General features: G+C 36.9%; 4 protein-coding genes, 1 non-coding gene and 1 pseudogene across 21 annotated transcripts; 3 read left to right on the top strand and 3 right to left on the bottom strand.

Annotated features, from left to right (window-relative positions):
* Nucleotides 1–105,346: 105,346 nt before the first annotated feature.
* MIS18BP1 (MIS18 binding protein 1) lies at nt 105,347–166,305 on the top strand. 9 transcript variants are annotated; one of them, XM_045450872.1, is made up of 17 exons: nt 105,347–107,761; nt 111,427–112,061; nt 115,710–115,814; nt 116,036–116,520; nt 135,538–135,611; nt 137,405–137,535; nt 139,816–139,903; nt 140,886–141,043; nt 141,678–141,829; nt 142,307–142,403; nt 144,896–145,763; nt 154,963–155,135; nt 155,907–156,067; nt 158,574–158,722; nt 163,357–163,444; nt 165,136–165,190; nt 165,373–166,305. In XM_045450872.1, the coding sequence occupies exons 2-17, from the start codon at nt 111,521–111,523 to the stop codon at nt 165,474–165,476; spliced, it is 3,429 nt and encodes a 1,142-aa protein (XP_045306828.1). In that variant the 5' UTR covers nt 105,347–107,761; nt 111,427–111,520; the 3' UTR covers nt 165,477–166,305. The 9 variants fall into 9 exon arrangements, with proteins under 9 accessions (XP_045306828.1, XP_045306829.1, XP_045306831.1 ...); XM_045450873.1 differs by having other exon boundaries at nt 105,347–108,459; XM_045450874.1 differs by having other exon boundaries at nt 107,759–107,861.
* On the top strand, nt 145,770–150,419 carry LOC123583782 (annotated as a pseudogene).
* FANCM (FA complementation group M) lies at nt 163,823–232,109 on the bottom strand. 4 transcript variants are annotated; one of them, XM_045450869.1, is made up of 24 exons: nt 231,178–232,108; nt 230,441–230,613; nt 227,576–227,653; nt 221,919–222,077; nt 215,875–216,006; nt 214,101–214,233; nt 212,831–212,956; nt 212,258–212,344; nt 211,164–211,348; nt 199,843–200,049; nt 197,952–198,165; nt 192,858–193,015; nt 191,965–192,120; nt 188,281–190,186; nt 183,976–184,067; nt 183,792–183,860; nt 182,036–182,164; nt 180,889–181,045; nt 177,622–177,728; nt 176,290–176,856; nt 171,750–172,125; nt 169,576–169,867; nt 168,842–168,994; nt 163,823–163,931 (listed from the first exon to the last, which is right to left on the bottom strand). In XM_045450869.1, exons 1-23 carry the CDS (start codon nt 231,692–231,694, stop codon nt 168,856–168,858), a joined length of 6,159 nt encoding a protein of 2,052 aa, XP_045306825.1. In that variant the 5' UTR covers nt 231,695–232,108; the 3' UTR covers nt 163,823–163,931; nt 168,842–168,855. The 4 variants fall into 4 exon arrangements, with proteins under 4 accessions (XP_045306825.1, XP_045306826.1, XP_045306824.1 ...); XM_045450870.1 differs by lacking the exon at nt 163,823–163,931 and having other exon boundaries at nt 168,685–168,994; nt 182,036–182,110; nt 231,178–232,109; XM_045450868.1 differs by lacking the exon at nt 163,823–163,931 and having other exon boundaries at nt 168,685–168,994.
* Nucleotides 232,110–233,134: 1,025 nt separating this feature from the next.
* FKBP3 (FKBP prolyl isomerase 3) lies at nt 233,135–246,255 on the top strand. 2 transcript variants are annotated; one of them, XM_045450886.1, is made up of 7 exons: nt 233,135–233,298; nt 235,790–235,891; nt 237,022–237,129; nt 242,251–242,386; nt 242,871–242,938; nt 244,522–244,619; nt 245,907–246,255. In XM_045450886.1, the coding sequence occupies exons 1-7, from the start codon at nt 233,191–233,193 to the stop codon at nt 245,959–245,961; spliced, it is 675 nt and encodes a 224-aa protein (XP_045306842.1). In that variant the 5' UTR covers nt 233,135–233,190; the 3' UTR covers nt 245,962–246,255. The 2 variants fall into 2 exon arrangements, with proteins under 2 accessions (XP_045306842.1, XP_045306843.1); XM_045450887.1 differs by lacking the exon at nt 233,135–233,298 and adding an exon at nt 233,492–233,715.
* A 293-nt stretch (nt 246,256–246,548) lies between these two features.
* Nucleotides 246,549–283,276, bottom strand: PRPF39 (pre-mRNA processing factor 39). Of its 5 annotated transcripts, none has more exons than XM_045450881.1 (14): nt 283,134–283,276; nt 264,471–264,817; nt 263,874–263,999; nt 263,107–263,225; nt 258,052–258,219; nt 255,863–256,028; nt 255,299–255,406; nt 253,331–253,495; nt 252,890–253,016; nt 252,214–252,482; nt 251,220–251,404; nt 248,227–248,301; nt 247,611–247,731; nt 246,549–247,289 (listed from the first exon to the last, which is right to left on the bottom strand). In XM_045450881.1, exons 2-14 carry the CDS (start codon nt 264,786–264,788, stop codon nt 247,233–247,235), a joined length of 2,004 nt encoding a protein of 667 aa, XP_045306837.1. In that variant the 5' UTR covers nt 264,789–264,817; nt 283,134–283,276; the 3' UTR covers nt 246,549–247,232. The 5 variants fall into 5 exon arrangements, with proteins under 5 accessions (XP_045306837.1, XP_045306840.1, XP_045306839.1 ...); XM_045450884.1 differs by lacking the exons at nt 264,471–264,817; nt 283,134–283,276 and adding exons at nt 263,354–263,516; nt 263,620–263,688 and having other exon boundaries at nt 263,874–263,986; XM_045450883.1 differs by lacking the exons at nt 264,471–264,817; nt 283,134–283,276 and adding an exon at nt 263,354–263,688 and having other exon boundaries at nt 263,874–263,986.
* Nucleotides 252,046–252,131, bottom strand: LOC123584730. The gene has a single exon (XR_006705676.1). It is a non-coding gene; the product is annotated as a small nucleolar RNA SNORD127 (small nucleolar RNA).
* Nucleotides 283,277–288,358: the final 5,082 nt, after the last annotated feature.

Here is a 288,358-nt window from a genome sequence, read left to right as displayed (position 1 = left end):
TCCATATCACTTCCCTTCACAGCCCATTAGCTAGAAGCATGTGTTCTCTCTCTCTCTCTCTCTAAATAAACTTTAAAAAAAAATTTTTTTTAACATTTATTCATTTTTGAGAGACAGAGAATGAGCGGGGGAGGAACAGAGAGAGAGGGAGACACAGAATCCAAAGCAGGCTCCAGGCTCTGAGCTGTCAGCACAGAGCCTAATGTGGGGCTCGAACCCACTGACTGTAAGACCATGACCTGAGCTGAAGTTGGTTACTTAACTGACTGAGCCACCCAGGTGCCCCTAAATAAACTTTTTAAAAAATAGATCCTTGAGCTGGAATTTAGTTGCCAAATTCATTCACTAAATTAATCAGAAACATTGGAATTTCTACAGCATAACTAGAAATACAACAGAAACAAGACAACAGAAATAAGAGGCTTCTACTCTAAAAGGCAAGATAGCAATTCATTGTAGTAAGTGCTATAATGGATAAGAATGGGGGCTCCTCAGGACAGATACTTAACTGGCTGCTTATAACCATTATTCATTCTGAATGAACTATTCTCTGTTTTGTTTGTTTGGCACCCATGCCATAGCAGGTGACAAATATCTTCAATAGCAAGCCATGGTGCCATTATAACAGATGAGAAGGGCACCTACCTGAGTGTCCAGCTTGTTCAATAACTGCAAGGAATACACTACACCCGTATCCTGGAGTGTAAAATGGAGATTGGCAATGGAGAAGACTGGAGAAATAAACTGTGGTCACATCATAAGGTTCTTCTACATTATTTTGGGGTAAATGGGGAGCTATCGAAGGGATTTTAGTCAAGAGGGCAAGATGTCAAGCAGTATAAGGCAATTTCCAGAATACAGGAAAGAGAAAGTGAAGTTAAAAATAATGAGGAAAGAGGATATTAGACAAATCTAAGATATTAAGAAAGTGGAATTTAAAGGATTTTATGATTATTGGATGTGAGTAAGGCAGAGAGGAAGATAGAGGAAGGAAGCTTTCAAGGATGATCTTCAGATTTCCTGTGTGGCAAATGGGAGGATGGCTGCTGACTGACAAAGGCACAACCCTGGCTGTCCTGTACTGGCCACTGCAAGACAGAAAAACAGCAATAGCAGCTCAGTTCCAGCTGAGACAGCCAAAGATGACAGGACATGGTGCTCAGGTCTGGCTTGGATGGGGAACAGAAACCAAGGAGTTTAGGCAGGTGGGCAGGATATTGCTGCCTCTCCCCCTATCCTCTGCTACAAGGAATACAAAGACTTGAAGATTACAATTATTGTAAGAGAGTAGAGCTGGACATGTTCATGTTGTACAGTGTTGTAGAAGTAAAGGACATGGTGTTTTCTGTAGGGGACTTGTGTAAATGGGAGCAAAATGGGGAGAGTTTGAGCCCAGCTAGAAATACCAAAGTCACCGGGAAAAACAGAACCTAAGTCCTGGGCACTACTCCTACCCCAAGGAATACTTTACTAGCCTTTCTATGCCAATAAAAGCTACCCTGTAGAGCAAGATTTCAAGAAAACCAACAGGCTAGCATGTCCTAACCAGGGAATTAAGAATTTTATAGCCACATTCCTTTTAGCAATTGAAATCTCCTGAATTAAACCACCTCAGGTAGGGGGTGCCTGAGTGGCTCAGTCAGTAAGGGTCCAACTTCAGCTCAGGTCATGATCTCACGGTTCATGAGTTTAAGCCCTGCATCAGGCTCTGTGCTGCCAGCTCAGAACCTGCAGCCTGCTTCGGATTCTGTGTCTCCCTCTCTCTCTGTTCCTCCCCCACTCACACTCTGTTTCTCTCTCTCAAAAATAAATAAACATTTAAAAAAATTTTTTAATAAAAAAAATCCTCAGGTAGGATTGTGGAAGTTTAATCATAATAGATTCTTCCAGGAAGAGCAAATAGAAAAATATTATCTCAGGTCCTAGAGAAATATTAATATTGAGGTTCCTGTGCATTAGCTGTTTGCTAAAGAATTGTTTCCTCTGGGTCATTTCACAGTTTGGGAACCATCCAAAATGCACCGATATCTTCATGGAAGAACATCTGATAGTCTCACCAATTCTGCAAGTTTCCCTTAAAATTATCTGATTTGTAATTCCTTTTTCTCAAGTAATTCTTAGTTATAATCCAGTTACAAATATCTTTATTTAATATCTAAATAATCTTCCCAAGGGTTTTGTCATTTTTAAAAGAGGTCATTCTAAGGCATTGTTTTAAAGTCTCTCCAACATTCCTGCTAAAGTCACTCACTGGACAGTTTCTTCCAGTATCACTTTAAATAACCTACAGACATTTTGTTTAACTTCTTCCTTTTAATAGCTTTGAGCAAGTACTATTATAATTGATTAAAATTGCAATTGCCTCTTCAGAGACAACTTGGGAGTTTTGTGTGTCCTTGACTTACAAAGATATGTCTCAGCTTTGGAAAATAAAATTAATATTTCAAAAGCAAATCACTCTATGGTATCTATGGTATTAAAATGTAGTTTGTCTAAGAATGGGTCATTCTCACAGAATTGTAAAACAGAGATCTCTGCCTGACTCAACATATGTAAGACTAAACTTACTATCCTTATTATTTCTCCCCAACCCAATTTCAACCCTGTTTTTTCTTTCATATTTACTCTCTTGGAATTTGCAATACCAGCTACCCAACCAACGAAGACAAGTCTTGGTATTATTTTATATTTCCCACATTTACCGATCACCAAATCCTATTTGTTCTATTCCCAAAACAGTTTTTTTCTCTACTGCCTCAAAGTTACTCATGCCACTTCCTATAGTTTGGTCATACAGAATTGCTGTATAGTACCTCCAAACCCAGCATACTTTATATCTCCATAGCTTTTCTCAGCTTGTTTTATTTTGTGGAATGTCCATTCCTTCTTTTTCCTTTATCCATTTTTCAGGACTCAGATAGTATCATCTGCCCAGTTAATCTTTTCTTAACCAAATACTGACTCCCCACACCCACCAAAACTTTATCCCCCTACTGAATCTCATATATGCTTTTAATAAAGCACCTATAATAAACTGTCTATTTATGCTACTGTTTACATGGCCATATCCAAACTATTAAACCAAAAGCTCCTTCTAGAGAAAGACCATTTCTGAATTTGCTTTGTATCCCTAGGCCCTAGCACAATGCCTGGGTAGGTAAATGCCTGTTGAATGAATGAATGAATGAATTCAAACAATGCACAGTTCTTGTAATATGTTATACATCAGAGTAGACACTGAGATTATGGGCTTTAGAGTCATGCAAATATAGAATTAAGTCCTCAGTTTAACAGTGTCTTAGTTGTTTGTCCTTAGCAAGTTAGCCTCTTAAAACTCCAGTTTCCTCATTTAGAAAATAGGATAATACCACTACTTCATCCAGTTCTGGTGAGCATTGAATAGGGAAATGTATGAAAAGAACCCAGGAGTCAATTGGCATCTAGCAAGGACTTAACACATATCAGTCAGTATTTCCCTGATTCCTTCCCCACCATCCCTCTTGTTTTAGATGATATTCTTCTTTTTCACCTTTCTCAAAGCACCTTATATTGTCTCACTCACAGCATATATCATACACAGCAAGTGACTGTTTCCCCAAGTCTTGCACTAACCATGAGCTTCATAAGAACAGAGCTCTGCGTTTTACCCCAGAACCTAGCAATATGCATACAGGTATTTTGCACCCAATAAATGACAGTTAAAAGAAGAAATACTGTCTATTAAGGTGTCATGAACTCAGACATGCAAATATTTCTTGATGATTCAATAAGGTCAAATGGATGATTTGCTATGTCTGTAATGTTGCTTGGAATAGATTAAATTAATTCCATATTGAATTCAAATGATGCCACCTAGAACAGAAATAAATTAAGTGGTCAGTTAGGATGTTTCATTTTGGTCAATATGGATAAATTGGGTATTATAGCACATGGTATCAAGACCCTTTATGAACAAGTTCTTATTTATATTTGTAGTTCTACCTTACAGCTAATTTCAAAAACTAAGCTGGGAGAGCTAACTTAACCTGAAGTACAATAAAGCTTGATAGTAAACTCTTTTATCCCAAAAGCTATTTCTTGCCAGCCTTTCTTTTTTTTATTATTATTTTAAATGTTTATTGCTTTATTCTCCATTCCACTTAACACAAGCAAATTAAGATTATGAACCTTAGTCTTAATTTCCTCACATCACTACAAGGAAACCTGCAGAAAATAGCAAATTTTGCTCATGTAATTTAAGGTTTGACTTGTATTTGATGAAGAAAATTTCATCCCTGAAAACAGCATGGAATCCTACGATAATGGCTTAAAATATTTATTTATAATTAGGAGGGCAGACAGACTCTCAATCATGCCATGACTTAATTATACCAGCATAAGCATAATTACCACTGTTGTAATATATTACTAATTTGTAAGATGAATTATCTTGCTTCAGTTTTCAAAATAGAAAGAATTCAACACATGACTGTATGACTACTTGTTTTAAATTATTTTTCTTCTGGATTTTGTCTGATGATAACTAAACATTAAATTTTTTTATTCCTTTCTCTACACATTAATTTTAACATCTCAAAGTTGAAAAGAAGAATAGCAACCTATTAGCCATTTTAATTTGTGCTATTCATTTGACATCAGCTTTCATTATATATTTACCTTTTTTTAAGCTTATTTCTTTTTTGATTACTGGTTCAATTTCCTTAATGGTTATAGGTCTTTTCAAATTTTCTATTTCTTCCTGTTTCAGTTTTGGGAGTTTATATGTTTCTAGGAATTTATCCAGTGCTTCCAGATAGCCCAATTTGTTGACATATAATTGCTCATTATGTTCTCTTTTGTTTGTATTTCTTTTTTTTTTTTTTTAATTTTTTTTTTTCAACATTTATTTATTTTTGGGACAGAGAGAGACAGAGCATGAACGGGGGAGGGGCAGAGAGAGAGGGAGACACAGAATCGGAAACAGGCTCCAGGCTCTGAGCCATCAGCCCAGAGCCTGACGCGGGGCTCGAACTCCCGGACCGCGAGATCGTGACCTGGCTGAAGTCGGACGCTTAACCGACTGCGCCACCCAGGCGCCCCATCTTTTGTTTGTATTTCTGTAGTGTTGGTTATGATCTTTCTCTTTCATTCATGATTTTATTTATTTGGGTCCTTTCTCTTTTATTTTTGATAAATCTGGCTGGGGGGGTATCAATTTTTTTTTTAATTCTTTCAAAGAAACAGCTCCTAGTTTCATTGCTCTGTTCTACCATTTTTTGTTTTGTTTTGTTTTTATTTATTTCAATATCATTGATTTCTGCTCTGATCTTTATTATTTCCCTTCTTCTGCTGGTTTGGGGCTTTATTTGGTGTTCTTTATCCAGATCCTTTAGGTGTTAAGTTAGAGACCTTTCTTCCTTCTTTAGGAAAGCTTGGAATGTTATATACTTCCCTCTTGTAAATGCCTTTGTTGCATCCCAAAGGTTTTGGACTGTCATGTTTCATTTCCATTGGCTTTCTATGTACTTTTTAACTTCCTCTTTAATTTCTTCATTAATCCATTCATTCTTTAGAGGGATGTTCTTGAATCTCCAATTATCCATGGTTTTTCCAAATTTTTTTCTTGTGGTTGATTTCAAGTTTCATACTGTTGTAGTCTGAAAATATGCATAGTATGATCTAGATCTTTTTATACTTGTTGAGGGCTGATTTGTGACCTAGTATGTGATCTATTTTGGAGAATTTTCCATGTGCATTTGAGAGGAATGTGTATTCTGTTGCTTAAGGATGAAATGTTCTGAATATATCTGTTAAGTCCATCCAGTCCATTGTGTCATTCAAAGCCATTGTTTCCTTGTTGATTTTCTGCTTAGATGACCTGTCCATTGCTCTAAGTGGGGTGTTAAAGTCCCCTACAATAATGGTATTATTACCAATACATTTGTTTATGTTTGTGATTAATTGATTTATATATTTGGGCATTTCCAAGTTGAGGGCATAAATATTTATGATTGTTAGATCTTGGTGAATAGGACTTTTAATTATGGTATAATGCCCTTCTTCCTTTCTTGGTACAGTCTTTATTTTAAAATCTAGTTTGTCTGATATAAGTATGGCTACTCTGGCTTTCTTTTGATGGCCAGTAGGATGATAGATGGTTCTCCATCCCCTTTCAATCTGCAGGTATCTTAAGGTCTAAAATGAATCTTGGAGTGCCCGGGTGTCTCAGTTGCTTGAGCATCTGACTTCAGCTCAGGTCACGATTTCATGTGGGTCCAAGGCCCGCATTGGGTTCTCTGCTGTCAGCATGGAACCCAATTTGGACCCTCTGTTCCCCTCTTTCTCTCTGCCCCTCCCCCACTTGTGTGCATCCTTTCTTTCAAAAATAATAATAAATATTTTAAAAACTATTTAAAATTAGCTTCTTCTAGGCAGCATATAAATGGGTATGGTGGTATTTTGTTTGTTTGGTTGGTTGGTTGTTTGTTTGTTTTAATCCATTCTGATATGCTATGTCTTTTGATTGGAGCATTTAGTCCATTTACATTTAGAGTTATTATTGAAAAATACGAGTTTAGTGCCATTGTGCTACCTGTAGAGTTGGTGTTTCTCTGGTCCCTTCTAGTCTTTGTTGCTTTTGGTCTTGTTTTGTTTTGTTTTGTTTTGTTTTGTTTTGTTTTGTTTTTTCTCCACTCAGAAAGTCCCACTTACAATTTCTTGTAGAACTGATTTAGTGGTCATTAACTCCTTTAGTTTTTGTTTGTCTGAGAAACTCTTTATCTCTCCTTCTATTTTGAATGACAGTCTTGCTGGATAAAGAATTCTTGGCTGCATATCATTCCAATTCAATATGTTGAATATATCCTGCCACTTCTTTCTGGCCTGCCAAGTTTCTGTGGACAGATCTCCTGTGAACCTGATCTGGCTTCCCTTGTAGGTTAAGCAATTTTTTTTCTCTTGCTGCTCTCAGAATTCTTTCCTTGTCTGTATATTTTATAAATTTGACTATGATATGCCTTGGTGATGGATTTTGTTGAATCTAATGGAAGTTCTTTGTGTTTCTTGGATTTTGATGTCTGTGTCCTTCCCCAGATTAAGAAAGTTTTCATCTAGAATATGTTTACATAAATCTTCTGCCCCTTTTTCTCTCTTTTCATCTTCCGGGACTCCGATGATATGAATGTTATTCCTCTTTAATAAGTCACTGAGTTCCCTAAGTCTTGTATCGTGATCTCTTGCCTTGTTTTCCTCTTTTTTTCTGATTCATTATTTTCCATAATTTTTCTTCTGTATCACTGATTTGCTCCTCTGCTTCATTCATCCTTGCCATCACAACATTCATTTGAGATTGAATATCAGTTATAGAATTTTTAATTTCAGCCTGACTAGTTTTTAGTTATTTTATCTCTAGATAAAGGAATTCTATGGGGTCTTCTATGCTTTTTCAACTCCAGCTAGTATTCTTATAATTGTGGTTTTAAAATCTAGTTCATACATCTCAATTATATCTGTTGTTTAAATCCCTGGTGGTCACTTCTTCCTGTTCTTTCTTTTGGGATGAATTCCTCCAAACTGAATATTTGCAAATGACATATCAGATAAAGGGTTAGTATACAAAAACTATAAATAATTTATCAAACTCAACACCCACAAAACAAATAATCCAGTAAAGAAATAGGCAAAAGACATGAACACTTTTCAAAGAAGATATCCAAATGGCTAATAGACAAATGAAAAGATGCTCAACACCACTCATCAGCAAGGAAATACAAATCAAAACCACAGTGAGATATCACCTCACACCTGTCACAATGGCTAAAATCAACAACTCAGGAAACAACAGATGTTGGCAAGGATGTGGAGAAAGGGGAACATTTTTGCACTGTCGGTGGTAATGTAAGCTGGTACAGCCACTCTGGAAAACATTATGGAGGATCCTCAAAAAAAACTAAAAAGAGAGCTACCCTACAACCCAGCAATTGTACTACTAGGTATTTATTAAAAGGATACAAAATAATGATTCAAAGGGGCACATGCACTCCAATGTTTAGAGCAGCAGTATCAGCAATAGCCAAATTATGGAAAGAACCCAAATATCCATTGACTGATGAATGGATAAAGAAGAGGTGGTGTATGTAATTATAGATATATACATACATATACACATACATACATACATAGAGAGATATAGATAGATATAGATAATGGAATATTATTCAGCAATCAAAAAGAATGAAATCTTGCCATTTGCAATAAGTGGATCAAACCAGAAGGTATTATGCTAAGTGAAATAAGTCAGTCAAATAAAGACAAATATCATTCACTCATATGTGGAATTTAAGAAACTAAGCAGATGAACATAGGGTAAGATAAGGAAAAATAAGATAAAAATAGATATGAAAGCAAACCATAAAAGACTCTTAAATACAGAGAACTGAGGGTTTTTGGAGACATGTTGTGTGGGAGGATGGGTGAAATGAGTGATGGGCATTAAGGAGGGCACTTATTGGAATGGGCACTGAGTGTTATATGTAAGTGATGTATGTAAATTCTACTCCTGAAACCATTATTACACTATATATTAACTAACTTGGATTTAAATAAATTTTTTTTAATTTTTGAAAAACTATGTTGATAAAAAATATTACTAAAGTTTATTTATTTATTTTGAGAGAAAGAGAGTAGGGGAGGAGCAGAGAGAGAGGAAGACAAAGAATCTCAAGCAATGCAGGGCTTAACCCCACAAACTGTGAGATCATGACCTGAGCCAAAATCAAGAGTTGGACACTTAACTGACTGAGTCATCCAGGTGCCCTTCTATTTACCTGTTTGTTAATTTGTTTAAAATAGTTCTCAACACTTGTTATCCTGCTCATTGATACATGAGTAAAATTCAGCATTAGTATTATGCTCAAGGTATGGTGAGGCATAGTGAGAAAGGCAGAAAAATGCCTTCAAATTATACAAGTTAATGGCTGAAAAGTACTTCATACTTAATTCTAATTCTTCAGAACAGTATCATTTGGTGTTTTTATAGCAATGCTTTGCTTTTATTTTTCAACTTAATGTTTAAAACTCATTTTTAAAATGACATAATTTTAACCATAATTTTTAGAAAAGAGACATGAAAGCAACATATCACTAATTTTAATGTCACCTACTTCCAACTATCTTTTTTCCCCCTTTACTACTTTGCCATTCACTATAGAATGTATTCTGGTAATAAACTCTAGGCCTGACATACATTGCTGGAAAAAATTGGCCATTAAAAAAATTTTTTTTAACGTTTTATTTTATTTTTTGAGAGACAGAGAGAGACAGATGGGAGCAGGGGAGGGGTAGAGAGAGAGGGAGACACAGAATCTGAAGCAGGATCCAGGCTCTGAGCTGTCAGCACACAGCCCAATGCGGGGCTCCAACCAATGAATGCAGGATCATGACCTGAGCCAAAGTCCAATGCTCAACCAACTGAGCCACCCAGGTGCCCCGAAAAAATGTCTATTTAAAATTTTTTTTTCAAGATTATTTTTTGCCACAAATTCAAGGCATTCTTTTTTCCTTTTAAAAAAAAGAGGGGGGGGGGCACCTGGGTGGCTCAGTCATTTGAGCATCTGGCTCAGTTTCAATTCAGGTCAGCTCAGCCCACATTGGGCTCTAAGCTGACAGCATGGAACCTGCTTGGGTTTCTCTTTCCCTCTCTCTTTGCTCCTCCCCCACTTGTGCTGTCTCTGTCTCTCTCAAAATAAGAAAATAAACTTTAAAAAATTATTTAAAAAAACAGATATTGGGAAAGAAGTGTGTGTCATTGTTGCATCAGAGACAAGAATGTCTCTACAAAACTAAGTAAAGAATTAGAACAAATTTCAGGATTATCTAAGTTCCAGTATGTCCAAGCAAAGTGGATTTAAGGAGCTTGAATTCTCCTGACAGTTGACTCAATCCTTCAACTCACTTTCAAATTGTAGAGGATGATATATTGGAGGAGTTTATATAGTTAAGCCTTAAGAAATTCAACATATAATTTGGGGGTAATGAGGTCATTTTCTGAAAACACAGATGTGATCACCTTATTCTGGTGGGTTCTTTGTCCCCAGTCTGCCTTACTTCAGAACTGCTCTTCAGCTTCAGATCAGCTCTGCAAATTGGTGGGATATACAAGCTCATCACAGATGTCTCTCAGATAAGCATTAATGAGACATTTGCCTCTGCCAGGACTTCAAGAATCCAATCTCCGTGACTCAGCACTGAAATAATTTACTACCATGGAGAGCCCAAGAGAATCAAAGGAGAAAAAACTGATTAAGAAATTCCATTTGAAACTAATTACAGAAATTATAAAATTTAGAGATATTAAGCCAATTAGATATTTTCTTTGATTTTTTCCCCAGGGTAATATACCATGGCCTTGCCTAATTCCTTTGCATATTTTTATGATAGAGTAATACCATTTACAGTAAAAAAAAATGTAATTGCATCTAGAGGTATAAATATTCAATTAAATATTTTCACTTGAATACAAATTGAAATGTGCAATATTACTGGTCCTTCCTTTTATTTAATCTCCCCCTAGACAATTTGATGGGTTCTTCTTGACAGTACCACTCTCAGCATCAGTCATAACAATGAAACTCTAGCTTACATGTGTGAGGGAGAACATCACTTAAAGCTGACATAGTCATATCATTGACCTTGAGCTGCTTCTGAAGAAAATGAATTGGCTTACTGAGGCAGTCAAGTAGAAAGCAAAAACCATCATTTTCTAAAGGTTTTCAAGGTAGAAATCCTCAGGGACAATCTTTAGTCAGTGTCTAAAGGCTTGATTAACTGTCTTAATTCACTATGATTAATGATTTTTAAAACTCTGGGGCACCAAGTTTCTTACATGTTGTATTGTATAAACCTTATAAGTGGGATGTTCTTCAAATGAACATCATAACCTATACACAAACTACATCAACAACTGTAATAGATAATTATGCATTATGTCACATAATATAAAAGACATTTCCAGTTGAGAGTCCTTATTCATTTAAATAGTGATATCAATTTCTTACCCAAAATACGTATCTTATCACAGAGATAATTTTTCTTCCATCAACAATGACACTCGATTCTTCCTGTTTCCACAAGTGACTGTGCCTCTTAGAAAACCCATTAATGACTCATTTTTGTCAAATTCAGATTTAAGTCATATGATTTAAAAATCTTTATTTCTTAACTGCTAATGACTAGAAAATATGAAATAGGAGAAATGAATGTGAATGCATTTGGAATGTCAAAACTCTGCATATTTTTAAAGATAATAAAGTTCAAGTTCCAATATCCAGTGAAAATTATGTAAAATTTGGTGTGCTGCTATTATCTAAAGTGGACAGGACACTGATTTCCATCTTTGGAATCAAAATTAGGATCAATCACAATCGCTTGCCACAAAACTTATAAAACTGATACATAACTTGTACTGATGTATCTCAGTTTCTGCAGGATAGAGAGAATGAGAACCAAAACCTTTCTTCAAACCCCTGTATGATCTTCAAACAGATGCCAATGATGGCACTGTGATGGACTACTCAGATTTCTTATCAGTCTTATTTACCCTCAAGCCAATTTATTTCAGGTCCACAAGCACTCAGAAAAGGAGGCATGCCTCATGCCCCCAGGTTCTCCATAAGTGTGTCAGCAATATGCAATTCTAACCCTTGGACTTACTTATTTTCCCCTTGCTTTAGGATAAAGTCACATCATCACAAGCAACCAAAACCAGTCAGGGACCAAAGCATTACCCTACTAATACTACTGCCTTAAAGGATTGCTCCAAAAACATACCCTAACTTTAGAGAGAAGGAAGTATGCCAAACTTAGGACAAAATTGGCATGATGTATATATCAGATGATCATATGAAACCTTCAGAAGTTATCAACATTGAAACACAAAGATAAAGGGAAACTTTACAAGGAAATAAAATCCTCATTCCACCAAACTCATCCCCTTAATAAACTTAAATAACTCTAGCTAGTGAATCACTTATAAATTATATATAATTTTGATGAGTCAAGTAATTTAAATACAAATTACCTCTTCTCTAAAGTCTGCGTATTTCATTATAGATACGGAATTCATCATTTGAATTATTTTTTCTTCTTGCAGAGAGAAATAATGAGTTTAATTTTACATGGTTGATATGTGTTTAAGATAGCTTTAAAAAGAATACCAAAGGAGGCCTTTATTCATAGAAAATAAAATTGTCTCAGAGAATACATTGGCTGGCAATTAGATTTTTTTTCCCCTTACATTTCTTTTCCATGTTAAGCTTAATTGATGAGGTAGTTCAGCTCTTAGTAATGTAAAAATTTTTGATGTCAATAAAAAAGACACAAATTAATTAACTAGGATAAGAAATGAATACACAGACACATGATCTTTAGGTGTTGATAGGTGGTCATTAATCATTCTAGGAAGGTTAAAACAGTACAGTACCCAGTAAAAATCTGCAACATGTTTTTTTAGCACAAGGTCTATGACAGTTGAAAAATCCATTCTATTTCTGCCCTTGTTAATAAAACGCACAACTTATACCTCTGAAAAGTTTTATAGTTAAACCTCTAGGGACTGAATTTCTGTCCTGTATGTAAAGGGAAAATGTACAGAAGTGGAGCCTTGTGAGTAGATGACCTTGAGAGGTTTATTCATTGGATTATCTCTGTTGTAAAGAAGTATCATTTTGAAGAAAATAACTAAATAAATGTCTCCCCTTTTGTGCAAAAACCTATATAAAAAAATAGCTTATGTTAATAAAATAATTCCCATATAACACATGCTATAAGGGAAAGTTAACTTATATATTTTATTAGCTAGTAAAGGACATAAATGGACATTGTCATGCTTGTATCAGTTAGGTATTTCTACGTAAAAAACCACAATATAACTCAATGGCTTAAAACAAGTTATTTGTTATTATAGTTCACATGTCTGTGAGTCAGCTAGAGGTCAGCTTAATTCAACTGGGCTCACCCATGTACCTACTGTGCATTATTCATGCCACTGGAAGTTGTCTAGGGACTCTGCTCTAGGTTGACTTCATCTAGAGCAGCTTAACTAGGGCACCTCCACTCCAAGTGTGTCTCATCCTCCTCCTAAAACTAGCAGGCTAGGCTGGACATGTTCCATGTCCTTCTTGTGCTGGTAGCAGAATTACTAGAGAACAGAAGAAATCACATAAGCACTTTTTCAAGTTTTGCTTATATCATGATTTCTAGTGTTCCATCAACAGAAGCAAGCAATATGTCCAATCACAGATTCAATAGAAAGGAAAATATGGAAGGAGTGGTAAACTTACCTGGCAAATTGTGTGGTTAACAAAGAGAGGTAAAGAATGGGGGTCATTAAAGCACTCTACCACATAATTGAGAAGAGACATGGGCAATAAATAGGATTAATATGGAAACTACAAAGCAAACTAGCAAACTTTTAGAAAATGCTAGAAATTAGGAAAATTTCTTTTTTGCCTTATTCTTAACAGCTACACCAGCCTTATTTGTCTGTACATGTATATCCCCTGGTCGTACCACACTATAGATAGGGGTAAGTGCTATGATTACTCCTCCACAACCTGACTTCCAGGTAGTATGTTACAGTGAAAGTAAGCTTCAAAACAAATTCTGCTATATATAAAAACACTCATTAGCCATCATGACTCAAATAGTTATATAAGATTATTTTGTAAGCTTGGTAAAGTTCATACTCCCCTGTCCTGTAAGGCATCTTGATGACCTCAACACTTAAAAGGTTCAATTCCAAGTGGACACAATAAGGAGCGCCTGAGTGGCTCAGTCTGTTAAGTGTCCGACTTCAGCTCAGATCGACAGCTCAGAGTCTGGAGCCTGCTTCAGATTCTGTGTCTCCCTCTCTTTCTGCTCCTCCCCTGCGCTCTCTCTCTCTCTCTCTCTCTCTCTCTCAAAAATAAATAAACATGAAAAAAATTTTTTTTAATTAAGTGGACACAATAATATCCTGAAGGCAACACCAGCCAACTCTGTAGAGTTCTTGGAGTTCTTGGAACTCCAGATCTAGGCCACCGCCAGCACTATTTTGTATAAGTGATTTTCTTCCCAAATTTTTACCCCTTGTTTTTCTCAAGAGATGCAATGAATGTACAGTTCTAGTCCTCAGCATTTCCTGAGCACCACTCATTTCAGCAGGGGATAATTATTTCTAAGATCCCTTTTGTTAACTAATGAACATTTTGGTACTTACTTAGATGGTGATATTTGAGTTGTTTGCTATAGCAACCTTTGGAGTGTATATTCCTCATTAAGTTACTTCAGAGAGTAACCAACAACCCCTGGAATGTAAATTCTGATTAGGGCCCCTCTAATGTTCACTAACAGCCCCTTAGCTATAAAAGAAAATTAACTTAAACACGCCATGTACCTCACACTGTTTGTACTGAAATATTTTAAAGCAAATTACAGGCAATATAATACCCATACAATACAAAATGTAAGGGACAATCTTCATAATAAAGTCTGGCAGTATAATTATATAGTATTCAACAAATGTCTTTTAACAGTTCTTTTTTTTTTTCATCTTCCAACACTCAGAGTCTCAATTTTTAAGACTGGCTCCGCTGCTTTTTCTAACTATGATTCTATTTATTTTGTTCATTTCACAAACTCTTCAAATTGTTGATTATAAATGCCATCTTCATTTCTTCAGTGTCCCCGAGTTCCTTAAAATCTTCCTTCTATAGTCAGAAACTGGCATCTAAGATCCATTTTTAACTCTCAAACAGAAATCTCTCTGCAGTATTTGCTATTGTTGGCCACCATCTCTTTTCTAACACTATCTTCCACAGACCTCTAACCTCCTCTAATGTTTCTTAAACTGGCTCTTCTAACTTCTCTTTCCCCTCACTTATATGCCTGTACACCGCACTCTCTACCCCACACCCATGCAGACCTCAGCACCTTTGCACCTCTTTGATGGAGAATTTCTCTCCAAATTCACTTTCATGGAGAGATCACCTGTCTCCTCATGGCTTAAACCATCACCACAATATTGAAGACTCCTACGTTGACTGTAACTAAGCTTCAAACCCATGTCACCAAAACATGTCTTCCTCTCTTAAATTCTTCCCACCAAATTAGCCAGCAGCCAGTCCTTTGCTGTCCTTTCCAACTGTGCCAATTCTCATTGCTCTTTATTGTTTTAAGAGTTTTTCTACTCTTTAATAGCTTTTCTCAAATTCATTTGACAAATATTTGCTGAATACTCACCACCTGCCAGGCACATCTGAGAGGCTAGGGATATGGCAGTCAACAAGATTAATAAAATCAATAAGATAGACACCTCATCAAGTTTGAAGCCCCCTTCACTGAGATCGTCCAGTTCCTACATTTCTTTCAAAGGACTTTACCATATCCATAAAGGTATCCCATTCTGGTTCTCCATCTCAGTTTTTCTTTTTTTAATTCATTCTCATTTTCTGTTGTATATAATCTGTACCTTATCATCTAGTCCTTGAGTTGAATAATTTTTATAGCTAATATACACATATATAATCTATTTGTAACATATATGCACATTTAATGCTACATTATATAACATAAATAATATGTTTGAAGGCATATGGAAAACTTCTCAACTACTTTGTAAGTTCTTAAAGGATAACATATTTCTATTTAATGCCTGTAGCACACAGTAAGAACATACAACTATTTAAGAAATGTATCATAAAGAACACCATTGGAAAGGGAACATCTTTTGGGGGATAAATAGAACAGAGGAAAAACATCAACTTAATTCCTTATTGCAAAAATAATATGTAACTCTTATTAGTTATATGTGCCAACCATCATTGTAAGACTTTTACACATATTTAATCCCTCAAAATAAAATCTTATGAAAGGTACTATTACTATCATCATTTTTTTAAGTTTATTTATTTTGAGAGAGACAGAGAGAGTGCAAGCAGGGAAGGGGCTGAGAGAGAGGGAGAATTCCAAGCTGACTCCATTCACGGTCCTCACAGAGCCCAATGCAGGGCTCAAACCCATGAAACCATGAAATCATGACCTGGCCTGATCAAAAATCAAGAGTCGGTCACTTAACTGACTGAGCCACCCAGGCACCCCACTATACTCATTTTTTTTTAATGTAAAGCTGAGGCAGAGAAAAGTTAAATAAGTTTTCAAAGCCAGTAAATTATACAGTCAGAATTCAAATCCAGGAAAATTTGATTCCAAATCTAATATTCCAGTCTATTCTGCTATACTGTTCTTTCATGATTCTGAATCTACAGATTTAGACTTCCGGCACTAACAAATTTTTTTATTCTAATAACCTTCATAAGTATCTGCATATTAATGTCATAGTGAAATCTCCAGCTGTCAATAGAAAAGAAAAATTCCTAATAAATTCATGAATTAGACTTGTGTTAACATATCAGCTTTATGTAAGGTGACTTTATAATTTTTCATCCAAATAAAAACACTTTTGGAAGTAGTGTTTACTTCTATTTTCTATTTACTATATTTTGCTGCATAACAAATTATCCCCAAATTTACCAGCATAACAAATACTCGTTATCTCACCCACTTTCCCAGGGTCATAAATTCAAGAGAGGTCTAACTGGGTGGTTCTATGTCAGAGTTTCTTATGAAGTTGCAGTCAAGATATAGGCCCAGACTATAGTGATCTGAAGGCTTGACTGGGATGGATTAGTTTCTCACATAAGCCTTTCCATGAAGGCTGTTCCCAGCAAGGTATCAGGCTTCTCCAAGGCCTTTCCATGAAGGCTGCTCCTGGCAAGGTACCAGGCTTTCTGAATGACCAGAAAGAGAGAGAGAGAAAGAGAGAAAAGAGAGAGAGTTCGAATCACCGTGCCTTTTATAATGTAATCTCAGAAACAACATATAATCACTTTTGCTTTATTCTACTGGTCAAACAGACCAATCCTGGTGTAATGTGGTAGAGTGTGAACACTGGCAAGCAGGGATCATTGGGTACCATCGTGGAGGATCTTATTATAATTAAGCCACGACATCAGGCATAAGTGAGGACAGTCACTGACAAATCAAGGTTTATCACTTATACTCTATGTCTTGATTTATATTTATCCCATCAGGCAGTAATTTCCTATCTATAAAATTATTTACGTCTATGACTAAGTGCCTGAAAATCCATAATATGAATAACTGCCATAACCTTGTCCTCCTCAGTCCCACAAAATCCCTCTCATGATATTGCTGTGGAAGCTACCAGCAGTCAAAAACCAGTGGCTTTTCAAACAGGTCTCTTCTCTGCTACTAAAAATACTGGATTGTTTCCCTGTGTCCCTCACAGTCTCACCTAGGTCCTCAAATATGCATATATGTCTCTGCAGCAGTCTGGGACTTTCATAAATGATAAGAATGTCAGTAACCTTGTAAAACACTAATAATATTGAAAATAAAGTACTTTACAATTTAAATAGGTTTTGATAAGCCTAACCCTGAAATTACAACCATGATATTTGCTATGACAGATCAGTTTACTGGAAGAAGAAGACACTGAATTCTGAACAGGATTTGCTAATAATTATTGGTACTTCCTATATTGGGTGTTTTCCTTCAATAGTTAACTTGACTACTATGCCATCTTAATAAGTTCCTTGTGAATTTGGCTCTGGTGCTAAAGTCAACTCCAACTCACCTTCTTAGTCTTCAGAACAAGAACTAAAGCAGAAGCAACATGTCTAGATTATGGAGTTTGGTTATTAGTTTCATCAATTCTCCTTTTTTTCTGGGATATAATGCTAGATATCAAGCAGATCTATCTATGCCCTGAAATAGGACAAAAAATAAAAATTCATGAATGATACTGTATTATTATTCATTGGAACAGAGTTAAGTAATCCAATCAAGTCAGAAAAACAATATTCTCCTTCTAATAACTGTTAAAGGTAATAAAGAATTGTCAAGATTAGAGTTGTTTGGGAGGAACTCAAACTATTCTTTTTTTACTCTGTTAATATGATATAAGACCATCTTAGACATGAGCTCATTAAAGCTGCACAAAGTGTGGCTGTCTCAAATATAGCAATAAGCATCATCACATCATAGTCAGACTGGTAATTTAAGAATCAAGCTTAAAACCAGAGAGTCCATTCATGATTCACTGACACTGATATGTTGATATGCTGAAGGGAGAGAAAGAGATTGAGATTGAGAGAGAAAGAAGAAGCAGAAACTTTACCTCCTCCTTCCTCCTGTAATTATTTATCCAAACTAATGACTAGGGAAGTCAGGACCTACTTATCTAAAGAATGAAAATGTCTCTAAACTCCCTATGAAAATCAAGCAAGAAACAATGAACCAAGAGAAACAGAAATAAGGTATTTCACCAAAGTCTGTCATGATTCATTTTTACATTCATTCAATTTCCAGAACCATCTTGATAAGCCCTGTTAGTAAGGATAAAGCAAAGTAACTGCTTAACCAGAGTACATTATATTGCTTTCTTTCTTCCTCCTTTCAGTTGTGTTGCAGAAATAAGTTGGCTGCTATTTTCTAAATTTTCCCCTGTTGATAACATATCTTCCCATATCATTTGTAAGCCAAGACTTTTTTCTTATTTCACTTTTAAAACAAACCTCTTGCCAATTGAAGTTGACTTCACCTTACCATAGGCTGGGTAATTCCTCTAGGCAGTAGAATATCTCATTATTCACTTAAATGTTGTTTTCCTTAGTGGAGTCCTGTCAACTATATTTTTTTCTTGTTCATCTATTCCATTCCAGTTAGAGATTTACCCTAAGTTAAGTCAGTTTGCTCTAAAATTTTTCTAGCTGTGATTTGGGAGTATTCATTCAGGTCCATATAACAACAGCCATGAATCACATTTTCCTATGTTTTTAATCTTAAACCTTTAAGCATCTGCTAGAGTTATTCTTACTTCTTTTTTGTTTTTGCAACACACAAACAAAACATTATTTATTGGAGAAGCTAAATTGTAAACCTTCTCTCTGTTTAGAAGAAATCATAAAATATATATTTTCATGCAAAGAAAATGTTTTGTGTATTTATAAACTGCATAAAGGAAAAGAGTATTCAATCCTATTTGAAAGAAACTGCAAACTAGCTTCATTCTTTAGATTGTGTTTTCTAATTAAACTGAGTTACTTTTCTAGTATGTTCCAAACTTCCCAGTTTTTCTGTCTAGGTTTCCTAGACTTTATAATAATACAGCTTGTGTTCTTAGAATGAATTTCTCATTATGTACACAAATCCAATAAAATTATCTGTTGAGCATCAAACAGTCCACATTGCTCTTCACTACTGGTTATCAAAAGCTACAGAGAATTGACACCCAGGTTTATCAAACAAAAATATGATATCTTTTGTTTTTGCATTTCCTTCCCACTTGTACATTACAGTTACTGTGATCATATAATAAATATATACAGCGTGCCTGGCATGTGCTAGATAGTAAAAAGATTAAGAGACAAAGTGCCTTATCTCCAAGGAAATACCATCAGGAATTTTGAATTTATTTTATTTTTAATCTTTACTCAGTGTTTTTCAAATATTTTTAGCCACATTTAATACATACAACTGATAAGAGCTGAAAATCTGGGTTAGCAGAAAGCTCAGCGGAGGGCATTCACCTAGCAGCCCTGACATTCAGCCTCCAAAGTGGACAGTGAGGCACCTCTGAGAATCCTGGAGCTCCACAGAATACTTTTAAATCCAGGAACATAGCCAACCTCCTTATTTTTCAGGTAAAAAAGCAAAAAACAAACAAAAAAAAAACAACTTTAAATTACAGGTACTGTACAACTTGCCCAGAGTCATCAGCCAGCCAGAGGCACACCCAGAACTCTCCATGTCTCTTGACACTCAGGTTCTCAGTTCTTTCCAGGGATCTATAAACACTTCTTACTTTGAGTAATGTTGATACTTTGTCAGAATTATTTCTGCTTGTAAATATTTACCTTTTAAGGCTTGATGAGTTCTTAAGATAGACTTGATTACATCCCAAAAAGCTAAAAAGAAAAGAAAAATCTTCCAGAATTGCTCATCTCTGACGTTAGACCTTAAGTTGATTTTTAAAAGCCTTATATCTTCCATAAAGTAGATAGATGAGAAGAGGGTAGTTCATCAGCCCCATGCATATCAGAGTGCTAACCACTATAGCTCAGCAAAAAGAAAAGATTTATTCATCTTTGAATCACTGAAATAAATTCCTATTACTAATACTTCTAGCAAATAGCAATCCTGCATATGTCTGGGTAAATAAATAATGAAATGGTAAACATACGCCCTAGGCTGCTACCCTTCCCAGACTATTTCTCTTTTGTTGCTTTGCCTTTTTGTACCATTGCACCTAGATGCTTCTCACACCCTCCTTCAATACTTAGAGTGAAGTTGTTATGTCACAACCTTTGCCCCTCCCCTTGCTCGTGCCATGTGCCCTCCTGCTAATAATACCTTCCATTGTTAAGAATACAGTGGCAGCTGAGACACAGCAGCCAGAACAAGAATAATGCCTCCCATCATATTTTTGTTCATTATTGATCACAGCTATGCATATACCTGAACTATTCAAAAAACTAATTTGAGCTGGCTTCATCTCTAGCTCTTAATCACAATGAAGCACTCTCTCTCACCTCATCAATTAGTATATATTCATAGCCAAGAATATAGCACTTTTTCAAAAAGTTAATTCTTATCCTTTATTTAAAATAAAAACATTAACTGCTACCCCATGCTATGCTGGTAAAACATTAAACCCAGGCTCCTGAAGTACACTGCTTTTATACTGCAGATATTGAAATGTGACCCTTACCATTATAGACTAATTAAAAATGAAGTTTTATGGCATCCCAGCATGAAGTCTGCTTTTAAAGATTAAAAAAATGAAAAGAGTGAAGAATAATGAATTACAAAGGCAGTTGGAGCTATCAAAAAGTGCTTAATTTAAAAAGCATTTCCCATAGTTGTGGTACAAGATGTTAGTGCTCATAGCTAAATTAGTTTACAACTCACCTGCATTAAATTCCTTAATTATTCAATTATTACCATGTATATTGTTTAAAGAGGCCAAATGACCTTCAGGATAATTGCTTTCTTTTTGGTTGTTGTTGTTTTCAGTATACACTTAATTCCTTGAAACAGATCGTCAAGTATATCAACAGATTTCTTCAATAAACAGTTTAGCTTTATGTTAGATAGCCAATATGTTTGGAAATTTTCCCAACAATATTCAGAAGTCATGTACCTTAACATCGTATGATTTATTTTCCTCACTGAACAATTATCTGATGTAAGGAATAGCATGTTGTTTTTCATATTTGTATAAAATAAGTCACAATATCGCTTAATCATATAAGTGTTCACTATATTAACAATTTTGTTTTATGACTGCACATTTAATTTTCATGATCTTGCTTACCTAATGGTTTAACCTCCTATACATACAAATTAGGTCTCTCAAAATATTTCAGATAGAAAAAGAAGATACATAATGTTTAAAATAAAGTAATATTAAAATAGACCCAACCTATGTTGTGTAAAGTAGCCTTGGAATGAAGGAAAAAGAATACAGAGTTATCCAAATGATTTGAAAATATAGGCTTTTGTTATACCCAAGGATGTGTCTGAGCCCTCATGAATCCCAAATTTGTGAATATACTAAAGCATATCATCTCCTTCATAAAAATCAATGAGGTACAACTGAGAAATTTAGGTGATTACTTCAGATGTTTAATGATTCCATAAATATGAGACTGGAGTCATTTGTAAAACTATTAAAATAAATTCTCCCTCTAAAATAAACTCACCACTACATTACATCATGTCATTACTGTAATAATGCGACACAAAATTAACTGAGTCTCTACATTCTTATAGCTTAAATTGGGCCCTGCCCAGGCGTGTGTAGCCAAGTGCCTATGTGGGAGCTGAAGTCCACTTGCAAGGCTGAGTACAGAGCTGCATAAGGCCAGCATCAGCCTAGGAAAAAGGAGACTTTTTCTATTCTCACATAGGATCTATAAATTCTACTGATGACCCTGCTTCTTCTAACTCTGGACAAGCCAAAGTTGAGTAGTAAATCATGTAAGTAGAGCCCAGATTGTCTTTCTTAGTCCCCCTGTTGGCATTACTGCATAGAAAGAAAGAAGAAAGAAAGAAAGAAAGAAAGAAAGAAAGAAAGAAAGAAAGAAAGAAAGAAACCAAGCAAGCACCAAGTACCTGGAATCCTAGCCCAGGGGAAGATGACTGCTGACTGGCTTACATCTGTGTAAAGATTCTGCATCTGGGCAGGTAAATGCTTGGATTGTTCAGCCTCTCCTTCCATCCTCCAATCCCCACTAGGGAGGATAAGTGGGTGAGTCACTCTCTGTGATACCAACCACAGCTCACTGACCAGCACTGAAGAGGATGGCAAAGGACTGGAACAGTGCTTGGCATATTCTCTGGGATGGAGTTTCCCAAAAAGATGATGCTAAATACAGGCTTGCCTGTATCTGATCAATTTGAAAAATCAGTAGAGGTAAGGGGGTGGGGAGATGGAAGGGAGAATCTTCTCAGATTCCCAAGGGAACTCTTGGGGAAGAAGTTCAAATGAAGAAACTGGAAGAGTTTTCCTCAGGGCAAGGAAAGAAGAAAGGCCAGGCATCCAGGTATCCAAGGCACAAAGTTCCTTTTGCAAAGCTTGCCCATGGTGCTAGCAAAAAACATAGAGGCTTGCAAGACAGAGAATCAGTCCTTCTAAAGGTTCGGCCATGGTATGAGCCAGGATATCTGGAAAATTCGAATGAATGTAGGAAGCAATGAAGCTGGGACAGATAATCCCTGTGCATCTTGACCCACACCAATTTAACAGCAGGACTGAAAAAGCAACAACTACCTGCTGAAGGAGGAACTGTGTCAAACCCCAAGGAGACCAGAAAGGACAAAATGAAAAGGAGCTTCCCTTCCTCTTTCTGCTCATGGGAGAGGGTGACTAAGAACAGTACAGGCACTGGGATGATTGGAGCGGAGCTCCAGATGAGGTCCCCAGGGGCTTCCAAGTACACAGCTGGCCAGGGGCCCAGGGCTGTTTAATCACCATGCCAGGAAAAAGTGATGTCACTCCTGTTAGAAAGCAAGTCAGGAACTTAAGGCTGAATACTTGAAGGCTGATTCCCAAGTTCTGTGTCCAAGGAGGAATCAAGGAGGAATAGGAGAAGAGGGAGGCTAGTCATGGCAAGGGAAATTTCCTGATCTTCTTCAAAGTAACACTTCCCTCAGAGACAAGTGGGAGAAATCTCTGTAAGCATTCAGAGATAGAGACCCCAGAGGTGCACTGAATAAATGCCAAAAGTTTCGAATGGTGGAGGGAGCACAGCTAAAGCTAAGCTATTTTACTGGCCTTTTCTGAAGAGGTGGCTAAGCATAAACAAAGTTTCCGAGTTAATGTTTTATCTACGAGTAACTCTATATTAAAATGAAGGCACTAAACCTTTCTCAAATCTCTGAGATCATACTGAAAACCAGTTGGTTTACATGTGTCCAGAGGTTCCAGAATTTGTTTCGTTGGGAATATATGTGTATATTTTATGTATATGTATAAGTGTATATTCCCTTTCATAAAATTAAAAACAAACTTTTGAAATTCTGCTTGGAATAGGTAGATGTGGTGTATACAGCCTGATCAAATGGATCAATTAGATATTTGGTCTAGGTTTGAAGGACAGTGAAAGTCTCTACATTTAATCATTTCTAGGGCGGTCCACATTCCCTTGTATACTGAATTGCAATGGTCTTAAGAAAATTAAACTAAATATTTGGCATAAACGTGTGTTTTAAATTAATAACATCTCCAATTCATGGAAAAATTTTTACTGGGGCCTGAATTATACCCAGTAGAAAGAGATAAGAGAGGGTATAATTTGACAGTAATATGCCTAGAAACAGTAGAAACAGGGGTATAAAAATGTTCTTCCCAGAAACTAAGGCTTTTGAACTATATGTTTTTATTCTGTTTTATCATTTTGGAACATTGGCATGAAGCCATGACTTCTGAGTGCAACACCATCACCTCCATAGCCCTTCTCTAATACACAGTGATTTGTTGAAGAGGCTTACAAAGGTTTTCCACTTGGAACCTTTTAGCATTAAAAGCTTTTAATATAGGGGCACCTGGGTGGCTCAGTTGGTTAAGCATCCAACTCTTGGTTTCAGCTCAGGTCATGATCCCATGGTTTGTGCTTTCAAGCCCTGCCCTGGACTCTGTGCTGACAGAGCAGAGCCTGCTTGAGATCCTTTCTCTCTCTCCTTCTCTCTTCCCTTCCCTCACTCACTCTCTCTCTCAAAATAAATAAACTTAAAATTTTTTTAAATGTTTTAATATAAACTAAAAATAAAAGATGTCATAGAAATGAGAAAGCAAACTTCTTTACTGCTAGAACTTTTTTGCCCTTTGCTCCAAACTTAAAATGGAATAAGAACATTGTTATACTTGACTCTTTTATGGAAATTAATCCTTTAATATTATTTTCTGCTTTTCCACTGATGACCATGCAATGACCACAGAATATAAAATTGAGGATATGATATTAGTTTAAAATTATGCATATATATAAGACACATATATTTTCTAAAGAAAATAAATTCAAATGTGGAAGACAAATGGGAAAAAACTGGGAAAAGACATTAAACAAACTTGAAAGCTAATGTTTGTCTCATTTTGCCTTTCATTATTATCTTTATTCATTGTGCAGGAACTCTCTGAAACTGAGCAGTGAGAGACAATTCTCCATGGTCTCTTGCATGTCTTGTGAGTAGAGGCACTGACAGTTTTGCTCTGGACTACCCTTTCAAGGATGCTTGTAGAGCCAACATGCTGTCCAGTAAAATAAAGTGATATCCCTGTAGGGCAAATTTGACCCACTGCTGGGTCAAATGTCTTTCCTAGCCTCTCTTCCTCTTACATTTTTTGTTGTTGTCTTTTGCTTGATGCTTCTGACTAAATCTATCAACTATCCAACCTTAGCTCAAAACCCAACCCATCTGACTGCTTCTACTGCAGTGGTACCTCCACTTTCACTTTCAAATCAGTCCTCCTGGCTCCATGTTATAACAGGAACTAGTGAATCAAGATACCAAGACACCAGGAGCAGTTCAGTTCTTTATCTCCTCAGAGGTTATTTTGGAGACTCTATTCACTTGAAGACAGTAGATGTCCCCAAAATCTCTTCACTTTTTATAGCCTTATATGCCTCCTTCAAATATTTGTTTTATCCTTATCAATTATAAGATTTTTTTTCCACAGAGAAGATAGAAGCAAAATTGGATTTGATTCATTTCTTCCTTTTTTCACCCAGTGGCTTTTCCATCAGTCCTAAGCTGAACGTATACTTTTTTAACTTTCTTATACTCTAATTTTTTTTTTTAATTTTGTTAACTGCATCACACTTTTTATAAGACTCAACTTCTGATTCTATTCTTAAAAGTCTATGACAGTCTTACTTCATCCTCTGTCATGTGCTCTTCTTTCTATCTTTGGTCATGGCTTTTAACATCGGAGCTCGTTAGGAATCCTCAGTGTGCTCATGCTGATTTCTTTGGGTCCTTCTTCCTCTTCTCCCTCATTTGTAATCATGTGGCAAGAATGGCCTCTTTGATAATATTCTAAACCTTTAGCTCATTTCTCTTTCAGGAACTCATGCCATATAATTATGCCTATTTTTTTCTTCTCAACTTTGTAAAATCTGCCTTCCTAAAATCTAGGTTGTTTATTATGCCCAGTCTTCTTCTCACTGGTTGTCATGGAGTATGCAGTTATGGAGTCACAGACGAGAGGCTTAGAGTCACAAAGCCTGGATTGTAATCCCATATTTTGTTCATTACTCAACCAGGGAGATGGCTTATATAACTTCTCTGAGCCCAAATTTCACCCTTTGAAAAATGAGGCTAGTATTCTAATACTTACTTCATAATTTACTAAGTGAAAAAATATACTCTATAAAAAGTGACTGCCATGTTGCCTGATAAATATGCTCCCTTTTTCATAACCAGAACATTTCTCTTGCTAGTGAGAATTAAGTTCCAAGCAGCAGATCTTTTAACTAGTTAGATTAAATTATCATTAAAACAGGTCAAGAACATGCCAAATGTTCTTAGTTTATTAGAGGTTTAGAATGTTCTAGATAGCTTAAAATGCCCATCTCCACCAAAGCTTGCCTTCATGGAAGTTCTTGTGATCTGATCATACAAACTTACAATGTGACCAATAGTGAAATTCCACTATAATATTGTTTCTTTTCTCTTTCTTTTCTCTCCATGGGTTTTCTCATGGGCATATTTGTAATTGCTCACAGCAATATTCTTCCTCCACTTCTAATATGTCTATTCTGAATAACACACCCTGTTGCCTGACTACATTTCAGTCCTGAGCTTCAAACCATCAATGTTTCCTAAGCTCACTTTCTTGGTTACTTAGTATAACACTAAGGAGAAATTTGAGGGCATAAGCAGCATTACTGACCTCTTCCTAAGTGGTATATGATCTTATGAAGCACTCCTTCACTCTTTGCTCCAAGTCATATATGGTATCATCATTAGCCACTGTTCTCATTAGTTTATCTAAGTATTTTTCTTTCTCCTTTTATATGCAGCTCAGTACCTTCCTCCTCAAAGTAATTTGGCTCTATCCAAATATATCCTCTCATGTTTTTAGGCAATGTATTAACCAAGAGTTCAATATACTAGAATTTTAATCCATAGGACGTGAAATACAAGTCCTATTCATGATAGGCATATGCAGCTGTTTACCTTCCAGGTCATCTTCTGTCTTCTTATGTATCAACCCTAAGTAGGAGTAAGTCAGTAAATTAACAGCTGAGTTCCCAATTCCTTTTGCTTCCATAATGGTTAGGTATTTTGCAATGAGCATAGTTTACTTTTACAAATAGGAAAAAAAAATCAAAGTATTTAAATTTTAACTCTAAGGACTTTTGAGAAACACTCAAATTTATAAAAGCAAAAAATCTGCTAGAAAACAAAGACAAAATCCTTCCTGGTTGAAAGTTCATGATTTATCTCTGTGCTGATACTCAAAATTCAGCAAAATAATGTTTTGAGGAATAGATACTGGTCATCTTTTTTGTGATAATCCACAAAGAATAATACTGATGATCATTGGTAAGATATCTACTATAGGTCTCATTTTCTGATCCTCACTCAACCCCAAATGGTGGTATCATGCCCTCTATTTTCAGCTTAGGAAACTGAGGCTCAGGGACACGAAGGGACTTATTTCTGTGGCTCAGTCAGTAATGGACAGGGCCAGGATTTGAACGAAGTTTGTCTAATTCACACCCTCTCCAGAATGTCACCATGCCTCTCTGTATATTGAAATGTAATACAAGAGCGTCTCTGACTACTGCAGGCTCTTCTTTTATGAGGCTCCCAAGAGAAGAAGTTTTATACAAAAAAAAATCAAGAATCAGATTAGAGTCAAATTTGTCAAGTGTCACACTGATGCTAAAGGTCGGTAACAAAATGCTTTCAAATTATTTCCTACAACTTATTTATTATTTCCTAAAATTATTTTCTAGAATTCTATTAACAGCCAAATTATCAGTTAGATATGAAGGTAGAATACATTTTCAACCCTTTTTATTCATCTTCTTAAGAAGATGAAATTGATGGACTACCTGATATGTTTGAGCATATTGAGAGGAGACAAACTAAAAAGTATGTAGAAAACAAAACAAAGCAAAAAATGAAAATTATAACCTCAAGGAAAGCAAAAAGTTGTATATACATGTCTACTGTATGGTTCAGCTTTTAACAGCATACACAAAGTAACACCAATGTAAACACCAAACTTTTAACTAACCAAAATTGCAGTATAGCTCTATTGACAGGATAAGGGACAAGAAGGGACACACTACTATACATACATACTAGGGAATGTGTGTGCATAAGGTGGGGTGTGAAAAAAAGACACTAAATCCTTCATTTAAAAAGCTATCATCTTGGGGAGCCTGGGTGGCTCAGTTGGCTAAGCAATCAACTCATGGTCATGATCTCATTGTCTATGGGTTCAATTTATGCATCGGGCTCTGTGCTGACAGCTCAGAACCTGGAGCCTGCTTCAGATTCTATTCCTACCTCTATCTCTCTGCCCCTCCCCTGCTCATACTCTCTCTCTCAAAAATAAACATTAAAAAAATCTTTAAGCTATCATCTTTTGGAGGAGGGACCAAGATGGCAGAGCACCATGGAAGTGCTCTGCTTTTCTCATCCCTGAAATGCAGCTAGATCAGCACCAAACCATTTTGTACACCTAGAAAATTGATCTGAGGATTAACACAACAATCTGAATGACTTGAGCTACAGACCTTGGCAGGTACACGGCACAGAGAGGTGAACTGAGAGAGAGACAGAAGCTGTGGAGGGTAGGGAGCTGTTTTTGTGGAGAGAGGACAGAGGAATGGGGGAGAGTGCCGGAAAAGCACTCCCCCAGAAGTAGCTGGAAAGCAAGAGAAAGAGTAGAAACACCCACAAGTGACTAAACAAGAAAGGGACAAAGGAAAAAGGAGAGGGTTTCAATGCCTTTAGGACTCTATAAACAGGGGAAAGCAGAGTTGGAAATTCCGCAGCTCGATACCTGGCAGTGCTCTGGTGGGAAGAGCAAATCCCCAGAAGCAGGAAGGAAAGTTTAAGGAGTCCATGGGCTACCCAGGGAGAAGTGGCTCCCCTGCTAGGAGGGCATTTGGTGGAGACTATATGGCCTCCACTCAGGCAAAGGTCCCAGCGGACCCCAGATTACAGCCACATTTGCTGGCTTTGGAATAAAGATGCTAGGGTATGATGAAACCTGATGCTGGTTGTGTGTTGTGATTTACCATAATCCCTGAACCACTGCTGCTACATGATCACACAAACTTTTTCTGTGGCAAGCAGGAACCCAGCCACAATGTCCAAGCTTCTGCAGCAGTGCAATTGCAGGAATGTTCCTGGGGGCAAGCCAGCACCCAGTCACTGCTCGGCAAGACCTTCCCCCATAGGGTCAAAGTGGGTCTAAGCCACAGGGCCTCAAAAGTGAAGGGTTTGGAAACATAGCCCCATCTGAGATAAAATTCTGGATGGAGGTGCTGCCTGGCAGGCTGACGGCTTGGTCGCAGACAGCATAGAAGTGGGGAGTGGATGGATGCCAGAGACAAAAGAGGGGTGCTTGATTGCTGGTTGGTGAGAGCATGGAGCTCTGGTGCTAGAGACTGGAAAGCTGGGTGATGCCATTTTCACCTCTGCTGCTCATGCACATACACGCATACACATGCCACAACAATCCATGCCATTAAGCTAAGCAATGCCACCTAGTGTAGAACAGGGCCATTACACTAAGCCCTGTCCAACTGTGCCAACCAAGTCCTAGAGGACAACCACAACTCTCCACCTACTTAGTGTATGGACTATAAAGTGCTTCAGAGTTTGACTTCTAAGGGAAACTGGATGCAATTTCATTAGGATTTAATTCTGTTCGCTGGTCCATCTAGTTATGTTTTTTCTTTTTCTTTTCTTATTCTTGGATATAGAAAGAGAAAAAATTTAATTTTATTTTCTGGGGTTTTTTTTTCTTTTTTTTTTTTAATTTTTTTTCCAACGTTTTTATTTATTTTTGGGACAGAGAGAGACAGAGCATGAATGGGGGGGGGGGGGCAGAGAGAGAAGGAGACACAGAATCGGAAACAGGATCCAGGCTCTGAACCATCAGCCCAGAGCCCAATGCGGGGCTCAAACTCACGGACCGCGAGATCGTGACCTGGCTGAAGTCAGACGCTTAACCGACTGCGCCACCCAGGCACCCCATTATTTTCTGTTTTTATTTTAAAAGTTTAATTTTTTATTATATTTTTGTAAATCTTTTTTATTCTATTTTACTCTCTTCATTTCATCTTATTCTATTTTATTGTATACACTTTTTAATTTTTTAACGTTTTCTTACCTTTTTTCTTTTTTCTTTTTTCTTTTTTCTTTCCCTTTTTCTCTGTTCTATCAAGCTTCTTTCAACATCCAGATGAAAACACAGTTAGGATCTAGCTTCCTTTATTTGATTTTTTGTGTTGTTTTTAATTTTTAATTTTAACTTTTTATTTTATTAATATTTTTTTCCTCCAAAATGATGAAATGAAGGAATTCACCCCAAAAGAAAGAATAGGAAGATATGACAGCCAGGGATTTAATCAAGACATATATAAGCAAGACGTCTGAACTAGAATTTAGAATCATAATGATAAGAATACTAGCTTGTTTTGAAAATATCATAGAACCCCATTCTGTGGAGATAAAAGAAGTAAAATCTAGTCAGAATGAAATTAAAAATGCTATAACTGAGATGCAATTTTTAATGGATGCCACAGTGGCAAGGATGGATGAAGCAGAGCAGCAAGAGATAAACTAAGGCAAAACAGCACAATATAAAAATGAGAGAACTCTGTGACTCATTAAAAAGGAATAACATCTGAATCATAGGAGTCCCAGAAGATGAAGAGAGAGAAAAAAGGGTAGAAGGTTTATGTGAGCAAATCAGGGTAGAAAACTTTCCTAACCTGGGGAAAGACACAGACATGAAAATCCAAGAAGCACAGAGAACTCCCATCAGATTCAAAAAAAACTGACCATCAACAAGGCATATCATAGTCAAATTCACAAAAAGACAGTGAAAGAATTATGAAAGCAGCAAGGGGAAAAAGTTCTTAACCTATAGGGGAAGACAGATCAGGTTCACAGCAGACCTATCCACAGAAACTTGGCAGGCCAGAAAGGAGAAGCAGAATATATTCAACATGCTGAATCAGAAAAATATGCAGCCAAGAATTCTTTATCCAGCAATGCTGACATTCAGAATAGGAGAGAGGTAAAGAGTTTCCCAGACAAACAAAAACTAAATGAGTTCATGACCACTAAACCAGCCCTGCAAAATACTTTAAGGGGGACTCTCTGAGGGGAGAAAAGATGAAACAACAACAACAAAAAAAAAGACCAAAAGCAACAAAGACTAGAAAGGACCAGAGACCACCAGAAACTCCAACTCTACAAGAAACACAATAACAGTAAATTCATATCTTTCAGTACTCACTAAATGTCAATGGACTAAATGCTCCAATCAAAAGACATAGGGTATCAGAATGGATAAGAAAACAAGATACATCTATATGCTGTTTACAAGAGACCCATTTTAGATCTAAAGTCACCTTCAAATTGAATGTAAGGGGATGGAGAACCATCTATCATGCTAATGGTCGCCAAAAGAAAGCTGGAGTAGCCATACTTATATCAGACAATCTAAATTTTAAAATAAAGACTGTAACAGAGAGATGAAGGGCATTATACCATAATTAAGGATAATAACTAGATATCATAATCTATCTACCAAGATGATCTAACAATTGTAAACATTTATGTCCCCAATGTGAAAGCACACAAATATATAAATCAATTAATCACAAACATAAAGAAACTCATTGATAATAATACCATAATAGTAGGGGACTTCATCATCCCACTTACAGCAATGGAAAGATCATGTGAGCAGAAAATCAACAGGGAAACAACGGTTTTGAATGACACACTGGACCAGATGGAATTAACAGATGTATTCAGAACATTTAATCCTAAAGCAGCAGAATACACATCTTCCCGAGTGCACATGGAACATCCTCCAGAATAGATCACATACTGGGTCACAAATCAGCCCTTAGCAAGTACAAAAAGATCTAGATCATAGTATGCATATTTTCAGACTACAACACTATGAAACTTGAAATCAACCACAAGAAAAAATTTGGAAAAACCATAAATAATTGGAGATTAAAGAACATCCCTCTAAAGAATGAATGGGTTAACCAAGAAGTTAAAGAGGAAATTAAGAAGTACATGGAAGCCAATGAAAATGATAACACCGCAGCCCAAAATCTCTGGGAAGCAGCAAAGGCAGTCATAAGAGGGAAGTATATAGCAATCCAGGCCTTCCCAAAGAAGGAAGGATGATCTCAGATACACAACTTAACCTTACACCTTAGAAGAGCTGGAAAAATAACAGCAAATAAAACCCAAAACTAGCAGAAGACGTGAAATAATAAAGATTAGAGTAGAAATTAATGCTATTGAAACCAAACACACACACACACACACACACACACACACACACACACACACACACACACAGTAGAACAGATCAATGAAACCAGGAGCTGGTTCTTTGAAAGAATTAACAAAACTGAGACACCCCTAGCCATAATGATCAAAAAGAAAAAGGAAAGGACCCAAATATAAAATCAAGAATGGAAGAGGAGAGATAAGAACCAACACTGCAAAAATAAAAAGCTATCATTTTTCATAGGAGGGAGTCAATAGATAATGCTTCAAACTAAAAAATTAAGAATAGTATATTGCTTATATGGCAATAAATGATCAAAAGACAATGTATAAATTGTTGAAAATGGTTGCCTATGAAAGTGGCTAGAAAGCAAAACAGGGGAGTCTGCTCCTTTTTGAAACAAGCCTTGGTTTACTTTTGACTTTTTAAACCATGTGATCAAAAACAAGAAGAAAACTAATCTTTACAAAGAAAGAAAAGGCAGTTACTCTCAAGGTGTCCACAATTTAATGGAAGACATCAAATGGTAATTGGTTAAGTAGTATTAGAAGCATGTACAAAATGTTTTGGGTGAAACTAAGGAGGTACATTCATTCTTCTTTGGGCAGAAGGAATAGGTAAGAAGCTACAGATTAGGTGTTCTTTGGTTAGAACCTAAAGTTTTTAAGTGGTTTTAAGTTGTTTTTAAGTTTTTAGTGGTTTTCCAGTCAGAATAATAGGGAAAAGATATTCAAGTCTAGCCAGGGAAAATAGCGTTAGCAAAGGCATGGGAGCATGGAAGTACTTTCAGGAACTCGGTGTCCTTACTATGGCTAGGCTGTACTGTAATCCAGATAAATGCCAAGTGATGGGGCTAGAGAGTTTATTTGGTTAAAGATGGCATGAAGCCTTATACATCAATCTATAGAAAAATATTCTCAAAGTCATAAATCCAAGCATATTTCCTGAATGACATCACCATCTATCCAGTAGCTTAGTCAATAACTCAGGAGTCATTGTTGACCTTTCCATGTCTTATAATCCACATTTCTCATCTATCACCAACTGTCACTCCCTGTGAGTAGATAAAAGTCTATGGGCAAGTGGAGCACAGAGCTTTTGTGCAGTGCATTTTCCATACAACTGTATGGGGCAGCCCGCTCGACCTTAGTACAAATTCCTACCATCTCCTAACTAGGGATGACTCTTTCCCTTGCATTCTCTATTGGCAGCCACAGTGATCTCATAATGCAGATCCTACTGTGTCAAACTTCCTACTTATAATATTGTAGTGACTTCCCATTTCTCTTAAGATAAAAACTGATTATCATTAACATGGTCTTCAATCCTCTGCAGGGTCAGGTCTAGGCATCATCTCCATCATGTCCCCCACCCTCACCTTACATGGAGCCATTGCTGTCCTCCAGCCACAACGGCCTTCTTCCAGTAATTTTAACTTTATATATGCTCTCCACCACTGGCCCTTTGCACATAATGCTCCTGAAGCTTTGAACACTCTTCCAGTACTTTCCACCACTTCTATCACCATTTTCACATTTGCCTAATTAATTTCTTTTCATCCTTCAGATGTGTGCCTTCAGGACATTAATGCATATATCTTTTGTGGCATCGATCATGATTGCAATTTTAAATTCATTTATAAGATTATTTGACTAAAGTCTATCTTCTATACTATAAGTTCAATGTGAACAGGAACTATACATTAATATGTATTTGTTTAATTCATAAATAAATAGCATGCTTACTGAAATCTGCAAGAATTCTGTAAAGGCCTCAGAGAACAACAGTAATTTTTACTTACACAGCAACAATTCCAGAAAAATTGGCTCCCCAATGCCATGAACACAATCGATCATGATGGATCAATTGTTGATGGATAAGTTGTCCTGAAGTAATGTCAATATACAAAACATAAGAAAACACACAAATAAAATAAGATATAAATGGAAGTGAGCTCTGAAATGGGACACTTAAGATTGTATGCCATCTAAGCAATGTGGCAGATTTTTACCATCTTTTAGGTGGCCTACCCTCTCTGATTCCTATTTTCAGCTCTTAAAAATGCTGAGAACAGACTATAAGGAGACTGATAAAAACACAAAACCTATTCAATAAGAGTTTCCTCTTCCATTTCCTTCTGAGTAAAAATAAGTATCATCTTCACCAAACTTCTAGCCATCAGCAGGCCAGATAATCCATCTGTTTTTTTAATTAAACAGACGGAACATTACTTCATTGGAATTGGACACTCTCCAATCTTTCTAAAGTTTTTCTATCCACAGAGCTGCTTATCTATTGAAAAATTCAGGAATTATACCTCATATTCACTCCTTAACTAAAAGTAGAGATCCTGATTTGCCAATATATTTTCTTCCTTAACCCATTTAAAACCAGATGCTCTCTCCAGAAAAACAATGATTAATGTGTTAATTCAACTATGGGTGTTTAAGTGCTTTTATGCCTTCTCTTTTTAGATGAACAGGAAGAACAAAGTTATGAAATTACTAGTAAATAGTTAGCAGAAAAATTCCTTTATTCCATGAACAATAACTCAATAAGTCATCCAACAGCTAATTGTCATGGTCACAAAGGAATTAACTGCCCACCTTCATTTATTCATTTGTACAACAAAGGTTTGTATTAAATACTTGTCAGGCACTCAACTTGGGGAAAAAGATGAAAATTATAGTCCCTGCCTTCAAGGAGCTCAGAGTCTAGGGAAGGAGAAAGAAAATTCATACAACTTGATAGGTGCCAAGACAGATTTCAGTCATGCCAGTTGAAAGAAAAGAAAGAGCGACCTTAAAAAAGGAGACAAGGACAATTTAGGCTGAAAAAAAAAACTTCATAAATATTTGAAAATTAAAGAGCTGAAGAAACTGAAAGGAGGAAAGTAAAGTCTGGAAAAGCAAGTAGGACTTATTGTTAAAAAGAGAGAGAGAGACTTTGCATATTTCACTCTGCAGAGTTTTCATTGTATCCTAAAATTGAAGAGAAAGGATCATAAGAAAATTTGTGACATCAAATTTCTTATTTAGAAAAATTACCTCAGGAGTGATATGGAAGATTAACCTGAAAGGCTAAAAACTTTCCATAAAGCCTAAAAACAATAACTCCTAAAATAGAAGACAGCTTCATATTACCACAAAAATAAAAAGAAATATTACACCTAAGCTGACTATTTAAAAAGTTTAAAATACTCTTTCTTGCAATAGAAATAATTTGTTACACAAATCCAGCAAATCCAGCTCTGTAAAGATTAAAAAGTTAGTCTCAAAATTAGCAACAGTTAATATCTAATTTTATTCTTAGTGTGACCAAGACAGTCCTGACATTCCCTTCAGCTTGACTAAAACTTAGGTTTCTTCCTGAAGTTAGCCCCCTGACCTCCCTTTGTCTTAGAGCATTTATTTTAGAAAATTTCAAATTATAATTGTTTCTCTGCCCCTCTTAGAGGGTAAATTATCTCCCAGCCTCTTGCTAGTCTTATAACCAAGGAATGTCTTTCTCAAGGATTTAAGAGCTATCCTTTTGAAATGTAATCATGGAGAAAGACAGTACCTCTAACTCCCAGTTTCTCTGTGAGGGTAGAAGCCTAACTTCTATAAGTGCCAATTAGTAAAGGCAGATGGCCTAATCACACTGACCAATTCCTACCCCTATGTTCTCCAGTATTTTTCCACTACGTCACCTCAATACATTTAAAAAAACCTCCTGCCTTTTGTTTCAGTGGAGTTGAGTTCAATATCTCTCCACTATTGCTCTAGGAGCATTCACCTATATCCTCTTTGATTTACTAATTCCAATACATCCTTCATATCTCAGCTTCAATACCACTTCTTCTAGGTAGTCTTCTGTGCTACTAGGGCTCCAAATCTAGGTCTAGGAACCTCCTCCATTTTATCTTGCATAGCATTTGTTATGGACTGAACACTTGTGCCCCCCCCCCCATTGGAGCCCTACTCCCCAGTGTGATGATATGAGAAGTTGGGACCATTGGGAGGTAATTAGAATTAGGTGAGCTCATCAGAGTGGAGCCCTCATGAATGAGGGCTTTATGCCCTTAAAAGGGTTATGAGGGTGCTTGCTTTCCCTCTCTTCTTTCCACCATGTGAGGATATAATGAGAAGTCAGCAGTCTGCAATCTGAAAAAGGATCTTCAACAGGACTGTATTTGTTACACTTTATCAATTGCCCATTTTCTTGTCTCTACCCCATACTAAATTCATAACTTCATCAGGATAATATTTGTTGTGTTCTTTATGGTACATATAATATTAATGAATAAATATTCGTTGAATGAAGTAATGAATGATTATGAAAGTGGCCCAGTCTTTAATGTTGAAACCAGGACACTGATTAGGCTCCTGAACTCTCAATATAGGATGTTATCTATGTCACCTTCTTATCTGTTTTCATGCTATGCAGTCGCTTTCAGTCTTAACACGAAGTGCAAGCATTCAATGCCATTGTCAGAAACTACAACCTCAAATTGTCTGTTCTCCTCTTTCTGTAGAATCTTAGCCAAGAGAATTTAAGACAAATTGCCCTAGGAAAAAGCAATATGCCTTTTCCTTTACATGCTCTAAACTATCTTTAAAAAAAAGGTCTAAGAGAAAAATAGCTTCATATTACTCTAAAAGTATAAAAAGAAGAATCAAGTTGAACCACCAAAAAGCCGACATATTTGGACATACCATTTTAGTCCCTCAAAGGTTCACCTGAAGCCATTACATCTGAAAACTCCAGGGGCACTATGTACTTAGAATTCTGTGTGAAAAGCACGCTCTTCTCCCAACTCCCCTTGCATATACTTTATAGTCTATTTGAATAGAGTTATATAAAGCAGTGGTCCTGGAATCACCTCCACTGAGTTGCTCTTCGTATTAAGCCTCTGGCTTTTATAAAAAGCTGGAAATAGACATAAGAAATCACTCCTGCATTTTCAGGATACATATTGTTAATGATATTGTCTTCTTCAATAATCAGTGTACTCTATATGAAGTCCCACAGAGAAATGTATTTTTTTAATTTGATGTTTGCTCAGATCCAAAGCTAGTTTCTTCAAAGAAAAGTAGTAAAATACACAAAACACTATCAAGTTTAGAAAATTAAAGAGGCCCTACTCACTGCATCCCTAAGATGGAAGAAGCTTTCTATGGACTGGTCAAATTCCAAAATAATCTTTGGGTTACAGCATTGTCTTTTGGGAATGTCTAACTTCAGTGATGCTGGAGATATGAAGTGGGGCCCAGGTGTTTCACTTCCTTGGAAAGAAGTAATCTCCTCACCCATATCTCATTGCCTTCTACCCTCTTAAAAAGCCAACTGGGAAACCAGAATAAGCCTGAGGGAAAAGACATGTACTTTGGTCTGCCTATTCCAAGAAAAAGAAGTACTCAGGGGTGTCTGGGTGTTTCAGTGAGTTATTCATCTGACTCTTGATTTCAGCTCAGGTCAAGATTTTACAGTTTGTGAGATTGACTTGAGCCCATGTTGGGCTCTGTGCTGACAGCACAGAGCCTGCTTGGGATTCTCTCTCTCCCTATCAGAATAAGTGAATAAACTTAAAAATAAAAAAGGGAGGAGTACCTGGTGGTGGAGGTGGCTCAGTAGGTTGAGTGTCTGACTCTTGATTTTGGCTCAGGTCATGATCTCATGGCTCGAGAGTTTGAGACCCACATCAGGTTCTTCATTGACAGTGGAGCCGGCTTGAGATTTTCTCTCTGCCCCTCTCCCTCTCTCACTCTCTCTCCTTCAAAATAAATAAACTTTAAAAGAAAAAGAAGTACTCAAAAATAACCTAACTCACCAGCACTAGGGATTCCACTAGGTTTTGAGTCAAAGCTCAGGCTAGAAAAAAATAATATTGCTTTTTCTGGTATTGTCCCTATGGATATATTTCTCCTGAGAGGTGGTAATGAAAAGATGGGTTGAATATTTGGTACACTGGTTTATTTCCACAGAAATATCCATTTTGACAGATCTAAGAATAGCTAAAGTTGTTCAAAAGGAAAAAATGAGGTTATAGATACGAAAACATATTATAAAACCATAAATGTTAAAATGTGACATTTACAGACAGATAAACTGAACAAAATAGTTTTAAGCAGGGGAATAACAATCAGATTTGCATTTTGAAAGAGAATGTGGAAAGTGGATTAAAAGAGGGCAAGAGTGGACATGGGATAAAACTTTTTAAGCCTTTGTGGTAATCCAAAGAGGAAATGACAGAGGACTAAATAATGGAAATGGCAGAGGGAATGGAGATAAATGTACAAATCCAAGAAATATCTTAAAAATGAGAATCACCATAACTTGCAAGTTGATGAAATGTTAGAGGTAAGAGAGAGGAAGGAAGTGAGAATGGTGCTGGGCTTCCTAAATTTGCCACCTAGTGGATACAGTGTCATTCACAGAGCTTGGAAACATAACAGGAGTGGAAAGTTTGGAAGTAAAATATTAAGTAGGGTTTTGAGATAGTTTTAGTGTAAGACAACTGTATGATACACAAGCAGAGATAAAGTGTCTGTTGGGTTTGAGTTCAGAGAGAATTGTGGTCTGGAAATGTAGATTCAGGGAGTCAGCAACACATAACTAATTCTTAAAGTCACAATAGTGCTGAATAGTACCCAAAAGAATGTATACAGTGAGAAAATATGAATGACAATACTTTGAGGATTACCTAAAGAATGGTAAATATTGGTCAAAGGAGATAAGAAGCAAGACAGAGGGTGATGTATCAGAGCAACTAGAGAAGGAGAGATTTTTCAGAAAGGAGTTGAGTGTGACACCAGGTCAGTGGTGTCAAATATTACTGATAGGTCAAGTAAAAATAAAAAGAGCTGAAAAATATCCATTGCACTCAGAACGATGAAGTCAGGACCTTGACAGAAGTAGTTTAGTGAAATGAAAGGAGTCTATATGGCAAAAGATTGAGAAATGAATGCAAGGCAAAGAACAGTAGCAAAGAATATAGACAACAGTTTCAAGAATTTCAAATGTAAAGAAAAGAAAAAAAAGGAGAAAAATAAGGCAAGATTTAGAAGAGGTTGTACACTACAAGGAGATTATTGGTGTAACTGTTTCTTTGGTTAGTTGTTTGGTTAGTTGTTTGCATTTGTTTGTTTTTAAGATGGGCGAACATTAAATATGTTTCAAAGTCTATGAGAAACTATGGCAGCCAGCCACAGAGACAACCTTAATAATCCCTGCCTCCTGGTATTCATGTAGCGTCCTGCCTACCCCCTACCACATTGAATAGTACAGATCTGTGCAAGTAATAGGAACGTATAGAAATAATGGCGTATGATTCTTGAGGTAAATGATAAAAGACATTGTGACTTCTGCCTTGTTCTCTTGAATCACTAGCTCTGGAGGAAGCCAGCTGTCATCTTGTGAAGACACTCAAGCAGCCCTATGGAGAGGTCCATGTGGCACAGAACACTCATTCCACTCACAGCTAGCAAGAAACTGAGGCTCCCTGCCAATAGCCATGTAAGTGAGCCATCTTGAAACAGATTTTCCAACCCCAATCAAGCATTCAGATGACTGTCCCCTGAGGCTGACATCTTGACTGCAACCTCATGAGAGACTCTGAGCCAAAATCTCCCACATTCCTGATCTAAAAAATTGTGAGATAATAAACATGTGTTGTTTTAAGATGGTAAACTGTTATGCAGCAATAGATAACTAATACAAAAGGTTATAGTGTTAAAAGGGTGAAGTTAAAAGTACAAAAGAAGGAAATAATTGATACGCAAGGTGTCTGGGCAGGTAGAAAAAGAGTGTTCTCTAAGTGAGATGATCAACTTCAGATCAAAAAAGAGTGTGTCATTCATTTCACAGGAGGAAAATAAAAGGATGATGGTTTGAGGTCAAAGCTGTTGGTCAGTGGCAGGGAGTAATGAAGTTTGCATTTGATAGTCTTGCTTTCTCTGTCAGTAGAAAGTGGGGTCATCTGTTATGAGTGATGAAAGAGGTGGGAGAAGTTTCACGTCTGAAGTGGGGAACAGTGGCTCATTCAGCTGAGCATCTGACTTTGGCTCAGGTCATGATCTCATGGTTTGTGAGTTTGAGCCACATATCAGGCTCACTGCTGTCAGCGTGGAACCCGCTTGGGATCTCCTGTTACTCTCTCTCTCTCTCTCTCTCTCTCTGCCCCTCCCCTGCTTATGCTCGCTCTCTCTCTCTCTCTCTCTCCCGAAAATAAATAAATGTTTTTTAAAAATGAATAGGATGGAGATTAAGGAGGGCACTTGTGATGAGCATCGGGTGTTGTATGGAAATGCTGAATCACTATATTGTACACCTAAAACTAACATCACACTGCATGTTAACTAACTAGAATTTCAATAAAATCTTCAAAAAAATAAAAACAATATATTTTTAAAATGTTAAAAAGAAATTTTACATAGCTACTATGGAGTATAGGAAAGAGGTGACCAGGAAAATACAGAAAGATATTTCGGTAGCATTGAGAGCCCAGTTGATGTCAGAGATCATGAATTTTTTATGTAACCAATCTGTGAATTTTCTACAAAGTAGAGGTGAGCTACAGGAGTACCTGTTGGCAAAGTCTCACAAAGCAGACTTTGGATCATACTTCAAATTAAGACAAAGTTGCCTGTACTGTGGTCTAATCACAGCTTGAGGATTAAAGATGGCAAGTCCTACTGAAGAGAAGCACAGTGTTTTACGTTACAAAAAGATGAAAAACCGTATGGCCAAGGAAATTCAAACTAATCCTCCACCCACTGTAGAGCCTTAGCTAGGTAGCTAGCTGTTTTAAAAATTCAATCAATCTAGGGGCGCCTGGGTGGCGCAGTCGGTTAAGCGTCCGACTTCAGCCAGGTCACGATCTCGCGGTCCGGGAGTTCGAGCCCCGCGTCAGGCTCCGGGCTGATGGCTCAGAGCCTGGAGCCTGTTTCCGATTCTGTGTCTCCCTCTCTCTCTGCCCCTCCCCCGTTCATGCTCTGTCTCTGTCCCAAAAATAAATAAACGTTAAAAAAGTTTAAAAAAAAATTCAATCAATCTAATAGTATAGGAAATTATTAGAAATATTTTCTGGGCATTATTAATGATTTATTATTTCTTGCTTTTCCATCTAAATACCTTTCCCTTCTCTTCCAGTCTCTCTTATTCCTTTAATAGGCAATTATCAATGGAGTCTAATAGAACTGTTTCAAAAATAAAAATTACCTCCCTCCATGCTTCTGTGTAATAAACTGCATTCTTCAGAATTGGTCCATTACATTTGCTGTTTTGTATGTAAGTGATGAAGCATTAGATTCTACACCTGAAACTAATATTACACTGTATGTCAATTAAATGAATTTAAATAAAAACCTGACGTGGGGAGAATAATTTACCTATCAGGTATGTTTTACACTTTGAACACAACATATACATAAACTTAATCTAATAAATAATTGGGGAAATAATTGCTAAGATCTAATCTACAAAGCAAACTTTCCCCTCTAAAATAAATACTTATCATTGGATTCCAAAGAGCAGAGCTGTAGTATACATACCACCTTCAATCAACTAGTTCTAGTTTGCCTCTTTAAATACTTTTTTTTTAATTCCAAAATAAACCAGGCGTAGAAAGATTTATACGATCCCACCATGCATTAACTGAACAATAAGCAATGATATCCTAAATATGAATGCAGCTCCTTGTATTAATCATATTCATTAAGGGATAAAATATTTCATACAAATAAAAGTTTTTAGGCCCCAAGGTATGAAATGCAGTATTTCTTAGCCATGACTATTTTTAAAGAGGTGTATTTCTGAAAATACCTTGGGCTTTATTTCAGCAAACAATAACACATACTAATGCAAACAGATACACTGCCAAGTCATTATTCCCATCCTTATTAAGGCAAATAGTCAGACAAACCTGAAGCACTATAAATAATGAGAGTGTTAAACTGAATCCAATGAATAATTCATGGAACCTAATTCTTCCAGCTTCTTTGGCAGTTCTCTCACAGCCAGCTGAAACAATGCAGAATGATTACAAAGATGTATCATCTGTACTGTTGGGGGGTATGCCTTATCTATTAAACTAGCTCATTTATTTAAAAAATAATCATCATCTCATGGCTACTTTGCATTCTAAATGTTTGTTTTTGTAGGATAATGTGATGCAAATGTACCTTTTTGGAGTTTAAAAATGAAGTAGTGTCCAAGGAGTATCTACCTTACAATCAAGACTTGATTTAGAGGTGAAGTAGAGATCCAAGAGTAAAATGGAACAGTCTGTGACTCTCAGAGGCATTGTGTTACATCCGTGGTCCAACACTTCACCAGCATGAAAAAAATATAGTTTCACCAAAAAGGATCCTGGGTGTTAAGTGAGCTGAGACATTAGTTCTATTCCTAGATCTGCCATTGACTTGATTTGGCCCCAGCCATATAATTAAACTTGTCTAGACTTTTGTCTCTTACTCTATCACATTAAAGTATGGACCCAAATAACTATGAGGTTCCCTCCATTCTTTGTGTTCAGCAATCTACATCACCAGCAAACCCATCTCCTATCTTCCAACCATACTCTACTAGATTATAAGAATCATGAAGGAAGAGAGAAGTCTGTTTTGTTCACCAGCATATCCTCAGCACCTAGCATAGTGCCTGGCCCATTAAAGTATTTAAATAAATGTGCATTGAATAAACAAATGAACCCATTCCAATTGAGAAACACAGTATCAGTCCCAAGTCTGTTTCTTCTTTCACACAATAACTGATATAGCAAAATTTTGAAACAGCCAAAGCCCTAAGTTACTGACAGAAGCTAAAGATAAGAGAAATTATAACATTCAGCAACAAATATCTTAGCATTTGGTTTTCTTGTCAAATTATTAGAATATGCTTTTCTATTGCTCAGTGTAGATGGGCTTAGGACTGGCATTCTGAATAACCAACTGGCTATCCTTTTCTATAGAAATCCTATGGTAAAGGAACAGATTCTCTCTGTCTCCCAATACACATGTATGAACACATGCACACTTAAGCCTATATCTCTCCTCAAAACACAGACTTAAGACTATACACAATAAAAAGAGGTTTATAGTAGATACCATGGAAGATTCTGGAAGAGAATAATCTGTAATTGGTGCCAGCTTCATGCTTACCACATTTTATTTTGTATTTTATCCCTATTGCTTGATTCAACCTCTGTTCTATTGAATTTTGGCACTATATTCAAGAATCGAGGATTAGTCCTCTGTTCCCTCCCTCAGGAATTCTTTCTGACTTAGGAGAGCAGTGTGGGAGAGAAGCATTTTAACTTTTGGATTCCAATATATGAAATTTATTCAAGCAGGCTATTGTAACCATTCAAAACATGAAAGAAAGACATTTTATATCTAATAAAACTCTCTGTAGCAGATGCTTTGTACTATATTGTGCTTTGCATAATAATAATACAATATGAAAGATTATAATGTAAGTCATAAAGTATAGGGAATAACCCAGAACCAGTTAATAAAGTCATTGTGGTGATGCTTATAACAGATACACGATAGTTACTCTCCCATTCTTCCACTGAGTAATATAAATTGTGGCTTCAGAAATTTATTTAAGTGCAAATTTGCCAGTGATTGGTTCAGGAATGAGTATGTGGCACAATTATTATCAATTAGACATGAGAAGAGAAATGCGAGAAGCTTTTAGAAGTATTATGCTTTCCTTCTAAGGCAGTGGCAAAAACAAACAAAGAAACAAACAAAAAACTGGTGTCTTTCTATAGCTGGAAATGAATAATAAAACATGCAACCATGCAGACAAGACGGCAGCCAGTTAAAAATCACAAGGCAACTAGCCTTGGTTTGAAACCCAGTACTACTGACAGCATAATGGGGGGGGGGGGGGGAAGAGCCTAGGTCCCAATGCCATTAGTGTATCACTAACGCAGTTACATTTATCGCCTACTCTACTTCTGAATTTCCTTTTATTTGAGACAATAAATGACCTTACTGTTTAGGTTAAGTTAAGGCTTCTGTTACTTGCAGCCCAAAGAACCCTATTTGATACATTTAATTATCTATTTGTGGAGGCCATCTACTATGTAATTTTAAATAAGCATATAGTGACATTGATTTAAGATGATTTAAAAAAAACAGAATTGAAAAAAGAATAGCAAACAAGTGAAGAGTTCAGCCATATATACCATTAAAAAATTACACACAATAGTCTACTCTGAGTACACAGTATACACAGCATTTCCTATTTGATTTATCAAGTTTTTTATTTGACTATTCACAAGTGATTTTTTTGAAATGTTAAACACAAAAGGCATCCTAGAAATAAAACTTTATGTGGCAGTCTGTCCCTGTGGAAAGAATTTTATGAAAGTAAAAGATGGAAGAGGTCTGTCTGATTTGTCCCTTTGTCAAGGCATGAGTTTCTTACGATATATTTTCTTGTTAAAATTATACAAAGGGTCTCAATCCTGAGGATTTAATGAATAAGCTGACTTCTAGCTGGGATTGAAATGAGATTTTTTCCCCCAAGGAATAGTACTACACGTGTGATCAAGAGAATTACTGAGGGATTTCACCCTACTCTATAAGAATCCTGGTCTGTTTCAGGGTGATAATTTCTAAATACAGAGAATGAGGAAAGGGCAAATGTATATCTTTGAGTAAACTGAAAACTCAAAAGAGAAATTAAATTCAACAGGAGTTGCTCTCAGTTTCCACCACAGCTACAAAAAGATATGAAAAACATGTGCAAGTAAATTTTCTAAAAGATCATTCCAGTTATAAGGGCCATAAAAACAACCTCAATAATCTAACTTGGCCTCACTTCCTAACAGGCATAATCACACTAAAGTAGTCGGGCTTTGCAGTTTCTTACAATATATTTATTCTTCCATGTTTTTGCTTGTGAAGGTTCCATTGTCTATGATGGACTTCCCGTTCCTCCCATCCCTCCCACACTTGTCTCCACTCCTGTCTCTACTCTGTTCTTTTCTCACTTCTTCCCTACTGTCTCTTCCTCTTTTCCTCCCAATTCCCATTCATCATTTCAGGTCTAATTCAAGTCTGACCTTCAGAAAGTCCTCACTGCACATTCCTTTCCTCTGAATTCCTATAAAGAAAAGTCTATGCCACAAGATTCCAACATGTCCTGATTTAATTAATCAAAATGGTATAATGAAAAGTATAGTCCTTAAGAGGAAATAAGAATTCATCTCTGGGGGCGCCTGGGTGGCGCAGTCGGTTAAGCGTCCGACTTCAGCCAGGTCACGATCTCGCGGTCCGTGAGTTCAAGCCCCGCGTCGGGCTCTGGGCTGATGACTCAGAGCCTGGAGCCTGTTTCCGATTCTGTGTCTCCCTCTCTCTCTGCCCCTCCCCCGTTCATGCTCTGTCTCTCTCTGTCCCAAAAATAAATAAACGTTGAAAAAAAAATTAAAAAAAAAATAATAATAATAAAAAAAGAATTCATCTCTGACACTCTAGCAGACCCTCAATGAATACTACTGGTCATTATCATTATTAATAGCAATAACAATTAGCAGTTATTAAAAGTTTATTTTGCTATGCAGTAATTTTATGATCCCAAGCAAGATGTTTAGCCTATCAAAACTTTAGTTTTCCTATCTGTAAAAATTAATAACATCTGTCCACTAACCTCATAAGATTATGAGAATTGAAATGAGATGATGTGTGTGATAGTGCTTAAAATGATTATTATACAAATATTTACATGATAGATTCTAAGAGAGCTATTAAAGATATTCATTAAAAGATTATTAATAACATGAGAGAATGCTTATGTTGTAATGTCAAATGAACAGAGAAAAATACACAGTTGTTCAACAATGTGATTAAAAACTACATAAAAAGTGCATTTTGTGAAAAGACTAATGAGACATTAGTAGTAGTCTTCAGAGCAGGGACTAGGGTAAAGCAAGTGAGGTGCCCAGGCACAAAATTTAAGAAGGCACTCTCTTATTGACTGCAAGCGCAAGGCTAGCCTCCTTAAATTTTGTGCCCAAGATAATATTCTCGATACCCTGATAAAGTTGCAATGCTGGGGCAATAGAGCGTCAATTGCAACTGAAATACAATGGCTATGGGGCGCCTGGGTGGCTCAGTTGGTAAGCGCCCGACTTTAGCTCAGGTCATGATCTCAAGGTTGGTGGGTTCAAGCCCCGCATCGGGCTCTGTGCTGACAGCTCAGAGCCTGGAACCTGCTTCAGATTCTGTGTCTCCCTCTCTCTCTCTCTCTCTCTGATCCTCCCCACTCACACTCCGTCTCTCTCTCAAAAATAAACATTAAAAAAAAAAAAAAAACAATGACTAAATAATTAGTACACCAATTAATTAAAACTTTCACTAGGGGGAGCCTGGGTGGCTTAGTCATTAAGTGTCTGACTTAGGCTCAGGTCATGATTTCACTGTTGGTGAGTTTGAGTCCCACATTGGGTAAGCTCAAGCTCCACTTAGAGTGAGCACCAGCCCTGTGAGCACCAGCCCTGCTTCTGGTGAACCCCGCTTCTCTCTCTCTCTCTCTCTCTGTCTGTCTCTCTCTCTCTCTCTCTCTCTCTCTCTCTGTCCCTCCTGGGATTCTCTTCTATCTCTGCCCCTAGATCACTTGCGCCCTCTCTCTCTCAAAAAATATAACAAATAAAATTTTTTTAATTAAAAAACAAAACTTTCACTAGGAAGACTATGTCTTAATTGCTTTCCTTATAATCAAATTGTTTCTAAAGATAAATTCTGGCAAAGTTCGCAAAGTCCCAACTCCCAGCTAGAAGAAGGCATAGAGCAAAAGCAGAGCCTACCATAGATTTTAATGTAGTGAAATGGCTTGCCTTGAGTTGAAAGCAGAGCCTGCCTGGTATTTTTTTAGTCAATATATGACTACATGGACCTAGAATAATCAATTTTCCAAAGAAATAACTCAGAAAGGATATAGGAAGCATAATGTTGTGGTTGGCAGCATGAGAGTGCTGAAAACAGATCACCCAGTTTCAACTCCCAGCTCCACCATTTATAGGCCTACTTATTTCAGGAAATTCCTAACATCTTTGGGATTTAGTTTCCTGATCTATAAGGCAAATATAATAATAGCACCTACCTGATAGTGCTACTGTAAAAATTAAATGAATTAATCTACATGCAGTGGTAAGTAGTGCATGAAACATAGTAAATCCTTAATAAATCTTAGCTACTATTCCTGCCAGATAACTAAAATTCTTCCCTTAGTTTAAAAAAGTATAAATGCCTCTGGGGATAACTCTGTAACTTAGGATTGGTTGTTTATACTAAAGTCTAAATAAAAGATCTGAGGGAAGATTTGAGGGAAAAAAAAAACACAAGGAATCAGGAGTGGAGATTTGGGAGAACATGAAGTAGTAGATTTGTAAAAGATAAAAAGAAGAAATAATATACTGTAAGGTCCACAATATTTTGCTCACAGTCATAGCAAAGACAAGAGCCTAGTTTAAAAGTGGAACAGCAGTGCCTAGGACTCCTTCTTTCCCTTTGACTAAATGAACTAATAAGAAGCATTTGGGCAGTATAGTACCTACCTAGAGCTATGCTAAGGATATAAATAAATAAGCAAATAAATAAATAGTGTTATCAAGAAATTCACTAGAAGAAACACAATTCTAATCATGAAATAATTAGAGACTGTATCAAACAGCATATAGCAAAAAACTAAAGTATCTGAAATAAACAGTAAGGCCATAGAAGTTTAGAGATAGAAGGGACAAATCATCTACTTTACTGAGGCTACAGGAACCCATCTCTTGCTTCACACAACACTTCCCAGTATCAATAACTCCAAAGGTCCTGGGCTAACATAATTAAATCAGAGATAATTTGATTGGCAGAATGTAAGATTTTATTGGCAACTACAGAGATCAAAGATATGGTCTCAGCCTGACACAGAAGATTTCATGAAAACTTTCTAAGTCCCCACATTACAGTAACTTTTTAGCTTCACAATGCTCCCTTCTGTCATCATATTGCCTACATCCATGTAACATGGAGAGGGGAAGAGAAGGAGGAGGAGCAGGTGTCATGTCAGGAAAGAAAGCTTGCTTTTTCCTAAGAGGTTTCTAAACCTATCTGGTTCAATGGCTTTACTTACTTTTTGATCTTTCAAATAGGTCATGATGAGACTCCTTTATCCCTCAAGACCAGCCTCACAGATCTTAAATGTATAAGGGAATAAATGAAGGAAATCAGTCTTTACCATTCCCACCTTAGCCTTGTTTTCAGAGGGAGCCATAACTGATCATTAGAAAATTAGCCTCCATACCTCAGCTAACTGGTTTTCAATTAGTGAAGCTTTCAAACTATGCTTTGCAACTATTTCCAAAAAAAAAAAAAGATCATGAAATCCATTTTTCAAAATTATGTTATATATTTTATTTAGGTTCACATGTACTGGCTCATGATATAAAATGCTTTCTTAGTCAGGGTCACAAGTCAAAATAGTTGTGAAACACTGGCCTAATCTATTAACAGGGAATGAGTCGAACCAGGAAATACACCATATTGGCACCTAGCTATACAATGCTATATTGACATAATTTTCAGCAGATGAGGGGAGAGTACAGGTCACCTGATCTGCCAGATCTCCTTATAATATCAGAACAGTGTCAATTATTAATATGATAGTTCAACTTGCCTCCTCTCATAGAAGGATCTGGAGAGGACTCCAAACTTACATGTTGAGCTCATTCTCCCCCAGTATTTAGTATATAATGGTTGTCATTTCCCCAGGTCTATAAATAAAGGTATATATGCCTATGGGTGCTGAAGAGTTTATGTGTCTATGTACAAAATATGTAAGTGTAAAATGGTATTTATTGTTAAAATCGGAAATATTTTATATGGACCTGTCCATAATAAAGTTTGTTTAAGAGACTTCATCTGATAGAACACATGTAGCATGGGCAATTACCTCAGAGGGTGTGGAGGAGAATGCCCTAAAGAATCGAACTGCAAGTCATGATAAGCTGTCTGTAAGCATTGAGTAGATGTCTGCAGTCAGGTGGCCAATAGGACAGCTGACAAGAAACATAGAACATTCCATGTGTGAAATGGCTTCCTTGTTCCTTCCTATCCTGCTGTTTCCTGCCTATGTATCCCTGGAAAGCTCAGCCCCACTGATGCCAAAACTGCCCTGAATATGAATCCAGGCATAGGTGGAGCAGTTGCCTTCATCACCATTACTGCTCATTTTTATCATCTCTCTTTATCTTCTTTTTTTAGATGATGTGCATTATGTGCTATATGCTATATGTGTTAACTGACAAATTCATAAAATTGGTTGTTTGCTACACTGCCGGGCTGTGTATAAAAAGCTGTTCGAACAATATGTTCATAAAGAAAATCATTTTCTCATCCACACATTTTTCATCTGCACAAACTCTAAATCTAAAAGAAATGGAAAGTCTAAAGGAAGCATACAGAACGTCCCACAGAGCAGAATAAATCAATTTCACTCTAGTCTCACCTCTTTATCCCCAAATATGGTCATTACACTACCTGGAACTGACATAAATAAGAGAAAGAAATGTATGAGGGAGTAGAGGCTGGGTGGGAGTACTATTAAATGCCATTTTCATAGCTCTTAGCAATTTTACAAAAGCACTTACATATACATTATAACACTTAATCCAGACTACATTTAGATGCTGTAGACAATATTATTCATCTTCATTTTTCAAATAAGTCATGGAGGCTCGGAAGGGTAAAAACAAAGTCAAGATTCAAACAGAGTCCATCATCTGATCCTTCCATCTATCACACTGCTTCTCTATTGACTCAAGATGCGTGAGGCTTATTCAAAAGGGATGAGGGGCTCCTGGGTGGCGCAGTCGGTTAAGCGTCCGACTTCAGCCAGGTCACGATCTCGCGGTCCGTGAGTTCGAGCCCCGCGTCGGGCTCTGGGCTGATGGCTCAGAGCCTGGAGCCTGTTTCCTATTCTGTGTCTCCCTCTCTCTCTGCCCCTCCCCCGTTCATGCTCTGTCTCTCTCTGTCCCAAAAAAATAAACGTTGAAAAAAAAAATTCAAAAGGGATGAGTTAAAAACCTTAAAAAATTTTTTTTCTTTAATTTGTAGGGTGGTATATCATCTCAATCCATATACAATATTGAAAAGGCCTCTATTTGCTCTGGTCATCAGTCTCTAACTGCTACTAATTATCATGTTCCATAGTCATCCAAAGCAGCAGTGATAACTGTCTAGAACCAAGCAAACACTCTACTTGTTCCCATTCTCTCAGAGCAAACTTAATTTGTGTATCTGAATCAAACATATTATACTAAAATTTAGGGTCAAAATCAGGAAATTTTGTCATGCTTATTATACATAGAAAACACAAATATAGGGGGGGCGCCTGGGTGGCTCAGTCGGTTAAGCGTCCGACTTCGGCCCAGGTCATGATCTCACAGTTTGTGAGTTCAAGCCCCCCGTCGGGCTCTGTGCTGACGGCTTGGAACCTGGAGCCCTCTTCGGATTCTGTGTCTCCCTCTCTCTCTGCCCCTCCCCAGCTCATGCTCTCACTCTGTCTCTGTCAAAAATAAATAAACTTAAAAAAAATATTTTTAACATAAATACAGGGTAACCAAAGAACCCAAGTTAAGGTCATCCCAGGACGTTCACCCACTTACGTGGGTGTGTTTGCTAGGAAAATTAGTGTAAATCTGAAAAGAAACAGCTTCTCCAGCAACTCAGTCTTTCTCAGTCTCATGTCCAAGAAAGTGATGGAAAAGATATTAAGCTATTCATCAAGGGAAGTATGAAAGTGTTGAATCACTATATTGTACACCTGAAACTAATATTACACTGTTGTTAACTAACTGGAATTTAAGTAAAAACTTTTTTAAAATAAGAGATATTAAGCTATTGAAAGTAAAAAATCACTTTCATAGATACAGCATTGTATCTAAAAAGAGTTTAGTAAACATCTCTAACGTGCGAGCCTGTACCTGCCACAACTACCACAAAATTAGTAATAGTGGTAGAGCTTTAAAGACCTTGTGGTTCAGGCCCCTGGAAAATGGACAACAATTTTTATTTGATATCTTGTCTTAACGGTCTCCTTATTCTTCCCTCTCTTTCTTTCTTCCACAAAGCAATAAGCTACAAATAGAACTCAGAACTAAAAGTTCCTAATTAGGACCACTCATATCTACATAGTGTTGCAGAAAGAACAACTCTGAATCACCTCTTGCCCTGACTTAATAGGTAATATCAACAAAGGGTTCAGTTGTTTCATTTTGGGAAAGGTTTTTTGCTTGTTTGCTTGCTTTGATTTTTGTTTGCTTGCTTGCTTTTGTGGTTGTTATTTAGTTTTTTTTAGAACTAGATCTCTGAACTATAGAGTTTAGTAACACACACACACACACACACACACACACACACACACACACACCCTAATCCACATCCAAATTCAAAATAATCAAATCCAAAAGGGGACATCAGATAGAAAACTACCAGAGACCTCAGATAGGTTCATTGTAATTAACAGAGGCCTCATATTTTATTCCTTACCATATTTCTTTCTTAGAATATTTTTACCATATTCTTGATTATTCATCCTGTAATACTGTTTAGTTTTTAACAGACAGAAGTACTGCTATTGTTTGAAAAGCTTTTATTGTGCATTCAAAATGAATCTTCTCTTTTAATCATTTCAAATGAATTAGAAACACAATACTTAATCTGTGGTAAACCTTTTTGCTAAAGTGAATATTTGTAGCAATGCATAAAGTTGAAATTTCATACATTGGGTTTCATGTTGACTGTGCTCCTAACTGGGGTAGGTTGTTTTGAAGTTCCATATTCACAACCAAATGTAATACTACAAATAGGGCTGACTGTATGTCCATCAACATTTCATTTTAAAATGGCTGAAAACACCACATAACTGTCTTGATCTATCTCATTATTGTTCACTCCAAGGGATTCAGTAAATGCATTACAGATGCAACAAGGACTTCAACAACTGTAGTGTCTGGTTCTTATAGATAGTATTCCTCATAAGAAAATAAAAACTGACAACCTAAGTTGGTATGAAAAGGTACAACCTAATGGTCTGAGATACCACTCTTTCTTTCTGACCTCAATCTATCATTCAATAACACAATGTTACCATAAGTGAACTGAGACTGAGATTTACACATACTGAAAATTGCTTAGCATTTCTAGAACAGCACATGCCATAATGATGTGCATGCTAGTTTCTCTGATTTAGAAGGCTCAGCTGAGAAAGTTACTCTCATCAGGCTTAGATAAAATAAGATTCTAACCTATCCATACCTTATTAAAAGTCTCAAAAAAAAACCAGAAAGGAAAAGAAAACAGGCACTCATTTTCTTTCCTGGTTCGTTCCAGGGAGAAAATGAAAAACAATAGAAAGAAAGGGGAATTGCTTATCAATTTCTCCCTTAGGGAAGGTCCTCAGTGGTCTAGAGAGAGGCTGTTTTTTATGCTTTATATTCTGCTTTCCCAGTGGCTTAGGGGAAAGTTAGAGAAAGAGCTATACATCAAAGCAAGAGGGGGCATTTCATGAGAAGATGGGAAAATTCAAAATTCCTTAAGAGGCTTCCTACCTCTTAAGGTCAAGGTCAAACTAATATAAATTCATCCTAATTTAGGAACAGAAGAGAGAAAAGGAAGCCCTAATTCCAAAGGAGAATACTCCAATTGTCCAGCTCTTCTCAAGGCTGTGACGCATGCAAAGCCTACTTGGCCAGCAATAAAGCAACAACCTGGAGCCCATCTGCATGGAGAGCCTGAGCCCTGACTTGTGCCTGACTGACTCAGTGCCACAGCCATTTGTCTTCCTACCTGAGCTGAGCTGGGCTGATGTTTTACTAAGCATCCGTCCCACTTCTTCAAATAAGGAAAGTCCGGCATGGCGTGGCATACACTACAAAAATTTCTTAAGAGCCTTTCAAGCTCTCCTTTCAGTAAGACACAATCATAAATTTAACAAACAGTTCTAGTCAAATAGATTAGACTTTCAACAATTTTGTTCAAATAAGGAATCCAACAGCTTTCATCTTTTTCCCTCTTGGCATATGAAAAATAAAAGAAGTAACAATAATTCCCTTCTGACCTAACCTTTTTAAGCTTTTCAACTTTTGAATATGTTTACCTTTCAGAACACAGAAATGTTGCTTTAAATATTATTTTCAGAACAACAAATTATCATGTAAGATGAGCAACAGCATCGTAGAGTTTTTAGGGGTTACAGGTTTCTTTCCCAGAACATAGCAATGATGTATAAAATCCAAGCATCTTACAAGACCCTTTGCTAGAAATAAAATTTGCAAGGATGTTTTTATGACAAAAAATAAAATTGTGTGTGTGTGTGTTTCTGCAAATATAAAGGAAGAGGGAATACTTTATCCTTCTTATCTTGCTGAGATTTTCATCAGCAGTTAGAAGTCCCCACAGTTTTATTGCTAGTACCAGAATTTCATTAATTAGCATCAAGAGAAAAATAAAGACTAGGCTGAAAAGCTCAAAACTCACAAAGTGGAAAAGGGAAAGGGCCAAATAAGATTATTAATAAGTGAAAATTGGGGCATGTAATGTTTTACATCCTCATCTGACAACTCAATGACATTACAATTAGAAATAATAATTATTGCTCATATAAAGGGAGCTCCATTACATGGGAGAATTATGATAATTTGTGTGCACAGCTTAAGCTTCAAAAGTCTGACTTACACACAAAATTTTTAGTTAATATATTAATTGTAGATATTTCCTTTATAAAAAAGTTGGTAAATATATAATGTCCTCATCTGAAATATAAATGAATTTTTAATTCCTTAAAGGGATTCTGCATTATACAAAAGAAATTTGAGAATTAGTATGCAATTCTGAGGATCAAGGCCCTTTCTAGAAGCATAAAATATTCAATTAACTCTCCTGTAGAATTTTTAATTGTGACATTGAAATGCTAAGCAGAGCATTAACATCTATTATTCTTTATGAATTAATATTTTCCAGGCCTGCATACACTGCCAGTTCTATAATAGCACTTCAGGGCACTATTTAAGGTTTTGGTTTCATTTCTCAACCCATGTTAAAGGGTCATGTTTAATTCTGACTAAGCCACCTTTCATAACCAATGAAGCATCACTTCAAAACAAGGAAACATACTTGTTTAATTTAAAAGGGGTGGGGTATTTTTTAATATACCAGGACAATGTCTTCCATAATTTCAAAATCAAGATGTTCCAAATTCCTAACGCTATGCTATAAGAAATTACTCCCATAATGTGCTTTCTGGCTCATTTCTTTCCTTCACAAAAAGAGCAACAAGTTCTCCACCCCACTTCCAGAAAACAAGCCAGCTCTGCATAAAAGTGTAATCAGCACAGTATGCAGGTAGCCTAAAACAGTATTGTTACACACCACCAAAACTTAAATGAAAAGAACTGATACCAAATAATGGTTAAGAGTCTGAGCTGTGAAGTCAGAAAGTCAGAGGGAGCAGATCTAAATATTGGCCACCAACTTATTAGTTCTATGACTGGGAGCAAATTACTTAATCCCTTTAAGTCTCAGTTTTCTCATCTGTAAAATGGAAATAATGATAATACCACCATCATAGGGCTCCTGTGAGAATTAGGAGATAATGCAGGTGTAACACTGAACCCAGTGCTTGGTCCCTAGAGAATGATCAGTAGATATTTTACTTTTATTACATTAAGACTCTGATTAATCATCTGGACATTTCTAAACTCAGTATAACTCCAGAATAATAAACAGATTTTGAACTTATCTATAGCTTCAATCAATTGGCAGCAGTTGCTTGGAGCATTGTGTTAAGAATAGTCAATGAAGCATCGCTTCAAACCAAGGAAAGATTATATTTGCTTAATAAAAGAGGGGAGAATTTTTAATATATTTGTTATAACAACTTCTTACATAATTTCACAATCAATCTGAGTTTGGACTCAGCAGAAAAGAATTATCAGTTATTGCTCTCTACTATGAGCCCAGAATGGGGAAATAGCCATGTTTCTATCCCTAGTATAGCTATGTATTTGTTGTCATATAAGTCATTTTCCTGCTGATGAAATTTTTTTGCTTTTCACTTAGTTTGCCTTCGTGTGAATAAGAAAATCCATTCACATGTGTGAAAGAAAGACTGTGAACAGATCTAGAGAAAATTACTAAAATAGCTTTGGTCCAGAATATCCCAATTCAAACTGCCAGTGCAGCACTGCCAAGAAGGTTCAACTGACTGACATTATTTAAAATAATGTTTATTTTTTACATAAATACATATGTATAAACATTAGGTCAAATATTTTTACATATTAAAAAAAATATGTTTATTCCTTTTTGAAAAGTGTGAAGAAAGCTGGAGATCACTTGCATTACAGTAGTTTTTTAATAGTGGTGATTTTTTTCAAGAAACAAACATTCAAAAAAGATCCTACCACCCTGCTGCCAACTTCCTTAGTTTAAAAATAGGTATGATTTTAATGGTTTCCTGTCTCACATTTAGATCTTTCATCCATTTTGAATTTATTTTTGTGTATGGTGTAAGAAAGTGGTCCAGTTTCATTCTTTTGCATGCTGCTGTCCAGTTTTCCCAACACCATTTGTTGCAAAGACTTTTTTCCATGGATATTCTTTCCCGCTTTGTCAAAGACTAATTGACCATACATTTGTGGGTTCATTTCCAGGTTTTCTATTCTGTTCCATTGATCTATGTGTCTATTTTTGTGCCAGTACCATACTGCCTTGATGTTAGAAAAGCAAGCAATGCAGAAGAGAATATAATTTTTAAAACAACTTTAAAAACAGAGCTCATCTGCTAAACTCATATAAGTTCATTAGGTTTACAAAAGATGTGTTTCAACAGTTCCCATTGAATCCTATTCAATATTTATCTTCTGCTGTAGATAATGTATCAAAATACAGATTTTGTTGTCATGAAAGTAGTATAGTTAATTATAGCATCCAGCAAGACATGAAAGATTAAGCCATCTTCCCCAAATATCTGCATAACCAAACACTGACACAGCATGTTTAACTTACCAACTGAAAGTTACTGCTAATTCTACTTGCATAATCAGTTGAAATAAAGGGGTTTTATTAAAATCAATGCTATCACTCATAGTTTGACTAATGAGCATTTTGTTTTTAATTTTTTTATGTTGTAATACATCTTTTTTTTTTGGTAGATAAGCAGAACATTTCTACTATCACCTGCAAATTTATATTTTCTTCATAAATGGTCCTATGAACTACTTAGTATAAACTGAGTGTTCTAAGAAAATTTGCATGTAATGCTTTTCACTAGATTATTATTTTGAAGAAAAGAAAACCCTTGTATATTAAAACTAGAATAGATTGTGTCTAAGAATCACGGAATCTTAAAGTTGGAAGACTGTTGAAAGCAGTAATTGCCAATGATTTTACCAGGAAAAAAATCCTTTTAAATGCTATCTAATATAATTCATGTTTTAAAAATTCTCTATATCAAAAAAAATGCATTTAGAGAAGCGATTATTTTTCCTACTCTTAATGAATATATGGAGCTATGCCCACTTTCCAATGGGCTTTAGGAATAGCTCATGCACCAGTGTGAGCACATCGTGCTGGTAAAGGGTGTGATATCCAGAACCAGATGCCTAGGTTCAATCCTAGATCCACCACTTACTATTTGCATGATCTTTGCTTGTTTCTTTAGTAACTACCTCATAGGAGTAAATACTAACATGTGTAAAACAATGCCTGGAAGATAGTAATTGCTCATTACCTATTAATTATGGGGGCACCTCAGTGGCTCAGTCGGTTGAAGGACCAACTCTTGGTGTCAGCTTAGGTCATGATCCCAAGGTCGTGGGATTGAGCCCCACACCAGGCTCTATGCTGTGCATGGAGCCTGCTTGGGATTCTCTCTCTCTGTGTCCCTATCTCTCTGCCCCTCTCCTGCTTGCACATGTGCACATGCACTCTCTCTCTCAAATAAGAAAATGTTTGAATTAAAAAAATTATTATGTTAATATTACCATTGTATTCCATGAGAAGGAAACCATCTTTGAACTCTTCTAGTCTAAGTATTCACCCAAGTATTTTTTTCTATAACAGTCTTGACTGACAGCCAATCATCTCCTTCTTGAACATGACTAACCAACAGAGAATGTGTCAGCTACCTATTGGCACAATAATACTGCATAACAAACCACCTAAAAACACAGTGACTTAAAACTATACCCATTTTTTTCAATTTATAATAAACAAGTGGAGCAGCAATTTAAAGTGGGCTTGCCTGGGCAGTTCTGGACTTAGTTGTATTCAACTTGTATGTCTGGGGGCCAGCTGGCCTTCAGCTGATTTATAAACGCCTCAACTGGAAAGACCAAGATGACTCATGTGCATCTCATTCTCCAAAAATCTAGGCCAAGCATGTTCCTATGGTCCCCACAAAGATATAGGAGAAAACAAACCCCAACGTGCAAGCCTACATCAATCCTCCGCTTGTATCACATCTGCTAACATCCCATTGACCAAACAAGTCACATGGTTCAGCCCAGCATTAAGGGGTAGGACAGCTCAAACTGCCCATAGTGGGAGGCTCTGCTAAGTTACATGACAAAAGACATGGATACAGAGAGTGGTGATAAGTTAGATCATCACTGCCATTATACACAGGGAGTTTATTACATCAAAAGTCAGTCCTAAGCAATTGTCAGGTACTGGGGCTGAGCCAAAACTTCCCTCTCTTTAACTTCTCTGATTTGTTCTTAGTTAATTCTCTGGAGCTATAACTGCCTAACTCTAATCATTCTTCCAAATGACATTAAGTAGCATTAAAATATTTGATTAGGCTCATCATAAATCATCTTTTGCCAGCTTAAAAAAAAAACTCAGTTCCTTCTTTTGTACTTCATATCTGGAAAATGATCTGGCTTATACTGTCAACATTCCCTTTAAATCATGATACTTTAGGGGCACCTGGGTGGCTCAGTCAGTTAAGCTTCTGACTCTTGGTTTCAGTTCAGGTCATGATCTCATTGTTGGTGGGTTCCAACCCCACATCAAGTCCCACATTGAGCTCTGCACCCAGCCTGCTTGGGATTCTCTCTCCCTCTCTCAAGCCCCTCCTCCACTTGCTCATGCTCTCTCTCTCAAAATAAATAAATAATTTTTTAAAAATTTTAAATAATGGTACTTTATCAGAAACACTCTTATGCTACTTAAATTATTCTCATTATTCTGCATACTATATATTCATTATTATATTTTTAAAAATAGCATAGGCTTTTTTGGATACTGAACTCACAATTGAGCTTGGCAGCAAATAAAATCCCCAGGTGTTTTTCATAGAATATTGTTAAGTTCCTCTTAGGATGTATTTCCCATAGATTGACCCAAGAACAGACTTTCCTGAGTACATGCTTTAGCTGACAATAAATTGGTATGGCATAATCATGGTTTTCTTGTTGCCAATTTGAGTTATCTGAATTGCTTGTTACATGTTTGTAAACTCACTGACCACATGTCAATCCTTAGTGAACTGCCTGTCATTTACTGCCAAAGCACTTACCACGTTGTGTTGTGAATTATTTGTCTATATATCTATCTTTTCTGTCAAAATATGAGCTCCAATGGGCAGGAATTATTCTCTCCTCCATTGTATACATTCCCTCAACTATACCTTATATGATGTGGCTTCAGCTCACTCTTCTCTGGATACACTCTAGTTGGTCAAAGTCATTTTCAAAATATGATACCCAGAACTAAACACAATCTACCAAATGTATTTTACAGGGAAGGGAAGGTGTTATTTCCCTGTGATAGGACCAATGACTGGATTACTGCTTTTTTCTTTTTCCCTGGCAACTATATCACACTGTCAACTTGTTTTAACTTTACAGTCAACGATATCCTTAAGATGTTTTCACATGTACTAAAGTTTGCACGGGGTTTTTGGTTGTCTTTTTCCCCCCACCTAAGTGAAGCACTTTGTATTCAGTTTTAGGAAATTTCATTTCCTTAGATTTAACTTTTGATCTCCCATTCCAGCTAATTAGGATCACTTATATTTTAATTCAATCATTTGACATATAAGCTATGTCTCCCAGCTTCATCATTTCCCAGGTTAATGAGTATGTCATTTTAATAAAATGATTTTTAAATGTTGACCCCAACATTTCAAAAGACCCATTACTAGAGATCTATTTTAGGCACTATTTGAGCACAGCCTTCAAACAAGTTAAAAATCCAATTTCTGTGTTTTTCATGTACTATGCCTTACAAGCATGTTTATATTTTAGTATGAAACCTTTAAAAGACCAAAACCTGCAAGGCCAATAGAAATTAATTTCTAACCATGAAACTTAAGAGTTGTGGGAGAAAAAGTTCTGCCAGGAGAGTTCTATTGTAGTTGTCTGTCTATTCATAAGCCTACACTAGCTAATAGCATCCTTGCCTAGGTTTTTAATTCCTTCTCTTCACAATAGTAGTTGAATTGTGCTGAGAATTTATTAAAATTATTGCCTTGAGTGAGACTGATCTGAGGGAGATATGATCAGCTGATTTCTTTTAAACATAAACTCTAATGCATATTATCTCTCATACTAATATCTGTGGTGAGCAGCTCCACATAAAGAATCTCTAAAGGTTCCAGGTAATCATGAGGGCTGTAACAATACAATATTAAAATGATTTCCTTATGTAAAATCTGAAGAAAGTCAGAACATCCAGATATTAGGCTTGATTTTTGGCATACATAAGTTACTATGATCATCTTCTAAATTCATTTTGGATTCAGCAATTTTACTTCCATTTTTATAACTCTCTTATGTCACTGAATCTTCCCTAGAATCTACAGCCCTGACTCAGTGAAAACGAGGTGAATCACAAGCTATACTTGTTTTATTTTTAGTGTGCAGCACAATCCTGAGGGAGTTGCAGATGTTCAGAAACAAACAAAAAAAAAAAGCAAAAACCTTGTAAGGCCAACATAACACTCCTTTGCGCCATAAAGCGAGTGTTTCCTATTGTCTGAATCTTAATACATGTCAAGAGAGAGGGGGCTGTGTGACACTTAGGAGAAACTATTTTCTCTCTGCCCTTTTCTGATACCTTTTCAGTGTGACAAAAGGCACAAATGGCAAAGGAAAAATACCACATTTATGAGCCAGGTGAGTAGTCTACCACACAATTTCATTTCTATTACTCACAGCCTGTGTGTGAGATGCATGGAGGAAAAGAAAACCAGGAGTGACTCCTTTCCTGCCAAAACAAACCCTTTTACCAGAGATAAGAAAACTGTGCTAACATTATGCTAAATTAAAGCATGTCAGAAAACAGGTTCCAAACACAACTCTAAAGCTATTTTTAAACAGTCATAGCTACTCCCTTGAGTAATAAAATGTTTGCCAATAATTAATTCTAAATTTTCTCCCTTCTTTTGCTTTAGAAATTTTTATAATTAATGCAGACTGCTATAAGAAATGAATACAAATTAAATCTGAGCTTAAAATATTACTACACAATTCAAGTGATTTTTTTCTTCTAAATGAGCTTCTATCAATGAAATCACATACTATCAGGCTTTATTTTTACAATACACTGAGTTTTATCTATACCCTGAGGTGACTATCGCTCAATAAAAATAGTGCTTTTTCTTTACCTTGGAAAAGTATGTTACTACATAGGCTTAATTGGTAATGAGGTTTAACCTCCAAAAAGAAAGCCCCAGCTGTCAAAGTGACGTCACCTCAAGACGTTGTGAGATAAAAAACATGATTTATTCAGTAGAATTAACTTTACATATAAAGCAAACAAGTACTCAGAAGGAAATGGTCCATTTTTTATTTAAATGGCATTCTCTATCCGTAGCATTTCCTGAACTTCCCAACGGATTCATGGCCCATCTACAAGATATGGTCAAATAGAAAATTTTCCAGTTATAAATATTTATTACACAATTACAGGAATCAGATATATGGGTATTTTTACTTGTACCCTAGTCCCTTCTGCCTCAAAGTGTGGTTTACAGATCAGTAACATTGGCCTCAGCTATGAGCTTTTCAAAAATGCAGAATCTCTGGCCCCACCCCTTATTCCAAGTTATAATCTTCACTTTAAAGAGATCCCCAGGTGATTCCTATGCACACTGAAATTTGAGAAATGTAGACGTTAAAACTCTCTTCTAGCTTTGATCTTCCACAGTCAGGACCCTGTACTCCCATTTAAATAACTAAAGCACGTGAATAATACATATATTGTTGAGTCCCGCATTCCTTTTAAATTAACTGGAATAAAAATTTGTATGAACTTGTCAAATAATGAATAAATAGCTGATTGTGGTGGCAAGAATGAAAGTTACAGGAAAATTGTACTTAAGCAGGGAAAACAAATCTGATGGATATAACACATTCAGTATGCTTACTGCTTGTAAAGGTGCAAAGGATGCTACTAAGTAAGATCAAATGAAGTAGCTATACTGAAATGAAAGAACATCAAAGACAAAGGCAAGAAGAAAATTATAATACCAAATGTCAGGTTGTATTTGAAATAGGAAATTGAATTTTTGTGCAGATTGTTGTGAAAATGACAGTTACAGAGAGTCATGACGTAGATCTTATTAAATCCTCTCCTTTGTCTCTCTGCCACACCCTGCCCCACGGAGGTGTTGTGGAGAGAACCCTGTGTCCTCATCTCTGGGCAAAACTGCTCCTAAACAACTTCAAGCAAGTGATCACTCCAGGATTTTTAAACAAACATCTTTAATCCCTCCCCATATTTTTACCAGACTGATTTTTTAATGCAAACAAAAAATTATTTTCCAGATTGAATCCTTCAGTGGTCCAACCCCCTTAACAAATACACAGATTCTTTCATGAACTGCTTATGACTTTCCAGGCTCACATCCTGCTACTTCCACATGCCCCAACATACGGCCATCTCACACTGCCAACTCAAGCATTCAAGTCTTTGACCTTTGTTCCTTCTTCCTAAAATGGTCCTCTCTGGTGCTTTCCCCTTATCTCCTGGGTACATATCCCTCAAGTCTCAGGTTTCAGTAGAATTAGTCTTCCCTCTGTTCTACCAATGTAGTAGCACTTAATATGCTCTATTCAAATTTATTGACATCTCAGGGTACCTGGGTGGCTCAGTCAGTTAAGCAGTCAACTCTTGATTCTGCCTCAGGTCATCTTTCAGTTCATAAGTTCAATTCCTACATCAGGCTCTGTGCTGATAGCATGAAGCCCGCTTGGGATTTTTTTTTTTCCCTCTCTCTCTTTCTCAAAATAAATAAATAAAACACACAAAAAATTTATTGACATCTCTTTCTCTTCCACTAAGCTAAGTTCCTTAAGAACAGAAATTCCTTACTCATTTTTTTTTTAATTTTTTTAATGTTTTATTTATTTTTGAGAGAGAGAGAGAGAGAGTATGAGTTGGGCAGGGGCAGAGAGAGAGGGAGACAGGATCCACAAAGCAGGCTCCAGGCTCTGAGCTGTCAGCACAGAACCAGATGCGGGGCTTGAACCCATGAACCACAAGATCATGACCTGAGCTGCAGTCAGACGCCCAACCACCTAAGCCACCCAGGCACCCCTCCTTACTCATCTTTTAACCCCAGTACCTAGTACACTAGAGAGCACTAGATGTGTGTCTCCATTCCTGGATTCTCTATTTTTTATTAATTTCTTGATTAGCTGGACTCCATTTGATGAGACCTGGTGTTGATTTCTTTCTTTTTCTTTTTAAGATCTTCAATATTCATTCTCTGAATCCTTCATATTTGAATGATAACATGTGTGGACATAATATTTTGAATATTTAGACAAATATTCCTTTGTCAAAGAATGTGGTAGGCATATCTGTATCTTTCTGCATTAAGTGTTTCTGCAACAGTCTGACACCAGCTTGAATTTTCCCCTTTGTAAGTAACTTGCTCTTACTGCTTGATATCTAAAGAACTCTTTCCTGGGGCTTCTGCATGGCTCAGTTGCTTTAAGTGTCTGACTCTTGATCTCAGCTCAGGTCATGATCTCATGGTTCGTGAGTTGAAGCCCCGCATTGAGTTCTGTGCTGACAGCACGGAATCTGCTTGGGATTCTCTCTCTCCATCTCTCTCTCTCTCTGCCCCTCCCTCACCCTCGCTCTCTCTCAAAATAAATCTGTAAACTTTAAAAACAATTAAAAAAAAGAATTCTTTCTTTTTTTAGTCCTTGAGGCTCAATAACAACCAGGACATGTCTCAATGTTGATATTCAATATCAGATTTTCCTGTTAGATGTGTACACTTCCTGATTAAAGAAATTTTCTATTACTGTATCTCTGAATACTTTTTTCACCATCTGTTGTCTACTTCAGAGATACCAGTTATCTCTGTCATTCATCCATGTCTGTCTTCCTCTTCTTAATTGCTTTCATCTCCACCTGCTTTCCATTCACTGTAATCTTATGCCTTTCTTGTTACATTATAATGAATTTTATCATTTCTGTTCCTTACTCTTTTAACACATTTATTAGATTTAAAATGTTATCTCAGTGAGTTTCCCTATGCACTTGCCTTTTTATTTCATTCTGTTGTTTTATATTCTTCTGTTTAAACTTTCATTTTATTGAATTTGTATTCATATAAAATTCTTCTACAGCAAAAAGCATTCATAAGGAAACAGATTCTGTTAATGAAGTTATGATTTATTTCAGACAATTTCCTCATCTGATACATATAGATAGATAGATAGATAGATAGATAGATAGACAGATATAGATTTATCTCTGTCTTTCTCTATGGTAAATTTATACAGTTTTATGTCATTTCTTTTCATCTTGTACATACTTAAATAGTTAACATTGTCCAGACATTATTTGCTCTAGTATAGTGTTTTGCAATCATTCTTATTTCTTTACACAGTCTTTCACAAAGGTCATGCTAGAATGTCTACAAGAGAGAAGAAAATAATAACTAATATTTTAAATGCAACTATGTGTCAAACACTGTGCTAAATACTTTAACTTACTATGTTTTTGAAAAAACACTTAAAAAGTAGTGGTTAGGAGAATAGGCTAGTATATTATTTAATCTCTCTAAGCTTCCATTTCCCAATCTCTCAAGTAAGACTAATAGATCCTGGAAACTTGGATCCTAGGCAGTTTTGCAGAACCCTGACATCTATGGACTCTAACATGGACCTCATTTAAAGAAATCCACAGACGATTAATGGAAAAAAATGAATCAATTTGTATTGTGGCATTCAAATCCTAGCACTTTGGGAAAGCATTGTTCACAATAGCCAAGATGTGGAAACAACCTACATGTCCATCAGTGGATCAATGGATAAAGAAAATGTGTGTATGTATACACTGGAATATTATTGAGTCATAAAAAAGGGAAACCATGTTATTTGTGACAACATGGACGAACCTAGAGGATATTATGTTAAGTAATATAGTTATTGGAATTATTTTACAAAAAATATTTTTTCAGAATTTGTGAATAAGAACAAAGTAAGCTTCCTGATTTATTAAAATCACATATGTAGAAGCCTTTACATTTTCTGAAGCATGGGAAAATGTTTCTTTTAATATTAAGTTTAAAAAGCGAGATACAAGGCTGGAAAAATGGCACAATCTTAGCTAATTAATAAACATGCAAGAAAAAGACTGAAAGATAATGTACAAAAACATTAACAATGGTTATTATAACAGGACTATTTTTTATATTTTCTTTTAATTTTAAAAAATAGAAAAAGATTATCATTTTAAAAAGGGTCCTCACCAACCTCTTTGGGAAACTATCTGGCAATATCTATTGAAGCTGAACATGTACCTCGTGTGACCCAGAAGCTAGTAACATTTACTAAATGAACACCTATGTGCCAGGCCTTGTCCTGAGCACTTCATATATATGTTGAATTGACGTGGTGTAAGTGGACATCCTTGCCATTTTTCCAATCTTAGGGGAAAAGAATTTCATGTTTCATCATTACTATGATATTGATGTAAGTTTTATATAGATCTATTTTATCAGTTTAAAGATGTGGTCTTCTATTCCTAGTTTTATGAGAATTTTTATTGCAAAGGAGCGTTGAATTTCATCAAATGCTTTTGCTGCATCTATTAAGATGATTGTATCATTAGTCTCTTTTATTCTCTTAATGTTGTGTATTATATTGTTTGAGTTTGCTGACATTAAACCAACTTTGCATTCTTAGATAAAATGCCATTTCAATCCCAAAAAATGGACTAATTAAAGCATCTGATATTATTGTTGGGAGGGGAGTAAGTGAAAGTATGAAAAACACATAAGAGGTACACAGTGTTTGTCATATGAATGAATGAATATATATTCTCTGGATAAAACTTTTGAACACCATAATATATTTTCAGCTTCAGTTTGAATAACTTGATTCTAAATCTGACTAAGCTTGAGAATCAGGCCTTTATCATTTTTTGATACAAGTGCAGCTGTCTCATGAAAACATGTAAGTTTGAAATAGCTGCAATTTTTTAGCTTGATGCCATGGAGAATTTGAAAGAGGATGCTTGCCATCTAGTGGAAACCTGTTAAATTCCAGCACTGCTTCTGCATTTTGGCAAGTTTTTAGAATCAAGTGAATTATTCATTTTGTAATATCTTTTGTGAGAAACTTCCTTCACATAATTTTTCATACACATTTATAGGGAGAAAAATCTCTGCAGTACGGCAAAATCATCATCATCATCCTCAGCAGCAGCAGCCTTGAATTAACCTCTGATCAAACAGGATCTGTTTTACCAGATAATATATGTGTAACAGTATTTTCATTTTTGTTTTGTTTTTTTTTTAATATGAAATTTATTGTCAAATTGGTTTCCATACAACACCCAGTGCTCATCCCAAAAGATGCCCTCCTCAATATCCATCACCCACCCTCCCCGCCCTCCCACCCCCCATCAACCCTCAGTTTGTTCTCAGTTTTTAAGAGTCTCTTATGCTTTGTAACAGTATTTTCAAATGAATCTTGAAAGAAAATTCCAGAGAATAATCAACAGTACAAAAGACACACACTCATTCAAGGAAATTTCAGAATTTCTTCCACAGTGCCCATGCAGAAGGGCCACAACTATAAGTAGGTTCATGCTCTCAGTTTTCTATCTGATTTTAATGCCCAGTTTCTCTATAATTACTCTCCTTTCTTTTTCTCTGCATTTATTATTTTTTTTTTTTTTTGGATCAAAGTCTTATCACAAAATTCCAACCTATTCTGTCTTTCAAGAAACCATTTCCTTTTACTATTAAAAAACTACCGGGGCGCCTGGGTGGCGCAGTCGGTTAAGCGTCCGACTTCAGCCAGGCCACGATCTCGCGGTCCGTGAGTTCGAGCCCCGCGTCGGGCTCTGGGCTGATGGCTCAGAGCCTGGAGCCTGTTTCCGATTCTGTGTCTCCCTCTCTCTCTGCCCCTCCCCCGTTCATGCTCTGTCTCTCTCTGTCCCAAAAATAAATAAAAAAAAACGTTAAAAAAAAATTAAAAAAAAAAAAAAAACTACCTACACACATTTTCCTTTCCCTTAATAGATTACCATGTTTTATAAGCACTTCTTGATTTGAGTTTAATTTTACTCCTGTAATCACCATAGAGATAAAACCCTAAAGTAGCTAAGTCTTAAGAAACTAGCTCATATTTCAAGAAACAAATTACACTGGTAGGGCCATGAGTTTTGGCATTGATGTACAGTTCTTGGGTCAAAGGGTAACCAATCTGCATGTTGAATAAGGTTCCTTTTCTTTGAAGATGAGGGAACCTGACAAAGTTATGGGTGATAATTCTTAAAAGAGGCAAGTAAGTAGATTCCATAAAATTATTTGAAAGGTTAATGGCTTTAAAATATAATGACACAGGAACTATGAGTAACAGGAAAAAAATGTGCCAGTAAGATAGGATAAAAGCATGTGTGCAAAGGATATAGTAGACAATGATTTCCAGGACCTTCTGTCTTTTAAGGCTACCATTGAGTAGGGCTATTTTTGACTTTCATCTACATACTAAGCTGACTCATCCATAAATTAAGGTTGAGTTTTCTTTTTACCCTTCAGATAGTCCATACAGAATACCCTACATAATCAGAGGCATGAGCTAAGGGAAGGGCACTGATATAACTCTGCCATGAGGGTCTGTGATATTTGCTCATGAAGCTTGTTTGTACCATCTGGTAATGCTTGTACTTACTCCCAAATGTACCACTTCCATCTTGCAATGTACTGTTGCTGATCCTATCTGACCTTATTATTTGGGGAGTCTGACAGGATTCAGCCCATCATAGAAATTTCTAAATTGATGGCCACTAGATGCTCCATGGCCAGGCATTGTGTCTCCACCAGGAAATAGAGGCACATGAAAAGGCATATAATTCTCCACTGAAAATCATGGCCTTGCTTCAGAACTCAAGGGGCTTCCATTAGGCTTTTCCCACTGGGGCTTGTGACAATCTCCATGTAACATGTTTTCTCACAAACACCTTTAACATAATAGGTTCTGCCAAACTGTATGGCCCAAATGGCAAAGCTACCTACACCACAGCTTGAACCTGTCACTGAGCTCTTTTCTACTCGAGATCCCATTTAAAATTGGCAGCCTTTTACTTATGACCCAGGGAAGAATCCCTAGGAATGGAATTATGCTGCCTTCAGAACTCAAGGGCTCACCAGGTATTGTGCTTCCTTTTTAATAAAAGATACATGATGCAATAATTTGTATTTTACTTTGAAGGATATATCCAGGCATATCACTGATCAATAGGCCTCTATAATATTTATGGATGTGGTAGGCACTTGAATCTTCGTAGGATTTGTCTCCTACACTCTAGAGTACATATCTTACCAATGCCTCCACTGTGCTAGCTATCTCTTGCAAATCCAACTCAATCAATATAATGTCATTAAAGTAATATGGTGCAGAATGACAAGATGGTCCATATCTACTCAGATTATATTTTGACAGAAGGTAGGAGACTTAAAACAGCCCTGGGACAAGCCTATAAATACATATCATTATCCATTTCATATGACTATTAACTGTTTCTTATTCTCTTTTCTACCTGAAATAAAAAAGAAAGCATTTTCCAACTCAGTGGCCACTCACCACATACCTAAGGCCAAACGAATCCACAGTGATTAGATGAGGCTGTGTTAGTCTACAGTCATTCTTTAAGATATGCTGGATTCTGCAGATGCCAGGTAAATTAAATGGAGATGTGATAGGTACTACCACTCCAGCATCCAACTGGGAGCTGACAAACTTTTTCTGTAAAAGGCAAAGTTGTAAATAATTCTGTGTATGAGTCTGTGGGTCATACTATCTCTGCGGCTACTATTCAACTCTGCCATTGTAGTGCAAAAGTAGCCATAGACAAAATATAAATAAATCAGCATAGCTGTATTACAATTAAATTCTATTTACAAAAACAGGTATCAGGTCACGTACTTAGTAACAGTCATCCAATTTTGTTATCTGTATATATGTATATATGGACTTTTCCTCCATAAATCTCTAATACCTAATATATTCACCCATTAGTATATTCCCATATACTAGTTTACCCTCCCAGTTCGCTAAGGGTAAAAGCTTAACAATGAACCACCACTTTTGTCAGGAACTATTTAGGTTCTTCACTGGCTGCCAGGAAGTGAGTAATCCAACTCTAAAATCCCACCTTATCAATGTTTTCTTTTTAGCCTACTCCCAGTCCAACAGCCAGCAATTGAAGTTCTCTACAAGCAGATGGATCAGAGTTTGAGGTACAAGATGTTGATTAATGATCAACACCAATGAAAGGAAAGAGGAGAAAACAGGACTGAGGAAAGACAGAAATTTAACTATAACAAACATCCAATAAAGCCTCAATCAATTTGGCATGGAGCCCTGAAGCTAGTATTGCCTATCAGACTATCCTGGGCTGGGCCAAAATGGCCAGGCATTTAAACTGCTGTTTCACTCAGTCACCCGATGCAAGCTGAGCAGACAGGATGTGACTTCAGGGAAAGTGGTTCTCTGCAGACACTAGAAAGAGACTTAACAGCTGTGGTGGGCTGAATAATGGTTCCAAATGTATCCATGTTCTAATGGAACCTGTGAATGTTACCCTATACGGTAAAAGGGACTTTGCATATGTGATTAAGTTAAGGGTCTTGAGAACAGAATATCTTAGACTATTGGGAGGAGGAAGAGGGGAGCCGCTGAAGAGGTGGTGTAATCATGGTGGTTCTTTGAAAACAGATGCAGGAGGAGTCAGAGTTAAAGGAGAAGGCAACATAATGATGGAAGCAAAAATTATAGTTATACACTTTAAAGATGGGGGAGGGGCCACAAGCCAAGGAATACAAATGACCACTAGAAACTGAATAAGGCAGGGCAACAGATTCTCCCTTCAGAGCTCAGAGCTCCCAGAATGAACTGCCTCTGCCTATAGCTTGCCTTTAGTCCAGTGACACTGATTTTGGACTTCTGACCTTCAGAACTGTGTAAAAAAAAAAATCCGTGTGGCTTTAAATCAATAATTTGTTACAGCAGCCATAGAAAACTAATACTGCCACAAATGTGGTTGGTGTATGTCCCTGCCTACCACACTAGTAAAGTCATTAAATCTCAGTCTATGGGTCTTACAGGAGGTATATAAGCTTCACTACAACACCTGCACCCTAGAAACCACTTTATTGTAACAAAGAAAAGGAAGCAGGCAGAAAATATGATTTCATGAGATTAAATACACTCTGTAAGTCATGATGGATCAAAATCACAGTCTACCATTCATGGGTAGGGAGCACTACGAATCATTTAGATATAGAAGATAATGTTGGTCTTAGAAGCCTCAAGACTTAAACATCAGGAACTCCAAATAATGCCGGCTTAGACACTAGATTCTAAGATACTACATCGTAGAACACAAAGATGGGTTGATATCCAGAAATATCACCCATTCATTAGATAATCTAAAGGTTCTTGGTTTTATGCTTCATGGAACACCAAACCAGGAAACAGCTCCCAATGACTTCTGTAATCACGGGAATGGCATATTCTACAAGACTGCAATAATACAAATACATGGATGGAGTTCCTCCAGGTTCCTATTCTACCATGCCCTATATATTTAGGGTATATTGGTCCAAAAAGTAAAACTCAACTGAGAATCATAGATATTGGATCATGTTTAATGAGACACTGTTTTGTTGAGATGAACTAATGCATAATGCTCAATTCCAGACAAAGTTGCTCCTCTCCCTCCCTCCTCCATGAACCCCTTCAGACTCTCTTTGATTCCTCTTCCTCTGGTAACCTTCCATGTCTCCTCCCCTACCCATACTCCCACCAGGCTCAGTTCAGTAACAGTGGGCAAAAGTAAAACTAGAAGAGAGCCAAAAACTACTGCCCCCAAGTTAGCAAATGCTTATGTTCTTGGCATTTGTTCCTTTGGATGTGGCATATGAAAGGACATGGCTTACTGTGCTAGTTCCCATCCTTCCCATCCTTAGGAGAATCAGAAGAGTAAGTTTAGCTCTGGAGAAGTCATCTTAATAGAATAGATGCAAGGTTCACTACAGTAACCTCAGACTGTGATAAGAGTTTTGAGCTTTTTATTGCTCATCACCTAATTCAGGACTGGGCCAGAGAGAGAGAGGGTGGGGATTTTCAGGACTATTTCATGAGGAACAGAGGGGTTATCTTTTATTGCATATTTTCTCCTAAGACAGAGGCAGAAATATGAGAGAAAACTTCTATTGGTTCCACTACCAGTTTAATACATCAGTACATTCATCTCTGGATTATGTAGACATGAATGAAATTATCTTTATATTTATAATACACTCGGAACCAAAGCATACTCACTATTTGAACCTTGGACATTAGGATGGCCTTGGCTTCTATTTTCCAAAGGAATAAAAAAACATCTGCAGAAGAAAATCCTCAGAACCCAGCTGAAATAAATTTTACATTTGTTCTATGTTCACCCCCCAAGTTTAGATAATCATAAAACCTAAGAAAATACCTCTATAAGACTTTTTTTTAACTGACTCAGATTTGCAAAAAGGAATGGGGAGAAGACGCTTTAAAAACTGAAACAGCAAAAGACATTTTTGTATATTTTTAAACTGCACAATAGCTCTGAAATGGCTGAGTGGCACTGTTGAACAACCATTTGGGTACGCAAAGTATGATAGTTATTGATATTCTAATCTCATCTATTAAACAGACATAAACTGTTCCAAAGAGAAGATTCCTCTTATTTTGTAAAGACTTCCAAAGAAAAACCTTGGATACTTCACATCATCTGTCAGGAATCTTTTCTGGTTTTTTTTTTTTTTTTTTTTTTTTTTTTTTCAACGTTTATTTATTTTTGGGACAGAGAGAGACAGAGCATGAACGGGGGAGGGGCAGAGAGAGAGGGAGACACAGAATCGGAAACAGGCTCCAGGCTCTGAGCCATCAGCCCAGAGCCCGACGCGGGGCTCGAACTCACAGACCGCGAGATCGTGACCTGGCTGAAGTCGGACGCTTAACCGACTGCGCCACCCAGGCGCCCCTGGTTTTTTTTTTTAAGTTTATTTATTTTGAGAGAGTAAGAGAGTGCACATGAGTAGGGAAGGGGCAGAGAAAGAGAGGGAGAGAGAGAATCCCAAGTAGGCTCTGCACTGTCAGCGCAGAGCCCAGTGCAGGGCTTGAACTCATGAACCATGAGACCATGACCTGAGCCTAAATCAAGAGGGACGCTTAACTGACTGAGCACCCAGGTGCCCCAGGAATCTTCTTTTATAATGCAGGTGACTATTTCTGTCACTACAAAAGGGTATACTAACCTGCCTTAGTCAGCTCCCAAAGTATATGTCTCAGTAGGAAACAGAAGACACTCAGCTGAGGTTTGCAGATATTTTAATAAAGAGACTATCCACAGATGTATGAAAAGAGTTAAGATATGCAACAGGGATGTTGAGCACTATGGGACTGTTACCACTTCTAGGCCTAAAGGACAAGCTGGAGCTGGAGTAACCAAGGAGTTAGGAAAATGGAAGCCTATAGTGTGTAGTGCTTCAACAGCCAGAACACAGCTATAAGGCAGGAACAGAGAGAAGGAAGAAACACCTTCATCTGTTCTCTCTCTCTACTCACACCCTACAACCTCTTGCTGGTGCCTCCCACTGCCTATAAACTCTTGCTGTTACTTTATTGGAAGCCAGAGGACAAGAGAGTCTACATAATGCAGTTTATCAGGATCCACCTCAAGGGGCAAAAAGTAGGGCAGAGAAGGGTGGAAAATAAATCTGGGGAAGAGGAGTGGGGGAAACAGAAAATAACCAGCACTCAGGTACTTTACCTACTGATGACTAATAGCAAGTATAAAACAACCCATGTCCTGTTCCTCTAAGAGTCTTCTAGGGTCATCCCCAAGGAGTGTCATCCCTGAGAGTCCATGAAGCACATGTCTCAAGATTGAGTAGCCACCTCTCATCGGAGCAGAAATAAGCTAAGTCTCTAACAGGGCATTCTAACATCTTTGTATCATTTTAGTCAACTATCAGAATTTCCCTACCTACTCTGCTTCATTCAAGGAACAAGGCGCCAAAACTTATCTCTGAATTCCTTCAATTACTTTGAATATTAGGTTTTAACTAGATACTTTGTTGTGAGCCATAATACTTTATTACAAAGTAGTTATAACAGTTTTTGGAAAGATGAATTAAATATTTTAGGATGCTAACGAAATCCAACTCACATGGGACATATATTAACCAGATAGATATATGTAAGTACTACAAAAATAATAGTATGAATTTAAAATAAAATCAGTTCTCTTTAAAAAAAAAAAACAATCATTTGCTAAAAATCATTTTGCCCACATGCAAACATGTCAACTGAAACAAAAGAACAAAGGAAAAGTAAAATCGCTATTTGATAGAAAAATAAGTCAAATAAACATAATTAAGGATATACATTATATAAAATAATGGGCATTTTCTTTCATATACAAAAAAAGGCACAAAAATGTAAAGTCATTGCCATTTAAGCTACATCACACATTTGAATTGTTTTACTCATCATATCACAGAAATTGTATATCCTGTACCATCCTTTTTTGACATATTAGCAACTCAAACTATCACTAATTTTCCATGTATGAAGTATCTGTTGGATTTAGGTCTTAGGACAAGTGCATTATACTGTTACTTGCTCTCAGAAGGCTCCCTATAAGATCTCTGTTTGCAGAAAGTATAGCATGAGCCCTGGAGATGGATGACCAGCTCTGCCAGCTGTGTGTCCTCAGGCAAGTTTATTTAACTTCTCTGTGCATTGATTTCTTCATCTATAAAATGGGTGAGTAACTGCCTCATGGGAGGTTGTGAAGATTAAAGGAGTCCATTCATGTGCAGTGCTTTCAACAGTCTCTTGAATAAATAAATACACAATACATACTAGCTCTTGTTATGGTAGTTATCCTCTTCCTCATGCCTAAGATTACTCCTTAAAAGCACGTTAAGCAATTACGAGGAAACAGGATCTCTTTGTGCTACACTCTCATTCTTTTACTCTACAAATTATCCTACTCTCAATATAATCATTGGTTTCAAAGGAGAGCACAAGTATGACTAAGAAATATTTATCATATCAGGAACTGCAGTTGGGCTGCAATAAATAGTCATTAAAAAAAAAAGTAAAGCAAAACAAAAAATCTTGTTCTCTTTTCTAAGAATACAGAGGTGATAGGGTGGCTCCATGAAAAGCATCAAGGACCCTGAATCATTCTATCTCCTCCATCTTCTGTGAATAGTTTTCACGTTCAAAGTTGCCTCATGAATCAGGATGACTGCTGAGCTCTAGCTAACACATTCACATTCCAAAATAGCAGAAAAGGCAAATTAATCCTCTTCCAACCAAACCCACTCCCAGTAAGAACCTTCCCAGAAGTCCCACACAACACTACCATTGAACTCAGTTGGTCACATCTACCTGAAAATAAGATTGGAAAATATAATCCTTTAGTTGGGTGTATTGCTGCTCTGAAAAAATTCTGGAGTTCTAATTCCCTGATTCAAGGATTCATACTGTGAAATCCAGCTTCTCTAGTTAGAAAGACTGGTAGATCACAAAAAATAGCTCTCAAGAATATATTGATGATGACTTTATGAAGAGTTGACTAAAAGTTTGCTTATTTAGTATTTATTGTTTTAAGTTTGTTTTATTTTGTTTTGTTTTGTTTTGTTTTATTGGAAATGAATGACTTTATTTAGGTAGATATTGAGACTGCATATGTACTTATTAACTCTGAAGAGAAGATACCTTAGTTTAACTAATAACTGGCTAGATCTAGAAAATGTCACAGTCTAATCTAAAATCCCCATTCTTTTTTTTCTTTATTCAAATGTTTATTTAAATTCCAGTTAACATACAGTGTAATATTAGCTTCACATGTAGAATTTAGTGATTCATCACTTATATACACCACCCAGTGTCCTCCTCAATACCCATCACCTATTTAATCCATCCCCCCACCCAACTCCGCTCCATTAACCCTCAGTTTGTTCTCTGTAGTTAAGAGTCTGTTTCCTGGTTTATCTTTCTTTATTCCCCAATATGTTCATTTGTTTTGTTTATTAAATTCCACATAAGTAAAATCGCTTGGTTTTTGTCTTTCTCTGACTGACTTATTTTGCTTTCCATAATGCTTTCTAGTTCCATCAACATTGCTGCAAATGGCAAGATTTCATTATTTTTCATGGCTGAGCATATATATAATATACCACCTCTTACAGCACAGAACCTGCTTGGGATTCTCTCTTTCTCTGTCTCTCTCTCTCTCTCTCTCTCTCTCTCTCTGCCCCTTACCCACTTGCAAGCACATGCACTCTCTCTCCTCTCAAAATAAATAAATAAACTTAAAAAAAAATAAAGTCCCCTACTATTATTGTATTATTATCGATGAGTTCCTTTATGTTTGTTATTAATTGTTTCATATATTTGAGTGTTTCCATGTTTGGGGACATAAATATTAACCAATGTTAGATCTTCTTGTTGGATAGACTCCTTTATGATGATATAATGTCTTTTTCCAATACCTTATTACAATCTTTGATTTAAAATTGAGTTTGTCTGATATAAGTATTGCTACTCTGGCTTCCTTTTGACTTCCATTTGCCCAGTAAATGTTTCTCCATCCCCTTACTTTCAATCTGAAGGTGACTTTAGGTCTAAAATTAGTATTTTGTAGGCAGCATATAGAGGAGTCTTGGTTTTTTTATGCATTCTGACACTCTATGTCTTTTGATTGGAGCATTTAGTCCATTTACATTCAGAGTAGTCATTGGGGCGCCTGGGTGGCGCAGTCGGTTGGGCGTCCGACTTCAGCCAGGTCACGATCTCGCGGTCCGTGAGTTCGAGCCCCGCGTCGGGCTCTGGGCTGATGGCTCAGGGCCTGGAGCCTGTTTCCGATTCTGTGTCTCCCTCTCTCTCTGCCCCTCCCCCGTTCATGCTCTGTCTCTCTCTGTCCCAAAAATAAATAAACGTTGAAAAAAAAATTAAAAAAAAATACATTCAGAGTAGTCATTGATAGATATGTGTTTAGTGCCATTTTATTACTTGTTTTGTCATTGTTTATGAAGATTTTTTCTGTTCCTTTCTAGTCTTTGTCACTTTCTTTGTTCCTTTCTGGTCTTTCTTTCCCACTCAAAGAGTCCCCTTTAATATTTCTTGCAGGACTGGTTGAATGGTCACAAACTCCCTTAGTTTTTGTTTGTCTGGGAAATTCTTTTTCTTTCTTTCTATTCTGAATGATAACCTTGCTGGATAGAGTATTCTTGGCTGCAGATTTTTCCCATTTAGCACGTTGAATATATCATGCCACTCCCTTCTGGCCTGCCAAGTTTCTGTGGTGAGATCTGTAGCTATCCTTATGGGTCTTCCCTTGTAAATTAGGGACTTCACTTGTATTACTGCTTTTAGGATTTTTTTCTTTATCACTATATTTTGCAAACTTAACTACAATATGTCTTGGTGTTGGCTTGCTTTGTTGATTTTGATAGGAGTTTTCTGTGTGTCCTGGATTTGGATGTCTGTTTCCTTTCCCAGATTAGGGAATTTTTCAGCTTTTATATCCTCATATAAACCTTCTTCCCTTTTTTCTCTCTCATCTTCTGGTACTCCCTATGATGTGAATGTTATCACATTTGATGGCGTCTCTGAGTTCCCTAAGTCTATTCTTGTGACCCCATAATTCTTTCTCTGTTCTGTTCAGCTTCATTATTTTTCATTATTCTATCTTCTATATCATTTATTCATTACTCTGGTTCTTTCATCCTTAAGGTCATTACATCCAGTCTGTTTCAAATCTCAGTTATTATATTCTTCAGTTCTGACTGGTTGTTTTTAACTCTTATTTCTGCAGTAAGGTTCTCCCTGATGTCTTCCATCCTTTTCTTAAGTCCAGCAAGTATCCTTACGATTATTAATTTAAATTCTCCATCAGACCTATTACTTATGTCTATTTCAATTAGATCTCTGGCTGTGACCTTTTCTTGTTCTTTCTTTTGGGATGAATTCCTCTGTCTTGGTATTTTACCTAAATCTCTGTCTTTTTCCATGTGTTAGAAAAGCCTATTGTTTCCTGCTCTTGAGAGTAATGGCTTTATGAAGGAAAGGTCATAACAGTGTCCATGGTATGGCGTTTCAGGAAGTGTCTCTGGTGTGTGTTGGATGCACTCTGCTGCTGTGTTTTGACTGATTCATCCTTCAGGTCAGTTATCTGTAGAGGCTCTCCTTGCCTGCAATGGGTAGTGTTTGGACCTTGACCAGAGTGTGATGAGTTTTAATTAGGTGTGCTCTGGTCTGCTTGTTAAATGAGACCTGATGCTACTTCCACTGGAACTGAAGCCTTACAGAACTCTCTGGTCAGTAAATGTTGTGTGTGCAGGGGGTTCTGCTGGTCTTCTGGGGAAGGGGCCCACTGAGCTGGTCCTTAGGCACACTTACCCAAGAAAACCAGTACCAGCAGAACACAGGAGGGTGGGATTTGGTGAAGCAGGTTAAGCAGCCAGTGTCTGCACTGTGCTGTTTACTGAAGTTGGTTTATGCTGAGAGGCAGGGGAGGGAAATGGCACTAGCCAGTTCCTTTGTCCCCAGAGAGGGGTGTCCGTGCTTGCCGCTCTCAGAAGCACTCCCAAAAGAGCAGATAATTTCCTCTTGTGCATCCCAGACATTTTCAGATCACTGTTTTCATGCTGTCTGTCTCAAGGTTGCTTGCCTGCCTGGAGCAGCACAGTGCACTTTGGCTTCTATTCCAGCCAAGCCTGCTGACTTTTAAAACTCCAAACTTTAGGGACCTGGTATGGTGGAGACCTGTTCTGGTCTTCTGGGGGAGAGTCTCACTGCACTGAGACAGATGCAGGTTTGACCAAGGGCAGTCACACCAGAGTACAGGGGTGTGGGATTTGGAGCAAACAGGCTAAACAGATGGTGTCCAGGTTAGCCACCCTCAACAGATGTCTCTGTACCTATGCTGAGGGGTGGAGGGGGTGGGAAATGGAACGCAGTGGCTCATTTGTCCCTGGAGAAGCATCTCTGTGAATACCATCTCTCACAGATGTGCTCCAAGAAGAGCCAACAGTCTCTACTCCTGTGCCTTAGGTGATCCTCAGGTCACACATTCTATGCCGGGTTGCTTGTGTGCCTTCTCTTTAGGAGTAGGGCAGCACCCTCAGGGCTCTATCACAGCCAAACCCACGAACATCTAAAACTCCAGTGTTTGAGCCCTACTGGTTACAAAAACTCACAAAATCAGCCACTCTTGTTTTTCCAGCCAATGGCTTTGGGAGAGTATTCTCCTTGCACATATCTCTGTGCACTCTGCTCTCTCTCACCTTTCTCTGAGACCAGGGTTTCCTCCGCTCTGCTGCACCCAAAATCCATTTCTCCCCCAAACCATGTCTCCATGCCTCCTACCTTCCTCAATGTGGCCTCTTCTCTCCCTGTGGTTGCACAGTTTGTTCTATCAGTCCTCGCATCTATTTCTTGGATATTCATTATGATTTGATAGTTATCTAGTTGTATTCAAGGGTCAAGACAAACCTAGGGTCCTCCTACTATGCCATCTTCTAAAATCTCCTCCTTACTTGGTGCTTGGACATGTAAAAAGGAAGAGTAAAATACTAAGCTTAAAACAAGAATGTTTTTCTCTTAATTTCATGTATATTTTAGGTGAAGGAGATTTTATGGCCCAAAAAAGTCAAAACTATTTTTATCGAGCATGAACAAAATGAACCTAAAAAACAGATTTACCCTTGAGAAAGGAACTCAAGTTTACTTGGTTCACATACACTTCTAATAATTTATCTCCATGGTATTACTTTTTCCTAGCCTATATTTGAACCTATGTTAGAACTTAGTATTTCTTGAAGCAATGCACTCCATTCTTAGAAAATTCTAACTTTGAAAATTCTTATGTGTAGCCAACACCTCTTCATGGCCTCCATCCCCTCTTTCTATTTCTAACTCATAGGGCCATGCATCATAGCCTTGGGACTATACAAATACTTTTTTACAAGGTAGCCAATAAATATTTAAACAGAACTATCATGTTCCCCTGAGTCTTCTTTTCAATACTATAGTTGAAACTAGAGTTCAATACTAAGTTCTTATCATTTATCTTTTTGTTTCAAAATTGGAATAACTTTTACTCCATATGAAAGAAATATATACTCACTATAAACAATTTTTAACATAGGTGTATATAAAATGTAATGTAAAAGCCTCACTCCTAATCCCACCTCCTCAAAACAACCACAGTTAATATTTTAATGTATAAAATAGACACAGCTGGGATGGCTTTTCCAGTTCACAGCTATACCTCAGGGGCCATATTCGTGCTTATGGAAGCAGTCCTCAACCATGACAACAAGCTGGCAAATTGTAGACTCTAACCCTCATTGTAACACTAATTGGTCAAAAATGTGGGCATATAATACAAGGCTAATCAAAATCCTACCCCGAGATTTTCATACTGGGAAGCTAAAAGAGAGAAATCTTTTCTCCCATTCTTGTTTTAGAATTATACAATGTGTATCTGTATCTGTGCCATAACCAGTAAGGAGCCCTACACCAGGCTTGATCCACAACAAAGAGATCATGGCCTGAGCTGAAATCAAGAGTCAGTCACTTAACTAACTGAGCCACCCAGGTGCCACGTAATTTCTTTTAGTGTGAACTACCTCAGTCCCTTCAACAAATCTCCTTTTCTGTATAAACTAATTTGAGTTGAATTTGGAACCCTAGGAGTTACTGGCTAATTCAAAGAATATCTTTTCAAATTTTTTAAATGCATCAAAAATATGTTCAAATAAGTGAGATTATAGTGTAATTACTATTATTTAACTTGTTTTGCATCTTAACTTAAAAATAATCATGGCAGAGTGCCTGGGTGGCTCAGTCAGTTAAACACCTGACTCTTGATTTCAGCTCAGGTCATGATCTCAGTTCCTGAAATCTAGCCCCACATCAGGCTCCATGCTGAGCATGGATCCTTCTTAGGATTCTCTCTCTCCCTCTCTCTGGCCTCCCCTGCTCACACTTGTTGTGTGTGCTCTCTCTCTCTCTCTCCCTCTCAAAATAAATAAATATATATATTTTTTAATCATGGCAGGGGGACCTGGCTGGCTCAGTTGGTGAAGCATGCAACTCTTGATCTCAGGGTTGTAAGTTCAGGCCCCAATTCAAGTGTAGAGATTACTCTAAAAATTTTTTAAATCTTTTAAAAAAAATCATGGCATTTCTATGGCAAAACCTATACATCTCTCATCAGTTTTAAAGGTTCTTTCATGAGTTTTAAGCATTAATTTGTATAAGGTACCATTTCATTTTTTTTAAATATACGAAATTTATTGTCAAATTGGTTTCCATACAACACCTAGTGTTCATCCCAAAAGATGCCCTCTTCAATACCCATCACCCACGCTCCCCTCCCTCCCACCCCCCATGAGCCCTCAGTTAAGGTACCGTTTCTTATTTAACCAATTACCTATGGAAAATATTTAGATAATTTTTCATTTCATTCGTATAAATAATACTTCACTTATCCTTGTACATATATTATCAGATACGTATGCAGTTAATTATTTTGAATAAATTTCTAAAAGCAAAATTGTTGGCTCAAAGGATACATACATTTAAAACTTTGATAGCTATTATCAAATTTCCATCTAGAAAGTTGTAAACATTTCTATTTCTAGCAACTGTGTGGGCAAGTGCCCTCACCAGCACTGAGTATAATCACAGTTTAATCTTTACCAATATAGTTGTCAAATGTGCTGTCTCATTGCTGTTTTTATTTTTGGTTATCTAACTAGAAGAAAGATTGAGCATCTTTTCACTTTGGCCATTCATAATTATACTTCTTTCTCTTCTCCTTTTTTTCCTCCTCCTCTTCTTCCTCCACCTCTTTCTTTGAGAATGACATCCTGTAACAAACATAACACTCCAGGACGGATATATTGGGTCCAGAAAAGGGCAGGAATATCAATCACTGCATTTATTCCAAATACTTACAGTAATGCTGTCATATATTACATACATTTTTTGAGTTACATATGAGTTAAGACAAGTGACAAAAGTCGATTCAAACTGGCTTATGGAATAAAGGGAAAATTCGTTCATGTAATTAAGAAGCCAAGGGCTATTGCTGGGTTGAAATGTACCTTGATCCACAGCCTAGCTCTGCTCTCTCCATATCTTGGCTCTGCTTGTTCTGTATTTATTCTTTTCTCAGGCAAAACTCTTCACATATGGTGTCAAGATAACCACAGAAACTGCTCACATCGTCTCTGATTTAAGTTCATGAGAAACAAGAAATTGTACTTTCCTGAGGCCACCTTGATCTTCATAACTAGCATGGTGATCTTAAATAGGTGTCTTTAAGTTCATATGATTGATTTCCTAACCTTTCTTGTATGTCTATAAATCTTACATTCCTTTCTAGAAGATGAATAGAAAGCCCTCACACATCACAGAACAGAAATTAGACCTCTTCCACAATCTTCAAGCACTGAAAACTGTAAATAGGTACCACTAAGTCTACACAGAATCAGGAAATGGTATAGGCCACTGCACTCTCTCACTGATTAATGACCCCCAGTCCTTTTAAAATCTTGGCTAGACAGAAATTGCAGAGTCGGCTTTTGAACAAAAGTACATCTTCTCCTCAGGTGGTTGGTTGGCCTCCTGAATAAAGCTCATATTCCTTTCCAATCAACACTCACCTCTTGAGTCTTGTCTTTTCAATCAACAGGCAGCCAAACTTGGGATTCAGTAACATTCCTAGTAACAAATCTCCTAAGATTTACTATGAGTGACCTAGATCATTTGTCCACCCTGACCGAAACACTGATCAGGCAGTACAATATACTGATTGATTAAAGCCTTGGTCACCTATTCTATCACTAGGGCCAAAGGTGAAGTACCATTTAGAACTATATAGTATTGAGAGTGGGAAAAGACTAAATTCTAGAAATAAGACTAGATTCTAGATATTGTTACCAAAAGAAGGGTGAAAGGAAGCTAGAGAGGCAATCAACAAATAACTCCTACAGATAGTCACATTTATTATTAACTAAATGAACTGCCAACCAAAACCCTGATATCTTTTTCACAAATAAATTAAGTCCATGATCGCTGATTCTTTCTGGAAAGAAGACTATATCTTCTACCTTCTCTTCAGGTTACTTTTGGTAGGAGTAGAGAACACATATATAATGAGGAGCAGGCCTAATTAGGAATTAAGAATTAAAGAGGTGGGGCTTCGGGGAAGATGGCGGCATAGGAGGACGCCAAGCTCACTGCGTCCTGCAGATCACTTAGATTCCACCCACACCTGCCTAAATAACCCAGAAAATCACCAGAAGACTAGCAGAACGGATTCTTGGAGGCAAGCATAGATGAGAGGTCCACGGAAGAGGGTAGGAAGGGCGGAGAGGCAGTGCGTGCTACACGGACTGGCAGGAGGGAGCCGGGGCGGAGGGACAGCCCGCCGGCCAAGAGGAGGTCCCGAGTCTGGCTGGCAAAAGCGGAGGGGCTGGACGGAGTGTGTTCTGACAGCAAGCGGGACTTAACATCTGGAAGGTTATAAGTTAACAGCTCCACTCAGAGAACGGGAGGGCTGGAGGACAACGGGAGGGAGAGTTGCTGAGCCCCGGATGACAGAGCTCAGCTTGGCAGGGAACAAAGGCGCTCACCAGTGCCATCTCCCTCACCCATCTCCCAGACAAAATCCCAAAGGGAACCAGTTCCTGCCAGGGAACATGCTTGCACTGCGCAAACACTGAACGCTGTACTTCTGCGGATCCATCCCTCCAGCGGGTCTGACTCCCTCCCGGTGCTGCAGGGCCCCTCCTGAAGCGGATCTCCGAAGGGAAAGCGAGCTGAGCCTGCCCCTCCCGCCCCTGTGCACCTTGCCGATCCACCCCAGCTAATACGCCAGATCCCCAGCACCACAAGCCTGGCAGTGTGCAAGCAGCCCAGACGGCCACGCCACCCCACACTGAATCCCACCCCTAGGAGAGGGGAAGAGAAGGCACACACCAGTCTGACTGTGGCCCCATCAGTGGGCTGGGGGCAGACATTAGGTCTGACTGCGGCCCCACCCACCAATGCAAGTTATTCAAGAGAGCACAGGGGAAGTGCCCCACAGTTCCGCACCACTCCAGGGACTATCCAAAATGACGAAATGGAAGAATTCCCCTCAACTGATCAAAAACGATTTAAACAATACAACAGAAAGTCAATTTAGAATAATAGTCATAAAATTAATCGCTGGGCTTGAAAACAGTATAAAGGACAACAGAGAATCTATTGCTACAGAGATCAAGGGACTAAGGAACAGCCAGGAGGAGCTAAAAAAAATGCTATTAATGATCTGCAAAATAAAATGGAGACAACTACGGCTCGGATTGAAGAGGCAGAGGAGAGAATAGGTGAACTAGAAGATAAAGTTATGGAAAAAGAAGAAGCTGAGAAAAAGAGAGATAAAAAAAATCCAGGAGTATGAGGGGAAAATTAGAGAACTAACTGATGAACTAAAGAGAAATAATCTACGCATAATTGGTATCCCAGAGGAGGAAGAGAGAGGGAAAGGTGCTGAAGGGGTACTTGAAGAAATAATAGCTGAGAACTTCCCTGATCTGGGGAAGGAAAAAGGCATTGAAATCCAAGAGGCACAGAGAACTCCCTTCAGACATAACTTGAATTGATCTTCTGCACGACATATCATAGTGAAACTGGCAAAATACAAGGATAAAGAGAAAATTCTGAAAGCAGCTAGGGATAAACGTGCTCTAACATATAAAGGGAGACCTATAAGACTCGTGACCCATCTCTCTACTGAAACTTGGCAGGCCAGAAAGGCATGGCAGGAGATCTTCAATGTGATGAGCAGAAAAAAATATGCAGCCGAGAATCCTTTATCCAGGAAGTCTGTTATTTAGAATACAAGGAGAGATAAAGGTCTTCCCAAACAAGCAAAAACTGAAGGAATTCGTCACCACTAAACCAGCCCTATAAGAGATCCTAAGGGGGATACTGTGAGACAAAGTACCAGAGACATCGCTACAAGCATGAAACCTATGGACATCATAATGACTCTAAACCCATATCTTTCTATAATAACACTGAATGTAAATGGACTAAATGCACCAACCAAAAGAAATACGGTATCAGAATGGATAAAAAAAACAAGACCCATCTATTTGCTGTCTACAAGAGACTCATTTTAGACCTGAGGACACCTTTAGATTGAGAGTGAGGGGATGGAGAACTATTTATCATGCTACTGGAAGTCAAAAGAGAGCTGGAGTAGCCATACTTATATCAGACAAACTAGACTTTAAATTAAAGGCTGTAACAAGAGATGAAGAAGGGCATTATATAATAGGGTCTATCCATCAGGATATATAGGGTCTATATAACAGGGTCTATCCATCAGGAAGAGCTAACAATTATAAATGTCTATGCGCCGAATACAGGAGCCCCCAAATATATAAAACAATTACTCACAAACATAAGGAACCTTATTGATAAGAATGTGGTAATTGCAGGGGACTTTAACACTCCACTTACAGAAATGGATAGATCATCTAGACACACGGTCAATAAAGAAACAAGGGCTCTGAATGATACATTGGATCAGATGGACCTGACAGATATATTTAGAACTCTGCATCCCAAAGCAACAGAATATACTTTCTTCTCGAGTGCACATGGAACATTCTCCAAGATAGATCACATACAGGGTCACAAAACAGCCCTTCGTAAGTTTACAAGAACTGAAATCATACCATGCATACTTTCAGACCACAATGCTATGAGGCTTGAAATCAACCACAGGAAAAAGTCTGGAAAACCTCAAAAGCATGGAGGTTAAAGAATACCCTACTAAAGAAGGAGTGGGTCAACCAGGCAATTAGAGAAGAAATTAAAAAATATATGGAAACAAACGAAAATGAAAATACAACAATCCAAATGCTTTGGGATGCAGCAAAGGCAGTCCCGAGAGGAAAATACATCGCAATCCAGGCCTATCTCAAGAAACAAGAAAAATCCCAAATACAAAATCTAACAGCACACCTAAAGGAAATAGAAGTAGAACAGCAAAGACAGCCTAAATCCAGCAGAAGAAGAGAAATAATAAAGATGACAGCAGAAATAAACAACATAGAATCTAAAAAAAAACTGTAGAGCAGATCAACGAAACCAAGAGTTGGTTTTTTGAAAAAATAAACAAAATGAATAAACCTCTAGCCAGGCTTCTCAAAAAGAAAAGGGAGATGCCCCAAATAGATAAAATCAGGAATGAAAATGGAATTATTACAACCAATCCCTCAGAGATACAAGCAATTATCAGGGGATACTATGAAAAATTATATGCCAACAAACTGGACAACCTGGAAGAAATGGACAAATTCCTAAACACCCACATGCTTCCAAAACTCAATCAGGAGGAAACAGAAGCTAGAACAAACCCATAACCAGTGAAGAAATTGAATCAGTGATCAAAAATCTCCCAACAAATAAGAGTCCAGGACCAGATGGCTTCCCAGGGGAGTTCTACCAGACGTTTAAAGCAGAGATAATACCTATCCTTCTCAAGCTATTCCAAAAAATAGAAAGGGAAGGAAAACTTCCAGACTCATTCTATGAAGCCAGTATTACTTTGATTCCTAAACCAGACGGAGACCCAGTAAAAAAAAAAAGAGAACTACAGGCCAATATCCCTGATGAATATGGATGCAAAAATTCTCAATAAGATACTAGCAAATCGAGGGGGGAGAGGGAGGAAGATGGCGGCATAGGAGGACGCTGGGTTCACCGTGCATCCTGCTGATCACTTAGATTCCACCTACACCTGCCTAAATAACCCAGAAAAATGCCAGAGGATTAGCAGAACGGAGTCTCCGGAGCCAAGCGCAGACGAGAGGCCCACGGAGGAGGGTAGGAAGGGCGGCGAGGCGGTGCGCGCTCCACGGACTGGCGGGAGGGAGCCGGGGCAGAGGGGCGGCTCGCCGGCCAAGCAGAGCCCCCGAGTCTGGCTGGCAAAAGCCGAGGGGCCTGATGGACTGTGTTCCGACAGCAAGCGCGACTTAGCGTCTGGGAGGTCATAAGTTAACAGCTCTGCTCGGAAAGCGGGAAGGCTGGAGGACAAAGGGAGGGAGAGCTGCTGAGCCCCCGGATGACAGAGCTCAGTTTGGTGGGGAACAAAGGCGCTCGCCAGCGCCATCTCCCCCGCCCATCCCCCAGCCAAAATCCCAAAGAGAACCATTTCCTGCCAGGGAACTTCCTCGTTCTGCGCAAATACCCAACTCTGTGCTTCTGCGGAGGAGCCAAACCTCCGGCAGCGGATCTGACTCCCTCCCGCTGCCACAGGGCCCCTCCTGAAGTGGATCACCTAAGGAGAAGCGAGCTAAGCCTGCCCCTCCTGCCCTTGTGCACGTTGCCTACCCACCCCAGCTAATACGCCAGATCCCCAGCATCACAAGCCTGGCAGTGTGCAAGTAGCCCAGACGGGCCACGCCACCCACAGTGAATCCCGCCCCTAGGAGAGGGGAAGAGAAGGCACACACCAATCTGACTGTGGCCCCATCGGTGGGCTGGGGGCAGACATCAGGTCGGACTGCGGCCCCACCCACCAACTCCAGTTATACACCACAGCACAGGGGAAGTGCCCTGCAGGTCCTCACCACGCCAGGGACTATCCAAAATGACCAAGCGGAAGAATTCCCCTCAGAAGAATCTCCAGGAAATAACAAAGCTAATGAGCTGATCAAAAAGGATTTAAATAATATAACAGAAAGTGAATTTAGAATAATAGTCATAAAATTAATCGCTGGGCTTGAAAACAGTATAGAGGACAGCAGAGAATCTCTTGCTACAGAGATCAAGGGACTAAGGAACAGTCACGAGGAGCTGAAAAACGCTTTAAATGAAATGCAAAACAAAATGGAAACCACCATGGCTCGGATTGAAGAGGCAGAGGAGAGAATAGGTGAACTAGAAGATAAAGTTATGGAAAAGGAGGAAGCTGAGAAAAGAGAGATAAAAAAATCCAGGAGTATGAGGGGAAAATTAGAGAACTAACTGATGAACTAAAAAGAAATAATATACGCATAATTGGTATCCCAGAGGAGGAAGAGAGAGGGAAAGGTGCTGAAGGGGTACTTGAAGAAATCATAGCTGAGAACTTCCCTGAACTGGGGAAGGAAAAAGGCATTGAAATCCAAGAGGCACAGAGAACTCCCTTCAGACGTAACTTGAATCGATCTTCTGCACGACATATCAGAGTGAAACTGGCAAAATACAAGGATAAAGAGAAAATTCTGAAAGCAGCAAGGGGTAAACGTGCCCTCACATATAAAGGGAGACCTATAAGACTCGTGACTGATCTCTCTTTTGAAACTTGGCAGGCCAGAAAGGATTGGCACGAGATTTTCAGTGTGCTAGACAGAAAAAATATGCAGCCGAGAATCCTTTATCCAGCAAGTCTGTCATTTAGAATAGAAGGAGAGATAAAGGTCTTCCCAAACAAACAAAAACTGAAGGAATTTGTCACCACTAAACCAGCCCTACAAGAGATCCTAAGGGGGACCCTGTGAGACAAAGTACCAGAGACATCACTACAAGCATAAAACATACAGACATCACAATGACTCTAAACCCGTATCTTTCTATAATAACACTGAATGTAAATGGATTAAATGCGCCAACCAAAAGACATAGGGTATCAGAATGGATAAAAAAACAAGACCCATCTATTTGCTGTCTACAAGAGACTCATTTTAGACCTGAGGACACCTTTAGATTGAGAGTGAGGGGATGGAGAACTATTTATCATGCTACTGGAAGCCAAAAGAAACCTGGAGTAGCCATACTTATATCAGACAAACTAGACTTTAAATTAAAGGCTGTAACAAGAGATGAAGAAGGACATTATATAATAGTTACAGGGTCTATCCATCAGGAAGAGCTAACAATTATAAATGTCAGGAGCCCCCAAATATATAAAACAACTACTCATAAACATAAGCAACCTTATTGATAAGAATGTGGTAATTGCAGGGGACTTTAACACCCCACTTACAGAAACGGATAGATCATCTAGACACACGGTCAATAAAGAAACAAGGGCCCTGAATGAGACATTGGATCAGATGGACTTGACAGATATATTTAGAACTCTGCATCCCAAAGCAACAGAATATACTTTCTCCTCTAGTGCACATGGAACATTCTCCAAGATAGATCATATACTGGGTCACAAAACAGCCCTTCATAAGTTTACAAGAACTGAAATCATACCATGCATACTTTCAGACCACAATGCTATAAAGCTTGAAATCAACCACAGGAAAAAGTCTGGAAAACCTCCAAAAGCGTGGAGGTTAAAGAACACCCTACTAACGAATGAGTGGGTCAACCAGGCAATTAGAGAAGAAATTAAAAAATATATGGAAACAAATGAAAATGGAAATACAACAATCCAAACGCTTTGGGACGCAGCGAAGGCAGTCCCAAGAGGAAAATACATTGCAATCCAGGCCTATCTCAAGAAACAAGAAAAATCCCAAATACAAAATCTAACAGCACACCTAAAGGAAATAGAAGCAGAACAGCAAAGACAGCCTAAATCCAGCAGAAGAAGAGAAATAATAAAGATCAGAGCAGAAATAAACAATATAGAATCTAAAAAAACTGTAGAGCAGATCAACGAAACCAAGAGTTGGTTTTTTGAAAAAATAAACAAAATTGACAAACCTCTAGCCAGGCTTCTCAAAAAGAAAAGGGAGATGACCCAAATAGATAAAATCAGGAATGAAAATGGAATTATTACAACCAATCCCTCAGAGATACAAGCAATTATAAGGGAATACTATGAAAAATTATATGCCAACAAATTGGACAACCTGGAAGAAATGGACAAATTCCTGAACACCCACACTCTTCCAAAACTCAATCAGGAGGAAATAGAAAGCTTGAACAGACCCATTAACCAGTGAAGAAATTGAATCGGTTATCAAAAATCTCCCAACAAATAAGAGTCCAGGACCAGATGGTTTCCCAGGGGAGTTCTACCAGACGTTTAAAGCAGAGATAATACCTATCCTTCTCAAGCTATTCCAAGAAATAGAAAGGGAAGGAAAACTTCCAGACTCATTCTATGAAGCCAGTATTACTTTGATTCCTAAACCAGACAGAGACCCAGTAAAAAAAGAGAACTACAGGCCAATATCCCTGATGAATATGGATGCAAAAATTCTCAATAAGATACTAGCAAATCGAATTCAACGGCATATAAAAAGAATTATTCACCATGATCAAGTGGGATTCATTCCTGGGATGCAGGGCTGGTTCAACATTCGCAAATCAATCAACGTGATACATCACATTACCAAAAAAAAAAGAGAAGAACCATATGATCCTGTCAATCGATTCAGAAAAGGCCTTTGACAAAATCCAGCACCCTTTCTTAATAAAAACCCTTGAGAAAGTCGGGATAGAAGGAACATACTTAAAGGTCATAAAAGCCATTTATGAAAAGCCCACAGCTAACATCATCCTCAACGGGGAAAAACTGAGAGCTTTTTCCCTGAGATCAGGAACACGACAGGGATGCCCACTCTCACCGCTGTTGTTTAACATAGTGCTGGAAGTTCTAGCATCAGCAATCAGACAACAAAAGGAAATCAAAGGCATCAAAATTGGCAAAGATGAAGTCAAGCTTTTGCTTTTTGCAGATGACATGATATTATACATGGAAAATCCGATAGACTCCACCAAAAGTCTGCTAGAACTGATACATTAATTCAGCAAAGTTGCAGGATACAAAATCAATGTACAGAAATCAGTTGCATTCTTATACACTAACAATGAAGCAACAGAAAGACAAATAAAGAAACTGATCCCATTCACAATTGCACCAAGAAACATAAAATACCTAGGAATAAATCTAACCAAAGATGTAAAAGATCTGTATGCTGAAAACTATAGAAAGATTATGAAGGAAATTGAAGAAGATATAAAGAAATGGGAAGACATTCCCTGCTCATGGATTGGAAGAATAAATATTGTCAAAATGTCAATACTACCCAAAGCTATCTACACATTCAATGCAATCCCAATCAAAATTGCACCAGCATTCTTCTCGAAACTAGAACAAGCAATCCTAAAATTCATATGGAACCACAAAAGGCCCCGAATAGCCAAAGGAATTTTGAAGAAGACCAAAGTGGGAGGCATCACAATCCCAGACTTTGGCCTCTTCTACAAAGCTGTAATCATCAAGACAGCATGGTATTGGCACAAAAACAGACACATAGACCAATGGAATAGAATAGAAACCCCAGAACTAGACCCACAAACATATGGCCAACTCATCTTTGACAAAGCAGGAAAGAACATCCAATGGAAAAAAGACAGTCTCTTTAACAAATGGTGCTGGGAGAACTGGACAGCAACATGCAGAAGGTTGAAACTAGACCACTTTCTCACACCATTCACAAAAATAAACTCAAAATGGATAAAGGACCTGAATGTGAGACAGGAAACCATCAAAATCCTAGAGGAGAAAGCAGGAAAAGAACTCTCTGACCTCAGCCGTAGCAATCTCTTACTCGGCACATCCCCAAAGGCAAGGGAATTAAAAGCAAAAATGAATTACTGGGCCCTTATGAAGATAAGAAGCTTCTGCACAGCAAAGGAAACAACCAACAAAACTAAAAGGCAACCAATGGAATGGGAAAAGATATTTGCAAATGACATATCGGACAAAGGGCTAGTATCCGAAATCTATAAAGAGCTCACCAAACTCCACACCCGAAAAACAAATAACCCAGTGAAGAAATGGGCAGAAAACATGAATAGACACTTCTCTAAAGAAGACATCCGGATGGCCAACAGGCACATGAAAAGATGCTCAACGTCGCTCCTCATCAGGGAAATACAAATCAAAACCACACTCAGATATCACCTCACGCCAGTCAGAGTGGCCAAAATGAACAAATCAGGAGACTATAGATGATGGCGAGGATGTGGAGAAACGGGAACCCTCTTGCACTGTTGGTGGGAATGCAAATAGGTGCAGCCACTCTGGAAAGCAGTGTGGAGGTTCTTCAGAAAATTAAAAATAGACCTACCCTATGACCCAGCAATAGCACTGCTAGGAATTTACCCAAGGGATACAGGAGTACTGATGCATAGGGGCACTTGTACCCCAATGTTCATAGCAGCACTCTCAACAATAGCCAAATCGTGGAAAAAGCCTAAATGTCTATCAACTGATGAATGGATAAAGAAATTGTGGTTTATATACACAATGGAGTACTACGTGGCAATGAGAAAAAATGAAATATGGCCTTTTGTAGCAACGTGGATGGAACTGGAGAGTGTGATGCTAAGTGAAATAAGCCATACAGAGAAAGACAGATACCATATGTTTTCACTCTTAGGTGGATCCTGAGAAACTTAACAGAAACCCATGGGGGAGGGCAAGGAAAAAAAAAAAAAAAAAAGGAGGTTAGAGTGGGAGAGAGCCAAAGCATAAGAGACTCTTAAAAACTGAGAACAACCTGAGGGTTGATGGGGGGTGGGAGGGAGGGGAGGGTGGGTGATGGGTATTGAGGAGGGCACCTTTTGGGATGAGCACGGGGTGTTGTATGGAAACCAATTTGACAATAAATTTCATATATTGAAAAAAAAGAATTAAGAATTAAAGAGGATCTAAATAAGTAGATATGCATGATGTTCATCTACTGGAAGCAATATTGTTAACAAGCAATTCTCCCCAAGTTGGTATACAGATTGAATGGAATCAAAATAATAAACATATATCCATCACCCCCACATTTTTTGCACACGCCTTTATAATGTTTCTCCTCTTCCTCTTCTCTCCCAATCTTTAGTCTGCTCAGGCTGCCATAACAAAATATCACAGACTGGGTAGCTTAAATGACAGAATTTACTCACAATTCTGGAGGCTAGATGTCCTAGATCAACATGCCGGCCAATTTGGTTTCTGGGGAGAGCTGTCTTCCTGGCTTGCGGATGGCCTCCTTCTTGTTGCATCCTTACATGGTTGTTCCTCTACGGTGCATGGAGAGAAAAGTCTGGTGTTTTTTCCCTTTCTTACATGGACACAAGTTCTTTTGGATTAGTGCCCCATTCTAATGACCTCATCTAACCTTAATTATTTCCTTAACGGTCCTATCTCCAAATATATCTCATTGGAAGTCTGGTGAGGCTTATGGATCCCTTATCAAAATAATGTTTTAAAATTCATCAAATGAAATGCTTGGATTCCCAAAACAATTATATTGGGATACATTTCTATCTCTATATCCAAGGAAAAGCTCTGCACACAGTGACCACCTCCAACATGGCAAAGGGACAGTGCAGTAGCAACTTCAGGCAGCTGTGGATGGATAAGATGGAGGCAGCAACCCTGGTTCCCTATGTGTAGTCCTTTTATGCACTAGACCCACATATGCCTCCAGTGAAGAGATATGCAAGTCTGAGATCCTTGGGAAGAAAAGAGAGGCCATGGTGTGGAGATACTTCAAGACACCGTAAACTATGTAAGACCATGCACTCCAGCAGCATACATTAGCACCCTGAAAGGCAGATAGAATGAATCTTATCTCAGTAGTCACCAGTTCAATGAGCAACACTAACCAGCTACTCCACATCAGAGACCAGAAAGAAAGTAGAGAACATGGTATCTCAGTCAGGATTTTTTATCCCTTCCCTCTCCTGAAAGTGAGAAAGAGAGAAAAAGAAACAGAAAAGACTGAGAATTCACTAGGAAAAAAAATAAGTGAAAAGTAGTAGTTAAGACCATGAAGATGGTCTCTCCAAGAGACACTGAGAGAACATAAACTCCACAACCACCATCTCCCTGCCATGCCTAAATCCTTGGATTTCCCAAAGTTACACAAGAAAGAGTATGGACTTATTGTACTTGACTGTTAAAAGAAAGGGTAACCCCATAAAGCTATAAATTTTCATAATATTTAGGATGCAAATGTTACTTCCTTGCCACTTCTCTACATTACATTTCTGCAATTGGTTATGGTTTTGAGGAACCCACTTATGTCCACCCCAATAAGACCTTTTTCACTCCCCAATTAAATTCTATTGAGTTTATTTAGCCCATCAAGCCTTTTGAAGACATTTTGTATCCTGATTTTACCATATATTTGCTCTCTACCCTAGAGTTATAATGGTGGCACATTTGATTTGCCTTTCTTTATCATCCTTATCAAAATCCTTAATTAAAATGTTGGCCAACTATGACAAGGGAACCAAGAATACTCAAAGGAGAAAAGACAATCTCTTCAATAAATTGTGCTAGTTTTACTGGATATTTGGACATAAAAGAATGAAGCTGGACATCTATCTTACACCACTCACAAAAATTAACTCCAAATGGATTAAAAACTTAAATGGAATACCTTAAGTCATAAAATTCCTAGAAAAAACAAAGAAGTAAAGCCTTGACATGGGTCTTGGTAATTATTTTTTGGATAAATATTTTGGATAAATGTTTTGGTAATTATTTTGGGGATATGAGACCTAAAACACAAGCAATCAAATCAAAATAAACAAGTGGGACTACCTCAAACTAAAAAGCTTCTTTCTGTACAGCAAAAGAAACCATCAACAAAGTGAAAAGACCACCTACAGAACAGGAAAAAATATTTGCAATGATACATCTGATAAGGGGTTAATATGCAAAATATATTTTAAGAAAAACTCATACAACTTAATAGAAAAAACACAAAGAACCCAATTAAAAACGGGCAAAGGACCTAAATAGATACTTTCCAAAAAACGTATATGAAAGGCTAACAGGTACATGAAAAGATGTTCAACATCACTAGTCATTATGGAAGTGTAAATTTAAACCATAATGAGATATCACCTCGTGTCTGTAAGTACGGCCATCATCAAAAAGACAAGAGATAACAAATGCTGGCATGGATGTGGACAAAAGGGAACACTTGTGTACTGTTACAAGGATTGTAAATTGGTACAGCCAGTATATAAAACAGTATGAAAGGTCCTCAAAAAATTAAAAATAGAACTACTACATGATCCAGTAATTCCACTGTTGGGACTACATCCAAAAGAAATGAAAACACTAACTTGGAAAGATATCTGCACCCCCATGTTCATAGCAGCATTATTTACAAGAGCCAAGACATGGGTAAACTTAAGTGTCAGTTGAATAATGAATGGATAATGAAGTTGGGATATATATATATATATATATATATATATATATATATATATATTTCAGTCATAAAAATGAGGAAATCCTACCATTGGCAACAATATGGATGAACCTTGAAGGTATTATGCTAAGTGAAATAAGTCAGATAGAGAAAGACAAAACTGTACAATCTTACTTATAAGTGGAATATAAAACAAAGAAACACTTAAACTCATAAAAAAGAGATCAGATTTGTGGTTACTACAGGTGGAGTTGGGGGAAGAGGGAATTGGAGGAAGATGGTCAAAAGGTACAACTTCCAGTTATAAAATGAGTATGTTGGGACACCTGGGTGGCTCAGTCAGTTACATATCTGACTTTGGCTTAGGTCATGATCTTGCGGTTCATGGGTTCAAGCCCCACATCAGGCTCTGTGTTGACAGCTCAGAGCCTGGATCCTGCTTCAGATTCTGTGTCTTCCTCTCTCTCTGCCCCTCCCCCACATGCTCTGTCACTCTCTCTCTCTCTCTCTCTCTCTCTCTCCAAAATAAATAAACATTAAAATTTTTTTTAATAAATAACTAAAATAAGTAAGTATCAGGGATGTAATGAACAACATAGTGACTATATTTACATTGCTGTATGATACGTTGAAAAATTGCTGAGAGTTAATTCTAAGAGTTCTCATCACAAGGAAAATTTTTTTTCTTCTTTTCTTTTTATTGTATCTATATGAGATGATGGATGTTAGCTGAACCTATTGTGTAATCATTTTTACAACACATGTAAATCAAATCATCATGCTGTACACATTAAATTTATACAGTGATGTTATGCCAATTATTTCTCAATAAAACTGGGGAAATTTTTTTTAATGTTAAGTCTCACAGTTTGGGGCAGATAGAGCCATCAAAGCAACCACTAGTGGGCATCGTTCAGCCAGTTATTTCAGAAATACATATATCATCCCAAGTTCTAAAACTTAAGAAGTCCTTATCAAATGTCCTTGTGAAGCCTATTGATATTTCTCTAGTATTTTCCTGATCTTTCTGAAATAGTAAATACCAGAAATAGTAAAGCTAACGTCTTTAGTGAAATGTTTCAGTGAAAACTGACCTAGTGGACAAGATATATCAGAGACCTAACCTGCAGGGGTAAGGAAACCAGCAAGAAACAAGCTGATTTATATCACAAATGCCAGAAAATTTCAGGAATTGTAATTATGCTCCAGGTATATCTGAAGGCAGAGTGTGGAACTGAGGTGAAAATAGGAGAAATGGTTGAGAGTCTACATTAAAAAGAAAAAAAAAGTTTCCATGACCTTTTTCTTCAGCCTAGATTTGGGGACACCTGTTTAAAGCTGAGGGTTAAGTTGCCATTTGAAAACAGACTAACTGAAAGTCTTCATATTGAAAGGTAACATCCCAGCTCTCTCCCCATGTTCCTCTCATGGAACACTAGCAGACAAGTTTATGTTCTGTGCTGACTGTTCTTTGTTTAGCTCTCCACCATTCTCTGCCTTACTCTGGGAGGATACCTCCATGGACTACATCACCCAGGATTCCTTTGCCTTTGCTATCATTTGAAATCAGCCAGTGAGACACCAGCAGAATAACAAAGGGTAGAAGGAGAGGGGGGTTGGACTCTGTATCCTACCTCAGCCCCCAACAACCACCACACACTTTTGACAGTAGCTATGTTCCTTTGCTTTCAAACACAGTAACTGTTCAGTGTACTCCCATATACAGTTACAGATCTTTCCAAGTTCCAGTAACACAGTCCTTTCCCCTTGCATCTTCAGGCCTACAAGAGATAAAGGCTTCCAACTGTTTTTAGTCTTTAGGTATTTTACCATCCTTGAAGGACCCTGTTTGTAAATATTCCCCTCATTAAATTCTCCTCTAGGTGCCCTTCCATTATGCTCTTCAATGTGATTCAACTGCTTCCTTCAGGCCCAAACAGATACATACTTGTGGAAGTTTTGCAGCATGCCTCTAGTGAACCTGAACAAGCTGGAGAGAAAGATCTACAGGTGTTTGTTCCTAAACAAAAGGGAACAGCTCCCTGTATTCCAGGAACAATAAGTGTTACTAGATGTGTGAGGTGAAGAGTGGAGAGGAGGCTCAGAAGTAAACAAACGCCAACTCAAAGAGTACTTGTCATAACTTGGACAGTAGCAGAAGAACGGAGGAAAGAGACTGAAAATGAGATGTCATTTGGAATTTTGAGACAGAATAAAGGAATGAAGGGGAGAAAAGAAGAAGAATCAGAATTGCTCTTAAGCCTCTAATTTTTAGGAGTGGATGAACTGTCTTTCACTGAGATAAAGAGCAGAGGAGAAGAGAGTTTCAGAGTGGCATTCACTGAAGGGAAGGGAGTGAGGGCAACGAGGGGGTGTATAAGGGAGACAGTAGGCAGCATAATGCAAAGTTCTATTCTGAAGATGTTGATTTGGAATACCTATGGGAAATCAAGGTGAAATCTTCCTTGAGGCACAGGGAAAGAGCTTTCCTTCAACTCACTGAACTCATCTAGTCAGTGTAAACCAGATCTAGATCCACAGAAAAAAAGCTAAGCTAAATTGCTTTTAACCAATTTAAGAGAGCAGTAGGCAGTAGGTAAGACTGGAATAAAAGGTTCCCAGTGCAGTCACCTATTTAACCACAAGGTGGAGTCAGAGTTAAACTACAGGAGAGCCTTAGTCAGAACCTCCTCCAATGCAGCGAAGCCATCACTTATGCCATCTGTAGATTTTGTTTTTTAGCAAAGAAGAGCTAATTGCTGGCAAATATGGCTGAAAACAACCATTGAGAACATTCTAAAACAAATTATATAGGTGCCAGTATGGTTTAGGAGCCAAGAAGATAGTGTGTGATGAGCAGACAACTGAAGGGACTCAAGAGTCAGATGCCTGTTTACATTGGACCTTAGGGGCTATGAGATAGTGGGTCTCAGCCTTGAAGATGAACTACAAGTTTTAAAAGCTGATCAAGAAGTTAGGTCAATTGGCATAACAGTCAGAAACAAGAATGAAGACACTAACCAGTCTATGCATCACCAAGCAGGACTCCAGGCTTCACTCCAGTTGATCTTTGAAGAGTCTCAAGTACCCCCCAGGCTAAATATTACATCTGGGCATCATGCCATCTTGGCCCTTAATAAATGCCACTGCAAACACTGCAGTGAGGTCACTCAACTGTGGATTCAGATGAGTTAGCAAAAAAGAAACCAAATCTGTCTTAGCATCTCATTTCTTCATTCCCAATTTAGTTCCTAGGAATCATCTCAGCACAGGGAGGAGATGGAGGCAGCAGGACTACAGTGAAATTTTAGGCATTCCCGCCTCCTGGAGGGGAAGGAGATGGAATATTGTGCTTTTCTTTGAGTGACAGGGATCTTCAGGTGGCAGAATTAGGTCAAGATATTTTCAGGGTGGTAACTATTTAGAGAAACAGGTATTTGACAGACCACAATTGGAAACAGAGATTTGGAAAATCAAACCATTTCCTGTTTATTTCCTAATAATTTGAGACTCTTTTGTAAACTGGTTCCATCTCAAATCTTTGACTTCAGGTTGGCTTCAGTGCAGCTTCTAGGTAGCTTTATGTAGCTTCTTTTATTCTCATAAAATTTATCAGAAACAAAAATTGCCAGTCCTACAAATTGGTGCTACAGCAAATCTTGATTCCAGCTTTAGCCTGATGTTCAATATGCTCCATCATTTTGTTTCTCTCTCAAGTCAGCCTTCATGTCTTCTATTCCAAAATGTAGTCACTCTTCTCACAGAGGAATTATAGTGAAGATTAAATATTTCAATACTCCTAGCTCACCCTTAACACATGATCTCTCTTCTTATATCATAGCGAAAAATATAAACCATGAGAAGATTTCAACTTCAAGGCTATTCCTTACCTAAAAATCCTCATGCATCTCTACCAACCACTCCTTCCTTCCTTAGAGCTACTTATTCTAAAAGAAATGTCCCTCCATTTGCTTAATAATTCATCAGCATTTGCCCTAAGAAAAAAAATCCTACTTAAGTCAAAGTCAAGTCTTTCCAACCTTGGGGGGAAAACATTTTTTTAGCCCTAGAAGTTCTTCTTGCTCTCTCTTTCCTTTCTTTAGACATTTCTTGAGTGCAGAAGAGGGAAGGAGTCTCTGTGACTATCTCCATGCATTTCCACCCAAATGTTCCCTAACCTACTGTAACTGAGTTTCTGCCCTACTGAAGACATGTGGTCCCCCAAGGCCTCGTTGTTGCTAAATCCAAAGACTGTACTATGGCTAGCCCTTATCACATTTGTCTTTGGGGCAGCATTTGGCAATAGAGAGAACATTATTCAAATTGTGAATCTATAATAATAATAGCAACTACCATTTACTGAGTACTTAATATATGGCAGCCCCTGTTTTATACATATTACCCTATTTAATTGTCACAATAATTATGTCTCATGAATGAGAAAATGGAGGTAAAGTAACTTGCCAGAGGATGAATATAGAGTAAAAGAAAGAACTGGGATTGCTATCAAGGTTTCTCTGAACCCAAAATCCATTCTCTTAATGAGTATGCTATTTTCAAATGTATATAACGAGCTGCCTACTGGCCAATCCCACATGGATGCTACACAGGAACTTCAAAATCACTATGTCCAAAACCAAACATATCTTTTTAGCCCGAGACCAATACTTTTTCTGATACTGTTTACTTCTATAAATGGTGCCATTATCCATCAAATTGCCAAACCAGAAATAAGAATCTTTTGTTTTAAAATTTTCCATCTCCTTGGGTGCCTGGGTGCCTCAGTCAGTTAAGCGTCTGACTTCAGCTCAGGTCATGAGTTTGAGCCCTGCATAGGGCACTGTGCTGACAGCTTAGAGCCTGGAGCCCGCTTTGGATTCTGTATCTCCCTGTCTCTCCGCCCCTCCCCTTCTTATGCTCTGTCTCTCAAAATAAAATAAAATAAAATAAAATAAAATAAAATAAAATAAAACTTTACATCTCCCAGGTCCCACATAAAACTGGCCATTTAATTCTGTCAACTGCACTCCTTTAATCTCTCTTCTATCTGTCCATCCTCACTTTCAAAGTTTGGGTTTAGGTTCTTATCATGTCTTACCTTGACTGCTACAAAATCTTCTGAAATGGTTTTTCCCTTCTACAATGTCATACCATTCTAATCAGTTCTCCACATAGAGCCAAGTGTCATTCTAAAATCCAAATGCTAGTAAGAATGTTTAGAAACTCAATCACTCATACATTGCTGGTGGAACTGTAAAATGCTACAGCCACTCTGGAAAATAATTTGCAGTTTCTTAAAAAAACTAAACATACACTCACACTTACCATATGATCTAGATATTACACTCATGGGGATTTGTCCCAGAAAAATGAAAGTAAATCCCTCAAAATTTGTAAATGATTGTTTATAACAGTTTCTTTGTAATGCCAAAAAACTGGAAATAACTAAAATCTCCATAAATATATGAATAGGTAAACAAACTGTATGTATATATATATATATAAATAAAAATGAACAAACTATTGATACAGCTTGAATAGATCTCAAGGCATTATGTTGGGTGGGAAAAAAGAGTCAATCTCAAAACCTCAGAACATGTTGTATAATGATTCTGTTTATATACACTCTTGAAATGACAAAATTACTGAAACAGAAAACATATCAGTGGTGTCAGGGTTTGGAATTGTTGGGCAGGGAGGTGGTGGGGGCAGGTATGGGTGTAACTATACAGATTAGAATGAGGGTGATCTTCCTGGTAATGAAATAGTTTTGTTTCTTTTTTTTAATGTTTATTTATTTATTTTGAGAGAGAGAGAGAGGGAGAGGTAGAGCAAGCACAACAGTAGGAGAGGAGCAGAGAGAGGGAGAGAGAGAGAGAGAGAGAGAGAGAGAGAGAGTCCCAAGCAGGCTCCAGGCTGACAGTGAAGAGGCTGATGTGGGGCACCATCTCACAACCTGTGAGATCATAACCTGAGCCGAAATCAAAAGGCAGAAGAAGCTCAACCAACTGAGTCACCCTGGTTCCCCTTCAGTTTTTTCTTGATTGTAGTGGTTGTCACACAAATCTACAGATAGGATAAATTGACATAAAGCTATATGCATTTATAAATGTCAAATTTCCATTTGGGTATTGTACTATCCTTATAATTATATAAGATGTAACCACTGGAGGAAAATAGACAAAGGGTACTCAGGGACTCTCTGCGCTACCTTTGCAACGTCCTATAAATCTCTAGTTACTTTTAAATGAAAAGCTAAAAGTAAACTAAAATAGCAGTTTAAGCTTTCAATAAGTTGTAGTAAAAGAAAATAAGGTGATTAAAATATCTAATTTGTCCCCACTTATGGGCAGAGTATACCTGAGCCACCCTATCTTTTTAAAGTTGATCTCTTTTCTATTATTTGCCAGAAGACTTCATTGAGTCATGCTTCTTCTATCTGCATCAATATTTGTTTAGTTTTTTATTTCCTGCATTAGAAAATGATCGTCTTCACATTGCAGCCAAGGGGATCTCTTTAAAACAGTCTGCTCTTGTCATTCTCTTACTTAAAACCATTCAGTGTCTTCACTCTTCCCTTAGAGTTCTTAACAGGTTCCTTCAAAATGATCAGACTCTTAACTCCCTCTTTAACTTTATCCACCACCACTCTTCTGGAGCTTTTATCCTTTAAGTCTTTAAACAAACCATTACATTCTTTCTGTCTCAGTGTCATCATCCTAGATGATCCTTCTGCCAGGAATTTTTCCCTTCCTTCTCCTAGTTAACTCCTAACATTCTTTAGGCGTCAGCTTAAATAATATTGTCTCATGGAAGGCTATCTTGATCCATTAACACAATAAAACGACCTGCAGTATGGTTTTCCTACTGCTGTGGGATATGAAATTATTTTAGTGGTATATAAGATTTTAATCCTGTATTTATTTTCTTGTCTTAATAGCAAACATGAGATTTCTAGATTAGGACTTACTATTACTACTTAGAGCAATAACCACATTAGTTTCCCAAGATCCATTTTCCCTGTATGAAGTGATGTGATAACAGCCAGATGGTTATTTCTGCACCTATACAAACAGGGTTCTTAATATCCCTTAAATTATGAATCTGAGAGCTTATATAACAACTGCAACACTGCTACACCCTCATCTCCTGAGAGAAGAAAAAACTTTATCTCCCTAAGGTAAACAAATCATGTGGAACAGAAACAGATGCCTCTGTATTTCATTCCCTTAAAATGTGAGGAACAAATGGATCTGGTAGAAGAAGACATTCTTCATCTTTATTACAAGACAATTTTCTTTACTCAAAAAGCCTGATCAAGCAAAAGTGGCAAAACAGGTAATTCCAAGAGTCCATTTTTTTTTACATCAAACAATCAAATTGTTAGAATCAGCTTTGTCAGTACTCTGGAAAATAGTCAAAAGTGTATAGCAACCAAGAAAATGTCAAATTAAAAAGGAGGCAAATTAAACGTAGTAGCAAAATTTTATGAGAAGCATTTTTAATTGCCATTCCTAAATTCTCCTTCCTGGCTAGGTAGCAGTCTTGAAGACAGAATCCCACATTCCAAGAATGGGACCCCAGTCTCTTGCTCCAGAGAGAACAGAACAGACTTCATTCTCAAAGAATTGTGTTTGTCTGTTCCCAACTGTCTGGGTGCTACTTGAAAAAATGATGCAAGGGGCCTGCCTTTGATTTGCTTAAGTTGGAAGTCAGTCAGCACAGAAAAATGGCCACACATTCCTCAAAAAATTGTCAGAAAAAATGAACAACATGCCATTGCCTGGAGCAAAAGATTACTGTTGAGGCAAATAGTAGGTGCACTGAAAGAATGGAAGGAAAAGCTGGGAAAAGAGTTTCTTTGGAAAATTGGGACATTCAAAAATGCCTGCATATACTGGGTAATTTAGAAAGACACATACAGTCCTAAGGCAGAATGCGTGTGCAGAAATGACCCGAGAAGACCTTGAGGTTTCACCTCTGATGAAATTTTATTTTATTTTATTTAACACTTATTTTTTATTCTATTCTAGTTCCTGGTGATCATGGAAATCTCTGTCAAACACTAGATAAACACAAGCTAAAGAAACAGATACTTCAGACATCACACATAACAAAGAATACGAACTTTACAAAAATAGTGTCCAAAAAAATCTCTAAACAAGCAAACAGCTACAGCCCAAAGCAAACAGCTACAGAAACAAAAACAAATCCTGATGAGGGAAAAGAATCTGTTACCAGAGTTAGCACATTTTTTAAAGTTTGTTTATTTATATTTAGAGAGAGAGAGCGAGAGAGAGCATGCACGGGGGAGGGGCAGAAAGAGAGAGGGAGAGAGAGAAAATCTAAAGCAGGCTTTACACTGTCAGCATGGAGCCTGATGCAGGGCTGAAGCTCACAAACTGTGAGATCATGACCTGAGCCTAAGTCGGACAAATTAACCAACTGAGCCACCTAGGCATCCCCAGAGATAGTACATTTTAATATTCAAATGTCGAGTTTCTAACAAAAAAATGACAAAGCATGTAAAGAAACAAGAAATTATGGCCCATTCACAAGAGAAATTAACAGAAATTATCCCTGAGGAGACACAGACATTGGACTTACTAGACAAAAATTTTAAGTCAACTGTTCAAATTGCTTAAGAAAACCATAGACAAAGAGTGAAAGGAAACCAGCAGAATAATCTCTCGACAAACAGAAAATATCAGTAAAGAGACAGAAATTATGAAAAGGAACCAACCATAAGTTGTGAAGCTGAAAAGTATAACAACTGAAATGAAAAATTCACTAGAGGTTTTCAATAGCAGATTTATGCAGGCAGAAGAAAGAATGGGTGAACCTGAACATAGGCCAATTGAAAGTATCCAGTTTGAAGAACATAAAGAAAAAAGAATGAAGAAAAATAAACAGAACCTAAGATATCTACAGGAACCATCAAGTACATCCACATATTCATTATGGGAGGCCCTGAAGGAGAGAAGAAAGAATGGTGAAGAAAGAATATTTCAAGAAATAGTTAGAAACTTTGACACCACAAGCAAAGGCAACAAAAGCAAAAATAAACAAGTGAGACTACATCAAACTAAAAAGCTTCTGCACAGCAAAGAAAGCCATCCATGAAACGAAAAAGCAATCTACAGAATGGGAGAAAATATTTGTAAATCATAAACCTCATAAAGGATTAATATCCAAAATATATGAAGAATTCACACAACTCAAAAGCAAAGCAAAACCCCATAATCTGATTTAAAAATGGGCAGAGGGACTGACTAAACATTTTTTCCAAAAAGACATAGAAATGGCCAACAGGTACATGAAAAGACATTTAACATCACTAATCCTCAAGGAAATGCAAATCAAAACCACAATGAGATACCACCTCACACCTGTCAGAATGGCTATCATCAAAAAGACAAGAGGGGAACCTGGGTGGTTCAGACAGTTAGGCATCCAACTCTTGATCTTGGTTCAGGTCATGATCTCATGGTTTGTGAGTTCGAGCCCTGCATCAGCCTCAGTATTGACAGTGCAGAGCCTGCTTGGTATTCTCTCTCTCCCTCTCTCTCTCTGCCTCTCCCCTAGTTGTGCGTGTGTGCTCACGTTCTCTCTCTCTCTCTCTCTCTCTCAAATAAACTTAAAAAATTGTTTAAAGACAAGAGATAACAAGTGTTGGCAAGGGTGTGAAGAAAGGGGAATATTTGTGTACTGCTGTTGAGATTGTAAACTGGTGCAGTCACTAAAAAAAAATAATAATAATACAGAGATTGCTCCAAAAATTAAAATAGAACTACTATATGATCCAGCAATTGTGCCACTGGGTATATTTCTGAAGGAAATGAAATCACTATCTCAAAAAGATATATGCACTCCCATGTTCACTGCAGCATTATTAACAATAGCCAAGATGGTAACAACCTAAGTGTCCACTGACGAATGAATGGATAAAAGATGTGGCATATATGTTATATGTAATATATACACACATATATATTATATTATATATAAATAATATATATAATATATAAATAATATATATGATAATATTCAGCCATAAAAGAAGAAAATCCTGCCATTTGCAACAACATGGATGGACCTTGAGGGCATTATGGTAAGTAAAAATGGCCAGGCAGAGAAAGACAAAAACTTTATGATTTTATTTTAATATGAAATTTAAAAATAAAACAAAATAAGAAGATGTGGTAGGTATATGACCTGAAGTTGGACAATTAACCAACTGAAAAGAGGAAAATCCTGTCATTTGCAGCAACATGGATGGACCTTGAGGGCGTTATGCTAAGTAAAATAAGCCAGGCAAAGAAACACAAAAACTATATGATTTTATTTTAACATGAAATTTAAAAACAAAACAAAATAAAAACAAACTCATAGGTATGGAGAACAGATTGGTGGTTACGAGAGGCAGGGGTGGGGATGTGTAAAATGGGCAAAGGTGGTCAAAAGGTACAAACTTCCAGTTATAAGATAAATAAGTCCTAAGGATGGAATGTACATCATGGTGACTGTAGTTAATAATACTTATTCTATATTTGAAAGTTGGTAATAGAGTAGATCTTAAAATTTCTCATGACAAGAAAAAAAATGCAACTGTGTACTGATGGATGTTAACCAGACATATTGTGATCATTTTGCAATATATACATATATCAAATCATTATGTTGTACATCTGACACTAATATAATGCTATATATCAATTATATCTCAATCCAAAAAAATTAATCAAATTTTTTTTAAAGGTTTTAGAATAATCACTACACCCAAAGTGGCTTGCATTCACAACCCTGAGCTCAAGAGTGGCAAGCTTTACCAACTGAGCCAGCCAGGTACCCCTAAAAAAATGTTTATTAAGCCTTTAAGTCAAGGCCATCTTTTTCCCAGGCAGCCTCCACAATAATGGATTCCAGGATCTGCCCATTTCAAGACACCTCTGATGGGTTACCCCAAGTCTCCCTATTGGATTAGCCAATACTTTGTCAAATATGCATCGCAAGCTTAGGCTCCCTCTGTCCAATTCTGCTTCCTTCTCCCTTTTTCTTTCACAAATGTCACATCTGCATCAAAGTCTGAAGATTTATCAGGCCCGATCCTTCTCACTCTCCCTTAAACCTTCACAGGTATTATCTCCCAATAAATCTCATGTACTCCTAAATCCATCGTACCATCAGCTTCTTGCAGGATCTGTCCTGATATATCTCGACAGCATGTATTACAATTTTTTAATATGTTTGTAATATTGACTCTATCACACAGCAATCTCTGGAAGTTTTTTCCACTGAAGGGTCCTCCCCTTGCACAGCCTGGATAACCTCTCTTTTGACTGCATCCTCATCTCTCCTCCAGGCCCCGACATAGCAGTAGTGATTCTATAGTTGCACCTTACAAAAGGGAACACAGCTGAGAGAGTGAGAAGAGTCTAAACTTCTTACAAGTGTAGGATAGGGATATATCTTACAAGTGTAGGATTTCTCAATCCTTGGCACTATCAACATTTTAAACTAGATAATTCTTTGTAGCGGAGGGGCTGTCCTGCACATCGTAGGATGTTTAGTAGCATTCCTGTCCTCTACTCACTAGATGCCAGTAGCACTCCTCTCAATTGTGACATTTATGATTTACATGTCTCCAGACATTGCCAAATGTCCCCCCCCGAGGTGGGGGGGGGTATGCAAAATCACCCCTGGTTGAGAATATTCAGCCTTAAAGAAAGAGCATCTTTTTTCTAATTATCCCCAAAATGCCATATGGTTAATTGTACTGATTGTTCCCTGCTGGAACTTACCATGGTCCTGGGAATATTCTTTCAGGCTAAGCAGACCCAGATGTTTTGGCAGCAGCTCCCACACAGTGTGTGGTTTTCATTCCCTTCCTCCTGTGTCTGTCCCTCGGACCCTAAGTGGGTCTGCATTTGTTTCCACGAATAACAGACTTAAGCCTGGACGGATTGTCCCAGGTGGCTGTCTGTGACTTGGAGAAGCTCTCCCCTCTTGACAGAAACTTAAAGGAGGGCCCAACCAGGGCAGTATGTTGATGTCCCAGTGGACAGATGAACATTGTCCCTTGGCCTGTATGCCTTGTCATCACACTTTGTTATCCACAAACTGTTTTCTCCAGTTTTGTTTGTAAAATCATTAGTCATGCTTATATAAATCCCTGTTGCTGTTCACCCTGGAGTCTGGTACACACTAGCTACTCCTCAAAAGAAAAATGACTAATTAAAAAAATGAAAGTGTATATTTCTGAGAGTCTACTCTTAATATTTCAAGGTTCTCATTCTGGCTGAATGTGTGAGACATGGCCATCTCCATATCAGGCATAAAAACCTTTTATACTTCTATTTCTGATGCTTTGGAATATGAATGCCTATCCCCTCAAAGTCTCTCTGTCACACAAAATGCATTTCATACACTTTCATACATGTCATTTAACAGGTATCTTAAGTGTAGCTTTTCCCAGAAATCTGGTACAAATTCATGTCCAGCCATTTTCTCATTATGCTGCACAGACAGAAACTTCATTTTATCTATGTAGATTTGCTTTCCTCTCCTCGCCGAAACTGGTTTCTTCTCCTTACTTGCATTCATTTGTACGCTTAAAATTTTTATTTCGGATTCTGAATATTGTGTGTACAAGACTTAGTGGTTACAAGATTTAGACGAGGGGATTGCGAAAGTCACTTTAAAAAATCAATCCTTTAGAACCATTTCAGTCCGGTGTTAACAGAGAAATGCGATATATGGTTCTAGGATGCTAAGGAATTTTCTTGGTTGAGGCATAAACTCTCCTGTCCCGTTCTGACTTGTTGGGGAGCGGGGCGGAGTTAATGGAGAGAAGATGCAGGATCGGAGCTGGAAGGGGTTTAGGACTGAAAACATTCATTACTCCTCTGGCTCCTACTTCTCCGCCCCCAACACTGAAACAAGGCGCCCTGTAAGATGCTTCCAGCCAGCGAATGCTTCTTGCCAGGGCGCTGAGGCGGAAGATGCACAACACTCCGCGGTGGTTAGAGTACAGAATCACTGGGTGCAACCAATCTAAGGCTCAGTCTAAGTGACACTGTCACAAACTGCTTTGCAACGTGAGTCGTCAAGATTAAAACTTTTAGGATTCGATAAGATGAGGTTCAAAAAACATCACACTTCTTGGGGAAATAGTTCAGACTAAACATCCCATAGCAAGTTTAACTTTGCATTCAGTATATTATCCTCTCAAGAACAAAACGTTCTTTCTCATTCTCAAATATCTGGCAGCCAGGGAGGGCTAAAAGCTCTCCGACGAACTCGGCAAGCTGTTCCCTCACACAGGTAAGCAACGCGACGATACACCACGGGCTACCAAACCAGTAGGGTAGAAGAGTGGCAGAGAAAGGCCAAACTTAAAAAACCGCAGTAGCGCGGAAGAACGCAGCCGGCGTCTGACGTAAGCCTTCCTGTCGCAGAGCATAACGGGAGGAGCGGCGGAACGCGCTGGTGGCGCGAGCCCTCTGTAAACGAAAAGAATTCTGCGGAAGACTAGAGCGGTGCTCTCGGTTCTCGTGGCAGCTCGGGTTACCCACCTGTTGTGGAAACAGCACTGCGCACGCGGTGCGGGCCGCCCCCCCCCCGCCATTTTTCTTGAGTCGCACGGTGACGCCATTACGGAGCGCGCCAATCAGGGCTGGCTGGAGGGCGGGCTCTTCAAATTTGAATTCCGAAACTTGTGTCAGGGAGCCTCGCTGAGGAAGTGAGGGTCACCTGTGGCCGGGCTACGGGGGGCTGGAGCCGACTTGGGCCAGAGGGCGAGCCCTGGGGCGCCCGGCCCACCCCCACGCGAAGCCAAGCCGGGACTGCCGCCTTCTAGCTCTATCAGGCCCTTCACCCAAGGTATGAACTCCTTGCTTTGCTTCCCTCGCCCCCTGCCATCGGTCCGCTTCTGGCGCTGAGGGTCCCAGCCCATCAACATTCTCGGTCCGCGTAGACTTCTGTAAGTTTTTAGCTTTGGTAGGAGTTTCACGACTACTCACTCATCCGTTGTATACATATTTGTTGCGTGTCTACTGCAGTTATCAAGAGAGTAGACCACTATTCGTTCAGATTCGTTTTGTAAGTGAACGCTGTAGGCCTTTGTTCTAAAATCACTTCTAGCAAGAAAAACTTTACGTTAGAATGATTTGTGTGCGTCACTGCCCTGGGACCCCAAGATCCACAGTGCTATAGAAACAGTTGATCCATCGAGCTCATGTTTTTTTCTGGTTAAATTTCACATTGGTTGCAAACACATGTGGATATTAATAAAATTATTTAGAAAATGGAGGGCCCTTCATCCTCCTCTTCAAAGTTAAACACTGTTTACAATTTGGTATGATTCCAGATATTTCCGCCTATGCTTTCGCTCGTGTGTGTTTACTGAAATGCAATTGTACGTCCTGTTCTGCTTCCTTTTTAATATATCCTAACTATATTCTTTGTCAGTACATATACAGGCATGTATCTTTTTATTGAATATACAGAATTCGGTTGTATGGATGTAGCAGAATTTCATCCCATAGTGGTGAAGATCTAGATTATTTATAATATCTCCGGTAAGTCAGTGAATATCCCTGTGTAGTGTTTGTTTAAGAACTTGGGCTTGGCAGTCAGACTTAGGTCCTGCTCTGAATCGTTGTCAGTGGAACCTTCGGCACCTGTGCCTTAGTTTCCTCATCTTCAGAACTCTTAAGATTATTTGCTGTAAGGTTATGTAGTGTCTGACATATATGCAGTAAATATCCACTGTTATTACTACTTACATATATTTGAATTCTTATGTAGTAGTTTCTGTAAGAAAAAAATTTAGAAGTGGAATTTCTTGATCAATAGCATGCACACCTGTATTTTGAAATTAATCTTTACCAATCTGCTAAACTTAAGAACTTCCACTGTTTAGTTTGTTTAGTTTCACTTATTAGTGAAATGAAGTGTCTTTTGACTCCCTAGGTGGCCTTTTGTATTCTTTAGTAATTGCCTTTCGTGCCTTTTGGCCATTTTCTGTGTTGATCATTTTTAAAATTGATTCATTGGTCTCTTTGAATGTTATTTATATTATATGTCAAGTGCTGGGTCCCCCCACCCCCCACCCCAAGTGTTATCATTTGCCAGTTAACTTAAAATTAGTTTCATTTTTCCCACCTCCACCTCCCAGTTTTGGTTGGTGTTCTTTGGGATTTTTGACTCTTTCCATTATAGTAATAATTCAATTACTGCTGCTACCACGACAGTAAATTCCTAGAAAAACTTTTCATGTAATTTTGGGAAAAAGAGTAACAGTTACATTCAGAATCATTCATATCCATGATAATAACAGTTGTTTAGCCTTACTTATATATTTACATATGCTGTAAGTGCTCGTAGCTAGATTTTCATTTAATGATTTTCCATGCTTGTCTTTATTTCAATAAATAGCAAATTTTTCTTCGTACATCAGCATTTGCCAACATTCAGAGTAAATGACAAAGATCAGGTTTTTCAAATAGTTTTAAGCACTTAGTGAAGCACAAGCATAACGTTTTAGAATTCACCTTCCCTTCTCTAGTCCAAAAAGGAACTAACAGTTTCTTGCTAGCAATCTTTTGTTAGGTCAAGTATGTTTGGCCTTCAGGATACTGTTTTCCTCAACCTAGGAATGCCTGTCACTTGAATTCGCATCCTCTAACATGTGTCTCTTCTATCAGAGTCTGAGCATCATAATCTGTTTTCTCTGTTTTGCTCTTTTTTAACCAGGAGGAGAATGGGGCTTTGAGTGTTTGGCCTCTAACAAGTGATTTCTTGTTTTCTTCTGTATCTGTTCTGCAAAGCTATAGGTCAGAAAATTCTAGGTAATTTTTTTCCCCTCTACATCCTCTCTTTTACCAGCTACACTGAAACCACAGACAACTGTTGCCAACTCTTTGGGCTTCTGCTGAGTTGCTATTTATAACATAATGGGAAATAGGGGCTCCTAGGAATCTTCTGTGTCTTTTTGGAGACGGGGTGGAATTTGAGGTTTTTCAGAATCTTGACCGCTCATCTCCATGCTATAACATGCTTGAATTGGGAGGGAAGAGGTTGGGCAACATGCAAAAGGAGTTATATGCTGGTTCTTTAAGCCTTTCAGTAGGACCGTAGTTATCTGCCTTTAGATGAAAAAACTAATGTGTGCGTCTACTACAGATTGGTCCTGTTTTCAGTTCCACTAATTTATTTGTATTTTGTAATTCTGTTGAGCATTTCCTTAGGTTGTGAAGAATTGAGATTTTATAAACCTGCACATACTTTGCCTTTTTTTTTTTTTTTTTTTATGCACTTGGCTCAATTTATTCACTTTCGATTTTGAGAGTTTAAAGTGAACTGCTAGTAAGTATTTTAACTCCCAGAACAGGATTCTTATCACTCACACATTGCCAAACACATGAATCTATGCATTAGTACATATTTACTGAATTAACATTTTGCGGAAGAGTTCAGTGATTTTTGTGTCACAGGGCTAGACCCAAGATAGCCTGCTTTGTCAGTTCTTGTTATTGAGGATTATTTCTTTTTTCTCTTAAAAACTATTGGATAAAATGCTATTTGTATATGAATTTTGATCTTGCATATTTCTCACAGAAGTTACTTAAATAAAGGTATTTGAGTCTTTGATATGACTACATTAATATTTTCTGTGGTAGGCTTTTTATGTTTATATGATGTCAAAGACTGGTTAGAATAGTTGTAAATTCAGCAATAGGAGATGCAGTAAGGTGAACTTAGTAAGTTCCAAGCACCTTGCGTGGAAATGTTTTATTTACTAAGTATTACAGAATGCAACTGTATGGTTCATCACCTAGAATCTTAATTTCTAGGTGTGGGAAATAAAATGTGTTTATAAAAGGAAACTAAAACAAGTCTAAGACCATGTATGCTCAAGTACATGATTGCCTCTAAAAATTGTAAATAGAATTAACTTTTAAAAATAATGAGTATAATTTTCTTTTGATTTGAGGGTATTTCAACTAAAACCTCGTAGTTAAAATGTTCAGCATAACAAAATCAAGATTGGAGATGATTTAACTAAAAAATTGAATGAATTTTTCAGCTTTCATTAAGACATATCATCATAGTTGCTGCCTTAAATTTAAGTGCCTAAAGGGAAAAGTTATGTTTGTGAAATTTAATCCTTTATAGTCTAATATAGTACCATATGCAGATGTAATTTAATGCTTTTTGATGTAAATATTAGATTGGAATCTCCAGGACTTGAGGTTCAAGTATATTTAAAAACCAGGTACTCAATATTCAATTCTTAGTGTTCTTAAGTAGATGATTTGATGAATGCTGCTTTTTTTAGAGAAGTAAATTTAAAGACCAAACTGCTCATCTAAAATAATAATAAAATGAGTCTTTAACAAAAATATAAAACCTTAGATTTGTGAGCTATAGATTATCCAGTGTTGTTATGAACCACTTAAGCCTTAGTATAATATTATTATGGAAAGCAAATAATCTTTTTTGCATCAAAGCATGATAAAGGTTGATTTCACATTGAACTACAGGTTCCTCTGGGCCCCTGCTGAAAGTCTCCTATCCTGAAAATTGTGGTTAAGTGAATTATCTGTTAGAGAAAACTTGTTGCTACTGTTTATCAAGATGATTGCAACACCTTTGAAACATCCAGGAATTCATTTGTCTTCAGAGACATCTTCTCAAAGAAGAAATATGCCTATGCATGCAGTCTTTTTTGACAGCATTCCTGCAGGCACACTTACTCCTGTAAAAGATTTGGCAAAATATCAGAACCCCTCTTTAAAATTGAATGACCATGAAAAAACTCATTGCCTAGAAATGACAAATTTTAATAATAAAAAAATATTTCATTCTACCATGCTAGCAGAGACTACCTCCTCTAACAGCTCTCTTGATATCAGTGTTATAAAGCCCAACAAGGATAGATTAAAAAATAAAGCAAACTATGAATCACCAGGAAAAATATTTCAAAGAATGAAAGAAAAAGTACTGCGTGACAAGCAAGAACAAACGTCAGGCAACAGTAGTTTGTTGGAACCACTGAAAAGTGAAAAGAAAATTTTCACTCCCAAAGGAGATGAGAAAAGAGTATTGCAGAATACCTGCGTCTGTGAAGAAAAGGAAAACAACAAATCACTCCAATCAGATAACATTTCACCAAGAGGTTAGTTTTATTATGTGTTGGTTGAAAAGCTATAATGTGTTATTTTTATTATGTCTTATACTGTTGTGGGTACTCAGGATATAAGAGTGAACAAAGTGGACAAAAATCCCAGCCCTAACACGTTCACATTCAGGTTGTGGGAGAGACAAATTTAAATTAGTAGTTTTTATGGTACAATAGAAGAGAAGTGCTATGGAAAAAAAAGCAGAGCAAGGATGATGGGGACAGTTGGAGTAGGTTGTAATTTTCCATGTGGTGATCAGGGTATGGTTCAATGAGAAGATGACATTTGAACCAAAACATTGAAGTAGGTGATACATAGATACAGATGGATATCTTGGAGGAATTGGGAAGGATGATCCAGACAAAGTAACAGCTGGTACAAATGCCCTGAAATAGGAGCATTCCTCAAATTCAAGGACCAGTTATGAGATTAGTAAATCATAGAGTGAGTGCATAGAGGTGGGGAAAGGGGGCTAATTAAGGGTCAGATAATGTAGAGTGTTATAGATGAATGTAAGAGTTTGGGCTATTACGTGAGCAAAGTAAGAAATCAGTGGAGGGTTCCAAGCTGATAAGTGACAAGATCTGATTCATTTTAAAAATATCACTCACTGTCAATTTGAAATAGTTACTGTAGTAATCTAGGTGAGAGATGGTGTTAGTTTGGTTTAGGTGGTAGCAGTGAAGATAATACGTGCTTGGATTCTGGGTGTATTTTGAAGGAAGAGCTCATAGGATGTGGAACATAAAAGATATAAAGGGTGGCTGTAGGGTGCTTTCTTGTTGTTTGGTTGGTTCTGGGTTGTTTTTTGGTTTTTTGGTTTTTTGTTTGTTTGTTTGTTTGTTTTTTGCCCGAGTAACTGGAAGGATAGAGTGGTTTAACTGAAATGGAATAGACAGGGCAGGGGGCTCTGTAATTACATTTTTGGTATGTTAATTTTGCTATATCTATTAAAAACTGAAGTGTAGATGTGAATTAACACTTTTGAAAAAATTCGTTGGAATTTAGAGAAGTGGTTCCGGTGAGAAAAATACACTTGGGAATTATTAGCACCTAAATGGTATTTAAAGAGATTAAAGGAGATCATCAAGGAGTAAGTGTAAAAAGAGAAACATTCAGTGATGAATCCTGGAGCACCCCAAAATTTGGAATTTCAAATAAAAGATAGTAGTGAAGACCACGAGAAGAAGATGAGGAAGAAGAAAAACCAAGAGTGATACTTTGGAAGCCAAAGGAACAAAATGCTTGAAGGAAGGAGTCTTTGGCTGTATCTAATGCTGCTAATGAGTGAAGTAAGATAAAGGCTGAGATTTGAATGCTGGATTTAGCAACATGAGGGTCATTGGTGGCTTTAATAAGGGGAGTTTGGTGAAGTGATAGGAGCAAAAACATGATTCAAGAGGGTTCAAGAGAGAATGTGAGGGAGAGAAATTGACAGTGGTGAATATAGATAACTCTTAGAAGAGAGCAGAGAAATATGGGCAGTGTGGTTTTAAAATATTGTTTTTAATGTATGATGAAAGAACATTTTTGTATGCTATTGGAAATGATCCAGTAGGGAAGGAAAAACTAAAATTGGTAGTATGATACCCTTGAGTAGTTGAAAGGGAACTGAATCTAAAAGTGGAGATTTTGGCCTTAGCAAGAAACATAAACAGACCATAAATCAAACAAGAAGATAGGCAGTGTTGTATGGAGAAGTAATCTGAAGTACACAGTAAAGTCATCAGCTGAGAGTAAGCATGGGGAGCAGGTATTAAAGTTTGAGGAGGTGGAGGTTTGAATAATGCAGGAGAATGGAAGAGTCTAGGCCTAAATTTGATTTCTTGGGTAACATTAAGGACCTGCTTGAAACTTGTGAGCATGAATTTAAATGAGAGCAATATATACGGTTATGAGTTTTCCTCCAGCCCTATTTAGCTGCACAGATGCTGCTCAGGGGCAGGCAGAGAGTTGGATTTTATCAGGATTGTAATTTTATCAGATAGGATGAAGAGGACAAAGGTGGTATGTAAGGGCACCATGAAATTTAAGTTAGTTATATAGGGAAAAGAGGACCTGAAGGAAATGAGGAAGTATAAAGAAGTGTAGGGTGTTGTTAGGATAGCGTTGGATTTGAGAGAATAATCTGGAAAGATAGGAAGTGGTCAGAATCTGAGACATTTGAAGTTGAGATTTTTAATGAGTTACAGTAATTGATAAATATGTTTTATATGGATTTATCTCATATAATCCTTTCAGCAGACACTATGGGTAGATGCTCATTTAATAGTTTAGGAAATGGGGCTTACAAAAAGGTTATGTCTGCTCTATGTATGACATATGATAAGCGATGGGCTAAGAATTAATACAGGTGTCTATTTGAAAGCCCATGCTCTTTACTGCACAGTAGATTGTGGATATACTGTTGTATTTCAAAGACAGTGTTATATTTTAACACAAAAAGAGTTTTCTAAGGGAGCTTAAGATCGAGGTAGGGGAATACACAAAATTTGATTCATACAGTCTTGGAGAAAAGGGAGTAGCAAATGAAATAATGCACATTAAAACATATTTTATTTGTCAAGTGGAACTAGAGAGGAAGAAACAACTCACTGCTTTGAGAATCTGATGACTCTTTCCCCAGAAAATGCACGTATATACAAACACAAATTTCGTATGTAATTTCAGAGACTTTTTAGATAGTCTACATGGACTTTGTACTCTAAAATAAATGACCCAGATTCTATAGTATGTTATATCTGATTGAATTACCTGTTTGTCTGTACTACATTGCCTTGCCATTTCTAATAGAATGAGCTAAAGAAATAGAAACTTATCCTTTTATGATACACATCATTATGATAAAAATCTTCGTATTAAGATTTCTAAGACTAAAGCTACATGCTTAAGCAAAGTCACCACCAATTTTTTTCAATCATAATATTTGAAATTAAACATATAAAATGAAATAATTGATTTTTTCCTCCAGTTTTAAGTCTATTACCTTCCCCTCTTTATGTAAAAGAAACTCAACCATCAAGAAATAAAACTTAAACCATCTAGGATGCAAAGTAGAATAAAATGTAAGCAATACTATTAGTCCCTACTTGTCTAGTTGATAAGCCTACCAGATTTTTGCCTTTGAAGGCTTACTAAAGAGATGTCAGAGGGGTATAAATTATGGTTGTGTCTGCTATTGAGTCACAACATTTCAACTTTTAACATATAAGCCACAACTCTTCGTCTGTTCTTTCAGCATTTTAGAAATTTACAGCAACCAGAAGCAGAATCAGAATTTTCAAGACTGGATGGTACTTCATATATAATCTTAAGATGTACCTATCTGATTTGTTGCAGCACCAGAATTGTATTCCAGATCTCTAAGCTTCTAAGTCCAGTAATATACTTTTGTCTAGAGCTGGCAAGTTATAACATGTAGAGTTTAGAAAAAGTTCTTTCTTGGTGTAATGTAGATAGAATGGGATGAAGGCATGAAAAAATAAAATGAGAAATGGAACTCCTATGTTACAGAAGTGTACTATATTGATCTGATCATTATTGAATGTAACTCTTTAAGACTTTAAGAAGGCTTTTTTTTTCTTCTCAATGACTAATATAATTCAATTTCCTCTTTCTTTAAAAAAAAAAAAACTGAACCTCAGTGCAAGAAGTTCCTCTAGAATCATCAAATAGTACTTTCGTTCCGATAAAGCAAAAGATTCAATGTCAGCAGGAAAAGAAAGCACCTCTGCATAATTTAACTTATGGTAAAGTGCTTTTTGTTTTGTTCAATGTATAGTTAAATATTCTGGATAATTATTCTCCGGCGTAGGCAATCCATTTCAGAGAAACACTGGGCAGAAGGGTGGAGCATTCCTAACCTGAAGACTTCTTTCGTATATAAACGGTTTTATATTATTCTATTTCTCTCTTTTAATTTCATTTGATTCTTCTCTAAATTTTGTTTGGCTTTGTATTTTTTTTGCAGAGATTCCATTTCTGAACCAAGAACATGAAAATGTTTCAGCTGCAGGATTCTCAAACAAGACATTACCTAGAACTCAGTTGGATAAACAAATTCTTCACTCAAAGGAGAATACATTTGTAACCACTAAGTCTAAAAAGGACACCTTTGTTTTAGAAGGTGTTGATTCTATCATTGAAAAATCCCAAAATACTACTGTTGAGACTCTAAATACTAACTGTGTTCCTGTTAAAAATGATGATCAGTTAATGGTTTCTGATAGTAAAGTGGCAACAAAAAGGACTTCACAACAGGAAATTAAGGAAGGAAATGAGAACTCAGTGCCCAGAGAAACCGATCTTCTGGGTTCCATGAATGATACATGTAAAATCGTGCTTGCAACTCCAAGATTTCATATAACAATACCTCAGAAATCAAAAAGAAATGCTTCAAATCATTCTCTTCCAAGTACACCTCAAACTCTTTCAAATGAAGTTAAAGAAATTAAGGTAGGAAAACTGAAGGCCAATGTACATTTGTGTTTTTACCCTCATTCTTCAAGAGCTTGAGCTCCTAAGCTCTCTCATTAACAGTTTCATGTTTCATTATTATTTAGTGTAGAGGCAGGGTGGTCTAGTGAAAAGTGCAGTGGGTTGAAAGTAAGAGAATCCAAGTGTTAAGTTTTAACTTTGCTCTATTATCAGTTGTATCATCTTCAACGGTTTACTTATTCCCTTTGGGGATGAACACTGAGTTCATTTCTTATTTTTTGTTTATTTGTTGTTGTTGTTTTCCTGATTCTTGGGTACTATTAACAGCTATTAAAAGAGAAAGGTATTAGAGGTGCCTGGGTGGCTTAGTTGGTTAAGTGTCCAACTTTGGCTCAGGTCACAATTTTGCAGTTTGTGAGTTCAAGCCCCATGTTGGGCTCTGTGCTGACAGCTCAGAGGCTGGAGCCCATTTCAGAATCTGTGTCTGCCCGTCCCTGCCTCACACTCTGTCTTTCTCTCCTTCAAAAAAATAAACATTAATTTTTTTTTTTTAATTTTTTTTTTCAACGTTTATTTATTTTTGGGACAGAGAGAGACAGAGCATGAACGGGGGAGGGGCAGAGAGAGAGGGAGACACAGAATTGGAAACAGGCTCCAGGCTCTGAGCCATCAGCCCAGAGCCCGACGCGGGGCTTGAACTCACGGACCGCGAGATCGTGACCTGGCTGAAGTCGGACGCTTAACCGACTGCGCCACCCAGGCGCCCCTAATTTTTTTTTTTTTAAAGAAAAGAATTATAGCATCTGAATATTTGAGAATTTTTCCTGTTGTAAAGTAATATAGAATGATCATTAAAACACTTTAGGCCATCACACTATGTTATATTAGGATAAATTCTCTGAATGAAGTGGAATGGAAATACAAGTTCAAGGAGAAAGATTCACTGTACATTTATGGTTCTATTTCTAGATTCTGGATTCTGTTCCATTGATCTGAGTGTCTGTTTTTGTGCCAGTACCGTACTGTCATGATGATTACAGCTTTGTAACATCACTTGAAGTCCGGGATTGTGATGCCTCTTGCTTTGGTTTTCTTTTTCAAGATTTCTTTGGCTATTCGGGGTGTTTTCTGGTTCCATACAAATTTCAGGATTGTTTGTTTTAGCTCTGTGAAGAATGTTCGTATTACTTTCATAGGGATCATGTTGAATATGTAGATTGCTTTTGGTAGTATCAACATTTTAACAATGTTTGTTCTTCTTATCCAGGAGCGTGGAATATTTTTCCATTCTTTTGTGTCTTCAGTTTCTTTCATAAACTTTCTATAGTTTTTAGTATATATTTTTCACCTCTTTGGTTAAGTTTATTCCTAGGTATTTTATGGTTTTTGGTGCAATTGTAAATGGGATCGATTCCTTGATTTCTCTTTCTGTTGCTTCATTGTTGGTGTGTAGGAATGCAACCGATTTCTGTGTATTGATTTTATATCCTGCAACTTTCCTGAATTCATGGATCAATCTAGCAGGGTTTTGGTGGAATCTTTTGGGTTTTCCATATAGAGTATCATGTCATCTGTGAAGAGTGAAAAGTTTGACTTCCTCCTGGCTGATTTGGATACCTTTTATTCCTTTGTGTTGTCTGATTGCCGAGGCTAAGACTTCAAGTACTACGTTGAATAACAGTGGTGATAGTGGATATCCCTGTCATGTTCCTGACCTTAGGGGGAAAGCTCTCAGTTTTTCCCCATTGAGGATGATATTAGAGGTGGGTCTTTCATATATGGCTTTTATGATCTTGAGGTATGATCCTTCTATCCCTACTTTCTTGAGGATTTTTATCAAGAAAGGGTGCTATATTTTCTCAAATGCTTTCTCTGCATCTATTGAGAGGATCATGTGGTTCTTGTCCTTTCTTCTATTGATGTGATGTATCAAATTGATTGTTTTATGAATATTGAACCAGCCCTGCATCCCAGGTATAAACCCATTAATCGTGGTGAATAATTCTTTTAATGTATTGTTGGATCCTGTTGGCTACTATCTTGTTGAGGATTTTTGCATCCATGTTAATCAGGGAAATTGGTCTATAGTTCTCTTTTTTAGTGGGGTCTTTGTCTTGTTTTGGAATCAAGGTAATGCTGGCTTCCTAGAAAGAGTTTGGAAATTTTCCTTCCATTTCTTTTTGGAACAGCTTCAAGAGTATAGATGCCAACTCTCCTTTAAATGTTTGGTAGAATTCCCCTGGAAAGCCATCTGGCCCTGGACTCTTGTTTTCTGGGAGATTTTTTATTACTAATTTGACTTCTTTACTGGTTATGGGTCTGTTCAAATTTTCTATTTCTTCCTGTTTCAGTTTTGGGAGTTTATATGTTTCCAGGAATTTGTCCGTTTCTTCCAGATTACCCAAAATATTGGCATATAATTGCTCATAATATTCTCTTAATATTGTTTGTATTTCTGCTGTGTTGGTTATGATCTCTCTTCTTTCATTCTTGATTTTATTTATTTGGGTCCTTTCTTTTTTCTTTTGATCAGACTGGCTAGGGGTTTATCAATTTTGTTAATTCTTTCAAAGAACTAGTTCCTGGTTTCATTGATCTGTTGTACTGGATTTTTTGTTTGTTTGAATAGCATTGATTTCTGCTGTAATCTTTATTATTTCCTGTCTGCTGCTGGTTTTGGGTTTTGTTTGCTGTTCTTATACCTCCTTAAGGTGTAAGTTTAGGTTGTGTATCTGAGACCTTTCTTCTTTAGGAAGCATGGATTGCTATATACTTTCCTCTTATGACTGCCTTTGCTGCGTCCCAGAGTTTTTAGGCTGTGGTGTTATCATTTTCATTGGCTTCCATGTACTTTTTAATTTCCTCTTTAACTTCTTGGTTAGCCCTTCATTCTTTAGTAGGATGTTCTTTAGTGTCCAAGTATTTGTTATCTTTCCAAATTTTTTCTTGTGGTCGATTTTGAGTTTTGTAGTGTTGTGGTCTGAAAATAAGCACGGTATGATCTTGAAATTTTTGTATTTGTTGAGAGCTGATTTGTGACCCAGTATGTCATCTATTCTGGAGAATGTTCCATGTGAACTCGAGAAGATGTGTATTCTGCTGCTTTAGGATGAAATGTTCTGAATATGTCTGTAAAGTCCATCCAGTGAGTATGTCATTCAAAGCCATTGTTTCCTTATTGATTTTCTGTTTAGATGATCTGTCCATTGCTGTAAGTAAGGTGTTAAAGTTCCCTACTATTATGGTATTACTATCAATGAGTTTCTTTATGTTTGTAATTAATTTATTTATATATTTGGGTGCTTTCATGTTTGGAGCATAAATGTTTACAATTGTTAGACCTTCTTGGTGGATAGACCCCTTAATTGTGATATAATGCCTTTCTTCATCTCTCTGTTACAGTCTTTATTTTATTTATTTATTTTTTTTTTTTTTTAATTTTTTTTTTCAACGTTTATTTATTTTTGGGACAGAGAGAGACAGAGCATGAACGGGGAGGGGCAGAGAGAGAGGGAGACCCAGAATCGGAAACAGGCTCCAGGCTCTGAGCCATCAGCCCAGAGCCTGATGCGGGGCTCGAACTCACAGACAGCGAGATCGTGACCTGGCTGAAGTCGGACGCTTAACCGACTGCGCCACCCAGGCGCCCCTACAGTCTTTATTTTAAAATGTAGATTGTCTGATATAAGTATGGCTACTCCAGCTTTCTTTTGATGACCATTAGCATGATAGGTGGTTCTCCATCCCCTTACTTTCAATCTGAAGGTGTCTTTAGGTCTAAAGTGGGTCTTTTGTAAACAGCATATAGATGGATCTTGTTTTCTTATCCATTCTGTTACCCTGTGTCTTTTGATTGGAGCATTTAGTCCATTGACGTTTAGAGTGGGGACTAAAAGATATGAATTCATTACCGTTATATTGTCTGTAGAGTTGGGAGTTTCTGGTGATGTTCTCTGGTCTTTCTAGTTTTTGTTGCTTTTGGGCTTTTGGTTTTTTGTTTTGTTTTGTTTCATCTCTTCTCCCCTCAGAGAGTCCCCCTTAAAATTTCTTGCAGGGCTGGTTTAGTGGTCATGAACTCCTTTGTTTTTGGTCTGGGAAACTTTTAATCTCTCCTTCTATTCTGAATGACAGCCTTACTGGGTAAAGAATTCTTGGCTGCATATTTTTTCCGAATCAGCACATTGAATATATCCTGCCACTCCTTTCTGCCTGCTAAGGTTCTGTGGATAGGTCTGCTCTGAACCTGATCTGTCTTCCTTGTAGGTTAAGGACTTTGTTTTCCTTGCTGCTTTCATTATTCTTTCCTTGCCTGAGTATTTTGTGAATTTGACTATGATATGCCTTGTTGATGGTCAGTTTTTGTTGGATCTAATGGGAATTCTCTGTGCTTCCTGGATTTTGATGTCTTGTGTTTCCCCAGGTTAGGAAAATTTTCTGCTATCATGTGCTCACATAACCCTTTTACCCCTTTCTCTCTCTCTCTTCATCTTCTGGAACCCCTGTGGTTTTGACGTTATTCCTTTTTAATGAGTCACTGAGTTCTCTAATTCTTATATCATGCTATTTTGCCTTAGTCTCCCTCCTTTTTTCTGTTTCATTATTCTCTATAAGTTTGTCCTCTGTATCACTGACTTGCTCCTCTACTTCCTCCATCCTTGCCACCATAGCATCCATTTAAAAATGCAGCTCAGTTATAGCATTTTTTATTTCATCCTGACTTTGACTTGTTTTAACTCCACAGAATGGGATTCTATGCTATTTTCAACACCAGCTAGTATTCTTATTATCATGATTCTAAATTCTGGTTCAGACATCTTGCTTGTATCTGTGTTGATTTAGTCTCTGGCTGTCATTTCTTTCTGTTCTTCCTTTTGGGGTGAATTCCTTCATTTTGTCATTTTGAAGGAAAAAAAGGAATTAATAAAGTAAAAAAAAATTAATAAAAAACAGCACAAAAAAATCAAATAAATGATGCTAGATCCTAGGTGTGTTTTGGTCTGGTTGTGAAAGAAGCTTGACAGAGAAAAAAGGGAAAGAAAAGGAAAATGGAAAATGTTTTAAAATTTTAAAAAAGGAAAACAATAAACTAGAATAAAATGAAGTGATGAAAGTAAAATAGGATGTAAAAAATTTACAAAAAAGTAAAAAATATAGTAGAAAAAATTTAAGAAAAATCTTTTAAATAAAAATGGAAATTAAAAGTAAATTTTTTCTCTTTCTGTGTTAAAGAATAAGAAAAAAAGAAAAAAAAATGAATAGATGGACCAGAAATATAATGAAATACGATTGAAAATACATCCTGTTTCCCCTAGAAGTCAAACTATGAAGCACTTAATAGTCTGTAAACTAAGCAGAAGGAGAGACTTGTGTTCTTCAAGAGCGAGGTTGGCCTAGTTGGGCAGGACTTAGTGTAATGGCTCTGTTCTCTACCAGATGGCACTGCTTAGCTTACTGGGGTGGATTGTTAGGGAAGATGTAGGCATGTATGTGCATGCATGGGAGGGCTGAAAATGGCATCACCCAGCTACCCAGTCTCTAGTATCAGAACTCTGTGCTCTCCCCTACCGGTAATCAAACATCCTTCCTTTGCCTCCAGTTTCCATACGTTCCTCACTTCTACAGTGTCCGTGACCATGCCATCAGGCTGCCAGGAGGCACCTCCTCCTAAGTTTTATCATAAGTGGCGCTGTGTTTCTTAACCCCCCCTCACTTCTGAGGGACTGCAGCTTTGACCTCCCTCTCAGACCCTCTGGGGGAGGGTCTTACTGAGCAATGACTGGGTGCAGGCCTGCCCCCAGTTTCATTCGTGAGACTCTGCTGCTGCCAATGCCCAGAGACTGTGGCTAGGTGCCATCTTGCCCCAGAAAAAGTTCGTGTGATCATGCCATAATCCCAGCGTTTCAGGGATTATGGCAAATCACAACATACATTTGGTACCGGACTTCCCCCTTAACATCCTTCTTCCAACACCAGCAGATGTGGTTGTTCTCCAGGGTCCACTGGGACCTTTGCCTACAGCATCTACCGGATGTTCTCCCAGAGGGGAACTGCCACTCTTTATGTGGCCCGAGGAGCCCTTGGACCTCGCTCTCTGTTCCTGGGGATTTGCCCTTCCCACCAGACCACTGCCAGGTATTGAGCTGCAGAGCTCAGACTCTGTGCTCCCCCTGTTTATAGAGTCTTAGTGGAATTTAAACCTTCTTTCTGCTTTCTTCCTTTTTTTGTTCAGTCCCTTGTGGCTGTTTCCACTCTTCCAGTTACTCTCCAGTTGCTTTCAGGGTGGGGGGTGTTTTTCCTGTACTCTCTCCCTGTCTCTGTCTTTTCTCCACAAGCAAAAACGGCTCCCTGACCTCTGCGGCTTCTCTCTCCCCGAGATCACCTCTCCGTGCTGCTGTGTGCTTGCCGAGTTCTGTGGTTTAGGTTGTACAGTTGTTGTGTTAATCCTCAAATCAGTTTCCTACGTGTACAAGATGGTTTAGTGTTGATCTGGCTGAATTTCAGGGATGAGAGATGCAAAAAAACTTCTGTGCTGTTCTACCATCTTGGCCCCTTAGAGATTACTTTAAAATAAAATCTTTAAAAATAAATAAATAAATAAAATAAAATAAAATGAAATAAAATCTTAAAAAAATGAATCCTATCTAAATTGAAAGTGTGATATAACAATCATAGTTTTATATTTCAGTGTATTCTTAGAAGTTGCATTATTCGCAAATATTTAGACTTACAATGAAAATTTTTAGATTTTGCTTTAAAAACATGTGAGATGGGTTGAACAAAAAAGTTTGAGGACAACTGTAATGGGAGATCCCACAGCACTAATACTATCATTGCTACAGTGCTGTTTATCTTACTACAAGAAGACCAAGCCTCCTAAGACTCTTATCTCTATACAGTTCTATACATCCCCTAATTCTGACACTATCTCTCACTCATCTCCAGTTATCCAAACATTACATTGTACCCTCTTGAACTCAAGGTATGTCATTAGCAAAATCTTATATTCTCAGTTTTCTGTGAACTTTTCTTAACTTTGCTATAACCAGAATATGACTTCTTAAATGGTGGTTCTTTTTTCTCCCATATCGCACATTGTTGGACCTAGAGATGATATAATATGCCTCTTTTGTTCCTCATTACGGTTTCAGGCCATTTTCCTTCTTTGTCTTTAACAGAAACCCTCCCCTGCCCCAGCTTCTTTGATGTATGTGCTGTAAAACTTTATTGATCCCTGTTCGTCTTTTTGTGGTCATGTAAAATACAATATAGTCATGTTGCATGACTATTGAAGTGTTTAATACCTGTTACTTTTTCCTCTGTTACTACTTCTGTCATCAACTCTGGTGACACCAACATCCATATTGATAATCCATCCAGCCTCCTTGAATTCTTTTTTTTTTTTTTAATATTTTTAAAGTTTATTTATATGGATAGAGTGAACAGGAGAGGGGCAGAGAGAGGGAGAGAGAGAATTCTAAGCAGGCCCTGCCCTGTCAGCGTGGAGCCTGACACAGGGCTTGAACTCATGAACTGTGAAATCATGACCTGAGCTGAAGCCAAGAGTTGGACACCCAATTGACTGAGCCACCCAGGTGCCCCCAGCCTCCTTAAATTCTTGATCTTAAGCGACCTTTCCCTTATCCACTATTCTAGTCACATCATACCTTGTCTTTGCCAGTACCTGCACCAGATTTTCAGTTTCAAGCATCCTGCTCTCACCAACTCCTATCTTTCTAGACAATTCTACCCCTACCACTCTTCTTCCCCCACTATCAATACTCCACCTAAGGCAATCTTTAGTCCATCAGCTCTCTCTTGTCCTCATTTCCCTCTTTACCTGACACAAATTCCATGGCCTTATTGTTATAACCATTCTTTTGATTTAACTTTTAGTTCTCTATTGCTTTTCCCTCTGTCCCCTTTTAACAAAGTTGTGACCTTAGTTAAAATTATCTCTTCTTTTGCTATATACCTATACCTAAGAAGCAGCAGCTGGAACAAAATGCACAACCATACTGACTGGTCTCATTTTAAATTTGACAACAAACCTCAAGTGGACTCTCAATATTGCACATCAGTCCTGCTACACTTCACTTGTCAATCCACCGTACACTCTGACTTTCATAGAATAATATTTCATGCTCTTTCTCTCTTAAGATCTCCAAATCTCTCTCTTCCTCATTCTCAACTTATTGAGAGCCTTATATTCCCATTATTAAATCTGCCAATCTACTTACTGCTTCATCTACATATTCTGCTTTCCCTTCTGTTATATGAACAATTTGTGCTCCCGTTTCTTTTTTTTTTTTTTAATTTTTTTTAATGCTTATTTATTTTTAAGAGAGAGAGAGAGTACAAGCAGGGGAAGAACAGAGAGAGAGGGAGACACAGAATCTGAAACAGGCTCCAGGCTTTGAACTGTCAGCACAGAGCCTGATGCAGGGCTCGAACTCAGGAACCATGAGGTCATGACCTGAGCCAAATTCAGACGCTCAACTGACTGAGCCACCCAGGCGCCCCTTGTGCTCCCTTTTCAAGGCCAGTTCATTTCCTCTTACCACCTAAAAGATTTTGTCCCTCTAATTATCCTCTTGTTTCCTCTCTTTTGGATCATTCCATTAGCATAGAAACGTGTTGAAACGTGGCTTGCATTTTATTTTATTTTTTTAAGTTTATTTTAAGAGAGAGAGAGAGAGAGCACAAGCAGGGAAGGGGAAGAGAGAGAAGATAGAGAGAATCCCAAACAGGGTCCTCACTGTCAGTGCCAACCCCGGCATGGGGCTTGAACCCACAAACCATAGGATCATGACCTGAGCTGAGACCAAAGGATGCTTATTTGACTGAGCCACCCAAGTGCCCCATTTTTTTTTTTAAGTTTATTTATCTATTTTGAGAGAGAGAGCACAAGCAGGGGAGGGGCAGGGCCTGCATTTAAAAAAAAACAAAAAACAAAACTAAGCCCACCTTCCTTTTACTCCCTATCCCATTTCATCTACCATCCAATTTTTGTTTGTTTCTACTTAACTGCAAAACACCTTGAAAGAGTTATATGTATTCACAGTTTTCATTTCTTCTCATTCCCTCTTAAATATGTTCCACTTTGGACGTTTATAATCACCACTCCATTAAAGTTGTCCTTTTTAGGCTCACCAGTAATCTCCTTATCACCAAACCCAGTGGTTATTATTTCTTACTGTTCCATTGCTTACAAAGGTTTAACACAGTGAATCAAAACATCCTTCTTAAAATGTATCACTTTTTTTTTTTTAATTCAGGATATTTCACTCTTGATTTTCTATTATCTCACTGGCCATTTTTCTCATTCCCCTTTGCTGCTTCCTCTTGTCACAACCCGTAATGTTGGAATTCCCCAAAATCAGTCCTAGAAACTGACTCTCTAGTATCTATTCACACTTACAAGACTGTATATCCAGTGCTATAGCTTTAAATTCCATTTCTCTGCTGATAGTTCCCAAATACATGTCTCCAGTCCAGAACATTCTCCTGAATCCCACACTCACATATTCAGTTGTCTGTATGACTTCTTCATTGAGATCTAATAGGAATCTCAGATTTAATATGATTTGTTCCCCCCCAAAACTTCTCTGTTTTGTTTCAATATTAGTACATAGTAATACCATTTCCCCAAATACTTAGGTTAAAAATTTTTAGATTTACTTGAGACTCTTGTTTTTCTCTTATACACCACATCCAAACCTTGAGGAAATCCTGTTGATTCTGCTGTCCTGAATTTGGCCACTTCTCACTATTCAGTCACTACTTAGTGGTCCAGAGCACTTAATTTCTTGCATTATATATATACACTAATGGTCTCCCTGCTTCCTCTGTTGCCTCCCTCTCCAGAAAGAAGCCAGAATTTTTATATAGTCCAATTTCTACCTAGTAGCCCCTTAAAATAATAAATCATCTCATTACTCTGCTCCAAATCCTCTAAATTTTCTGTCTTCAAGAGAAAACCCTAAGCCTTTACCATAGTTTACAAGACTCTACATAATTCTGTCCTGGACATGCCTACCCCATGCTCTCTTGATTACTTCTTTCAGGCTACTTTGCCCTCTGTGCTATCTGCTCAGGGCCTTTGTACCTGTTCCCTTTGCCTGGAAGACTCTACTCTGAGATACCCCTATGGCTTATTCCTCACTTTATTCATTTCTCTGTTCCAAGACCTTCCATGACTAAGTAAGTATTCCTTATACTTACTATTTTTTTATTTTGAACACGAACAGGGAGAATTTTTATTTTTATTTTTTATATTAAATATAATTTATTGTGAAATTGGTTTCCATACAACATCCAGCGCTCATCCCAACAGGTGCCCTACTCAATGCCCATCACCCATTTCCCCTCTCCCCCACCTCCCATCAACCCTCAGTTTGTTCTCAGTATGTAAGAGTCTATTATGGTTTGCCTCCTTCCCTCTCTGTAACGTTTTTCCCCCCTTCACCTCCCCCATGGACTTCTGTTAAGTTTCTCAGGATCCATGTAGGAGTGAAAACATACGATACCTTTCTTTCTCTGCCTGACTTACTTCACTTACCATAATACTCTCCAGTTCCATCCCCATTGCTACAAATGGCCAGATTTCATTCTTTGTCATTGCCAAGTAGTATTCCATTGTATACATAAACCACAATTTCTTTATCCATTCATCAGTTGATGGACATTTAGGCTCTTTCCATAATTTGGCTACCGTTGAAAGTGCTGCTATAAACATTGCAGTACAAGTGCCCCTGCGCATTACCACTCCTGTATCCCTTGGGTAAATTCCTAGCAGTGCTATTGCTGGTCATAGGGTAGATCTATTTTTAATTTTTTGAGGAATTTCCACACTGTCTTCCAGAGCGGCTGCATTAGTTTGCATTCCCACCAACAGTGCAAGAAGGTTCCCATTTCCCCACCTCCTCTCCAGCATCAATAGTCTCCTGATTTGTTCATTTTAGTCACTCTGACAGGCACGAGGTGGTATCTCTGTGTGGTTTTGATTTGTATTTCCCTGATGAGGAATAACATTGAGCATCTTTGCATGTGCCTGTTGGCCGTCTGGATGTCTTTAGAAAAATGTCTATTCTTGTCTTCTGCCCATTTCTTCACTAGATTATTTGTTTTTCGGGTGTGGAGTTTGGTGAGTTCTTTATAGATTTTGGATACTAGCCCTTTATCCGATATGCCATTTGCAAATATCTTTTCCCATTCTGTCAGTTGCCTTTTAGTTTTGTTGATTGTTTCCTTTGCATTGCAGAAGCTTTTTATCTTGATGAAGTCCCAATAGTTCATGTTTGCTTTTAATTCCCTTGCCTTTGGGGATGTGTCGAGTAAGAAATTGCTGTGGCTGAGGTCAGAGAGGTTTTTTCCTGCTTTCTCCTCTAGGGTTTGATGGTTTCCTGTCTCACATTCAGGTCCTTCATCCATTTTGAGTTTATTTTTGTGAATGGTGTAAGAAAATGGTCTAGTTTTATTCTCCTGCATGTTGCTGTCCAGTTCTCCCAGCACCATTTGTTAAAGAGACTGTCTTTTTTCCATTGGATATTCTTTCCTGCTTTGTCAAAGATGAGTTGGCCATACTTTTGTGGGTCCAATTCTGGAGTCTCTTTTCTAGTCCATTGGTCTATGTGTCTGTTTTTGTGCCTATACCATGCTGTCTTGATGATTACAGCTTTGTAGTAGAGGCTAAAAGTCTGGGATTGTGATGCCTCCCACTTTGGTTTTCTTTTTCAGTATTACCTTGGCTATTCGGGGTCTTTTGTGGTTCCATACAAATTTTAGAATTGTTTGTTCTAGTTTTGAGAAGAATGCCAGTGCAGTTTTGATTGGAATTGCCTTGAATGTGTAGATTGTTTTGGGTAGTATTGACGTTTTAACAATATTTATTCTTCCAATCCATGAACATGGAATGTTTTTCCATTTCTTTGTATCTTCTTCAATTTCCTTCATAAGCTTCCTATAGTTTTCAGCATACAGATCTTTTACCTCTTTGGTTAGGTGGTTCTGGGTGCAACTGTGAATGGGATCAGTTTCTTTATTTCTCTTTCTGTTGCTTCATTATTGGTGTATAAAAATGCAACCAATTTCTGTACATTGATTTTGTGCCCTGTGACTTTGCTGAATTCATGTATCAGTTCCAGCAGACTTTTGGAGTCTGTGAGGTTTTCCATGAGAGTATCATGTCGTCTGTGAAAAGTGAAAGTTTGACTTCATCTTTGCCAATTTTGATGCCTTTGATTTCCTTTTGTTGTCTGATTGCTGATGCTATGACTTCCAATTCTATGTTAAACGACAGTGGTGAGAGTGGACATCCCTGTTGTGTTGCTGATCTCAGGCGGAAAGCTCTCAGTTTTTCCGCATTGAGGATGATATTAACTGTGGGCTTTTCATAAGTGATTTTTATGATGTTTAAGTATGTTCCTTGTATCCCAACTTTCTGGAGGGCTTTTATTAAGAAAGGATGCTGTATTTTGTCAAATGCTTTTTCGACATCTAGTGACAGGATCATATGGTTCTTATTTTTTATTAATATTATGTATCACATTGATTGATTTACAAATACTGAACCAGCCCTGCAACCCAGGAATGAATCCCACTAGATCATGGTGAATAATTCTTTTTATATGCTGTTGAATTCGATTTGCTAGTATCTTGTTGAGAATTTTTGCATCCATATTCATCAGGGATGTTGGCCTGTAGTTCTCGTTTTTTGCTGGGTCTCTCTGGTTTGGAAATCAAAGTAATGGTGGCTTCATAGAATAAGTCTGGAAGTTTTCCTTCCCTTTCTATTTTTTGGAACAGCTTGAGAAAGATAGGTATTATCTCTGCTTAAATGTCTGGTAGAATTCCCCAGGGAAGCCATCTGGTCCTGGAGTTTTATTTGTTGGGAGATTTTTATTTTTATTTTTTAATGTTTATTTATTTTTGACAGAGAGAGAGACAGAGCATGAGTGGGGGAGGGGCAGAGAGAGAGGGAGACACAAAATCTGAAGCAAGCTCCAGGCTTTGAGGTGTCAGCACAGAGCCTGACATGGGGCTCGAACTCACAGACCGTGAGATCATGACCTGAGCCAAAGTCGGACGCTCAACTGACTGAGCCCCATCCAGGTGCCCCATTTGGGAGATTTTTGATAACTGATTCAATATCTTCCCTACTTATGGGCCTGTTCAAATTTTCTATTTCTTCCCATTTGAGTTTTGGAACTGTGTGGGTGCTTAGGAATTTGTCCGTTTCTTCCAGGTTGTCCAGTTTGTTGGCATATAATTTTTCATAGTATTCCCTGAAAATTTCTCAGGGATTGATTGTAATAATTTCATTTTCATTTGTGATTTTATCTATTTGGGTCCTCTCTCTTTTCTTTTTGAGAAGCCTGGCTAGAGGTTTATCAATTTTATTTTTTCAAAAAACCAACTCTTGGTTTCATTGATCTGATCTACTGTTTTTTTGGACTCTGTATTGTTTATTTCTGCTCTGATCTTTATTATTTCTCTTTTTCTGCTGGGTTTGAGGTGTCTTTGCTGTTCTGCTTCTAGTTTCTTTAGGTGTGCTATTCGATTTTGTATTTGGGATTTTTCTTGTTTCTTGAGATAGGCCTGGATTGCAATGTATTTTCCTCTCAGGACTGCCTTCGCTGCATCCCAAAGCGTTTGGATTGTTGTATTTTCGTTTTGTTTCCATATATTTTTTAATTTCTTCTCTAATTGCCTGGTTGACCCATTCATTCTTTAGTAGGATGTTCTTTAACCTCCATGCTTTTGGAGGTTTTCCAGACTTTTCCTGTGGTTGATTTCAAACTTCATAGCATTGTGGTCTGAAAGTGTGCATGGTATGATCTCAGTTATTTTATACTTATTAAAGGCTGTTTTGTGGCCCAGTATGTGATCTATCTTAGAGAATTTCCATGTGCACTCGAGAAGAAAGTATATTCTGTTGCTTTGGAATGCAGAGTTCTAAATATATCTGTCAAGTCTATCCGGTCCAATGTATAATTCAGGGTTCTTGTTTCTTTATTGATTCTCTGTCTAGATGATCTGTCCGTTGTTGTAAGTAGAGTATTAACGTCCCCTGTAGTTACCACATTCTTATCAGTAAGATTGCTCATGTTTGTGATTAATTGTTTTATATTTTTGGGTGTTGCCGAATTCGGTGCATAGACATTTATAATTGTTAGCTTTTCCTGATGATAGACCCTGTAATTATTATATAATGCCCTTCTTCATCTCTTGTTACAGCCTTTAATTTAAAGTCGAGTTTGTTTGATGTAAATATGGCTACTCCAGCTTTCTTTTGACTTCCAGTAGCATGACAGATAGTTCTCCATCCCCTCACTTTCAATCTAAAGGTGTCCTCAGGTCTAAAATGAGTCTCTTGTAAACAGCAGAGAGATGGGTCTTGTTTTTTTTATCCATTCTGATACCCTCTGTCTTTTGGTTGGAGTATTTAGTCCATTTACATTCAGTGTTATTATTGACAGATACGGGTTTAGAGTCATTGTGATGTCTGTAGGTTTCATGCTTGTAGTGATGTCTCTGGTACTTTGTGGTCCTTGCAACATTTCACTCGCATAGTTCCCCTTAGGATCTCTTGTCGGGATGGTTTAGTGGTGATGAATTCTTTCAGTTTTTGTTTGTTTGGGAAAACCTTTATCTCTCCTATTCTGAATTACAGGCTTGCTGGATAAAGGATTCTTGGCTACATATTTTTCCTGTTCATCACATTGAAGATTTCCTGGCATTCCTTTCTGGCCTGCCAAGTTTCAGTAAATAAGTCTGCTACTACCCTTATATGTCTACCTTTGTATTTTAAGGCCTGTTTATCCCTAGCTGCTTTCAGAATTCTCTCCTTATTCTTGTATTTTGCCACTTTCACTATGATATGTCATGCAGCAGATCGATTCAAGTTTCATCTGAAGGAAGTACTCTGTGCATCTTGGATTTCACTGCCTGTTTCCTTCCCCAGATTGGGGAAGTTCTCAGCTATGAATTGTTCAAGTACATCTTCAGCCCTTTTCTTTCTCTTTTCATCTTCTGGAATTCCTATGATACAGATCTTCTTCCATTTGATTGCACCCCTTAGTTCTCTAATCCTCCCCTCGTATTCCTGGATTTTTTAATCTTTTTCTCAGCTTCCTCTTTTTCCATAATTTTATCTTCTCATTCACCTATTCTCCCCTCTGCCTCTTCAGTCCACACTGTGGCCACCTCAGTTTTATTTTGCACTTCATTTATAGCATTTTTTAATTCATCACGACTGTTTTTGAGTCCCTTGATCTCTGTAGCAGTAGATTCTCTGCTGTCCTATGTGCTTTTTTCAAGCCCAGCAATTAATTTTATGACTATTATTCTAAATTCTTGTTCATTTATATCACTTAAATTGGTTTGATTAGTTCATTAGCTGTTGCTACTTACTGGAATTTCTTTTGAGGAGAATTCTTCCGTTTCATCATTTTGGCTAGTTTTCTGTCCCTTATGTGTTTTAAAAGCTTGTTGTATGCTCTGCCCCTGCGAGCACTGCTGTATTAAAGGAGGGTCATACACTGTCCACGGCCTGGCCCTTCAGGAGGTGTTTTTTCAAAGATTGTTACTTGCTCTCTGTTGTTGTGACTTTGGTTATTTTATTACCCTACTCTTAGTGATATTTTGGACCCCCCACCAGGTGTGCTTTGATTTGTTCTTTGGATTAGCCCTGTAAAGGAGAACAGATAGACAAACAGGAGACAAAAACATGCAAACACACAAACAAATAACACAAACAAATAAACAGAAACAAAAATTTAAAGACTAAAAACAAGAAACCCCAAAATACCGACTACAAGTAATGAAGAGGGTGGAGGCGGTCCTGATGGAGGAGCACATACAAAGAGAGAAATGACAGGAAGCGGGGGTTGGGGAGGAGAAAAAATAAACATTGACGAGGCAGAGAGACTAAAAGGCTTAATTCAGAGAGAGAGAGGAAAATAAAGGAGGCACAGAAAATGAAAGATAAAGTTACCTAGACAGAGAAACTATATGGCTTGATTATTTCAGAGAGAGAGAAGGGAGTGTTAAGAAGGAGGTGTAGAACATGTATCAAGACAATGGATTGAATATGTCTGTTTAGACCAATAACCAGAGTAACCAGCCTAGGGAAAGGAAGAGATAAGGAGGAGAAATGGGGTGGGTAGAATATATCTATATATCCAGAATTGACCTAGAGTTAACCCAGGCAATGCTGCTGCACCTGTTTGGAGGAGCTGTCTGCAGGGTCTGTCCCTCTCCGGTAGATAGGCAGTTAGTTACCCAGTGTGAAGGGGCATGGTTTGGTGTAATCTGGACCCACCTCCACTGTGGGCCCCTTGAGTGATCCCTGAGGCCCTGCCTTGGCGGTGGTTGTGGTGGCGGCAGCGGGAAGATGGTGATTCCCTAGTCTCTTCTCCACAGAGCTGGACCCGGTGGACTCAGTTTGAGTCATCCTCACTGTGCCATGGCTGCAGACAGGCAGTCCTCCTCTCTCTGCCAACTCCCCTGGCCCTGTGCTTGGCTAAGACTCAAAGTCCCGTTCCGTGCACTCTGGCACTGGGGAAGCTTCTCTCAATGCAGCCCGATATGTGGTCCCGGCTGGATATGTCTGTGCCTCCGCACTTCAGGGAGGACTGCCTTCTACTGCAGACTGCACCGCAGTCCTTGCCGCCAGGGGTGGCGAACGCAGGCGGACACAGGCAGGCTTTGTCTTTTCCCACAGGACTCCAGGGAGGGGGCCACTTTCTCCTATTGTAGACTGCGCAGCCAGCCGACCTGCCTTGCTGGGGAGCCCCCCGGGTGGCAGACACAGGCAGGCTTTGTCTTTTCCCACAGCACTCCAGGGAGGGGGCCTCCTTCTCCTACTGCGGCCTGTGTTCTCAGCCCAGCCACTGAGCCCGGGGATGGCAGACGCAGGCAGGCTTTGTACTATCGCGCAGCCCCCCAGGGAGGGAATCACTTTCTCCAACTGCGGACTGCTCCCCTGACCTACCCAGGTGCGTGAACAGGCAGCCGACCCCAGTGCAAAGGAAGCCCCTCAGTTAGAGATAGGATCCCTCTCAGTCTCAGTCTGAGGTCTTTCTCCTGTCCAGATACGGTCCTGCACTTCCCTAGCCACTTTTTCTGTTTCCTTTGTTTTTCTGCAGAAGGGGGTCGCTCACCTCCGTGCCCACACAGCCCTTTTTATCTCCCCCAGTTCGCAATCACCCACCTATCTTTTCTCCAGTTTTCCTATTTTCTTCCTAGTAGATTCAGTCTCTTTTCCTCCCAGGCTCTGGGGTTCAAAGTCCTCTGGCTTCTGCACTTCTTTCTTTGAGAGACACAGGAAGTATGGATCCCCCTACTTCTCCCCTTGTACTTATTTTTGATAATTATCACTGGCAGACATTATTTGTCCATTTGTTTGGATATAACCACCACCAGTCAACTTGCTTCCACACACCCTCTCCCAACCCCTGTGCTTATACGTGCATGCACACACACATTACACATTTGCTCTAATAGGGCAGCCGTTTTATTTTGTTTCTTGCCAAAACCCACTGCCTAAAACAGTGCCTGGCACATAGTAGAGCTCAAGAAATATTTGCTGAATGACTATGAATAAACATTTTGATATTTTATGTAAGCAGGATGGTACAAGATACTAGAGCCAGAATTCCCAAATTTGTAACCCCACTGTGCCCCTCACTAGCTGCATGTGACATGGACAAGGTATTTAACTAGACTTTGTAGTTTTTCTTTATAAAATGAGGATGATATTACCTGCCTCCTAGTGTTACAAGGTTAACATGAGTCATTGAATCTAAGGTGCTTGGAGCACTGCCTAGTGGTTTTTATTTTTAATATCATCTACATCTGTCTGTTCTTTGATCTATCTTAGGTAGTTCCAGATGTGGAAGTGTTAAAAAGCAAAAGGAATTTCATTGCCTGTTCCCCAAGTTCTACCTGTAACTTTAAAAATGAACATAACTGAGGAAAAAAAATAAAAATTAAAATGAACATAATTGAGAAGTGCAATAATTAAGAGCACCTTCCATTTTAGCACATTTTTCTGGCTTAGCATGAAACTACCTCTGAAGAATTTATCTTTATAAATTTGTAATTTTTTATATGTAAAGTAAATGGCTACTCAAATTATTTTATGACTTTTGCTGAATTTCTCATCAGAAATAGTTCAGTGTTAAATTGTTAGTCAATAAAAGCAATTCCTTAATACAGACATTCACAGAAATTTTCCTCTACAATTGTATTTTGTCCTAAAATAAAGAATTTTCTGAGCTGTTTAGATGTTTGCTTTGGGATAGACTGCTGTTAAATACAGATTATTAGCAATCACCTTCATAGTTTAGAAAAAACTGAATGCAACTCAAAATCAACCTTGCAAAAACAAAATGCTGTATTTTTTAGGGGATAAGAGTGATGATGCAGTGTATACTATATAACTGATTCTTTTTTCTAAGTTAGGTCTTTTGTCTTTAATGGATACCTTAGAATTTTAGGTAATTTTTTTTTCTCCAGTGTTGGAGATATTTGACCTAATATTTGAAGTATAATTGATTTTGGATTGGAGAGCAAATTATTCAGTATAACCCCCATTCATTCTCCCTCTTTTCTGTTTCATTATATATAAGAGTTTTTACCTTATTACTATTAAAAAAAAATTTTTTTAATATTTATTTATTTTTGAGAGGGAGACAGAGAATGCGAGCAGGGGAAGGGCAGAGAGAGGGAGATACAGAATCCGAAGCAGGCTCCAAGCTCTGAGCTGTCAGCACAGAGCCTGATGCAGGGCTCGAACTCACTAACTGTGAGATCATGACCCAGGCTGTGGTTGGACACTTAACCGACTTAGCCACCCAGGCACCCCATGCCTTATTACTGTTTGAAATAGAATGTGATTCTCATATAGATGAGCAGTAAGGAATCATTTGCATTACTTATATGAGTTTTTCTTTTAATTTAATGTAAATTGATTTTGTAATATTTATGCTACAAGTAATACAGGGAATATATACTTCATTTTATGCTGATTAGGTGGTCCAACTACAGGAATGGATGATTAAAGTCATCAATAATAATACTGCTATATGTGTAGAAGGAAAATTGACGTAAGTATAACATTTCAATATTCTTATAAAATGTATAACAAAATAAGATACTCATGTATAAGAGCTTAAAGGAGATTGATGGAAAATAGCATCCTCCTACAAAACAAAAGACTTTCTAACAAGGTTACAGACTGAAGACAGGAAAGTAAAATGACTGTGCAGTACCTGACCATGTTGATTGTGAACAGCTTTCTTGGTTTTGCCTGTTAAGTTACTTTTAGAATAGTAACAGCTCAAATTTATATACACAGAGCTTTATTTTTTTTTCAGAGGTTCTAATAAGTGGACTGGTATTCTCTGCTTAATTATATATAGTTAGCTAATATTTACTACATGCATTTCAGTTCAGATTCTCACATGTAAATTGGGACAACCAGATTTAAATTACTGATCCAGAAAAGGAATCAGAATTATTTAAAACTTTGCCATACAGCTACATATTAGGTAATCATTGGCACTTTCTGGTTCTCCCTAATGCAAAAGTATCATCAGGTAAGTGGGCTTTGCCTAATTCTGCTACTCTCTTATCACCATTTCCTTTTTTTTGAAACCAATTTCTTAGTGGTACAATATTTGTAATAAAAGGTTGTAATAAAATAATACAGGATAGTGTTTTATGGAAACCAATTTGACAATAAATTTCATATATTATAAAAATAAATAAATAAATAAAATTAATGGAAGCTCTAAAAAAAATAAAAATAAAATAATACAGGATATTACTGGTCAGGGTACTTACCTAGAAGTTCGTAAGTTGATTATTTAAAATCTGCCTTCCCCACTCTATTTATGCTTGTCTTGTGCCCATTTCCTTAATATCAAAGAGACAGTCTATGTTGCCTTTGTTGGAATCCCTGTTGCTGCTATCTTCCAAGCTATATGACCTGGACAAGTTACTTATCCTTTTTCAGTTTCAGTCTCTTTCTCTGCGCAGTGGTGATAATAATATTACCCATTCTTGCGTTATTTTGAGTATTAAATTAATATTTGCAAGACTTGAAAACAGTGCTTTTAGAGTGCTATTTAAATGTTAGTTAAATAAAATAAAAAGGAACAAGATCACTGTATTAAAATAGTAGGAGTTTAACCCCATTTGACCAAATGAAAGGAACTTCACTGTCATATTATGCTTGTATTTAGTATGTTTATCTGATGAATTGGGAATGTTCAACATCTATCTAATACATCTTAAAGTTTTGTTCTTTCTGTTTTATATTCTTAGCATCATTTAAGGAAATAAGAAGAGTAGATCTATGGGTTAGTGATTTGATTCTGCAGTTTGTTTTTTTCCCAACTGGAACCTCTTTTTGGTACTTTTTAAAGAGGAAGGTAAAAACACTTGGCTGTGTAGTGAGGGTTAAAAAAAACCCGCAAGATTAGAGGGATCCAAACTATATAACTGCATGAAATCTAACAACAGTATAGGCTCTGAGGAGAGGGACAGGAAAATCATTCTTTGGAAAGTTGGCATCAGTTAAGATGAAGTTGCAGGCATTGTCAGCATCAGTTATTTAGAGAAGGCCCCTGCTTCCTTGATGAGGGTAAATTTTATATTAGTGGTTTGGTTTGGCCACAGTACAGTTTGGCACATATTCTGAGGATCACATTAGCAAGGTAGTTGAGTTCTGCAATGTTTGGCCCTCAGATGTTTTGTAATTAGATGAATAACACTGCTAATGTAGCTGGAGTGCAAATTTATTACTTTCTATTATAATTTGTATACTTATATATGTACATTGTGATTATTGGTAAAATGTGAATATTTTGGCCTTAACTACGCTATTTTCTCCTAGAGACATCACTAACATATATTGGCACAGTAATGTAATTATAGAACGGATTAAGCACAACAAACTTAAGACTTTATCAGGCAACATTTATATATTAAAAGGGATGATAGACCGGATTTCCATGAAAGAAGCAGGTAATGACTGACATTATTAGTTGATAAATTACTTTCAGTGAAGCAATTAACCATATTTCTAACTGATATATATGTTTTTACTCTTAATTAGGTGTTTTAAAATGATGAATCAATCAAAACTAAGTTTTAAAACAGAATTGACCACATTATGTAAAACTATTGTATGTGTTGGTCATTTTTCCCTGATTTAATCACCCTTATTGACAGTTTGAGTCAGTCTAGTGATTTTAAAAAGTTCATGTGAGATATTATAAGGCTATAATTTAACTAGTTTATTGAACCTCCCCAGTACAACCCCATTCCTGGTATAATCTAATTTTCTGTCTATGCTTGAACACGGTAATGTGGCTGAAGAAAAACACACCTGAGCATTCTACTTTAAGATGGTGATTACCAGCAAAAATTGTGGTCTCTTAGTGCCATTTGGTATCCTACCACATTTCCCTAATGCATTCACTCTCCCATCCTCCTTAGTGACTACTGCATATTTTTACAAATTTTCATTACCTCCTTTCTCCCACTCACAGGGGAGGTGGCAGGGAGGGGAGCACCTTAGCAATAGAAACAATCAGAAGAGAACTTCACCATCACCTAACTGACCTGCTTGCATCTATATCTGTTTTTGTTATGAATGAACTGTTCATGTTCTGTCTTTGTCAGCCTCGCCATTTGTACTCTATTTCTCATTTTTTCTCTTACTCAAGGATATCACTCTAGTAACTCTCCCTTCTCCTGTCAAAACAAAAACAAACAAAAAAGTCTTTTAACTCCACTTATTTCAGCCACTGTTTGCTCTTATTTACAGCAAAACAACTCAGAAGATTTGTTATATCTAATTCCTTGAATTCTTTCCCACTTTTAAAAAATTCTCTTTAATCATGCCTTAAACCCCAAATCTTTACCAAACAGCCCTTATCACAGTTACCGGTGGCCCCCACATTGTTAAATCCAATATATGTTTACTGCACTTAATCATACTTACCCCCTTTTAATTCCTTATTTGCCTTCTGGAACACCATATTCCAATTTTCATGCCACCTCACTTCCTGTTCCTTCTTAGTTTATTTGCTTATTTTGCTCTTTCTTCTTTGCCTCTGAATAATAGGATAGACTAAAGCTCTTTCCACACTCAGTGCTGTGTTGATTTCTTTTAGGCTTTAAATTTCATCTATATGATGACAAATGCCAAATTTATATCTCTTACCAAAAATACTCCTCAAGCCACCCAACTCATTTTCGTTGGTGGCTGCCCATTTCACATCTCCACTAGGATATCTACAGGCATCTCAAACTTCATGTGTCTAAAACCTGATCTCCCTGAAATCTGTTTAATGGTCTTCCCCCTTTCTTTGTTTCCAGTGGCTAGCCAGAATCCTTGGAGACATCTTAAATCCTGTTTCTCTCACACCCACATCTAGTGGGTAGGTACATCCTATTGGCATTACCTCCAAAAATATATCCAGAACCCAGGCCTCTGCTGACCTCTATGGTATATACCTCTCCCTTATCTTTTGTCTGAATGATTACAAAATCCTAACTAGTCTCGTTATTTCTTCACTTTTACTTCCACAGACTTCTCAAAATAGCAGCTAATACAGTCCTGTTAAAGTGAGTCAAATCCTGTGGCTCCTCTGCTCACAATCTTTATATAGCTTCCCATTTCACCCAAAGTCAAAGACTAGGTCATGAAGTAACCACAAGGCCTTATAATCTTTCATGTTCCTCCACTGTTCCTATTCCCTTCTGAAGAGCCTCCTAGTACTAGCCTTTCTTCACTCTGCTCCGTCTGCACTAATTTTTACAGACAGGCCAGGCACACACTTACCATAGCCTTTTGCTTTGTCCCTTTTGCTTCCAGTGTTTTAATCCCATGTTAAACTCACTACCTCATGTCCTTCAGAGCTTTACTCAAATGATGCTATTTCAGTAAGAACCTCTCTTTTAAAAGTGCAATCTGCTTCCCTTTCCTCCCTCAGCATAAATACACTAATACTCCTTGACCCATTAAGTGCATAATTTTTCTCCATAGCATTGATGACCATCTAACAAAAAAAAATGTATGTTTATTGGTTTGCTTTCTGTTTGACATGAAAAGGCAGGTTCCATGAAGGCAGGGATTTTTGTTTCATTTTGTTGACTGATGAATCCTTAGTATTTGTGGCTGTGCCTGGCGCACAGTTAGCAATAAGTGTATATATTTTTAATGACTTAGTGAACCAATTACATGTCTTTAAAATTTTTGGCTTTTAGGTAATTTTTTGTTTGTTTTTTGTTGAATAGGATATCCAAATTATCTCATAAGGAAGTTTATGTTTGGCTTTCCAGAAAAGTGGAAAGAGCATATTGATAATTTTCTAGAACAATTAAGGTAAAGTACTCCTTAACTTTTTAAAAACTAACTTTATTGAGGTATAATTTGCATTTGATAAAATGTGCCCATTTTGGGTATAAAATTGGAGGTTTTACAAATGTATCTTTTCATGTAACCAATGTAAATTGGTTTTTTCTTTTTTTTTTTTTTCTGCAAATGACAGTTTTGAAGTAGTTCGCTTGATCTTGGGTTTTTAGAAAGCAATAGTTTACTAGAATTTCTGTCATATGAAATAAATGTAAAAGGAAAATAACAGTGTTGACATTTCAGGAAGCATCCTCATACACCCACCCTTTGAGAGGGTGTACTTATTAAACATGAGTGTAAAGTTCTTGGTCCTTTTTCTTTCATTCATTCCTTCAGAAGTTAATATCAGTTGTTTAGCACACACTGTATTGGCACAGGGAAAGCAAAGAAAATTTGATTAATTCTTGCCCTTAAGGAACTCATAGGGGATACTGTGATACAAGTTAATTAATCATAGTACAATATAATAACTTAGAATGGGGGGGACAGTTTTTTCCTGTAAAGAGCCAGATAGGAAGTGTTTTTATGGGCATGCTGCCTCTATTGCAACTGTTCAACTCTGCCTTTGTAGCAGAAGAGCAGCCATAGACAGTAGTTGAATGAATGTGGTGGTGTGGATGAATGTGGTGAAATAAATAAAATTTATTTCCAAAAATAGGTAATGGCAGGATTTGTCCTGTAATTTTTTTACAGGATTAGCTTAAGTAGAGATGTAAGAGTGCATAGAGTAGGAAGCACTTGGGTTTTATTTGATTCTTTTGACTTAAGACCTTATACTTAAGTTCTTTGTGGGAGAAAGGGTAGAATCATGAAGACTTAAATAATGTAAGATTAAAGGTAATCTTTGCTGGGCGCATAAAACTTTATCTGAGGGGCTTTATTTAAATTTAGTTTTTTTGTTTTAGTTTTTTGAGATAAAAATTAAAGGAAAAATATTACACTTGTGTTTTAGGGCTTGTGAAAAGAAAGAGAGAAAGGCCAGACAAAAACAGAAAACTGGAAAATTTATCTCTGATGTACAAAAATCAGCGAAAAATAATGCAAGAGAAAACCAAACAGATGTTCTGCAAAGAGCCAGCACCACTTATGACATTGATTGTTGTCATTTGGGTATGTCTCTTCTTTTCTGCTGATATAGTGGCAAATTCTTACATGAGCTCCATATTTATCTGTTTATAGTTTATATTGTATTCAGTTTTTGACTTGTACTGCCTTGAAATTATTTTTTTAATACTTAAAAAACTGTAGTGCAGTCTGCTCATAGTCAGCATTCAGCTTTTTTTTTTTTTTTTTTTTTAAAGAGAAGGAGAGAGCACATGTGCCTGAACTGGGGAGAGGGGCAGAGTGAGGGAGAGAGAAAATCGTAAGCAGGCTCCACGCTCAGCACAAAGCCCAACACAGGTCTCGGTCCCACAAACCATGAGATCATGACCTGAGCTGAAATCAAGAGTTGAACGCTCAACCAACTGAGCCCACCCCAGGCGCCTGGATTTTTCTTTTTTTTTTTTTTTTTTTTTTTTTTGAATGTCCATTACTAGAAAGGTAGCTGGCAGAACTTTTTTGTGTTCACTCTTTGCCAAAACTATAATCTGACTAACATCCCATCGCACCCTCCCTGCTGGAAAAAAGTATGAACATTAACCTACAGCCCTTGCTAGATAATATTTTCGAAAGTGAATTCTTTAATATGGAAAGGCAGCTTATATATAATAATTTATTGAAATCTCCATCTTTGCACTCATAGAACTGAAAAATGGTAAGCGCAGGAGGTTGCCAGCAGCCCCAGAATTAAACGTGTGCCATGATAATTGCCAAAATAAACCACGATTAAGGCTCTCAGATGACCAAATGCATAATACTTGTCAAAATGGAGGAGAAAATGACTTAACTAATCAGGTAAACTTTTACTATACCCTATGATACGAAGAGTGATGGTGTGATGCTACTAAAAAGTTTTGGGACCAAATCAGAAATCATTTTGTTTGTTAAGTATCTGTTTGTTAAGTATCAGCTTAACAATCAGTTTGGCAATGTCTTGCTTGATATTTATTTTCTCAGTGTCTCATTGGGAAAGTGTAATCAGTAATAACCGAAAGGTTAGCTCTTAGAGTTAGGGTTAAAGTGTGTGTGTGTGTGTTTGCACCTAACAAATCACATGTATTAAATTTATAAGAGAAATATCTAAGATAGTGGATGCCCACATGGTTCTTCCAAAGCTCAGGCTCTGGCAAATGAGTTTCTAAATACCTCCACTAATGAAATTTGTAGAACGGCAAGTACCTAGATACTTGTATGCTTGATACATACTGTGAAAATGCTTGAGGTCATGTTTATAGATAGTAGTTGTTAAAAAGCTAACTTTTTGTTTTGAAGGAAATAATTGGAATGAAAGCATACGAAAAGTTGTCTTCAAAGAAACTTGAAAATTGTGAAAGAACAAATGAAAGGATAATTAAAAGTCAGAAGCAAGGTGATATATCTTTATTGGTTTTATAATAAGCATACAGCTCTTATTTGAAATGTTTTTAATATAATAAAAGTGATGTCTTAAATTTCCAAATCTAAAAATAGCAAACTAAGTATTACAGTCATTATAAATGTCTGGGGATTTTTTATTGTTTTGTTTTTTTTTTTTTTTAGAATTACTTTTTTTTTCTTTAAAGCATAATTAACATAGTGTTACTAGTTTCAGATGTACAATAGGGTTTTGCTTTTCTATACAGCATGATTTGCTGTAAAATCCATTACATTAGTAAAAAAATCCATTACATTACATACCATACATATTTACTTGTAGGTTTGCCTCCCTTAATCTTGGCACTAAATAATTTTTATTATTTATTTATTTATCTATTTAATTATTTAAACTGTATGTCCAACATGGGCTTAAACTCACGACCCCAAGATCAAGACTCACATGCTCTACCAACTGAGCCAGCCAGGCTTCCCTAATCTTTTTGTTAAAAACAGAATTGTATATCATTTTAAATATGCTTTTTGGAATGTTTAAAGGCTATGAATCTTTTTATGAAATTAATGCCATAGTTTAGCTATGTGTGAGTGTGGATTTCCAGTATGATTTCATTGAAATCCTATATGACAGATTTAAAGAACCTTTTCTTGACACATTAGCAAGTTTGAAATTTCATATTGAGTTAAATCCATCAGCTTAGTAGCATTTTTTTGTATTTCTTCTTATAAGTGGAAAGTAGTGAAAGTGAAGAACATTTATAAATGTTTAAAAGAAGTAGAGAGGAAGGCAATACTGTTTAGACTATCAGGATCATGTAACTTAGATTAAAGTATCCAGAATAGCTTGAATCTTCATTCAAATTATTTAATAAAATGAATAAAAATATTTTAAAAGTGATTTGTTCAAAATTAGAAATTTCAAAATTTTCAAATTTCCCATTAAACATTTGAGTCAGATTTATATGAGGAATTAAAAGAAAACACTTCCTTCACAAAGATAGATAATTCCATTGAGAAATCTTATAGAAACTTTGATTACCTTTTATCCGTACCACTTTTCCATGAATTATAATTTAGTGGCTTCTTTTCTCCCCAGCATTCAACATTACTCATCAGTCTTTAATTTTATCATTCATCTTGTAAAGTGGTACGTAACATGTGTAGGTCATTGAAGTATTTAACTAGGATGGTTGCTGTGACAATTTATAATTTGTACATATTTATAATTGTAATTGGATAATTTACAATTAGAAATTAAATTAGTTTGGTTTCTGGTTTCTTAAGTTTCAAATTAGAGAATTTCTCTCATTTTAATTTGCTTTCTTTAGTGACACAGTATAATAAATATTCTCAATTTCTAGTTTGCTTGTTATCCATGATACTTCATGGAGTTTGGGTGAATCAGCAGAAATGTCTTTCCACGGCCACCACTGGGGATGAGCATAGGGCCATACCTATCGAGTTCCATATTCTCCTAATTAGGATAGCTTCCATTCCGTATATTACATACCTAGTAAGGTTTTGCAACCTTACTGGTTTTCTTACGTCACCTAAATAAGATTTAACAAATACTGATTTATCATTTACTGTACATGTGAAAGACTCTGTACTAACTGCGAAAAAAAAAAAAGAAAAAGAAAAAAAGATTCCAAAAGCAAAAACAAAATTCATACCATTAAGGATTTTTTTTTTCAGTCTACTTCAAAGACAAATTTGTTAAGTATAATGCAAGGCACAATGTCAAACATGGCATTATTTAAAAGTATGCTGGAAAAAAAAAAAAAAAAAAAAAGAGGTTAGAGTGGGAGAGAGCCAAAGCATAAGAGACTGTTAAAAACTGAGAACAAACTGAGGGTTGATGGGGGGTGGGAGGGAGGAGAGGGTGGGTGATGGGTATTGAGGAGGGCACCTTTTGGGATGAGCACTGGGTGTTTTATGGAAACCAATTTGGACAATAAATTTCATATATTATAAAAATAAATAAATAAATAAATAAAAGTATGCTGGAAATTTGAAGGAGAGTTTTCATTCAATTGAGAGAATCAGGATAAAGTTTGTGGATTAGGTGGGTTATAGAATGGAACTGAAGCAGGTAGTGATTTGGTTTTTGAGTGAAGAAAACTTTCCATGTAGAATGATATTAGTGAAAAGTTGAGAATCAGGAAAACCGTGGTGTAGTAGACATAGAATTTGGTTCACATTTGAGTACAGTGAGAGATTAGAACTACATTGAAGGCCAGACAGAGGAGCTTATATGTACACTAAGTAGACTTTAAGAAGTCAAGGACTGGTTGGTATAAAAAATATGTTTACAATTGAAGGGGCAGTAATCTGAATCAACCGGTGCTTCTGAAAAACTAATAATGGCAGTAGTGTGTACAATGGAGTTTATGGAGAAAAAATATATATATTTTATTTTAGAAAAAAAAATTCTGTGCTTTGTAGCTAATTTGAGATTTTGATCTTTGGTTTTGTCTTATGAAATTAAAGAGAGAACTGAAGAATCGAATGTATCCATTGACATTCTGACCTTAAGGCAACCGTTTTTCTTGGACGAAGAAAGAAAATGTATGGCTCTTAATCCGAAGGAAGCTTATATTTTAATGACACCACTTAAATCTAAAAAAGTGATAGAACAAAAATGCATGAAGTATAATCTCTCTTATAGCACCATTAAAGCAGTTACAGATTTTGCAGTGCCAAAGCATCAAAAAGAAAGTAAATCAGACTTAAATGAAACTACCAGTTTGATCAGTAAGCCCACAAAAACCTTCAAAAATGCATTTGAGTTTAGTGAGGGCCATGAAAGTAAAAACAAGGAAGACTGCAGTGAATGTGATTTACTCACTGTCAACCAGAAAATCAAAATATCTAGTCCTAAAAAAGAACAAATGGTCACCTCTGACTTTAAGAAAAATGCAAGGTTGTTACCAAAATCGAAGAAAATAAAAAATGTGTCTATGTCATTTTACAAGCAGCAGTCCTCATCAGATTTGTCTAGTGAAGAGAGTGAAACAGAAAAGGGAATTAGAAGGAAAGCTGCAGTTGCTAAGAAAAATACAGCAAGAAATACTGAAGAAACAGTGGTTCACCTGAGGAAAAGCACAAGAAACACCACAAGGAAAATCCCAGTGATTTCTGAATCTGAAACTGAAGAAAGTGAAAGTGAATTTTATATCAAACAAAAGAAAGCTAGATGTTCTGCTAAAGAAAATCTTCAGAAGTCTGGTATCAGGAATGAGTTTCCAGTTATTGAGGCGATCAGATCTGATGAGACAAACAGGCATCCCTTTGAATGTTTTCCTGGTTTAATTCAGGATGAGGAATGGAATGAGAAGGAATTACAGAAACTTCATTGGTAAGTAGTTAGATTTGACTCTGAAATATCTAGAGTGGCCACACAACAGTTGAAGACCTAAAAATTCCAATAAAGGGCTGATTTAGTGACCTCTAATCATTAAAATGGAAAATATCCAAAAACACATGGAGAGAAATAACAATTTATACAAAGAATATAGGGAGAATACAGATAAAACTTCTAACTAGGTACTTTGTGGCCATCTCTACAACTTGCATATGAGCAAAGGAAAAGTTAACCTTCTTTTCTTTCCATTTAATATTTCAAGACAACTACCCTCCCCCTCAAGAAAAGGGTAACTGTGTGGGGGATGGATGTGTCATTTATCTTGATTGTGGTGATCATTTCCCCATGAAATGTATGTAAAGTGATCCCATGTACACTGTATACAGTATGATTTATTTGCCACTTATACCTTGGTGTGGAAAATATTTTAACATAGACAAATGCTGCTCTCCCAGATCTTCATATTTTAAGAAATATTTTATTGTTATTTTTTCTGTTTTAAAACCTTAAAGCTGAATTCAGACCTGCAGATTATTTAAGATGCTCTTTTCCCTGCATTTATAGAATAGAAATAGCCTCAAAAATTAGGTGATCCATCCAAGGTTTCATGGTTAGTGCTAGTAATAAACCAAGTATGACAAGAATTGGATTTGGCTGCATAGCCTTGACAAGCAGTTTGAGTAGTGCAGTAGCACTGGAAGCTAAAACATAGCTGAGCAATGAAGAGTGAGTGAAAGAGTAAAAACAACCTAGGTGGACAACACAAGAAATTGGCAGTGATAGAGGACAACAAAATGGATAGGTAATAGAAGAATGTGAAGATAAGGGAAGACATATGTTTGATTGCTTGTTTGTAAGAGGACTCATGCCAGAGTATGGTGGTGTGTTGATGTAAATGATCTAGTAGAAAGGAAGATGTGATTGATCAGAGTGAAGAGCATAGAAACATACTACATTCAGTGATTCACTTGCTTGAGTACTCCCTAACCTTATATTTGGAATTTATTTTCAGATCTACCTTCTTGAAACACTGTTCCTCAGGCATCTCTGTGCCACTATGCTCCTTTTTTAATTTCTTAAGTGTTCCTTCTCTGTCTTATTTTCAGGTAGTTAAGATAATTTTCCTTCTTCTCCATAGTTCTTGTTTTTGGATGCTTTCTTCCTATTATAATGTAGTCTTCAATGGTCTTTTCCTCCTATAGTTCTAACTTTACTCTTTGGACAGGGATTCCCAAATCTGTATCTCTAGTTCTAAATTCTTATATTTAGATTTTTATTTCCCTTTGCCTATTGGACATCTCTCTATAAATCTCATTTACAGAGATTCTCACTTAATATGTCAAAAACTAAACATTTTTTCCCTGCCTATCTACTTTGTCTGACATTCCTGATTCTGAAAATGGAATTATTTCAGTCAACTAGGTTTAAACTCCTTGATCATTATTGATACCTCAGGTAGCCTCTGTCCCCTGGCCCACTCCTGGGGGTGAGGGGGTTACCCCTTCCCAGTGTTTTTTATTCGTGTCTAACTTTGTAAAAAAATAAAAAATAATAAATGAAAAGTAAAAATTAAAAAATCTAATTCCCAAGGAACTATAGATTTTCCCACAGGACCATTCCATCTGCACCCTTTCTTGACACTACTTTTTTTCAGACTTTTAATGCCTGCCTACTTTAATGGAAGTAGCCTTGTATTTGTACTTTGTTGTTTTCATCTGGTGATCTGTTTTATATATCTTCAGATTCGTGTTTCTTTAAATTTTTTTTCAAGTTTTATTTATTTTTGAGAGAGAGAGCATGAGTTGGGGAGAGGCAGAGAGAGAGGGAGACACAGAATCTGAAGCACTCTCCAGGCTCTGAGCTGTCAGCACAGAGCTCGATGTGGGGCTCGAACTCACAGACTGTGAGATCATGACCTGAGCTGAAGTCAGACGCTTAACGGACTGAGCCACCCAGGCGCCCCTCTCCAGATTAGTTTTTGTGTTTTTTTTTTTTAATGTTTATTTATTTTTGAGACAGAGAGAGACGGAGCATGAATGGGGGAGAGTCAGAGAGAGAGGGAAACACAGAATCTGAAACAGGCTCCAGGCTCCTAGCTGTCAGCACAGAGCCTGACACGGGGCTCGAACCCACGGACCGCGAGACCATGACCTGAGCCAAAGTCCGACGCTTAACGGACTGAGCCACCCAGGCGCCCCTCTCCAGATTAGTTTTTGTGTTTTTTTTTAATGTTTATTTATTTTTGAGACAGAGAGAGACAGAGCATGAATGGGGGAGAGTCAGAGAGAGAGGGAAACACAGAATCTGAAACAGGCTCCAGGCTCCTAGCTGTCAGCACAGAGCCTGACACGGGGCTCGAACCCACGGACCGCGAGACCATGACCTGAGCCAAAGTCAGACGCTTAAGCGAGCCACCCAGGCGCCCCCAGGTTAGTTTTAATGTATAGTTGTGATTCTAACATCAGAAACCTTCACTGCATTCTTACTCATTTTCAAATTATATGGAGATCATTCTGCCTTAAATTGACAGCATATCATACTTTACCTTAATTATCTTTCCAGCTATCTCTCCTGTTGTTTTGTTATAGTAAAGGTTCTCAACCTTTACTGTATATCCATATCATCTAAGAAGATTATTTTAATACCTGAACTGCAAAGATTCCAGTTCCCAGTAAGATGAGGAAATCCAGGAATATGACTGAGCCACCCAGGCATTCCCAGAAAGACTAGAATTTTAAGTAACACTGAAGTGGGGGCAGATTTCCAGTTTTCCTCTGGTGTTCCTTAACCTAGATTAAGGCCACTTAAAAATTAGAAGTTGTTGCTGAGGCATGACTAAGAGAGTTCAAAGAAAAGCCTTATATTTTTGGCTTGAGGAAGAGGGAAGGGGACTACTAACACTCAGAAACAGTGAAAGAAATCCCCAGTTTTCTTTTTCTTTTCTCCTTTCTCTTATGGCCCACTCTGCATACAGTCCTGCAGGGGTAAAAATCACAGCAGCATATGGAGCCCATATGCACCTAAAACTCTGAAAGTAGGAAAACTTCTCTTCTGGAATATAGGACTCAGAAAGTATAGGGCAACTTGTGTTACATGTTTCTTTTTCTGTCTTTTGTGCTTGACACTGCAGAAAGATGCAGTTGTGTGATATGTACTCCAGAGTTGGGTAACTAAAGCCCTAGCTTTCTGCCAAAGAACCAAAAACAGGAATCCTGGGGAACTAAAAGTTGCAAAGGGAAAATCTAGGGAAAACAACCTTATATAAAGTTGTTTATGAATTTTAGATCTCACTCCTGAGTTGAGCATTTAAGGATTTGATCCTAAACAGCATACCCAAGACTGACAACTGAACTAAGAGGTAGACTGGCCCCCAGTTTCCAAGCCAGCCACTCAGTGTCTCCTACACAGAATATTTTAATATCACTGCAAAACTTTAAAAATGGAACTGATACTGAAACTGCAACCACAGAAAACTGACTAGAATTTATAGTTGTTACAACCAGATTGATTGCCTGCTAAAACAAAAATATTAACATTCTCCATAGGATATAAAGATGACCCAGAGTTTTACAGTATTTTTAAATGCCTAGGAAATAATCCAAAATTAGTCAGTATATGAAGACCCAGGAAAATTTTTAACTCTCATAGGAAAAAAAAGAACAGATGCCATTGCTAGGATGACACAGGTGTTGAAATTATCTGACAAGATTCTGAAGCAGGTATATAAAATTGCTTCAGAAAAAAAGGCTGACAAGATGGCAGAAGTAGAGCAGAAGAAGAAGCGCACCTTCCCATAAGTTCTCATACCACGGTGTGGATCTAGACCAGCTGCTGGACGCGTCTTACAAGCCGTTGATGCAGCTGTATGGGGCTGTGCAGTGGTGGCAGCTGAATGGAAGTTTGCAGGGGAAGCCTCAGAAGGATGCTCTCCCCATGGAGAAGTCCGAGGTGGTTAAGAAGCACCTGTGGAACATGATCGTCCTGCCCAAGGTGGTGGGCAGTGTGGTGGCTGTCTACAATGCCAAGACCTTCAACCAGGTGGAAATTAAGCCCAAGGTGACTGACCACTACCTGGGCAAGTTCTTCACCACCTACAAGCCTTTAAAGCAGGACAGGCCTAGCATCTGGGCCACCTACTCCTCCTGTTTCATCTCTCCCAAGTAGCCTGTTTAGCCAATAAAGACACAGACTTCTCTAGTCAAAAAAAAAAAAGAAAAAAGAAAAAAGAAAACTCCAGGAACCAAGAGCATACATTCTTGAAAAGAACAGAAATTTAGAAAATCTCAGAGAGAAATAGAAGATAAAAAGAAGGATCAAATGGAAATTTTAGAACTGGAAAAATAGGATAATCAAAATATAAAACTTACTAGATAGGCTCAATAACAGAATGGAGAGGACAGAGGAAGGAGGCAGTCAGTATCAGGTATGAAGGAATAGCAAGAGAAATGGTATCTGGATATATAATAGATTGTTCTCTTGAGTTCTTTAAAATGTTTAATGGCTGAAAGCAAATACTAACATTGTATGGTGGGGTTTTCAATATATGTAAATTTAATACATAACAACATAAAGAAGAATGGAGAAGATGGTAAATTTTTACATTCCACTTGAAGCAGTAAAAAACTTATGTAGTAATCACTAGAGCAACTACTAAAATACAGTAAAATACTGTTAAGTATGTTTGTAGTAATCACTAGAGCAACTACTAAAAACTACAAAGATTTTTTTTTTTTAATTTTAAAAAAAAAAATTTTTTTTTCCACGTTTTTATTTATTTTTGGGACAGAGAGAGACAGAGCATGAACGGGGGAGGGGCAGAGAGAGAGGGAGACACAGAATCGGAAACAGGCTCCAGGCTCTGAGCCATCAGCCCAGAGCCCGACGCGGGGCACGAACTCACGGACCGCGAGATCGTGACCTGGCTGAAGTCGGACGCTTAACCGACTGCGCCACCCAGGCGACCCTACAAAGATTTTTTTTATATACAATAGATAAAATACTAAAAAAAAAAAAAAAAAAAAGAATACAGAAAAGAAATAGAGAAATAGGAAACAAAACAGAAAGCAAATAAAATGGTTGACCTGAATCCAAACATTATGTTAGAGATCTAAATGCACCATTTAAAAAACAGATTGTCGGAATGAATTTAAAAACATTCCATTTTATTACCATGTAAAAGAAACTCACTTCAAATATGAATAGATAAGTTACAAGTAGAAGGGTAGAAAAACACCATGCACACTCATAGCTGGAGTGGCTGTACCCTATCAAAGATTTCAGTACAAAGAAAATTATCAAGGATAAAGAACATTACAAAATGATAGAACTGTGAGTTCACCAGGAAGAGAGCAATCCTAAATGTATATGCACCGAACCCTCAAAATACATGAATTAAAATCTGACATAACTAAAAGGAAACAACTGAACTGAAAAGTTAAAACTACATTTATAGTTGGAAACTTCAATGCTTTTCTCTTGTAATGGTTGACTAGTAGACAAAACTAGCAAGGATACAAGAACTGAACACCACCATCAACCAACTATCTAATCAACATTTCTGTAACATTCCATTCAACAATAGGGAAAGAAATACATTTTTTTTCCCAAGGGTAGATGGATCATTCACCAGATAGAACATTGACTAGGTCACAAAACAAACCTTAACAAATTTAAAATAACTGAAGTCATACAGAGGGTATTCTCTCATCACAGTTGAATTAAACTACAAATCAATAAAAGAAAAATCAAAGGAACATTTCCAAGCAGTTGAAAGTTAAATAACACATTTGTGAATAATCCATGGGTCAAAAAGGACAAAGTCTCAAGAGAAAAAAAAAATGCTGAACAGAAATGAAAATATATCATAATTTGTGGTGTGAGCACAGGAGTTCACAAACAACTTTATATGGTGGTTTTATAGAGCTCAGTTCTGTTGGTTTCCATGGAACTTTCTACATAAACCATGGTACACTCTTAAATGAATGGGCGACTGTGTAATAAAAAGTAAGAACTATCGGTGTGTGTAACAACTTGAATGAATTTTAAAGGCATTATGCCAAGTGAAAAAAGCCAGATCAAATGGTTACATACTGTATGATTCCATTTATATCACATTCTGGAAAGAAAAAACTAAGAAAAGAGATCAGCAATTGCTGGTGATTATAGTGGTGGACAACAACAAAGAGGATGCACTAGGAATTTTTTTCAGTGTAATGGAACAGTTCTGTATCCTAACTGTGATCATGGCTCTACAAATCTGTTTATCCATTAAGATTCATAGAACCATATGCAAAAAGACCATTTACTGTATGTTAACTTAAAAAAAAAATATGTTAAGGTGCCTAGACTGCATACTACTAAAATATTTAGATATGGCGAGCTTGGGTTTGGGCTCTCTAGTTTTTTCAAAGCTCTAATCTGCAGCCGTTCCTTTGAAATTTACCATACTATAAATATGAACTACTGTCTATTCCCTAACCTTATGTCCTGTCTCCTCATCTTCATTTCTTTGTCAATACTGTTGCCTCATTTTCAACTGTTATATTTTATTCATCCTTCAAATTTTCCCTCACATATCAGTCACCTCTTCCCTGTAACCTTTCTTTGTCATCACATATTCCTGCTACCCACTCAATTGGGATATAATGCTCCTTTTTTTAACATAAAGTAATTCTAATCCTGACTGCACAGCAGAACAATCACCTGAGGAACTTCTGAAAAATGTGAAGTGTTGCCAATGCAAACCTACTAAATTGAAATCTTAAGGGACTGACTTTACGAATCTGTTTACTTGTTTTACTGCCTTATTTGCTTGCTCGTACTTTTTTTTTAATGTTCATTTAGTTTTGAGAGAGAGAGACTAAGCGTGAGCAAGGGAGGGACAGAGATAGAGACACAGAATCTGAAGCAGGCTCCAGGCTCCGAGCTGTCCACACAGAGCCCGATGTGGGGCTCAAACTCAGGAACCACAAGATCATGACCTGAGCTGGAGTCGGACACTTAACCTTGACTGAACCACCCAGGTGCCCTGCTTGCTTGTACTTCTGATCTAAACTCCAGTGACTCTGAGTTGCAGCCCAGTTTTGTACTCATCATGCTTATAACGTAGTTAGCAAATAATCCGTCTTAAGTTTAGGAGAATATAGATCAGGGAAATCTGACTTAGCTTAAGCAGATACTTGAACTAAGATCTGAAGGACAAATAATTATTTAAGCCAAATTTCCATGATAAGTTCATTTGAAATAAAACAGCAGTAAAAGTGGATAGGAGGAAAACACATTTAGAAATCCTAAAAGAAGGCCAAAATAAGTGGAGTACAGAAAATGAGGGACGAACAGTAAGGGATGAGACTAGAGAGACCAGAACAATGAAAGTCATATTAAATGCTTTGGTTTTCATGCTAGGGAATTATAAAAGCAAGTTGCTTTTTTCTTCCTCTGTCACCTATGAAAGCAAGTTTTAAGTAGAATTGGAGTGACATGACTATATTTGCCTTTAAAAATTATCTAGGATAAACTAGAGATGTGTTAATTAGACTAATTTCTCATTAAATGCATTAAGTATTTTTATTTTTTAATTTTCTTAATGCTTATTTATTCATGAGACAGAGACAGAGTGTGAACAGGGGAGGGGCAGATAGAGAGGGAGACACAGAATCTGAAACAGAGTCCAACGTAGGGCTCGAACCCACGAACTGTGAGGTCATGACCTGAGCCGAAGTGGGACGCTTAACCAACTGAGCCACCCAGGTGCCCCGCATTAAGTATTTTTATCATGAAAAATAGTCCTAGCAGTTCTACACTTGCAAATTAATGATGTACACAAATGGAAAACAATGTACACAAATGGAAGCTTGAGCCTCCATATCCTTTTAGTTCTCCTCTTTAGAACACCTGTAGAATGATTATGTGCAAAAGAGTAGAGCATTCATTAACAATAAGTATTTGTCTTCCTTTTATACATGGAATGAGTGGTATTCTGTAGTCACCTGGTACCCATTCACAAGATCAGATTCACACAGATTTACAAGTAAATTTATTAATACCCTAACTCATCACTTCCTAATTATTTTACTAAATTTTATTATTGTTATATATGCCTTAAGTTCTTCACATCATTTGTGTCTGTATGGTGGAAATTCTGTATAATTGTGTCCCATCACACATTTCTTATTCCACATTCAGAGACATCATGTTGGTAGCTTGAAATCAGCCACAATAGTTATTTACAATATGGAAATTGGCAAACACTACAAATAAGGACTATTTCAGTGAGAGCTGATTTTAAAAATTTACCAGCATAATAACGCTGCATAGGTTAATTAGATCTTTTCTGGCTGAACTGCCAGCTTAACTGCAATATGTAAAATATATTTGGGAGGGAGGGGAGCAGAAATACATGTACCAGTTTCTAAATATTTACAAATAAACTTTAGAATGTAACTCATTTGTTAAGTTAGATGACAACCTTATATTGACTAACGGTTTTTTTCTCTTTCAGTTTTCATTTCCCTCAATTATATATAAAACATCACATTCTGTAAATTATAATAGAGTGAAAGCAAGAATAATACTTTTAAAAAAAGTTTGTTTTGAGAGAGCCTGTGTGCACTAGTGGGGGAGGGCAGATAGGATGTGAGAGGATCCTAAGCTGACAGCATAGAGTTCTACATGGGGCTTGATCCCATGAATTGTGAGACCATGACCTGAGCTGAAACTGAGTTGGACGCTTAACCAACTGAGCCATCTAGGTGCCCCATGAATAACACTTTTTAATAAGAATTTATAACCTAGAGTATATAGGAACTAAGAGCTCATTTTCCAATATACTTAGCACCAGCAAGGTTTGAGCAACATTGTTGAAAAGTTAGTCATGCTAGAGTCCCCCAGAAGATCAAATCACTGATAGGTGGACTTAGGAAAAAGATGTTGAAAGAAAGACCTGGGATGATTGTTCAGGTTTCATAGAATACAACAAAATAGAAGGTATCTACTCGATATGTAAAATTACACCTTTATATTTTAAGCACTCAAGTAAGTTACTGAGTGGAAATAATAGTATCGTCTTTTCAAACAGTTATCTAGAATGATTCCTTTAGCTGAATAAATCTCATTGGTTTAGTGGTATGCATTCAGGAGGTTGTTTTTATTGATTTGAATTTCTGGTTCTTTAACTGGTTTTGGTCTTCCATAGTGCTTTTGCATCTTTTCCAAAGCACAAACCTGGTTTCTGGTCAGATGTAGCAATGGCTGTAGGTTCTCGATCTGCTGAAGAATGCCAGAGGAAATACATGGAAGACCCCGGAGGAAAAGAATCCCAGAAACCTGTCACTAAGAAAAAACCAGTTAATCCCAAAGGCCAAAATGGTAATCTTTATAAATTGTTTTTGCCTAGTTCTCAGTATTGATTTCTGATCAGTCACTAGATGTATTTTATATTTATCTATGTATCATCTTATAGGTGTTTTCTCAAAATGTTAAAACTGGAAAGAACTATAAAGGTCATTATTTAATTTTTAAGTCTTATCTAGACAGTTACTTCTATCAATAGTAGCCTTAGCAGCCTTGTGCTTTGAGTTTGTTCTAGGAAACTAGATGCAGTTAGTTAGATATGCAGTTAGATCCAAAGATTCCAATATCTGGATTATTGTTCAAAGAGTCTATTGTAATCTGAGGCCACTTGGGAAAGACCTTCTAGAAATTCATAATAAAATTCAAAATAAATTTAGTTTTTGTACTCTCCAGGAGTACGCATTCCTGCTCAGGGTTTATGACAGGGCTTGTACTAAGCTTTAGAGCATATCCTATCCCTACCCTAATCCAGTAAGGTTTATATTTTTGCAAAATCAATAAATTAGGCATTCAGCAAGGGGAATATGGGAGGTAACCTTTCTCACAGGGTATAGAACTTTTTCACCTCACACTGGCTAATCTTATGTAGTTTCTTCATGAGTATCTTGTGGGCTAGTCATACTGCATAGATCCCAGTATAGAAAAAATCATTTGCTATATAGGAGATTTACTAATAGTAGATGAGTATACTTAATACAGATAAACAGTTTAGGTTTTGTAAAGTCTGTTAACTTTAAAGCACTTACTATAAATGAATCCTTATCAAAATGTTTGCTAACTCTTAAGGCAAAATGGGTGATGCTGATAAGAAGCAAATGATTAAGATAACTGCCAAAGTGGGAACTCTTAAAAGGAAGCAGCAAATGAGGAATTTTCTGGAACAGTTGCCAAAAGATGATCATGATGATTTTTTCAGTACAACACCTTTGCAGAACCAGAGAGTAGTGGTAAGAGTCTTAAATGCATGAAATAATTGCTCTCTTTATATTGACTTTTAACATCTTTCATTTTTATATATGGTTAGTGTTCATCCCTAGTATTTATGCCAAGGATTGATAGCCTATACAGACATCACCCAAAATGTACTGTAGGAAGCATTCTGCCAGTACATGCTGTTCTCATCAGTGTAATGGTTGTAGAGCCAAATTGAAAACCCAGAAATAGGCTAAACGTCTATATTTAAAATTTCGTATGTAATGAGGCAAATTTAAAAAGGTGATGGGGCACCTGGGTGGCTCAGTCAGTTAAGCATCTGACCCTTGATCTCAGCTCAGGTCTTGATCTCAGGGTCATGATTTCAAGCTCCACATTGGGCTTGGCACTGGGCATGAAGCCTACTTAAAAACAAAAAAAAAAAAGGTGGTAAGAAAAGATTATTACCTACTCTATAGTAAATTCAATGGAAGGATTAGATGACAGCACGAAGTTGACATTTGAATGTATAAAATAATTTTTGTAGTATGAAAATCGTACAACTAAAAACTTCAATTGGGGAAAAATATTTACAACAAATAAAGAATGCTTATAATATGAAGAACTCATTCAGATGTTACTGGAATACTAAAAATTGTCAAGATCACAGGGGAAAAGTGGGCAAGAAAATATTTTAAAGGCTGAATGAATACTTGGAAAAGTGGTTAGTTAATACTGGCTAGCAATTGGAGGAAAACAAAGTAAATCATATGTATATATTCTAAATTACAGAATCTTTTACAAAAAAGTTAAAATTTCCATAACAAAAAGCAGTGGAAACTTTGAAATAGTCATACATCAGTGGATGTATAAGTGAATCATCCCTTTTGTAAAGCATCATGGCAATATTTGAGAGCCATAAGATTAATTCTGTTCATGGAAATTTATCCTAAGAAGTTCAAAAGAAGCCAAAAGTCTCCACAAAGACCTTCATTTCAGGTTTATCTTTACAGCAAAAAACTGGAAGCAGCCTATATCCAATAAGGATGTTCTTCATAAATGGTCAAATACAATATAAAGTACAAATTTGAGACTATTTCTAGAATATAAATATAAATGTTAAGAATATTAAGGTTAATGCAAAAATGGATAGATATAGACAACTGATAGAAGTATAAAATCTTTTAGTGAGCTAACCTTCAGGGATAATTTTTTAATTTACTCATTTAATATATTTTTTTAACTTTATTTATTTTGAGAGAGAGTGAGCAAGCACACAGGGGCAAGGGAGGGGCAGAGAGAGAGAATCCCAAGCAGGCTCTGTGCTGGCAGGTGAAGCCCAATGCAAGGACTTGATCCCACAAACTGTGAGATTATGACCTGAGCTGAAATTAAGGATTGGATGCTTAATGAACTGAGCCACCCAGGTGCCCCTCATTTCTTAATATTGTTACATTATCTCCAATATTAAAAGGCTACACAAATGCTTTAAGAATTTAGTAACATCATTATCTAGGCTCCTTTTGCCTACACAGGTTGTAAAGGGAGATCTCTAAAGGAGCCAGCTGAGTCTCTTACTGTGTTCCCTGCATAACAACCATGGTCCTTTAGAGGTTATATCCTTTATATAATTCTACCATCATTTCAGGTTTTATATATGTTTTGGCTTAAATGCAATAGTAGCGACATTTTAAAAACAAAAATAATAAAACGTAGAAAGCAATGAAGTAAGTTCATTTTCTGTGGGATAAATCCGCTTTTTCTAATGTTTTGATGTAAACTTGGATAAAATCTTAATGATTGAATTGCTGTTTACTAGAAATATATATACACAAAAGTTTAATACTTGCTCGAGTTCCCATAACATTCAGTGAATTAATTCTGTTTTGTTCTGATTACACAAAGGTAAGCAAACCATGACCCATGGATCAAATCCGGTGGACCACATTTTCTTTTTTTTTTTTTTTTTTTTTTTTTTTTTTTAAATTTTTTTATTTTCAACGTTTATTTATTTTTGGGACAGAGAGAGACAGAGCACGAACGGGGGAGGGGCAGAGAGAGAGGGAGACACAGAATCGGAAACAGGCTCCAGGCTCTGAGCCATCAGCCCAGAGCCTGACGCGGGGCTCGAACTCCCGGACCGCAAGATCGTGACCTGGCTGAAGTCGGACGCTCAACCGACTGCGCCACCCAGGCGCCCCAGGACCACATTTTCTATAAACAAAATTTTATTGGCACATAGACATGCTCACTGTTTACATAGCTATGTCTGATTTCATGCTACAACAGCAGAGTTTAATATTTGGGACAGAGACTGTATGCACCACAAAGCTTAAAATATATACTAACTCATTACAGAAAACATTTGCTGACACTGGTCTTTTCACAACTTTGTCATTGTCTCCATTTAACACAATAGAAAATAAGGTTTTTTTTTAGAGGTTAAGGTTCTATTCTATCCCACCCAAAAATATTTAGTGATAATGAGAAATCCCATTCTTAGGGGAGCCTGCTGGCTAGTAAGAAATATTTGTTTTTTAGTTGCCAAGTCTCCACGACAGTGCAGAAGAGGATGATATTCTGCCCAGTATGGACAAAAATCCAACAACTCCATCATCAGTTGTCTTTCCATTGGCAAAAACTCCTCAGTGTCAGCATGTCAGTCCTGGCATGCTAGCCTCTATAAATAGGTAAATATGCATATGATACTGTAATCTCTACATCAGCATTTGGCATTTCATGAGTTGAAGAGAGTAGATGTCAATAATGAGAAGAGGCATCATTAAAAAGGAAATCAAGAAAGGATAGTTTCTAGAAGTAAAGGATGGACAGTTTCAACAAGTAGGGGTGTGGTTCAGTAGTGTAGGGACACACACAGCTCACACTTTACCTCAGGATAATTCCAAATGGATCAAAGTTTTGCATGTAACAAATTTAACTATAAAATATACCTAAAGAAACCTTGGAGGATTATCTTATAATTGTAGATTAGTGACAGTCTTTTCTAACTATGATGCAAAACTCAGAAAACACTAACAAAACAAATGGTAAAGTCAACCAAATAAAAAGTTTTACCCCATACCAACCACCCTAAGCAATCAAAAGGTCAACAGTAATCTGAGAAAAGAACATATGGAACCCATCAAAGGAAAAGGCCAATTTTCCTAATACAGCACTCCTACAAATTAAGAGGAAAAGAAAGCCATTCTCATGCATTACTAGTGAGGAGAAGGTAAATTAGTACAGTCTCTGCAGACAGCAATTTGTAAATATCTATCAAAATTGTAAATACACACAGTCTTTAACCTATCCATACTGCTTTTAGAATAGTGAATGTACAACTTTTTAGGGTATTGTTTATAATAGCAAAAGTCTGGAAACAATTCGAATCCTCACCACTAGGACTAATCACAAAAATTGGGTATATTCTATAGCCATAGAAATTAATGAGGAAATTATTATTACGGAAAAATGTTCACGATTTATTAAATGAAAAAAGGTAGATACCGTGAATTATGTGTTATCATTTGTGTAAATAAGAGCTGTGTATTTATGTATGTATATGTATATACTTGCATATATATGTGTATATATACAGAATTGCTTTCCTTTGATGAAATACCTCTTATAGAATACATAAATTGAAAACGGGTGATCCCTACAAAGAGAAACTAAGATAGCTTGGAGACTAGAAAAGAGGGAAGCTTTTTGAATTTCGAACTATGTGAATATAGAAGCACTTAAAATATATATAAAATTAAGAAAAATCAGGGGTGGCCAGCAGTTGAATGACAGAGAGAAAAAATGGAAAGTAATAAAAATGAGGCCTGAAAATAAGCCATTCTATCTGGCAATCAAGCAGGACAATGCTGTTTTTAGTAAGAGTAATTTCCATGGGGTATGAGGCAAAAGCCAATATTGACTGTGAAAAAAGTATTCATTCATCTCCTGAAGCTTGGTGAAATTTTAATTTGCATTTATTTATTAAAAACATAATTTTTCCCCAGCAATCCATAAATTATTTTTGTTTATTTTTTGTTTAGTATTCATCGCAGGTGAAATTATTCAGAGTATAATTTTGGACAAAGCTTTTGGTAAGCACATTGGCCAAATTATGAAAAGCTTTAAAATACTCATCTCTTTGGCTCTTGGGTTTTGTGAGTCAATTCTGAGGAAATATATTTGGGCAAGTATGTATGTAAATTTGTATGAACAAAGATGTTCATCATGAAACATAATACTGAAAATATAAAAATGACCTAAATGTCCAATAAGTTAAGAAATTAGGATTTATCCACAGAATAATAATAATTAAAAACCATGCCTTCAAGAATTTTTAATGACAAAGAATAGTGTTCAGTAGACAATAGTTTGTTTTTTTTTTAATTTTTTTTTTAATGTTTATTTCTGAGACAGGGAGAGACAGAGCATGAGTGGGGGAGGGGCAGAGGGGAAGGAAGACACAGAATCGCAAGCAGGCTCCAGGCTCCCAGCTGTCAGCACAGAGCCTGACACGGGGCTCGAACTCACAGACCGCCAGATCATGACCTGAGCTGAAGTCAGACATTCAACTGACTGAGCCACCCAGGCGCCCCGACAATAGTTTTTAAAAGCTAAGAAGTTAAATTATATACAATATGATTCCAATTCACAACAGCATGTATTCAGAAAGGAAATTTCTTGACTAAAAACATCACCAGCTATTATCTAGGTTATTGAATTACATTTAAGTGAGTTTTGGTGTATCACTTTTACAATTACAGGAATACATTCTTTTTTCTTATAGACTACATAGTATACATAGTATACATAGACTCATTTATATCATGAATATATTTACTAAAACTTTATTTTAAAAAATGTCTCCTAGGCCTCTACACTATCTCTTGACTCACCAGCTCGAATAGATTACTTCCTTTTTATAATTATTTTAAATAATGAAACAGTTTTTATCACTTCAGAAGTGACTTCTTCTGACAACAGAGTCATGAGGTACTGATCCTGAACAGCTGGCTAGGCTTCTTACTAGCTACGCAGTATTGTTTGTGGTTCACATTAATATCTTAATACAATCACACATTTAGAAATTTCTACGTGTCATACCTTTAAGGTTGCTCCTAAATCGTCATAAAGGAAAAGATCATTGATCAAAAAGGATCTTGGAGCCAAGAGAGAGAATCAGAAGTGTTGTTCAACTGCGATTTACTGTCATAAGCAGCACTAGAAATTGCAGGGAGAAATGAAATAGCCATTCTGTTTGGCTTCAATTTGTAACTCTACTTGTTTCAAGCCTGTTTGCTAAGAATGAGAGGGGAAAGAAAGTAAAAAGAAATGAAAAAAAATTTCATAGTTGGTGTGGAGAATATAAACAAGATGTAACTATGTAGAAATAAAAGACTTGTGAACTGAATTGAAGACTGAATTGAGAGTTTTCATCACCAGGTATATCCTTAAAATGGTTACCTGTGAGATTCAATGTGATGGGGAAGAAAGTGAACAGGAGAAAGGAGTGAGAGGTCTAATAAAAGGGAGTCCAGGGACAAGAAGTCTCTGGATTCTGGAAAAGAGAGGCAGCAAGATAGTGGTTGGAAAGGGCACAAATGGGACAATGAACAGTAAGCAAAACCATAATTTCCTAGAATGCTCATATTCAGTGTTTCCTTTAAAATGTTTGGTTGAAGCATTTTGTCCATTTCTATCAGTACACCATGGTCTTTAAAAATGGAAAAGAAAAATATACCTTTTTGTTGTAGTTTTATTTAAATTCCAGTTAACATAAAGTAATACTAGTTTCAGGTGCATGATATAGTGATTCAGCACTTCTGTATTATCAGTGCTCATCACAGCAAGTGCCCTCCTTAAAACCCACCACCTGTTTCACCCATCCCCCTACCTCTCCTCTGGTAACCATCAGTTCTTTATAGTTGAGAGTCTGTTTCTTGGCTTGCCTCTTTTTGTTTCCCTTTGCTCATTTCTTAAATTCCACATATGAATTAAATCATATGGTATTTGTCTTTCTCTGACCTATTTTGCTTAACATTATACTCTCTAGCTCCATCCATGTCATTGTAAGATTTCATTCTTTTTGATGGCCGAGTAATATTCCATTGTATATGTATACCACATCTTTATCCATTCATCAGATGGACACTTGGGCTGTTTCCATAATTTGGCTATTGTAGATAGTGCTGCTCTTAACATTGGGGTGCATGTATCCCTTTGAATTAGTGTTTTTGTGTTCTTTGGTTAAATAGCTAGTAGTGCAATTGCTGGATCATAGGATAGTTCAAGTTTTAACTTTTTGAGGAGGCTCTTGTTTTCGAGAATGGCTGCACCAATTTGCATTCCCACTAAACGTGCAAGATTCCCCCCTTTCTACATCCTAACACTTGTTTCATGTGTTGCTGATTTTAGCCATTTTCTTTCTCTTTTTTTAAAGTGTATTTATTTTGAGAGAGAGATGAGGACAAGGGCAGAGATGGAGAGAATCTCAGGCTCCGGGCTGTCAGCACAGAGCCCAGCTCAGGGCTTGAACTCATGAAGCACGAGACCATGACCTGAGCCAAAGTGAGACACCTGACTGAGCCACCCAGACACCCCTGATTTTAGCCTGACAGGTGTAAGATGCTGTCTCATTGTAGTTTTGATTTGTATTTCCTGGACGAGTGATGTTGAGCAGCTTTTCATGTGTCTGTTGGCTATCTGGATGTCTTCTTTGGAAAAAATGTCTATTTCTTTTGCCCATTTTTCAATTGGATTGTTTTTTGGGTGTTGAGTTTTATAAGTTCTTTATATATTTTGGATACTAAACCTTTGTTGGATATGTCATTTGCAAATATCTTCTCCAATTCCATAGGTTGCCTTTTAGTTTTGTTGATGGTTTCCTTTGCTGTATAGAAGCTATCTACTTTGCCGGGGGCGGGGAGGGGGAAGCTATTTACTTTGATATAGTCCCAATAGTTTATTTTTGCTTTTGTTTCCCAGAAATATACTTTTTAGAAAAGCTTGGGAGGGGTGCCTGGGTGGTTCAGTCAGTTAAGCGTCCGACTTTGGCTCAGGTCATGATCTCGCAGTTCAAGAGTTCGAGCCCCACGTTGGGCTCTGTGCTGACAGCGCGGAACCGGGAGCCTATTTCAGATTCTGTGTCTCCCTCTCTCTCTGCCCCCTCCCCCACTCATGCTCTGTTTCTGTCTCTCAAAAATGAATAAACGCTAAAAAAATTTTTTAAAGTAAAGCTTGGAACACATTTTAATTTTGTCAACTGCTTTTCAACCTGTGAATAGAAATATGATAATGTTGACAAAATTATTTTGTATTCAAACAGGGATGACTGTGATAAATATGTTTTTCGTATGCAAAAAGAACATAAAAGTAAAGGTGGCATTGTCTGGGGCAATATCAAGAAAAAAACAGTAAGTATTCATTTATTCATCACATCTGTTGATATATTGATAGATGGCAAATTGTGGAGTTTTCAGTTATATAAGTCCTTGCTCTCAAAGTAGTTAATCTTAGAGAAATATAATTTATGGAGGTAAAAATTTGAAGACCACCTTTTCTCCTGATTGTATATTCCTTCTGATCAGGTTATGGCAATTTCTTCCTCCCTCGCCCATGTTGAAATACTGTTACTGTAGCATGCATGCAGTATAATTCTTCTCAGAGTTTCTAAACTAAACACTGGCATTACATAATCACATCCAATCTTTATGGGTTTCATTTGTTCATAGGAAATGGTAGACACTTCTGGGCAGTTTGGTTTAAAATCATCCTGGAGACTAAATTCTTCAAAAGAAATCTCTAAAATTGAAGGTGTAGACAGATTCCATGTTTCTTAGATTCTCTTTTTCCAGTCTCACATTCCTTATGAGAATGAAATTTTGGTTTGTTGCAGAGGACCTGGAATCAACATAGTAAGAAAGACTTGTTTGGCTTCTAGTTCCTATTTTGCCAGTGTGAAGTTAGGCTGCTTTGACAGTTGTTTCACAAGCTTTAATGTGCATAGAAGTCCCTTATGGATCTTGTTAAACACCAGATTCTGATCCAGCAGATTTGAGATTTCTGCATTTCTCACCAAATCCAGGTGTCTATGTTGCTGATCCATGGACCATACTGAGTGGTAGCAAGGTCCTAATCCATTCAGTCTGTTCTGTCTGCATAATGATGAAAAGTTCATATGGATAGATCTATAAGGACTATTCCTATTAATAATTTTTATTTCTCTGCATTTCTGACATCATCCTAAGCACTACTGGGCCTTTGTTTTTCTTAATGGGTCATAATTTGAGTAGCCTACCAAACTATGGTATCTTTGTGATTTAGTCCTATTTTTTCATTAATATTTTAGTCAATGAATGAGGATAGAAAGAGCAAAGGATTTAGTGTCAAAAAATTTTTATTTCAAGATCTGACTGACCATACAGCTTTATAATAAGCTACTTGAGCTTTCTAATCTCGTTTTGTTCATATATGAGTAAAATGTACCATCAGTGTGGGAATCATATTGATTTAATGTCACTGAATGATCTTGAGAGCTAAATGATATAATAGTGTTTTGACTCATTTCAAAGTACATTTACGTCACAATCTGAACACGAGTGTATCTTGAAAATTTCAACAATATTTACTCTTAATACAGTGAATATGCCCTGTCATTTTCTATTCTATTCCATTTCATTTTTAAAGATAGCCAGCCATGGCCAATAGTTTAAAAGCACTGATGTAGTTAAGTCTCCATCATACACTTAAAACTGGTCTATCAACAGTTTAAGTTTTGCTAGTGTCATGGAATGGAATGAGTACCTAGATTTTGACAACTGTCAGAGGCCCATAGACTATCTTGTAACCTCTATAGCATTAGCATTAGTTTGTAATATTTTCTTACAGTTTGCCAGCAGTGGGAAATAACATTGAAGAAGTATTCTTTCTCTGGATAAATTCAACTTAAAGGAGAATTAGATGTTTCACAGATACTTACGTGATTAGGTATTGTTATAGGCACGTGTTCGAGGTACTCAGGGGATGAAGCAAGCTTATTCTGTCTATGTTTGAGGCAGAATTCACAGGAGGTACTATTTAGCTATTAACATGAACTCTCTTACAGGTTGAAACTGAGTTTTCAACTCCAACATCAAGGAAAAAAACTCTGTATAACAAAGGTAATTTATTTATATCTTTCTTTGGTAGCTCAGTTCTATTGTAAGATAGTCTCTTTATTCACATGGTACTAAAATTAGCTGCTTGCAGGTGGACAGACCTATTCAGTTTCTCATTATTTTCAATTTCATTGAAATTACTTTTAGAAGTATATTAATCTTTTTTATTAAATTTCTCTTTACAGAATTAGGAGAACACTCTGGTATTGGAAAACTTTTCACCAATGCTATGGAGTCTTTAGATGAAGAAGAGAAAGATTATTATTTTTCAAACTCTGATTCTGCATAGTATAAATGAGAAAATATTTCCAGGATTTTTGTCAAGAAGCAGACAGTGTATTTATATCTTTTTTTGGAATACATATTATTTTCCTTATAATGTGCCTTCATATGATATTGTGGATTCCTTCTCAAAGGTTTTAGGTGTTTGTATTCAGAGTAAAACATCCTTCTGTAGAATGCTGTTGATACAGGTTACTAAAATATAAGGAAAATTGTTTTGCTTGTATACCTACTTGTATATTTCTGTTTTTTTGAACATTAAAATATTCTAGATAAGTCTCTCTTAAGCATCTGTTTAAGAAAATCATGTCCTAAACAGATTTTTTTAAAAAGCTTCCAAGAAAATGTTGCTACCCTTAAGGGGTAGGGGAGGGGAAATAAAAAGTAGACTGTATTGCTGGCTACAAATTCATGACAACTGTATTAGCATTTGTTACCACTTGATTTTTTCCTTAAAACTTATCATTGGCACAGCTATGAAACCTATGTAAATTTAGTACTTTTATTAGGTAGAATCAGAGAATAAATTTTGTCACATTAAGCCTTATTTACATATGCAGACATTCATAGTTTACATTTGGCCTTAGTATTAAAAAGACTGGATTAGACGTTCACGTAATTGATCTACCATTATAAAGAGTCAAGTTAATATGCCATGTCATAATAAAACATTATTTTCCTCCTTTCAGACAGCTCCTTTGGAAATAAACTTTTTTTAGCTTATTCTGTCATTCTGTTTTAAAATTTGACAATATTTCTCCTCTGGTTACAGTATATATTCACTTACCCTTTCTCTCCAGTTAGATTGTTCAAATAAATTTTGCTTTTAGAACATTTGGATTTGTATTTTGCTGGATCATTGAAATTAAACAGATAGGCATTTTGTTATTGGTTCAGCTTGTTTCTTCAAAAAAATGGCAGAACTTTTAGTAAAACATAATTTTTTTTAAGAATTTAGTCAGTTTATAAAACTATAGGATTTATAGAAACATAAGATTTTACAAGAATATTACAGTTAGACTGAGATCATAATTGTTTCTGCCACAAAGACTTTTAGATGTCTTTGTGGATGGATGGAACAAATGAGGGATTATTTCAGAGTGAAATACTGTTGTAGAACTTAAGTTGCCAGTATTTGGTATAATACCATGCTGCTTATTAATGTTAATGGATAATGTTAACGTTAACTCCTTTTAAGGAGTTAGAAGGTAGTTATATTGAGAAACAAAGGGATAATTTTGATGCAGCACAGACTTAATACAAACCAAAGAGTGTGGCCCTCCTCCCCCAAATTCCCTGTGTCCTATTGGAGCTGCTTCAATGTCCTTCCTAGTCAGTTTTATTGTATCCCACCTGCCAGGTACCTGGTTAGTCCCATCAGATCATAAGTTATGCTAGGAAGGGTTAAAGTAACCTCCAAAGGACACTTAAAAGTGCGCTTAAAGATTGTCAATAGGGCTGAAAGTTCAGTGCTACCAGTAAGAGTATGAAGGCTATTGCAGCTTAAATATGGATAAATCTCTGTACACAGCAAGCATAAGTAAGTGAAATCCTCTAGGTTATGTCCCTCATACCATGTTAACTTATATTTTGTCTGATGGGTGGACACAAAGAATTTGAGCACACTGTTGTCTGCATGGGAGATGCTGCAAGGTGGTCATCTGCCCAAGTCAATGTGAATTTGCTGAGGTAAGGCAGAGAACCACCAAATGTCCCCACCCACATGCACCGCTAACCCCATGTAAGAGGAACAAGAAGCAGCAAAACAACATACTGGAACAAGAAAGAAGCCCCTTTCTTCCTTCTACTGACAAAGCTTAAATCATGCTCACTGTGGGGAGAAATATTCAAAAAGTCCAGTCCATTATAGCAAAGCAAGATACTAAAGGGTAAATTTGAGCCTGAGAGATAAATAAATCAATAGCTGCACATCAGCCAACTTCTAGAACTTCTTTTCTCTCTGGCTTTGACAGAATTATTGAATAGCAGAACTATGAAATCTGTTAGTCTCAGAAAAGAATTTATACTACCCCAAGGAAGCTATGTTTACAATTAGAATAACTTTTTAGTGAAAAATAATTGTATCTAGTTCCTGGGTTCTGGTTCTGGATTTCCCAGTAAACTTGAGTAAGTCACTTGTTTGTGGGCCTCACTTCAATCACCTGATAAGAAAAAAAGCAATTTGATTTAAATGAGCTCTGAAGCCCCTGCCAAGTCTAAGGCAAGGAGAGCTCTCCGCTGTGATGTTGGTTCACCTACCCTACAGTGTAGCAAGAAAAAATAAGACAAACAGAATAAACCCTAAATGGGGGTGTCGGTGGGGGTGGGAATCCATAGTTAAAGGCTGCATTAGCACTAGACTAACTAGAAAGAAGGGCCTCAGATGTTGCAGATATAAATGTGGAGATGTCTGTCTTAAAATATTAATAATATCACAGATACACTGTTACGGGCACAACGAAGTCCCTATTCAACAGCTCATCTATACTAAATTTCCCAAATCTAAGCCAATATCCCACTTCTCTGAATATGGTATTTCAACAACAAAAAAAAGTGTAAAGTGCAGTTCATAATAACAGGATCTGACTGTACTTGATTGAGACACTTTTGGTAAGATGAACATAGTTAAATTTCCAACTCTACTAGTTACTAGAGCATTTATCTCACAATACAGCTACTGCCCAATACACACACACACACACATATATATATATATATATATATATATATATATATACACACACACACACACACACTGCCCTTATCCAATATATAGGTAGATTCAGGACATTGAAAATATTCTAGATATTATGATTTATATATAGGAAAAATTACGACCACTAAGTTGGTGGCAGACACCTCAACCTATTAATGCTAACAAATGGCAACCACAGTACTATAATCTTTGGAAAAATTCTAAAATACGTCTCTAACTCTATTACTTTTAAGTTTATTTATTTATTTTGAGAGAGAGCACGAGCAGGGGAGGGGCAGAGAGAAAGAATCCCAAGTAGGCTCCAATGTGGGGCTCCAACTCACAAACCGCAAGATCATGACCTGAGCCAAACCAAGAGTTGGATGCTTAATCGACTGAGCCACCCAGGCGCCCGCTTTTACTTTCTTAATAGCTTCTTCAGTAAACCTTTTTTTTTTTTTCAATAAAAAAATGAGTTTCATAATCTAGTTAATGAAAACGATTACTGAACGTCAGGTTGTCTTTTAAAATAATTTATAATCTATATAAATAAAAATGTACACCACATAAAACAGATGTGGGAATATTATTTTACATACTTTAAACTGATTATCACAGACCACAGCAATGATTATTGAAATGCATTTAGTATTGTGAGAGTTCTTTCATAACCACACCTTGAGCAGTATCATTATGCATCAGATTGTAGTCTTCCTTGGTTAAGACCATTTGGTAACATTTGCATGTCAAATACATAGTGAAGATATCTATAGATCTCCTCAGCCTTCTGATGAGTTACTTGTGCACATGTGGAGATTTCTTGAGGTGAGCTGAAAAATAAATTAGAACTTTTTGACTTAACACAATATTCTTATTTGCTTAAAGAACACCAAACATAAGCCTTTAAGAAAATCATTTCTTCTAAGCACTTTACATCTAGTTAGTATGTCCTTAGCATGGTTTAAATAAAACACACTTATTCCCTATATTCAAAGTCACTTATAACAATTTCAACATCTTACCTGGGCCTTTAATTTAAAATAATGCATTTTCTAAAATTTTCCTTTTCAAGCAATATAATATTCAAAAACTAGTAAAATCTGCACTGTGATATTTTTCTAGTTTTAGAACTAAACAGCCCAGAAATGTTAGAATGCAAGATCAAATATAAGTGCTGTCTAGCTCTCAGAGGACTCTAAGCTCCCCAAAGGCGGTGCCTATCTTTTCCCTCCATTAACGTCCTCAACTTCATGCAGTGACTGTAACATTGGGAAGCAAAAAGTCTTTACTGAATGAGATACTCTAATACACACTATACATCTTTAGTTTTTTAAATAATATTAAAATTTCTATGAAGTATTTCTAAGAATCATTTTACAGTAACCGTTTAAAAATATTAACACTGACATACCTGTTAGTCATCTTTCTCACAGAAGAAAACCAGTGACACATATTTAATGCAGTTACATAACTTATATTGGGAATACTTAGATAAAACTGAAGTGCTTCACATTTATTTCTGTTCACCACTATTGGAACATGAATACCAACATTCTTTCTTTGTTCTACTAAAGACAGTTCCTTTAGCAAATCTGCAGTTTCTTCTTGGCAGGAACTGAAAAGAACTCGGATTCCAGCCCCAATTAAGGTAGTCAGCAAGTTGTCGTAGCTCTTTGTTCTCCTAAACATCTTGGATGTGTCTCCTAAATATTTCATATTTAGGAAAATGCAAACGTGAGTAACTTACATTAAGTAGAATCATTAATACTATATTTTATATTATTAAAATCCCAAGATCTACAACCATTAAGCAAATTAGTGCCACATTATGCTAATGAGAAACCCTACTAGTAAAGATTTAAAGTGACTCTCAAATACCTGGGAGTTAAAATAAGAACTACCTTTATGAGTGTCTTCAGTTGGTATCAAATAGTAAGATGAGCAGGCAGAGGAGAGCTTATATTCCTAGATAATTCACTCATGAAGACCAAGACCATATTACTTATCTCTACAATTCCTCATAATGCTAGAACTGATAAATAACTCAAGTATTGGCTTGATAAAAAATCTTACATATTTATTCTAAGAATAACTCAAAACCCTGCATACCCATTTTAATGTCATCTTTAACTCTTGCCTCTTAATTTACTTCCTTAACTTTCCCATTCATTTCTTTCCATATTCTACCCTCTATCATTTTGGGGGCACTTTTCATTATGGAAAAACAAAACTTTTTACATAACTTTTCCCCCCCGTAACTTTTGCAATGTTACTTTTCTCTTTATTCCAAATTTATTTCCTTTATAAAGGATATGTTGGTGAAGAAGAAATTATAGAATTTTAGCACTAAGAGAACCCAAGAGATCACTGAATATAAAGCCCTCACTTGTCAAATAAAATAAAGAAAAAAACTTGGTTACTGAAAGTGTGACTTATCCAAGGCCACAGTTTACCAGTGACAGCATGGGGATAAAAAGGTACAATGCTCAATTACCAAACCAATGTTTTACATAAACTATGCTATCTTCTTTTACTATATCCTGTTATGACTGTATAATTCTTGAACTCTTCCATAGTGGCATTTGCCTATATGATTTCACATAATCCTCATAACATTGAAAGATGAATAGGACAAGTATATTATTAATCCCTCAGAGGGAGTGATTTGTCAATGCAACATCACACAGCTGTAGGGACACCAGAACTCAGTGTCTTCTGATTCCATATTCCATGACCTTTACACCATCCTCAGGGCTCCGCCTACAATTAAATATGAGCCACAGAAATCCCCTAACTGAAGCTCCTATGCACCTATTTGAGCTACCAAATAAGAACTCAGTGTGTTCAACTGAACACCCCTTGTGCCTCAAATCTGCTCTTCTCTAATATTCATAATTTCAATAAAGAGCACCACTACCTAACCGCCCAGTGACCAAGAAACTGGTCAACACAAGAGTAATTCTTGGAATGCCTGGGTGGCCCAGTCAGTTAAGCGTCAGACTCTTGTTTTCAACTCAGGTCATGATCTCATGGTTTGTGGGATTGAGGTCTGCTTCAGATTCCATGCTGGTAGCGTGGAACCTACTTGGGATTCTCTCCCTCTCTGCACCTTCCCCATTCATGTGTGCATGTACACACTGGAGCTCTCAAGCTGTCTCAAAATAAATAAACCTAAAAAAAAAAAAAAGTAATTCTTGCCTCCTTTCACCAACTACTGCTAATCCTACCTCCTAAACCCGCTGAATCCTTGTCCCTTTTCCCACTGCTGCCTTAAAGGCGCTAATCCTTTCTGGGGCTCCTGAAAAAAGACATACTGGTTCACTTGCCTTCAGTTTCTCACCCTTCAACTCTCAAACTCATTTAAACACAATGAGTAAAAAAATACAGAAAGAAACCTATTTATGAAACAAAAACATAAACACAATGACTAATGAAAAGCATGGCTTTGTATAAATATGAAGTAACATTTATGAGTCAGGTATTTATATTTTAAGAGTTTTCCACATCCTGACAGTGGAAGAGTGAACTAAATAATAGCTGAGTTCCTTTATAGCCTTATAAACAAAAACATTTAAAAACACAAACCTGTTTTTTCTCTGTCCTTTTCCACAATCACACATATTCTTTCAAACATGCTCTGTAGGTACTGGATCTGGTCAATGAGTTTGTTCTTATTGATACTATTTAACATCTCAGACTGAGACCTCCTTTCTACCACCATGCGGTTACTCACAATGTAATCACAGCCATTTAGAGGACAGACCTCTACTTGAATGCCATGAACTGCTCTTAAGGAAGAAATTACTTCAGAACCAGAAGTGATTTCACAACTATCTACAAGAATACAAGTTCTTTGGCCTTCCTGTGGAAGTATAAGAGAAGCATGTGTGCCAGCCAAATGTGGTCTTGAGTTGGAACAGTATGCCATTGACGTGCTAGAATCCTCCAGGGCACTACCAACCTGCAAAGGTGGAAAATATTGGTATCAGGTTAAATATATATTAGTGCCAAAAACTTCTAACACCTGAAGTTGATTTTTTCTTACTGATAATATTATTTCCTTTTTTTTAACTCTTTTGTTCTTCCTTCAGTATGACCGAAGTGACTATATACATGAAGGACCAAGCTACCACTTCACACCTAGTAGAATGGCTAAAATTAAAAACAAAATAAAACAGTAAAACAAACGTTGTTAGAATGTGAAAAAAAACTGGAACATACATATCTGGTGGGAATGTAAAATAGTGCAGCCGCTGTGGAAAACTGGCGAGTCCTCAAAAGTTAAAGAGAATTACTGTATGACCCAGAAATTCCATTCCTAGGTATATACCAAAAAGACCTCAAAACAGACTCACATACTCATTTGCCAGTGTTCATTAACTTTGGAAAATTCTCAGCCATTGACTGTTTAAATACACTTTCTATCCTTTCCTCACTTCTTAATTCCAATTACATGTATCTTAGACTATAGGATACAATCCTACAGCTCTTGGATGCTCCATTCTGTTTTTCACTCTTTGTGTTTCATATTGCGTCATTTCTACAGGCCTAGCTTTAAGTTTCTTGGTTCTTTCTGTGGCTGTATTAAGTCTATTGATGGGCTCATTAAAGATATTCTTCATCTGGGGCGCCTGGGTGGCTCAGGTGGTTGAGTGTCCAACTCTTGCTTTCAGCTCAGGTCATGATCCCAGGGATCATGGTCTAGTAAAAGGTTGAGATGAGTTTGGGTTTACCGCTATGATTACCCTAGGTACAACCACAGGCTTCAAACTCCCATAGTGTTATTTGGATTTAGGGTGGGACAAGGTTTGTCAGACGATTTTTCCAAATGTTCTCTCAGCTTTCGATTTCTGTTTCCTTGTACCTTAGAGAGGTTCTTTCCTCATACTCTTGTCTTTCTCTCAGCAGTTGACTGCTTTTATGTTACTAAGTGCTTGCTAGCCTAGTTGGAGGGAATGCTAGGTGCATGGGGTGGCATGGTGGCAGGGCAGGAGGAGAGGGTAAGTTCTATTCTCCTACTTCAGCCTGAGCAGGACTTGTGTCTGTCAGTTCCCAAAACAGGACCTTTACAGTGATCCTGCCCTCCCTTCCCAGGGCTGGAGATAGCTAATGATCTAGGCCCAAGATGTTTTCATGCCTCTGTCTCAGGTACAGAACCTTTTTTAATTCTTGCCTTCCTCCATCTGTAAAGGGTCTTCTTCACCTAGGCCCTGAGGAATAGCTATAAGGTCTGCTGGTAATCCCCAGCAGCTTAAAGCTTTTTGTTCTATAAGGGAAATAGGGTAGAAGGAACCAGATGGGGTTTGTTGCCTTTTCCACAATAATTGCTGGTCACTTCCCCCAAGCCGTGGCATCAGCAAGGGAGGCTTTCTCTGATTCTCAATCTTTCCTGTGAACACCCAATGAGTCTATGGAGAAGAGCCCTCAAAAGGTTATGAACTCCCCTTTTGTCTGCAATTCCCAGGGGTTCTAAACTCTCATGCTAGTTCACTGCCTTTTGCAATTTATTAAAGGTTTAGCTCAATTCCTCTTACCAAATTATACAGAGCCCAGGGAATGTCCCAAATCAATAAGTCTCTCTTTGGAGACACTTGTCTTTCCTTAGAAATGAGACCAATTGGTTTTCCTACACCCTCAGCTCCATAATAGTTTCAGATAAAACCATGATTCTGGAGACTATCCGGCTTTTTTTGTTGTTACTAGGATGGAAGAGCGCTCTTTCCAATTTTCTATATCCTAGGCTAAAGATAGAAATCCTAATCATTCAGAAATAATCTTTAAAATAATTCAGTATTCAATTCCAAAAAGCAAAAAATAAATGTAGTAAAGGAAAAAATGGTACTAAAGAACAAAACAAAAGTACTGGAACTACTTAGTTATTTTGAAGTAGAAAATGGCTTCCTAAACATGACACTGAAGTTCAGGAACCGTAAAGAAAAAATTGAGACTGAATAAAAAAGTTACCTTTTCCTATGGCACAAACCACCATAAATAAACAAAAAGGCAAATGACTGACATGGAATACTGTTTGCAATATACATGACAAAATAGATGTCAACTTTTTTTTATATATCTAACAGTTTTTTTACAAGATAGTCTATTTTCTGTCTTCTCAAAACTACCTCAAATTCTTCCCCTCCTAATTTCAAGTGAGAAGAATCATACTACATGGAACCATAGGGTAACAGAAAAAAATTTAAAACACATTTCTGTAAAAATCTATGTGTCTTTTTTCACAGTCCCCAAAGTATTACTAGCCTGAATCCAGTTTAGTTAGAGCATGCCAACGTAGAAATGTAGCTAGTGCTTAGTGGTTTTCAAAGTACTGTTCATAGATCTTTCTCAACTTATAATAAGATTACCTCCCAATAAACCCATCATAAGTCAAAAAAATCATAAGTAGAAAATGCATTTAAAGTAACCTACCAAACATCATAGCTTAGCAAAGCCTAGCCTGCCTTAATTGTGCTCAGAACACTTATACTGGCCTATAGCTGGGCAATCATCTGATATAAAGCCTATTTTATAAGAAAGTGTTGAATATCTCAGGTAATTTCCTGAATACTGTACTGAAAGTGAAAAACAGGATGGCTGTATGGGTACATAAAAGTTCTAAGTGTATCAGCTGTTTGCCCTTGTAACCATGTGACTGGGAACTGTGGCTGCCAACATGATGGGTATCATACCGCAAGTTGCTAGCTCAGGAGAAGATCAAAATTCAATATTTGAGGTATGGTTTCTATAGAATGCATATTGCTTTCACACCATCATAATGTCAAAAAATTGTAAGTTGAACCATCATGAATCTGGGACCATATTACCTACCTTGACCCTTGGGATTACTATCTTTATACTACAGTTGAGGATACTGAGGCTCAGAGAAATGAAGTAGCCTCTATTTCCCCAATGTATTACAAGACTTAACCTAGTCAACCTTGTCCTAAGTATGTCTTGAAGAAATAACTTTGTGCAAAAAAGCCTGGGGACAATTTAAAACTGTAAACTTCAATTTAAGTGCCCCTGGGTCAACACTGAAGCATGTTGCTACAGCACAATGGCCTGAAACACCCGAATACTACAGAGAAATAGAAGGTTAGGTCTGGGTCTCACTCCCAAGATGACAGTCAAGGAAAGGAATCAGTTGTATACAGGTAAGGGATTCCTGTTACTAGACCTTTAATTAACCCCTATTTAACTACTATAACTATAAACTCTTATTAAACTATAAGCCCCTAGAACTATAAACTCTTAAAAACTAAAAGTGGTTTTAGGGATGGATTATTTCAGCAATAATAAGACAAGGAGAAGCAGGAAACTGGAATACTTAGCCATTCTAAAAAGAGAAATTTAAACGAAGGAAATCAGGTAGTATCCCTAACTCTTCTCCTCAATAAAGACAGTTACATATCTGAAGCCTTCAGTGGGGAAAAGAAAAGTTAATCTGTGGGGAATTAGTTCTGAGCATGTAATTTCTGTTAACTTTATCTTGTAGGAAGCCTATTTTCCTATCTCCTTTTCATAAAACTAGCAAGTTTCCTTACAGAGTTTTACTAAGAAAACTGTAATCACACTTAAAAAATTAAAACCTAAAGGCGCACCTTGAGTGGCTCAGTTGGTTAAGCCTCTGACTCTTGATGTCCGCTCAGATCATGATCTCACGGTTTGTGGGTTCAAGCCTCACATAGGGCACTACACTGACAGTGGGCACTATGCTGACAGTGTGAAGCCTCCTTGGGATTCTGTCTCCCTCTCTCTGCCCCTCCCCCACCCTCTTTCTCTCAAAAATAAATAAATAAACATTAAAAAAATTAAAACCTACGCATACTTATACAAATTATCAATATAATTTAGCGCGCTATTTTCTTGTTTGAAGAATTTCACCACTTGCTAATTTTTGTTTGACCTAGTTATTTAATACAAAACACAAAAGAAAGCAAAACAACAGGGGCTCCTGGCTGGCTCAGTCAGAAGAGCATGTGACTCTGGACCTTGGGGTTGTGAGTTCAAGCCCCACATTGGATGCAGAGGTTACTTTAAACAAATAAATAAATAAACTTAAAAAGGCAAAACGACAAAAAAAACCCTTTCCGTAAACATAAGGCTTTTTCTCTAATTTGATTCATACCTTCAAATGAATTGGAAATTTTCTACAGTCCTTCTGTGAATCAACAGTAGGGAATGGTGGTGAAGTAGATTCAATTTTATTGCAGCTCCGAGGTTTGAAGTCTGAGACATCAGAAACTGCATCCTTTAAAGTGAGAGGTATCTGTCCTCTCTGCTTTGGTGACTGATTAACAGTTGGATCAGAATGGTCCTTGGACTGCAATGAAAACCCAAAAGGCACTCTATTGACACAATGGTCCTGCTGTTTGCTCTTATTAACAGTGCTTGGGTTAACCACAAGACTGGATTCTCTTTTATCATTTACATTGTTTTCTTCCTCACTCGAGTCACCTGGTAAAATAATTCTGGATAATTTTTTTTTTGAACGTGCACAATTTTGTCTCATCTCCATTTGTTTTAGCTTTACTGCACGTCTGGTTCTATAGTTTTTGCTCCCACTTGCAAGGCAATCTTCAGTTATTATGTTAAAATCAACACACACTTCTTCTTCGCTTGATTGACTTTTATAAGACTCTTCTTCATCAACACAAAAACTGTCTTCTAAATAGGTTTCGTCTTGCTCAGGAATCTATAGTAAAAATACAAATTAGCATAATATAAATTTCTATCATAAAATCAGTATGTATTTAACATTCTTTTAAGTACATGAAATCTTTATGATTATTTCACTTACTTCATTAATTCAGTCACTTGTGCTCAACTACCATAATACTGAGTATATGCTTTATGGAAAAAAATGGGGAGACTGGGGTTATAAAAAGAATGATTTACTCTCTAGAAATGTACAGTCTCTTGTAGGTAGCCAGAAAAATAAACAATTTATAAACAATGTGATAAGGGCTACATAACAAACACAATGGAAGTACAGAGATACGAACATTACACCAAGCTGAATACTGGCAATTTATTAACAAAGAAGACTAATGTGAAAATGTTGTCCGTCCATAAATCAAAAATAATCTATAATTTTAGAAAATAACATCTTTATAAAAAATAATTTTCAAGACAAATAAAAGAATAAAAGAAAAAATAAGAATTAAAAATTTAACTCTTATGATTAAATTCCATTCACTTCTTTTAAATATTCTCCTAATTGGAAACCAATTCAACAGTATATTCTAATTAGCTCAAATTAAAGATAGGGTAATTTGATCAAATTAGGACTAAAAGGGATTCTGAGAATTCATTTAGTCCACCTTTCTGAGTCAGAGCAGAAATTATCCCAAATAGCTCTGACAGTCCAGTACTAGAAACAAAATGGAGACTTCATTAACAGGAACATATCTCAACATTACCATCAGGAAATTCTCCACTGTATTTCTATAGTTCATACCTGTGAGAAAATATTTATGTTGTTATGCTTCTTACGGACCATTTTATACCGACTGTTCATCAGTGGACTACGCAAAGACTTCATGTAAATAGCTCTCATTTCAGAATCTGTATAAGATAGTAAGAATTTCAAGTAGCAGAATTATTTAAATGAAAACTAACTTTGACCTATTCCAAATTCACATAATTCAAACCTGCAGAATTATTTTATACAAAAGATATTTAATGTATAACGAAACAAGTTTAAAAACAATTATTAAAAACTGTAAAGTTAGTTTTGCCTTCAAAATCAGAACATCTGGTTGCATGATTGTGACAATTCATTTAAGCTCTCTGCCTTAGCTCTGAAAATGAATATTAAGGTAGTGTCTTTTCATGAAAAATAAATGTGTATGAAAATCTGAGGACTGTACTTGACTTACAGAAAGTACTAAATAAAACACAAGACATCCAGGCAAAAAAGAAAACATATGCTTAAAGACATCAAAAGACACAGCTAGGAGGTAAGGTCGTTTCATAACTTGCTGTCAAGCAAAAACTGGGAAAAACATGAGTTTGTATTTATGTGTACTTTCAGGGTTATAATCAGAGAGCAATTTTATTTTTGTCTCTCATTTTCCATTACATTTTTTGGAGTGATTAAATTAATCAACTTAGGTTATTTTCAAGGCTAACACTGCTAATTTAATGACCGCACTGCTTGGAACAAGATGTATAATTTTTTCTTTGAATAATATTCCCCTTCCCTCCATTCCATAGCATAGCTATCAACTACTAGGTATCCTCCTGATTACCTATCCACTCCTTACTCATGCTAAATCCCTATAAACTTAGGGAGACTTTACTTCTAGTTTCTTATTTAGAAGGACTCAGGATCTAGGAGCTTTCAGAGACTTTTTTTGTTTTATAGATTTTTTTTTTTTTTTGGTAGAATGTATATACAATAAAATGCATCCTCCTTCAGGATACAGTTCTGTCTTGACAAATGCATCACATGACAGACAATCTATTTGCTGTCCCTGCTGTTTTTACCTTTTCCCAAATGTCATACAAAAGAAAAAAACAAAAACAAAAACAAAAACAACAACTTTGAAATCCTACATATTTAAAAAAAATTTTTTTTAATGTTTATTTTTAGAGAGAGTGAGAGACAGAGCATGAACAGGGAAGGGGCAGAGACAGGAGACACAGAATCAGAAGCAGGCTCCAGGCTCCAAGCTGTCAGCACACAGCCCAATGCAAGGCTCAAACTCACAAACCGTATGATCATGACCTGAGCCAAAGTCGAACGCTTAACCAACTGAGCCACCCAGGCATCCCTGAAATCCTACATATTTTAAATGCACTACGTCTAAATAGAGTTTCAGGGATGTCTGGCTGGCTCAGCCAGAAGAGCATATAACTCTTGATCTAGGGGTCGTGAGTTCAAGCCCCATACTCAGTGTAGAGATTATTAAAAAAATAACTTTTGGGGGCGCCTGGGTGGCGCAGTCGGTTAAGCGTCCGACTTCAGCCAGGTCACGATCTCGCGGTCCGGGAGTTCGAGCCCCGCGTCGGGCTCTGGGCTGATGGCTCAGAGCCTGGAGCCTGTTTCCGATTCTGTGTCTCCCTCTCTCTGACCCTCCCCCGTTCATGCTCTGTCTCTCTCTGTCCCAAAAATAAATAAACGTTGAAAAAAAAAAAAAAATTAAAAAAAAAAAATAATAACTTTTGAAAAATTAAAAAAATTAAAATGGAGTTTCAGATCTCCTTACTCCCTATCCTAAGGGCTCCACCTGTAGCCTGCCTAATATAAGACAGCAACAACTATGTCCTTCCTGTTGCCCAAACACACTGACTCCTTTTTTTCTCTCAAATCCATCAGGAAAACCTGGCAGCTCTAAGTATCCACAATCCAATCTTTCTGACCCTGGCACTGCTACCACGTTGGTAAAAGACTGTATCATTCCTCAGATTACTGCAATGAACTTGTAATTGGTCTCTTCTCCCACATTTGCTCCCCTGAAGACCATTCTCAACAGTAAAGCTGGAGTGATACTACTAAAATAAGTCAGACCATGAGTTGGACATTGCTTGTTGCCGTTGCATCAATATTCCCCACCAGATTAATACTGCAAACCTTCAAAAGCCGCTCTGTTAATGAACATTAAGGGCATAATACTGAGAAACCTTATTCTGCAAGTCATATCAGTATCAAGGGCATAGTACTGAGAACTTAAGTCTCTAAAACCTTTTTTTTTTTTTTCTTTTTTTTTTGAGAGAGAGCGTGAGCAGGGGAGGGGCACAGACAGAAGGAGACACAGAATCTGAAGCATGCTCCAGGCTCTGAGCTGTCAGCACAGAGCCCAATACGGGTCTCAAACCTGAGAGTACAAGATCATGACCTGAGCTAAAGTTGGACGCTTAACCAACTGAGCCACCCAGGTGCCCCTAAAACCTTTTTTTCTCTCAAGTAGAGCTTGGGAAAATTTGCTGTATTACATCATATCAGAGAGTACAGGAGAAAAATAAATGGCAAGATCTGTGAAAGATTAGAACACTGAAAATCTCACCAGAATCTTTCCTATTTCTATTACAGCCAATCCGACTCATCTGTAATTAATATATTATATATAAGATCTGCTCAAGCATTGTTTGGAGAGACTGTTTTCCAAAAGCAGATCTCTCTTACTTGGCAAATTTAATAAATTTAGGTTTGTATCTCACCTGTTTTTAACATTCAACACTGCTCAAGTCCTCATCTCCTTCTAATCTTTGATCAAATATCATCTTCTCAATGAAGCCTACCCCTAATTACCTTATTTAAAGTTACACCATGTCCATTGTTAATACTGCTAGCTCCTCCCACTCCAAATCCTCATCTCTTTTTTTCATTTTTATGTAAACTGTTGTGTATACTGTTTATCTCTTTCCATTCACATGGAAGCTTCATAAGGGCAAGGATTTTTGTCCACTGATACAGCTTTTTCAAGAACTTTACACAGTACCAGCACACAGTAGTCACCAACTACTTGTACAATGAACATATGACACTGAGCCAACCAGGTCATTCTGGTAAGATCTGATCAAATTAGCAGAAGCCTATAAGCAACCAAGTCTAAAATAAAGCAAACATTACAGAATTTGAATGAAAGTGACCAAATATTTCAGACATACCAAATTTTCTTCCTTTATAACTCAAAGATCTTTAAAAACTAAAATATTTAAACATAATCACGTTAAAAGCACTGAAAACTAGAAGAAAAAGAAGGATCATTATATCATTTACCATTTATATCCTGTGAAAGTTGAGTTGCATCATTTAAGAAGTCAAGTAATGAGGAATCTTGTTCATTTTCTGACTGATCATTTTCATCTGATGAAACATACTCTGCTTCTCCTTGGGAAAGTTCTGCTTCGTCATCTAAAAACTGTCTAGCTGCAAGCTGTGACAAATTAGAAAACAAGGAAACACACTTAAGAAAATAATTTACTTTCTTACATAACTGGAAATAGTTTTGTAAAATGGATTTCTTGCCAATGCTTTAAAGAAAAAGAAAACTTCAAGAAGAAATGCCAAAGTAGCATACCTATTTAAATTTTCCTCTGATAACTCTACTGTAAGTAAAATACAGTACAACTCAGCATGTCAGCTTGCTGGATGTTTCTTAATAAGCAGAGAGTTTCCCAAGTCTTCTGGCTAATTTTTTCCAGGAAAAATACTGCACCACAAAAAGGTTGATTACGAAAAGAAAAGGTGTAGGGGTGCCTGGGTGGCTCAGTCGGTTAAGCGTCTGACTTTGGCTCAGGTCGTGATCTCGTGGTTCATGAATTCGAGTCCTGCATCAGGGTCTGTGCTGACCGCTCAGAGCCTGGAACCTGCTTCAGATTCTGTGTCTCCCTCTCTCTGCCCCTCCCCTGCCCTCACCCTTGCCCTCTCTTCTCTCCCTCTCATAAACATAAAAGGAAAAAAAAAAAAAGGTGCTGAGGATTCTTTTCCAAGGATTTGAGTATCGCATAGACATAAGAAAAATGATGTACTGACTGTAAAAACAAATAATCTAAAACTCAGATTTCTGTCTCTGTATTTTTTCAGTTTGAATCTTAAATTTTCACTAAAGTTTCTTCAGTCATTCAAAATAACAAAGCACTGAAAGATAATTTCAAAACATAAAAAGAAACTAAACTATCACACCTTGAGATTTTAATTCCAGTAAAACAAGTAAAATTAGGGTGAAAATATTTTTAATTTTTGGATTTTTTCCTATAAAGAAATCTTAACAAGAAATATACTAATGTAAAACCTAATTTTTATTATTAATACATATGATATATGGGTATATATATATATATATGTATTTAAGTACATATATATATATATATATATATATATATATATATATATATATATATATAAGAAAATGAAAAAAGTTTACCTTAAGGTGACTCTGTTTCTTTTGGACTTTGATGCCTCTGTTTGCATTCCTGTTATGACCCCTGAAGTCTTCTAACTGTGGATGTTGTTTGTGAAAATCGTCACTCTCATCACTAGATGAAAATTCTAACTGTAATAATTCAATAAATGTCTTGCATAAGAAAATATAATTGAATTGTATTTTAATGTATTTCTCACAGGTTTTTGCTTTTATTTTCTTTTTCTTTTTAAATAGTTGACCTAACATTTTTTGTTAGAAAAACAAAATACTCTCACAACTCAAAGCCATGTTAAAAATACATAATACTTAAGAATTTAAAAGTTAAGTGATGCTAAGTACTAAAACACTAAATTAGGTACTACTATAGTCTTCATTCAATTTAGTATACATCAAATGCATATGATGAATACTTATAGTTTTCATTTATCTCCTCTAGAAGATCCTAAAGGGCTGTACAAAAATTAATGAAGACTATAAATATAACTCTCAGAATCAGTCATCAACGTACAGCCCTTTCCAACCAAGAAATAACTAAAACCATGACAAATTTTGACAATGAGGCCTATCACTATATCTCTTCAGAACAACATAAAACCAATCAAAAGAATCAAAAGTTTACCAAAATAATTTCAAATAACAGGAATAACTTTACTTTAAAATGGATTGATCACCAGCATTGTCAATATTTTAATTCATTTATGAGGCAGTCAGACATTCTAGTTAAGGTAGCAAGCTAAAGCCATTTTTCTAGTGAAGTGTTATAGGAGTATATACAAAATAAACATGAGCTGATAACATTTTTAATAATTTTGCAGTTTCTCCTAAATTGCATTAGAGAATTAAAATACACAATAATACCTAATCTCAACTTTTAGTTATCAAATAGCTATAAACTGATAACAAATGAACATCATTAGCCTTCAGACCTGCCCTCTACCTAAACTGCAGATTCAGTCCTGCCAGACAATGCCTGCCAGACACTGTCACATCACTATTCCACAAAATCCTCAAACTCAAACATGCTCAACACTGAATTTGTCATCTTTTTGCCTTCTCTAAATTTGTGAAACATATTCCAAACAGCCCTAGCCAAAAACCAGAGACTCATCTTGAACTCCTTCCTTTCCTTCTTTCAAACCCATTCAGTAAGCAAATGAAAGAATAAGGCCTTCCAAAACTGACCCAAATTTTTCTGCAATTTTACTTCCTGGCACTCTTTGTCTTTACAATCCAGTAATAAAGAGATGCTATTTCCCTGCTTTGCGTCATTCATTAAGCTGCTAGCTTTCTTGGCAAGACTTCCCATTGGCTTACTACCATATATGCTCTAAGGTATTTATATCTTCAAGAAACATTCCAGAACTCCTAAGGACTAAGCTAAAGGCTTATAATTTTTTATCACTTATTAAAGAATTATATTGAAATTATCTGTTTACTTATCTGTCTCTCCTGTTAAGACTGTAGGTGACTTTAGACAATTCCAGGACATCATACTTATAGTAGTATCCTGAGCATCTTACACAGTAGATAGAGAGCAGATATTTAGTGAACTGATGTGTACTGACTAAAGTAAGAATAGTTTTTAAAGAAGTATAAATTTGAAACAGAAATTCCAATCACATAGGAATTACTATTCTTGTGTTAACCATATACCTATTAGATCAAATACACCTACATTCACCTACACAAATATTTTTCTTGTAATATTTACTCTAAAATAATTTGAACTACTATACATTATCTATTATCTACTTACTCTGTTTAGAGGAACTCTGCGCTTTTTCACAGCATGAAGTGGGGACGCAACTTCCCCATTTTTCTCATCCTGGATAAAGTAGATAAACAGATAAAAAGTTTTAAAAAAAAGACTTAAGTGGGGGTGGGGGAGATAGGGAGGAGGAAGCCTTTATATAATCACATTGTTGTCATTACTGACTTACCTGAGGGGATTCTAAAACATTTCCTTTTGTTTTTTTACTTTTTCTTCGGAAAATCTCATCATCTTCACTTTCACTGCTTGTTAATTGTTCATCTATAATTTATTAAAAAATGAATCTGGTCAATAGATTTAAGTTCATCCACAACTATCTATTTTATTGATTTAATGTTAGTTGGGTTTTTTTTTTAATGTTTATTTTGAGAGACAGCATGCGAGCAGGGGAGGGACAGAGAGAGAAGGAGAGAGAATCCCAAGTAGGTTCCATGCAATGCAGCAAAGACCCCGATGTGGGGTTTGATCTCATGAACTATGAGATCATGACCTAAGCTGAAATCAAGAGTCAGACACTTAATTGACTGAGCCAGCCAGGTGCCCCTGATGGGTGCATTATTTAAAAAGAGTTTTTCAGGGGCGCCTGGGTGTCGCAGTCGGTTAAGCGTCCGACTTCAGCCAGGTCACGATCTCGCGGTCTGTGAGTTCGAGCCCCGCGTCAGGCTCTGGGCTGATGGCTCAGAGCCTGGAGCCTGTTTCCGATTCTGTGTCTCCCTCTCTCTCTGCCCCTCCCCCGTTCATGCTCTGTCTCTCTCTGTCCCAAAAATAAATAAACGTTGAAAAAAAAAAAATTAAAAAAAAAAAATAAATAAATAAATAAAAATAAAAAGAGTTTTTCAGAAGTTTGGCCAAAAAATCAGCATGAGACAGAAAAATAAAACAGAGCCAGTGAGGAAATTAAGAGGATAACTTTTGCTAATAACCACATATTTAACTAAAATAACATTTGTATAAATACGTTTATATTGCCCATAGTTGGTAGTTAAATATAATGCTAGAAAAAGTTTTAATGAAAATCTGACATAAAGATAGGAAAAATGATCTCACCCATTAAGAGACTTAATATTAAAGTGTTAAAAGCAAATACTGGAGGCTCAAATGTAACATAAACTTCGTAAAAATATAAATGTCAGAGTATACCCAAAACTATGCAAAAGAGTTAATTTTTAAAAATTAAACATATTTCCAGACCTTAATTAAGTTTTCATCTTAAATGAAACATTCATAAATCATGTCCTTTACGCCAATGAGAATAACATAATCAAAGATTTACATCTCAATAGATGCAGAAAAAACATTTGACAAAATACAGCATCGTTTCTTGATAAAAACCCTCAAGAAAGCCAGAATAGAAGGAACATACCTCAAGATCATAAAGGCCATATACCAAAGAAAAACCCACAGCTAATATCATCCTCAATGGAGAAAAGCTGAGAGCTTTCCCCCTAAGATAAGGAACATGACAAGGGTGTCCACTCTCACCTGTTACTCAACACAGTGTTGGAAGTCCTAGCCTCAGCAATCAGACAACACAAAGAAATAAAAGGCATCCAAACTGGCAAGGAGGAAGTCAAACTTTCACTCTTCACAGATGACATGATACTGGAAAACCCCAAAGACTACACCAAAAAACTACTAGAACTGATCCATGAATTCAGCAAAGTCACAGGATATAAAATCAATGTCCAGAAATTGGGTGCATTTCTAAACACTAATAATAAAGCAGCAGAGAGAGAAATCAAGGAATCAATCCCATTTACAGATGTACCAATAAACATAAAATACCTAGGAATAAACCTAACCAAAGAGGTGAAAAATCTATACTGAAAACTATCAGAAAACTTATGAAAGAAATTCAAGAAGACATAAAAAAAAAAAAATGGAAAAACACTCCATGTTCATAGATTGGAGTAACAAATATTGTAAAAATGTCAATACTACCCAAAGCAATCTACACATTCAATGCAATCACCTGTCTAAAGAACACCAACATTCTCCACAGAGCTAGAACAAACAATACCGAAATTTGTATGGAACCCGAAAAGACCCCAAATGCCCAAAGCAATCCTGAAAAAGAAAATCAAAGCTGGAACCATCACAATTCTGGATTTCAAGCTGTATTACAAAACTGTAATCATCAAGCCAGTATGGTACTGGCACAAAAACACTCAGATCAATGGAACAGAATAGAGAAACCATAAATGGACTCAAAAACGTATGGCCATCTAATCTTTGTCAAAGTAGGAAAGAATATTCAATGGAAAAAAGTTTCTTCAGCAAATGGCTATTGGGAAAACTGGACAGTGATATGGAGCAGAATGAACCTGGAGCACTTTCTTACACCATACACAAAAATAAACTAAAAATGGATGAAAGACCTAAACATAAGACAGGAAGCCATCAAAATCCTAGAGAAAGCAGGCAAAAACCTCTTTGACTTCGGCCACAGCAGCTTCTTCCTTGACATGTCTCTGGAGGCAAGGGAAATAAAAGCAAAAATGAACTATTGGGACTTCATTAAGATAAAAATCTTCTGCAAAGAGAAGGAAACAATCAGCAAAACTAAAAGGCAACCGACAGAATGGGAGAAGATATTTGCAAATGACATATCAAATAAAGGGTTAGTATCCAAAATCTATTAAGAACTTACCAAACTCAACACCCAAAAGACAAATAATCCAGTGAAGAAATGGGCAAAAGACATGAATAGACACTTTTCCAAAGAAGACATCCAGATGGCTAACAGACACACGAAAAGATGCTCAACATCATTCATTATCATGGAAATACAAATCAAAACCATAAGGAGATACCACCTCACGCTTATTAGAATGGCTAAAATTAACAACTCAGACAGCAACAGATGTTGGCGAGGATGAGGAGAAATAAGAACCCTTTTGCATTGCTGGTGGGAATGCAAACTGGTGCAGTCACTCTGGAAAATAGTATGGAGGTTCCTCAAAAAATTAAAACTAAAACTACCCTAAGACTCAGCAATTACATTACTAGGTATTTATCCAAAGGATACAGCAGTGTTGATTTGAAGGGGCACATGCACCCCAATGTTTACAGCAGCACAACGGACAATAGCCAAAGTCTGACAAGAGCCCAAATGTCCATTGACTGATGAATGGATAATGATGTGGTGTGTGTACATGTATGTACATATATATATAATATATACATATATACACAATGGAATATTATTCAGTGATCAGAAAGAATGAAATCTTTCATTTACAACAATGTGGATGGAATGAGAGTGTATTATGTTAAGCAAAGTAAGTCAGTGAGAAAAAGACAAATATATGATTTCACTCATGTGAAATTTAAGAAACAAAACAGATGAACATAGGGAAGGGAAGCAAAAATAAGATAAAAACAGAGAGGGAGACAAACCATAGGAGACTCTTAAATACACAGAACAAACTAAAGGTTGCTGGTGGGTGTTGGGGGGGGGGATGGGCTAAATGGACGATGGGCATTAAGGAGGACACTTGCTGGAATGAGCACCCAGTGTTATATATAAGTGGATGAATCACTAAATTCTACTCCTGAAATCATAATAATGATTTGTCTGAAAAAAATAAAGAGAGAAAGAAAGAAAGAAAGAAAGAAAGAAAGAAAGAAAGAAAGAAAGAAAGAAAGAAAGAAAGAAAGAAAATAAACATGGAAAGTAAAAAAAAATTTTCAGAGCAAACTCATTTTACCCTACGGCCTGCTACAATAATCTATACATAAGCTAGAATTGAGTTCTATCACAGTACTTAAATACTACTAAGTCATCTTAGTACCAAACATCTATCACTATACTTTCTAATGTTCTACAAGTATTTAGAATTAGATCACAGAAAGCCAGAGATTTCTCTGGAACTTCTGTGGTCTTATCTCAGTCCTCCAAATACAGTCTTGTTTCTCAACTTTTTTCAACTATTTTGCTATATGAATCATCTACTTTATACTGTTCCCTCCAAATCTTACACTTCCTTTTCCCTTTGTTTTTATTTTATAACAACCAAATTCCCTATTATTTTCAACATATTCAAATTGTAAATATTCCTGAAGAGTCAAAATGAAAATCTACGTTAAGAAATCTACATTACCAATCTAACCCAGTCCACAATTCTGTCATCTTCTGAACCTCCTAAATATCCACTATCTTATTATTTATTTGGTAGTTATTTCCACAATTTACTATTATCTTTTCAAATGTATATGTCACACAATTGTTTGGGTTTTCCAGCCAAGGGGCAGGGGCCAAAGGGCAGGAATACCTTTCCCATGGCATGCATGTCATAAATACATGCAGATAAAATACATCTTTTTTTAGTAAGCATCAACTTAAGAAATACATAATACATCAATGATCTCATTCAATACACCAAATATTGAAAAATTACATTTTCAAAAATTACAGAAGCTTATGTAAATTATTCTAGCAAGATTTATGTGTTTTATTAAGATGGAATCTTACCTTCAGCAAGATGACAGGATTGATGAAGACTGATTTGCTCCCTGCTTTTAGCCTTTTCTACAGAAAGTCCTGAATCATCAAAAGTTGAATTCAATATTTCTTTGAAACTTTGTAGATCTACTTTTCCCTTATTAGAATCTGGTATCCTAGGCATTTCCTTTCTCTTCTTAGAAAATGAGTTCAACGTGTTTGATTCAGAAAGTGGTGTACTCACAACTTTTTCTCCTACTGGCAAAGAAAATTGAGAATAACCAGGAGACATAAATTCTTTATTTTTTGCTGCACTCAGTGGAAATTGTGCAAAATTTGGACTCCACTTATCTTCACTTGATGGGATAGTAATGGTTCTACTCAAAGAACTAGCAACATGATTTCGTGGTATTACTGCTTGATTTGAAGCATAATTTGCATCACTTATCTCCTTAACATCTAAACACCTTTCAGATAGATCTAAAAACTTATTATTTATATCTGATGCATGTTCTAATATTTCATCATCAGAATCTGGACCACAAAATCCTAAATCAAAAGTAACAGAGAATAAATCCTTAGAGCAGTCAAAAACATATTCATCACTCTTCAGGTTTTCCTCATGCACACCTCTCAAATCTTGATGAGATTTCCAACTATTAGTATCACAGATAATTTGTTCTTGGGGTTCAGAATCATTGTCTAACAAAAGTTCATCAGAAATTAAGAACTGAGAGACCAGTGCCATTTCACTTACAGCAGTTTTGTCTGGCACACAAGAAAATTTATATTTATTGTTTGAGGGAGAAAGGCTCACACCATTAAACTCTGTATTAACATCTTTGAATAGTGGTAAACTCTCATCCTGATCAGTGAGCAGTATTGGGAGGCCGTTGCTATCCCTATAATTTTTCTTTTCAACTAAATTCTTTGGAGGGCCTATGTTTATTTGAATATGACTGCTGGATACTAAATTTTCATTTATATTATCTTTATGTACTTCATCAACATAGTCATTGAAGCTTGGGTCATCAGAAATTTTATCATTAGTTGCACTATAAAACCAACTTTTTTCAAAAGAATGATTAATAGATTTAAGCGAATTCAATTCTAAATCCTGTTGAGAATTTACAGGTGAATATGACATCATACGGGTAGATTTATCATTTTGTAAATACTCAGTGCAGGGTAGGAAAGGCAAATTATGAAGTTCAGAACCCTTAGCAATTTCATATTCCAAATTTGAGAGTCCAATGAGAGGTGGAGGAGAATGAGACAAAAATCTCTCTACATTAACTAGTACCTCTTCCGTTAATGAATGACAATTATAAAATCTGTCATCTATTCTAGTTATACAAAGTTCTTCCTCAAATGGAAGAAATAAGCTAGATGAAACATATTTCTCATCAATGAAACTGTTATAACCAGAATCTAAAAAATTTCCAACAAATGAACTAGATTTATTTGTGAATTGACCTTCCATCAATCCACGTGGCTGATGAACATTTTCACTGACAGCACATACGGCAGCAGCAACTTCATCTGTATCTGAGGCCCTTTTATCATTTAGTACGTCTACCTGAAAAATATTTTCAACAGTAGCACCGCCATCAGTATCTAAAGAATCCATAACAACATCATTATTTTCTTTTTTAGGCTGATCTTTTTTCAATTCTTTAGAAGATTTTTTCTTTAAAGAAGCAATTTTAATAGGTTTGATTTCAGTTTGTTTAAAAATTTCAGCACATTCTTCATCAGATTCTGCCACTGAGAATGAACTGTCTTGATTTATATTCCTTGAAAATGATGATTTCTTGTTACTAGTAAAGGTGCCATTGGCAAGAGGATTGTATCCATTCTTGGAAGCACGAAATGTTGAACTAACATCTTCCATTTGTAAATAAGATATAATTTCTGATTCATAGCTGCATTTTCCCTAGGAAATCGGAAAATGAAAAAGTCACAAGAAAACAAAAGAGCCAATACTAAACGAGTTTACTTTATGTTATTTTCCAAACAGTATTACATTATTCAAATAATTTTCTCTTATAACTTAAAAATTATTCTAATAAATCAAACAAAATTATAAATGACACTACTGTATAATTATCATAAATTATCTTTAATCAGTCAATATTTTTGCATCCTGAAAATTTAATACATGGAAAGACCCACAATAACTGTTTGCAGAAAGAACAAATTTAATAAACACGTAAGATTATAAACACTAAGTTTTTCACTTCTAACATTTAATTGAGCAACATTCTAATTTCCTAAAAAAATCGATATTTAAGTAATTAATGTATATAAATGCAAACCACATATATGTACGTTAAATTTACTCTCTTGATAAAGGTAAACTAAGAACAGCTTTTAGAACATCTGAAGTAGATGTACCAGTACATCTATTAGGCTGTAGGCTGGAATATACTATTTTTAACAAATTTCCCAATCAAGAACTCTTAGAGTGAATTTGTCTTATTTATCTCTAAATCTAAAACAATAGTCCCTCCCCCATTTCTGACCCACACTTCCCTCTTCCCCCTGAGTGGCTACTTTAGTCAGGATTCCTCTACTATTCAGGGACTGAGCAATTAACTAATTTTTTTGTATAATAAGTACACTAAGTATTCATTTGAGAATGTTTGTCTCCCTGCTGGTGTCTATGCTTCCCACAGACAGAGTATTTCATTTAGCCAAATGATGTATAACTGGGCCTGGGAGAGAGGTGGACATATATAAGCGCAGATTTTATGGGATCCACAAATAATTACTTTATATATGTATTCATGAACACTAGCTAATAATACAAATAGCAGCTACAATCTATTGAGTCTGCCAGTTACTATTCTAAGTGCTTTACACATATTAACTCATTTAATCCTCACAACCCTATGAAGAAAGTATTATTGGGGCGCCTGGGTGGCGCAGTCGGTTAAGCATCCAACTTCAGCCAGGTCACGATCTCGCGGTCCGTGAGTTCGAGCCCCGCGTCAGGCTCTGGGCTGATGGCTCAGAGCCTGGAGCCTGTTTCCGATTCTGTGTCTCCCTCTCTCTCTGCCCCTCCCCCGTTCATGCTCTGTCTCTCTCTCTGTCCCAAAAATAAATAAACGTTGAAAAAAAAAAAAAAAAAAAAAAAAAGAAAGTATTATCGTTATCCCCATTTTACAGATGAAACTGAGGTCCAGAGAGGTTAAGTAATTTATAGGTACATGATTAGTAAGATGTAGAGTTAGAATTCTAACCCAGACATTTTGGATTTCATACTTATAGTAGGTTCATCATTCTGATTCTCTCAAGGAAGAAAACCAAGAAACTGCTCAAGGAATCAATAATTCTCTAAACTACTACCAGGATCAAAGAGACATACACCAAATGACCTATGTGATGGAGAATATTTCAATAAATCCCATTCTAACAAGAATCCTAAACTAGCTACTAACAGTTTATATAAATCATTAGTATATTAAATTTTTACTCTGGTTTATCTGTATTTTAGATGATATTTTTCTAATTAAGTCTACTAACTCACCTAAGGCAGAAAACTGGTTCCCTATTAAGATCACAAGGAACTTTATAAGAAACCAAAATATTCTAAGTATCACTATTTATATTAAACACTTGTTTCTTGTAACTTCAAATTAAGAAGAATAAATATCAAGTATTCTAGTTTCACCATCATATCAGTAAGAAAAAGTTACAACAAAACTCTACCTCTTCATGTCTCATTCCTTCTATCATTTGCATAATGCTTATAAAATGGTGGCAACGATCTGAATGGTCCACTTGATACGTAGGAAAAGGATGATCCTGCCATACTCTCCAATCAGATAGAGAGAGTTGATGAATTCCAATGGCTGGGTCTTGAGTCTTGAATAATGATTTTAAAAATGGTAAAAATGATAAATATACATACTCAGATTTCATAAACTGACTTAAAAAACAGTATAATCAGCCTACTATAAATAATCTGAATTGATTTGGGTATTTTGAACTAAAAACTCAGGAGAATAAAGAAAAAGAAAATAACAGTTCATGAGTTTGAGCCCTGCATCAGGCTCCGACTGACAGCACATAGCCTGCTTGGAATTCTCTCCCTCTCCTCTCTGCCCCCTGCCTCCCCCTCTCTCTCTGTGCCTCCCCCACTCCCATACTATTTCTCTCTCTCTCTCTCAAAATAACTTAAAAAAAAAGTTTTACATAGTTTCAAAAAAGTGTACAAGGATACTCATGACAGCATGATTTTGTTAGTAACATATTAAAAAGAATTCCAAAAACACAACAGGAAAATAAGTAGTGAAGCAAACTATGGTATACTACGGAGTAACATAACAACCATGTAAATTATGCCTATGGAAATGCTCATATAGAAAGTAATTGGAAAAATGCAGACATTATGTAAATACACTACAGTGAAATAAAAATATATACACAATAAAGAATATAAAGAAATTAGTTCTACAAACTTAGACTTTAATATTCTTTTTAAACTGTTTATATTCTTAATTTTTTAAGTAAGCTGACATTCTAAACATACACATTCCTCTCCACTCCCAAAGCTATTGCATTATCACTCTAAAGAGCATCTGAAAACATGTTCAACTTACTGGTCTGTCTTCCTCATTTTCTAAAGATAAAAACTGAACTTGAGGCAATGTTATTTCCTTAATTTCATCACTGTCTCTTAACCTATAAAGTTTGTTCCATAATTTAAATTCTTCTGCTGATAGGTACCAATCTTTCTTTGAATTACTTTGCTTCATTCCTACAAGTTGAAAAAATAATTGAAAAGAAGTTTTTAAAAATCTGCTAGGCAAACACAAAATACACAACATCAACTCAAACTCTCTGTTTATAACTATTTATGTTTGCTAAATGACTGATTCTCTTCCTCAAAACCAGTATTCTTCACATAATCATTTGGTTGTCACTTCCTGCTTCTATAGATCTTCTAACTTTCTCTCACCTCTTTGAAAGTACTAGTACAGCCTCCTGTCCAGAAGCTAACCTTCCATAATGACTTTGTTAATATAACAGAGCCAGGCAGCTAGGCTCTCAATCTTGGTTCGTTTTGGACTCTCTCCATGTTGTTGTCTAAGATCTGGCACAAAAGAGTCAAAAAACTTACCAATGAGAACTGATATGATTCTATCATTGTCATCTGAAAGATTATCTGACGTTTGGTTGGGAGTAGGGGAAGATGTCAAGTCTAAAAAGCATTTTTAGCTTTAAGTCTTAAATGGGGGGGGGGGGGGGGACGTGGAGGTAAACAGAAAAGACCTGCTACAGAAAGTGAAATAATACACTTTTTTTAAAAAGTATACCAAATTAGGGCACCTAGGTGGCACAGTCGGTTAAGCGTCCAACTCTTGATCTTGGCTCAGGTCATCATCTCAGGGTTCATGAGTTCAAGCTCTGCATGGGGCTCTGAACTGATAGAGCAGAGCCTGCTTGGGATTCTGTCACTCTTTTTGTCTCTGCCCCTCCCCTGCCTGTGCATGGGCTTGCTCGCTGTCTCTCTCAAAATAAACTAAAAAAAAATTTTTTTTGAAGGTATACTAAATAAACCCTTTCTGACTTCCATAACCTCTACAAAGGAAAATAATCAGCAAACTGGAAAGGATAAACAGTATAAAGAACAAACTCTGGTCCAATACCAATGAGGACAGAAAACAATCAGAAAGTCTACTGAATTAGGAATCAGACAACTTCTGTCTTAGCTATTCCCAAATACTGTATAACAAGCTTTTGAAGGCACCTGGGTGGTTCAGTTGGTTAAGCGTCCCACTTTGGCTGGGGTCAGGATCACATGGTTCATGGGTTTGAGCCCGTGTTAGGCTCTGTGCTGGCAGCACAGAACTTACTTGGAATTCTGTCTCTTTCTCTGCCCCTTCCCAACTCATGCTTTCTCTCTCTCTCAAAATAAACAAATTACAAACTTTAAAAAAAAAAAAAAGCTTTTGTGAAATAACAGGTTTAAATTTTCAGGTCCCTTTGAGATCTAACAATTTGAGGGTCTCAGACTCTTAAAATTGGAAGGCATTCCTATCTTTTAGTCACTTTAAATAAGTTCAGATCTCTAAGCCCAGATGAATTATATACTAATATACAGAAGATTACATTTATACATACAATCTTAGCAAGATGAATCACTGACACTTGAAAAATCAGGAAGGGGCACCTGGGTGGTTCAGTCGGTTGAGCGTCCGACTTCGGCTCGGGTCATGATCTCACGATTTGTGAGTTCGAGCCCACATCTGGCTCTGTGCTGACAGCTCAGAGCCTGGAGTCTGCTTCTGATTCTGTGTCTCCCTCGCTCTCTGCCCCTCCCCCACTCATGCTCTGTCTCAGAAATAAACAAACATTAAAAAAAAATATTTAAAAAAAAAGAAAAATCAGGGAGAATGGGGGAAAAAAGCATAGAAACATGAACATGAGCTAATATTTTTAAAAATAGGTTCTAAAAAAAAGGTTCTAGAATCTTACAAGAGAAATTTGTCATCCATGTCTAGTTAGTTACATTTTAGAACCAATTATTAAACATATGGTTTATTTTAACATTTACAAAAATACAATTATCACTAAGAATAATTAATGCCAAGTTAATCAAGTTTTGATGCTATTATTAGTTAAATAAATTCAAAAGAATCCAAAATACCATTGACTCCTAAATAATTCAGGGGTTAGGTTATGCCCCAGCTAAAAACAGGCACTTAACTTTTGGCTCCCCTAAAACATCACTACTAATAGCCTACTGTTCTTTGGAAGCCTTACTGATAACATAAATAGTCGATTAACATATATGCTTTCTATGTTTTATGTATTATTTACTACATTCTTATAATAAATGTAGAAAAATATTAAGAAAACCATAAGAGAAAATACATTTACAGTATTGAGCTATATTTACTAAAAAAAACTACAGTTAGACCAGTGTTGTTCATGGATCAACTATACATACTATCTTTTTTCTTTAGCCAAAGGTCTGGCAAAGTATTGTGAATGACAGGTATATTCCTATTAAGTAGATTTGTCTGAGGTTTAATAAGCATATCCAATAACAGCTAATTATTAGCTGTTACTAATAATTAGCAATAACAATGGTTAACAGCTCTGAGTTAATGGAAAGAACATTAATAAAGTGAATCCAAAGCAACGGACTAGGAGGGAAAGGATCTCGAAACTTCATGGTATGAAAATCAGTGGAACTGACAGTTAAACTTGAGAGGTATTGTCTTCAAATATATAAAGAACTGCTACTTAAGTACACAAAGGATCAAAACCATTCCTTGTATCTAGAAGATAACACTAAATCAATGAGAAGAAGGTACAAAGACATTTTTCAACATATGAAAGAAACTTCTTCTGTATAGGGCTTCTACATAGGGAAGAACCTTTATAAAGAAATAGAATTTCTAGATTAAAAGATATTCAAGCTGAGACTGAATATGCATTTAACAAGAATACTGAATGCAGATCAAAACCACAAAGAAACATCATCTCCCAGCTGTTAGGATGGCTACTATCAGAAAGTTGAAACATAACAAGTGTTGGTGAGGATATGGAGAAATTTGAATCCCAGTATACTGTTGGTGGCGTCATAGCTGTACAGCTGTTAGAGAAAACCGCATGGAGGTTAGAGAGCTGTTAGAGAAAACAGCATGGAGGTTCCTCAAAAAATTAAAAATAGAACTACCATAGGATCCAGCAATTCCACTTCTGGGTACATACTCAAAAGAACTGAAATCAAAGAGATACATGCACCCCATGTACACTGTAGCAGTGTTCACTCACTATATGTAAGAGATGTAAGCAATCCAAATGTCCACTGACAGATGAATGAATAGAGAAAATGTGGTATGTACAAACAATGGAATATTATTTAACCTTAAAAAAGAAATCCTAACTGGGCCACCTGGGTGGCTCAGTCAGTTAAGTATCCAACTCTTGATTTCGGCTCAGGTCATAATCTCATGATCATGAGATCAAGCCCCATATTGGGCTCTGAGCTGGGTGTGGAGATTAAGATTCTCTCCCTCTGCCCCTGGACAACCCTAAAAAAAAAAAAAAAAAAATCCTACCATTTGCTACAACATGAATGAACCTATAGGAAATTATGGTAAGGGAAATAAGCCAGTCACTGAAGCACACATACCGCATGATTAGACTATAGATATAATATTATCTAAAATAACACAATCAGAGAACAGAATGGTGTTGCCAGGGGCTGGGTGGAGGGAAAAATTGGGAGTTCTTGCTCAAAACATCTAAAGTTCCAGTTGTATAAGACGAATATATTTTATAGATCTGCTATATAACATAGTGCCTATAGCTAATATGATCTTCTTCTTAAAATATTTTTTAAAAATAACTGCAGAAATAACTCCTATCTTGGTAGGTAATTTGACCAGATGATCCCCAAGGTTCCTTCCAAATGTTAAAATATAACTATATGATTTTGTGATTCTTTAAAAGCTCTAGTTAAAGATTAAGCAAAATTTAAAACAAAAAATTTTCAGTTTCTCTTCTTCATAGTGTTAACATTTCAAGATATTTTCTTGATATCACCAAAATCTCTGCAGTTCTTAAACTACCAACTCTCATTACTAGAGATGCTCCCTGGCACCAAAGTATTTGTTTCTCACTGACTCAGTATCACCAGAAACTTGGTCTAACTTGGCCACTATCTCATATAAGAGTAAATTTAAAAATAAAAATAAAAATAAAATCGCTTTTGCAGAAAGGGAAAGAAACCATTTCCCTTCCTTATCTTTTATTTTTTATTTTATTTATTTATTTTTTTTACTTTCTTTTTTTAAATAGGTTCCTTGCCCAATGTGGAGCTTGAACTCACAACCCTAAGATGGAGAGTCAGGTGCTCTACCCACTAAGCTAGTCAGGAGCCCCCATTCCCCTTCCTTTTCTTAAAATTCCAGAGATCCCTAATGTTTGTAAATCTTTTAACTCTTTGGTATTTTATGTGAATCTCTGTAAAGTCTGAGCAAGCCTCTAGTTAGCATTTCAACCATAGAGGTTTTCCTAAGGATGTAGGAACTCTCTCTGAAATGTAAACATCAAGGAAGATAGTGACTCTCTCTCCTAGTTACCAGGGGAGTTTAGCCCTAGGCACCGTTCCTTTCACTATCTATTTGCACAGATAAAAGAAGTCTTATTTCTTTGAATAAAGGCACTAAAGCTACCACAAATGGCTACCTTAATTACCAGGTGAATTGAAGATGAACTATGAAAGAATATATAGAAAAAGGTGCTATCCTCTTATGTGAGGGTAAGTTACCATTAATCTTGAGAATATGTATGTAAACAATTGTAACTACCTGAAGGGATGTATAGGGTAGAATTTCTGTTTTGTATTATCTTAGTGGATTGTCTACGAATGCACACTAAAATCTGATTCAATCTCTATTCAATAATAAAACTGTTTCCTTCCTTTTCTATATTTTGTAAAGATGATTCTCTGAGTTGGTAGGCCATTTTTAATCTTCCCAACACTGAGTTTCTATCACTATTCTGTCACTGTCTCCTTCCCTTTGCCACGTGAATAATCTCTTATCCTCTTCAACACTCATAACATCCTAAAATATACACTGAGTTTCTCAAAAAGGAAATATATCAACATATGGCCTGTTAACTAACAACAGGGGAAAAAAATGCATGGTTCAAATGCAAAGTTTTTTACTCACCATTCTTATAGGAAAAGATAGAGGACTTCCGCTGCAAGTTCCGAGAAGGCTTCTCTGGTTCATAGACACCACATGTGATGAACATTTTATGTAATTCTGGATTGATTCCATCAGGCACCATTCGTGGACTTCCTTGGTAAAAATGAAGAACTTGCCTGTTACCTGAAATAGCTTTATAAATACTTCTTTTGTTGCACTGACTTTGATTATAAGTCTGCAAAGACAAATGTCAAATTACATTATTTCTATAATAATCATCTAGCCATGACAAGAAGTTTGGATTTATTATAAACAGTAAATTAGGGGCGCCTGGGTGGCTCAGTCACTTAAGCAGCCGACTTCGGCTCAGGTCATGATCTCTCGCGGTCTGTGAGTTCGAGCCCCGCGTCGGGCTCTGTGCTGACAGCTGAGAGCCTGGAGCCTGTTTCAGATTCTGTGTCTCCCTCTCTCTGACCCTCCCCCGTTCATGCTCTGTCTCTCTCTGTCTCAAAAATAAATAAATGTTAAAAAAAGAATTAAAAATAAAAAAATAATAAACAGTAAATTAAACTCTGATCCACTTAAATACTGAGAATATCTTGAATTTGAGGCCGGTTCAATTAACTCTTGAAAATCAGTTCAGGGGCGCCTGGGTGGCTCAGTCGGTTGAGTGTCCGACTTCGGCTCAGGTCATGATTTCGCAGTCTGTGAGTTCAAGCCCCGCGTCGGGCTCTGTGCTGACAGCTCAGAGCCTGGAGCCTGCTTTGGATTCTGTGTCTCCCTCTCTCTCTGCCCTCCCCCACTCATGCTTGCGCGCGCGCGCTCGCTCTCTCTCTCTGTCAAAAATAAATAAACATTAAAAAAAAATTTCAAAAAATCAGTTCAAAACCTAGTATTATAAAAGCCTACCTTCATAACTATATTGCAAAAAGGAAATCTATTATTTAGGATCTTGCCATTTTTGAATAAGGCGAATATTTATATGTAAGTGTAAATTGCTTTTTTTAAAAATACTATTCCCTTATTCCAGCTTGTTACTTCATCTTTCTACACCTCAACTTTCTTTACTGTACACTGTATATCATTTAAATGAGAAAATGTATCTGAAGCACTTAGAAGAGTGTCCAGGAGAGCAAGTGCTCATTAAACGTGGGCAATTATGACTAGTTTACAGATAAGAAAACTAACAACTGAACACAGAGGTTAAGTGGTTTGCCTGAGGTAACATAATTATGACCTAATCCATTTATTGATAGTACATAGATTTTATAAGCTGCCAGATATTTCATTTATTGAGATCATTTTATAGATCAAAAGAATGGTACATAACATGCTATAATCACATGAAAAGTATCTGGGGAGAAATTCATTTTTCAGGATGAATTTTAAAGGACCTATTAAACATTTTAAATCACTTTTTTAAAACTACTATAATTAATGAAAAATCTAATATGAAACGACATATTGGGCCAAGGAAATAATCCCATTGAGTTACAAAAGTTACTCAAGATTATAATAGCAAGATACATTCATACTTTGCTATAATCTTGAGTGATGTAATTCAAGTCTCTTATCACTTTAAAAGAAAAAACTAAATTAAAAATAAAAAACAAGCCTTAGAAGCATAGGGAAATAGTAAAACAAAATAATACAAAAATAGTGATTTTTTTTTCGGTGTCTCTAAGTTGGTACTGAAGTACAAAAAATGTGCTTCTTCAATATGGATAAAAATTAGAGGCTGAATCCAGTTAAGAATTCTCCCAATTACAAGAAAATAAACAGTCAGAATCTACTACAAAGTGGGGGGGGAAAACAGATTGTTTCCACTTTGAATGTTAACAGACTGATATTTGTCTTAGGCTTTATTTCTCAAATTTCAAGTATCAAATCTCGTTTCTGAAGATCTACTTACACGTTCTTCTCGTCCTTCAGCAAGGATAACAACAATTCTGCCTTGACGTTTGCGGCCAGTTCTACCCATTCGTTGTATAAGACGAATTGGGCTCTTCTGGGCATCAAAACATATTATAAGATCAACTTCTCCTATATCCAAACCTTCTTCACCAACACAAGTAGAAACCAATGTATTATAACCACCACTACGAAACTGTTTCACAACCTAAAATAAGAATGATTTAAAAATAACCAGATACAAACATAAGAGACTTGTAGGTCAAAACATACTTTTTCCACTCACCCCAAAATGGTGAAATTGGATTATAAATCAGAATCCAGAATACCATGGAATAAGAAGTGGCAAAATGGCAATATAAACCAAAACAGATTGTGGTAAAATGCAAAGAGCAGTCCTAATGCTTTGGTTACATAACGGTTGTGATGGCAAAAGTGTTTGCTAATCATTTACACATAAATAAGAAATCCCCGATATTATTTAGCATCACTAAAAGAGCCATGGGCAGGTAAATGGCCCAGAGCAATTACTGCTGCTTAATCATATCCTAGACTTAAATTTATTTTTTGGTGTATCTAAAGTAAAAACTTTTATTACTCCTAAAACTCCTATCTTACCTTTTATACTGCCATTCTAATGAAGGGTAGCAGAATACGCCACCCCAAAATATGACTGTGGGAGTCTAGGACATACTGCCCCAAAATATGTTGCTTTGACATATTGACAATATTGAACTGTAGACACTTGAAAAACAGCAAAAGCAGGGAAAGGCTTCCTCTCCCCTTATCTGTCCAAAAACAGATTCTCCAAAAGGAACTCAACTGTCATAAATCCCCTCCCCTGAGATTTTCATCAACCAGAAAAAACTGACTCATCACAAGGAGAGGCAACTAAAAGTTATTCCTGCACTTAGACAAACTTGATTACAAATTATCACACCTCCCATTTTTCTTCTAAGGGCCCATTCATCTTTCCTAAAAATCAATTAATTTCTACTTAGGAGCCTATGTCCCTCCTCTCCTTTCTCTTTTAAGATGGTATTTACGGGGCAGCTGGGTGGCTCAGTCGGTTGAGCATCTGACTTCCACTCAGGTCATGATCTCCTGGTTCATGGGTTGGAGCCAGCGTCGGGCTCTGTGCTGACAGCTCAGAGCCCGAAGCCTGCTTTGGATTCTGTGTCTCCCTCTCTCTCTGCCACCCCATCCCCATTTGCACTTGCACCCTCTCTCTTTCAAAAATAAACGAACATTAAAAAAAAAAAAATTTTTTTAAGATGGTATTTAAGTCTTGGGGCGCCTGGGTGGCGCAGTCGGTTAAGCGTCCGACTTCAGCCAGGTCACGATCTCGCGGTCCGTGAGTTCGAGCCCCGCGTCAGGCTCTGGGCTGATGGCTCAGAGCCTGGAGCCTGTTTCCGATTCTGTGTCTCCCTCTCTCTCTGCCCCTCCCCCGTTCATGCTCTGTCTCTCTCTGTCCCAAAAATAAATAAACGTTGAAAAAAAAAAAAAAAATTTAAGTCTGAATTCTAAGCCACCTTAGGGAGTTACTGATTTTTCCCTGAGTATCTCCCATGTATAACATAAGATATATATGTTAATAAACTTATTTGTTTTTCTCTTGTTAAGCTGCCTTTTATTACTGGGAGCTCAACTAACAGCCAAAAAGGAATACTTATTTTTCCTCTTCTATACCAAGATTTCTATCACTTTAATAAAACTGCAGTAGCCTAAGAATTAATAAAAAGTCAACGAAACATTTTGAAAAACTTCCTTAAGCCTTAAAAACTTATTCTGAACTGCTCTGAGCCTCAGTTTCTTCACATAACACCAAAGTTGCAGTTTTGTATGTGGCAGACAGAGGTAGTAATAAGATAATATTCAACAGATAGATAAAGAATAGAAACAAAAGTAGAATGATAGTATTCCAGAGAAATCAGTCATGCACTTGAGTAAAGCCTCTATAAATGCCTATTAAAATATCAGAATACCCAACACAGGGCTCCATTCCACAATCCTGGGATCATGACCTGAGATGAAATCAAGACTCAGGACTTCAACCAACTGAGCACCTATCCTTAAACTAGCTCTATTGTTGACAACAACCTCAAAAGCAGGATTATAAATTTAAACTTATCATGTTAAATCCTCTTGTAAACTTTTCCAGTAGCTTAGTAAGAGAGTTTTCTTTGAATATGAGAAACCTCAGAGTACAGGGATAACCAGTGATCATGATTAAAAGTTAAGATTAATCATTTCTCTTTGGAATCTGGAATCACATTAAGCCAAGGAAAGACTGACCTAATATTACTTGTATATAACTTAAAACACATGTCCTCTTTGCTCCCCCCCCCCCACCCAAAAATGGGTCACAGTCTTAGAAATGTAAAAGAAAACTAATTCTTTAATATAAATAGTTAACAGATGAATAAAGGATAGTTGACATACTTTTTAGGTAACATGTATAAATGAAACTATTATTTATTTGCCTAACACTGACTAATTTGCCGGGACTTTGAAAAATAAATATGAACCAGAGGTTCATAGAATCAATCATAGAAAGGGATACATGATTAATTAAACAAATTCTACTAGGATTTGTAATCCACTGATCCTATCATTTTTTCATTGCTTACACTTTACCCTCACTCCACTGTCATATCAGAGTCCTCTGAGTAAACTCCACCACTGAATATATCCCACTTTCCAAACAAATCTAAGCCTGTACCCACATAGGTGAATGGAAGAAAATACCAACCATTCTTATTGGTTTCACTTTAAACTCATAATCCCTCACTTGAGAGGGCCTTTAGTGCTATCTGAAAATCATTTCATATTCCCTAATCCATTCACTTTCCCCATTCTTCTAGAAAACTATATCCTCTTCTCTCCTCTTTGATCAAACTTCCATCCAACATTTCCTCCCATCCTCATTCTTGGCTGATGACAGGACAAAAATTGAGCAATCAAAAAAGACCTCCCACAGGATATCACTGTCGCATCTACTTACTCACCTGTATCTGTGCCTAAATAGTCCACCTTCCCTCCTGCTGTTTTGGATAAACTGCGTTTTTAACTGAGATCAGCTCCTATAGTTTTGTATACTAGATCCCATCGGTTTCCTCATCTACTCAAAGATCATACTAGCAATACTCTTGTCTCTGCTCTATTAACAATTTTTCATTCTCAGTTGATCATTCCTATCAGTATACAAGCATATTGTTATATCTCCTAATTTCAAAGAAACAATACTTCCATCTCTGCTCTCCTTTACAGCAAAAATTCTTGAAAGACTTGTATACTTGCTATCTCTAGGTCTCCTCTTCCTGTTCTGTCTTGAAAATACCTCAGTCTTGTCCCCACAATTCCAATGAAACTGTCCTTTTCAAGGTCACCTGCCTTCTGATCTCTTAATCCAAAGGTCAATTCCCATTTTTCATCTTATGACCTACTAGCAGTAGGTCTGCGACTAGCAGCACTTAAACAGTTCCTCCTGCTCATTTGGCCCACAGGTATCACACTCTCCTGGTTTTTCTACTATTACTAGCTACTTACTCTTATTCCCAAGGAAATCATAATCACTGCTTATACTAATAACAATGAAACCCTTGGCTCAGTCTTTGGACATCTTGTCTATCTCTATTCCATCACTTGTTAATTTCATCCAGTCTCACGTATATGATGATGATGATTCCCAAATATATATTTCCACAAACCTGTGAACTCATGAACTTAAGATTCATATATTCAACTGTTTATTCAACATCTCTATTTGACATTTAAAACAATGCAACTCAAAGTGTAGTTCGTGAACTGTTTATTACTGTTGAGGTTCAGGTGTTTAGAAATTTGACAGAGTAATACTATGTTTGTTGGCTTTAATCATAAAAAATCTGGCCATGAATATTGTTTTCATTAATTTTATTTTTTTAGTAATTCATTTTTATTCAATAGTATCTGTGACATACTAAGAGGAAATAAACTAGTCCTCCATCAACTAGTCCTCCATCAACTTTGATACTCCAAAAAACACTAATCTCATAGGTATGCCAAAGTTAACTCATCCAGAACCAAGTTACTGATATTTCTCTCCAAAACTTGCTCTTCCTACAGTCTTATCCATCTTTGTTAATAGCAGCTCTTTTCAGTTGCTCAAGCCAAATTCCTGGAATCATCATTGGAGTCACCCTTCACCCTCCTCAATCTCACACCCCACTTTAATTTGTCAATAAATCCCATCAGCTTGACCTTAAAATATATCCAGAATCCAACCAGTTCTCACAACCTTCCATGCTACCACTATAGTCTAAGCTACCATCATCTTTAGCTTGGTATTATAATAAGTCTTCCAATTGGGTTTCCTGTTTCTACCCTTAGTACCCTATACTTTATTCTGAAGATAGCAACCAGTGTGATTCTTTTAAAATATAAACCAGGCTGTAACCCTCGCCTATTTCAAACTCTCTAAAAGGGCTTCTTCTTTTCCCATCTCCCTCACAGTAAAAGCCAAAGTTACTGAAATGGATACACTCCACTTACACCACTGCACAGAGCATCTAAACTGACAATCAATAAGCAAACAGTGGCTTTGAATGACACGCTGGACCAGATGGACTTAACAAATATATTCAGAACATTCCATCCTATATCAGAATACCCATTCTTTTCAAGTGCACATGGATATTCTCCAGAATAGATCACATATTAGATCACAAAACAGGCCCCAAGAAATTCACAAAGATTGAGAGCATACCATGTATCTTATCTGACCACAATGCTATGAAACTAAAAGTCAACCACATGAAAAATTTAGAAAGACCACAAATACATAGAGGTTGAAGAACATCCTACTAAAAACATGAATGGGTCAACCAAGAAATCAAAGAAATAAAAACAAAATACAGTAAAACAAATGAAAATTAAACAGTCGAAAATCTTTAGGATGCAGCAAAAGTGGCCATAAGAGGGAAGTATACAGCAATACAGGCCAACTTCAGGAAGCAAGAAAAATCTCAAACAACCTAACCTTACACCTAAAGTGACTAGAAAAAGAAAAAAAAAAAAAAAAAAAAAAAAAAAAAGGAAGCCTAAAGTCAGGAGAAGGAAGGAAATAATAAATATTAGAGCAGAAATAAATGATATGGAAACTAAAAAAAGAAACAAAAACAAAACAATAGAATGGGTCAATGAAACCAGGAGCTGGTTCTTTGGAAAAAAAAAAAAAAAATCAATAAAGTTGATAAAACTCTAGCCAGATTTATCAAAAAAAGGGCCCAAATTTTAAAAAATCGCAAATCATAGAGGAGAAATAAGAACACCACAAAAGTACAATTATAAGACAACCTGGAAGAAATGGATAAATTCCTAGGAACATATTAACCACCAAATGGAAACAGGAAGAAATAGAAAACTTGAACAGACTGATATCCAGCAAAGAAACTGAATCAGTATTCAAAAATCTCCCAAGACACAAAACTCCAGGGCCAGATGGCTTCACAGGCAAATTCTACCAAACATTTAAAGAAGAGTTAATACCGGGGCGCCTGGGTGGCTCAGGTGTTAAGCTTCCAACTTCGGCTCAGGTCATGATCTCATAGTTCACGAGTTCAAGCCCCGCATTAGGCTCTCTGCTGACAGCTAAGAGCAAGGAGCCTGCTTCAGATTCTGTGTCTCCCTCTCTTTCTGCCTCTCCCTCCCTCCCTCTCTCTCTCTCTCAAAAATACATAAAACATTAAAAAAAATTTTTTTTTAAAAGGAGAGTTAAAACCTATTCTTCTCAAACTATTCCCAAAAACAAAAACAAAAACAAAAACAAAACAGAAAAGGAAGGAAAACTTCCCAATTCATTCTATGAGGCCAGCATTACCCTGACACCAAAAGCAGAAAAAGACACCACTAAAAAAGAGAACTACAGGCCAATATCCCTGATGAACATGAATGCAAAAATTCTCAACAAAATACCAGCAAACCAAATAAAAAAATACATTAAAAGAATCATCAAGTGGGATTTATTCCTGGGCTCCAAGGGTGGTTCAACATTTGCAAATCAATCGATGTAATATACCACAGTAATAAAAGAAAGGATAAGAACCATATGATCTTTTCAATAGATGCAGAGAAGACATTTGAAAAAGTACAACATCCATTCATGATAAAAACCCTCAACAAGGTAAGTTTACAGGGAATATACCACAACATAATAAAGGCCATAGATGCAAAACCCACAGCTAGTATCATCCTCAATGGGGAAAAAGTAAGAGCTTTTCTCTATGTTCAGAAACAAGAGAAGGATATCTATTCTCACCTGTGTTATTTAATATAGTACTGGAAGTCTAGCTATACCAATCAGACAACACAAAGAAATAAAAGGCATCCAAATCAGCAAGGAAGAAGTCAAACATTCACTATTTGCAAATAACATGATACTGTATGTAGAAAACCCAAAGACTCCACCAAATACTGCTACAACTGATAAATTCAGTAAAGTTGCAGCATACAAAAATCAATGTACAGGGGCCCCTGGGTGGCTCAGTCAGTTGAGCGTCCGACTTCGGCTCAGGTCATGATCTCGCGGTCCGTGGGTTCAAGCCCCACATCGGGCTCTGTGCTGACAGCTCAGAGCCTGGAGCCTGTTTCAGATTCTGTGTCTCCCTCTTTCTCTGACCCTCCCCTGTTCATGCTCTCTGTCTCAAAAATAAATAAATGTTAAAAAAAAATTTTTTTTAAATAAAAAAAATCTATGTACAGATATCTGTTGCATTTCTATATACCAATAATGAAGTAGCCCAAAGAGAAATTATGCAATCGATCCCATTTACAACTGCAGCAAAAACCATAAGATACATAGGGATAAACCAAAACAAAGAGGTGAAAGACCTGTACTCTGAAAATTATAAAGCACTGATGAAAGAAACTGATGATACAAAGAAATGGAAAAACATTCCATGCTCATGGATTGGAAGAACAAATATTGTTAAACTGTCTATACTACCCAAAACAATTTACACATTTAATCAATCTCTTTCAAAATACCACCAGCATTTTTCACAGAGCTAGAACAAACAATCCCAATATTTGTATGGAACTCCAAAAGACCCCAAATAGCCAAAGCAACCTTAAAAAAGAAACGTAAAGCTGGAGGCATCACAATTCTGGACTTCAAGTTATATTACAAAGCTACAGTGATCAAAATAATATGGTAGTGGCACAAAAATAGACACATAGATCAACAGAACAGAAGAGAAAATCTGAAAATGGATCCACAACTGTATGGTCAATTAATCTTCCACAAAGCAAGAAAGAATATCCAATGGGAAAAGACAGTCTCTTCAAATTAATGGTGTTGGGAAAACTTGACAGCAACGTACAGAAGAATGAAACTGGACCACTCTTTTTACACCATACAAAAAAATAAATTCAAAATGGATTGAAGACCTAAATGTGAGACTTGAAACCATCAAAATTCTAGAGTAGAATAAAGGTAGTAACCTCTTGACATCAGCTGTAGCAACTTATCCTGAGGGAAGGGAAATAAAAGCAAAGATAAACTACTGGGACTACATCAAAATAAAAAACTTGTGCACAATGAGGGAAACAATCAATAAAACTAAAAGGCAACCTATGGAATGGAAGAAGACATTTGCAAATACATAGCCGACAAAAGGTTAGTATCCAAAATATCTAAAGAATTTATAAAACTCAACACCTGGGGTGCCTGGGTGGCTCAGTCGGTTAAGCATCCAACTTCAGCTCAGGTCATGATCTCACAGTTCGTGGGTTCGAGCCCCACATGGGACTCTGTGCTGACAGCTCAGAGCCTGAAGCCTGCTTTGGATTCTGTGTCTCCCTCTCTCTTTGCCCCTCCCCTTCTCACACTCTGTCTCTCTCTCTCTCTTTCTCTCTCAAAAATTAATAAACATTAAAAAATATTTTTAAAAAAAACTCAACACCCAAAAAAGAAAGAATCCAATTTAAAAATGGACATAAATTGACATTCTTCCAAAGAAGACATCCAGATGGCTAACAGATACATGAAAAGATGCTCAACATCACTATCAAGGAAATACAAATCAAAACTATAATGAGAGATCACCTCACACTAGTCAGAATGGCTGAACTGAACAACACAAGAGACAGCAGGTGTTGACAAGGATGTGGAGACAGGGGAACCCTCTTACGCTGGTGGTGGGAATGCAAACTGGTGCAGCCACTCTGGAAAACTGTATGGAGGTTCCTCAAAAAGTTAAAAATAGAACTACCATATGATCGAGCAATTGCACCGCTAGGTATTTACCCAAAGAAGACAAATATACTAATTCCAAGGGATACATGATCCCTATGTTTATTGCAGCATTATTTAAAGTAGTCAAATTATGGAAACAGCCCAAGTATCTATCGACTAATGAATGGATAAAGAAGATATAGTGTGTGTGTGTGTGTGTGTGTGTGTGTGTGTGTGTGTGTGTGTGTATAATGGAATATTACTCAGCCATAAAAGAGAATGAAATCTTGCCATTTGCAGTGCCATGGATGGAGCTAGACAGTATTATGCGAAGTGAAATAAGTCAGTCAAAGAAAGACAAATCACATATGATTTCACTCATATGGAATTTAAGAAACAAAACAAATGAGCAAAGGAAAAGAAAGAAGAGAGAGGGAGACAAACCTGGAAACAGAACAAACTGACGGTTATCAGAGGTGAAGTGGGTAGGAAAATGGCTAAAATAAGTGATGGGGATTAAGGAGTACACTTGTGTGATGAGCTCCATTTGTTGTATGGAAGTGTGACTCACTGTATCATACATCTGAAACTAATATTATACTGTATGTTAATTAACTGAAATTCAAATAAAAACTTAAAACAAAATTGGGGTGCCTGGGTGGCTCAGTTGGTTAAGCATCCGACTTCAGCTCAGGTCATGATCTCACAGTTCACAAGTTTGGGCCCCACATCAGGCTCTGTGCTGACAGCTTGGAACCTGGACCCTGCTTCGGGTTCTATGTCTCCCTCTCTCTGTGCCCCACCCCCTCTCACTCTTTGTCTCTCTCTCTCTCAAAAATAAATAAAAACATTAAAAAAAATTTTTTTTAACTTAAAAAAAATGGAAATGACCTAAAAAGTCCTAAAGGATCTGGTCTCCTACTTCCTCTCTCACTTCATCTCCCATTTTTAAAGAAATGAAAAAATTTACTTACAACTATTTGCACAAAAGCTTATTTTAGAATAAAACTGCAGGAAAGCAATTATTGCAGGAATAAGAAAAAGGGTTGCTACTCTAGCCTATATAAAAATATTACTGACATAAGTGAGGAAAGGACAAAGCTAATATAAAATCAATAAGGTTTCTTATGGTAACTGACAAACTCAGGAAATAATGATTTTAGGTAATAATAAAACTGGCCAGAGATTAGGTTGGGTACTATTAGTATTTCAAAATGCTTAACTCCTTAGACAAAAATCTACTTCACTTTTCATTCATATATAAATGTAAGAGTAGTAATAATAACCTGCTAGATATATGAACCTTTTAAAATACATATAATCAGACTTGAGAAAGGTAAAGTTATTCTGTTTCAGACTCAGGGAAACCTCTTAGACTGTCCCCACAGATCCAGTCAGCTTAAACAAACTCTGCTGAGTGCAGTGAGGACTGGTATAAAAGGTATTTAAAGAATAGTATTCCTCTTGTAACTAATGTTTACAAAGTGAAGAAAAGATCTGTCAAAATTAATTAGACATTAAAGACACACCTAATTGTCAATGACTACTCAAATGAAGACCTATAGTTAATCTACAGAAACCTGTATACAATTTATAAAAATCAATAGTCTAAAACATCCCAAAAACACATACATAGCACTTAGAAAACTTATGACCTCTTATTCAGAGCATAAATGGTTTCATCTGACTGTAATTTTAAATTAAGATTTTTAAATAATAGGGCACCTGACTGGCTCAGTCTGTTGAGCATGTGACATTTGATCTGGGGGTTGTGAGTTTGAGCCCCATATTGGGTGTAGAAATCACTTAAGAAATAAATAAAAATTGGAGCTCCCAGGTGGCTCAGTCAGTTAAGCGGCCAACTTCAGCTCAGGTCATAATCTCACAGTCTGTGAGTTCAATTCCCATGTCAGGCTGTGTGCTGACAGCTCAGAGTCTGAAGCCTGCTTCCGATTCTGTGTCTTCCTCTCTCTCTGCCCCTTCTCTGCTTGCTCTCTCTCTCTCTCAAAAATAATAAACATTAAAAATTTTTTTTAATAAAAAAAAAAGAAAAATGAAAATTAAAAAAAAAATGCATCTTTGGAGTGCCTGGCTGGCTCAGTCAGTGCAACGTGTGACTCCTGATGTCAGGGCTGTGAGTTTAAGCCCCACACTTGGGGGTAGGGATTTCTTAAAAATAAAATCTAAGGTAAAAAAATGATTTTTAAATAACAGAAAAAAGAAATAAGCTCATTATTTGTTCAGAATATATAACTAAAGTGACTTAAATAGTAAACATTTACTGAAGGCTCTACAGTATGATTTCATTTAATGCTTGCGACAACTCTATCAACTATGTTTACAGGTAAGGAAAACTGCGGCACAAGAAGTAGAGGAACTAAGCGGTAGGGCCAGGATTCCAACCTCGGTAATATGATTTCAGAGCCTTTCTGCTTAACCACCACACATTACCTTACTTGAATAAAGTCTCAAAATCACAAAAAGCACTTTTCTGATCTTTCAAAATATGACTCTGTTTATTTACATGTTTACTATAAAAGTATCTTTAAGAAGTAGCTGATGGGGCGCCTGGGTGGCGCAGTCGGTTAAGCGTCCGACTTCAGCTCAGGTCACGATCTCTCCGTCCGTGAGTTCGAGCCCCGCATCGGGCTCTGGGCTGATGGCTCAGAGCCTGGAGCATGTTTCCGATTCTGTATCTCCTTCTCTCTCTGCCCCTCCCCCGTTCATGCTCTGTCTCTCTCTGTCTCAAAAATAAATAAAGGTTAAAAAAAAAAAAAAAAGAAGTAGCTGATTGAGGGGTGCCTGGGTGGCTCAGTCGGTTGAGTGTCCAACTCTTGATTTCGGCTCAGGTCATGATCTCACAGTTCATGGGATCAAGCTCTGTGCTGGGTTCTGCACTGACAGCGTGGAGCCTGCTTGGGATTCTCTCTCACCCTCTCTCTCTTTCTCTCTGCCTCTCCCCAGTTCAAGTGCACTCCCTCTCTGTCTCTCTCTTAAAATAAATAAACTTAAAAACAAAGTAGCTGACCAACAAATTAAAACAAAAGAGGCATAAATACAAGCTAATCAATATTATTTTAATATTCATCACCTTCGAAAGTAATTACCTCCAGTTGTTCCTTCTGGGTAAACCCTTTCATGCTTTTCCCTGAGGCGTGGCCAACAAAAGTCATCACTCTAATAACTGGCTGATGCTTTAAAAGCATTTCCGCAATTTCTTGAACACTATCTCGAAATGAAGAGAAGATCATAACTCTGGTCTCACCACATTTCTTTTCAGAGGCATTTTGAGCTACATAACAAAAAAACACTCTCATTACAATTTTTTTTAAAAGCAATATACAAAAAGTATTTCAAAACACAACCCTGAAACTATATATTAATGAATGATAATTCTTTCAAAAAAGTAATTTAAAATGTCTTAAACCTTTGCTGGTTTCCTCCTACCTTCTCTAGTAATTTTAATGTTCTTGGCTCCCTACCTCTCATTGGCTATCATAATAATCCTAAACAAATCATTGGCTGTCATAATAATCCTAAACAAATCAAAAACCCTAAACAAATCAAATAAGCATTACCTGAATCCCTTTTAACCAGTACTTCAATTCATGCATGATGCCTGTTATTCGCCTTTACTTTCTAAGTCAGAATCACAGAATTGTAGAGCTCCCACTGATTTCATAAATATTTCCTTTCCTTTTTGTTCACTAAAGGCACTTTCTTAAACCAGGCCATAGCATTCTGTCCCTGAATCTAAGATACTTGTAAATTCTCCAAGGTTAGGGGCACCTGGGGGCTCAGTCTGTTAGATGTCTGACTTGGGCTCAGGTCAGGATCTCACAGTTTGTGAGTTCAAGCCCTGCATCGGGCTCTCTGCTGTCAGTGCAGAGCCCAATTTGGATCCTCTGTCCCTCTTTCTCTCTCTACCTTTCCCCTGTTTGTGGTCTCTCCCTAAAATAAATAAATGTTAAAAAAAATTTTTTTTTTAATTCTCCAAGTCTAACTATAGAATATACCCTATAGTCAATCACAAAGCTGATCCCAGGGACATGTCCCTTGTCCCACCCTCCCAAAATTTCTCAAAATCTTCTTTTTTACATCTATTATCCAGGGTAATTAAAAGCCCATCTTCCCCATAAAGTCAGAGTTTTAGCTCTTTCAGTAACTTTGTCTTGCCTTGAAGCTACTAAACATGACTTACTATTCCATGACTTGAAATGTTCAACTACAACTTCTTCTAATTTCTTTAACTTTGGATGACTATAGACAAAATTTTTATCTTTATCTCCTGCAAAACAAAAACCAAAAAATCATTCTATATTTTCTATATTCAATTAATGTATTTTAATTATCCTTTTCAAAATAGAATTGTTAAATCTTACTTTTTTTCTGTTCATTTAAATACTAAGTAGCATCTGGGTAGCACATAAGCCCTGCTATAAACTTTGAATTTTTATTATAATTTCATTCTGAAAGAGAATCCAGATGAAATCAGAAGCAAAGTAGATGGGAAAAATAGGTTTTGAATTAAGCTTTAAATCAGTTTTTGGTAGTTCAAAGAATTTTCACTAACAGTAACAACTACTAGCATCTATTTAAAGTTTATAACCTTGAATATACACTTATCCTAACTTAAAGAATAAAATCTTTAAGCATTTAACAGATCCATTGCCACAGAAATAAAAGTGATTATAGATAATTTGGATCCATGAAGCCTAATTTCAAAATTAATCTGATGAAGAAATAATATAAAGTTTTAAAAGAAAAACCAGACCTTTTTGGATAGTAGAAGAGCCACTTGCTGAAGTACTACGTGTATGTGCAAACATGCACTCTAGATGATTATAGAGTTTCATGAAGTCTTCATTTCGGCTAAGTTCATTTTTTGCCCGAGTCATTCCTTCAGAAATTAAGTAAAGATTTTCCAAATTAACAAATAAGTTAATCAAATTTATTATTCATTAAAAAGAAATTAGGGGTGCCTGGGTGGCTCAGTCAGTTGAGCATCAAACTCTTAATTTCGGCTCATGGCATGATCTCATGGTTCGTGAGTTCAAGCCCCACATCGGGCTTGACACTGAAGGTGCAGAGCCTGCTTAGGATTCTCTCTCCCTCTCTCTCTGCCTCTCCCCAGCCCCTCTCTCTGAAAATAAATAAATACAGCTTTAAAAAATAATAAAATAAAAAATAAAAGAAATTAAACTTTAACAATGAATACAAATTTTTCTAATTTAAACATAAAAACCAGCAACTGTTTTCAGTTCCACAATCACATATGTATTAAATGGCTTGCTTTTTACTACCAATTTATCAAAAACAAAAAAACAGCCATTTGTTACATAACTATTACATTGCTTTTTGTTTGTTTTGTTTTGTTAAATAATCTCTATGCCCAAAGTAGGGTTCGAATTCATGACCCCAAGATCAAGAGCTGCATATTCTACTGAGTCAGCCAGGCACCCCTATTTTATTGCTTTTTAAAATAAAGCATTTTGGATGCATCTAGGTGGCTCAGTGGGTTAAGCATCCAACTCCCGACTTTAGCTCAGGTCATGACCTCACAGTTTGTGAGATTGAGACCCATGTTGAGCTCTGCACTGAGCATGAAGCCTGCTTGGGATTCTCTCTCTCCCCTCTTCTGTCCCTCCCCTGCTCATACTCCCTCTCTCTCAAATAAATAAATAAACATTTAAAATAAATAAATAAATAAATAAATAAAGCTTTTAAAATTTTTTTTTAATTTTATTTTTGAGAGAGACATTTTTGAGAGAGATATTTTTGAGAGAGCATGAGTGGGCGAGGGGCAGAGAGAGTGGGAGACACAGAATCCAGAGCAGGCTCCAGGCTGTCAGCACAGAACCCAATGTGGGGCTCGAACTCACGAGATGGGAGATCATGACCTGAGCTAAAGTCAGATGCTCAACCAACTGAGCCACCCAGGCACCCCTAAAATAAAGCATTTTTAAGTAACCCAAGTGCTCAATGTATCTTTAACCAAAATAATAACATGTCATTATTCCTTTAAATAATTTAATATAATTTACCTTTAGTTCCATCCATAATTCCACAAAGAAAGAAATATAATGATCTCATTCCCATTTGCTGCAATAATTCATAACCATGATATAAACTAATACAAATAGCAAACTCTCCCTCGATAATGCCTTGTTGTATTCCCTAGAAAAACAAGCACAGACCAAATTTAACCAAAGGAAGAAATAAAGATACATGTTCTGTGTAGAATTTACTGCTCTATTGAAGGTCTACCTATAGAATATCATAGGACCTTGCTTTGGAAAGGGCCAGTGTATTTTCCATATAAAATCTGTGCCTTTATTTTTTTTAATTCAATACGAAACTTACACTTTAAAGAGAATAAGTGGAGAGAAATATTTATCATATACTGTTTCTCATTATAGGTAAATTATTAGCAGTATGTATATTCATTTGTTCTTTCAAAACTATTTAACATATCAAGCATGGAGATAGATATTTGGGATATAATGGAAAATAAGTCACATATTGGCCTATCCTCATAAATGTTACTGGCACCAGAACAGAATTTAATCAGACAGTTTAACACTAACATTTAACACACACATACATACCATAGTAACATGTGACACTGTCTTAGCACCAGACACTGTTCTAAGCACATCACTTACACAAACTCACTTAATCTCAACACCTGGGAGGTAGGTACTATGGTTATGCCCATTTTATAGATGAGGAAACTGTAGAGCCAGTATTTGAATCCACAAACTCTGGCTCAGGGTACTTGTGCTTTTAACCACTACTCTCAAGGAAAAGTGAAATACGTATTCCTTTAATGAGAACATACAGCAGGTGTAACTATGTAATAGGATAAGAGAGACCACTGAAAACAGATTTTTATTATTTTCCTTTATTCAAGATAACTATTATTCTGGACCTTACATTCCTAGTGGCATTTAAGATCAGTAAATAGTAATAGCCATTTTAAATGTTCGCAGCATAGTGATAAATGCCCTAAAATGGCACCCCAATTACCTGAAAGGGTAAAACCCTGTCTCTACAAAATATAAACTCTCATTAGTGAGATCCAAGTTCAACAGGTTCAGATTTAGTACTTAAAATTTAAATGAACCTTTAACTCCTAGCAGAAATTTAAACACATCCTATTAAAGTTTAGTATAATATAATGTAATTTTACAGAAAAGTTTCCCTTAGTGGTTCCCCAGATACTATGAGATAAAAATCAGTATTTCTCAGTGTAATATTTAAAACCATTCTTGTGTGCACACAACCTAGACTATCATATCTGACTTCCTCGATCTTTTACCTCAGCCACAATGGCTAGTTCACTGACTCCTTCATACCATCATTCAATGCCTCTGTTCTTTTGCACATGCATCAGTTCAAAGAATGACTCAGTGCCTTTTTGTACTTGTGAGCATCTCTTCTAACTTTGGACCTAGCTTGATGGGTATGTTCCTATCCATCGAATTTTTTCCTAAGAAGATTAGAAATAAGAAACTTACTATGATGCTCTAGGTCTAAAAGTTAGTTAGAATCTACCCTCTCATAGCACTTTGATTTTGCAACACAGAAATGAACTAAAATACCAAGTCTTTATTAAAAGTTAGAAGATAAAATTAACTTAATTCAAAGCATTAAGGTGCATTCTTGCTAGATTTTTTTTCATGCTTTTATGAACTACATAAATCATATCTGAATTATTGATGAGCTAATATATACCAAGAAAACAACCATTATTTACATTTTATCATAGCACTAACTAAAACTTAATCTCTTCAAAATTAATTTAAAAATACCTACCACAATATTTGGAGATGGGTTTTTCCTAAACTGATCTCTTGCCAAAATTAACTGGTATTTTGTTAGATTAGGGATATCCCTTCTCATCAAAACATTCCTCTGAATCAAAGAACTGGCAAATGCTTCCAAAACCTGCAAATTTCAATGAAATTTAGTTTAAGCTTAATTTAAAGTCCTTTTTCAAGGGGCGCCTGGATGGCTCAGTTAGTTAAGCGTCTGACTTCAGCTCAGGTCATGAGCTCACGGGTGGGTTCGAGCCCCACATCAGGCTCTGTGCTGATAGCTTGGAGCTTGCTTCGGATTCTGTGTCTCCCATTCTCTCTGCTCCTCCCCTGGTCATGTACTCGGTCTCTCTCAGAAATAAACATTAAAAAAATAAAGTCTTTTCTCAAATATAATCATTTCCTCACACATTAAAATAGAAGTCATATGTTAAATGAAGTTTGTCTTACGTTTTGAAGTAAACACAGCAAAATAACAAAACTTAAGAGTACTTAACATTTATCCCCAGAAAACATCCATATGAAAGTCAGTATAACCAATTACTAGATCCAACTATAATTTAAGAACATATATGTTGGGGTGCCTAGGTGGCTCAGTCGGTTGAGTGTTCGACTTCAGCTCAGGTCATGATGTCACAGTCTGTGAGTTCAAGCCCCATGTCAGGCTCTGTGCTGACAGCTCAGAACGTGGAGCCTGCTTCAGATTCTGTGTCTCCCTCTCTCTCTGCCCCTCTCTTGCTTTCTCCTTCTCTCAAAAATAAACATTAAAAAAAATTTTTTTAAATAACAAGACATACATGTTTATCTGTGTATTTCTTAAGTCCCTTTCCTCCCCAACCCACACACACTATAATCTAAGCACAATTAATGGAGGACTTTTAATTTCTCACTGATGCATCTCAATATGAAGAACCAAGTCTGGCATATAGGTAAATATTTAGAGTCTGGCTGACTAAATCAAAATGCCTTGAGTACATACAATGTGATTTGTTGATTCATTCTTTCAAGAAATACTTATTAAGCACCTAGTATATGTCAAGCATTGTCCTAACGGCTGAGAATTTGTAGCTGAGACAAATGAAGTCACTACTTTCATAAAAACGTATATCCGATGAAGGGAAGCAAAGAATAAAGAGTGAACAAAGAGATAAATGTACAAGAACCTAAAACACAGTAATACTATAGTTTTTGAGGGAAAGGTAAACAAAGATAGTCTCTCTGAAGAGGTACTATTGGAACCGACATCTGAATGCTGACAGGTTTTGAGGAGAGAGCCAGAGGAAATAGCATTCGAAAGGTCCTGATGCAGGAATGAGTTTGATGGCAGAGGGAAGGAAAACAGAGACTTCCTGATGAAGACCTACTACAACAATACAGTTGTATAACAGTTTAAACTTTTGCCTAATTCATATTTCCTAAAATAGGGCAATTTAGTATTTATTTTGCCTCCCTTCCAGTTTTGCTGATCATAATACCTACAGAAGCACTCTAAAAATATCAATAAAATTAAATACCTACTATATGTGTTTATAAAAATAATTTTTAGATCCTTATAAATGCAATGATTTTAATCATGAGAAAATGTATTACTATTAAGGAAGTGATTATTACGTCAAAATAAAAAGCTTCCGGGAGCTCCTGGCTGGTTCAGTTGGTACAGCATGCAACTCTTGATCTTGGGGTCGTGAGTTCAAGCCACATGTTGGGTGAAGAGTTTACGTTTAAAAAATAAATTGGGGCACATGGGTGGCTCAGTCGGTTAAGCATCCGACTTCGGCTCAGGTCATGATCTCGCAGTTTCTGAGTTCGAGCCCTGCGCTGGACTCTGTGCTGACAGTTCGGAGCCTGAAGCCTGCTTGAGATTGTGTGCCTCCTTCTCTCTCTGCCCCTCCCCCACTTGTGCTCTGTCTCTATCAAAAATAAATAAATGTAAAAAAGAGTTTTTAAGTAAAAAAAAATTAATAAATTAAATAAATAAATAAATAAATAGGCATTGCAAAGGAAACCATAGTCAACGATATAGTAACATCGCATGGTGACAGATGGTAGTTACAATTGTGATGAGCATAGCAAAACATATAAACTTGACAAATCACTATTTTGTACACCTGAAACTACTGCAACATTTCATGACAACTATAAATAATTTTTTTAATTAAAAAGGAGATGAGGGACACCTGAGTGGCTTAGTCAGTTAAGTGCTGGATTCTGAATTTTGGCTCAGGTTGTTAGTTCGAATACCCTGCTTGGTTTTCTGTCTCTCTCTCTGCCCTTCCCCACCCTCAAAAATAAATAAATATTTTTTTAAGTTAAAATTTAAAAAAAGAGATAATTACTTGAAATTCTTTGCCATATCTTAAATTAGTAATGCTTCAAATTTGTTACAATTTAAAAGTATTAACCATATTCCTATAGAACTTTTCTTTAAAAAGACTTATTAAAGGTTAAATGATAAATGAATATTTTGGTTATCTATTTCTGCATTACAAAGTACTTCAAAACATAATAAATTAAAACAACTGGGGCACATGAGTGGCTCAGTTGGTTAAGCGTCTGATTTTTGGTTTCAGCTCAAGTCATGACCTCACATTTCATGAGTTCAAGCCTCGTGTTGAGCTCTGTGCTGACAGTGTGGAGCCTGCTTGGGATTCTCTCTCTCCCTCTCTGTCTCTCCTCAGCTTATGTGCATGCACGCTTTCTCTCAAAATAAATAAAAACTTAAAAAAACAAACTCAATTAAAAAAACATTTACTCACGATTCTAATTCTTCAGATAAGAATTCAAGCAGTAATGCTAAGTTAGTGGTCAGTCAAGCTTCCAACTCTTGATTTTGGCTCAGGTCATGATCTCACGGTTCATGGGATAGAGCCCCATGTTGGGCTCTATTCTGGTGGCGAGGTGCCTCCTTGGGATTCTCTCCCCCACCTCCCCGGCCCTCGTCAAATAAATAAATAAAACTTAAAAAAAAATAAAAAAGAATTCACGAAGTGCTCACGTCAAGACACCACAGTAACAATGAGCACACCTAACACACAGATCTTGGTTTGAAAATACCAATCTCCCATAAAAGGAACAAGAATTTCTTGGAGAAATGGTCCATTCCATGGCTGGGACACAAGAAAAACTTAATAAGCATGAAACATCTTGTGATGCCAGAAAGTTAAGCATTAAAAAAAACAAAAAGGCACAAGCCCAAAAACCACAAGGAGCTCTAAATGGCCAAAGCTGAAGCAATATGAGCAACAAAATTAATAATGACAGTATTAGATTGTAGTGCATAGAAAAAAATGAATACCTATTAGTCTATATTGATACAAAGAACTGAATTAGTAAATGAAGGAGAAGAAACAGGTCTTCATTATATAAGAATTCAAGTTGACAATATGAAAGAATTGAGGAAAAGGAGAAACCGTGATTATGCAAACAGAAATAACTGTAGCAGGCAAGAACCATTATTGCATGCTAAAATTGGAGGGCACAGGCAAAAACCTCTTTGATCTTGGCCACAGCAACTTCTTACTCAACATATCTCCAGAGGCAAGGGAAACAAAAGCAAAAATGAACTACTGGGACCTCATCAAAATAAAAAGCTTTTGCACAGCAAAGGAAACAATCAGCAAAACTAAAAGCAATCGAAAGAATGGGAGAAGATATTTGCAAATGACATATCAGACAAAGGGTTAGCATCCAAAATCTATAAAGAACTTATCAAACTCAACACCCAAAAAACAAATAATCCAGTGAAGAAATGGGCAAAAGACACGAATAGACACTTCTCCAAGGAAGACATCCAGATGGCCAACCCGACATATGAAAAATGCTCAACATCACTCATCATCAGGGAAATACAAATCAAAACCACAATGAGATACCACCTTACACCTGTCAGAACGGCTAACATGAACAACTCAGGCAACAACAGATGCTGGCAAGGATGCGGAGAAAGAGGATCTCTTTTGCATTGTTGGTGGCAATGCAAGCTGGTGCAGCCACTCTGGAAAACAGTATGGAGGTTCCTCAAAAAACTAAAAATAGAACTACCCTATGACCTAGCAAATGCACTACTAGGCATTCATCCACGGGATACAAGTATGCTGTTTCAAAGGGACACATGCACCCCCATGTTTATAGCAGCACTATCAACAACAGCCAAAGTATGGAAAGAACCCAAATGCCCCATCAATGGATGAATGGATAAAGAAGATGTGGTCTATATATACAATGGAGTATTACTCGGCAATCAAAAAGAATGAAATCTTGCCATTTGCAACTACGTGGATGGAACTGGAGGGTATTACACTAAGTGAAATCAGTCAGAGAAAGACAAAAATCATATGACTTCACGCATATGAGGACCTTAAGAGACAAAACAGATGAACATAAGGGAAGGGAAACAAAAATAATATAAAAACAGAGAGGGGAACGAAACAGAAGAGAATCATAAATATGGAGAACAAACTGAGGGTTGCTAGAGGGGTAGTGGGAGGGGATATGGGCTAAATGGGTAAGGGGCATTAAGGAATCTACTCCTGAAATCACTGTTTCACTATATGCTAACTAATTTGGATGCAAATTAAAAAAAAAAATTATATAAATAAAATAAAATAAAATAAAATAGGCCTTTGAGAAATAGGACTTTCAAGTAGTCTCACAGTATCTCCCCAATGGAAATCTCTATACTATTTGTGCATATTTCCTGAAAATCTAAAACTACTGTAAAATAAAATGTCAAAAGTCAAAAATTCTGTCAGGGCACTGCAGGGACAGCTAATCTCTGCTCTTTGATGTCTAGAGCCTCAAATAGCTGGAGGTTAAGGGTTAACATACCTCGACTGGGGCCATATGTCTATGCCTTCGATTCTAGCTATCTACTGTTTCCTCATTTCTCCTGAACATGGCTTAGCTGAGTTTCATCATGGCTTACCTAGGGTTTATCACATTCTGCTGGTGAAAATGAGTCACAGAGCCAGTCTAGATTGGAGGGAAAAGGAAATGCATCTTCTCTCTCCATGGGAGGAGTGTGAAAAATTTGCAGGCATCTTTAATCCATAACAATGAGGATATGAAAACAAAATGTTCTCTTAGCATGACACTAATTATGAACTATAGAAAAACAATGTGTTACCTCAAATTTTTCCCATTGGATGTGATGACTGTCTAAGCAATTTCTCAATCACTGTAATACTGACAATTGGCCCAGATAATTCTTTGTGGTTGGAGGTCTATCTTGTTCATTACAGATGTTAAGCAGCATTCTTAGTCTCTACATATTGGGTTCTACTAGCAACTGTACTCTACCCTTTCCAGTTATGACAACCAAAACTGTGTCAAGACTGCCAAATGTCACCAGGTGGGCAAAACTGCCTCCAGTTGAGAATCATTGCTGTATAAGAGACCCAGGAAGAAAATACTGAAAATATATTTTCTTATAAAGAAGGTTCTGTTTACATCTGGACATGTATCCTAAGTGTGTTCACTACATGAAAATTCAGTGAGCTATACACTTAGGTTTTCTATGCTCTGCTATTTATATGCGTGTGTGTGTTTTAATAGGTGTATTTTAAAAAATAAGGTTGGGGGCGCCTGGGTGGCTCAGTCGGTTGAGCGTCCGACTTTGGCTCAGGTCATGATCTCACAGCTCGTGAGTTCGAGCCCCGCGTCGGGCGCTGTGCTGACAGCTCAGAGCCTGGAGCCTGCTTCTGCTTCTGTGTCTCCCTCTCTCTCTGCCCCTAACCCACTCACATTCTGTCTCTGTCTCTCTCAAAAATAAAAAAACATTAAAAAAAATATATTTTTTTAAATAAATAAATAAATAAAAAATAAAAAATAAGGTTGTTATTGGCTTGTAGAAATGGTCCATCATTTTGTATTTCCTCTTTAATAGTAACTAACAAAACAGGGTGTTCATTCCAAAAATATTAATTTCAAAGAATACTTCAAATACTAATGATATAAAATGATATAAAAATGTAATATGCTCACACCAGATTCTACAAAATAAAATACATTATCAGTTCATTCATCAAAACCCTGATGTCTTACCTGGATATATGCCTTTTGGATGGCTACAAGTTCTTCACCAAGGGGAACAACTAGCTTTTCAACTCGTCTTTCATGAGAGTACGGCAAAATATCTGGAGAATCTTCAGAACGAAGTTCTATCTGCCCAATTCGTAGGTTAGTAATAACCTGTTGAACAGCCTACACAAGATCAAGTATGATTATAATTATATTACATGTTAAATTTTTAGTTTAGGCTACCAACAAAAATAAAATAGTGGTAAAATTCATATTAAACCTTTTTTAAACTATAATAGTGGTACAATAGGAGGATAAGGCTTTGAAACATCTTTCTTTCATGCAGCCTTTCCAGCCAAGCATCTAAAAAATAAGAATATTAGTAAATATCCAATAAGTTCCTCAAACATATTTTGCACCTTTCAATGGGAGTGATATATTCCTTCATCTACATCTTATGAAGACTCAGACAAAACAGAAGCTTTAGATTAGCAAATAAATCACCAAAACATTATGTAACATCGTCAATTTTAGTGCCAGAACTACAACCCAGATTTCCTTGTTTTCTGGCAAACACTTTTTTCCAATGGTGTGTGTGTGTGTGTGTGTGTGTGTGTGTGTGTGTGTATGTGTGTGTGAAGAACAGAGAAGTCTTGTTACTATTAAATGACACAAACATATCTTAGAAGTACTTTACAAATTGACTTGTTAAGAAATTGATGGGATAGGGTATATGTTATACTAAATCAATTATTGATAAATTAGAATATTTTCCAATATATATAATGTGAATATATTTCTGGATATACTGTACTTCTAAATTTTCTTCACTGAAAGCTTATACAAAAATTGAACTGTAATTTCAGGGAACTGGAGCAAAAACATAAATTCAAATACTGACAGTGTGATCAAAGTTGAAAGAAAGGGGCACCTGTGTGCCTCAGTCAGTTAAGAGAATCTTGATTTCAGCTCAGGTCATGATCTCACAGTTAGTGAGATCGAGCCCTAGCACAGCACAGAGCCTGCCTAGGATTCTCTCTCCCCCTTTCCCTGCCCCTCCCCTGGTAGTGCTCACACACGCACACTCTCTATCTCCATCTCAAAATAAGTAAATAATTTTTTTTTTAAAGTTCAAAGAAACTTAAAGACTCCACCGAAAAACTTAGAATAAATGAATTTAATAAAGTTGCAGGATACAAAATTATTATACAGAAATCTGTTGCATTTCTATAGACAAGTAACAAAGAAGTAGAGAGAGAAATGGAGAAAACTCAATTTACAACTGCACCCAAAAGAATACCTAGAAATAAATATAACCAAAGAGGTGAAAGACCTATTGCAGCATTATTTACAATAGCCAAGATATGAAAGCAACCCAATTGTACCTCAATAAATATGTGAGATACCTCACATACATATGTGATTTGTATATATATATACATATATATATGTGTATGTTACACACACACACTTATTATGCAGTTATAAAAAATGAAATCATGCCATTTGTGACAACATAGATGGACATGGATATGCTATGTGAAATAAGTCAGAGAAAAACAAATGCCATATTATTTCACTTATATGTGGAATCTCAAAATCAAAACAAACAAACAAGACTCTTGAATATAGAAAATAAACTGGTGGTTGCCAGAGAAGAGGTGGGTGGGGGAATAGGCAAAATAAGTCAAGTACAAACTTCCAGTCATAAAATAAGTTACAGAGATGAAAAGCACAGCATAGAGAATACAGTCAATAATACTGTAATAATGTAATACAGTGACAAACTGTGACTTTAATTATTGTGGTGAGCACTGAGTAATGTATAGAATTGTCAAGTCACTAATGTGGGACACCTGAAACTAACATAACATGTCAACTATACCTCAGTGATAATTTTTTTTTAAAAAAGAATTGAAAGAAAGAATAAATGAACCAATGTGGGGGTGGGGGGCAGGGGGGAGAATCTAAAAGTATCTAGAAATTAAGAGCTTTATTTTTATTTTAATGTTTATTTATTCTTGAGACAGAGCAAGAGAGACAGTGGGAGAGGGGAGAGAGAGAGAGGGAGACAGAAGATCTGAAGTGGACTCCAAGCTGACAGCAGAGAGTTTGATGCGGAGCTCGAATTCACGAACCATGAGATCATGACCTGAGCCAAAGTCAGATGCTTTACTGACTGAGCCACCTGGGCATCCCAAGAGCTTTTTTTTAAAGCTAGAAAAGCCTCATAAGTTTTCAAAAAAACAAACAAAATATAATTGCATGTATATATTATTAGTTTTTAAGTAAGGTCTACCCCCAATGTGGGCCTTGAGCTTACAATCCTGAGATCATGAGTCATACGCATTACTAAGCCAGCCAGGTGCCCCAAACAAACTAAATATAATTTCAAATTATATTTATAAAAATGTATTATATAAATTTATATAATATCAATTTAACAAATCATATAAAATCAATTTAACAATTTTATATAATATCAAATTATATAAATATAATTTCAAATAAAAAACACTCTAGAACAAGAATCATATCTTAATCATCTTTGTATTCGCAACACGTGGTACAATACATAATATAGTACACTACAGTTACTGAGGGTCCACATAATCTGCAATAGAATTATGACCATTTTATAAAACTGAGTAAGACATTAATATTTTAACATTTATTCATTTTTGAGAGTGAGAAAGACAGAGCATGAGCAGGGGAGGGGCAGAGAGAGAGAGAGGGAGACACAGAATCCGAAGCAGGCTCCAGGCTCTGAGCTGTCAGCACAGAGCCCAACGCGGGGCTTGAACTCATGGACCGCAAGATCATGACCTGAGCCGAAGTCGGACACTCAACCGACTGAGCCACCCAGGCGCCCCAAGACATTAATATTTTTAATCATTCAATAAATATTTGAATGACTCCCACAGGCCAGGCATTGGGTTGATAATACAGCTATGACCAAGATAGACATAATCTCTATAATCATATAGCTATTTTCACGGGGGAAAAAGACAACAAATAAATGAATAAGTAAAAGAATGACATATTATGATTAAGAACAAAAACACACACACACAAGAGGAAATCACAACATAGGGAGAGCTAACTTTTGATAGTTTACAGTGAAACTTTTTGAAGTGTAACATTTCAGCAAAGACTTGAAAGATGACAAAAACCATCAAGCATAGGGGCACCTGGGTGGCTCAGTCAGTTAAGAGTCCAACTTCAGCTCCGGTCATGATTTCTCAGTTCATGAGTTCAAGCCCTGCATCAGGCTCTCTTCTCTGCTGTCAGCAGAGAGCCTGCTTCAGATCCTCTGTTTCCCTCTCTCTCTGCCCGCCCCCCGCCGCCCCCTCCCCCGCCGGTTCTCTTTTTCTTTCCCAAAATAAATAAATAAACTTAAAAAATAATAAAAAATAAATAAAAACCATCAAGCATGTTTAAAGAGATTGGGGTAAGATCAGAGACAGTACAGAAATTTCTGAAAAAATATCAAGGCTATGAACAGAAGAAAAAAGTCTTACAACTTGACAGGATTGAAACTTATCTTAGAAAGTCTTCAAAACTCAATACAGTAGACCATTCAGAGCTACTAAATTAGAGTGTCATGAGATGGGGTTCAAAATCTGCACTTTTATCCTCCTTTAATAAAGGAAACCAGAGCTCCCTGGAGAAATGATTGATTCCATGGCTGGGACATGAAAAATATTAAATGAGCATAAAATATCCTGTGATGCAAGATGGAAAGTGTTCAAAAGGAAAAAAAAAAAAAAAAGTGCATGTCTGAAAGAACATAGGTGCCATCTTAAAAGAGCTCCCAATGGCCAAAGTTGGAATAATCTGAGCAAAAAATTAATAATGATAACACTGGAATGCAGCCCATAGATAAAAATAAATATCTATTAGTCCATATTGATACAAAGAATTGAATTGGAGAGAAGAAATAGCTTTTCACTACAAAACAATTCACATTAACAAATGTAAAAGAAATGAGAGAAAGGAAACAATGATTAGGAAAATACCACAGAAATTGCTATTGCAAGCAAGAACCATCATTGGAAAACAGAGAAGATAACAGTAATTCTAAAATGCAGAAACTGGGAAGACATCACTTTAACCAAGTCAAAATTAACAGCAACAGCCATAAGACAAATCAACATCATGTATTCTCTGATACCATGCCCTAAGAAAGGTACGGTATCACTTCTGGAGTATTGCCAAAAAGGCATAACCTCACTCCAATGTTTTCATTAGAAAACATCAGACACACCCAAACTGAGGAATATTCTACAAAATAACTGGCAGCTACTTTTTTTTTTTTAATGTTTAGGTCTTTTTTTTTTTTTTTTTTTTTTTTTTAGAGAGAGCATGCAAGTGGGGAAAAGGGGGAGGGAGGGAAAGAGAGAGACAGAGAGAGACAGAGAGAGAGAGAGAATCCCAAACAGACTCAACGCTTAGTATGGAGCCCTATGAGGGGCTTGATCCCATGAACCACGAGATTATGACCTAAGTCAGAAATCAAGAGTCAGATGCCTAACCAACTGAGTCACCCAGGTGCCCCTGGCATTTACTCTTAAAAGCATCAAGGTCATGGAAGACAAGAAAATACTGAGGAGCTATCACAGATAGGAAGGACTGACACATGACAACTAAATGCAGTATGAGATCCTGGACCAGACAGACCCTGGAACTGAAAAGAACAGTGGTGGGTAAAGTGACAAATTCAAGCAAGGTCTACAGAGTAGTTACTAGTATTGTACCAATGTTAATTTTCTGGTTTTATCAATTTTACTATGGTTCTATGTTAACATTAAGGGAAGCGGAGCAAAGGATAGAGATTACAATTTTTGCAAATTTCCTGTAAATCTAAGTTATCTCAAACTTTATGTAAAAAAAAAAAAAAATTTTATGTTCGTTTATTTTTGAGAAAGAGACAGAGCACAAGCAGGAGAGGATCAGAGGAAGAGAGAAACATAGTATCTGAAGCAGGCTACCAGCTCTGAGCTGTCAGCACAAAGCCCAACATGGGACTCAAACTCATGAAATGTGAGATCATGACCTGAGCCAAAGTCAGATGTTTAACCAACTGAGGCACCCAGGTGCCCCTCAAAATAAAACTTTAAAAAAACCCTGAAAATATAAACAATTTAAAAACCACTTTATACTATGTACAAATTTAGTACTTTTAACAAACTACTTTAGGTTTCTTATGCACACTCACATCTGAAAACTACTTATGTAGAAAAACTCCTCCAACCAAGGTAGGCATATTTAAGAAATGTAGTCTTAAAAAAAAAAAAAAAATTTTTTTTTAAAAAAATTAAAAAAAAAAAAAAAAAAGGGGGCGCCTGGGTGGTGCAGTCGGTTAAGCGTCCGACTTCAGCCAGGTCACGATCTTGCGGTCCGTGAGTTCGAGCCCCGCGTCGGGCTCTGGGCTGATGGCTCGGAGCCTGGAGCCTGTTTCCGATTCTGTGTCTCCCTCTCTCTCTGCCCCTCCCCCGTTCATGCTCTGTCTCTCTCTCTGTCCCAAAAATAAATAAAACGTTGAAAAAAAAAAAATTAAAAAAAAAAAAAGAAATGTAGTCTTGATGTCAAACTAAATACTAGAATGGCAAACTGATCTGGCCCCATACAAAAGTTCTTATATTCTCAACTGTTAATAAATGGAAAGACATTTTACTTACCTTTATATCACTACCTGGTGTGGCACTAAGAGCCAAGATTCTAAAATGATCTGTGTATTTGACTAGTTCTCTCACAACCTTAAAAAAAAAAAAAAAAAAAAATTTTTAATTTCATCTATCCAATACAAAAATATCAGTGATTCTGTTAAACAAGCTATTATATTGTTCCAATGTTCTATTATCATTATTCCTTATTCAGAGTATTGATGGGCTAAGGGATGGAACTATCATTAGTCACATTACCTGAAAAGCAAATAATTCAAGTTCATACTCTACACCAATCAAAAACACTTTAGGGATTCTTATATACATAAAGCTACAATGTCAAGGCCTAATTAGAGGCAAATCGAAATAATGAGAGCTAATTCAAGGGCAAATGAAAGAAGGAGAGTCTACTCTCTGTGGTCTGGGCCACAGTTTAGCTTTACAGCTATATCCGTATACACACTTACCAGATTAAGATAAGTCATAACATAAAAATGGAAAAAAAATACCAATATGAATTTAGATTTGAAATGGAAAAAAAATGATTTAGGAAAAGACTTTAAAAACCCACCTCTCCTTTTAAATTCTAACACATTTTCTCAGTGGCACCAAAGCATCATTCTAGACTTTGCAGTATGATTTCAACCCACCCCTTCTGGTATGAGTAATATTGGATATTTCACCAGATTCCCATATACCCCTTTACATGTGGTCCTTATATAGGCAAAAGGACCCCTAAGTAAACTCAACTGCAGGAACAGCTCTCAGTACCCCAGATTTCCACATTAGATATAGGAAACAGTTAAATCAGATTATCTAAAAACTGCTCTTATTTCAACCTATGTCAAGGATGAATTCAATGAGATACTGAATTTGGACTAATCTCAAAAAACATTATTTTTTTTAATATAATAGAGAATACATACAAAGATAAAATATCATACTTAATGTAGAATTGTTCTAAAAACTGATGCAAGACAAAATGTTCCTAATACACTATTCTTATGAAAGCGGGATTCTCAAGCATTTTGTAGAAGAGGAAATGATGCTGTGTCTGTAACCCAGGAAGCTACATTCTTCATGGACTTGGTGTGCCTGCTGGACTCTATAATATTCAATACAGCGTAAACACTAAGGGGTATTTGGATATTAATGAAGTCAGTGTATGTCTCTTTGTACTCAATGAAAGCATCAATATTGTAATTAAAAAAAATTAACAATGCTAGAAATTTTTTGCAAATAAAATAAATGAGTTAAAGTTGCTGAGTATTAGTAAATCTACAAAGTAAATTCACAGACTTAAAATTAAAATTTTTAAATGCCCCTCTCAAGTAGAAACATTAACACATTGGATATTAACTTGGAAAGATATTAATAATATATACATATACACACACACACATATATGTGTATATATATATACACACACACATATATATCTGTGTGTATACACACACACACACACAGATATATATATGTGTGTGTGTGTGTGTGTATATATATATATATATATATATATATATACATTTCCTTCTTAAAATCAACTCTAAGAAAGAGGACTATTCTCTTCAGAAGACAACAAAGAGATATAATACAATAACACGTAAAGTCCCCAAGGAAACTACAAATGCACAAACTGGCAGTAAAATTCATCTCTTTGCACTAAAATCAACTTTCACTTGTATTCTTACTCTATACCTTCTCCCTGATATCACCAGCTTATAGTTTTAACTACCTACCACCTATATGCTGGTAATTTCCAAATCTGTATGTCCAGCTCAGAACTCCCCACTGAGATTGAAACTTGTCTCCCACTGCCCACTGGGCCTTGATAGCTAGATTCCTCACAGACACTTCAAACTCAACAATCTAAACTGCACTCATCTTTCCACAATACCCAAATCTTCTGTGTCTCCAGAAATGTCCATCTTGACTAGAAGCACAATCTTCCAAGTCAGACACTTGGGAGTCATCCTAAATTGCTCCTCTCTCTCATCGTACACTCTACTTTTAGTCTTCTCTCTTCTAACCTCTTTTAAATCTTAAGTATCACCCCAGTAAACACTTTTCAATGAGTCTCCACTACCTACATCCCCAGTGTCCTACAAACAACATTCAAACTGCTAAGCATAAAATACAAATGCCTTCATGACCTGGACTTCAAGTACCTCCCCAGCCATATCCCACCTCTTCACCTCTGTAATTCATATTCATGTGCCTTAAACAGAAGGCACTGTGTTAGGTATGTCCCACACATTATGTCAATCATTCTTGGTAACAACTCTTGACAGTTAAGTATGATTTTTACCTAGCTGCCAAGGAATGATACTGCATATCCACTACCAATCTTTGGATTATTATCTTACTTCCAAAACTCACCCATAACCTTATTTTGGATCACTGCCTCAATCAGGACTAGGCATTCATCATCTACACCTGACACTAATGGTCTTGTCAAGGATTAAAAAAAAAAAAGACATGGGGCGCCTGGGTGGCGCAGTCGGTTAAGCATTCGACTTCAGCCAGGTCACAATCTCGCGGTCCGTGAGTTCGAGCCCCGCGTCGGGCTCTGGGCTGATGGCTCAGAGCCTGGAGCCTGTTTCCGATTCTGTGTCTCCCTCTCGCTCTGCCCCTCCCCCGTTCATGCTCTGTCTCTCTCTGTCCCAAAAATAAATAAACGTTGAAAAAAAAAATTAAAAAAAAAAAAAAAAAGACAGCACAGACACTGATTTGAATGAAGTAGTTCCTATCATCATCTATTCGGAAATAAGAGGCTGTTTCATAATGATAATACATCAATAACTTCCATCAAGAAGTATTCACCAAAATACTCGTTAACAATATATTCACAGTACAAAATACTTTTAAATAAAATATTACCTGGCAATAAGCATAGTTTCCAAGAGCTTTATGAGCTTCATCAATAACTAGACACTTTATTTCAGCAGCCGGACAAGCTCCTCTAGAAAGATCATTTACCATGACTTGAGGTGTAAGAAAAAGGACTCTCTTACTGCGCCATATTTCCTTCCTGGTTAAAGCTTGAGTAGATCCTGTAAACAAAAGTGACATCCTACATTCTAAACACCAAGGCTATTATCTTTAAAATATTTATAAACAATCTGGCCTAATTTCAGAATGCAGCCCTGCTTGGTAATCTGCCTTCAGACAAGAACAATTTAACAAATCACGGAAATGTTACGTTTTAAACTCTGCTGTGACCCAAATGTCAACGCTGGCTAAAAACAACAAAACTAGCCTGTCTTTAGAGAATTGCTACCAAAATGGCATAATAGCTGCAGAGAAGTACCTTCTTCAACTGGGAAATCTTTCTGGGGAAGAAAGTCAGAAAACCTCATGTTCACTTACCAATGGGGTATACACAATCAATCGCTTCAAAATGCTCAAACTACGGGGAGTCTCCGAAAATTGAATAAATCAGCCCCTTTTCGTTAGGGCCAGACTTGCTACAAGTAGATAATGCCTTAAGGGAGAAGATGTAAAATACGGATATTGTGATCTGGGGACTATTCCACATGGGTCAGGAATTCCTTTACTTCCATTTCCACCAGAATGCGTGCTCTTAATTTCAAATTAGCCCATTCTTTCTAAAATACCTGTCATTTCGGCCATGTGGGACTGCGGGATACCCATCACTCGGTAGCAAGCCTCTATCTGCTGTGTCACCAAAGGTTTCGTGGGGGCCATGAAGACCACCTTGCCGGAAGGAAACCAGCGGTAGAAATTGTACATGACCACGGCGGCAATAAAAGTCTTTCCCAATCCAGTCGGCAGACACACCAGCGTGTTGCAAAACAGAGAGGTCCGGGCAATGTGCAGCTGGTAGTCCCGCACTGGGCAATTAGTTGGGTAAATCCACAGGGCGCCCGCTGAGGTGCAGAAACCGCCATTCTCTAGACTCAGCTGCCGCTCTGCCTCGTACACTGCAACCAGCAATACATCATCGTCCGACTCCGGCGGAACCTCGGCAACCTCTACCGCTGGAGGACAACGTGCCCTGGAGATGCCAGAGCTCTGAGGCCGCTCAGGTCCAGAGTTGCAAGCCGGAGCCCCTGCGGATCGAGAAAAACTTGAGCCCCACGTCTGGAAAAGCGTTCTTTGCCGTCCGCTCATTAGGCCGACAACCACCAAACGCTTCTCTCGGACACTAGCAGTTGCAGCAGCTCAACCGCCATTCGGCTCCACATCGGTTACCTTCGCACACAACAGTGGAACGTGAAGGCGGGACTATAGCCGGTTCATCTAGTTGAAAATACCGCCACTGAGTTTGCGTTGGAAATATAATTGGCTGGCTTCCCGGAAACTCTCGCGGCCTCCCGGAGACGCATGCGCATTGTTAAGGAGTTAGTCTAAATGTGGTCCGTAGTTAATTTCTTTACGGACTCTAAATCTAAGTTCCGTTCCCAAGGACTGTGTGTGTCCGGGCCTCATCGCTAAAGTGATACTGCTTAAAAAGATAAAAATAACCTTGAGATACTAGGAACAACAGATACCCATATTTTTGTGAATTTAACGTTTTTGAGCGTCTAACATTCCTTATTGGCTGTGTTTTTAAATCAGAAGATGAGGTGAAAAGGATTTAGGTAGAATTAAATATCTAGTCTTATTTCTTTATCCAAACTGAGAAAAAAAATGTCTCTTTCACAGTATTTGGAGAGGCAACCCGTTATGTTAATAGTTTTATTGTTAAGAGTGAATGGTTTGGTCCTGTATTCATCGGGAAATCCAAAAGAAAAAAGTTAGGTTTTCCTGATACTTCACCATTACATCTTCATAAATGATACAGAGCAGTAAGCGTCAGTGTGGTATTATTCTATTCTAGCAATAGCTTTCTACCTCAGACTTGGATATGATTCCCGACTTCACTCTAAACCTTGGCAACTTGGAGTAACCTCTCTAAATTTGTTTCCTCGTGTATTGAGAAAAAGTACATTCACCTGAAGTTGTTTTGAACATTGATAACGTCACCCTCATCAGCAAGCAGTATCCTGCGTGTAGCTTCTTTACATCGTTTTATTTGCTCAAGTTTCTTGAACTTGCTTTTAGACAAACTTTCTCGTGTGTTTTTATTTCTTGGGCAGGGAAAGTGAAAAGTTGTATTTTAGTTTAATTTGTGTGAATTTTAAAAGGGAGATGGTGGGGCATATGTTGTTCTGATGGACAAGCCAATTCAGGTGTGAATTTTTAGGCTAAAACTAGATAGAATGAAATTAGATTCTGTCTGCTGTTGTTTTCTTGAACCAGGTAATATACAGGCCTTAAAGGCATAGAAGCCCGTCGGTAATACACAAATGGGGGTAATGGCTAGTAAATAAAAATCACTACCAACTTTGGTCACCTCACAATGGTTCCAATTAAGAGCAGATGACAGTTTTAGGTCATCCGCATAGTCCGCCACAAGGACCCCATCAACTGGTTTATTCCCGGACTCAACAAAGAAGCCCTCAAAGCACAGTCTTGACATCACTCAAGGACCGGCCCCAATCCCGACGGGTAGCGCCGTGACCCCGCCTCCCCGAGCTCTAGGCGGAGTCCACGCCACGCCCCAGGGGCGGGGCGATGCTGAACCGAGGCGGGCTGGCTCAGTAAAGCAGAGGCAGCGGGGGAAGATGGCGGCGGCTGTTCCACAGCGGGCCTGGACCGTGGAGCAGCTGCGCAGCGAGCAGCTCCCCAAGAAGGACATTATCAAGTTTCTACAGGACCACGGTTCAGATTCGGTACCAGAGGCGGCGGGGCGGCCGGGCTGGTGCTGCTGAGGGACGCCTCACCCCCCCGGAGATGCCCGTACATTCCGTATTCCTCCGTGCCCCCGCCCTCGTCCTCCCGCGGCCTGTGGCCTGGAAGGCCGGAGAGGCCTCGCGTGCGCCGCGGAGCCATGCTCCCGCCTTCCCGGGCTGCCTCGTTTGGGCGGAGGGAATGGCTTTATTTCTTGGGGCAGGCAGGCAGCAATTGCATAATTAGAACCTCCTTGGGCGCGTTGAGTGAGGGTGGAAACCCTGAAAAAAAGAAAGCAGAAACAAACAGGAGATACTGGGGGTTGGGACTAGTGCCTGAGGACTGGGGACCTGGATGAGACCCTTACAGGGGAGTAGGCCATTAGGGAAATGAGGATTGTGAATATTTTTGTGGGAACGGTATGTGCAATTTGCTTTTCTCATCAGTTACTAAATACTGAACGCTACTGCGTGTAATTTTTAAAAATCTGTAGATTGCGGGTTAACTTTTTAAAATTTCGACTCTTCACATGACCTTTTCACCCTTTATACTTAGGGGAGTTACATGCGCATTTAGGGTAGTGTCTCCCATTGTTATAAACAAACTTAAAAAATGTATTTGGCATTCTTTATACTGTACGCGCTGCATTTTTCAATATAGTCTCCATCTTAACTGACTGTGGTCATAAGTGTTTGTTTTTTTGCTTTTTGGGTTGTTGTTTTTTTTGTCAGACTTTTCCCTTTGGAAATTAAGACCATGCCTCTCTTAAACTGCTGAACCACTGTATAATTTGTGCTCGCTGCATCCCCCCCACTTACGGGAAATAGAAGCAGCAGTATGATTTCTCTACAATTTTTAATTTAAGTTCTAAACTTGGATTTAAAAAAAATTTTTTTGGCTTCTGTGAGGATTGTACTTTATTTTCATTTTGAAGTGTCTTGAAGAGGAGGAGATATAGTTACTCTCTAGCTTCTGGTTCCATACACCCATAATAAGTATCCTGACATCAGCAAATATTTATACATCGATAGCAAGAACTACGCTTAGTGTTTGGGGATACAGGATGAAAAGAAAGACCATGCCATTCTAGTGGAATTATTTTCTCTTAAGTCAGTTCATATTTCAATTGGAACAATAGAATAAACTAGGCATATCATTTGTTAACATTTAATGCCTCAGTACTGTACTTCATCAAATTGTTACAGAACAAATCATCCCAATGTGGAATCTAACCTCAACTGGCCCACATGGGACAATTTCAAGAGACTGGAATTATCAGAGTATTTTTTAATGCATTAACCTTTTGAGTGCATATTATCCAGTATTCATTCACATACTTAAACCTATATTTGACAATCACTGTTCTATTGATCATAAGATATCAAGGAGATGTATATATTTTGGATTTCTTTTTGGAATCTTGCTAAAGAAATCACAAAAGTGCTAAAGCAACTTATTACTTCCGTTTAATCAAAATAGCCTTTCCCTAGCCATCTTTATCATTTAGAACATTTCTCTAAGAGGGGAAGAGGAAAAAGCAGAGGAGAAAAAAATACAATAGTGATAGTATTAGAAAAGCTGCCTTATCAAAAGAAGATGCCAGAAGAACTTTGAGAAAGTAACAAAAATGATGATTCAAGGGCCAGAAGGCAGAAAAGGAAGCAGAATAAAAGAAGGAAAACAAAGACGTGATTTTGAGATGAAGTTACAATTTGATGACTCAATATTCAATAGTAGTATTTTGTTGTCCATCTGCCAATTTAGTCTTTTATTTGAGATAAATGGAATTATATTACTTTGAATTATTAAGTACATTATGTTATTAGTCCCAATAGCTAATACTGAGTTCTGACCATGTGACAGGCTGTACATAAAAGGCATTAAGTGGATTGTTGCATTTGTCCTTAGAACAACCTTCTGACATAGATGCTGTTACCAATCTTCCACTCTGATACAGAAACGGAGTCTTTAGGAAAACTTACTCCCTCGTCTAAGATCAGATAGCTAGGATTTTAACCCAGATGATCTGACTCCTCAGCCCATATACTTAACCACCATATATCCAGCGTTAGCTAATAATGCTTCCTGGTCTGCTAAGAATGGGTTACAGATTTGTCAAGACAGCTATGCCCAATGGTTTGAGGCTCCCAGGGCCATGGCCTACCGGTAGCAGCATTGTCCAGTCACCAGAGTGTACTTGCTGTATAAATGTTCTGTGAATTCCATAATGGAAAGGAAAAGGGTTAGTATGCAACAGTGTGATCTTCTACATATTATAGTTCCACTCTTGTCAATTTTTATAAGTAATATTTTTAATCTTCCATAAATCTTTTTGTTATGAAGTAGGGTATAAATATGTTTATTTCATTTCTTCTGTCATTAGTAGTTCTATTGAAGGCATAATTGCTAATATAAAAGGGAATTTTCTAACATTTAGACCCTTATTACGTGAGGGAGATTATTCTAACCAGCTTTTTTTTTTTTTTTTTGTAGTTTCTTGCAGAACATAAGTTATTAGGAAACATTAAAAATGTGGCTAAGACAGCTAACAAGGACCATTTGGTTACAGCCTATAACCATCTTTTTGAAAGTAAGGTGAGTATTGTTACATTTTATTACCAAAATATTATTTTAAATATTTTATTTGCAAAAAGAAGGTTTAAACTTATTCCCAAAATATGTTTTTAAGTTTTTCCACCTGCAGTTTTTCTTTAGTCATAAGTGGACTAGCTGTCAAATCTAGCAAAGCTCATCTGTAGTATGGGAGGATGTTTTGATATTTTAAAAGGAACCAAATTCTTTTTTTTTTTTTTTTTTTTTTCAACGTTTATTTATTTTTGGGACAGAGAGAGACAGAGCATGAACGGGGGAGGGGCAGAGAGAGAGGGAGACACAGAATCGGAAACAGGCTCCAGGCTCCGAGCCATCAGCCCAGAGCCCGACGCGGGGCTCGAACTCACGGACCGCGAGATCGTGACCTGGCTGAAGTCGGACGCTTAACCGACTGCGCCACCCAGGCGCCCCATAAAAGGAACCAAATTCTTAAAAATAATTCCCTATAGTTTAAATTAAGACAACTAAGCACACTGAAAAGTTAAAATCCAAACTATTTCCAGATTAAACCAATGAATTTAAAATCTCAGACTGAGGCTGAGCCTTTAGAAAAACAAATTTTAAATTCTCCAGTATTTGTTCATTCTGAAATGACAAAGCAAAGAGTCATTATTAAGGAGTTTTGTGAATGGTATTCATATATGAGTCTGAGTTGCCTTTTCTTTTTTTTTTTTTTTTCAACGTTTATTTATTTTTGGGACAGAGAGAGACAGAGCATGAACGGGGGAGGGGCAGAGAGAGAGGGAGACACAGAATCGGAAACAGGCTCCAGGCTCTGAGCCATCAGCCCAGAGCCCGACGCGGGGCTCGAACTCACGGACCGCCAGATCGTGACCTGGCTGAAGTCGGACGCTTACCGACTGCACCGCCCAGGCGCCCCCTGAGTTGCCTTTTCTAAAGATTTCATTTCAGAATTTATCTTGTAAAATACTTTGAGGGTCATATTTGTTGATTAAAATGAAGATTTTTCCTAGGCAGTTTCCATTTATTTACATTTGAATAAAGTAGCCTATATTCATGGCACAGATGTTCATTCAATTGAAATGTTGAAAATCTAGATGTCCCTTCTAGCTTTTAACCTGTCCTGAATATGGTGAACATTTTCCTTACAGCGTTTCAAGGGTACTGAAAGTATAAGTAAAGTGTCTGAGCAGGTGAAAAATGTGAAGCTTAATGAAGATAAACCCAAAGAAACCAAGTCTGAAGAGACTCTGGATGAGGTTTGTGTAGAATATTATTTTATTTCTAATGTGAATTTGATAAAAGTATTTGCGTACAGCACTGATTTCTCCTAGTAAGGAGTGGTGGAGTATGGGCACTTTTCAGTGAACCAAACACTGATTTGGAGTGTATTCTCCCTCTTAGGTATACTAAATCATAAAAAAACACCTAAGAACCAGTCCTTTACAGTATAAGGCTTTCCTGTAAAACCTCTAGCTTTATCTCTATGTCTGACCAGAACTTCTGAGCTTCCAAAGCCATTTTAAGGTCCTGATTGTATAGCCAAGTTGGACTGAGTGAAAGATACTTCACTGTGACTATTTTTAGCTTTTTCTAATGTACACGCTATCCTTGGCAATAGATATAGTCCAGGCTTGGCTGCAGGGTATGGAGTCATCTGTCTCATCTTTCCCAACATAGATTTTTACATTTTGGTACAAATGTTTGAAGAGCCATATTAAACCATTTCTGCAAATGGACAGCCTCAGTAGAGCCAAGGACAGCACTTAGAACAGCCACAGTAGAGCTGAATAATTACAGTCGTTAACACTTCTGATAATACCTTGCTAACTAAGCTCACTCATTCCTAGCACTTAGTATCAGTGATAATAATCCAATAGTAATAATAATATTCCTCAGGTCTTATAAAGAGGTGTGACCTAATGATGAAGGTGTACTGCATTTGGATATTTGTGGACAGAGTATAAGTTCAGGTACAGAATTACAGAAGTTTATACAACTAAAGCTAGTTAATTTACACGGTATTTTCCTGTTGATTGAAAAGCACAAATTAATATTTACGGATATGTATTCACACTAAAGCAGTTTTGAGGTTTATCACATCCAATATGATTTGACAAATATTTTTTTTTTAATTTTTTTTTTTACATTTATTTATTTTTGAGACAGAGAGAGACAGAGCATGAACGGGGGAGGGTCAGAGAGAGAGGGAGACACATAATCTGAAACAGGCTCCAGGCTCTGAGCACAGAGCCCGATGCGGGGCTCAAACTCAAGGACTGCGAGATCATGACCTGAGCCGAAGTCGGACGCCCAACCGACTGAGCCACCCAGGTGCCCCAAGATTTGACAACTATTGTACTGGGCAAACACTGAGCAGCTACTAAAGTAAATAAAGGTATAATAATTACTAAAAGGATTACAAAAGCAATTAGCAAAATAGTTTGCCTTCCAGAAAATTAGAATAAAGGAGGGATAAGGCAGCAGATAGTATATCATTAAGAGCTTAAGGAAAAGGGAGTTACAAATAAAAGGTTGTAAGGGCTGGAGACACTCTCAAAGAGATCTTGTGAGGATCCTAAACCATATCCCTTTTTTAAAGACCTCTTTTCATTTTATTTAGCTGGCAGGCCTGAACCCAGTTATATACTCTGACTGTCTTTCTAGCACCTGGATTCCATAGCTAATACTCGGCTGATTCCTGCTGTCTACTTTCTGTGTGCTTTGGAGCTGCAGAGTGAACACTGTGAAGAAAAATAATCATAAGCTGTTTATTGGGTTTGGCGTAAATTCATGCTTCATATCAGCCAAGCATGATTTCTAATTTCACTGTTACTCAGCAACTTTTATATTATCTCTTGCTGCATTCCTCATCACATTGCCCACATAAACTACTGGACACTTCTCCCACAAGCTCTCAGTCCTCATACTCCTTCACCATTGTATCATTTTATACTCCTATTTTACCAAAATGTTAACATAGTTGTAACCATTTTCTTCTTCCTACCTTAGAATTAAAGATTCCTGAATCTTTAATGTTTTCCTTCTCATGTCTCCCTCAGGACTAATGCTCTCAAACATCTTTTCAAACCTTTTAAATCTTTCAAAATCTTTTTTTCAAATCTTCATTCCTTTTTGATTCTCAGGCATTCCAAGTCCTCAGACCTGAAGTATTGGAAAAATCATTGATCTGCCTTCATTCTCTTTCTTCCTCCATTTAGCCCCAAAATATTTATTCTACTAAAATGCGTAAGTTTTACTTAAGTAAAATAGTATTTTGCAAACCATACCCTGCTCAAAAGTCTTCAGTAATTCTGTACTGTTTAGAACTGTGCTGTTCCGATACAGCAGTCCCTAGCCTTATGTGGCTACTGAGCACTTTGTGGCAACTCCAAATTAAAATGTGCTTTCAGTGTAAAATACGCACTCTGTTTCAGAAGCTTGGTATGTTTTTTTTTTACAAAAGAATTTATAATCTATCTTTTATATTGATTAAATACTGACATGTTATTTTGAGTGTGTTGGTTTTATGTGGCAGCCAGACAACGTAAAATCATATTTGTGGTCCTCATTGTATTTCTGTTGGACAGCATTACTGGCATTCAAAGTTTTCCGGTGTCTGCCCAGCTCCATATTTACTACTTCGGTAGAAACGTTCTTCTTTAACCACAAATGTCTGCTCATTGCCTATTAAACTGCCCTTTCTCACTCTCATACTTTTATTTCTTATTTAATGTGTCTTTCTCTTTAACTCCCTATTTATCAATTCAATGTCACTTTTAAGAACCAGGTCATGGGCTCATCACTTCCTCTGAAGTTTTCACCATACCAGACTTTATACTTAACTGCATAAATTCCTGTAGCACATGGTATCTGTATTATTTGTCTCTACCTTATTTATTTTAATGTAAAGAACCGTGTCTAATAGCTCTTACTGGACTTTAAATAAATCAGTCCTCGTCAATATATTTTCTTTTATGTGTTTAATGTTAAAGTTTTCAAGTAGGAATGAATATTGGATGGGAGAAAATACAAGATGGTGCAGGAATTCAGGCTCAGCAGTCAGAAATGACTAAAAATACTTCAGCTAAAAATTGAGATTCATCCTGTACAGTTCCTCTGCATCTAATCATCACCAAATTCTGTTGATTTTGCAGTACATGTATCTCAAAACTATATCTGGTGTAGATCCAGACTACTATACTAACCTCTTCCTAACAGGTCTCCCCACTTCCACTTTGATTTCATATCCATCCCTTACTAGGTCACAGTGATCTGTTGGGGTGCCTGGGTATCTCAGTTGGTAGAGTGTTGGACTCTTGATTTTGGCTCAGGTCATGATCCCAGGTTCATGGGATTGAGCCCTATGCAAGGAGCCTGCTTGGGATCCTCTGTCGCCCTCTGCGCTTCTCGCTTGCGCGCTCTCTCTCTCTCTCTCTCTAAAATTAAAAAAAAAAAAAAAAAAAAAAAATCTGATTCTATAACTTCTGTGTTTAAAACTCTTAATTGGCTGTTCAGTGACCTGAAGATTTAAAACAAAACAGTTTCTTAACTTATGCTACCTATCTTTCCATCCTCATCTCATCCCATTGTCTCCTTCATTACTCCCTTGCAGACTATACTATTTTCATGCTGTTCCCTGCTGTGAAAATGCTCTTCTCTGTTATAAACTTCGCATCTTAGCACCCTGTGCTTCCTCTTTAGGTCTCATAACCCACGTAATTATACACATGACTATATTCTCTTCTAGAGTGAGGGTCAGGACCCTGTCTGCACCCTATGTGTCTCCAATTTCTAACACATAGTACATGTTCAAATATTTCTTGAAAGGATAATAGTAATAATTATGTAACATACTTTCATGTTTAGAGGCTATGATGTTATCCAGTTAACTGAAATCGTAATGTTTACTCTCAAAATTCTGAACTAAAGAAATTGCTGCAAAGCTAAGAAATTTTCTTACAGCCAGGTCCATTCAAGCATATAACTCAGGTATAGGCTTGGGACTGATCTGACCTCTCACCATAACCCAATCAGGTTCTTGCAGTGAAACGCAAAATCAGATCAAATAACTAGAACAGCATTTCTTAAAGTGTGTTATATAGGTTCCAGAAGGTCCAGGTTGTTTTCTAGCATCATCAAAACCTGTGCTTTCTGTCTCCTTGAAGATTCACAGTGCATGTTAGCTGATGACAGTTCTGAGAAATCATGCAGAATAGAGGCATATTTAACTTTAACATAGTGTTTCCGAAACAATTATGGTAGACCCCTTTTTTTCTAACAGTGGTAACAATACTAAGCAATGAGTGGTCTGTAAAAGACACTTTGTGAAACACAGAAAGGGATGCCATCCATGAGCAGACTGGCACCTTCACCATGAAGTCTGAGCCATAATCACCAATTTAATGGTTTTTTTGCATTATTCTAGTTCACATAAGTATTTGACGTTAGTAATTATAAGACAATAACAAAGCCCCGGCACAAATAATTCTTGCTCCTTTACTGACCATACTTACCATCCATTTACATTTCAGTTTATCAGTAATAAAAACTTGCTTTTCTCACATGTTTGGAATCACTGCTGATTAGGTTAAGCCTTTAACTTTTAAAGAAGACCCAGATGATCCTGTTTTATTCTAGCATAATAGGCCTATTGTAATTTTTTTTAATGTTTTATTAATTTTTGAGAGAGCACAAGTAGGGGAAGGGGGAGAGGGGACAGAGGATCCTAAGCAGGCTCTTTGTAGACGGCAGTGAGCCTGATGCAGGGCTCAAACTCATGAACTGTGAGTTCATGAACTGAGTTGAAGTCAGACACTCAACTGACTGAGCCACCCAGGTACCCCATGTTATGGTAATTTCTATAGGTAATTCTATTCATTGTGTGAATTTATTTTCAAGTTCAGAAACCAATAGAGCATTACTGTATTCATTCTAATTGGATATAATAAAATATTTAGTAATGTTCGTTATTGGTAACAACTCAAATCTTTTTTAAAAAAAGTCACAGTGTTTTATTTAATGCCTTATGATTTTATAGGAATTAAATAGTAATGATATTTCTGACCTTGGAAAATAACAGGATTTATTTTGTAATTTGTTAATAGAATTTTGTCAAAAAAACATTGGTTTCCAGAGAGGCTGGAAGTTATTTGAAATTAGAGAGAGGCTATTTACTAACATTGTCATCATAGACTTGGAATGAGTTGGTGGGTTTTTTTTTAACTCAGAGGTGAACCAGAAGGAAAATAGTTTGTTGCCAAATCTTTGAAACTCTGTGACCAGACTTGGGTCTCAGTTGGCAGTATTAGAATTCTCTTGGTCATCCTTCTAAAAAAGAAGGATATGAGTTAATAATTCTGTGTTATTTCTGTTTTTAGGGTCCACCAAAATATGTAAAATCTGTTCTTAAAAAAGGAGATAAAACCAACTTTCCCAAAAAGGGAGATGTTGTTCACTGCTGGTATACAGGAACACTACAGGATGGGACTGTTTTTGATACTAATATTCAAACGAGTAAGTCTAAATGTAATCTTACCTTTTTAGCTATAAGGCATTGCAAAATATTTGTGTGGTACATGAGCAGTTGGCTGTACCTTTCTCTTGGCTGTCAATTTTTCCAGAAGTCTTTGCACCTGTGATTTACTTGGAAGAGGTCTTCAATTCACTATTGGCTGGGTGAATAAATATCTCTTGGTAATTGGGAAGCAAAATATAGGGAAGCTTAGTCTAAACTTGGTTAATGTCCCAAAGTGAGGCTTTCATATTTCAATGTAAAAGGGAGAATAGTGTGCTGTTTTAGTGGTGTAAATATAGGTCCCTCTCCTCTACCTTTTAGACCATAACTATATGTAAAGATAGAATTTTCTTGAGTTTTCTGAATTTTTATTTTCTTTTCAAATGCATAGTAAGTTCTAAAATCAATTTAAAGACTTAAGTCAACTGTTTTTCCAATGAAACTTAATTTCATCATGCATTATAAGGAAAATTTGTTTTACAGGTTCAAAGAAGAAGAAAAACGCCAAGCCTTTAAGTTTTAAGGTTGGAATAGGCAAAGTTATCAGAGGAGTAAGTAAAAAATGGCAATGAATCAACAGATGTTCTGGCACATGCTACTTGTGGTATGGTGCCATAAAGAATTAGGATTGGGGCTATGATAAAAAAAATCTTTGGAGTCTAACAAATCAAGTGCTATCATTGCTAACTGATCTGGCACAATTTTTCTGGGTCTCAGTTATGGACAGTACAACCTTCCTCAAGGTTGCTAAACAAATAAGCTTAACTGCAGCACATAATATATAGTAGAGACTCATGTTATTAAATGCCTGCCCCTTTTAATATTTTTTTCTTCGTAAAGTAATTCTTTGTCAGAAAGTTTGGCTTTCTAAATTTATCTTTAAGATTCTTGTAGGGGCGCCTGGGTGGCTCAGTTGGTTAAGCATCCAGCTTCAGCTCAGGTCATGATTTCTTGGTTCGTGAGTTCGAACCCCACGTCGGGTTCTGTCCTGAAAGCTGAGAGCCTGGAGCCTGCTTCGGATTCTGTCTCCCTTTCTCTGCCCCTGCCCTGCTTGCGCTCTCAAAAATGAATCAACATTAAAAAAAAAATTGTTTTTAAGATTCTTGCAAAATGTTACATAGTTGTACTACTTATGCATGGTAGAGAAAGGTAAAATACCTGTTTCACTGAATTACTCATAGAAGAAAGAGTTTGTTCTGAGTTTTTTCACCTTGCACAATCGAGGTTCAAACACCAGAAAATCTTTCAAACCTAAGGATGCCTTTTTTACCCACCCCTTCTTGTGAGAGGTAACAGAAGGAGACTTTGAGAAAAGGGGAAGATAGGCTTGAGCTGCAGTGACCACTTCAGTGTACAAAAGGAGGTAATGGATAGTAGCACTGATTATCAGCTTCACTGAAGCTGTCATTCTAGGGCCCGTTTATTATTAAATGGTCTTTATTCACAACATCAAACGTTGTAACTGACATACCTATTCACATGCATTTATGAGAATCCTCAATGTTATTCTTTGTACTGTGATAAGTCCTAAAATACAACTCAATCGTATCCCGAGCCTAAAATAGCATGTAAAACATCTTCAAACTAAAGGTTTAGTTGAAAATAACCTCAACTGCTACCTGATTGTACCTACTTGATACTAACTATATACCAAACTGATCAATTTTTCTATTCCTGTGACTAATTTGCTTGTGTATTTCTTCTAGTGAACCATATTCTTAGTTGCCATTATCTAACAGATCTCTATCCCTTAAGCTTTATGTGACTGACATTTCAACAGAGTATATGATATTAGTCATATCTTTGCATCCTGTTGATTTAACTGTTTTTGGTAACTGACTTTAAGACCCAAGGTGCCTGTTGCCTTGGCTGGTAAAGCATGCAACTCTTTATCTTGGAGTTATGAAGATCTCTACCCCCACATTGGGGGTAGAGTTTAGTTAAAATTAATACATCTTTTTTTTTTTTTTTTTTTTGCAATGAGGAAATGAAGGACCAAGATTCACCCAAGGACATTACCTTAGAATATAATGAAATTCAGTAGTGGAATGCTTTTTGGTATATACTGTTTTCTAGATTTACATGTAGTTTTTGCAAATTATCATTAGTATTTATTTCATGTTCTTGCCTTTAGTGGGATGAAGCACTCTTGACCATGAGTAAAGGAGAAAAGGCTCGACTAGAGATTGAACCAGAATGGGCTTATGGAAAGAAAGGACAGCCTGATGCCAAGTATCCTTTTCTCCTTTGTGAGTAAAAACAAACAAAAACATAAAGACCACCTGAAGGTACAAAAGACGCTATCTAGGTTAATTTCCAGATCAGGAATCATGTCCAGACCAGTATTCCTAATACTTAGATGCTTCTGTGTAGACACCTCCAATAGAGACAGGAGTTAACATGTCTTAGTAGTACAAAGTATCCAAACCTGAGCTAGAATAGAATTTACATTTTTGTCCTCTTGAAATCAGTTCTTGATTTTTAAGAGCTAAATTGTGAGGTTTACATTTTCATCTTTGAAAAGCAGTTGTTACTATTTGAAGGATTTACTTAAAGGAGTTAAGATGTCCAGTACAAACAACTATAGCAAATTATAGGATATAAGTATGGCTCATGGTAATTTTATGCTGCAGTATAATTTCAGGCATTTAAATGGCTACTCAAAGCTTAGAAATGGAACATATGTTGGGGATTACTGGTTGTGAAATTTAAGGGGACCATGGGTCCACCATAGTGTAAGCATCTGTGATTACTACTAATGACAGTACTTTTCTGATAGGCCCAGTTTGTGAAAATTTAAAAAAAAAAAACAAAAAAATAAACATGGCTCCTGACCATTATGATCAGAACAATCCAATAACTGAGAAGTTGTTTTTTCTTTTGTTGGTTCCATTCCCATTGTACTAGTTGGATTAGTTAAAGTAACTTTTAAAAAACTTGGAAGTTCTCTCCATTTGTATCAGTTAAAATTATTTAGGAATATAGCCCTCTTCTAAGCCTATCAAAATTAGATGGCCCAACGACAGCTGCCTGTCTCTCATGGGAAGCATCTCAAAACCAATCAGATAAAAATAACACTTTTCTGAACTTGGCATCTTAAAAATCACAGCAAATATAAGGCACTACCTCATACGAAATTTGATTTAACATAACCTATACACCCAGCTAGATTGAAATCACGTCCTTGTTTTTGTTTTGTTTTTTTTAAAGCACTGAGTAACCATCTTCATTAGGGGGTGGCTAATTTGGGAGTACTGGTGAGGCATCCAGGTAAGGAAGATCCTAGTCCAAACTCAACTTGTCTTGTCAGCCTATACTAGTAGGTTATGATCACCATTCACAAAGATACTTTGGGGAACCACTAGGCTAGTATGTGTTAGCCTCTCAGTCATTCATAAAGCCCTTCTCTTTGAGGTTAATACCAAATATCCATTAGATATAATGCTAATTTTAGACTGAGGATATTGGGAGTGAAGGAAGAAGCAATTTTTATCAAGTTTACCTTGACTTCTGCAACAGAATTCCACCAAATGCAAAACTCATTTTTGAAGTGGAATTAGTGGATATTGACTGAAATAGCAATGCTTCAGATGTAAAGACATCAGCAACAATAAAACATGGCCTTGAAGAAATTTATGTAACTAATTAGAGCTGGTTACTATTGTAACGGAAGAGTCAACTGGAAAATTCAAGAATGCAGATACTGTTTACCCAATCCGCAACTTTTAATATATGTAATCCATTATAATTCCCTAAAGTTTGAAATATTTTACTACAGCTGTGTAAAATATTGGTTAAAGAGAACTGACTTTCCTTTTACCTCATGTTGTAAACTGAAAGGCTCAATAAAATGTATTCAGTGTCTTGATTTATTTGCTGTTAATAGATAATTGTTCTGATTAGGTTAACCAGGACTAACATTTAATCAAAACAGGGAGTTATAGTAAAACTGTCCAGACAGATTTTCCAGAGGCACACTCCTCTTTAAATAAATATTCCTGTATAGTGAGAAGACAAGCAGAGAAACGGAGCAAAAAGCTATAAATGGTGTGATTTTAGCTAAATTCAAGAAAAGTATACTTGAAAACCAATGGTCCACTAATAATGATAAAGTTAATATTGTTAGGTGAACCTGCCCCCAAATAAATTCATAACAATTAGTTAAGGAGTCTTAAGTTTTATTACAAAAATGAAGATGATCAGTTTGATCAAAATGAAAGCTTGCTCACAAGTTTTACATGAATATTCTAAATACAAAGTCTCCTGAAACAACATACTTTTGATATGATTTTCATTTTTTAAAAGGGATGCAAACACTCCATTTTTTCATTTATAATCTCTATCCCAAGACATAGTATTTAATAGTGTATCTTTTCTGCAGTTAAATCCAAATTCACAAGGATAATTGAAACAGACAAAACCTTGTCATTAAAGGTTAAAAATCCATTTTTTTTTTTTTACAGAGGAGGTAAATCCTTAATAACCAGCCCTTATATATTTTCAGTATCTTGAACTACACTGACATGATTTCCAGTCAGTTTTTTCCTACCCCTTAAGGCTACAAAGGATTTCTGTTGCAAATCCATTGCAAAAGAATTCTAGACCACTTAATGCAAAAAATCAAAAAAATAGTTCTCCAATAAAAAGTAAATTTTATAAATGGTAGGAAATAGTATCTGTGGTAAGCTACTAAGTGACATTTTCCCCTATTACTAAACAAATCATGTTACACAGAAAACAGGAAGACAAGTTATCAAATACAACAAGCTTATGCTATGTTTACATCCCTCATTAAAAAAAAATAATTTCATACTTTTAATACATTCCATCTGATATATTTTCCCATCAGGTTGGAGGGGGAGGGTAATACTGTCCATAATTCCACGGATTCTGATAATTGTACTGAAAGGAAAAAGCACATGTTAGCATGCTAAAACTGGCTCGGTTCCATTTATGAAAGTATAATTAAAGCATATACATTTAAGAAACCAGGCATGTGTTCAGTGCTAAAATTCCAAGACTTAACCACAAAAGACAATTTATTATACAGTCTGGAATAGAAGTAGTTGTTATAAAAAAAAAAAAAAAAAAAAAGACTATCCTAATTTATTTTTAATTTTATTATTAAATTATTCTAATTATTAAATAAAAAATTATTAAATTATTTTTATTTTCATTTTCGAATAACATCTACAAGCAAAAAATTCAATTACGTGAACTCACTTGATACCAGGCACTATAATTATATGCCGCTTGATTTGCCTGTAAATCACCATCAATCATCTGTGTAGATGATGAAGTTGTGTCTTCGGTGTGAGCTTTCTTTTCCTCTGGTTCTTCTGACCTAAATACAAGGGAAAAAACTTTAAATTCCCACAGTAAGTACTTTTAAAACAAATGTATGCATGTTTACATTTGTACCTGTGTACATCTGTTTTAGTAAAGTTCTCAACTACTCAAGTTTTGTACAGTTTTTTTCAAATCTTGAATGTAAAGTAAATTGCCACAACTTGAAGGCAACATTTAAAAGTACGTATCTTTAGGGGCGCTGAGCGTCCGACTTCAACTCAGGTCATGATTTACAGTTCAGTTTGTGTATTTGAACCCTGGGTTCAGCTCTGTGCTAACAGAGCAGAGCCTGGAGCCTGCTTCAGATTCTGTTTCCCTCCCTCTCTCTCTGCCCCTCTCCTACTCACGCAAGCTCTCCCCCCCCCCACCCGCCCCCTAAACAATAAACATTAAAAAAATTTTTTTTAATATTTATCTTTAAAGGCATTTTAGCAATGAAATGTCTTTTTTTTTAAGCATCACGAATCATTCTGAGCAAGAAGTTACATACCCATTTTCTGCTTTCCTTTTTAAAGAATCCTGTTCTTTTAGGAGTGTTTGATGTTCATCATAAGCATTCAGAAGCCTGAGAGGGAAGGAAAAATAACATCCTATGGAATATACAAAAGCCAAACTGTTAAAGTTTTAAAGTTTGGACTTACTTTCACTTGGTAACAAAAATATGTTGCAATGAACATAATTTTTTTTTTTTTTTAATGAACCTGCAAGCAAACCTCCTCCCAGCCACCTTTTCCAATTTATTTCCTCTTGGGAAACCACTGCTCTACACTTTCCTTCTCAGTCCATGTGATTCAAATGGGGCTTCAGGGATTCAGAACTGGCCAACCACAGCACTATATACCCCTGACCAATAATTGGTTTAGAGTGAACATTTGACCCAAACCAAGACGTTTAATAACTCCCAGGATTTTTGAGCTACTAGAAAAGTGCCTGTTCTCACTACTACAGTTGACTGAGCTGATGGGATATTGGTCAAGAGCTACCTTTTATTATCATTTCTAACACACGGGGAGAGCCTGCCTAAAAAGTTATTGTACAACAGAGACAGTGGCCTTGAGGATGTGTTTTTGTCCAGTGCAAAGAAGTCCTGAACATTCTGTAATTTCTACATTTTTGAAATCTAACCATGCTTATTAAAGACACTTGACACCAATTAGGATCAAGTGTATTTAAACTTTGACCATGTGATAAACTGAATTAGAACTAATATAAAAGTACAATATAATTTTTATCACTGATGAAGATTTTTTTAATAAAAAAATTCCGACATAATACGCGTATTAAGTCTCACCTGGAACTCAAAACTTCAAAAACAATGTCACTTGAAGCCAAACTGACAGAAAAATCCTAAAGATTCTGTTTTCCTTTTACATTTTCTGAAATATTTTTTTAAAAACAAAGATGGCCTTATTTTTTAAAGTAATCATTAACCCTAACACAGATAGTTAACATTTCTGTAGAAATGACCTTGATAATTTACATGCATATACAACATCCCTGAGCAATCTGCATATATACACATCCAGTGATAACAACAAATAACTCTGGCCCCAAAATGTTCAAGAGGCTATGAAATTGTTAATCCTAGTGCTCTGGTTGTTCCTCAACACCAAGCACTTTAAATGGACTAATTTCCTTAAGGCTTAAGGAATCCACTTATGGATTAGGTGGTAAGAGACTCAATCTATACATGAGAAAATCTGAAAAGTGAGGAATACACAAATAGTAAGTGACACAGCTAGGATTTAAGCATATATTTAGCTGAATTAAACATCAATTCATGAGTACTAAGGGGGGGCACTTGTGGTGGCCACTGGGTGTTGTATGTAAGTGATAAATCACTGAATTCAACTCCTGAAACCAATACTGCACTGTATGTTGGCTAACTAAAATTATAAAGAAATAAAAAATCAGTTCTTACCAATACATACTACCTAAATTCCTAAGTTTCTAATTTCTAAGTTCATCTATTTTTCAGTCAAACCCTTTTTAAATTTCAACTACAACAATCTTAGACCTGATATCCAGACCCTCTATAATTTTATTTGCAAGGACCTGTTATCTTTGTGTTAAGCCTCAGATTTGTCCACATATTACTGCCAATTTCAAATATGTCATTTAATCCCAGTCAAAATTCTTAATAGCTTCCTACTGTCAATCATGGCACTGCGTGTGCTCTGAACCAAGCACAGCACAATCAACATCACACCTTCTACTTCAAAAATCCTCCCATCAAGCAGATGTTACTTTCACATGAACTTTAACTTTCTTCCACAATTTTATTCTTTCCTTACCAGAATCCCATAGTACCCAAATGAAGCCCCATCTCCTCTATGAAGGATGACAAATCCATTCTGATCCATAGAAAGCACAGCCTTCTTAACAGTTCTGTGCCACCTCATATACTTACCTATTTCCTCTGATTAAACCATCCAACTAGACTAGAAGCTAGAATTACATATCCCATTTCTTTTGTGCACTTTCTTCAGTGCAAAACAAACAGAAGACACTAAATATACAGCACAGGTGGTTAGCAGCATAGACTTTGAAGCAAGTTCTAATCCCAGTTGCACAATGTAATAATAGCTAACTGACCTTGGAAAAACTTCCTAATCTCTTTAAGCCTCTCTTCATCTATTAAAAGAACAACAGTAGCAACAAAAAAATAAGAACAGTACCTACAGCCTCATTAGACTGTTAGGTATTTTACATTAGACAATTCATGGAAAACATTTACTATGATGTAAAGCACATATATACAACTGTATTAAAATTTAACTTCTGTTAAATGTTTTTTAATTTTACTCAACCATCAAAAATGTATACACACATACATAAACAAATAATCCTCATTTTATCAACAGCTGTTTCAATAGAAATCACCCTAAATTAGGGTAATTAGAGAAGGGACATGCCTTATAAGAACTGTGATAGTTTCCTACTACAATCAGTTAAGAATGGAACAGCAGCAATGCTCTAATCAATACTTCTGCTCTTCTATTTTGTAAATATAAGTTTCAAACTTGTCCTTTTCCCAAATCCCCTAGAGTAAACCCTTCCACCACCCTCAACTTTCAGCTTTTTACAATGCATGAAATGAGGCCACTAGGCATCATCTGTGCAACCATACTGTTTCCTCCAATCAGAGATAAAATGGCATCCCTATTCTAGATTAACCACATCCACCTTTTGTGGTGTATATACTGTTTCTGTGTTTCAAGGTTCAATCCTTGACCCATTTACTTTTTCAAAGGATTTGCTGTTTCTTTCCTTCTCAATGTTTACATTACAATGCCAAAATTTTGAAAACAATTTGAAGGAAAGACAAACCATATATCCTGTTACACATACACATTTGCAAAACTGAATTTACCCCCATATATATGAGGAAAAAGAAATATGTTAACTTCTACTTATCATTAAACTCATACAAAATTATTAATGCTCATTTATTATTCAAATAATATATAATTAAGATCTTACTTATTAACATCTGAACCAAAATCTTCAAGAAACTCCACTTTTCTCTGAGAAAATGTAATTCTCATTTTAATAGGTAATGAACCATGTATAGCTTTGTCAAAACAATTTAGGATATTTTCTTCATTTTGTTTGAGGTCACCACTATATTCCATTTCAAGTAAATTGAGGTATAACTTTGTATTCTCCTGTGTAAAAAGCAGTATCAATTAATAATATTTCTAAAATGTTTTGATTAGAACACAGATATTTAAAATGTCTTAATTTTTATGTCTAAATTTGAAAAATATTGAAAGTCCTTAAAATGTAACTCAAGTTAAATATTTTCAGCATACACATAACAGGTGAAAAAACTAATTAGCATACTGATAAGTAATGACATCATCCTGGTATCTCCCCAACTATTAAAATTATTAAATGCCAATAAGTTAAGACCCTGTATCTTATCTTAGGTTTACTGTGGCTTGACCTACCATGACAAATATAAAACATTAAAAAATGGTTTCCACAGTTCCACAGACATGTCATTAGCTTAAAATCTAAAAAGTAAGAAATTTCCTATACACTGCCTTTTGCCAACCGATATGTAAAATGAAATACTTTAAAAAAGAATCTCACTGTTACAGTTGCTAAAACGTAGACATCTGCCATGTTTTTGTTTATAAAGTACTCTCCCAGGTCCTCTACTTAAAACTATCAGTAAATTTGTTGTGAAATTTCTAAATGTGAGGGAAATACAAAGTGTCACAATGTCTGCAACACTTTTTAACCCAATAATCTTAATTTTCTCAACCTTTTAATACATAATAACTTAAACAATTGTTAAAGATGGCAACATCAGTTTAGAGGGACTGTTGTCTTCATTTAGTAATAAAATATATTACATACAGACCAAATCTTTCATCATAGTTGCCAAGATGGGAAAGAAAAAAAACAAAAACGACCATTTATTTATTTATTTTTTTTATGGAAGATATTCTAAAATACAAATACATACTTTGTCTCTTTCGATTGCTTCCAAAAGCACCTTTCTTGATTTCGGAAGGTTTTTTTGTATTTTGAAAAGATGTCGGGCTAGTTTGATAGCGTAAAACGATGATTCATTATTTGATTTAGCATTCTTAATGGCATCCTGAAGCAAATGTTCAGCTTCTTCCATATTTCCATGCCGTCGTTCTAAACTTACTCTTCTCAATCGAACCATTGCCAATCCTAGAACACATTCTTCAAATGTTCTCAAGATATTCCTGGCTTCATTAATATTACCTAGAAATGTTAATTAAATGTTTATGCTTTCATTTAAACTTCTGAAATATCCTTTATGCCAGGTATTGGCAAATAACAGTCCACAGGCTAAATCTAGCCCTCTGCCTGGTTGTTTTTTTTCATTGAAAATAACCGTGCTCATTTGTTTATCTATGGTCTACAGATGCTTTTGGGTGGGCTACAATGGCAGGGTTGTCAGGAAAGAGACCATATGGCCTTCAAAGCCTAAAATATTCACTATCTGGCCTTTAATAGAAAAAAAGTTTACCCCCTGAAGGAAGAAAAGCAAAAACAAAAAACAAGACTGACCTCTGCTCTATACCATCCCTCAAGACTCAATTCCTAGAACTTTATCTTGAAGTTAACTTAAAATCCCAAAAATATCAACTGAATTTCCTCATTCTTACCCTGCTGTTCCTCAAAAGCTGCCCAAAGCATATGCACCATGGGTTTCTTTGGGAGATGAATAGTGCAAGCTCTGCTGAAGACATGCCTCACTCCTTCAATGCTATGGTTTTCCATGTACTTGGCATACTACGTACAGAAACAGAGGAAATACTGAATAATTTACAGTTGAACAAGCCATTAAATATGTGACAGAACGATAAAATTCTATTTTTAAACCCATTCAGCACCTTTATTGAACCACTAGACTAGTTTCTGTAAGGAAGGACGAAGAGAGGCAACGAGGTTGGCATATGCAGCAGTCAAATCTGGTTGCAAGCAGACCATCTCCTAATGCAACAGATATAGTTATATGAACAACATTCAACAGAAGTACAAAAAAGGTTAGTCACTAGATCAATGTTTATAATATGTTCAAGTTTCAGAGCATATAATTTTCTTACCTTAATCCAAAACTCCTCATAGAGGGCACATGATATGACACATCTTTCAAAGAGAACCACAACTCGTTCGTGAGTCCCGTTTTCTATTTCAAATTCTAAGTATTCTTTCCAGTTTTTTAGTTGTGCCTTCTCCAATGGTTTCACATGAAAATAAGGTCTTTTAATCTGTAACAAAAGTATAACAGGAAAAAAAAGTAGGACATTGCAACGAAAGTAAACCAATACCAACACCAGAAAACACTAGACTATAGGAACAATACAAACTATCTAAACTATGTACATAATTAATGATGGTGAACCAAGAAAATTTTCATCACCATATTTCATGATAAAAAAATACAACTAAAACCCCTTAGATTTCTTAGGCTTTAAAAATTGAAGAAACAGAATGTATTCTCTATTTAGTCATTTTAATGGCACTACATAATTTTTTTTATTTTCAGCAAATTTATTTCTTTATTGAGTAATTTAAAATTGAACAATTATGCTACATAACAGAAAGCAGATCAGTAGGTAACTGGGGATAGGAGTGGAATACAGGTTACTGAATGAAATGGGGCCAAGGGAACTTTCTGGGATGACAGACTAGTTCTATGTCCTAATTGCTGTAGTGTGCCATACCATAATGTACATATACATGCCAAAACTGAATTTACTAGCCAGTCACACAAAACCAAATACTGTATGATTCCACTCTCATATGAAAGGCCAGAATAGGGAAATCTATAGAAACATCGAGGAGATTAGTGGTACCTTAGGGCTAGAGCAGGCAGGTGAGGTAGTAGAGGGGTGACAGCTAAAAAGCAAGGTTTGTTTTGTTTTTTTAATGTGCATGTGCACACGAGCAGGAGAGGGGCAGAGAGAGGAAGAGAGAATCCCAAGCAGACTCCATGCTGTTAGCAGAGAGCCCGATGTGGTGCTCTCTCTCACAAACCAGGAGATCATGACCTGAGCCAAAATCAAGAGTTGGATGCTGGGGCACCTGGATGGCTCAGTTGGTTGAGCGACCAACTTCGGCTCAGGTCATGATCTCGCAGTTTGTGAGTTCGAGCTCCGCGTCAGGCTCTGTGCTGACAGCTCAGAGCCTGAAGCCTGCTTCGGATTCTGTCTTCCCCTCTCTCTGCCCTCCTCTGCTCATGCTCTGTGTGTGTCTCTGTCTCCCTCAATAATAAATAAACGTCTTAACAAAAAAAAAAAAAAAAAAAAAAGGGGCGCCTGGGTGGTTCAGTCGGTTGAGTGTCCGACTTCAGCTCAGGTCATGATCTCACAGTCTCTGAGTTCGAGCCCCACATCGGGCTCTGTGCTGACAGACAGCTCAGAGCCTGGAGCCTGTTTCGGATTCTGTGTCTCCCTCTCTCTCTGACCCTCCCCCATTCACACTCTGTCTCTCTCTGTCTCAAAAATAAATAAAATCATTAAAAAAAAAAAAAAAAAAAAGGTCGGATGCTTAAGCAACTCAGTGACCCAGGCGCCCCAAGGGTAAGGAATTTGTGAGGTGATGAAAATGTTCCAAAATGCACTATGGTGATTGCTGTATGTATCTGTGAATACACTAAGAACTACTGAATTATACACTTTAAATGGGTAAACTATATGGTAAGTGAATTATATCTCAATAAAGCTATTTCAAAAACAAAAATAATTAGAATCTGTGGGGGGAAAACCTTCATTTTACTACACATCTAAAATGGGTGTATTCTGTAATACGTAAAGTATGAACTCAAACTTGATTCTAAAAACAACTATAATAAAATGGTTCAGAGTAAGCATATCTTGCAAATCAAATAAATCTGAATTCATTCTATAAGATTCTAAAATTAATAACAGAAAACTGATAATGGTAGAGATAAGTGGGACAAATGTCTTATTACTTAAATAAACAAAATAGTAAAGACATTACTCAAAACGGAAAAATACATTATTCCTATTTTTATATTTTGAAGCCTATTACAAAACAAAAACACTTACACCTTCTTCAAATGTCCACCTTTTACTAACTTCATGCTCATTATAATTAAACATTTCTTGATGAATTTCAATGATTCTATGTCTCATGTTTTCTATTTCTGTAATTAGCTTGGGAAGAAAAAGAAAAAATTTAAATCACACAAGTTAGATAATGAAATTTTTTAATATTACTGCTTACATTTAAGTATTATTCACACCTACTTTAATCTTATAATTGTGATAAGTTTTAAGCTGTTATCAATTATGTGTAAAGTACAATTAACAATACTAAAAGTTAGTTAAAAATCTCCTTAAAAAAACCCATTTTCTCATGTGTATGTATTTAAAAGGGGCTAGTAAGTCACAACACAGGCAAAATGCCCCTTCTAAGCTATTTCCAGGTGTCTCATAGTAAAATAGATTCTCTACGTTAAATCTGTAAACTACACCATAGCTAAAGAATTCCCACTTGCCTCAATCAGAAATTAATTTTATATGAGCTACAAGTGATACAACACATGAAGTAAAGGGATATAAAGTCTAGTTTCTCATGCATTAAAGGATTTTTTCCCTAAGTTTAGTTACCTTGGCTGGATCTGTTATGTCTTCAATTCCCGATGGTAGATCATCACCAGGAGGACCATCATCACCACTATGTCCATTTACAGAAGCTAATTCCCTTCGCAGCTGAATAAACTGTTCACCAGTTAACAGATCTCTAGGCAAGTTATTCTGTACATGTTCTTTAAATCTAAAAGAAGCCAATGAAAATAAATGCTCTATATGCGAAGTGTAATTTTAGATCCCATTTTCAATTACTACTACACATTACTCTTCCAAAAAATTCTGATTTAAAACCAAACCCTTTCCTTGTCTATAGTGAAAGCTACCACTTGATTAAATGGTCTACAGACAACTTAATTTTCTTCATGCCTTGGCAATGGAATGGAAAAAGCATGGAGAGGCAGAAATCCAAATCCTAGTTCTGTCCATTATTAGTTATTTGACTTATGGGAAGTTTTCCCTTATTTATGTCTTGGCTTTCTCATCTGTAAAATGGCACAATGCTATTTTGCAAAGTTTTCTTTCTTTCTTTCTGCAAAATTACCTTAAAATGAAATAACTGGGGCGCCTGGGTGGTGCAGTCGGTTAAGCGTCCGACTTCAGCCAGGTCACGATCTCACGGTCCGTGAGTTCGAGCCCCGCGTCGGGCTCTGTGCAATATTTGTAATGCAATCCACTAATGTCTATTATAAGCATCTATACGTTTTTAAAAATCTAGTGGGATATTCATTTAATAACAAAAAAAAAGATGCGGAGGAAACTATACCAAGAACTTTGGAGCCACACTGTCTAGGTTCCAAACAGCTTCCAACATGGCTTCATGTGAGGATTAAATTAACTATATGGGATTCAGAACAGCATCTCGTACATGGCAAATGGTATATAACAAGTGTTTCCTAATTTATCTTTCTTACCAACAATAAAGTTCTTACTGTCACAGACTTTGTATCTATACTATAGATCCTAGAAAAATTGGCATGTGAAAAGGCACCCTCTTGTTCTCATAAGGATTTTTAAAAACTTTGTGTTCACTCATTCTTTCAAACATTCATCAAGCATTTGCATATGGGAAGTCTTGTGTTAATAATGTCTTTTAGCAAGTTTCTGCCTAGAAACCTGTGCATCTCCTATACTCCATAAAAAAACAAAGACAGTATATTCAGATCTACATCATTCCTATTCCTAAACTGGATCAGCATAACTTCTGTCTTTAGCAAACTGATCCATGGTACTTTTCAGATGCTTCATTAAGTCTTCTATTTTCAGTAAAGAAAAATTTAGAAAATCCTTCAAAAAGTACCTAACTTACAGGCTTTAACACAATACTACTTATAAAAATTGTAACAAACTATAGAAAATATGGTAGCTAAAAAAGCAAGTATTTATCAACATAGTATATACTTACAACACATACTTTCTTGTTCAGAAAGTCCATATCAGTGGGACACTTTGAGTACATCAGAAAACAGAATGTGGAAATCGTATCACACAGAATTAGTTGTTTTAACAGTACTCATAAAAATGAAATGATACCAGTCAGGACAAATTCATAGTGGAAAATTTAAATGAAATTATTTTTGATTTTGATTTTGATTTTTGATTTTGATTTTGATATAAACAGATCTAGATTTACTACATAAATAATAGATCTTTCAGTTTTGAACATAAGGTATTATATGAATCACAAAAATGTACCTTTAGTACATCATTGTCTTTTTTTAACTTTTTTTTCTTAAGTAATCTCTACACCCAAAGTGGGGCTCAAACTTAAAACCCTGAGATCGAGTCATATGCTCCACTGACTAAGCCAACCAAGGCATCCTAAGTAAATCATTAAGTTCTAAATAAGCATCTTTATGTGCCATGTACACTGTTAATTTAGTACCACAAAAAATAATTAAAATTTGATTCTATTTTCTCATTCTTCACCACTCTGAAATATCTTAGGAGTCCCATTATTCTTCATCTATAAAAGGGGTATAGAGAAACTTCTGTTTAAAAAATGGTTAAAATTCCTAAACATTTCATAAGGTATGTGGAAAAATATCAAAATTCAAAAGTGTGTAAATTGTGATTATCAAGCAAGAAACTTTATTCCTGTTTGTATCTAAAAGAATCTTACATGACATTTCAAGAGAATTACAATCCTCAATATTAAGAATTACCTGATTAATCATAATATATCTTAATGATCGGACTTTTCCACCCACCTCTGAAAATGATGACTGTACAGCTGTGTTGGAATACCAAGAATGCGATCATATATAGCTGTAACTTCTCTCAGGTTTCCCTGTTCATTTTCCCAGTTTATATACATTTCCCATAGTCTGTCAGATCGGAAATCTGTTCCTGCAGCTAAAACAGCATGCTCGAAAGTTCTGAAAAATTAAATTACTTCTAAGTTATCTTTCCAAGATAAAATCACTTTTAAAATATTATTTCTACACCCTGCAATATATACAGATATCAAATCCTTAAGTTGTACGCCAAAAACTATTATGTCAATTATACCTCAATTTCAAAAAATTTTTAAAAATTAAAACATTATTTCTAAATTCCAGAAGATTATGCTAAATTCAAAATTATATTCAACTGCTTCTCATATAAGCAGGGAGCAAAAAGCAGAAGGAATAACGCAAGTATACAATAACTAATTATTAAAAAAGAGTAAGGAAACAAAAAGGGAATATATGTATGTTTATAGAATTTTATCTTATACAGGGGCGCCTGGGTGGCGCAGTCGGTTAAGCGTCCGACTTCAGCCAGGTCACGATCTCGCGGTCCGTGGGTTCGAGCCCCGCATCAGGCTCTGGGCTGATGGCTCAGAGCCTGGAGCCTGTTTCCGATTCTGTGTCTCCCTCTCTCTCTGCCCCTCCCCTGTTCATGCTCTGTCTCTCTCTGTCCCAAAAATAAATAAAAAAACGTTGAAAAAAAAAATTTTTTTTTAAATAAAAAAAAAGAATTTTATCTTATACAGAATTATAATGCAAACATACACACTGCAAACATATAGAGTGTCAATGCAGACACTTAAATATTTGTTAAACTTGAAATGTTGAATAGATACATTTAGGGCAGAAGACAGAAACTAATTTTATCTCAATTTAAGGAATAATTTTCTGGAAAAATAACTCCAAGAAGGGACCCAACTGCCTTGTAACGGAATGAGAAGTAGACATATATTTTAAAACTTTCAAAAGTCTCTCCTGCTACGTCTCCAGCTAACTAAAAAATAACTAAAAAACAAACAAAAAAAACACATGTATTTTTAAACTACCTAACTCATTTCAAAGAGATTTTTGTAAGCAATTTTAATCACTGGATTTGACATCCCGATGGGATAAAACTTTTAGATACACATTTTCAAAATAAGTATCTTATAATCAACAGGGGTTTTTAACAGTATAAAAGTACCCTGACTAGATTAACCTACAACTTTAATACAATCCCAAAGCTCTAACAAATTTTGAGTGGGTCAGGTAAAACAAATTCTAACAGTGAGCTAACATACAAAAAGGGCAATGCAGTGGCATTTTCCTGAAAGACATCAAAAGAAATTAGGAAGCTATAGTAATTAAAAGTATGGCACTAGCCAGGTAACATAAAAATGGATCACAAAATAGTTTCAAGAAAACAAAATAGATCAATGTACATGTGAAAGATTAGTATATGATAAAGAAGTTATTTTAAACCAACACAGAAAAGCCTGACAAAATAAAAGGTTAATTTGTGTCTTAAAAAAGATACAAATTTAAATGCTAGATGAATAAATGGTAACAAAAAACTATTAAGAAATTAGAAGAAAACACCAGATTTATATATTCTTGACAAGATAGGCACAAAACTCAGACACCAACAAAAGATTAAAGACTGAGCCACATTAAGAAAAAAATGATAAAAAGACATGATAAAGAAACATCCTAAACAAACTTTAAAGAATGTGTTATGTGCTAAAACTGGAGGGAATATGTTAATATAGGTAATAAAGGAATGAGTGTGTATGTGTGTGCGTGCACATGTGTATGTTTATATCTAACCTTTTTAAGACAGTAAAACACATGTTACTGCCCCTGCAGAATCCCAAAATGATTCAGGAAATTAACACACCAGACACTAAGAAAAGTTGGGGAGCTGGGAGAGGAAGTATGATAAGAAGGTAATGAACTAAAGACAGGATGTTACAAGAAGATTTGTTTAATGAATGGTAAGAAACCTTAAACCCTCTTCTTTTCTGCCCAGCTATGGGATTTCAGGAGCTAGGTATACATTCTCCAAGCAGATCAGATGATCCTTAAATGAGAAACCACCTGACACAGGAGTAAGATATAAGAATACCAACACTGGGATTCCCCCAACAAAAACCTGAGTGGCCACTTGATCATGCTACTGTGAAGCTTGCCAGGCCAACTAATAGCCCACAAATAAGACCCACAGAGCTTACATTCCCTTTATTAAAATCACATCTTTAACATGAACAGAAATCCAGATATCACACAAGTCAGAGACAAAAACAAGTAAATAGAAACACTTTAGAAGAAACAGTGCTGGGAGTAGAGGAAAACATCAACATTTCTTAATACCTTTTAAAAAATAATAAAAATACATTAACCCACATAACAAGAATAGGAGACTATAAGAACAGGAACAATGAGGGACACGTGGGTGGCTCAGTCAGTTAAGCAACCGACTCTTGATTTTGGTTCAGGTCATGATCTCATGCCTCATGGGATTGAGCATGTCAGCATGGGGCCTGCTTGAGATTCTCTCTCCTTCTTTCTCTGTACCTCCTCTGCTCGCATACACACGCTGTCTCACAAAAATAAACTTAAAAAAAAACAAACAGAACAATGAACAAGAAAGATTCTTGGACATTAAAAAACTGATGGCAGATATTAAAAATCCAATACAAGGGTCACAGAAATATCTCAAAAAGTCAAACAAAATCTGACATGAAAAAAAGTAAAACATAAGAAAATTAAATGACTAAAACAAGATCCAATGTCCAACAACTAAAACAGGGAAAAACATAGAAAGGAAATTGGCAACACAAAAATAAATACAATACTAATAATTTTGTTTTATTTTAATTTTATTAAATACACTCTACACCCAACATGTAGCTTAAACTCACAACCCCAAGATCAAGAGTTGCATGTTCTATGGACTAAGCCAGCCAGGTACCCTAATAATAACATTTCTCAGAACAGAAAGACATGAGCACCCTAGATTGAAAAGACCCACTAAGTAAAACACAATGAATTAGAAAAAGAAAACCCACGCCAAAGCATATCATTAGAAAACTGTATTTTGGGGGCGCCTGGGTGGCTCAGTTGGTTAAGCATCTGACTCTTGACTTCATGAGATCAAGCCCATGTCTGTGCTAGTAGCACAGAGCCTGCTTGGGATTCTCTCTCTTCCTCTCTCTCTGCCCCTCCCCTGCTCACACTCTCTCAAAATAAGTAAATAAACAAAGATCTACTCTTTAAACAAAAAAACAAACAAAACTGCATTTTTATCAAAGATAAATCATTTTATAAGCTTCCATGAGGAAAAACAAGTCATATAAAGGGAATCCAGAAGAGCATTATCATACTTCTGAATAACAACACCAGAAGCAATATGAGAATGGAGAGATGCCTTCAAAGCCCTAAGGAAAAATTACTTCCAACTCGAAGTTCTATACCCCATTGGACCATCAACTAAGTGTTTCAGGCATACAAAATCTTAATTTTTTTCATCCCAAGCATCCTTTATCAAGAAGTTACACTCCTCTAAAGGCACACATCAATCAAGAAAAAGTAGCATCTAATAAACTCTCAAAAATAGAGCCTGAAACCCAGGAAAGAAGTAAAGACATATGCTAGAATTAGGAGAAGAAGGAAATTCCAAAATAACTGCTGTACGATAGATAGAAACAGAGACTAATCCAGACTACAGAAAAGAAGGTTCCAAGAGGAATACTCCGCCAAGAGGAAGGGTAAAAAATGGAATTTCTATATTTCTGAGTATAAATGTTAACAGTTTTCAGATTAAGTAGAATAACACTAGATATATACACTTTTTTAGTTTCAAAAAATGACTTAAAGCATTCGTACATCGTGGAAAGTCTGTATTAGTACTGACTACTGAAATTAGCTGTTGGGAGGGAGTGGGAAATTTTAAATGTTCAAAGAAAAACTAAGCAAATGGGAAAAAAGAGGGAGATGTAAGAAAGGGTAATTAACTCCAAGAAAAATAAAAGGCTTTGAAACCTATCCATTGTGGAAAATAAGTAAAGGGAAAACAGAGTATACATTAGCTAAAGTTCTCCTCTACCATCACAGAATCTTAAGAACTGAAGAGACAGAAAAGAGCAGTAAAGAATTGCTATTATAAACATGTGGGAAAATGTCAGAAAAAAACAGCTAAAATAGTTCAACAGGGGTTTAACACTTAAGCAGTTTAACACTGACTTTTTAAACTATATGCAAATACTTTGATAAAAAAAGAAAACACATTTTAAAATGCTTATAATAAGTAAGAAAAAGACAATCCAAAAGTAAAATGAGCAAATGATACGAACAGGCAATGAGTAAATGGCTTATACGAGTATATGAAAAAAACAACAAACTAGGATGAACAATCTAGAGATACACAAACTAAAATAACGAGCTACCACTGGAAGTGGCATGGACAGCTTTGGGAAATAAGACTACTCATGTATACTGTGGGAATTTAAAAATGATACCACTTTTGAAATAACACTTGATAAAACTTAGCCCTGGATTCTCTTTGACAGAAGTTCCATTTCTAGCATGCTCTACATAAATAATGACTTTGTACAGACATGTTTACTACAGCACTGATTATTTCCTATGAATAAGGATTTGGTCAAATAAAAGACAGTACCTTTGACACTACAAAATACTTATGCAATGGTTAAAAAAATACAGTAGGGAGAGATTCCAAAGCATTCTGTTATATTTTTTAAAAAATCATATATGTACAAAATGCACACATGTATGTACATCTATGTATGTATTAAAGAACACACAATTTATAAACCACAAAAGAAATGGGACTGGGGGCATAAGGAACAGAGGTGTCAAATGAAGGAGGATATTTTTATTTGCAATTTTTATATTCATGACATGTATCATTTTTTTAAATAGTGAAAAAAAAATACATGTTAAACATTCAGTTTACCATTCATAAGTAGTTCTATTATCAACATCAGAATACTTATTCCTACTTTGAATACATTTGAATATCAATGTTTCCCATACCCTCTTATTGTGCTGTTTGTCTCAGGATCACCAGGGTCCAATGTTTCTTTTAAGAAGTTTATATAATGTATCCATAGGTCAACACTAAGAGGTATTGCCTGAAGCCCCCGCCGATACACCTAAGAAGAAAACAACAAACTGTACTTCAAATATTTAATTATTTCTTAACAGAGAGGCAACACTGTGTTATCCGGTGAACCTTAGAAATACTAATTACTGGAATTTTGTTTAAATAATCTACCATTACCATTTGGGTGGAGGTTGGATAGAACATGGCAATGTTCTGATCCCCACGTGCAGAGTCTTGATCTTCAAAGCGCAGCAGTCCCTGCATTCTGACCGGGTTGTGTGGGCAGGCTTTGGGTTACAGACCATAGGGCACAGACCCATTAGAGCATCAATGACAGCGTCTGACCAAAAATGCAATAAGACGTAGCAAATGTGACTAGCAAACCAACTATATTGTTTGGAAAATGAGAAATAAATGTAAGTGAGAGAAAAGCCCTGCCCTACTTGTTAAGCTGCAGTGTAATACAGAGGCTTGCACTGCAAAGCTTGACAAACTGTAGAGGTTTAACGCACCTGCCAACAAAGAGAGAAAATATTAGCTACAAATGCCACAAGAGTGACAAATGCAAATAAAATACCCTATAAAATTGTTTGACCATAAATCGTAGGTACTGCCAGCCAAAAAAAAAAGTCTTTGTTTTGTTATTATTTGGCTTACAGTACCTAATGGAGACAATTTTATTCAGTAATGTACGCACCTCATCTGATTGTTTAATGTTGTCATGCCGCTTTTCAAGGTCTGCATACTTTTTCCAGTAACCATAGCAATACGGATAGTGTATGAAAAATTTGTCAAACGCTTTCCTGGCAGCCATCAAGTGATTCTGATGAAAATAAAACAAGGTGTTTAAAAACCTTGGAGGTTCTGTCAGAAAATATTTATTATTTCTTCCAAATGTAATATCTCAAAATAAATGACAGGTTTAAAAACCACACACACAACATCTCTTTTTCCTGCATATACAATCTTAATCCTTTGAAACGAAAGCACACAATTCTGTTGAATAGCAAGGTATTCAAAGGTAACCTTTTAATTCAGTGATTCTACACGTGCATGCATGCACACACACACCAATTTTTAAAATTGTTAGACTTTGACTCTATTAATATTGTGTTTCCATAACATACAAATGCTATGAAAGTTATCCTTTGAAGCCAAAAAATGTACATATCTAATGTTATTCAACTTAATCTGAAAATTATAAAAGATGCAACTTTAATTACAAAACAATAAAGCCTCATCAGGTATTACTTGATTAACCTGTCCCTCTAGTCCCATTTAAATAGTTACTAACCTCCTGTTCTACATACTGAAGCAAATATACCCAGCCTGTAAAATCCTGAGGATTGTTTTCTACAGTTTTCCAGAATTTTTCATATTCAGGAGGGAAATTTGCTTCCGTTTCTGTCACTGGGAGGTCCACAACATTTGTTATTTCATTTTCTTCTGTAGATGTATTCACATTAGGAGATCCATCAGGGGACTGTTCCATTTCCGTAACATTCATAATCTCAGTACTGAAATCAGCAGACTGTTCTACCACTACCTCTGAACTGTTGCCTGTGCTGCCATTAGTAGAATTTCTGTACTCTTCCATGTGAGAATTTTGCATAGTTGCTTATTTTGTCTTCAGTTAATGATCTGTGGAAACACAAAGAGGAACATCTTCCAAATGTTTATTTGTCATCATCGAAATCACCTTTTAAAAGCCACAGTTACTAAAGCAATAGTAATTTACTTACTAAAGCAATATAGTAATTTCATTCTGATCTCTCCTGTAAGTTATTATTAGCAAGTTTATTAGTTTCTGTATTTAAATTTTTTTAAGTTTATTTATTTATTTTGAGAGAGACAGAGCTAGCGCTAGTGGAGGAAGGGCAGAGAGAAAGAGAGAGGAAGAGAGAATCTCAAGCAGGCTCCCAGCTGCCGGCGCAGAGTCCAATGTGGGGCTTGAAACCGTGAGATCATGACCTGAGCTGAAACAAAGAGTCAGATGCTTAAATGAGTGACCCAGGTGCCCTATTAGTTTCCGTACATATAAAAAAATAAAAAATTAAATAAAAAATTAATGTTTATCTATTTTTGAGAAAGAATGCAAGTAGGTGAGGGGCAGAGAGAGAGGGAAACACAGGATCTGAAGCAGGCTCCAGGCTAGTTTCTATATTATAAATGAATTTCTATAACATCTAAATTTCCCCAAAATTTGCTATTTTATTGCTGGGTGCTTGAGTAAAAATGAAGTAAAGATGGATTTAATTCATTCTTCAATAACTTAGTGTTATGCCTGCTCCCTCAAGAAATAATCATATCTAGAATTCAATGTTTCCTAGCTAGCTAAAAATAAAAAACCCAATGTCTAAATTTATCTTGCTATTAATCCTGGAAAACCAAAATATCTTTAATATTTGTTCTGTAGGATAAAAATAAAATTAACAAAACATATTCTGGTCTTGGATATAAATGTTTCAGAGAGAGGTTCATTACTTAGCTGAGGATAAAGTTTTAGAAAGGAGAAAGAAAACATACATACTTATAAATTTTAAAACTGCTAGCAACTAGGTTTAACTTTTTAAATTTATTTTGAGAGAGAGAAAGCACGCACACGAACATGCACAAGAGCAGGGGAGGAGCACAGTGAGAGGTAGAAAGAGAGAATCTCAAGCAGACTTCATGCTGTCAGAGCAAAGCCCGACACAAGACTCAATCCCACAAAGTATGAGATCATAACTTGAGCTGAAACCAAGAATCAGATGCTTAACCAGCTGAGCTACCCAGGTACCCTTAGGTTTGATTTTATTACAGAAGATACAAAATAAGATTTTAAAAAATTAAAGTGATTTTTTAATGAATAAAGTTATTAAAAATACATTTATGAAAGTTTGACAATCTGGATAGCAACTGCATAAAGTCTTTTAAATTAAATCATCTCAGGGGTGGCTGGGTGTATCAGTTAAGCATCCAACTTTTGATTTCAGCTCAGATCATGATCTCATGTTTTGTGATATCCAGCCCTGCATGGGTTCCATGCTGAGAAATGGAGCCTGATTGGGATTCTCTCTCCCCCATCTGTCTGTACCTCCCGTGCTCATGCTCTACCCCCCATAAATAAACATTTTTGAAATATAATAAATTAATCATCTCATTAAGAGCACAAAATAGTAAGAGATTATTCTTTTATCCTATAAAATTTTTTTAATGTTTATTTTGAGAGAAAGAAAAGGAAAGAGAGAGCTTACATGCACAAGCGAGTTGGGGAGGGGCGCAGAGAGAATCCCAAAGCAGGCTCCAAACTCTGCGCCGAGGCTGACGCAGGGGCATCTCACGACCTGAGTCAGTATCAAAAGTCAGACCCATAACCAACTGAGCGACCCAGTCACCCCTATCCTATAAAATATTAACACAATAGATTTTAACAGCTGGCTTCATCCCTTTCACTAACAGTTTAAATAGAAACTGAATCATTGAATCATAAAACGTGTCTTATTTATTAAAGTGAGGGATTATTCTCAAAAGTAAACAGACCATAAAACTGATTTACTCTTAAAATATGCTCAGAATACACAATTACTTAATATAGTACAATTAAAAAGATGACTAAGACTCTAAGTAATTCAAAAAAAGAAAGTGACCAATAAACATGAAAGCATCATATCTTTACTAATAAGGATGTAAATTAAAATGAGATATTAAATTGGCAACAATTAGAAAGACATCTCTTGGGTGGACAGTCAAGTAAAATGTACCAAATGGAAATTGTGTGTATTTCATGTTATAGAAATAATCACACAAAAACATTTGTTCAAAAGCATTCATTACAACACTGTGTAACAGCAACCAGAGAAGGAAGTACTAACAGAATTGCTTTAGTAAGTGGCATATTTATACAAAATAATAATTAAAAAGGAAATACATACATTTGTATTGATACAGAAAGATGTTCACTATGTATATACTATATATATGAAAACACAGAGACACACAGGTATTTATACCAAATAAAATGAAACACAATAAAAATATTTGATATTAACACCTGTTCTCCCTATATAACTGGGCTGATGATTACTTCTTTTGGCTTATCTGCAATAATTTGGCTCAAGTGAAGGAAAAAAGGAGGCGTTTTGTTTCGTTCTAAGAAAAGCCAGCTATGCATGCCAATGGCTGCCTGGCTGCCTTTTTTTTTTAATGTCTACTTTAAAAAGCTGGGTTTCCCGGGGGTGCCTGGGTAGCTCAGTCGGTCGGTTAAGGCACAACTTCGGCTCAGGTCATGATCTCAGGGTTTGTGGAATTCAAGCCCCGCACTGGGCTCTCTGCCGTGAGCGCAGAGCCCACTTAGGATCCTCTATTTCTCTGTCTGCTCCTCCCCAGTTCATGTGCACACATACATACACACACTCTCTCTCTCTCAAAAATAAATAAACATTTAAAATGAAATCTTAAAAAAAACAACTGAGTTTCCTTACAGTCTATACAGAAATTCTCAAATGCAGCTCCACTCAATAGTCACCTAGTAGGCCATTTTTTTTAAATACAGATTCCTTGGTCCCAACTCCAATGATTCTGAGATGTAGACTCAGCCCCAGAAAGTTGTACTTCTACCAAGTTCTCTAAGTAACTCAGAAGAACAGAAACTTACTCATGGGTAAACTCTGAACAATGGAACCACTGGATCAAAGAATACGTGTATATTAAATCTGAGAAGATGCTGACATTTCACCTCTAGAAAAATTGCATTAGCCATGTGGCAAGACACTGTTAGTTGCCTAATCCAATATCCCCTCTCACCATCTTCCTAATAAAACACTGTTCTTTGTCGAAGTAGCAATATACCTAATCCCATATAAGGAAGGAATCATGAGACTGAAAAAGACATCTGCTACAGAGCCCTGGGAAAGATTCTGCTTTTCTGATTAAATGGAACAGTCACAAATAGTGTAGGTTCTACCAATTTCTTCTCACCTTGAACATTATCATATCTAAAACAACCTATGTCCGTGAAGCAGTCAGTTAGGGGTTGGCCAGGAAAATTAAGAGAGCCAGCCCTGGGGCACCTGCTGGCCCAGTAGGAAGAGCGTGCAACTCTTAGTTTGAGCCCCACATTGGGTGTAGAGATTACTTAAATAAACATTTTTTTTAAAACATGCCAAGGGCACCGGGGTGGCTCAGTCAGTTAGGTGTCCAGCTCTTGATTTTTGGCTCAGGTTATGATCTCATGGTTCAGAGTATTGAGCCCCACGTCAGGCTCTGTGCTGATAGTGTGGATTCTCTCCCTTCCTCTCTCTCTGCCCCTCCTCTGCTCTCTCTCTCTCTCAAAATAAAGATTTTAATTTAAAAAAAACTTCAAATGCCAGCCCTAACATCATCAAGCTACTAATAACACAATGTCAACTTCACACAGTACGAGAAACTAAGTCCCTATTAGTTTAAACTACTATCAATAGACAGGTTTTCTATTATTTGCAGACAAATGAAGTCCTAATTTCTATTACTTACAGACAAATGAAGTCCCACTAACAATGCATTAGAATGGCCATTTCTCCATTTCCCCTTGTCAGCAGTAAGTACCATAAAACTTAATTTTTGTTTATCTGATTAAAAAAAATAGTAGTACCTCATTGTGATTTGCATTTAACTATGAAAAAGCCAAATTTCTATTTTTTTCTTTTTTTCTTAAATGCCTTTTCAGAACCTATATTCACATTTTCTATTGCATTACTAATTTTTATTCTTATTGGCTTATATAAGTTCTTTGTAAACTAAGGAAATATGATCTTCATTGTAAAACATTTTCTGTGAGTTTGCCTTCTTACTAGCTTATGTGTATAGGTCAATTGTCAAACAGATATGAAAGCCAAACTTTAATACATGTTTAAAACATTATTTAAAAATACAGTATGAAGCAAATTTTTTCCCAACCAAGAAATTTAACATATTAAATCAGGAGACTTTTTGACGCTGAATGCCACTGGAAGAATTAACTATAATCAGCTAAATCTAAGGAATGTTAAAAAAGAAGTGGGAAGGGATGGGAAGAGTAGAGAGAAGAAAAAAATAAAAAAAGATGAGGGGGAAATCAGAAGGAAACAAAAAGTTTTTAATGCCTGATGTATATCCAGTACTATATTACATTGCTGGTAGAGCATACCTAAGTATAACATAAAGTTCTTATCAATTCAGTGGGAGAGAGATCAAAAAACCAGGCAAAACAGAGAATTTCAAATGAAACAAAGTTTAGAGAAATCAACTGAAAATTACAGCCATCTAGAAGAGCCTCATGAAATACAGATCGTGGCCTTAACTTTGAAAAGCTGTAAGTTTTAGAATAATAGGAAAATAATTACTCCAGAATAGAAGAAAAGTCCACTTGACTTGATAGAATAATCTTTCTTGACAGACAAACAGGTAGAAATTAGGACTGATTCAGAGACAAGAGAAACTGACCAGAATGAACAGGGTTTTATGGGGAAAGTGGAAGGTAAGCAGCAGGTAAGCAGGGTAGAGCCAGAGGGATTTGAGAAGAAAAGACAGAGATGAAGTCTACAGAGGATTCTGAGAAGAAATAAAACAAGCAGCAATCTCACCAGTATATAGTATAGGAGAATTCAAAGTACAGTATTACATTACCAGAAAAAATATGTTACTGCAATGACTGATTAATGTCCTAAGCTTTTCCAGGCTTAAGCCATTTGAAAGCCTAGAAAAAGGCAAAGAAGTTCTCAATTTATTTTTTCATTTTTCCCCCCTTCTTTAAAGAAAAGACACATTTGAAGATTAATATGCAAATCAGTCACTGACTTGTGTCCTTTTATTTCAAAGCCACTCAAAAAAACAAAGAATGTTGGCTAATACATTGAGTCATTTACTACCAGCCCTACTCTAATAGCACACTTAAGTGGAACAAAATGGTTTCTTCTGGAATCAGCAAATTTACCACACCCCTGCATCTTCAGACATTATCAATTACTCCACACCCTGCAATTAAAGTGTTGTAAGAAGAATTAAGAACATCATCCTTACCCTTAGGGAGATCATTTTTTCTGATTACTCCAAAAATCACATAGCCAAAAGAATACACTAAAGTTATTTTTCAGTAAGTTATTCCAACACATTCTTCATAATGTGGCAATTAACTGGTCTCACTTTATTCTTAACAACAATAACTTCCAATTAGCAAAACCGCAAAGGGGTAAAAAATAACAAAAGGAAGAAGACAACAGCATGGTTTTAGCATAAAAACAAATGCACCAATAGAACAAAGAGCCCAGAAAGAAACTTTTGCATATATAAATGATTTTCTTTTTAAGTTTTTATTTAAATTCTAGTTAGTTAACATATAGTATATTGGCTTCAAGAGAATTTAGTGATTCATCACTTACCTGTAACATCTAGCGCTCATCAGCTCATCCAGCGCTTAATACCCATCACCCATTTTAGCCCATCCCCCACCCACCACCCCTCCCACAACCCTGTCTTTGTTCTCTGTATTTAAGAGTCTCTTATGGTTTGCCTCCCTCTCTCCACCCTCCCCCAACTTACCCTATGTGCATCTGTTTTCTTTCTTAAGTTCTACATATGAGTGCAGTCATATGGTATTTGTTTTTCTCTGACTTATTTTGCTTAACATAATATACTCTAGCTCCATCCATGTCGTTGCAAATGGCAAGATTTCATTATTTTTGATGGCTGAGTAATATTCCATTATACACATGTACATATGTATGTATGTTTACACACACACACACACACACACACACACACACCAACTCTTTAACCATTCATCAGTGAATGGACATTTGGGCTCTTTCCATAATTTGGCTATTGTTGATAATGCTGCTAAAACATCAGGGTTCATGTGCCCCTTCGGATCTGTATTTTTGTATCTTTTGGGTAAATACCTCATAGTGCAATTGCTGGGTCACAGGGTGGTTTTATTCAACAAGGCTACTAAGATCACTCCATGAAGGAAGGGCAGTATCTTTAACATGTGGTGCTGGGAAAACTGGATATTCACAAGCAAAAGAATGGAATTGGATCATTACTTTATACCATATACAAAAATTAACTCAAAATGGATTAAAAACCTGAATGTAAAACCTAGAAATATAAAACTTCTAAAATAAAACATACGGGAATCTTCATTACATTGAATTTGTCAATGATTTCTTGGAAATGACACCAAAAACAAAGGGAACAAAAGTAAAAACAGACAAATAGACTACAGCAAACTTTACAACTTTTGTGGATCAAAGAACACAATCAACAGAGTGAAATGGCAACCTACAGAAATAGGAGGAGATATTTGCAAATCTTATATCCAATTGGGGTTAATATCCAGGATATGTAAAGAACTACAACTCAGTAACAGCAAAAAAAAAAAATAACTTGATTTAAAAATGGGCAAAGGACAGGGCACCTGGGTGGCTCAGTCGGTTGAGCGTCTGACTACAGCTCAGGTCATGATCGCAGTTCGTGAGTTCGAGCCCCACATCAGGCTCTGTGCTGACAGCTTGGAGCCTGCTTCAGACTTTGTATCTCCCTCTCTCTCTCTCTGCCCCTCCCCTCCTTGGTGTGTGTATGTCTGTCTGTCTGTCTGTCTCTCTCTCTCTCAAAAATAAACATTAAAAAAATTTTTCTAAGAAAAAAAAAGGGCAAAGGACTTCAATGGACATTTCTCCACAGATGATGTGCAAATGGCCAGGAAGCATATGAAAAGATGCTCAATATTCCAAATCATCAGAAAAATGCAAAACAAAATCACAATGAGGTATTACCTCACATCTGTTATGATAACTACTATCAAAAAAACAGAGGGGTGCCTGGGTGGCTCAGTCGGTTAGGTGTCCAACTCTTCATTTTGGCTCAGGTCATGATCCCACGGGGTGTGGGATCTCTCTGTCTCTCCCTCTCTCTCTGCCCCTCCTGCACACTCTCACTCTCAAACTAAATAAATAAACTTAAAAAAAAACACAGAAAATAACAAGTGTTGGTAAAGATGAGGAGAAACTGGAATCCTCATACACTGTTAGTGGAATTGTAAAATGATGCAAATGCTATAAAAAATAGTATGGAGTTTCCTGAGAAAAGTAATAATAAAACTACTATATATGACCTAAGAATCCCACTTGGTATATATCCAACTAAAAGCAGGAACCCAAAGAGCTATATGCACATCCATGTTCATTAGCAGCACTATATGCAACAGCCAAAAGAAGGAAGCAAACCAAATGTCCATTGACAGATAAATAATATGTGGTATATACAATGAAATATTATTCAGCCTTTAAAATGGAGGAAATCCTGTCATATTCTATATGGATGAACCTTGAGGACATTATGCTAAGTGAAGTAAGCCAGTCACAAATCAAATTCATAGAAACAGAAAGTAGAATGCAGTTACCAGGGAATGGAGTGAGGGAGAAAAGGGGAGTTGTTTAATGAGTGTAGTTTCAGATTAAGATGAAAAGTTCTAGTAATCTGTTTATAACCATGTGAATATACTTAACACTACTGAACTATACACCTAAGAATAGTTAAGGTAAATTTTATGTTATGTGGTTTTTATTACAATTTTAAATAAAAGGTAAGACAACAGTTTAATTATAACTAAATTAGGAAATACAAAGTACAAAAGACTAGTAGGAATTAGAATTTCCAGATCTTTCTTTCTATCTTTCAGAAGATATAAAATGGTAAATATCAGAATAAACAGAGTAGGGGAGTAAGTCCTACTTCTCTCCCTTAATATAAGCATGTGATCCTAGGTCATTCTTACTTTCCTCACTTCTAAAACACTTTATACTACTTGCACAGGGCTGTTAAGATCAGATGAGATAAAAGCATGTGGAGGTCTATAAATTCACATAAATGAAAAGTATCACGGCAAACAAGTTCCTTAGAAAGTTTTATCTAAACCTAAGATGTTATACTTTAAAATAACAAAGGAGGGGCACCTGGGTGGCTCAGCTGGTTAAGCATCCTAACCTTCGGTCCTAACCTCCGACTTCTGCTCAGGTCATGATCTCACTGTTTGTGAATTTCAAGCCCCGAGTTGGACTCTGTGTGCTGACAGCTCAAAGCCTGGAGCCCACTTTGGATTGTCTCCCTTTCTCTCTGCTCCTCCCCTGCTCACTCTCTGTCTGTCTCTCCTTCAAAAATAAACATTCAAAAAAATTTTCTTAAATAACAGAAAAGAAAAAAGAACTTCACAATGCACTTAAATTTTTTTGCATAAGTATTAGGAGGGAAAGAGCTGTTGACTTTGACTTCATAAAACTAGTAGTCAACACAGAGTTTATCTGGAGGTCTATCTTATTTCTTGATTTTTCAATTTTAGACATTTTTTACCATCTTACAGAAGATTAGGGTTTAACTATTGTACCAAACATACCTTCACAATTTCCCTCTCACATGCTCTAATTTCTATCAGTTTGGAGTTAAATCAACATTCAGGTTTACATTAGCATGCCTCTGTAAACATTTTTTTCAAGCTATCTTATATACTATAATTACATTTCCTTGCTTCTACCTCTTTAAATCTTTCCTTATTATTTTCAAGTTTGGCTGTCTTTGAAAAATGACTCCAAACTCCTGTAGAGGCCTTATAAAAGTCCTTCAAAAAAAAAAAAAAAAATGACATTTCGGATGCCTGGCTGGCTCAGTTGGTAGAGCATACGACTCTTGATCTCAGGGTCATGAGTCTGATTGAGCCCCATGTGTGGCACAGTTTACTTAAAAAACAAAACAAAACAAAACAAAACAAAACAAAACAAAACAAAACAAAACAAAACAAAAAACCTGATACTTATAGTATCAAGTCCATTTTCCCTTCGGGAGACATCCTTTCCAAAACTATCTAATCTGCAGCAATCTAGACTGGCTTCTCCGGTCTAGGTTTTGTCTGTTCATTTTGATCCAAGGAATTCCTTTCACTTATTTCTCATTTATAACAGCCTTTTTCTTTCTTGACTTATTCCCTCTTTTAGAGAATTATTTCTATAACTTTCTCAAAAAGGGTATGTGGTGTAAAAAAATTAAGACTTTTCAATTCTAAAATTCTCACAATTGAATGATCGATTGTCTAAGTATAAAATTCTAGAATGGAAATAATTGTTTCTTAAAGAGTTTTGAAGGGGGGTGCTTGGCTGGCTCAGTCAGAAGAGGCAACTCTTGATGTTGGGGTCATGAGTTTGAGCCCCATGTTGGGCATAAAGATTAGATTAGATAGATAGATAGATAGATAGATAAGGGGGCGCCTGTCTGGGTGGCACAATTGGTTGAGCATCCGACTTTGGCTCAGGTCATGATCTCAGTTTGTGAGTCTGAGCCTTGCATCGGGTTCTGCTCTGACAGCTCAGAGCCTGGAACCTGCTTTGGATTCCGTGTCTCAGTCTCTCTCTGCCCCTCTCCTGATCACGTTCTCTCTCTCTCCCTCCCTCCCTCCCCCCACCTCAAAAATAAACATTAAAAAAAGGAGTTTTGAAGGAATCTTTCCATTGTTTCCTAGCATAGTGTACTCCTACTGAGAAAATTCCTCTACATGAGACCTGGTTTTTTCTCCAAGGCAGTGTTTAACATCTCTCTTCATCCCAGGTGTTCTGAAATTCCATAATGATATGTGCCTTAAGGTGATTCTTTTCTACTTATTCTGCTGGCATTTATTTCGGAGGCCTACTTTAATCTAGATATTTACATTATTCAATTCTTATGTTCCACATGTATCATTTCAGTGATATTTTCTCCACTTGGTTTTATCTTTTTTTTGAACTCACATTACTCAGGTGTTAGACCTCCTGGACTGATTCTCTACTTTTCTTACCTTTTCCTTCATTTACCTCATCCCCATCCCCATTCTCCTCAGATCACTTTTACTAGATTTTTATTTTAATTCCCTTTTTTAATTCTCTGAATAATCTATTTTGTAGTTTCCTATTCCTGTTTCACTAGTGCAGTATCTCCTGCTCTCTCTCTCTATAAGTCACTTTTAAATTTTCTTCTGTTCTCAGCACTATCTCTTCTGAGTGTCTTTTGAATATTTGCTTTGTTCTCCCAAGTGGAGTGGTCTTTCAAACTGCTGTTGAAAAAGTGTGAGGCATCACAAAAAATCAGAAGCTAGATACAAGTTTGGAAACTGGTGAGGCTCCACACAGGATGGCATTCTATTGAGGGGGAGCTCACTAAATGTCAGTGCTTTACATCACTTCCCTTGTGTTAAGTTTTCCCAAAGAAGAATGTTTCAACTTAAAAATCTATAAAGAAGGCAACATTCATTCTGGGACCAAAGAAAATAAACAGGGCTAGTGATGTCATCATTCAGTGTGTAAGCTTTCATTCATTTCCCATTTGCATCAAGACCCTTTACCCTTGCCCCACCTCCCACCACCTGTGTCAAAACTTCTCTGGTTCCACCCTCTTCAAATAATTAGCATTCAGTTTTTTGCGGTCTATACTACATGGAGAAGGAAAATCTATGGTCTAACCTACTCCAGACTTTCAACCAACCCTCCAATTTTTAGCTCCATTCAGCACTCTCATCTTCAGAGGCGCTTGGTACCCGGAATTCCTGAGCCTCTCTGGAATTCTGTGGGAGGATCCATCTCACTTTTTTTTTATTAACTTCCCTTCCTGCAAGTACAGAACTAAACGCAGAAAAATGAAAACCTAAGTTCATCAGTTAAATCCTGTCCATCTGTTTCTTCCAAGATGTTAATTCTCATGCTGATTTGCTCTTCTGTTCTTTGTCCTTTAGGGTTTACACAATTTTATTTCTTTTTTTATGTTATTTTTTTATTTTACTGAAATTAGGTGTACAAATTATGCTGAATCCCCTCCATTTAGGGTTTTTAAAAAATTTCTAACCAGTATCATTTCCCTGTGTAATAATATTCATTCAATATTTAGTAAGCAACATCTGTGTGTCAGATACTACTGTTCTAGTACTGGAAATTTAACTGAACAAAACAAAGTCCTTACAAGGAGCTGACATCTTAATTGAATAATACAGACATCTCTTTAAAAAAAAAAAAAGTAAGTTTACAGTATGTACATGGCATTAAGTACTAAGAACAAAACAAAGGAGAAGATGAGGTAGTAGGAAAGTCAATTATACAGATATGCAAAGCAAGAAAATTCCAGGCAGCAGAAAGAGCCACGTTCTGAGACAAGTGTTTATTTAGCATGTTCAGAGAAGCCCGCTAAGCAAGAAGGACCTATGTCCATATTTGCTTAAATATCCCTCAATCTGGTTTGAGTCCTTCCTAATACTTACTAAGTATGTCACAGTGAATCTCATGTAAATACTTATTTTTGAAAAGCTATTTCTTTGGGATTATATTCTAAAATTTCAATATGCCAACATGTAAGCATAAACCTTAAAATTAAGCATATTTTAACCTAACACTAACACTTGTAGAATTTTCTCTTAAAGAAATAATGATGAATCCTGTAAGTTTTAGACTAACAAAGTCAATAAAAGAGATACCTAAAAATAAGTGACATTTCTATAGTTAGAAATAATTTAACCATCTGTTAGTACACTATGCAGTCCAGCCCATATCACTCCAATAAAAATACTAATTTCTCATAGTGAGCTATTTGCCACAACCAGTGGTCAGTCTTTATCCTATTAGATCTCCATTAATCTTCCATTTCCTTCTTAAAATTCTTTACACCTCCAAGAAATATATTATGATACCAACCTCCCAACCCCCTCACCTCATTTATAATCTTGCCTCTTTTCCCCTCTCAAAGTATTTGTTTTATAGCACTCCTATAATGGCTGAAATCCATCATTACTCGTCCTCCTCCTTGCCTTGGTCATAACTGATTAAGTATCTCTGCTCCTACCAAAGGTCATACCCTGAACAACACATGATCTGATCATTTCTCCCACCCATCTTCTCAAGAATGTTGCTTCTTAAATTATCTTTACTCTTCATCAATTTCTCTCAGTGTACTAAATCTATTCCACTAGCATTCAACATGTGTAAATGTTTTTCTTCTTTTATATAATAATTTATAACATATATACTACAATGTAGCTTAACTTAAAAACAAGCAAAGGGTAGGGGCACCTGGGTGTGTTTCAGTCTGTGGGACATCTGACTCTTGCTTTCAGCTTAGGTCATTATGTCATGGTTCCTGAGATCGAGCCCCATGTCAGGCTCTGTGCCTGTTTGGATATTCTCTCTCTCTCTCTCTCTCTCTCTCTCTCTCTCTCTCTCTCTCTCTCTCTCCCTGTCTCTCTGCCTCTCCTTCTCAAAATAAGTAAATAAACTTTAAAAAAAAAAAAAAAGCAAAGGGTAATCAAGCATAAGCTATGTTAAAATTTGGATTTTATTCTAAGGACAAAGTCAACTAAGTTGTCCAAGCTTGTTATCTCTACTTCTGTAACCTCCATTCACTTGGTAATTTGGTTTCCTTACCACTCTGAAATTTGCCAAGGTCACAATCTTCTTGCGTATAAATCCATTTGAATGCTTCCTAATTCATCTTTCTGATCTACTCTTGTTTTTTTTTTTGTTTTGTTTTTCTCTGATTCACTCTTCACAGCATCCAACAGGAATGATGACTTTCTACTTGAAAGGTTCTCTTTCCTTGCCTTTTCTGACATACCGCATTTACATAGCTTTCCTCCTACCTTCTTGGATTGCTCCCTTACCATTTGGAAGAAATTTTTTTCTTCTCACAGTCCTATAAGAATTGGTAGCACCCGGGGCACCTGAGTGGCTCAGTCGGTTAAGCGTCCAACATCGGTTAAGCATCCAACATTGGCTCAGGTCATGATCTCACAGTTCGTGAGTTCGAGTCCCGCATCGGGCTCTGTGCTGACAGCTCAGAGCCTGGAGCCTGCTTCGGATTCTGTGTCTCTCTCTGTCCGCCCCTCCACTGCTTGCACTCTGTCTCTCACATTGTCTCAAAAATAAATAAACATTTAAAAAAAAAAAGAATTGGTAGCTCCCAAGATGTTATCCTCAGCTCTTTTTCTCAACCAACACTCTCCTTGGGCTGATAATGTTCTCCCATCTGATATATTTTCTCACTTGGCTTCCAAGTCACATCATCTCTTCTTCCTACCTCACTATCACTCTTTCACCTGAGTGCCAGTCTCCTGAGGCAAATTGGAAATTGGGTATTCCTCTTCTATGTGATTTTTTTTTTTTTTTTTTTTTTTTTTGAGAGAGGGACAGAGTGCAAGCAGGGGAGGGGCAGAGAGAGAGGGAGACACAGAATCCGAAGCAGGCTCCAGGCTCCAAGCTGTCTGCCCACAGCTCAATGCGGGGCTCACAGTCACGAAACACGAGATCATGACCTTAGCCAAAGTCGGACACTCGACCGACTGAGCCACCCAGGCACCCCTCTATGTGATCTTTTAGAGTGCCCCAGGACTCAATCCTTGGTCATCTACTCCTATCTCCATTAACTCCCCAATCTCACATGGTTTTAAATACTAATTATGTGCCAACTCCCAAATTCCCATCCAGTCATTTCAAATTATAAAATGTCCTTAAAAGAACTTCTGATCTCTCCCCCAAAACCTGCTCTATCCATTTCCTTCTCCATCTCTGACAGAAAATCCCTCCTTTCAGTTGCTCAGGCCAAAAATCTCGGGGACTCATCCTTGCTTGACTCTTCTTTCCCTCACACCCAACCAATTTTTTAATGGAATCTTTTATATTCAGCATCACACTTCTTATAATTTTCATTCAAACCACTCATCTCTCATCTACAATACTATGACAGTCTTCCGTAACCTTCTACAGGTCTCCCGCTTCTTCCCTTTTGCTGCATTCCACCAGCTCCCAATCCCCAGTCCATTCTCAATACAGAAGATAGTATTCTTTTTAAAACATAAATAAGACCATGTCACTCCACTGCTCTCACAGAGTAAAAGTCACTGCCCTTGCAATGACTCACTGTCCTTTTGACCTCATCTTCTCCTACCCTTGGCCTCACTCAGCCCCAGTCACAATGACATCTTGTTTTCTCTCAAACAGACCACATTCTCCAGCCTTAGAACCTTTTAGGTGGCTGTTTCCTCTACCAGCATTATCTTCTCCCAGATACTCATATGGATAACTTCCTTATCTCCTCCTTTGTTGAAAGGTCACTTTCTCAATAAGACCTACCTGGACAACCCTATTTAAAATTGTAACTTGCTCCCATCCCCAGCACACATGATTCCCTTTACCTTCCTCAATATTTTTTTTAAATATTTATTTATTTTTGAGACAGTGCAAGCAGGAGGGGGGGACAGAGGATCTGAAGTAGTCTCTGCACTGACAGGCTGACAGCAGAGAGCCTGATATGGGGCTTGAACTCACAAACCACAAGATTGTGACCTGAACCTACTGAGCCGCCCAGGTGCCCCTATTTTTTTTTCTTTTATTCATAGTATTACACTAAAACATGGTAAATAATTTACTTATTTGGTATATCCTAACATAAGAATTAACCATCCCCTTCTTTTTACTCACAGTATTGCTATAGTTTAAGTAATCATTATCTCCCTCAATAGACCAATATTTTTCAAACTGTAGACTGCTTCAGACCAGCTTGTTCTTTTTTGCAAATGAAAAATAAAATAGAAAAAAAATTTAGGGGTGCCTGGGTGGCTCAGTTGGTTAAGCGTCTGACTTCGGCTCAGGTCATGATCTCGCAGTTTGTGAGTTCGGGCCCCACATCAGGATCTGTGCTGACAGCTCAGAGCCTGGAGCCTGCTTCGGATTCTGTGTCTCCCTCTCTCAGCAGGCTCCAGTCTCTGAGCTATCAGCACAAAGCCCGACACAGGGCTAGAACTCACGAACCAAACCGTGAGATCATGACCTGAGCTAAAGGTGGATGCTTAACCAACTGAGCCACCCAGGCACCCCAAAGTTTATTTAAGCAATCACTACACTCAACATGGGGCTCAAACTCACAACCCGGAGATCAAGAGTTGCATGCTCTACTGACTGAGCTAGCCAGGTGCTCCTATTTTATCTCCCCTCTTAAGTAATGTTTATCAAACTTTAGACGGCTTCAAATCAGCTTTTCAAATCAGCTTCTCGTTTGTTTTTTAATAGAAAATTATAGAATTGAAAACAAAGTATCAGAGTTCAGGCACATATTGAGGGCCTATTGTTGAAACACATACAGAATGCAACTACTGTTTTTTGGGATTCGCTATTACATGTACAAATTATTACAGGTCTCAGTCAAAAAGAATTGAAAAACACTGCTACACTAAGGCTATGGATAAATTAATATTACTGTAATGTTAAATTCAGCAGAACAGAGATCTTGGTTTTGTTCAGTACTGTGTTCCTAGAACCTAAAACAGTGTCTGGTATGTAACAGCACATTAAATGTCTGTTGAAAAAGTGAGTGACATAACTTTTCAAACATACGAATCCTACAGTATTCCTCCTCATTGCCATTTACAAAGCCCAATATATTTTTCATGTCTGAGCCTTGGCTCACCCTGTTTTCTGAGCCTAACAAAACTTTCCTCCTTTTCTCAACTCACCAAACCAATCAATGCCTTTTTACTACATTGCACTTTCTTATAAAATCTTATTAGAGACCTAAAGTTCATAAGCACGAAAGAAAACATGATAAATTATAAACTGACAGTGTAGTACATTAAATAAATACAGTTCTTTATCATACATTGAACTTTAAGTTCAGTTATAACATACATTAAACATTTCACTAACAATTCAGCATGCCATCTTAAAATTTAAAAGGTCTTTTAGGGGCGCCTGGGTGGCGCAGTCGGTTAAGCGTCCGACTTCAGCCAGGTCACGATCTCGCGGTCTGTGAGTTCGAGCCCCGCGTCAGGCTCTGGGCTGATGGCTCAGAGCCTGGAGCCTGTTTCCGATTCTGTGTCTCCCCCTCTCTCTGCCCCTCCCCCGTTCATGCTCTGTCTCTCTCTGTCCCAAAAATAGATAGACGTTAAAAAAAAAAAAAATTTTTTTTAAAAATTTAAAAGGTCTTTTGGTGGATCACTTAACCCATACTTAACTAAGAATGGGAAGTCTAATTTAATATCTTCTCTTTTAACTCTATAAGCACTCAAGATCATACTGTTTATTATTCTTTTCATAAACAGAGCAACACACAAAAAAAATCTAAGGACTAAAAAGTCAGTAGTTTGCGTACTGCAAATCAACTAGCTTTACAATCAGATACTCTGTTCCTCAAACACAGATAAGCTAATTTGAAAACAAATGCTGTTAAGAAAAGAGACTAACCACTGGTTTTGGCAACGACTTTCAGAGGCTAAACAGAATGTTCAGATAGACCTTTTTTAAGTTTCCACATATTAAACACTTAGTATGTTCCAAAAACTCAACTTTATATACACATATTTACATAAATGTCTGCGTCATCTTCAGGTCTTTGAAAAAAAAATCACCATTTGACTGGAACTACTACTACTACTACTACTTCCTATCTCCTTTGACTATTTTTCACATACACAGAAAATCCTATGTTCTACGTGGAATTACTTCCTAACATACCACAGAAGGTTCTGTTCTATTTAGTTTTTAAGATTTTATTTTTAAGTAATCTCCACACCCAACATGGAGCTCGAACTCGTAACCCTGACATCAATAGTCCCATGCTCTACTGACTGAGCCAGCCAGGTATCCCTGTTCTTTATCTTTAAAACACGGGCGCGTGCGCACACACACACACACACACACACTTTTATCATTTGATTTATAAAATTCTTTTTCTTACTCAACTATAGGTAAGCAAGTAAAAATATTACTAAATACTCTGACACTAAAAAAAAAAAAAAAAATTCTGCTTTTCAATTCTCATTTCAAGTATCTCATACCACCTACTAATTAGCCATCTTTGGTCAACACCTAATTATTCCAGAGTTCAGAGTCTAAGAACTGTATTCTTTAGTAGAACTCCTTTAGTTCACTTTATCCCTACCAGAAGCTGAACAGTGGAAAGTTCCAACTTTTGCAACTCTAGAATGAGGTTATAAATGGGAGGAAGGAGGGGGGGTACCTGACAGTTGTTTGTTTTTTTTCAATCCACTTAAGCTCCCAGAGAGACAAAACACTAAAGTTCCAACACGAGCTTCATACAAAACACTTAAGTTCCAACACGAGCTTCATGCTTCCCTGTAAGCTTCAACCTTTCCAGCTGTAAAAAAGTTTAAAGTATTTCTGAACAGATTGGATCAGTTGCCAAATAACATGAAGTCCTTAAAGAGAAGGCAACATGAACATCAAACTAAAAAATCGGCATAAAATAATATGGTATTATAATATCATCGATAAAAAGAGCAGTACTACTTACTAAATTTCAAAGCGAGAAAAACACACTGTTGGTCTCTGACTACAAAAGGTGAACATTATTTTTAAATAGACTTCTTTAAGAGATCCTATTAAGATCTTCAACGGCTGCTTTTCCTGCTTCTATCCTGTGCCGCCAAAACCTCTGGCCGGTATTTGAGGTGCTGTGACTCAGGGTCCTAAAAGTGTGACTAGCGTAGTCAGAACACGCAGAGCGCGTCCCTACAAGGCGCCTACAAGCTTTAATTAACAGAATTTGAATTCTCCCAATTCTCCAGCGGCTACTACTGAGTCCCTTCCATTCCCAGTTGTCCCGGCACACTGGTTTGCATCTCTTGAGGAAGCAAGGGCTTCAGACTCACCCCCAAAACGCTTCCTTATATCAAGGTGGAGGCCCACATTTCCCCGCGCTCCGTAAGCACTCGTCAGAGAAGCGTTTGGTCTAACTAAGAAAAGAAACCTTGCACTGCTCCACCCAACAGGTGGGAAGGAGAAAGGAATGGACAGCTGGGAGCCGAGGCCAGGCCAAGCCTGGCCTCAAACACGGCGGGAGAGGGAGGCCGCAACCCCAGCGCGGCCTGAAACAAGGCAGGCCCCTTCCAGTCCCTCGAATCACCAACCCCACCCCCCAGGCCAATTCCAAGACGCCCGCCCCAGCTGACCTGATGACGGATGCCACTCAAGGCCATGAGCCGCAGTCTGGGCCAACCGAGCCGAGGATGGCACTTCCACCGTCTCCGTCCCACAGCCACCGCGGCAGCCGCCACCAACACCAAAGCCGCCTCGTCGATAGCGCGGCGCGCATGCGTCGGTGTCCCAAGGGGCTAAGGAGTCACGTGGTTGTGCTGCGCGCAGGCCTCGCCCTCAGCGGGATCCTAGGGCCCCGGCCCCGCCCGGTCTCCGCCTGGTGTACGCCCCGCCGTCACCGAAGACTGGGCAGCTGCTCCTGCTGTTTTCTTCCCTCTGTGGAGACTTTCTAAGCTAGAAGACGGTGTGTAGGGTCTTTTAAATTCTTGATCTTAAAGACATATACCGCCCCGCCCCACCCCGGAAAGAAAAATATTGTAGAAAAATGTTGTCTTTTGGGGCAAGTATAAGGTTTTTCCCAACAATTTACCACTCTCCCTAGACATCAACAGAAATTCGGTCTTAAATCTCCATACTTCAGGATGGTACGGATTCTGGGTCCTCTCAGGTCTCCTCACGAGGAAACAGAAAAAAAAAAAAAAAAGAGGAAACTGGTGGAAACAAGTTAGGGGCTTGAGGAACTGATCATTAAAAGGATGTGTAAGATTATCCTCCGGACAAATATGAAGGCTTCTTGCCTTGACAATCTTAGCAGTCCTCTCGAATTACACTCCCATCCTCACTTTAAAAATGGGTTTTTTTTTTTTTTCTTCCAATGCGGCCTCTATCCTATTTCTGTTACAAGGTTCCTGAGTTCACACACCACCTACCATGCAATCTCTTGTTCAAGGTTCAGCAGTACCATAATTGCACTGCAAGTTCCTCCTTTGGAATCTGATTCCAGAAATATTTCTTTGCAAGATGGCATTTCCTGTGCACAACCCTGTTAATCGTAAATCCCCTCGATACTAACTTTGCTTCCAAATATGAAAAGCGGGGGCACCTGGCTGTCTCAGTCAGAGAAGCATGGGACTCTGTCTCCGGGTGCTGAATTCAAGCCCCCCATTAGGGGTAGAGACTACTTAAATACAAAAATAAACTTTAAAAAATCAGTCTTCTTATGTCTACCTTTCACTTTCATCAAACTGTGTTGCAACTTTCCCTTTCCCTTTCCATTGGCACTTCTAATATTCAAGATAACTTTTGGATTCTCAGTGCAGCTACACCTTTTACTGGTTTTAACCAGAAACTTTAGATGTTGACTATGGGAAGGAACAGTTAAGGGAATAATATATTGGAAAGACTGGCAGAATTTGCCCCAGCACTGTCATTCAGTGTTTCTGAGTGCCAAGCCGTCACTCCTTTTCTGGTTCTTCCAATCTTTCCTAAACTTATTACAAATTCTTCATCAGTAAATAAGATTAGCTCTGAGATAGCATTCCCCTCCAATAGCCATTTTGTAAAATCTATCTACTTGTTCTTTATTCACTGTAGATTCATTGTTTCTCTTTATCTAGTTTTCTACATCTTACCTTTCCAACCAGTCAGTGCTCTTGCTCTCACTCTCCTGCTTTAAAATCTCCACTGTTTTTTTTTTTTTCCTGATAAATCTCTTGCCATTATGGCAACTGCTTTTTGGAAGACCCAGACTAACACAAAACCTCACATAAATGTGAAATTTAAATGCAATGTGTTTTCTCCTAATTGATTACATTACCTTCCATATGTCAGTGACTCATGCAGTGGACGTTTTTTGTTTTAGCATACAAAACCCTCGCTCTGTTTGGGACATCACCTCTCTCTGAAGCAGAGAGCCTACATTCCACTGTAGGAGCCAAAACTACTAGACACTTACTTTCCTAGTCCCCCTACACACACGCACGTGCACACACACACACACACACTTAGAGATATGCACACATGACTCTTAAGGCCAGGATTCAGTGTGGGAGTGTGTGGTATCAGTGGGTGATGTGGTACCTCTCCTCTATAATACTGGCAGTAGTGTTTTCCCCAGACCAGCTCTGTGATGCAATTTGGATGTTCTTACTAGCTACCTAGCCTCATAAAAAACTATAATACCAGATGCTTTTTATGAACTCTCTTCTGTTTGAATTAGGCATCTACAGGGGCTCCTAGGTGGCTCAGTTGATTAAGCATCCAACCCTTGATTCTGTTCAGGTCGTGATTTCATGGTTTGTGAGTTGAAGCCCCACATTGGGCTCCACACTGACTTTGTGGAGCCTGCTTGGGATTCTCAACGCATACAGTACACATATGGCATAAAACTGCAGCCATCTAGAATGACGTGCCCATGGAAGGCAAAACTTTTGGCAGAAAATGAAGGGTGGGGTGGTTATTTATACTAACACTGGACAGCTTAAAGACAGTGATAAGATCAGATTTCTAAATTCTTAGCTTAAAGTAGGGACCAAAAATCAAGGACTTCCTCTGATAGTAACAAAAGAATTTATTCTTTGCAGCCATGGGCCTAAAAGAGCCAAATACACTCAAAGTCTGAGCCCACAGATTGCCAAATTACAATGTCAGTTGAATTCATAGCCTTGTCAGAACTCTTCTGTGAAGATTAAGGCATTGTTCAGGAAAGAGCAGAACCAAAGAAAGGAAATGGGCACATGGTAGAATTCAAATAATTTGAAGTATCTTTAACTCATAACCTCTCAGTGTTTGAGCCTCATTCATCAAACAAAAGCAACCCCTTCTCACTGGTCTGAAGAGATCATTCCTGCCTTATTTGGAAATCTATATAGACTTCACCAAATCTGTTGAGGCCACACCTTGCATGAAGAGGCCAGTTTTTCTCATTCTCTACTCCCAATACTTACATTTTTCCTCAACTTAGAATCAGATTCCAGCATAATCTGGGGGCCAGTTATAATGTCAAACTTGTATAGCAAGACTTAAATAGCAAGACAGTTGAAAGTTTACAAATTTACCTTGACAAAAGTATGGAGAATACATGAGAAATTTCATTGAGTGCTAGACGAAGAAGAAAATAATTTTAGATGAGATTATATATATGTAATATGTATTATATATATTTATAATATTACATATTGACATATACGCATATATGTATATATAAATTCAATGGTTCTAATAGTTTGTTTTGTAAGAGTGTTGGCATGAACTATTCATCAACAAATTTCCACTTACCTGTAACCATGTATCCCTAAGAGTGCCAGGTACACTCCCTTCACCAAGATTTAAGAAATACACAGGAGAGGGGGGAGTCGGCATCTTTGAAAAGTACTACAGTCTCCAACTTACATGGTTCAAGTTAATGATTTTTCAACTTCAAGATGGTGCAAGAGTGATTAAGCACATAGTCAGCCACTCAGTCACGAGGGTAAACATGCCCTTAAAACCATTAAAACACTTGGGTCACCTGGGTGGCTCAGTCGGTTAAGTGTATGACTTTGGCTCATGTCTTGATCTCACAGTTCACAAGTTCAAGTGCCGCATCCAGCTCCGACAGCTCATAGCCTAGATCCTGTTTCAGATTCTGTCTCCCTCTCTCTCTGCCCCTAGCCTACTCATTCTCTCCCTCTCAGTCTCTCTCTCTCTCTCAAAAAGAAAACATTAAAACAATTTTAAAAAACATTAAAACACTTAAAACCATTCTGTACACATACAACCATTGTTATTCACTTTCAGTACAGTATTCAATAAATTACATGAGATATTCAACAGTTAATTATATAATAGGCTTTGTGTTATATGATTTTGCCCAACTATAGGCCATTGTGTTGTGAGCACGTTTTTTTTAGTAGAAAATATTTTTTTATTATTTTTTAATATATGAAATTTATTGTCAAATTGGTTTCCAAGCAACACCCAGTGCTCATCCCAAAAGGTGCCCTCCTCAATACCCATCACCCACCCTCCTCTCCCTCCCTCCCATCTCCCATCAACCCTCAGTTTGCACTCAGTTTTTAAGAGTCTCTTATGCTTTGGCTCTCTCCCACTCTAACCTCTTTTTTTTTTTTTTTTCCTTCCCCTCCCCCATGGGTTTCTGTTAAGTTTCTCAGGATCCACATAAGAGTGAAAACATATGGTATCTGTCTTTCTCTGTATGGCTTATTTCACTTAGCATCACACTCTCCAGTTCCATCCATGTTGCTACAAAGGGCCATATTTCATTCTTACTAGCCATGTAGTACTCCATTGTGTATATAAACCACAATTTCCTTATCCATTCATCAGGTGATGGACATTTAGGCTTTTTCCACAATTTGGCTATTGTTGAGAGTGCTTGAGCACATTTTTTTTATTAAAAAATTTTTTTTCTAATGTTTATTTTATTTTTGACAGAGAGAGAGAGAGAGAGAGACAGAGCACAAGTGGGGGGAGGGGCAGAGAGAGAGGGAGACCCAGAATTCGAAGCAGGATCCAGGCTCTGAGTTGTCAGCACAGAGCCCAATGCAGGGCCAAAGTCACAGACTGCGAGATCATGACCTGAGCTGAAGTCAGATGCTCAACCAACTGAGCTACCCAGGCGCCCCAGTTCTGAGCACGTTTAAGGTAGACCATGCTAAGCTATGATGTTTGATAGGTGTGTTAGATGCATTTTCAGCTTACAACATTTTCAACTTACAATGGGTTTATTGGGACATAACCCCATTGTAAGTCAAGGAAGATTGTGTGGTAGTTTTTCTCTGTGGCTGGGGGTGCTATAGTAGGGTCTTCTGTTGATACAGGTGCAGTGATTTCTATGGTGATACAAAGATTCCTAGATGGCAGAGACCTCAATTATTAGAGGCAAAGAAGCATAATAAGGATAATAGGGAGCAGGATCTTGTGGTGATTAAATGGTCCGACCAGCAGGGATACTTAGCAATATCTTTTTTTTTTTTTTAAGTTTATCTATTTTGAGAGAAAGCGAATGTGAGTGGGGGAGGAACAGAGAGAGGGAGAGAGAATCCCCAAGTAGGGTCCAAGCCACCAGTGCAGAGCCTGATGTGTGGCTTGAACCCATGAACCATGAGATTATGACCTGAGCTGGAGTCAGACACTTAACTAACTGAGCCACCCAGTTGCCCCAAAGTTGTTGCTGTTGTTGTTTTTTAACATTTATTTATTTTTGAGAGAGTGTGCATGCGCACACGAGTGGGGAAAGGGCAGAGAGCCAGGGAGACAGAAGATACCAAGTGGGCTCTGTGCTGACAGCAGATTTGGGGCTTGAATTCATGAGCAAAACCGTTAGATCATGACCTAAGCCAAAGTCAGTTGCTTAACC

Source organism: Leopardus geoffroyi, chromosome B3, assembly GCF_018350155.1.
Source record: "Leopardus geoffroyi isolate Oge1 chromosome B3, O.geoffroyi_Oge1_pat1.0, whole genome shotgun sequence".
In the NCBI taxonomy this organism is placed as follows: Eukaryota; Metazoa; Chordata; class Mammalia; order Carnivora; family Felidae; genus Leopardus; species Leopardus geoffroyi.
This window is presented reverse-complemented; position numbering and strand designations above follow the sequence as displayed.

What these genes read in the sequence shown, in the direction of transcription:
- MIS18BP1 (XM_045450872.1), top strand. Translation starts at nt 111,521, where the DNA reads ATGATTGCAACACCTTTGAAACATCCAGGAATTCATTTGTCTTCAGAG. An exon ending in TAATCCCAAAGGCCAAAATG is followed by an intron (nt 155,136 to 155,906) that starts GTAATCTTTATA and finishes CTAACTCTTAAG; the next exon opens with GCAAAATGGGTGATGCTGAT. An exon ending in GCAATATCAAGAAAAAAACA is followed by an intron (nt 163,445 to 165,135) that starts GTAAGTATTCAT and finishes ACTCTCTTACAG; the next exon opens with GTTGAAACTGAGTTTTCAAC.
- FANCM (XM_045450869.1), bottom strand. Translation starts at nt 231,694, where the DNA reads ATGAGCGGACGGCAAAGAACGCTTTTCCAGACGTGGGGCTCAAGTTTT. An exon ending in AATTATGGATGGAACTAAAG is followed by an intron (nt 212,957 to 214,100) that starts GTAAATTATATT and finishes TAATTTCTGAAG; the next exon opens with GAATGACTCGGGCAAAAAAT. An exon ending in ACATTTCAAGTCATGGAATA is followed by an intron (nt 211,349 to 212,257) that starts GTAAGTCATGTT and finishes TTTGTTATGTAG; the next exon opens with CTCAAAATGCCTCTGAAAAG.
- FKBP3 (XM_045450886.1), top strand. Translation starts at nt 233,191, where the DNA reads ATGGCGGCGGCTGTTCCACAGCGGGCCTGGACCGTGGAGCAGCTGCGC. An exon ending in TAGGCAAAGTTATCAGAGGA is followed by an intron (nt 242,939 to 244,521) that starts GTAAGTAAAAAA and finishes TCTTGCCTTTAG; the next exon opens with TGGGATGAAGCACTCTTGAC. An exon ending in AAAGGACAGCCTGATGCCAA is followed by an intron (nt 244,620 to 245,906) that starts GTATCCTTTTCT and finishes CTTCTGCAACAG; the next exon opens with AATTCCACCAAATGCAAAAC.
- PRPF39 (XM_045450881.1), bottom strand. Translation starts at nt 264,788, where the DNA reads ATGCAAAATTCTCACATGGAAGAGTACAGAAATTCTACTAATGGCAGC. An exon ending in TACAGTCATCATTTTCAGAG is followed by an intron (nt 256,029 to 258,051) that starts GTGGGTGGAAAA and finishes GGCTTCTTTTAG; the next exon opens with ATTTAAAGAACATGTACAGA. An exon ending in AAGCAATCGAAAGAGACAAA is followed by an intron (nt 251,405 to 252,213) that starts GTATGTATTTGT and finishes CTTTTTACACAG; the next exon opens with GAGAATACAAAGTTATACCT.